Source organism: Oncorhynchus mykiss, chromosome 17, assembly GCF_057628025.1.
Source record: "Oncorhynchus mykiss isolate SJ-2025 chromosome 17, ASM5762802v1, whole genome shotgun sequence".
Classification (NCBI taxonomy): Eukaryota; Metazoa; Chordata; class Actinopteri; order Salmoniformes; family Salmonidae; genus Oncorhynchus; species Oncorhynchus mykiss.
The window spans coordinates 47,285,924-47,574,281 of record NC_143038.1 but is presented as its reverse complement, the minus strand read 5'-3'; the positions used below and the strand labels follow the sequence as shown (position 1 = coordinate 47,574,281).

General features: G+C 43.2%; 6 protein-coding genes across 13 annotated transcripts; 2 read left to right on the top strand and 4 right to left on the bottom strand.

Moving 5' to 3' along the window:
* Nucleotides 1–85,884: 85,884 nt before the first annotated feature.
* Nucleotides 85,885–97,534, bottom strand: tmem88bl (transmembrane protein 88b-like). Of its 3 annotated transcripts, none has more exons than XM_021569356.3 (3): nucleotides 96,867–97,534; nucleotides 94,417–94,714; nucleotides 85,885–87,615 (listed from the first exon to the last, which is right to left on the bottom strand). In XM_021569356.3, exons 2-3 carry the CDS (start codon nucleotides 94,711–94,713, stop codon nucleotides 87,388–87,390), a joined length of 525 nt encoding a protein of 174 aa, XP_021425031.3. In that variant the 5' UTR covers nucleotide 94,714; nucleotides 96,867–97,534; the 3' UTR covers nucleotides 85,885–87,387. The 3 variants fall into 3 exon arrangements, with proteins under 3 accessions (XP_021425031.3, XP_036806320.2, XP_090061870.1); XM_036950425.2 differs by having other exon boundaries at nucleotides 97,023–97,204; XM_090205744.1 differs by having other exon boundaries at nucleotides 94,642–94,714; nucleotides 96,867–97,036.
* Nucleotides 97,535–102,530: 4,996 nt separating this feature from the next.
* nbl1 (NBL1, DAN family BMP antagonist) lies at nucleotides 102,531–113,662 on the bottom strand. Of its 2 annotated transcripts, XM_021569353.3 has the most exons (5): nucleotides 112,722–112,873; nucleotides 112,257–112,380; nucleotides 110,931–111,111; nucleotides 104,231–104,342; nucleotides 102,531–103,350 (listed from the first exon to the last, which is right to left on the bottom strand). In XM_021569353.3, exons 2-5 carry the CDS (start codon nucleotides 112,282–112,284, stop codon nucleotides 103,105–103,107), a joined length of 567 nt encoding a protein of 188 aa, XP_021425028.3. In that variant the 5' UTR covers nucleotides 112,285–112,380; nucleotides 112,722–112,873; the 3' UTR covers nucleotides 102,531–103,104. The 2 variants fall into 2 exon arrangements, with proteins under 2 accessions (XP_021425028.3, XP_021425029.1); XM_021569354.3 differs by lacking the exons at nucleotides 112,257–112,380; nucleotides 112,722–112,873 and adding an exon at nucleotides 112,965–113,662.
* Nucleotides 113,663–122,962: 9,300 nt separating this feature from the next.
* LOC110494364 (MICOS complex subunit MIC10) lies at nucleotides 122,963–128,361 on the bottom strand. The gene is made up of 4 exons (XM_021569352.3): nucleotides 128,240–128,361; nucleotides 123,559–123,606; nucleotides 123,331–123,440; nucleotides 122,963–123,204 (listed from the first exon to the last, which is right to left on the bottom strand). The coding sequence occupies exons 1-4, from the start codon at nucleotides 128,298–128,300 to the stop codon at nucleotides 123,196–123,198; spliced, it is 228 nt and encodes a 75-aa protein (XP_021425027.1). The 5' UTR covers nucleotides 128,301–128,361; the 3' UTR covers nucleotides 122,963–123,195.
* Nucleotides 128,362–129,835: 1,474 nt separating this feature from the next.
* Nucleotides 129,836–144,580, top strand: capzb (capping actin protein of muscle Z-line subunit beta). 2 transcript variants are annotated; one of them, XM_036950423.2, is made up of 9 exons: nucleotides 129,836–129,984; nucleotides 136,348–136,437; nucleotides 137,843–137,964; nucleotides 138,169–138,282; nucleotides 138,785–139,043; nucleotides 140,310–140,375; nucleotides 140,592–140,668; nucleotides 141,752–141,853; nucleotides 143,455–144,580. In XM_036950423.2, exons 1-8 carry the CDS (start codon nucleotides 129,982–129,984, stop codon nucleotides 141,843–141,845), a joined length of 825 nt encoding a protein of 274 aa, XP_036806318.1. In that variant the 5' UTR covers nucleotides 129,836–129,981; the 3' UTR covers nucleotides 141,846–141,853; nucleotides 143,455–144,580. The 2 variants fall into 2 exon arrangements, with proteins under 2 accessions (XP_036806318.1, XP_036806319.1); XM_036950424.2 differs by lacking the exon at nucleotides 141,752–141,853.
* Nucleotides 144,581–144,660: 80 nt separating this feature from the next.
* On the top strand, nucleotides 144,661–224,097 carry celsr2 (cadherin, EGF LAG seven-pass G-type receptor 2). Of its 4 annotated transcripts, none has more exons than XM_021569344.3 (34): nucleotides 144,661–149,281; nucleotides 177,290–177,994; nucleotides 186,731–186,953; nucleotides 196,054–196,169; nucleotides 196,315–196,403; nucleotides 202,637–202,794; nucleotides 203,556–203,719; nucleotides 203,928–204,053; nucleotides 207,442–207,608; nucleotides 208,803–208,982; nucleotides 210,672–210,785; nucleotides 210,883–211,057; nucleotides 211,193–211,334; nucleotides 211,446–211,566; nucleotides 211,730–211,913; nucleotides 212,196–212,297; nucleotides 212,430–212,524; nucleotides 213,911–214,120; nucleotides 214,540–214,723; nucleotides 215,068–215,392; nucleotides 215,997–216,164; nucleotides 216,364–216,487; nucleotides 216,673–216,873; nucleotides 217,179–217,353; nucleotides 218,818–218,930; nucleotides 219,341–219,423; nucleotides 219,702–219,828; nucleotides 219,935–220,045; nucleotides 220,245–220,375; nucleotides 220,617–220,705; nucleotides 220,878–221,039; nucleotides 221,438–221,677; nucleotides 221,807–222,029; nucleotides 222,985–224,097. In XM_021569344.3, exons 1-34 carry the CDS (start codon nucleotides 145,723–145,725, stop codon nucleotides 222,989–222,991), a joined length of 9,093 nt encoding a protein of 3,030 aa, XP_021425019.3. In that variant the 5' UTR covers nucleotides 144,661–145,722; the 3' UTR covers nucleotides 222,992–224,097. The 4 variants fall into 4 exon arrangements, with proteins under 4 accessions (XP_021425019.3, XP_021425018.3, XP_021425017.3 ...); XM_021569343.3 differs by having other exon boundaries at nucleotides 222,933–224,097; XM_021569342.3 differs by having other exon boundaries at nucleotides 222,930–224,097.
* A 744-nt stretch (nucleotides 224,098–224,841) lies between these two features.
* On the bottom strand, nucleotides 224,842–264,395 carry dstyk (dual serine/threonine and tyrosine protein kinase). Its single transcript, XM_090205743.1, has 15 exons — nucleotides 263,711–264,395; nucleotides 263,310–263,526; nucleotides 258,816–259,225; nucleotides 249,574–250,056; nucleotides 249,224–249,422; nucleotides 248,509–248,747; nucleotides 248,263–248,346; nucleotides 247,949–248,125; nucleotides 247,303–247,432; nucleotides 233,996–234,152; nucleotides 228,425–228,557; nucleotides 228,221–228,334; nucleotides 225,750–225,864; nucleotides 225,519–225,653; nucleotides 224,842–225,359 (listed from the first exon to the last, which is right to left on the bottom strand). Exons 2-15 carry the CDS (start codon nucleotides 263,512–263,514, stop codon nucleotides 225,172–225,174), a joined length of 2,769 nt encoding a protein of 922 aa, XP_090061869.1. The 5' UTR covers nucleotides 263,515–263,526; nucleotides 263,711–264,395; the 3' UTR covers nucleotides 224,842–225,171.
* Between the last annotated feature and the right edge of the window lie 23,963 nt (nucleotides 264,396–288,358).

Below are 288,358 nucleotides of genomic sequence, written 5' to 3'. Positions count from 1 at the left end.
CTCTTTGTAGTTTTTAAGAAAGGTAGAGTACAGCCCAAACACATCCTTGGCTTTAGAGTTCTTTAGTGAGCTAATCACCTTGTTCACCTTTGACTCAGAAACCTCCCTTTTGATGAAGACAGGTTGAGCGTCATTTACTAGCACTGAGCCCACAAAACCAGTGGAGGGGTTCTGTGTCAGTACCCTGACAGAGTCAATAAAGTAGGAATTGAAGGCTATTGCTATTTTGACTGCATCCTGTGTTAGATTGTTATTCACCACGATTTCTAGTCTTTTTGCAGTGTCACTATGGTCTTTCCATGTTAACTTTTTTTAGATTCTTCCAGATCAATTTAGAATTTCCCTTTGCTTCACCAATTATGTTAATAAAAAAAGTTTGCCTTGGCCTGTCTGATTTCTTTCATCACCTTATTTCTCAACATGGTAAACCTACGTCTGTCATGCTCTAATATGGATTTTAGGGCTGTTTTTAGAGCATAATCTCGTTATTTCATCAATTTCTCCATTTAGCCAAGGAAGAGTGCTCTGTTGGCCAGGTTTGGATTTGATTTTCTTTAGGAAACCATTTATTGTAGTCTGGATTGTGGATAGAAAAACCTGACTATCAGCTTCCACATCTGTATAGAACAAGAGATCATTCCAGTTAATTTCCTTAATTGGGTTTTCAAAATAATTAAATTCACTCTTAGGTATTTTTAACAGTAGAGAGGTTAAACCTGTTCTGAGAAAGCTTTCTGGCTATAAGTGTCAGATTATGATCAGATAGCCCAGTAACCATATTGAATGATTTAGTCACTCTCTCTGGTTTATTACTGAAAATCAAATCAATCTGTGTTTTAGAGCAACAAGTCACCCTGGTTGGCCCTTTAACTAGCTGTGTAAGGTCAAAGGTATTAGTGAGCCGTTTTAGGGTTTTCCTACAAGACTTGTCTTCATAATTAATGTTAAAATCCCCCATTAAGATGACCTATTCCCTAAGCATGTTATTAAACTGATAAAAGAAAACACTTTTCGTGGAAGGTGGCCTGTACATTCCAATAAGGGTAAAAGACATTTGGGGAGACAGTGTAACCTTCAGGCCAATACATTCTAGTTCATTATCACATGACCACTCAATTTGTTTACATCGGATATGTTCTTTAATGGAAATCATCAGACCCCCTCCTCTTCCTTCAATCCTGTCTCTCCTGAAAACATTGTAGCCAGGCACAATCAAAGCAGCATATGGAGAGTTTTTATGGAGCCATGTCTCTGAGAGGCAGAGGAAGTCAAGGTTGGAGTCTGTGAGAAGATGTTGAATTTGATCACTTTTTGGAATGACACTACGAATGTTCAAGTGCCCCCCCTAGTAGCCCCTTGGGCTTAGCTCGTGGGTCCCAGATGACTCGAGAATGATTGACACATTGAAAAAAGTAACATTTTCTGTGTTTTCTGACGGCTGGGTTTAAGCCGTTTTGTTTTGATTAGGGGCAGTTCGGTAGCACAATTAACAATCCCTCCCGCCTGCACTGGATGCGGGGAACTAATTTTAACAGCTGGTGTACCAGAAGCAGAGTCAGGGATCGCATTTTGCGACTTGGGTATGTTTAAAGAGTCAAATTCCATCCTGGAGCCGGGTGAGTCAAGAGAAACCATGGAACCATAGCACTCACCCACTTCCTCCACTTCCGCAGCTTGGACAATCAGTGGATGAGGCCATCCACTGCTTTCCACTCCGGTGAGTATCGATGGCTCTGTGATGTTAGGCCCAGGAGAGCAGGAGGGTAGTGAACAGGTAGTTTAACAGTTTCCGATAAATGTTGGACTTGTGTTTGTTACGCCTAAGCAGTTCAGTTAAATAGGGCGGAGGTAGACTTGGCCATTATTCAGAACATTATGGTATGCTGTGTACTGTCCGCTCCCGTGGAACGATGAACCAATGTGTTTGTGATGGACCAATTTGTTTGGTGTTGATATTCTCCAGCAGTAGATTGATTGTGTCATCCCAGCAAGGACACACTGATATTATCAGTAGAGCAGCTACATAACTGACAATCATGGCAATGTACTGGAGATAAAACACATATTTGCGCTTTAAATCTTTGCATGAGTTACTTAGCTGGGATCGGCTTACAACTGATGTTTTAGATAAAATAGCAGCTTTCGTAGGAGAAGCGGCACTTGCCGCACCATCCTCCCTTCCGTCTGCCATTTTATTACATTCTCCCCATTTTGTTAAGTGCGTCTTGGGTGTCAGGTAAGCTAGAGGTGATATGATCCTTGACTAGTCTCTCAAAGCACTTCATGATGACAGAAGTGAGTGCTATTGGCGACTCATTTATTTCAGTTACCTTTGCTGTCTTGGGTACAAGAACAATGGTGGACATCTTGAAGCAAGTAGGAACAGCAGACTGGGATAGGGATAGATTGAATATGTTCGTTAACACTCCAGCCAGCTGGTCTGTGCATGTTCTGAGGACGCGGCTAGGGAAGCCATCTAGGCCGATAGCCTTGCAAGGGTTAACACGCTTAAACGTCTTACTCACATCGGGCAACGGAGCTCGAGAGCCTACAGTCCTTGGGAGCAGGCCACGTTGGTGGCACTGTGTTATCCTCAAAGTGGGCGAAGAATGTGTTTAGCTTGTCCAGTAGCAAGACGTTGGTGTCTGCAACGTGGGTGGTTTTTCCTTTGTAATCCGTGATTGTCTGTAGACCCTGCCACATACACTACCGGTCAAAAGTTTTAGAACAACTACTCATTCAAGGGTTTTTCTTATTTTTTTTACATTGTAGAATAATAGTGAAGATATCAAAACTATGAAATAACACATATGTAATCATGTTGTGACCAAAAAAGTGTTTAAAAATATCAAATATATTTTATATTTGAGATTCTTCTGTCACGGCTGTTGAAAGGAGAGGACCAAGGTGCAGCGTGCTGAGCGTACATTTTTGTTTATTAATCAAAATGATGCTGAACAAAACAAATAACACTATAAAAACAAACCGTGAAGCTCAAGGGCTATGTGCCCTAAACAAAGTCAACTTCCCAGGGCTACCTAAGTATGGTTCCCAATCAGAGACAACGATAGGCCGCTGTCCCTGATTCAGAACCATACCCGGCCAAAACATCGAAACACCAAATCATAGAAAACGAAACATAGAATGCCCACCCCAAATCACACCCTGACCAAACCAAATAGAGACATTAAAAGGCTCTCTACGGTCAGGGCGTGACATCTTCAAAGTAGCCACCCTTTGCCTTGATGACAACTTTGCACACTTTTGGCATTCTCTCAACCAGCTTCATCTGGAATGCTTTTCCAACAGTCTTGAAGGAGTTCCCACATATGCTAAGCGCTTGTTGGCTGATTTTTCTTCTGTGGTCCGACTAATCCCAAACCATCTCACGGCCAGGTCATGCAGCACTACATCACTCTCCTTATTGGTCAAATAGCCCTTACACAGCCTGGAGGTGTGTTGGGTCATTGTCCTGTTGAAAAACTAATTATAGCCCCACCTAGCCCAATCCAGATGGGATGGTGCATCGCTGTAGAATGCTTTGGTTGGAACCAAAAATCTCAAATTTGGACTCCAGACCACCAAAAATCTCCAATTTGGACTCCAGACCAAAGGACATATTTCCACCGGTCTAATGTCCACTGCCCGTGTTTCTTGGCCCAAGCAAGTCTCTTCTTATTGGTGTCCTTTAGTAGTGGTTTCTTTGCAGCAATTCAACCACGAAGGCCTGATTCACACAATTTCCTCTGAACAGTTGATGTTGAGATGTGTCTATTACTTGAACTCTGAAGCATTTATTTGGGATGCAATTTCTGAGCCTCTTAACTCTAATGAACTTATCCTCTGCAGCAGAGGTAACTCTAGGTCTTCCAGTCCAGTGGCGGTCCTCGTGAGAGCCAGTTTCATCATTGCGCTTGATGGTTTTTGCGACTGCACTTGAAGAAACTTTCAAAGTCTATAAATGCTCCATATTGACTAACCTTCATGTCTTAAAGTAATGATGGACTGTTGTTTGTCTTTGCTTATTTGAGCTGCTCTTGCCATAATATGAACTTGGTCTTTTACCAAATAGGGCTATAGGTATATCCCCTACCTTGTCACAACACAACTGATTGGCTCTAATGCATTAACCTGTTATGGCTGCAATCCCGATACCGGGATCGATATGACAACTACCAGTGAAAATAGAGGACGCCAAAATTCAAACCACAGAAATCTCATAATTACAATTCCTAAAACATACATGTGTCTTATATAATTTTAAATCTGTTTTTGTTGTTAATCCCACCAAAGTGTCCGATTTAAAATAGGCTTTTCAGCGAAAGCACTACAAACGATTATGTTAGGTCTCCACCAAACCACAATAAGCACAGCCATTTTCCAGCAAAATATAGCATTCAGAAAAACCAGAAATAAAGATAAAATTAATCACTAACCTTGAATTATCTTCATCAGATGACACTCATAGGACTTCATGTTACACAATACATGCATGTTTTTTTTGATAAAGTTAATATTTATAATCTGAGTTTACATTGGCTTGTTAGATTCACCAGTTCCAAAAACATCAAGTGATTTTGCATAGCCACATCATTCAACAGAAATACTCATAAATGTAGATGATAATATAGTTATACACATGGAATTATAGATATACCTCTCCTTAATGCAACTGCTGTGTCAGATTTCAAAAAAACTTTACGGAAAAATAAATGAATGCAATAATCTGAGACGAAGCTCAATTTAAAAACACCACAGCCGCAAAGATGGCGTCAACATAAACAAGAAATTACATGATAAATATTCCCTTACCTTTGAAGATCTACATCAGAAAGCACTCCAGGAATCCCAGGTCCACAATAAATGTTTGTTTTGTTCGAAAATGTCCGTTATTTATGTCCAAATACCTTCTTTTGTTAGAGCGTTTGATATACATATCGAAACGCTAATTCTGGTCAGCGTTATATCAGACAAAAACTTCAAAAAGTGATATTACCGGTCGAAGAAACATTTCAAACTAAGTACACAATCAATCATTAGGATGATAACATATAGGTTCATTAAAGTTCCAACCGGAGTATTCCTTCTAGTCTTCGTGAGCCATGGAACGCAAGTAGGTACCATGAGGAAAAAGCACAATCACAAAATGGCTGCTTGATGGACAGCTGATATATTCTGCTCTCATTCACTCCCACACCAACATAGAAGCCTCATTATAATTTCTATTGATGGTTGACATCTAGTGGAATCCTTAGGCAGTGCAACATCATTCATATCTCAAGGGGATTTCATTGGGGACTCTGGTGAATACAAACAAAGCCCAGATATCTCACTTCCTGTTTTGATTTCTCCTCAGGATTTTGCTTGTCATATGAGTTATGTTATACTCACAGACATCATTCAAACAGTTTTAGACACGTTAGAGTGTTTTCTATCCAACACTAATAATAATATACATATATTAGCAACTGAGACTGAGGAGTAGGCCGTTTACATTGGGAACCTTATTCATCCAAGCTACTCAATACTGCCACCCAGCCATAAAAAGTTAAGAAAGACACCTGTTAAATTAAATGCATTCCAGGTGACTACCTCATGAAGCTGGTTGAGAGAATGCCAAGAGTTTGCAAAGCTGTCATCAAGGCAAAGGGTGGCTATTTGAAGAATCTGAAATATAAAATATATTTTGATTTGTTTAACACTTTTTTGGTTACTACATGATTCCATATGTGTTATTTCAGAGTTTTGATGTCTTCATTATTATTCTACAATATAGAAAAGAGTGAAAATAAATCAAAACCAATGAATGAGTAGGTGTTCTTAAACTTTTGACCGGTATTGTACGTCTCATGTCTGAGCCGTTGAATTGTGACTCCACTTTGTCTCTGTACTGATGTTTTTCCTGTTTGATTGCCTTACGGAGGAAATAACTACACTGTTTGTGTTCAACCATATTCCCATGATTAAATGCGGTGGTTTGCTCTTTCGGTTTTGCGCGAATGCTTCCATCTATACACAGTTTCTGGTTTGGGTAGATTTTAATAATCACGGTTGGAACAACACTTTCTGAAGAACTCAGTCACCATGTCCGTGTATACGTCAATGTTATTCTCAGAGGCTACCCGGAACATATCCCAGTCCACGTGGTCATAACAATCTTGAAGCATGGATTCCGATTGGTCAGACCAGAGTTGAATAGACCTGAGCACTAGTACTTCTGTTTGATTTTCTGCCCATAGGAAGGGAGGAGAAGAATGGAGTCGTGATCTGATTTGCCAAAGGTGGGAGGGGGAGTCTTGTAAGCATTTCAAAAGGGGCGGTAGCAGTGGTTGAGTGTTTTACCAGCGCAAGTACTACAGTCAATGGGTTGATAGAACTTCGGTAGCGTTTTCCTCAGATTTGCTCTGCTAAAATCCCCAGCTACAATAAATGCAGCCTCAGGATATGTGGTTTCCAGTTTGCACAAAGTCCAGTGTAGTTCCTTGAGGGCCGTTGTGGTATCGGCTTGAGGGGGAATATACACGGCTTTGACTCTAACCGAAGAGAATTATCTTGGGAGGTAATAAGGACGGTGTTTGATTGTGAGGTTTTCTAGGTCGGGTGAACAAAAGGACTTCAGTTTCTGAATGTTATCACAATCACACCATGAGTAGTGTTACGTTCCCCAGTTTGTGTTGTAGTTTGTGTATTTGCATGTGTTTATTTCAGGAAATGGCTTCCTAAAATCCCTCAAGCAGCTGATTGGTCGACTCCATGGCTAATTGGAGAGCTGACCCCGCCCCCTCGTCAAGACGCAGCTGTCTCCAATTACCTATTCCTTCTGAAGCTATAAAAAAGCCAGTGTTCTGTTCAGGAGAGAGAGTCATTGCTGGGAGGTCATTGCTGAGAGATTGAATGTGAGGGAGGTCATTGCTGAGAGATTGAATGTGAGGGAGGTCATTGCTGAGAGATTGAATGTGAGGGAGGTCATTGCTGAGAGATTGAATGTGAGGGAGGTCATTGCTGAGAGATTAAATGTGAGGGAGGTCATTGCTGAGAGATTGAATGTGAGGGAGGTCATTGCTGAGAGATTGAATGTGAGGGAGGTCATTGCTGAGAGAGGAGGCTGATGACTGTGGATAATTGACTATGTTAGTTGTTGGTAGCAGTTGGTATGTTCTGTGAGTTTGTTGCTCAGATAGCGCTTATTTGATGTCCTTTGTTTCTTGGTTTGTTTGAGAAATTATTTGTTCTCCTGTTTCATTTGTACCCAGAGGGGAAGGGGAAGGCACCTAGGGAGTGCTTAGGCAAGAGGCCCGCGGGCATACATATACCCGTAATATATTCATTGTCTCTGCACAATAGGTAAGACCTGGGCGGACCACCCCCTGTATTTTGGTTAGGGCACCAGGTGGTGCTAAATTAGGTAAGTAGTGGGTAGGCAGGTAAGATAAAAGGGGGGGGGGGGCTTTGAGATTTACTTTCTTTGCTTTGGTTCCGTCCAGCCCCTTTTCCCCATATTACCGTTTAAAGTCCTTGTAAACGGTACCACATTCTGCCTGTTGTCATCCTTACTCGCACCTACAGTCCATACCTCTTTTCACTTCACGGAGAGTTGAGTTGTAGCAGGGTGTTGCGTTCCCTCTTTATAGAGGCGTGCGTAACAAGTAGTTAATCATGAGCCCGAACCGAGCTGGCTGTATGGATGGGGACAGTATATCCTGAGAGAGCCATGATTCCGTGAAACAGAGTATGTTACAATCTTTGTCTCTCTGAAAAAAGATCATTGCCCTGAGCTCGTTTACTTTATTGTCCAGAGACCGAACATTAGCGAGTAATATAATCGGAAACAGTGGATGGTGTGCACACCTGAGTTGGACCAGTCCACTCCGAATACCTCTTTTCCGCCTATGGCTTCTTGGAGCAGTCTCTAGGATAAGTTAAATTACCCTGGGGGGTACAAACGAAGGATCCAATTCGGGAAAGTCATATTCCTGGTTGTAATGCTGGTGAGTTACCACCGCTCTGATATTCAAAAGTTCTTTCTGTCCGTATGTAATAAAACACAAAAACCCTTCTGGGCTAATAATGTAATAAATAACACACAAAAAACAAAGTACTGTGAAGTTGCTTAGGAGCTAGAAGCAGAGCTGCCATGTCGACGCCATCTTACTATTCAATCAATATGGCGGAAGTTCAGCATTACTGTGGGGTTGAAACTTAAAGGCAATGTTCCAGCGTTAGCGGAGACTGCATTCACGGTAACCGCTGCATAGGCTCAATCGCAAATTACCTTAATTTCTATCAAACAATCTGTAATTCTTCAGATACAGATTGAATAGAGCCTTCAATCTTGGTCCTGGAAACCGCCCCTTAGACATTTTGGCAATGGTGCAGTTGAAGTCATGTGATTATCATACCAATCAATAGTATTAGCTCTTTGAGCCGATAAATGAACAAAGAAAGGTCAGTGTGAGATGAAAGTGTCCATTTATTCTCCATTAAAACGGGGCTTGAGAGTAGTGAGAAAAGAGAGAAAAGAGAGAAGAAAAGGGAGAGAAGAGGTTTGAGTAGCTTTCCACTGACGTAATGTAGACCTGTGAAGTCAGCGTGGCAGCAGAGTGGTGATGGAAAGAAATGACCAGTGAAGGATAAGGAGGAGGAGAACAAAGGAATGCTCCCATCCCGAGGACTGTGTCATCAGAGGACAATATGGGATTGTCCGCTCCATCATTCTCTGTGACCTTTGCTGTGGCCTTTATTGAAGGGCAAAGTGGACATGAAGTACAGATTGAATTAGTAATGTAAGCTTGCGTAATCAGCTGGCTTTGCGAGGCTAAACTATCAAGCACTTTACATTCCTATGCAACAAGGGTCCTCTGTCATGAGGGTAGTCTACTCACACTACAACAAATAGGATGGGTCTTTATGAAGGAGATGGAGAGGAAGAAAAAGAAGGTTTAGATCACTCTGACTGTCCTTATTGTTATTTCAGAGGGAAGCAGTGGGGTTCCAGACTCTGAGAAGGATGATGATGGTGGCCCAGTTTCCAATCAGTCCCAACTGTCCACATAGTTAGAAATACCTTCCCTCTATTATTTTTCCATAAGAAAATATTCACGTGTTAAGACAAAGACAAAGACAATAAGACAGATAAGAGAGGGATTGTTCACTTCTCAAACATTATAGTCTGATTCATTTGGTTGTGGTCCTAACTTGCTTATATTCGTATAAATATTTTTCTCAACATAGCCATCAGTTGTTCGGAATCAGGTATATGTGCACTGAATAATCTGGCACCCAGAACCAAATCAGATCATGTTCAGGCTGTGATGAGAGACTAAGCACTCAAAAATAAGTTTAAGAAACATAGCCTTGATGACTCATGGTGAGTTGAACTGATGTAATGCTACAAAAATATACAATACATGAGCAAAAGTATGTGGACAACTGCTCGTGGAACATCTCATTCCAAAATCATGGGCATTAATATGGAGTTGGTCCCCTCTTTGCTGCTATGACAGCCTCCAACCTTTTGGGAAGGCTTTCCACTAGATGTAACATTGCTGTGGGAACTTGCTTCCATTCAGTCACAAGAGCATTAGTGAGGTCGGGCAGTGATGTTGGCCGATTTGGCCTGGCCTGCAGTCGGCTTCCAATTCATCCTAAAGGTGTTCAGTGGAGTTGAGGTCAGGGCTCTGTGCAGGCCAGTCAAGTTCTTCCACACCGATCTCAACAAACCATTTCTGTATGGACCTTGTTTGTCATGTTATAGTGTTCCGTTAAGATTTCCCTTCACTGGAACTAAGGAACTAGCCTTAACCATGAAAAACAGCCCCAGACCATTATTCCTCCTCCACCAAACTCTACAGTTGGCACTATACATTCGGGGATATAGATCCGATTTGTCCATCGGACTGCCAAATGGTAAAGTGTGAGTCATTACTCAAGACAACACATTTCCACTGCTCCAGAGTCCAATGGCGGCAAGCTTTACAACACTCTAGCTGATGCTTGGCATTGCGCATGGTGATCTTAGGCTTGTGTGCAGCTGCTCGGCCATGGAAACCCATTTCATGAAGCTCCCAACGAACAGTTCTTGTGCTGACGTTGCTTCTAGAGGCAGTTTGGAACTCAATAGTGAGTGTTGCAACCAAGGACAGACGATTGTTACGTGCTACACGCTTCAGCACTTGCCGATCCCGTTCTGTGAGCTTGTGTGGCCTACCACTTCGCGGCAGAGCCGTTTTACTCCTAGAAGTTTCCACTTCACCATAACAACACTTACAGTTGACTGGGGCAGCTCTAGCAGGGCAGAAATTTTACAAACAGACTTGTTGGAAAGGTGGCATCCTATGACGGTGCCGCTATGAAAGCCACTGAGCTCTTCAGTAAGGTCATTCGACTGCCAATGTTTGTCTATGGATATTGCATGGCTGTGTGATCGGTTTTATACACCTGTCAGCAACAGGTGTGGCTGAAATAGACTAATCCACTAATTTGAAGGAGTGTCCACATACTTTTTGAATATATAGTGTAGATATGAGTCAAATTATACTCGTGCTGTATGTCTCAATGCAGATGTGTTCTTTAGTTTATTCATTGTTTATTGGTCGTGGAGAGGATAAGGCTGTAGGGCAGCTCAGATTCATTCACAGTGGCGGTTGTGAGAAGTATAGTAATACTGTACAGTATGTAGAAATCAATTTGGCTCAAACAATAATTGTCTCCAAGATCTGAGAGACTGGCAGTTTCCTGTTCCCTGCTAGTGTTACGATGGATGCCAATTCACTTTGTCCTCCAACAGAAATCAATATGTTCTCTACAGGTAAGTGAGGCCTTTGGCCCATTGTTCCCTGTAAATCAAAGAGCTGAATATCAAAGTGGTGCAGATTCTGTGCTCACCATTGTAATCTCTTTGCAAAGCACCTCCTAAAGCTCATGCTCTCTGCAACATTTCTTCAAATTGTCTCATTTGTGCTTTAGACACACATCCTGCTGGGCATCTATGAGCGTTTGAACATCTTGAAGAACAATCTGGCCTTAATGACCATGTACTCTAATGACCATGTACTCTCCTCGGCACAGCCAAAAGAGGACTGCCTACCCCTCAGAGCCTGGTTCCTCTCTAGGTTTCTTCCTAGATTCCTGACTTTCTAGGGAGTTTTTCCTAGCCACCGTGCTTCTACATCTGCATTGCTGCTGTTTGGGGTTTAGTTGGGTTTCTGTATAGCTCTTTGTGACATCTGCTGATGTAAAAAGGGCTTTATACATTCATTTGGTTGATTAAGCAAACCAAAGTTGCTTGGTCACTTAGTCACATGCTGTTGTTTTGTATTAACCAATCAGCATTAGAAACCCTCATAAAAGTGAAAGTGATGAGTCAACTGCAACTGTCACGCCTGCCCCCGCTCCCCCTTTCTGGCGCTCGAGGGTACGAGGCTGCCCATCATTATGCACACCTTTCACCATTATTACATGCACCAGCGCTTCATTGGATCCACTTGGACTCCTTCACTTTGTTGATTGCCCCCTCTATATCTGCCTGTTCCTCAGTTTGATCCCTGTGTTAGCATTAATGTCGTTTTGTTTCCCCTGTCCAGCCCCTGTCCTTGTGTTGTTTCATGTGCGTTATTTATTAAATGTTCACTCCCTATACTTGCTTCTCGTCTCCCAGCGTCTGTCCTTACAGAATGCTGACACCAATGTTGGAAGCATCAGGGAGTTTTTGTTTTTTGTTTTAGTTGGTGACCTCAGGTCCTGGTGTGGCCTCCAAAGGAACCGGGGATGCCTCAGCTGGCTTGTCGGGCTTCCACGCCTTAGCTGGTTTTCTTGCCCCGGTTGGCTCGGCAGGCTCCCATCCCACGTCATGCCTCAACCGACTCGTCAGGTTTCCACGCCTCGGCCGGCTCGTCGGGCTCCTGTGCCTCGGCCGGCTCATCGGGCTTCCGCGCCTCGGCCGGCATATCCGACTCCCGTGCCTCAACCGGCCTGTCAAACTCACACAGATGGGACGCAGGGTGGCGCCCCTAGAGGGGGCTACTGTCTGCCACGCCTGCTCCCGCTCCTCCTCACCAGGCTGCCCATCATTACACACACATGTCGCCATCATTACACACATCGGCGCTTCATTGGACTCACCTGGACTCCTTCACTTTGTTGATTTCCCCCTCTATATCTGTCTGTTCCTTCGTTTGATCCCTGCGTCAGCATTAATGTTTCCCCTGTCCAGACGCTGTCCATGTTTTGTTTCATGTCCGTTATTTATTAAATGTTCACTCGTTGAACGTACTTCTTGTCTCCCAGCGTCTGTCCTTATAGCAACTTTTACCATTTGTGTTTATGCACATACTGTATGCCTGCGCAGGTTTGTCTTGGTTTTAAAGGTTTAGATTTATAAGGAGCTGGCAACCAATAAAATGCTGAGGTTCAGAGCTGCAGCATGTGCCACCACCAGCTGTGACCTACATGTATCAGAGTGTGAGATGTACAGTATCTGGGCTGTCTGTGGTGAATAGTATGAGATGAACAGTGTATGTGGATAACACAGTTTAATTAGCTCCCCATGCAGATGTGTTCAGCTTGACATGCTAATCTTGTCTCTAGTCAGCGGTGTTGCCTGTGGTTGCTATGGGGACTGCACTGCTACTTTCTGGAACTACCACACCAGTTACACAAACACCCTCTGTGTTCAGACTCATGATAACTCTGACCTATTTGTGTCAGCCTGTCCAGCCCAACTCAGTGAAGTAGCTAGGAATGACAAAGCACAGGGCTTAGCCTTAAGATGCTTTTGGGAAACCGGGTCCTGAGCATTATAGACTGAGTGTACAAAACATTAGTAACACTTTTATAATATTGAGTTGCACTCCCTTTTGACGTCAGAACATCCTCAAATTGTCGGGGCATAGACTCTACAAGGTATCAAAAGCGTCCCACAGCGATGCTAGCCCATGTTGACTTTAATGCTTCCCACAGTTGTGCCAAGTTGGCTGGATGTTCTTTGGGTGGTGGACCATTCTTGATACACATGGGAGACTGTTGAGCATGAAAAACCCAGCAGCGTTGCAGTTCTTGACACACTCAAACTGGTGTGCCTGGCACCTAATACCATACTCCGTTCAAAGGCACTTAAATATTTTGTTTTGCCAATTCACCATCTCAATGGCACATATAGGCCTACATAATCCATGTCTCAAGGCTTAAAAATCCTTCTAAACCTTTCTTCTCCCCTTCATCTACATTGATTGAAGTGGATTTAACAGGGTACAACAATAAGGGATCATAGCTTTCACCTGGATTCGCCTGGTCAGTCTATGTCATGGAAAGAGCTGGTGTTCCTAATGTTTGGTGTACTCAGTGTTAATTCTCTCTAATATATTTTTCTCTCTCTACTCCTCTACCTTCCTTTCCTCCCACACATTTGGTACACCACCACTTGGTCATTCCATTTGATTTCTGCAAGCCATGCCCTATATCCTCCATAACCCCTATCCCCTAAACTCCCCAGTATTTCAAATACCATCTTATCTTGCTGCTCTTGTTTATTCTAATGTGCAGATTCTCTGGTCAAAGACAGCTGTTCATGTTAGCCTTTTACGTGCAAATAGCTCTCCTCCCGGGTTTTCGTTTGCTTGTGTATGAGTTTCGTAATGTGAGTTCTGGATGTTCATTTTATTTGTGCTTGCTCATGAGTTTCATGTCTGTTCCACCGTCTTGAATCGCTGTTCTTGCAACTGAATTGTCTGTACTTGTAGTTGTGCACTCTTGCCAAGTATCTGCTGGGAAAAGGTTGAAGTTGCAGTACAGTGAAAGACATGAGACACTGTGAAGACAAGCACAGTGATGTTCTTAAGAAAACAGTAAATGAACAACATAATATATCAGGCTTTTCACACCTGTACGCGCTGCACTTCCAGCTGCCTAGAGACTAAGGAGGAATATCAGCATTCTGGCTAAATAAGGCTAAATAGGGCACTTTCACAGAGATGTTCATTCATGCTCATTGTTCCTGTCAAATAAATCTAATAAAGTAAGGTAAACTGCATATGAATGTGGGTTTGTCTTATGTGCATACATGCAAAAGGTGTGTCATCGACCAGTGAAGTGCCACATGATTCCAGGAAGTCCTATATGTTTTTATGAACATAGTCTAGCAAATAGCCCCTCTGGGTAACAAAGATTCTCCACTCCACTCTACTCTCGAGTATGAAGGTCTGTGTACACACACATTGTGGAAGCAGTGTATTTTTTATGAGTGTGTGTTATTGTATGTCAGTGTGTCTACATTACATAGAAGTTGTTCTGGTTTCCAGGTGTGTAAGGTGTGTCCGATGACAGGAAGATGACATTGTGGAAGCAGTGTATTTTTTATGAGTGTGTGTTATACTGTATGTCAGTGTGTCTACATACATAGAAGTTGTTCTGGTTTCCAGGTGTGTGAGGTGTGTCCGATGACAGGAAGATGACAGCTCACTTGTTGACAGACTTGACCCGGGTTCCATACTCTATTTCATCCGTCCTCTTCACTTCCCTCACTTGTTTCTGTCATCCATCACCTCCTGTCTTATTCTCCACTCTCCTCTATTTTCCTCCTGGCCCTCTAAGTGGCTCCTAATCTGCCTTCCCAGCTAACAATTCTAAGGAGAGAGAACGTTTTTGTAATGTTACCCGTAATGTTCCCCCAATGTTTGAGTGTCCAGTTTTCCATTAGTTAGGGGAACATTCTATCTATGTAACAAGACACTTTCAGATTGTTTTTGTTGTTGCATGTTTTGGCATTAAAGTTAGGAGAACCTTCCCTTATTGTCAAAGAGAACGGATCTAGAACATGGTTACAATGTTCTAAAATATACAACAATGTTCTAGATGAGTTTTATGGGATGTTGCAAGAACATTCATGTATCAAACTAACAACAATATAATATATCTTGTGTTCTGAAAACATGGGTACTGCAGGACTTGGGGCAGACACATACAGTGCCTTGCGAAAGTATTCGGCCCCCTTGAACTTTGCGACCTTTTGCCACATTTCAGGCTACAAACATAAAGATATAAAACTGTATTTTTTTGTGAAGAATAAACAACAAGTGGGACACAATCATGAAGTGGAACGACATTTATTGGATATTTCTAACTTTTTTAACAAATCAAATACTGAAAAATTGGGCGTGCAAAATTATTCAGCCCCTTTACTTTCAGTGCAACAAACTCTCTCCAGAGGTTCAGTGAGGATCTCTGAATGATCCAATGTTGACCTAAATGACTAATGATGATAAATACAATCCACCTGTGTGTAATCAAGTCTCCGTATAAATGCACCTGCACTGTGATAGTCTCAGAGGTCCGTTAAAAGCGCAGAGAGCATCATGAAGAACAAGGAACACACCAGGCAGGTCCGAGATACTGTTGTGAAGAAGTTTAAAGCCGGATTTGGATACAAAAAGATTTCCCAAGCTTTAAACATCCCAAGGAGCACTGTGCAAGCGATAATATTGAAATGGAAGGAGTATCAGACCACTGCAAATCTACCAAGACCTGGCCGTCCCTTTAACCTTTCAGCTCATACAAGGAGAAGACTGATCAGAGATGCAGCCAAGAGGCCCATGATCACTCTGGATGAACTGCAGAGATCTACAGCTGAGGTGGGAGACTCTGTCCATAGGACAACAATCAGTCGTATATTGCACAAATCTGGCCTTTATGGAAGAGTGGCAAGAAGAAAGCCATTTCTTAAAAAATATATATCCATAAAAAGTGTCGTTTAAAGTTTGCCACAAGCCACTTGGGAGACACACCAAACATGTGGAAGAAAGTGCTCTGGTCAGATGAAACCAAAATTGAACTTTTTGGCAACAATGCAAAACGTTATGTTTGGCGTAAAAGCAACACAGCTGAACACACCATCCCCACTGTCAAACATGGTGGTGGCAGCATCATGGTTTGGGCCTGCTTTTCTTCAGCAGGGACAGGGAAGATGGTTAAAATTGATGGGAAGATGGATGGAGCCAAATACAGGACCATTCTGGAAGAAAACCTGATGGAGTCTGCAAAAGACCTGAGACTGGGACGGAGATTTGTCTTCCAACAAGACAATGATCCAAAACATAAAGCAAAATCTACAATGGAATGGTTCAAAAATCAACATATCCAGGTGTTAGAATGGCCAAGTCAAAGTCCAGACCTGAATCCAATCGAGAATCTGTGGAAAGAACTGAAAACTGCTGTTCACAAATGCTCTCCATCCAACCTCACTGAGCTCGAGCTGTTTTGCAAGGAGGAATGGGAAAAATGTTCAGTCTCTCGAAGTGCAAAACTGATAGAGACAAAACCCAAGCGTCTTACAGCTGTAATCGCAGCAAAAGGTGGCGCTACAAAGCATTAACTAAAGGGGGCTGAATAATTTTGCACGCCCAATTTTTCAGTTTTTGATTTGTTAAAAAAGTTTGAAATATCCAATAAATGTTTTTCCACTTCATGATTGTGTCCCACTTGTTGTTGATTCTTCACAAAAAATACAGTTTTATATCTTTTTGTTTGAAGCCTGAAATGTGGCAAAAGGTCGCAAAGTTCAAGGGGGCCGAATACTTTCGCAAGGCACTGTACAGACAGTGAGAAAGTTGTGGCCTCCCGGGTGGCGCAGTGGTTAAGGGTGCTGTACTACAGCGCCAGCTTTGCCACCAGAGATTCTGGGTTTGAGCCCAGGCTCTGTCGTAACTGACCGGGAGGTCTGTGGGGCGACGCACAATTGGCCTAGCGTCGACCGGGTTAGGGAGGGTTTGGCCGGTAGGGAAATCCTTGTCTCATCGCGCACCAGCGACTCCTGTGGCGGGCCGGGTGCACTAGGTTGCACGGTGTTTCCTCCGACACGTTAGTGTGGCTGGCTTCCGGGTTGGATGGCGCTGTGTTAAGAAGCAGTGCGGCTTGGTTGGGTTGTGTATCGGAGGACGCATGACTTTCAACCTTCGTCTCTTCCGAGCCCGTATGAGAGTTGTAGCGATGAGACAAGATAGTAGCTACTAAACATTTGGATACCACAAAATTGGGGAGAAAAAGGGGTAAAATTCAACAAAAAAAAAAAAAGAGTGAGAAAGTTTTAAAAACAATATCTCTCTAACTTTGCTCCTGAACAAAATATGTGCAATTATATCAGTCTACAGCTTGTACAACTTGCTTATAACAAGCAAGACTGATATAATTGCACATATTTTGTTCAGGAGCAAAGTTAGAGAGCCTGCCTGCCTGCTGCTAGCTAGCTTCACGGATAGGCATAGGGATGGAATTTTTGCTAGCGCTAGCTGAGGATGTTGATCACTGCTCTTATAAACAATGTGTAGCTTGTCACTTATTTACAATAGTTTGACAACTTCCTGATGAAGTTGAAGACATGTTCCCAGCAGTCAGTCCGCACTAAAGCACTAATCGCTACATTGTTACATTGGGTCAGCAAAATGCACAGTGCAGCAGCAGACTCGATACTGTACTGATTCGGGGCAAAGCAGGCTGTTTGCTGCTTCAATAAACCCATTCATTGAGATAAATTAATGTTTATACAGTAGCTACCTTGCTTATGGAAGGAGCATTGCATTTAGTGTTCCACTAGCTGGTTGGTTAGCTTGTCTTTCGTTTCATATGAAGTGACTGGCTCAGGCATAGAGAGCAATTTAATAATGGACAGTTTTCGTGTACATAATACAATTTGATCAATACACTAAACTCCTTAGCGAGATGTAAAATCACGTGACTAAGACTGTCTCAAAGTTAAACTTCAAAATTAATGACAGATCTCTTTTTTTGTATATCTGTGAATTATTTTTTTTTTTAACCCTTTTCTCCCCAATTTTGTGGTATCTAATTGGTAGTTACAGTCTTGTCTCATCACTGCAACTCCCGTGCAGAATCGGGAGAGACGAAGGTCGAGAGCTGTGCATCCTCCGAAACACAACCCAACCAAGCTGCACTGTTTCTTGACACAATGCCCACTTCACCCAGAAGCCAGTCGCACCAATGTGTCGGAGGAAACACTGTACACTTGGCGACCGTGTCAGCTTGCACTGCGTCCAGCCCGCCAAAGTAGTCGCTAGTGCGCGATGGGACAAGGACATTAATGACAGATTTCTTAATGTTTGGATTTATTCTGACTATTTTTGAGGGTGACATACTAGTGACTGTTGTTGCTAGATAACATGATAAGATTCATGGGATAAAGTTGCTGCCAAGGGTGCAGTGTCGGCATAGGATGCCCACTCGATAAAGAGGTTTCCGAAGGGCACAGTGGAGCCCTTGATGACTCAACAACTAGTGTTTGACTCATGAACGTGCATACCGAGTGATCGAGCACTCGAAATGCTCAAAGTGCTCGGTTTGAGATTCAGCCTGTGTATGTTTGGTGACACGTTGATGGATTATTCTCCTAACCCACAGAAAGCTGGACACATGAATTTTCCAATGGAAAATGTCTAGAACATTAATATCTTAAGTTCTGAGAACATGGTAACCACTCTCTTGGTAAGTTCTATTTGACATTAAGGGAATGGTCTCTTCGAAACATTCCTTGCACATCACAAGAACATTCCTATGAAAACGTTAATGATCTACTGAGACTCTTAACCTCTAGCTTCGAGCAATCCCGTATTCGGGAGCGTAATCATAGCCTCAAGCTCATTAGCATAACGCAACGTTAACTATTCATGAAAATCGCAAATGAAATGAAATAAATATATTGGCTCACAAGCTTAGCCTTTTGTTAACAACACTGTCATCTCAGATTTTCAAAATATGCTTTTCAACCATAGCTACACAAGCATTTGTGTAAGAGTATTGATAGCTAGCATAGCATTAAGTCTAGCATTCAGCAGGCAACATTTTCACAAAAACAAGAAAAGCATTCAAATAAAATAATTTACCTTTGAAGAACTTTGGATGTTTTCAATGAGGAGACTCTCAGTTAGATAGCAAATGTTAAGTTTTTCCAAAAATATTATTTGTGTAGGAGAAATTGCTCCGTTTTGTTCATCACGTTTGGCTAAGAAAAAAACCAGAAAATTCAGTCATTACAACGCCAAACTTTTTTCCAAATTAACTCCATAATATCGACAGAAACATGGCAAACGTTGTTTAGAATCAATCCTCAAGGTGTTTTTCACATATCTATTCGATGATAAGTCATTCCTGGCAGTTTGGTTTCTCCTCTGAACCAAATGGAAAAATGCACGCAGCTGGAGATTACGCAATAATTGCAACGGAGGACACCAAGCGAGCACCTGGTAAATGTAGTCTCTTATGGTCAATCTTCCAATGACATGCCTACAAATACGTCACAATGCTGCAGACACCTTGGGGAAACGACAGAAAGTGTAGGCTCATTTCTTGCGCATTCACAGCCATATAAGGAGACATTGGAACACAGCGCCTTCAAAATCTGGGGCATTTCCTGTTTGAAATTTCATCTTGGTTTCGCCTGTAGCATCAGTTCTGTGGCACTCACAGATAATATATTTGCAGTTTTGGAAACGTCAGAATGTTTTCTTTCCAAAGCTGTCAATTATATGCATAGTCGAGCATCTTTTCGTGACAAAATATCTTGTTTAAAACGGGAACTTTTTTTATCCAAAAATTAAAAGAGCGCCCCCTATATCGAATAAGTTAACTTGGCTTTCGAAAGACCTTAGAAAGGCAGGGTAGGATAGATATAGGTCTGTAGCAGTTTGGATCTAGAGTGTCTCCCCCTTTGAAGAGGGGAATGACCGCAGCAGCTTTCCAATCTTTGGGGATCTCAGACGATACGAAAGAGAGGTTGAACAAGCTAGTAATAGGGGTTGCAACAATTTTGGCAGATCATTTTAGAAAGAGAGGGTCCAGATTGTCTAGCCTGGCTGATTTGTAGGGGTCCAGATTTTGCAGCTCTTTCAGAACATCAGCTATCTGGATTTCGGTGAAGGAGAAATGGGGGAGGCTTGGGCAAGTTGCTGTGGGGGGTGCAGGGCTGTTGACCAAGGTAGGGGTAGCCAGGTGGAAACCATGCCAGCCGTTGAGAAGCATGCTTATTGAAATTCTCAATTATAGTGGATTTATCGGTAGTGACAGTGTTTCTGAGCCTCAGTGCAGTGGGCAGCTGGGAGGAGATGCTCTTATTCTCCATGGACTTATTCTTATTCTACAGTGTCCCAGAACGTTTTTGAGGTTGTGCTACAGGATGCAAATTTCTGCTTGAAAAAGCTAACCTTAGCTTTCCTAGCTGTCTGTGTATATTGGTTCCTAAGTTGCATGTCACGGGGGTTATTCGATGCTAATGCAGAACACCACAGGATGTTTTTGTGCTTGTCAAGGGCTGTCAGGTCTGCAGAGAACCAAGGGCTATATCTGTTCCTGGTTCTACATTCTTTGTTTGGGGCATGCTTATTTAAGATGGTGAGGAAGGCACTTTTAAAGAATAGCTAGACATCCTCTACTGACGGGATGAGGTCAATTTCCTTCCAGGATACCCAGGTCAGGTCGATTAGAAAGCCCTGATCGCTGAAGTGTTTTAGGGAGCGTTTGACAGTGATGAGGGGTGGTCGTTTGACCTCAGACCAATTACGGAAGCAGGCAATGAGGCAGTAATCGCTGAGATCTTGGATGAAAACAGCAGAGGTGTATTTGGAGGGCAAGTTGGTTAGGATGATATCTATGAGGGTGCCCGTTTTTACGGATTTGGGGTTGTACCTGGTGGGTTCATTGATAATTTATGTGAGATTGAGGGCATCAATCTTAGATTGTAGGATGGCAGGGGTGTTAAGCATGTCCCAGTTTTGGTCAACTAGCAGCACGAGCTTTGTAGATAGATGGGGAAATAAATTCTCATATGGTGTCCAGGGCAAAGCTGGGGGCAGAGGGTTCTTCTATAGCAAGCGACAACGGTGATATACTTTTTCTGGAAAGGTGGATTTTTAAAAGTAGAAGCTCAAATTGTTTTGGTACAGATCTGGATAGTAAGACAGAACTCTGCAGGCTATCTCTGCAGTAGATTGCAACACCGCCCCCTTTGGCGGTTCTATCTTGTCAGAAAATGTTATAGTTAGGGATGGAAATTTCAGGGGTTTTGGTGGTCTTCCTAAGCCAGGATATAGACATGGCTAGGACATCCGGGTTGGCAGAGTGTGCTAAAGCAGTGAATAAAACAAACTTAGGGAGGAGGCTTCTAATGTTAACATGCATGAAACCAAGGCTTTTACGGTTACAGAAGTCAACTAATGAGAGCATAATGTAGGCGGGGCATATTATCCTGTTTTAATGATATTCCTGGATAATTTTATTGTGTAGTCTTAGCAGAGAAGATTTACTTCAAAGTGCAAAGTGTTAGATTTTCTTCTGTAAAGGCCTTAATATACTGGCCCAATAAGCACATCCTCTCTAGAGATATCCCTTATTGGGACAGATATTTGGATGTTCTGGGTTCAATACCTGGGTGCAATACCTGCTAGGGGAATCACCCCACTCTCACATTCTTAGCAATAGTACCAGTCAAAAGTTTGGACACACCCACTCATTCAAGGGTTTTTCTTTACTTTTACTGTTTTCTACATTGTAGATGAATTTTGAAGACATCAAAACTCTGAAATAACACATATGGAATCATGTAGTAACCAAAAAAGGTTGAACGACAGTTTTGATGACAGTTTTGCACACTCTTAGCATTCTCTCAACCAGCTTCACCTGCAATGCTTTTCCAACAGTCTTGAAGGAGTTCCCACATATTCTGAGCACATGTTGGCTGCTTTTCCTTCACTCTGTGGTCCAACTCATCCCAAACAATCTCAATTGGGCTGAGGTCGGGTGATTGTGTAGGTCAGGTCATCTGATGCAGCATTCCATCAATCTCCTTCGTGGTCAAATAGCCATTACACAGCCTGGAGGTGTGTTGGGTCATTGTTCTGTTGAAAAACAAATGATAGTCCCACTAAGCGCAAACCAGATGGGATGGCGTATCGCTGCAGAATGCTGTGGTAGCCATGCTGGTTAAGTGTGCCTTGAATTTTAAATAAATAATGTCTTAAAGTAATGATGGACTGTCATTTCTCCTTGCTTATTTGAGCTGTTCTTGCCATAATATGGACTTGGTATTTTACCAAACAGGGCTATCTTCTGTATACTACTCCTACCTTGTCACAACACAACTGATTGGCTCAAACGCATTAAGAAGGAAAGACATTCCACAAATTAACTTTTAACAAGGCACACCTGTTAATTGTGTTATTTCATAGTATTGACTTATTCACTATTATTCTACAATATAGAAAATAGTAAAAATAAAGAAATACCCTTGAATGATTAATTGTGTCCAAACTTTTGACTGGTACTGTATAAAAACTCAGCAACTACATTCTTCTCATATTACTCTGTAGGCAACTGACCTATTGAAAGCTTTCTCCGGCATCTCACCAGACCCTCACTCATCTGCCTGTAGTTGTGGAACTCAACCTGCAGGAGGTTTGTTTGTTGTGATTGAGTGGTGTGAAACAGCTGAGGGCAAAGTTCTGACAGATGGGTGTGTCTTGTTGGTGACAAGGACACACCTAAGTGTCACTGGTGTAGGCAGGAGGCAGCCACAGGTTTAGAATTACAAAGTTTATTTAAGCACCATAGATCAAAGTGGGACAAAACCCAAATGCTGTTGTGCTGAAAATATATCTTCATAAACAAAAAGGCACAGGGCGAACCCAAAGTGCAAAATATAAAGTACTCAGGAAATAGTAGGAGAGATTCCTCTCAGGAAAACAAGTAACATTTACAATGACCGACAAAAACAAACGGCAGAGGGAGTATACATACAGTGATAAAGTGGGGATTGGAACCAGGTGTCTGTAATGATGATGAGAAAAGTCCGGGGTTGATGAGTGAATGGCATTTGCCAGCAGTAGGTTCAGAAGCAGCTAGAAGGCCGGGTACGCCGAACGCCTGAGCTGGACAGGAGGGGGGGCCAAAGCAAAGGCTGGCGTGATCAAGAAACACCCACATTAAAAACCAAACCCCATGCCAATTCAAGATTTCTTGAGTAAGACAAAAAAAAAGAGGCCAAATCTGCGGATGCAGTTCCCCTTTAATTAGATCAGATAGTTGTGCTGTAACTGTTGGCAAATAATAACATCAAATCAAATTTTATTGGTCACAAATCTAAAAGTAAAAGAATGGAATTAAGAAATATATACATTTTAGGACGAGCAATGTCTGAGTGGCATTGACTAAAAGACAGTAGAGTAGAGTACAGTATATACAGTGCATTCGGAAAATATTCAGACCCAACTTTGTCCACTTTGTTACGTTATAGCCTTATTCTAAAGTGTATGAAATGAAACATAAATCTACACGCAATACCCCATAACGACAAAGTGAAAACAGGTTTTCGGAAATATTTGCAAATGAAAACAAAAAAACAGAAATTCCTTATTTATTTAAGTATTTAGACCCTTTGCTATGAGACTCGAAATTGAGCTCAGGTGCATCCTTTTTCCATTGATCATCCTTGATGTTTCTACAACTTGATTGGAGTCCACCTGTGGTAAATTAATTTGATTAGATATGATTTGGAAAGGCACACACCTGTCTATATAAGGTCCCACAGTTGACAGTGCATGTCAGAGCAAAAACCAAGCCATGAGGTCTAAGGAATTGTCCGTAGAGCTCCGAGACAGGATTGTGTCAAGGCACAGATCTGGGGAAGGGTACTAAAAATATTCTGCAGTATTGAATGTCCCCAAGAACACAGTGGCCTCCATCATTCTTAAATGGAAGAAGATTGGAACCACCAAGACTCCTCCCAGAGCTGGCTGCCTGGCAAACTGAGCAATCGGGAAAAGGACCTTGATTAGGGAGGTGACCGAGAAACCGAAAATAAATGTGCAGCGGCGCTCCCTATCTAACCGTACATAGCTTGTCAAGATTTGCAGAGAAGAATGGGAGAAACTCCCCAAATACAGTATTGTTGTGGAAAAATTCTTACACAGGGACTCTCAAAGTCAATCTTAAATGAAGCATTGTTTATTGTCAGTGTGCTGGAGAGGTTCCAACCAACTCAATGCACCATAGTACACATGTCAATCAGGAGATCTCGCTGTGCAGACCCAGCAGTTGTCTTATATACGGCAATAGACAGACAAGTTCTATTTGCATGATTTAGCATAATTAACAAGGCAATTAAGGTCACAGTTATGAAAACTTAGGACACTAAAGAGGCCTTTCTACTGACTCTGAAAAACACCAAAAGAAAGACACCCTGCTCATCTGCGTGAACGGAGGCATGAGGACTGCAGATGTGGCCAGGGCAATAAATTGCTATATCCGTACTGTGAGACACCTAAGACAGCACTACAGGGAGACAGGACAGATAGATGATCGTCCTCGCAGTGGCAAACCACATGTAACAACACCTGCACAGGATCGGTACATCCGAACATCACACCTGCGTTACAGGTACAGGATGGAAACAACTTCCCGAGTTAGACCAGGAACGCACAATCCCTGGACTGAGGGCTTGTAGGATTGTTGTAAGGCAGGTCCTCACCAGACATCACCTGCAACAACGTCTTCTATGGGCACAAACCCACCGTCGCTGGACCAGACCGGACTGGCAAAGGTGCTCTTCACTGACGAGTCGCGGTTTTGTTTCACCGTGGGTGATGGTCGGATTCGCTTTTATCGTCGAAGGAATGAGCATTACACCGAGGAGGCCTGTACTCTGGAGGGGGATCGATTTGGAGGTGGAGGGTCCGTCATGGTCTGGGGCAGTGTGTCACAGCATCATCGGACTGAGCTTGTTGTCATTGCAGGCAATATCAACTCTGTGTGTTACAGGGAAGACCTCCTCCTCCCTCATGTGGTACCCTTACTGCAGGCTCATCCTGACATGACCCTCGAGCATGACAATGCCGCCAGCCATACAGCTTGTTCTGTGCGTGATTTCCTGCAAGACAGGAATGTCAGTGTTCTGCCATGGCCAGCAAAGAGCCCAGATCTCAATCCCATTGAGCATGTCTGGGACCTGTTGGATCGGAGGGTGCGGGCTAGGGCCAATCCCCCCCAGAAATGTCCGGGAACTTGCAGGTGCCTTGGTGGAAGAGTGGGGTAACATCTCCCAGCAAGAACTTGCAAACCTGGTGCAGTCCATGAATAGGAGATTCAATGCAGTACTTAATGCAGCTGGTGGCCACACCAGATATTGACTATTACTTTTGATTTTGACCCCCCGTTTGTTCAGGGACACATTATTTCATTTCTGTTAGTCGCATGTCTGTGGAATTTGTTCAGTTTATGTCTCAGTTGTTGAATCTTGTTTTTAATTTCATACACATTTTTACACATGTTAAGTTTGCTGAAAATAAACGCAGTTGACAGTGAGAGGACGTTTATTTTTTTGCTGAGTTTAGAACAGCACATGAATAGACCACAGAAATGAGTTAAGCACAAACATTAAAATTCCTATTACACAGGTGTGCCAAGCTTGTAGCGTCATGCCCAAGAGGACTTGAGGCTGTAATTGCTGCCAAATGTGCCTCAACAGAGTACTGAGTAAAGGGTCTGAATACTTATGTAAATGTGGTATTTCAATGTTTAACTTTTTTATAAATAGGCAAGAAAAAAAAGTGTATGCTTTGTCAATATGGGGTAATGGCCTTGAGATAGAAGCTGTCTTTCAGTCTCTCAGCCCCAACTTTGATACATCTGTACTGACCTTACCTTCTGGAAGATAGCGGGATGAACAGGCCGTGGCTCAGGCGGTGGACATCCTTGATGATCTTTTTAGCCTTCCTGTGACATCTGGTGCTGTTTGTGTCTTGGTGGGCAGGCAGTACGCCCCCGGTGATGCGTTGGGCAGAGCGCACCACCGTCTGGAGAGCCCTGCGGTTGCGGGCGGTACAGTTGCTGTACCAGGCAGTGATACAGCCTGACAGGATGCTCTCAATTGTGCATCTGTAAAAGTTGTGAGGGTCTTAGGGGCCAAGCCAAATTTACTCAGCATCCTGAGATTGAAGAGGTGCTTTTGCACCTTCTTCACCACACTGTCTGTGTAGGTGGACCATTTCAGATTGTCAGTGATGTGTACGCTGAGGAACTTGCAGCTTTCCATCTTCTCCACAGTGGTCCTGTCAATGTGAATAGGGGCATGCTCTCTCTCGTCTCCTGAAGTCCACTATCAGCTCCTTCGTTTTGTTGATGAGAGAGAGGTTATTTTCCTGGTACACCTCCGCCAGCGTTCTCACCTCCTCCCTGTAGGCAGTCTCGTCATTGTTGTTAATCAGGCCTACTACTGTTGTGTCATCTGCAAACTTGATGATTGTGTTGGAGGCATGCGTGGCTGCGCAGTCATGGGTAAACAGGAAGTACAGGAGGGGGCTGAGCACGCAGCCTTGTGTGGCCCCTGTGTTGAAGATCAACGTAGTGGAGGTGTTGTTTCCTACCTTCACCACCTGGGGGGCGGCCCGTCAGGAATTCCAGGACCCAGTTGCACAGGGCCGGGTTCAGACCCAGGTCCCAGAGCTTAATGTTGAGCTGGAGGGTACTATGGTGTTGAAGGCTGAGCTATAGTCAATGAACAGCATTCTTACATAGGTACTTCTCTTATCCAGATGGGATAGGGCAGTGTGCAGTGCAATGGTGATTGCATCATCTGTGGATCTATTTGGGCGGTATGCAAATTGAAGTGGGTCTCGGGTGTCAGGTAAGGTGAAGGTGATACGATCCTTAACTACCCTCTCAAAGCACTTCATGATTACAGAGGTGAGTGCTACGGGCCGATAGTCATTTAGTTCAGATACCTTTGCTTTCTTGGGTACAGGAACAAAGGTGTACAACTTAATGCAAGTGGCGACAGCAGACTGTGATATAGGGGGAGGTTGAATATGTCCATAAACTCTCCAGACAGCTGGTCTGCACATACTCTGAGGACACAGCTAGAGATACCATCTGGACCGGCAGCCTTGCGAGGGTTAACACGCTTAAATGTCTTACTCATCTCTGCCACAGAGAACAAGAGCCCCGTCCTTGGGAGAGGACCACGTCATTGGCACTGTGTTAACCTCAAAGCGGGCGAAGAAGGTGTTTAGCTTGTCCAGGAGCAAGACCTCAGTGTCCGCGATGTGGCTGGTTTTCCCTTTGTAATCCGTGATTGTCTGTAGACCCTGCCACATACGTCTCGTGTCTGAGCCGTTGAATTGCGACTACACTTTGTCTCTTTACTGATGTTTTGCCTGTTTGATTGCCTTACAGAGGGAATAATTACACTGTTTGCATTTGACCATATTCCCAGTCACCTTGCCAATGCTGCCATCTATCTGCCAAAATCCAATATGTTATCAGAAGGACAACCATCTCTGCAGCACTCCACCAATCAGGCCTTTATGGTAGTGTGGTCAGATGGAAGCCACTCCTTTTACTCAAGTATGACAATTGGATACTTTTTCCACCACTACTTGAGTGACCCAGCCAGAGCCCGGATTTGAACCCGATCGAACATCTCTGGAGAGACCTAAAAATAGCTGTGCAGCGACGCTCCCCATCCAACCCGATAGAGCTTGAGAGGATCTGCAGGAAATCATGAGAAGAATTAAGTCTGCCAAGCTTGTAGCGTCATACCCAAGAAGAATTGAGGATGTCATCACTGTCAAAGTACTGAGTAAAGGGTCTGAAAATTATGTAAATGGGATTTTCCTGTATTTAAAAAAAATATAAATTGTAAAAAATTTATAAAGATCAGTTTTTGCTTTGCCAATATGGGAAATTGTGTGTAGATTGATGAGGGAAAATGTGTAAAAAGTCAAGGGGTCTGAATACTTTCAGAATACACTGTACACCACCGCCTTTCTTCTTCCCAGAGAGTTCTTTATTCTTGTCTGTGCGATGTACTGAGAACCCAGTTGGCTGTATGGACGGGGACAGTATATCCGGAGAGAGCCATGATTCCGTGTAACAGAGTATGTTTCAGTCCCTGATGTTTCTCTGGAAAGATATCCTCACACTGAGTTTGTCTACTTTATTGTCCAAGGGCGGAACCTTAGTAAGTAAATTACTCGGGAGCGGTGGATGGTGTGCACGCCTCCTGAGTCGGACTAGAAGTCCACTCTGAATACCTTTTCTCCACCAGCGACGTCTAAGGGCAGCCTTTGGGATAAGTTAAATTGCGCTGGGGGGTATGAACAAAGGCTCCAATTCCGGAAAGTCGTATTTCTGGTTGTAGTCAAATAAAATGTTATTAGGTCACATGTGCCGAATACAACAGGTACAACAGACCTTACAGTGAAATGCTTACTTACGAGCCCCTAACCAACAGTGCAGTTTCAAAAAATATGGATAAGAATAAGAGACACAGAGCACAGAGTCAATGTGCGGGGGGCACCAGTTAGTTGAGGTAGTATGTACATGTAGGAAGAGTTAATTAATGTGACTAATATGCATAGATGACAACAGAGAGTGGGAGTGGAGGGAGCAATGCAAATAGTCTTGGTAACCATTTGACAAGACGTTCAGGAGTCTCATGGCTTGGGGGTAGAAGCTGTTTAGAAGCCTCTTGGACCCAGATTTGGTGCTCCGGGACTGCTTGCCGTGTGGTTGCAGAGAGAACAGTCTATGACTAGGGTGGCTGGAGTCATTGACAATTTTTAGGACCTTCCTCTGACACCACCTGGTATAGAGGTCCTGGATGGCAGGAAGCGTGGCCCCAGTGATGTACTGGGCCGTTCGCACTACACTCTGTAGTGCTTTGCGGTCGGAGGCAGAGCAGTTGCCATACCAGGCAGTGATGCTCTCGATGGTGCAGCTGTAGAACCTTTTGAGGATCTGAGGACCCATACCAAATATTTTCAGTCTCCTGAGGGAGAATAAGTTTTGTCGTGCCCGCTTCACGACTGTCATAGTGTGCTTGGACCATGTTAGTTTGTTGGTGATGTGGACACCAAGGAACATGAAGCTCTCAGCCTGCTCCACTGCAGCCCCGTCGATGAGAATGGGAGCGTGCTCGGTCCTCTTTTTCCTGTAGTCCACAATCATTTCCTTTGTCGTGATCACGTTGAGGGAGAGGTTGTTGTCCTGGCACCACAAGGCCAGGTCTCTGACCTCCTCCCTATAGGCTGTCTCGTCATTCTCGGTGATCAGGCCTACCACTGTTGTGTCATCAGCAAATGTAATGATGGTGTTGGAGTCGTGCCTGGCTGTGCAGTTATGATTGAACAGGGAGTACAGGAGGGGGGTGAGCACGCACTCCTGAGGGGCCCCCGTGTTGAGGATCAGCGTAGCGGATGTGTTGTTACCTACCCTTACCACCTGGGGGCGGCCCATCAGAAAGTCCAGGATCCAGTTGCAGAGGTAGGTCCTGTCGTGGAAATTTCCTCTATTTACCAAATCATGAGAGCAAACCACACACAAGTCAGAGTTAGTTATCACAAAGTCCATTTTTAATTATATGAGCTCTATCACAACCCTGTGACTCTCAGATCAATTCAGTGTCTATCAATGAATTCTCTGAGAGTCCCTTCCACATTTCAACTGAGATCCTTTATAGCAAAGACACACACAGGATAAGACAGCATCGGCATAATTCATCGTTCAGCTTTGTCTCCTAAAACATGTTATTTTCTCAAACTCAGAACCACAAACCAATCCTCCATATCAACAGGCATATATCAAATCCATCCTATCTTGACAAGATCACAGAGACACACTGACTGGCACACAGACATTGTGGAGTCAAGAGATACACGCTTGACCTCTCCCCTCTCTCCAGACCAAGCAACTTAGTCTTGACATAGAAGAGATACTGCAACCCCACCACAGTATTATACAAAAATAACATTCTGATGAGAAGTAACTTACAAACATATGATGAATATAAAACATCTTACAGTGCCTTGCGAAAGTATTCGGCCCCCTTGAACTTTGCGACCTTTTGCCACATTTCAGGCTTCAAACATAAAGATATAAAACTGTATTTTTTTTATGAAGAATCAACAACAAGTGGGACACAATCATGAAGTGGAACGACATTTATTGGATATTTCAAACTTTTTTAACAAATCAAAAACTGAAAAATTGGGCGTGCAAAATTATTCAGCCCCCTTAAGTTAATACTTTGTAGCGCCACCTTTTGCTGCGATTACAGCTGTAAGTCGCTTAGGGTATGTCTCTATCAGTTTTGCACATCGAGAGACTGAATTTTTTTCCCATTCCTCCTTGCAAAACAGCTCGAGCTCAGTGAGGTTGGATTGAGAGCATTTGTGAACAGCAGTTTTCAGTTCTTTCCACAGATTCTCGATTGGATTCAGGTCTGGACTTTGACTTGGCCATTCTAACACCTGGATATGTTTATTTTTGAACCATTCCATTGTAGATTTTGCTTTATGTTTTGGATCATTGTCTTGTTGGAAGACAAATCTCCGTCCCAGTCTCAGGTCTTTTGCAGACTCCATCAGGTTTTCTTCCAGAATGGTCCTGTATTTGGCTCCATCCATCTTCGCATCAATTATAACCATCTTGCCTGTCCCTGCTGAAGAAAAGCAGGCCCAAACCATGATGCTGCCACCACCATGTTTGACAGTGGGGATGGTGTGTTCAGGCTGATGAGCTGTGTTGCTTTTACGCCAAACATAACGTTTTGCATTGTTGCCAAAAAGTTCAATTTTGGTTTCATCTGACCAGAGCACCTTCTTCCACATGTTTGGTGTGTCTCCCAGGTGGCTTGTGGCAAACTTTAAACGACACTTTTTATGGATATTTTTAAGAAATGGCTTTCTTCTTGCCACTCTTCCATAAAGGCCAGATTTGTACAATATACGACTGATTGTTGTCCTATGGACAGAGTCTCCCACCTCAGCTGTAGATCTCTGCAGTTCATCCAGAGTGATCATGGGCCTCTTGGCTGCATCTCTGATCAGTCTTCTCCTTGTATGAGCTGAAAGTTTAGAGGGACAGCAGGTCTTGGTAGATTTGCAGTGGTCTGATACTCCTTCCATTTCAATATTATCGCTTGCACAGTGCTCCTTGGCATGTTTAATGCTTGGGAAATCTTTTTGTATCCAAATCCGGCTTTAAACTTCTTCACAACAGTATCTCGGACCTGCCTGGTGTGTTCCTTGTTCTTCATGATGCTCTCTGCGCTTTCAACGGACCTCTGAGACTATCACAGTGCAGGTGCATTTATACGGAGACTTGATTACACACAGGTGGATTGTATTTATCATCATTAGTCATTTAGGTCAACATTGGATCATTCAGAGATCCTCACTGAACTTCTGGAGAGAGTTTGCTGCACTGAAAGTAAAGGGGCTGAATAATTTTGCACGCCCAATTTTTCAGTTTTTGATTTGTTAAAAAGGTTTGAAATATCCAATAAATGTCGTTCCACTTCATGATTGTGTCCCACTTGTTGTTGATTCTTCACAAAAAATACAGTTTTATATCTTTATGTTTGAAGCCTGAAATGTGGCAAAAGGTCGCAAAGGGGGGCCGAATACTTTCGCAAGGCACTGTACCTATGTTACCAACCAATTCTGATTATTCCCCAACAGTCCTTAGCTTATTGATGAGCTTTGAGTGCACTATGGTGTTGAATGCTGAGCTGTAGTCTTTTAATAGCATTCTCACATTGATGTTCCTTTTGTCCAGGTGGGAAAGGGCAGTGTGGAGTGCAATAGAGACAGCATTATCTGTGGATCTATTACGTCGGTATGCAAATTGGAGTGGGTCTAGGGTTTCTGGGATGATTGTGAGTTACCGCTGCTCTGTTACTTCCGGCTGTATGTAATAACACAAACGTTCTGGGCTAATAATGTAAGAAATAACATACAAAAAAACTAAATACTGCAAAGTTGCTTAGGAGCTAGAAGCAGAGCTGCCATGTCTGTTGGCGTCATCTTTTTTAATTTTTTAATTATTATTTTAAACAAACCAGAAAATGACATACATTGGGTATACAAAACATTAAGAACACCTTCGTGATATTGAGTTGTACCCCTCTTTTGCCCTCTTTTGCCCTGGGTGGTGGACCATTCTTGATACACACGGGAAACTGTTGAGCGTGAAAAACCCTGCAGCGTTGCAGTTCTAGACACTAACAAGTGCACCTGGCACCTACTACCATACCCTGTTCAAAGGCACTTAAATATTTTGTCTTGCCCATTCGCACTCTAAATGGCACACATACACAATCCATGTCTCAGGGCTTAAAAATAAATATTCAACCTGCCTCCTCACCTTCATCTACACTGATGGAAATGGATTGAACAAGTGTAGCAGGAAGATCTGAATGCTGTGAACCAAGAGGTTGTGAGTTGAAATCCCAGGTGAGGACATGTTTAATAATATTCACTGTATAAATGAACATGCACAATGTAATCATGTATGTCAAATAAGTAAATTCAAAACAATGTTGAAAGAATTGTGTGAGAGTAACATTAACCTTGCCAACAGACATAACGAGCTATGAACGGACCAGTGGTTCACTAATCAGGGCCTTGATGGACTTCACAACAGTAACTAGGCATTCTGTGTAATAAAAAAAATATTTGTCGGGAGAAAGTTTCTTTGGGACCATCACGTCCTGACAACTGATACACAGAAATGTTTTTGCAACGTCCAATGAATCGTGTCTAGAACATTAATATCTTACATTCTGAGAACATGGCAACCATTCTAGTCCCTGTGTATACCTTCAAGCTTATTTCCAAATTGGCTAAACAGGAGACCTAGAGTGAGACTCAAAGTCATTTTTTTCCCAAAGACAAAGGTGCTTACCCAATTTTAACAAATACTTTTGGGCTGCTCAATTAAAAGCTTTGGTGGCCTGGATTAAACAAGATTTTGGGTTGGGTACAAATTGAGCAAAGTTCATGTCTAGGAATACCCTTCCTTCATTACCATTTTTAGGCCAATTACATTGGAGGAAAGTTAGATTGAAGAATTAATGGATAAGATGCACTCTAAAAGGTATGGACATCAAGTAAGAAAAAAACTGGAAATGCCAACTTTGCTCTCAAGGGCCATGAAAATGACTAACAATGCTAACTTTCTGCCATCCATAATGGACAGAGGCTTCAGTTGAAGGGCAGAAAAAGGATTAACCAGCATTTTGAAAGGAATGTCCTAAAATATTTGTTTGTTTGTTATTTAACATTTATTTAACCAGGCAAGTCAGTTAAGTACAAATTCTTATTTACAATGATGGCCTACGCCTTTCCAATTGTGCGCCACCCTATGGGACTCCCAATCACGGCCGGGTGTGATAAAGCTTGGATTTAAACCAGGGACTGTAGTGACACCCTCTTGCACTGAGATGCAGTGCCTTAGACTGCTGTGCCACTCGGGAGCCAGCTCCAGACCAAATTTGACACTAATGACACATAAGGAATGGGAGGGCATTAAAAAAATTACCATCCAGTGTAGAACAATGTTTCACAAACATATTGGAAGGTCAAATAACAGCCAAAATGAGGTGTCAAATCAAATCAAATTTTATTGGTCACATACACATGGTTAGCGAGTGTAGCGAAATGCTTGTGCTTCTAGTTCCGACCATGCAATAATATCTAACAAGTAATCTAAAAATTTCACAACTACCTTTTACACACAAATGTAAAGGAATGAATGAGAATACGTACATATAAATATATGGATGAGCGATGGCCGAACGGCATAGGCAAGATGCAGTAGATGGTATAGAGTACAGTATATACATATGAGATGAGTAATGTAGGGTATGTAAACATGATAAAAAAGTGGCATTGTTTAAAATGACTAGTGATACATTTATTACATCCAGTTTTGAATTATTAAAAGTGGCTAGAGATTTGAGTCAGTATGTTGGTAGCAGCCTGTCTATCTATGTTAGTGATGGCTGTTTAACAGTCTGATGGCCTTGAGATAGAAGCTGTTTTTCCATTTCTCGGTCCCAGCTTTTGATGCACCTGTACTGACCTCGCCTTTTGGATGATTTCGGGGTGAACAAGCAGTGGCTCAGGTGGTTGTTGTCCTTGATGATATTTTTAGCCTTCCTGTGACATCGGGTGGTGTAGGTGCCCTGGAGGGCAGGTAGTTTGCCCCCTGTGATGCGTTGTGCAGACCTTACTACCCTCTGGAGAGCCTTACGGTTGTGGGCGGAGCAGTTGCCGTACCAGGCGGTGATACAGCCCGACAGGATGCTCGCGATTGTGCATCTGTAAAAGTTTGTGAGTGTTTTTAGTGACAAGCCAAATTTCTTCAGCCTCCTGAGGTTGAAGAGGCACTGTTGCGCCTTCTTCACCACGGTGTCTGTGTCGGTGGACCATTTCAGTTTGTCCGTGATGTGTACGCCAAGGAACTTAAAACTCTCCACCTTCTCCACTACTGTCCCGTCGATGTGGACAGGGGGGTGCCCTCTGCTGTTTCCTGAAGTCTACGATCATCTCCTTTGTTTTGTTGACGTGGAGTGTGAGGTTATTTGCCAGATACCACACTCCGAGGGCCCTCACCTCCTCCCTGTAGGCCGTCACGTCATGTTGGTAATCAAGCCTACCACTGTAGTGTCGTCTGCAAACTATGTGGTTGAGGTGTGCATGGCCACACAGTCATGGGTGAACAGGGAGTACAGGAGATGGCTAAGAATGCACCCTTGTGTGACCCCAGTGTTGAGGATCAGTGGGGTGATGTTGTTACCTACCCTCACCATCTGGGGGAGTCCTGTCAGAAAAGGACCCAGTTGCACAGGGTGGGGTCGAGACCCAGGGTCTAGATCTTAATGACGAGTTTGGAGGGTACTATGGTGTTAAATGCTGAGCTGTAGTCGATGAACAGCATTCTCACATAGGTATTCCTCTTGTCCACATGGGTTAGGGAAGTGTGCAGTGGAATTGCAATTGCGTCGTCTGTGGACCTATTGGGGCGGTAAGCAAATTGTAGTGGGTCTAGGGTGTCAGGTAGGGTGGAGGTGATATGATCCTTGACCTGTCTCTCAAAGCACTTCATGATGACGGAAGTGAGTGCTACGAGGTGATAGCTTTCTTGGGAGCAGGAACAATGGTGGCCCTCTTGAAGCTTGTTGGATCAGCAGACTGGGATAGGGATTGATTGAATATGTCCTTAAACATACCAGCCAGCTGGTCTGCGCATACTCTGAGGACGTGGCTAGGGATGCCATCTGGGCCGGCAGCCTTGCGAGGGATAAATGTTTTACACACGTTGGCTGCGGTGAAGGAGAGCCCGCAGGTTTTGGTAGCGGGCTGTGTCGGTGGGACTGTATTGTCCTCAAAGCGAGCAAAGAAGTTGTTTAGTTTGTCTGGGAGCAAGACATCGGGGTCTGCGACGGGGATGGTTTTCTTTTTGTAGTCCGTGATTGACTGTGACTCTGCCACATACCTCACGTGTCTGAGCCATTGAATTGCAACTCTCAGTTATATAAAGGGATACAGATGACCACTTCTGAACACACACTGGGTGTTAAAGGAAAATGGGAACTAGTAATTACTGTAGTGGTGGAAGATGGATCATGGGAGAGAATTGCACTAGTAGCACAGTGTGGAAGGAGTTTGAAGATGAGATACTTTAGAACTTTCTTGATATCGAAATTAGAAACTGGACACAGGAATGTTCTTGCAACGTTCTCATGAAACGTGTCTAGAACAATATATTGTATTCTGAGATCTTGGCAACCATGTTTTGTGTATGTTTGATGTGATGTTTCATGGAATATTCCCCTAACCCTCAGAAAACTGGACACGATATTCTTGCAACGTCCCATAAAATGCATCCAGATCATTAATGTTGTATATTCTGAGAACATTGTAACCACGTTCTATATCATTCTGCTTGACATTAATATAATGCTCTCCTTTAACACCTACATGTTCAAAAGGTTCTCAGAAGTTTTTGCTAACATAGATAGAATGTTATCCCAACTAATGGAAAACTGGACACTCAAACATTAGGGGAACTTTACGGGTAACATTACAAAAACGTTCTCTCTCCCTAGAATTGTTAGCTGGGTTGATGTGTGACAAAAAAGGTCCCATATACACTGAGTTTCACAGCAACAACCATGCTGCTCCCACCACAATGTGAAATATTGTTTTTCACTGGAAGTCTGTCTGGATCTGAATCATTACAAGAAACAGGAGCCTCTGAGCCTCAATGAATGCACGGGCAATCGTTGACTCATGGGCATTTCCATGTAAAAAGCCCCATGAGCACTAACTTGAAGTTCACAGGAGCACATCAAATTTGGTGTAAAATGAAAGCTACAAATATATTTGGAAGAAATTAAGGCATATATACTGAATTTTTTGGACAATTTTCCACCCCCAAAAATGTGGAATACGCAAAGGCTTTGATTTCTGGTGAAACAGCTGGAAAAGGGTTCTTATTAAACATCTAGCAAAAAAAGTCTTAAAATGTATCAGAAATACATCAAAACACAATGTTGAAGTAAAGACAACTGTCAACTAATATAAACATTTATATTTAGCTTGAGAGATTATTTTCCTTCTGTACGTTTAAGAAATAAAAACCCACATATCGTTAAGATATTTTCTAATCAGTAACAGAATTACCCAAAAATCTGTAACAGAATGAATGCAACTGAATTGGCTACAATGGGAATTCATAATAGTCACAAACCACAGTTGGGCCACCTGCTACTGTCCTCCCTTCCTCCCTCTCTTTCCATTTACTGTAACCAGCCCTCTCATCCACTGGATGTTGAAAAGTTGTTGAAATTTGGTCAGTCCAAATCTGAATTAATCATAGATATCTGTTAAACAAGTTTGGACAGTATAATAGAGCACAGTACAAAAAATGAAGTAGAGTATAAGTCAGTACAAAAAGATCAATACTGTACAGTAGAATTTAATACAGTACATTAGAGTATACTGGAGTACTGTGCGTTAGCAGGAAACCGCAGGGTGCCTGTGACGCGTCTAGTGCAGTAGTGCCTAGGTAGAGGTAAACCGCATGCCCACCTACCTCATGCTTGAATACTCTCGCTTACAGCTCGCTGCCGCTGGCCAGCCCTTGTGGTGAATTGGGGGGCAGCTTCATGCACCAGTCTCCCTTTGCCAGAACAAAGCCTCTCCATGACCAAGACTCCAGTCGGCCCTCATCTTGGCAATACACATGAACTTGTTTTCTTGAACTCCAGACTTACCAGCAGGGGATCTCAGAGCAGCAGTGGGTCACAAAGTTACATTTGTACAGGCCCACCTCTGTTTGGACACACCCTGGCAGCCATCAACCATTTATTTTTTTCCCTTAACCTTTATTTGACTAGGCAAGGCAGTTAACAATAAATTCTTATTTTCATTTGAAAGCCTAGGAACAGTGGGTTAACTGCCTTGTTCAGGGGCAGAACGACACAGTTTTACCTTGTCAGCTCAGGGATTTCGCTTACTAGTCCAACACTCTAACCACTAGGCTACCTGCCACCCCATTGCCCTGCTACCTTGTGGGTTTGTCTGGTACAACAAAGGCTAGGGGAGCACACCCTGAGAGAAAAGCAGCTTGCTGGCACCACGCGGTACTGGGGATCCAGCAGCCTCCTGCAGCTGTGGAAGATACGGGTCGTCCTGGGTTTTCCCCTGTGCCACTGGAATTCACCTTCCTACAGTGAAGTAGTGCTGTTGGGGACTGCTACACTTTAAATAACTTCCTTTGCACATTGGGGTGTCTGGTGACAGGGGCAGGAGTGAATGCACTGGGAGCCCTTAATCAGACCCCTGCACACCAGCGGCACAGGACTATTATGGTCACCAGCAGTTGGGACTTGAGTGGCAGCTGCTCTCAGCAGACCCCTGTGTGACTGAGAAGCCCTATTTAGGAGCCACACTGCTCACCCCAGTTGGGGAGCTGCCTAGATAAGGTGGCCTAAAACTTTCCCACTCACTCCTTCCTGGATAGGCTACCGCACCTATCAGGAGTTCCACTCAGCGGTCAAAAAATGCTGAAGAAAATAATTCCCCTGAAACTGGCAAGTGGGAAGTGGAGACAAGCACAAGGACAGGTGAAAAGGATCAGGGTGTGACACATTGCTGCCCTGAGTGAGACCAGGTTCCTAGAGGAAGGTTACCTGAAGGAAGAGGAAGAAGGCTACACCTTCTTCTGGAAAGTTTACCCTCCAGGTGGACAACTTCAACACGGTGTGGGACTATCAATTACAAACAGTCTCTTAAGATCTTTCTGCTGGGTGGCTTCAATGCTAGGGTGGGACAGAACAACAGGATATGGAGCGGAGTGCTGGGTAGGCATGGTATTGGCCAGGTCAATGAGAACGGCTTGAGACTATGTGCCGAGCATGATCGCATTGTCAATAACACCTGGTTCCAGCAGAAGAACAAATATCCAACATCATGGATGCACCCACGCTCCAAACACTGACACCTGATCGACTACATCATGGTGAGACGTTCTGACACTAATGACGTCCTGCTGACACGTGCCATGAGGGGTGCAGGATGCTGGACAGTTCACTGTATGATACTGGCTAAACTCCAGGGGAGGATATATCTGCCCCAACGCCTGCAGAAGTCCAGTAAGAGGCGTCTGCACTGTACCCAGCTTGAGAAAGCTGCAATAAGGGAAGAGTTCCGTTGCTCTTTCACTGAAAGGCTGGGGAAGACTGAGTCTCTTCTGAGCGCAGAGGACCCCATGGATCAGAAGTGTGCCTCTATCAGCTCAGTGCTCTATCAGGCAGCGGTCCACTCCATTGGCTACAGAGGAAGGAACCATCAGGACTAGTTTGATGAGAACTCGGACACCATCTCAACCTTACTTAATAATATGCACAAATCGCACAGGGCTACTCTCAACAGCCCCACATCTGCTACCCTCCGCCAGCAATGGCGTGCATCTACAGAGGGTAGTGCGTACGGCCCAGTACATCACTGGGGCTAAGCTGCCTGCCAACCAGGACCTCTTACACTGGGCGGTGTCAGAGGAAGGCCCTAAAAATTGTCAAAGACCCCAGCCACCCCAGTCATAGACTGTTCTCTCTACTACCGCATGGCAAGCGGTACCGGAGTGCCAAGTCTAGGACAAAAAGGCTTCTCAACTGTTTTTACCCCCAAGCCATAAGAATGCTGAACAGTTAATCAAATGGCTACCAGGACTATTTACATTGACCCCCTTTATTATTTATTCATCTTAATTGTTTTGCACTGTCCATTGGACTGGCTCTATGCACACTTACTAGACTCTATCCACACACTCACACATACTACATTGACACTCCAACACACACACACAAACTACATATTCTCACACACAAAACACACACACACATGCATATTGACGCCACCCACACACACACAGACACAATTTCACACTTCACATATGCTGCTGCTACTCTGTTTATTATATATCCTGATTGCCTAGTCATTTCTACCCATACCCACATGTACATACTGTATTACCTCAATTACCTTGTACCCCTTCACATTGACTCAGTACTGGTACTCCTTGCATATAGCCTCGTTATTGTTTTAATTGTATTACTATTTCCTTTTTTATTGAGCAAATATTTGTCTTACTCTTAAAATCTGCACTGTTGGGAATGGGCTCGTAAGTAAGTCCACACCTGTTGTATTCGGCGGTATGTGACCAATTTGATTTAATTTGAGAACCTGACCACTGGAATAGGAGTCATTAGGTCATCACCCAGCTAGCACTTTTGGTTCCTTGGATGTTGTTGGAAAGTACATTTTTGGTTTCACATTTGTTGAGGGAACAAAGCCATACGTTTCCTCACCGGTAAAACGGAACGTTTTTTAAATGTACTGAGAACAGAAGTACACATTTAGCCTGTTCTGGGAATGTTTTGCTCTGGCCCATTGACATTTTTCCTAGGAGGTTACATTAACGTCCTGAGAATGGAAATTATAGGTTATTTGCAGGTTCTTCAATAAGACTGCCAGCTTATTTTGGGTTAACTTTGTTGAACTCCAAGCACAGATAGGACACATGTAAATTAATTTCCTTAGGCATTAATCATGCAAACACATTTATTTTATTGTGGCACAACATCAGGGAGATACAAACCTCTAATCTTCTCTTTCCATGGAATTAGTCTTCTGCTCCACCAGGATGGAGCATGCATGTCATGTTTTTTATTCATAACGTTCTTGGAACAATTTGAGAACATTACTTGAAATAAAACCGTGAGGAAAATTGTAGGAAATGTTATGGTCACCCACTGGGCACAGACATCAATTCAATGTCTATTCCACATTGGTTCAACTTCATTTAATTGAAATTACATGGAAACAATGTTGATTCAACCAGTGTGTGCCCAGTGGGAAAGTACTGAAATTCCCACCAAAGAATGTTGTTTCTTAAATTTCCCAACTATTTGAGAACATTCCCAATATCAAACCAGTTGGAGAATGTTCCTAGAACATTAACAAAATGTAAAATAATGATGTTTGAACTTTTAGGAAATGTTCTCTTAAAGTAATGAAATACCAATATTATTTTTTTTGTCAAGTTCCTTAAATGTGCTGAGAATGTTTCAAAGCCAAGCAACTATCCTGCACCATTCCCAGAAAGTTGTGGGAAGGTTGTATGCAAAATAACCATAGGGCAACCACGCTCTCACCAAGCTCTAAGAAACATATGGTTCTCAGAATGTTATGTGCTAGCTGGGCACACATCACTTGTATGGTTCAGTGATAAATGAATGACATGTCTATTGTTCATAGTCAATTTAACTTAAATTGCCTGGCCATTGTGATACAAAACCTGCAAACGAGAGTCTAATTGCGTAATCACCGTTTTTTTTTATTTTACCTTTATTTAACCAGGCAAGTCAGTTAAGAACAAATTCTTATTTTCAATGACGGCCTGGGAACAGTGGGTTAACTGCCTGTTCAGGGGCAGAACGACAGACCTTGTCAGCTCGTGGGTTTGAACTCACAACCTTCCGGTTACTAGTCCAACGCTCTAACCACTAGGCTACCCTGCCGCCCCAATGTGATGTGTAATGTAAAAATCAGCCTGTTTCAATGTATGTCATGTGTTCATTTGTGCAGCAGTAGAACAGTACCTGTAGCCTTGATAAAGTCCTGTCTGTTTTTAGATGTAGTGTTTCAAAGAGAACTGCAGTAGAGCCTCATTGAAATTCTAATCGTTTTGACCTATGCCCCTCTACTTTTCCTCTGTCCCTGTGTTAGACTCTACTTTCCATCCTGGCTTCATTTTGTATTAACATGGAAAACACCTCCCCCAAATTGTTATTGCAATACCTATTAATCTACCACTGCACTAACGGTATATAGCCCATGACTAATGGTCCTGCTAGTTGATGAGGGCATAATGACTTGTCAGTGAGTGAAATGATTAAATGACCAAATCGGCATGTTAGCTCTGGGCAAGTCTGAACGCCTACAAGTCTGACATTGTGGCGGTTGTAGAGAAAGAGAGGGTCAATATCCCAGTTATAATCCTCTCTATCTTTCTGAAGCCAGGACACTGTGTTCCTTCATGAAATACAAGTTGACAGCCAGGTCACCTACTGTACTGAGACAGAGATTAGTGACACCTACCTGGCTCTCAGTCATGGGGGGTAAGCAGTGGCCTATAATGAGAAGTAGGGGGGGGGGGGAAGGGTATTCAATTGTCGAAAAGTGGGATAGACTAAAGAGGCATGAGAAAGGCTAGATAGAGAACATGAGATTGTTTGGTAAAAAGAAATTAACATTAAGCTGCAAAGTGAAAGAAAAGTGATGAAAGGAGTCATAGTGAGAGAGAGCGAGAGGAGAGAGAGGATTACATAATGTATCATTGTGAAACCCTTTTCCCTCTCTGGTGGGGGTAATGAGAGTGAGCGTGTGGCAGACATAGGGGGCAGCCTCCATTGTTCCAGGTTTATTTTGGATCTGAAAATCAGTGGCCATCAGGGACAGAAACAGATTGACTATGGGGCACAAATACAAGGTTACAGCAGGACAAAAAAGCGAGTGGGTGAGTCAAAAGAGCAAAAGTGAGAGAAGTGGGTGCTCAGAGGAGGGCCAGTTCCAATATATATAACATTCTAAAAAAAGTTTGGGTCTCAACTTACTATTGAAAGTAACTATAGTGGAATACACCAGATGGTTGTGCATCAGCAGTTTTTTGACTTGTTATGTCAATCACTGACAGTCACTCGATTAGCAATGTCAGCTAACAATTTTTAGATTGGTAGTTAGTAGATTATTTTTGTCAGTCTCACTCAGATATCATATTAACATGGCCTAAGTCATTACAAAATGTGTAGAATTGCAGGAAATAATCTTTAAAGCTGCAAAATGTGTAGAATTGCAGGAAATGGACTTTAAAAAAATAAGAATTATCTTCACCATCAAGAAGGGGGCCTGTCATGCCAAATAATGTCCCCCTGACAAAAGTATTCTATCCCCCCTCTGCGTCACAATGGGATTCGATGAGTTCTAGCTTCCGTCGCTAGGGCTTTTGCTAGAACATGCAAAATTCTGACTGGCTTACGTAAGGACAGAGGACGCTGGCAGTTCAAGTTCTATTTCACCTCAGAAGCGGTCGCTCAGTCTGTGCAAAATTATTATCTCAGAATTGCTCTCCAAGGAGCAATTCTGTTTTTGACAGTGACTACCTGATGACTACTTACTGCTTCAGAGGACCGAAAAGACTGGAAAGAGAACACTTTCTTTACCATATATTTGTCTTTATAGAAGAAAATATTAAATACAGAGGAAATCATTGAAGATGTTTTTAGATTGATGTTGCTAGCTACTGTACTTATTTACTTCAGCCTGCCTAGTCAGCTAGCTAGCTAGCCAGACAGTTTTATTTAGCTAATATTAGCTAGCTAGCTACTGTAACTGTTATTGTAGTTTTCTGTTTGTATGTAGCTTGTACTTCAATGGCATCCCTTGAGGAGATGTCATTTTATTTTTTCAACCAGGTGAAGTACTATGAAGGCACCACTGATGTCGACAAGAGGAGCAACATTCAGAGAAATTCACAATTCTGGGTACTATTCAGGGGGTGGCAGGTAGCCTAGTGGTTAGAGTGTTGGGCCAGTAACGAAAACATTGCTAGATCGAATACCCGAGCTGACAAGGTAAAAATCTGTCGTTCTGCCCCTGAACAAGGCAATGATTCCACTGTTCCTAGGCTGTCATTGTAAATAAGAATTTGTTCTTAACTGCCTTGCCTAGTTAAATAAAGGTTAAATACATCATCATATTGAGGTATCTAGCTATACGTTAAACCTGATCAATCAAATGGATAGGTGCAATCAATTATGTTAATTCAAAATGCCCTTAACTTGGTGTCTTCGCTAGACAGCCACAGACAGAGAGGGGGGGAGGAAGAAGTGAGAAAGAAAGGATGAAATTGAGAGGGAGAGAGAGAGAGGTGGGAAGAGAGTGGAAGACAGAGAGAGAGATGAAGAGAGAGAAACAGAGAGAGAAAGACAGAAGTGCAAATTTACTTAGACTTGAGTATTTCAGCAACTCATCTCTTCCAACTTGATAGGCAATCACACGTACCTATGGGGGAAGGATGGCCAGCCACACAGAAGGGTGATTTTTACTTTTTTCAGAATGAAGCGCATGATTGCCAAAATCAACCTACGCTTCTTCTGACGTGGAATTGTCAAGGAGGTGGACAGCTGGGCAAGTGAAATACCCTTTTGATTATCAATCATATCATGTTTGAAATTATAATGATTTCAATGAATGTCATATCGGAGAGCACACAACGTTTCCATTTGTAACTTTGTGCTTAAAGGTCAGTACCCTGTCTAACCTGCCAGAAGTTTGAGAGGGTGAAGACTATGAGGATGGCAGGCAATCGTTAAGTCAAGGCAGGCAAAGACTCGTAATCCAAATCAAAGTCAGGCAGGTACAGGACAGCAGGCAGGACAGGCAGACAGGAGAACACTCCAAATCTACCCTGAAACTTAGGATGTTGATTATTTAACAATGATTTCTTCCTTTGCAACTCAATAGTTTCTGTATCCAATTGTGATGGCTGTATAGGTTACTTCTGTGAAGGTGGTATCTTTGATGTAGGCTATACAGATTTCGAGATCAAAACGTAATGGCAAGGAATAGTTTGTTTTCCTATGCGCAGTGCATATGGCTATGTCCATCTGAATATACAGTATATACTGAACAAAAATATAAACGCAACATCTGTGGCTTTGTGTTGCATGACAAAAGAGCACATTTTAGAGTGACCTATTGTTGTCCCCCAGCACAAGGTGTACCTGTGTAATGATCATGCTGTTTAATCAGCTTCTTGATATGCCACAGCTGTCAGGTGGATGGATTACCTTGAAAAATGATAAAATGTTTACTAACTGGGATGTAAACAAATTTGAGCACAAAATCTGAGAAAATAAGCTTTTTGTGCTTATGGAAACATTTCTGGGATCTTTTATTTCAGCTCATGAAATGTGGGACCAACACTTTACATGTTAGATTTATATTTTTGTCATACAGTGGGGAGAACAAGTATTTGATACACTGCCGATTTTGCAAGTTTTCCTACATTTCCTACATTGTATGATTTTTAAGTAATTAATTAGCATTTTATTGCATAACATAAGTATTTGATACATCAGAAAAGCAGAACTTAATATTTGGTACAGAAAACTTTGTTTGCAATTACAGAGAACATACGTTTCCTATAGTTCTTGACCAGGTTTGCACACACTGCAGCAGGGATTTTGACCCACTCCTCCATACAGACCTTCTCCAGATCCAACAGGTTTCAGGGCTGTCGCTGGGCAATACGGACTTTCAGCTCCCTCCAAAGATTTTCTATTGGGTTCAGGTCTGGAGACAGGCTAGGCCACTCCAGGACCTTGAGATGCTTCTTACGGAGCCACTCCTTAGTTGCCCTGGCTGTGTGTTTCGGGTCGTTGTCATGCTGGAAGACCCAGCCACGAGCCATCTTCAATGCTCTTACTGAGGGAAGGAGGTTGTTGGACAAGATCTCGCGATACATGGCCCCATCCATCCTCCCCTCAATATGGTGCAGTCGTCCTGTCCCCTTTGCAGAAAAGCATCCCCAAAGAATGATGTTTCCACCTCCATGCTTCACGGTTGGGATGGTGTTCTTGAGGTTGTACTCATCCTTCTTCTTCCTCCAAACACGGCGAATGGAGTTTAGACCAGAAAGCTCTATTTTTGTCTCATCAGACCACATGACCTTCTCCCATTCCTCCTCTGGATCATCCAGATGGTCATTGGCAAACTTCAGACGGGCCTGGACATGCGCTGGCTTGAGCAGGGGGACCTTGCGTGAGGTGCAGGATTTTAATCCATGACGGTGTAGTGTGTTACTAATGGTTTTCTTTGAGACTGTGGTCCCAGCTCTCTTCAGGTCATTGACCAGGTCCTGCCGTGTAGCTCTGGGCTGATCCTTCACCTTCCTCATGATCATTGATGCCCCACGAGGTGAGATCTTGCATGGAGCCACAGACCGAGGGTGATTGACCGTCATCTGGAACTTCTTCCATTATCTAATAATTGCGCAAACAGTTGTTGCCTTCTCACCAAGCTGCTTGCCTATTGTCCTGTAGCCTTTCCCTGCCTTGTGCAGGTCTACAATTTTATCCCTGATGTCCTTAAACAGCTCTTTGGTCTTGGCCATTGTGGAGAGGTTGGAGTCTGTTTGATTGAGTGTGTGGACAGGTGTCTTTTATACAGGTAATGAGTTCAAACAGGTGCAGTTAATACAGGTAATGAGTGGAGAACAGGAGGACTTCTTAAAGAAAAACGAACAGGTCTGTGAGAGTCGGAATTCTTACTGGTTGGTAGGTGATCAAATACTTATGTCATGCAATAAAATACAAATTAATTACTTAAAAATCATACAATGTGATTTTCTGCATTTTTGTTTGAGATTCCGTCTCTCACAGTTGAAGTGTACCTATGATAAAAATTACAGACCTCTACATGTTTTGTAAGTAGGAAAACTTGCAAAATCGGCAGTGTATCAAATACTTGTTCTCTCCACTGTATATATGTATATACAGTGCCTTGCGAAAGTATTCGGCCCCCTTGAACTTTGCGACCTTTTGTCACATTTCAGGCTTCAAACATAAAGATATAAAACTGTATTTTTTTGTGAAGAATCAACAACAAGTGGGACACAATCATGAAGTGGAACGACATTTATTGGATATTTCAAACTTTTTTAACAAATCAAAAACTGAAAAATTGGGCGTGCAAAATTATTCAGACCCTTTACTTTCAGTGCAGCAAACTCTCTCCAGAAGTTCAGTGAGGATCTCTGAATGATCCAATGTTGACCTAAATGACTAATGATGATAAATACAATCCACCTGTGTGTAATCAAGTCTCCGTATAAATGCACCTGCACTGTGATAGTGTCAGAGGTCCGTCAAGAGCGCAGAGAGCATCATGAAGAACAAGGAACACACCAGGCAGGTCCGAGATACTGTTGTAAAGAAGTTTAAAGCCGGATTTGGATACAAAAAGATTTCCCAAGCTTTAAACATCCCAAGGAGCACTGTGCAAGCGATAATATTGAAATGGAAGGAGTATCAGACCACTGCAAATCTACCAAGACCTGGCCGTCCCTCTAAACTTTCAGCTCATACAAGGAGAAGACTGATCAGAGATGCATCCAAGAGGCCCATGATCACTCTGGATGAACTGCAGAGATCTACAGCTGAGGTGGGAGACTCTGTCCATAGGACAACAATCAGTCGTATATTGCACAAATCTGGCCTTTATGGAAGAGTGGCAAGAAGAAAGCCATTTCTTAAAGATATCCATAAAAAGTGTTGTTTAAAGTTTGTCACAAGCCACCTGGGAGACACACCAAACATGTGGAAGAAGGTGCTCTGGTCAGATGAAACCAAAATTGAACTTTTTGGCAACAATGCAAAACGTTATGTTTGGCGTAAAAGCAACACAGCTGAACGCACCATCCTCACTGTCAAACATGGTGGTGGCAGCATCATGGTTTGAGCCTGCTTTTCTTCAGCAGGGACAGGGAAGATGGTTAAAATTGATGGGAAGATGGATGGAGCCAAATAAAGGACCATTCTGGAAGAAAACCTGATGGAGTCTGCAAAAGACCTGAGACTGGGACGGAGATTTGTCTTCCAACAAGACAATGATCCAAAACATAAAGCAAAATCTACAATGGAATGGTTCAATAATAAACATATCCAAGTGTTAGAATGGCCAAGTCAAAGTCCAGACCTGAATCCAATCGAGAATCTGTGGAAAGAACTGAAAACTGCTGTTCACAAATGCTCTCCATCCAACCTCACTGAGCTCGAGCTGTTTTGCAAGGAGGAATGGGAAAAAATTTCAGTCTCTCGATGTGCAAAACTGATAGAGACATACCCCAAGCGACTTACAGCTGTAATCGCAGCAAAAGGTGGCGCTACAAAGTATTAACTTAAGGGGGCTGAATAATTTTGCACGCCCAATTTTTCAGTTTTTGATTTGTTAAAAAAGTTTGAAATATCCAATAAATGTCGTTCCACTTCATGATTGTGTCCCACTTGTTGTTGATTCTACACAAAAAAATACATTATTATATCTTTATGTTTGAAGCCTGAAATGTGGCAAAAGGTCGCAAAGTTCAAGGGGGCCGAATACTTTCGCAAGGCACTGTATATATATAGTATATATATATATATATATATATAAAGTGGGGCAAAAAGGTATTTAGTCAGCCACCAATTGTGCAAGTTCTCCCACTTAAAAAGATGAGAGAGGCCTGTAATTTTCATCATGGGTACACTTCAACTATGACTGACAAAATGAGAAAAAAAATCCAGAAAATCACATTGTAGGATTTTTAATGAATTTATTTACAAATTATGGTGGAAAATAAGTATTTGGTCAATAACAAAAGTTTATCTCAATACTTTGTTATATACCCTTTGTTGGCAATGACAGAGGTCAAACGTTTTCTGTAAGTCTTCACAAGGTTTTCACACACTGTTGCTGGTATTTTGGCCCATTCCTCCATGCAGATCTCCTCTAGAGCAGTGATGTTTTGGGGCTGTTGCTGGGCAACACAGACTTTCAACTCCCTCCAAAGATTTTCTATGGGGTTGAGATCTGGAGACTGGCTAGGCCACTCCAGGACCTTGAAATGCTTCTTATGAAGCCACTCCATTGCCTGGGCGGTGTGTTTGGGATCATTGTCATGCTGAAAGACCCAGCCACGTTTCATCTTCAATGCCCTTGCTGATGGATGGAGGTTTTCACTCAAAATCTCACGATACATGGCCCCATTCATTCTTTCCTTTACACGGATCAGTCGTCCTGGTCCCTTTGCAGAAAAACAGCCCCAAAGCATGATGTTTCCACTCCCATGCTTCACAGTAGGTATGGTGTTTTTTGGATGCAACTCAGCATTCTTTGTCCTCCAAACACGACAAGTTGAGTTTTTACCAATAAGTTCTATTTTGGTTTCATCTGACCATATGACATTCTCCCAATCTTCTTTTGGATCATCCAAATGCTCTCTAGCAAACTTCAGATGGGCCTGAACATGTACTGGCTTAAGCAGGGGGACACATCTGTCACTGCAGGATTTGAGTCCCTGGCGGCGTAGTGTGTTACTGATGGTAGGCTTTGTTACTTTGGTCCCAGCTCTCTGCAGGTCATTCACTAGGTCCCCCCGTGTGGTTCTGGGATTTTTGCTCACTGTTCTTGTGATCATTTTGACCCCACGGGGTGAGATCTTGCGTGGAGCCCCAGATTGAGGGAGATTATCAGTGGTCTTGTATGTCTTCCATTTCCTAATAATTGCTCCCACAGTTGATTTCTTCAAACCAAGCTGCTTACCTATTGCAGATTCAGTCTTCCCAGCCTGGTGCACGTCTACAATTTAGTTTCTGGTGTCCTTTGACAGCTCTTTGGTCTTGGCCATAGTGGAGTTTGAAGTGTGACTGTTTGAGGTTGTGGACAGGTGTCTTTTATACTGATAACAAGTTCAAACAGTTGCCATTAGTACAGGTAACGAGTGGAGGACAGAGGAGCCTCTTAAAGAAGAAGTTACAGGTCTGTGAGAGCCAGAAATCTTGCTTGTTTGTAGGTGACCAAATACTTATTTGCAAATAAATTCATAAAAAATCCTACAATGTGATTTTCTGGATTTTTTTATATAATTTTGTCTGTCATAGTTGAAGTGTACCTATGATGAAAATTACAGGCCTCTCTCATCTTTTTAAGTGGGAGAACTTGCAGAATTGGTGGCTGACTAAATACTTTTTTGCCCCACTGTATGTGTGTGTGTATGTATCCCACATCTGTTGCAAGGGGTGAATCACATGTTGTGAAGATGAATCACAATAATTGTTTGCTAAAATAATACATTCTTGACAAAAATGTAATGTAATGCAATGGCAATCCTGGTTATAGGTAACAATCCTTTGCATGAACTGCAGACATTATTACCCATATTCATTGTTAATGATAGAAATTAAGATATGCAAGATTTGAATATATATTTTTAATAGCTATATATAGGTGGTGAGAGGTGAGAGCATTGGAAATGCTTCGATGGTTGATCTGCTTCTGTTCAGTGGGTGGCACTGTGTGCTCTTTTTGAAGGATGGGTCCTAGCCTCTTGGAGGGCCTAGGGATCCGGGGGGATGGGGGTGGTCTGCCCGTCACTGGGGTGACAACCCATCTAGGGATGGGGAGGGTCTTTAGGCTTTGGAATAGTGGAGAACAATTGGAGGGTTACCAAGTAGCAGTGGCGCCCCCAGAAATGTTTCATAGGGGTGGCCAGATGGGGCCACTGAAAATCTTGGGGTGGCACACCAAAACCAAAAGCCATAACTGAATTTCAAGAACTCTATTATGCTGTTGTAGTATTTAGGCTAGTTGAAAACTATGTCAATATGAGAGTTAAGGAATCGCATACTGATATACTTTGGTTTCTTATTTTACAGTTAATATTAATAATTATCTGATGTGCATTGACTAATACCAGTACTGTTAATATTTTGAGTTCCACAACAATCCTGTTTTAATGTGTCATGTATCTGTATGTGTTAGGCAATTCATTGTTCTTCAAATAGGCTAGTTGTCATTTTCCTTAAGACAAATGTACAGCTTTAAATTGAAGGAGTACATTGATTGTAAGGAACAAAACATTTACTGGAAACAAGCCTACTCAAGTTTAAAAACACCACACAGAGGTCTCCAATTATTTTCAATACAGCTTTATTCGGAAGTTGCTGTAAACTAAAATATGATATGTCCAAAAATGAAAAACGGAAAAAAAAAAACAATAATGGGCAACAATATGTATTTTACTATAGCCTACTCACAACCTATTCATATCCCTGCTTTATTAGGCTACACTCCTTTCAATACATCTTAATTCACCTGTTGCTGTGTCTTTCTGAAAACAAATATGTTGTAGGCCATGTCCAAAAATGAAAAACAAAACAAACAATGCATTATCATGGACAATGTACATTTTACTATAGCCTACTCACAACCTATTCATATCCCTGCTTTATTAGGCTACATTCTTTTCAATACAGCTTTATTTGCCTGTTGATGTGTCTTTTGGCAAACACATCCACAAAATCATCCAGATTTATGGCCCTGGCCCTTCTTGACTCTACACTTAACACCCCCAAATTGCTCAATCGCTTGTCACATATTGTATTTCTCAAGACAGTCTGGATTAACTTTAGCACTGAAAAACTGTGCTCACATGCTGCAGTGCTCACAGGTAATGCAAGCGCAAGTTTAAACATCTCGTGGAACACCTCCCTATATGGCTCAAGGAAGACTGAGCTCTATTAAACTGGTTGGTGTTTCCAAGCCACAAGTTTGCTTCCTATCAAGAATTTGCTTAAGCTGAGGGATCTCATATTCTACATCCTCAGTGCTGCAGTTGTGTTGTGAGGAAAATGGAAACACTCAATATTTCTCACAAAATGTGGGATTGCAGGGATTCAAGGCTTGTATCAATGACACAATTTGATTAAAAAATATTCTCTTCACCTCAGAGAGAAGCACATCAACAATTGGAATGAATGAACCTGCCTGAAATGACTCCTTATCTGTGTTGACCTGTCTTTGAACTATTGGAGTGGAAATGTAATACCCTTAGAGCTTGGTGTGACCTGACGCCCTGGGCGGCCTGGATACGCAACACAGTATTGTCCCAAATCTCATTAGAGAGAGCCCTCTATAACTGTTCAATGTGTCAACAAGAGAATCAACAAGCCTAACAGCCTGAAACATCTCCCTCTGTACCTCTAGCCACCTTTGGTGTAGATATGACCCTGACACAAAGACATAAAGTTGCTGCAATAGAGAAAAGAAACAGTAGGATTCAGGGATGCATTTCACACGGTCAACTAATACTAAATTTAAGCAATGTGCATTGCAGTGAACATAACAAGCTAATGGGGCCTCTGATTTAGTGCATGCTTGCACACCTGTGTTCTTTCCACTCACGACAGAGTGATGCATATGCTTGCCCTACTAGGTGGTTTCTGTAGTCAAGGCCATACTTTGCAGTATTTGTAACATTTTCTGTGAAAGTGCTGCAGCATCCAGGTGCTCTGCTGCTTCAAAAGGTGAGGAAACATTCCCATATTGACCCATTGTAATAGTATTACAAAGAACATCTGCTCCTTCTTGCTAATGTCTTTGGTCTCGTCGACTGTAATGATGAAAGCCTTACTTTGGCAACTTAACTAATTATTGAGGTGTGGACCATTTCAGCCAGGCAATCAATGATTTCATTTTGTGTACTATGCCCAAGGTATGTTGAATTTCTTTAACTTGTGATTTTTCTTTTGACTGTGTGATCATGCTTGGCTAGCAGTTCCATAATAGAGAGGACATTTCCTTTATTATTTACCTTCCGTTTCTTTATGTGCTCTCCGTGCAACGTTTTGCGTAGCTGTGAAGAGCAGGGTTTCTCCAAAGGTTTTAATGTACTCTCTATTTTGCCCTCACTAGTTTATTATATTCTGCATTTAAGGAGGCTGAGAGAGAGCATTTGCTTGCAGTCAACTTTTCATATTCTGCCCATGCTAAGATAGCATTACTATGTGATTCTGGCATGTAAGTAGCTTTTTTCCCATTTTTTAACCACTCTTCAGATGTAAACACTGAATCACCCATGCCAGCGGGCATAGCAGTAGGCTATACTCAGAGTCTTTACTCAGAGTATCTCAGAGTATTCCAGTCATTTATGCGTTCTGTACCACTCTTTCATGAAGCCCTGTTGTCTATCCCCTTGAAGGGTCAGAGGGAAAAACTTCAGATGTGGCTGTTTGGGCCCCTCTGATGAAACAAGAGGCAAAATCAGTTCTTCTGATTTTAAAATAATAATAACAATAATAATAATCATATGAGTAGCTAGCCCCTCTACATAGTAATTACCGATTACATTTGGAACATGTTCCCGAGATTCTTCCGATGGCATTGAGGAGTACACCACATCAGTCACTGGCTTTATCAACAAGTGCATCAAGGATGTCGTCCCCACAGTAACTGTACGTACATACCCCAACCAGAAGCCATGGATTACAGGCAACATTCGCACTGAGCTAAAGGGCAGAGCTGCCGCTTTCAAGGTGCGGGACTCTAACCTGGAAGCTTACAAGAAATCCTGCTATGCCCTGCGACGAACCATCAAACAGGCAAAGCGTCAATACAGGGCTAAGACTGAATCATACTAAACCGTCTCTGATGCTTGTCTTATGTGGCAGGGCTTGCAAACTATTACAGACTACAAAGGGGAGCACAGCCGCGAGCTGCCCACGAGCCTACCAGACAAGCTACAGTGCCTTGCGAAAGTTTCGGCCCCCTTGAACTTTGCGACCTTTTTCCACATTTCAGGCTTCAAACATAAAGATATAAAACTGTATTTCTTTGTGAAGAATCAACAACAAGTGGGACACAATCATGAAGTGGAACGACATTTACTGGATATCTCAAACTTTTTTAAGAAATCAAAAACTGAAAAATTGGGCGTGCAAAATTATTCAGCCCCTTTACTTTCAGTGCAGCAAACTCTCTCCAGAAGTTCAGTGAGGATCTCTGAATGATCCAATGTTGACCTAAATGACTAATGATGATAAATACAATCCACCTGTGTGTAATCAAGTCTCCGTATAAATGCACCTGCACTGTGATAGTCTCAGAGGTCCGTTAAAAGCGCAGAGAGCATCATGAAGAACAAGGAACACACCAGGCAGGTCCGAGATACTGTTGTGAAGAAGTTTAAAGCCGGATTTGGATACAAAAAGATTTCCCAAGCTTTAAACATCCCAAGGAGCACTGTGCAAGCGATAATATTGAAATGGAAGGAGTATCAGACCACTGCAAATCTACCAAGACCTGGCCTTCCCTCTAAACTTTCAGCTCATACAGGGAGAAGACTGATCAGAGATGCAGCCAAGAGGCCCATGATCACTCTGGATGAACTGCAGAGATCTACAGATGAGGTGGGAGACTCTGTCCATAGGACAACAATCAGTCGTATATTGCACAAAGCTGGCCTTTATGGAAGAGTGGCAAGAAGAAAGCCATTTCTTAAAGATATCCATAAAAAGTGTTGTTTAAAGTTTGCCACAAGCCACCTGGGAGACACACCAAACATGTGGAAGAAGGTGCTCTGGTCAGATGAAACCAAAATTGAACTTTTTGGCAACAATGCAAAACGTTATGTTTGGCGTAAAAGCAACACAGCTGAACACACCATCCCCACTGTCAAACATGGTGGTGGCAGCATCATGGTTTGGTCTTGCTTTTCTTCAGCAGGGACAGGGAAGATGGTTAAAATTGATGGGAAGATGGATGGAGCCAAATACAGGACCATTCTGGAAGAAAACCTGATGGAGTCTGCAAAAGACCTGAGACTGGGACGGAGATTTGTCTTCCAACAAGACAATGATCCAAAACATAAAGCAAAATCTACAATGGAATGGTTCAAAAATCAACATATCCAGGTGTTAGAATGGCCAAGTCAAAGTCCAGACCTGAATCCAATCGAGAATCTGTGGAAAGAACTGAAAACTGCTGTTCACAAATGCTCTCCATCCAACCTCACTGAGCTCGAGCTGTTTTGCAAGGAGGAATGGGAAAAAAATTCAGTCTCTCGATGTGCAAAACTGATAGAGACATACCCCAAGCGACTTACAGCTGTAATCGCAGCAAAAGGTGGCGCTAAAAAACAAACAGTTTACTGAATTTTTTTTTTTTTAAACCATAAGTAGTATTGTATGACTTACTTACCCGTTAGCAGTCTGGTGGTTTCAACTCAACTCTGCAGGCAGCTGCCAGCTAGACTAGCTTCCGATGATGCCACCATAGGCACGAGGCTGAGCTCAGCTGCTGCTGTCCATGAGGCAGACTGTCATCTGGCAGTGCACTTTGCAGCAGCAGGCCGTGGGAGGGGTGATGGGTTGGAGTGTGACACAGTGACGGATAGTCAAAAGCGGCTGGCAGGCTATGCATTTGTTATTTTTTTTCACCTGAACTATTATGAAAAATATACATTATTGATTTAAATGAACAGTACCTAATGTAAAATATCAGATAGAAATATATTATGCATACTCAGAAGCATGTTATGCATATGCGACTCGCGAGGATGGACCAGCGATTGTATCAGGGTGGCCGTGGCCGCCCCCCGGGCACCCGTTGGCGGCGCCACTGCTTAGTAGCAATGCAAATATAATGGTATGAACACATGTGAACACTCAATAACTATGGTAATATTTTATGTTAAATTTACAAACATATATTATGCTAAATAGATTTGAAACTTGTATCTCATTATGGTAAATGGTCAAATAAGTGTAGCCAGTTATAATTGTAATGGCTTTGCAGATAATAAGAAAATAACAAAGTTTACCTGGCTAAAAGAGAAGGAATATAATTTATATTGTTTACAGGAAACTCATTCAACAATTTCAGATGAAGTTGTGTGGGAAAAGGACTGGGGGAGGGGTGAAATATACTTCTCCCATGGGCAAAGAAACAAAAAGGGTGATGATATTAATTAACAGTAATTTTGATCCAAATGTGCAAATTGTCCAAACGGATGATTTTAAATTTGTTATTCGACCATAAACAGATAAGGCTTATTAACCTTTATGGACCAAATAATGATGATCCACGCTTCTTTGAAAATATATATAATAAATGATCAACCCTGCAAGCAATACAAGACTATTATTATGGTGGGAGATTATAATACTGTTTTAAATACCTCAATGGACCGTAAAGTAAATCACACTACAAGTTATCACTCTCATCCTCTTAAAGAAATCACGAATGTCATGGATCAATTGGAACTAGTGGCTATATGGAGGATTAAATATCCTTACCTAGTGAGATATACATGACGGAGGCTAAACAAAGCTAGTTGACTTGTTTCTTATGTCATTCTTTTTGCACCAAAAGTTTAAAAAGTGTTGATAAGGGATAGAATGCGGTAGGTCCATCAGATAATTGGCATATACATTGCTCTTACTGAATTTCCACGTGAGCAAGGATATTGGAAATGTTGTTATGGTGAGTGAATGAGGACCCAAAAGCGAACTAACTTAAACAGAGCTTCTTTAATAACCAAACATAGGTAGGCTCAGATAGACCGGCAGATTCCGACAGGACAGGACAAGGTTACAGCAAACATGACGATAGTCTGGCTCAGGCATGAAACACAACAAACAAGAATCCGACAAGGACAGGAACAGAAACAGAGAGAGATATAGGGACCTAATCAGAGGGAAAAAGGGAACAGGTGGGAAACGGGGTGAATGGGTAGTTAGAGGAGACAAGGAACAGCTGGGGGAAAGCGGGGGGGAAAAGGTAACCTAACAACGACCAGCAGAGGGAGACAGGGTGAAGGGAAAGGACAGAGACAAGACACAACATGACAGTACATGACAGTACCCCCCCACTCACCGAGCGCCTCCTGGCGCACTCGAGGAGGAAACCTGGCGGCAACGGAGGAAATCCTCGATCAGCGCACGGTCCAGCACGTCCCGAGAGGGAACCCAACTCCTCTCCTCAGGACCGTACCCCTCCCAATCTACGAGGTACTGGTGACCACGGCCCCGAGGACGCATGTCCAAAATTCTACGGACCCTGTAGATGGGTGCGCCCTCGACAAGGATGGGGGGGGGGGGGGGGGAGACGAGCGGGGGCGCGAAGGACGGGCTTGATGCAGGAGACATGGAAGACCGGGTGGACGCGACGAAGGTATCGCGGAAGAAGAAGTCGAACTGCGACAGGATTAATGACCCGAGAAATACGGAACGGACCAATGAACCGCGGGGTCAACTTGCGAGAAGCCGTCTTAAGGGGAAGGTTCTGAGTGGAGAGCCAAACTCTCTGACCGCGACAATATCTAGGACTCTTAGTTCTACGCTTATTAGCAGCCCTCACAGTCTGCGTCCTATAACGGCAAAGTGCAGACCTGACCCTCTTCCAGGTGCGCTCGCAACGTTGGACAAAAGCCTGAGCGGAGGGGACGCTGGACTCGGCGAACTGAGATGAGAACAGCGGAGGCTGGTACCCGAGGCTACTCTGAAAAGGAGATAGCCCGGTCGCAGACGAAGGAAGCGAGTTGTGGGCGTATTCTGCCCAGGGGAGCTGTTCTGACCAAGACGCAGGGTTACGAAAAGAAAGACTGCGTAAGATGCGACCAATAGTCTGATTGGCCCGTTCTGCTTGACCGTTAGACTGGGGGTGAAAGCCGGAAGAGTGACTGACGGAAGCCCCAATCAAACGGCAAAACTCCCTCCAAAATTGAGACGTGAATTGCGGACCTCTGTCCGAAACGACGTCTGACGGAAGGCCATGAATTCTGAAAACATTCTCGATGATGATTTGTGCCGTCTCTTTAGCAGAAGGAAGCTTAGCAAGGGGAATGAAATGAGCCGCCTTAGAGAACCTATCGACAACCGTAAGAATAACAGTCTTCCCCGCTGACGAAGGCAGTCCGGTGACAAAATCTAAGGCGATGTGAGACCACGGTCGAGAGGGAATAGGAAGCGGCCTGAGACGGCCGGCAGGAGGAGAGTTACCGGACTTAGTCTGCGCGCAGACCGAACAAGCAGCCACGAAACGACGCGTGTCATGCTCCCGGGTGGGCCACCAAAAACGCTGGCGAATGGAAGCAAGCGTACCCCGAACGCCAGGGTGGCCGGCTAACTTGGCAGAGTGAGCCCACTGAAGAACGGCCAGACGAGTAGGAACGGGAACGAAAAGAAGGTTCCTAGGACAAGCGCGCGGCGACGGAGTGTGAGTGAGCGCTTGTTTTACCTGCCTCTCAATTCCCCAGACAGTCAACCCGACAACACGCCCCTCAGGGAGAATCCCCTCGGGGTCAGTGGAGGCTACTGAAGAACTGAAGAGACGAGACAAAGCATCAGGCTTGGTGTTCTTAGAGCCCGGACGATAAGAAATCACGAACTCGAAACGAGCGAAAAACAGCGCCCAACGCGCCTGACGCGCATTAAGTCGTTTGGCAGAACGGTTGTACTCAAGGTTCCTATGGTCAGTCCAAACGACAAAAGGAACGGTCGCCCCCTCCAACCACTGTCGCCATTCGCCTAGGGCTAACCGGATGGCGAGCAGTTCGCGGTTACCCACATCATAGTTACGTTCCGACGGCGACAGGCGATGAGAAAAATACGCGCATGGGTGGACCTTGTCGTCAGAGAGGGAGCGCTGAGAAAGGATGGCTCCCACGCCCACCTCTGACGCGTCAACCTCGACAACGAACTGTCTAGAGACGTCAGGTGTAACAAGGATAGGAGCGGATGTAAAACGATTCTTGAGGAGATCAAAAGCTCCCTGGGCGGAAACGGACCACTTAAAGCACGTCTTGACAGAAGTAAGGGCTGTGAGAGGAGCTGCCACCTGACCGAAATTACGGATGAAACGACGATAGAAGTTCGCGAAGCCGAGAAAGCGCTGCAGCTCGACGCGTGACTTAGGGACGGGCCAATCAATGACAGCTTGGACCTTAGCGGGATCCATCTTAATGCCTTCAGCGGAAATAACAGAACCGAGAAATGTGACGGAGGAGGCATGAAAAGTGCACTTCTCAGCCTTCACAAAAAGACAATTCTCTAAAAGGCGCTGGAGGACACGTCGAACGTGCTAAACATGAATCTGGAGTGACGGTGAAAAAAATCAGGATATCGTCAAGGTAAACGAAAACAAAGATGTTCAGCATGTCTCTCAGGACATCATTGACTAATGCCTGAAAGACAGCTGGAGCGTTAGCGAGGCCGAAAGGAAGAACCCGGTATTCAAAGTGCCCTAACGGAGTGTTAAACGCCGTCTTCCACTCGTCCCCCTCCCTGATGCGCACGAGATGGTAAGCGTTACGAAGGTCCAACTTAGTGAAAAACCTGGCTCCCTGCAGGATCTCGAAGGCTGAAGACATAAGAGGAAGCGGATAACGATTCTTCACTGTTATGTCATTCAGCCCTCGATAATCTATGCAGGGGCGCAGAGACCCGTCCTTCTTCTTGACAAAAAAAAACCCCGCTCCGGCGGGAGAGGAGGAGGGGACTATGGTACCGGCGTCAAGAGCTACAGACAAATAATCTTCGAGAGCCTTACGTTCGGGAGCCGACAGAGAGTATAGTCTACCCCGGGGGGGGGGGGGTGGTTCCCGGAAGGAGATCAATACTACAATCATACGACCGGTGTGGAGGAAGAGAGGTGGCCCTGGACCGACTGAACACCGTGCGCAGATCGTGATATTCCTCCGGCACCCCTGTCAAATCACCAGGCTCCTCCTGTGAAGAAGAGACAGAGGAAACAGGAGGGATAGCAGACATTAAACATTTCACATGACAAGAGACGTTCCAGGAGAGGATAGAATTACTAGACCAATTAATGGAAGGATTATGACAAACTAGCCAGGGATGGCCCAAAACAACAGGTGTAAAAGGTGAACGAAAAATTAAAAAAGAAATGGTTTCACTATGATTACCAGAAACAGTGAGGGTTAAAGGTAGCGTCTCACGCTGAATCCTGGGGAGAGGACTACCATCCAGGGCGAACAAGGCCGTGGGCTCCTTTAACTGTCTGAGAGGAATGTCATGTTCCCGAGCCCAGGTCTCGTCCATAAAACAGCCCTCCGCCCCAGAGTCTATTAAGGCACTGCAGGAAGCTGACGAACCGGTCCAGTGTAGATGGACCGACAAGGTAGTGCAGGATCTTGAAGGAGAGACAGGAGTAGTAGCGCTCACCAGTAGCCCTCCGCTTACTGACGAGCTCTGGCCTTTTACTGGACATGAAGTGACAAAATGACCAGCGGAACCGCAATAGAGACAGAGGCGGTTGGTGATTCTCCGTTCCCTCTCCTTAGTCGAGATGCGGATACCTCCCAGCTGCATAGGCTCAGCACCCGAGCCGGCAGAGGAAGATGGTAGTGATGCGGAGAGGGAGGCGACGGAGAGCGCGAGCTCCTTTCCACGAGCTCGGTGACGAAGATCAACCCGTCGCTCAATGCGAATAGCGAGTTCAATCAAGGAATCCACGCTGGAAGGAACCTCCCGGGAGAGAATCTCATCCTTTACCTCTGCGCGGAAACCCTCCAGAAGACGAGCGAGCAAGGCCGGCTCGTTCCAGCCACTGGAGACAGCAAGAGTGCGAAACTCAATAGAGTAGTCTGTTATGGATCGATTGCCTTGACATAGGGAAGACAGGGCCCTGGAAGCCTCCTCCCCAAAAACAGATCGATCAAAAACCCGTATCATCTCCTCCTTAAAGTCTTGATACTGGTTAGTACACTCAGCCCTTGCCTCCCAGATTGCCGTGCCCCACTCACGAGCCCGTCCAATAAGGAGAGATATGACGTAGGCGACACGAGCAGTGCTCCTGGAGTAAGTGTTGGGCTGGAGAGAAAACACAATATCACACTGGGTGAGGAACGAGCGGCATTCAGTGGGCTCCCCAGAGTAACACGGCGGGTTATTGATTCTGGGCTCCGGAGATTCGAAAGCCCTGGAAGTGGCCGGTGGATCGAGGCGGAGATGGTGAACCTGTTCTGTGAGGTTGGAGACTTGGGTGGCCAGGGTCTCAACGGCATGTCGAGCAGCAGACACTTCCTGCTCGTGTCTGCCTAGCATCGCTCCCTGGATCCCGACGGCTGAGTGGAGAGGATCCGAAGTCGCTGGGTCCATTCTTGGTCGGATTCTTCTGTTATGGTGAGTGAATGAGGACCCAAAAGCGAACTAACTTAAACAGAGCTTCTTTAATAACCAAACATAGGTAGGCTCAGATAGACCGGCAGATTCCGACAGGACAGGACAAGGTTACAGCAAACATGACGATAGTCTGGCTCAGGCATGAAACACAACAAACAAGAATCCGACAAGGACAGGAACAGAAACAGAGAGAGATATAGGGACCTAATCAGAGGGAAAAAGGGAACAGGTGGGAAACGGGGTGAATGGGTAGTTAGAGGAGACAAGGAACAGCTGGGGGAAAGCGGGGGGGAAAAGGTAACCTAACAACGACCAGCAGAGGGAGACAGGGTGAAGGGAAAGGACAGAGACAAGACACAACATGACAGTACATGACAAATGTAATCAAAGCCTATTGGATGATAACTTGTTTTTAACTAGGACAGAGGAATTTATAACTGAATTTTTCAGACATAACATGGGTACAGCAAATCCCCTTATTGTATGGGACACTTTTAAATGTGCCTTTAGAGGCCATGCAATTCACTACTCATCTCTAAAACAAAAACAATTTAGGTCAAAGGAGTCCATACTAACAAAGGAATAGAAGGTCTAACGGAACAGATAGATAGCAATAAAAACTGTACCATAGAAGTTAGAGGAAAAACAAATAGAAATGGAGGAGACTTATTCAAGAAAGATGTCACGTGGCGGTGGCGCGCTCACACTCCATCTGCCGGTGGTGGGTGGGGGACCAGTTCCTTTACAGCAGCTGCATTTCCCGGTGTTGTTGTTGTTGATGCTGATGATGCTTCTCTACTCTACTACACCATGCAGCTAACGCAGCTGAGCTCGAGCTGTTTTGCAAGGAGGAATGGGAAAAAAATTCAGTCTCTCGATGTGCAAAACTGATAGAGACATACCCCAAGCGACTTACAGCTGTAATCGCAGCAAAAGGTGGCGCTAAAAAACAAACAGTTTACTGAATTTTTTTTTTTTTAAACCATAAGTAGTATTGTATGACTTACTTACCCGTTAGCAGTCTGGTGGTTTCAACTCAACTCTGCAGGCAGCTGCCAGCTAGACTAGCTTCCGATGATGCCACCATAGGCATGAGGCTGAGCTCAGCTGCTGCTGTCCATGAGGCAGACTGTCATCTGGCAGTGCACTTTGCAGCAGCAGGCCGTGGGAGGGGTGATGGGTTGGAGTGTGACACAGTGACGGATAGTCAAAAGCGGCTGGCAGGCTATGCATTTGTTATTTTTTTTCACCTGAACTATTATGAAAAATATACATTATTGATTTAAATGAACAGTACCTAATGTAAAATATCAGATAGAAATATATTATGCATACTCAGAAGCATGTTATGCATATGCAACTCGCGAGGATGGACCAGCGATTGTATCAGGGTGGCCGTGGCCGCCCCCCGGGCACCCGTTGGCGGCGCCACTGCTTAGTAGCAATGCAAATATAATGGTATGAACACATGTGAACACTCAATAACTATGGTAATATTTTATGTTAAATTTACAAACATATATTATGCTAAATAGATTTGAAACTTGTATCTCATTATGGTAAATGGTCAAATAAGTGTAGCCAGTTATAATTGTAATGGCTTTGCAGATAATAAGAAAATAACAAAGTTTACCTGGCTAAAAGAGAAGGAATATAATTTATATTGTTTACAGGAAACTCATTCAACAATTTCAGATGAAGTTGTGTGGGAAAAGGACTGGGGGAGGGGTGAAATATACTTCTCCCATGGGCAAAGAAACAAAAAGGGTGATGATATTAATTAACAGTAATTTTGATCCAAATGTGCAAATTGTCCAAACGGATGATTTTAAATTTGTTATTCGACCATAAACAGATAAGGCTTATTAACCTTTATGGACCAAATAATGATGATCCACGCTTCTTTGAAAATATATATAATAAATGATCAACCCTGCAAGCAATACAAGACTATTATTATGGTGGGAGATTATAATACTGTTTTAAATACCTCAATGGACCGTAAAGTAAATCACACTACAAGTTATCACTCTCATCCTCTTAAAGAAATCATGAATGTCATGGATCAATTGGAACTAGTGGCTATATGGAGGATTAAATATCCTTACCTAGTGAGATATACATGACGGAGGCTAAACAAAGCTAGTTGACTTGTTTCTTATGTCATTCTTTTTGCACCAAAAGTTTAAAAAGTGTTGATAAGGGATAGAATGCGGTAGGTCCATCAGATAATTGGCATATACATTGCTCTTACTGAATTTCCACGTGAGCAAGGATATTGGAAATGTAATCAAAGCCTATTGGATGATAACTTGTTTTTAACTAGGACAGAGGAATTTATAACTGAATTTTTCAGACATAACATGGGTACAGCAAATCCCCTTATTGTATGGGACACTTTTAAATGTGCCTTTAGAGGCCATGCAATTCACTACTCATCTCTAAAACAAAAACAATTTAGGTCAAAGGAGTCCATACTAACAAAGGAATAGAAGGTCTAACGGAACAGATAGATAGCAATAAAAACTGTACCATAGAAGTTAGAGGAAAAACAAATAGAAATGGAGGAGACTTATTCAAGAAAGATCAAGTGTAAAATATTATAAAAATAAAGCAAACTGGATGGAATAGGGGGAAAAATGCACCAAATTATTATTTCATCTTCAACATAGAAATGCTACCAAAAACAATTTACTGAAACTTGTTACAAATCACGGAGTCACCCATGATTCACCAAATTACATTTTGAAACAGGACGCAAAGTACTTTAAGCACATGTTTTCATTTCTCCTCCATCTCCTCTAACCGCAGCTAATTGTTTGGATTTTTTTCTATTAATAATGTCAAATTAACAGCCGTATAGAAAGACTCATGTGAAGGTGAAATTACAGAGGAGGAACTTCCTGATGCAATAAAAGCCTTTAAGTCCTGGAAAACTCGAGGGCTGGATGGCATAACAGATGAGGTATACCAAACCTTTTCTGATATACTCAGAGGGCCGTTATTAGCATATTTTAACCACTCTTATGTAAATGGTAGACTATCAGACACTCAACAAAAAAGGTCTGATTTCATTATTACTGAAACAGAATACAAGTGGGACATATAAAGATCCAGTCCATTTAAAAACAATTGGAGGCCCCTTACATTTCTGTGTTGTGAGGCAAAATGTATAGCGCCTAGAATTAAATCAGGTATTGTCAGACATTATTCATTCTAATCAGACAAGTTTTTTACATGGATGATACATTTGAGATAATATAAGGCAAGTACTGGAAACAGTAGAACACCATTAAAAATCTGGGAAACCAGAAAGGACGACTGGAGTTTATGTGTAAATACCTGGAAGATTTCAATTTTCGAGAGTCTCCTATAAAATGGGTTAAAATCCATATATAGTAACCCTAGGTGTAAAATAGTAAATAATGGCCACTTATCAGAAAGTTTTAAACTGTTAAGAGGAGTAAAACAAGGTTGTCCACTATCAGCATATCTAGTTATTATGGCCATGGAAATGTTAGCTATTAAAATCATATCCAACAATAATGTAAAGGGATTAGAAATCCAGGGCTTAAAAACAAAGGTGTCATTGTACGCTGATGATTCTGTTTTCTTTGAAATCCACAACGTGGATCCCTTCGCAGCCTCAGAGGATCTAGATCATTTTTCTAGCCTCTCTGGATTACAACCAAATTATGATAAGTGTACTATTATTACTTATTGGGTCACAAAAAAATACTACTTTTACATTACCATGTAGTTTACCAACAAAATAGAACTATTGGAAACTAGACTGTGTCCTTAAAATGTATATAGTATGTATAAGCTGGAAGTAGAGGCCTAAGCGTTGTTGTTCACTAGTTTACTCCAATTAGGGTAGGGGTGGTAAGGTTAGAAAGGAAAAAAGGAAAATATTTAATAAAAAGATGTGTGTATGTATATGTATATATATATATCAAATCAAATCAAAATCGAATCAAATTAAATCAAATGTATTTATATAGCCCTTCGTACATCAGCTGATATCTCAAGTGCTGTACAGAAACCCAGCCTAAAACCCCAAACAGCAAGCAATGCAGGTGTAGAAGCACGGTGGCTTGGAAAAACTCCCTAGAAAGGCCCAAACCTAGGAAGAAACCTAGAGAGGAACCAGGCTATGTGGGGTGGCCAGTCCTCTTCTGGCTGTGCCGGGTGGAGATTATAACAGAACATGGCCAAGATGTTCAAATGTTCATAAATGACCAGCATGGTCGAATAATAATCAGGCAGAACAGTTGAAACTGGAGCAGCAGCACGGTCAGGTGGACTGGGGACAGCAAGGAGTCATCATGTCAGGTAGTCCTGGGGCATGGTCCTAGGGCTCAGGTCAGTTGAAACAGGAGCAGCAGCACGGCCAGGTGGACTGGGGACAGCAAGGAGTCATCATGTCAGGTAGTCCTGGGGCATGGTCCTAGGGCTCAGGTCCTCCGAGAGAGAGAAAGAAAGAGAGAAGGAGAGAATTAGAGAACGCACACTTAGATTCACACAGGACACCGAATAGGACAGGAGAAGTACTCCAGATATAACAAACTGACCCTAGCCCCCCCGACACATAAACTACTGCAGCATAAATACTGGAGGCTGAGACAGGAGGGGTATATATATATATATATAAAAGCAAAACATGTATGGGGGATTGGAAGTGATACAGGCAATTACATTGATAGAAGCCACAATCTATATGCAATACTAAAGCTTATCTACCCCTCCAAAAAAATATATATCTATATTATCACACGGTTCCAACACGACTTGGACACCACTGCACACTAAATGTGCAATTGCAGAGAAAGACATTGGGATGTGTTTGTGCATCAGTGTTGGCGTACATCTGGGTACAGACCCAGTGGTTATTATTTTGGGCACTCCTTGTCAGCTTGCTCAGCAACTACACACAAAGACAATAGTGTTCTAACATACAATCACACACACATGAAGGAATTAACACATCCCTATGGAATTATCATGGTCCACACACACCAACACAGTCGTGAAGAGGGTACAACGATGCCTCTTCCCCCTCAGGAGGCTGAAAAGATTTGACTACGGGTTCTCAAAAGTTCTATAGCCGCACCATTGAGAGCATCTTGACTGGCTGCATCACCTCTTGGTATTGCAACTGTTTGGTATCTAACTGCAAGGTGCAACAGAAGGTAGTGTGTATGGCCCAGTACATCACTTGGGTCGAGATCCCTGCTATCCAGAACCTCCATACCAGGCGGTGTGAGAGGAAGGCCCATAAAATTATCAAAGCCACCCAAGTCATTGACTGCTCTTTCTGCTACCACATGGCAAGTGGTACTCATCACATACGCTGCTGTTACTGTTAATCTATTGCTTAGTCACTGTATCCCTACCTACAGTTGAACAAGGCCAATCTGAAAACAAGACCCTAAATTCTATCAGCATATCGAATGCGCAACCAGGGCAGGCAAAACCCAAGACCATTGTTATTCTAACTTCCGCGACGCATATAAGGCCCTTCCCCGCCCTCCTTTTGGAAAAGCTGACCACGAATCCATTTTGTTGCTTCCAGCCTATAGACAGAAACTAAAACAGAAAGTTCCCGCGCTCAGGTGTGTTCAACGCTGGTACGACAAATCGGATTCCACGCTTCAAGATTGCTTTGATCACGTGGACTGGGATATGTTCCTCATTGCGGCGAACAACAACATAGATGAATACGCTGATTCGATGAGCAGGTTTATTAGCAAGTGCATAGGCGATGTCATACCCACAGCGTCTATTAAAACATTCCCAAACCAGAAACCGTGGATTGATGGCAGCATTCGCACAAAACTGAAAGCACGAACCACTGCTTTTAATCAGGGCAAGGTGACCGGAAACATGACCGAATACAAACAGTGTGGCTATTCCCTCCGCAAGGCAATCAAACAAGCTAAGTGTCAGTATAGAGACAAAGTAGAGTCGCAATTCAACTGCTCAGACACGAGAGGTATATGGCAGGGTCTACAGTCAATCATGGACTATAAAAGGAAAACCAGCCCAGTCGCAGACCAGGATGTCTTGCTCCCAGACAGACAAAACAACTTCTTTGCTCGCTTTGAGGAACTCACAGTGCCACCGACACGGCCGCTACCACAACCTGCAGGCTCTCCTTCACTGCAGCAGACATGAGCCAAAAATTTTAACGTGTCAACCCTCGCAAGGCTGCAGGCCCAGACGGCATCCCCAGCCGCATCCTCAGAGCATGCGCAGACCAGCTGGCTGGTGTGTTTACAGACATATTAAGTCAATCCTTATCACAGTCTGCTGTCCCCACATGCTTCAAGAGGGCCACCATTGTTCCTGTTCCCAAGAAAGCTAAGGAAACTGAGCTAAATGACTACCCACCATAATTTGCAAATAAATTAATAAAAAATTCTACAATGTGATTTTCTGGATTTTTTTTCCCATTTTGTCTGTCATAGTTGAAGTGTACCTATGATGAAAATTACAGGCTTACAGGCATCTTTTTAAGTGGGAGAACTTACACAATTGGTGGCTGACTAAATACTTTTTTTTGCCCCACTGTATATATCCACAGTAAAACTTTTTTGAGAAATGTCCTCTGGTCTGATGAAACAAAAATAGAACTCTTTGGCCATAATGACCATCGTTATGTTTGGTGGAAAAACGGGGAGGCTTGCAAGCCGAAGAACACCATCCCAACCGTGAAGCACGGGGGTGGCAGCATCCTGTTGTGGGGGTGCTTTGCTGCAGGAGAGACACAAAATAGATGGCATCATGAGGTAGGAAAATTATGTGAATATATTGAAGCAACATCTCAAGACATCAGTCTGGAAGTTATAGCTTGGTCGCAAATGGGTCTTCCAAATGGACAATGACCCCAAACATACTTCCAAAGTTGTGGCAAAATGGCTTAAGGACAACAAAGTCAAGGTATTGGAGTGACCATCACAAAGCCCTGTCAGGAGAAATGGGACAAAATCCACCCAACGTATTGTGGGAAGCTTGTGGAAGGCTACCCGAAATGTTTGACCCAAGTTAAACAATTTAAAGGCAATGCTACCAAATACTCATTGAGTGTATGTAAACTTCTGTCCCACTGGGAATGTGATGAAAGAAATAAAAGCTGAAATAAATCACTCTCGCTACTATTATTCTGACATTTCACATTCTTAAAAGTGGTGATCCTAACTGACAGGGAATCTTTACTTGGATTCAATGTCAGGAATTGTGGAAAACTGATTTTAAATATATTTGGCTAAGGTATATGTAAACTTCCGACTTTAACTGTATATGTACATATCTACCTCAATTACCTTGTACCCATGTATATAACCAAATTAGTAAGCATTTCGCTGTTAGTGTACACGTTGTTTACAAAGCATGTGACAAATCCATTTGATTTGACACACACAATCTTGTTTGTTGCCAGACAAACAGGTGAATGCCGGGGGATATGGAGGGTATAAAATATGCTGTGTGACTGTGAATGGCATTTGTAGAGCCAGACAGACAGACACACACAGACAGACAGACACAGACGATAGCCTCTCCATGTTCTGTTTACAGTCACACAAGCAGAAAATTTGTGTCAAAGAAATGTGAGGTATAGAGACCAAAAGGGCTGCAAACAAAAACCGCACCTCAATCATCTCCTGTCTGAGCTGTGGCGAGGGCGGGAGGTTATGTGCACTGTGATGAAGCTTGGAGTATTTGGTGGGGGGGGGGGGGGGGGGGAACCAAGCCTTCAGCAGCCGTGTCGATTGGCTTCAAGTTTAATTATGAAATCGACATCAACAGATCTGCTTCAGTGGTGCCATTCATTTACATTCATATAATAAATGCAGTGTTCAGTTTTCAATACAGTAATTCTTTCCCTGCCTTATCAGAACTCTGAACCTTTGATTTCTTTGTCCCTTGTCAGTTGGCAATTTCAGTACAGTAGCTCAACTTCCCTGTCATTTTAAATTCATTTTCAGCTACGTTTTGTTTCAGTGACAAGGCTGACAATTACAGAAGGCTTACATGGTTCCTACTTCCTACTATTAGTTCACAAACACTTAAACACCCTCAGTAACCAAATATCAGCCTGCTACGGTACTTAACTGGCATCTACATGACATACATTCAAGTATTCAAGTGTTGTGATGGTTCAGTGTGACTGCCCTACAATGTATTGCGTTGCTGATGTAGGTGTTCAGTTGTAAAATATGTCTCCAGCTCCTTGGTAGTTTCTGCCTTTGTATGAAGTGAACTGAGCCGTGATTGCCATTCTGTGCACCTTACTGGGCTGTACTGTTTGCACTGTGTGTGTTTTGGGGTTATTTAGCCATGGCAGCAGCAGGCAACTCCATTATTTAAAGGCCGTTCTGCTCTGTGCCTCCGACAGCTGTGGCATGAAGTAGCAGAACAGCAAACGCACAACAATACACACACAGATGCATACATGCAAACCACAGGAGGCTGCTGAGGGGTGGATGGCTCATAATAATGTCCAGAACGGAGCAAATGTTTGATACCATTCCACCAATTCCACTCCAGCCTTTACCATTAGCCCGTCCTCCCCGGTTAAGGTGCCACCAACCTCCTGTGATGCAAACACACACAAAACACATACCCAAGCTTGCATGCACGCACACACACACAAGAACACTGCACAATCACACACACGCACACACTTGACCGTAATACAAATGTTTTGCTCTGATGGGCTGAAATGCCCACATCAAAGACCACTAACGTAATCCTTGAAATGTACACACCTCTCTCTCCCTCTCTGGCCCAGCCCCAAAGTGACTCTTATCAACTGTATGCAAGGATTCCTCTGTGTTGTATTAGGAATGATGCATTATCTCACCATCCCCTATTCTGTCACATCTCTGTGATGCAGGGGTGATGTTGTCTTTACATCCTGTATGTCCGACATCTGATTGGAAGTTCACTTTCAGAGTATGCTGTTATGTTGCCCAGAAAGAAAATCAAATAATGTGGCTCAAACAGAAGGGGGAACTAACAAAGAGTCACTGACAACAACCAAAACTAAACAGGTTGGGTTTTAGAAGGGTTTCTGAAAGACACTCATGGGGGCCCAAGAGGCAAGCAAAAGAAAAACCCACAACAAACTTAAAGACAGGAAGCAAACCAAAAAGGTGTAGCGAAACAAAATCAGACAAAGGATTGTTTTTCTGTGACTCTAACAGGGAGCGCCAATTAAAGGTGTTGACCTTCCACATCCCTCAAGACAACTCGAGCACTGGGCCAGCCACGGTTAAATAGCACCTGGGCCAGCACAGGTGAAACACCTTCCCACTAACGAGAAGGCAACCTGCAGAGATGTGCAGTAACACATACTGACTAATGAGGTGACACAAATTGGTGTAAATGTGACCCGATTCAGGAAACTAGGCGTATGTCACAAGTCACGACCTCACAGGAGAGCTATATTTTTTTATCAAAATGCCTTTTTTGGCAGAAATGCCTTCTCGAACATGTGAACTTTCATCTGCCTTAATAACAAACTTATATGCAATTCGTAAGTATAAATAAAATTGTTAAATTATGAGCCTTGTTGGTTAAGCCACAAAAAAGTGAGCAACCTTCCAACTAGCCATGATTAGCTGAGATAATGAGTGGGCTGGACATGCCGAGAGAGGAGTTCGGATTAGTCTGCCAATTAGAAAGCTTCTGTCTATTTGGACTGGTCAGTCTGTGTTGGTAATCGTGTAGAACGCGTCTTTATAAAAAATGTGTTGTGTAGTGGAGCTGCATAAGTGTTGCTCTCCACTTTCTGGAGAATCAAGTTTTGAAATCAGTGGAATTAAAGTATGATAGCTAAAGACATGGAGAAAACACCCATCTCTGGATTTCATCTTCAAACTAAGGGCAACCATGGCATGGCATTCGTGACAGGGAGACATGTCCATCATAAATGTAAGCTAGCTAGCTAAATTTTCAAATATTACATGTTTCTAGTTTTGACTAATGGGTTTCATTTCAAGCTAAAGTGTACTGTTAGCTAGCTAACGTTAGCTGACTAGCTCCCTAGCTGATGCTATTATTTTTTATCCCATAGTCGTTTGCTTTTCTAGGTAGAGCCTAATGTTAGCTAGCTAACATTGAACCTCGTTGGTTAGGTCCCAGCATATTCATGCAGGGAAGTAACGACATGATTTGGCACTGTGTTCATTGTTGGCTTGCTTGTCAGCTAACGTTACATGACGTGTGTGACCTTGCATGTTATTTACCTAGCTAGGTTCATTGTTTACCTAGCTAGCTAGCTACATGTCTTAAGCTAAAGTGTACAACATCCATTGAATATATCAGTAAACGTCAGCAAAAAAAGTAAAATGAAATTGTTGCTAGCAGAGCTGGTTAGGCTGTTTTCAGGTTATCTGTAGGTAAACAAATCATCGGCCAGAGCGTCAAGTGTGCGCTCTGAACGCTCCAAAAGCAAAAGGACATGGGTGGGGCTAAAGCTTAAGAGGGTGTGAATGATGCTGAATGGGTGTAGACAAAGAAGAGCTCTTTGCTAGATACAAAAACATTCACAAGATAATTTTGTCAAAAGTGAATTACTTTCCCATTGTTCCTCAAAAATGCAGTGTTTGATATACCATTTTGTAGATCCGAGTCTCTACTTTTATCCAATGTAAAAAACAACATTTCAAATGTTGCTACATAAGAACGAATCCAGGTGGTGAGTCACAAATGGAAAAACCAAAGCCTGTAACACCTTCCCCCATAAGACAACAAATATTTCATATATTTTTGTTGGACAAGTTTGCTCATCACCAACAGAAATCAACTTAAATAAGTCTCTACTTAAATGTGACACCTTCTGCAATATAAACATGGTATCTACTGGCTATCAACCATTAAATCCAAGACAAAAAACAGCCACTTTGTTTGTAAATATACAGTACCAGTCAAAGGTTTGGATACCCTACTCATTCAAGAGTTTTCTTTATTATTACTATCTTCTACATTGTAGAATAATAGTGAAGACATCAAAACTACGAAATAACACATGGAATAATGTAGTAACCAAAAAAGTGTTAAATTAATCAATATATTTTAGATTCTTCAAAGTAGCTACCCTTTGCCTTGATGACAGCTTTGCATACTCTTGGCATTGTCTCAAAGAGCTTCATGAGGAATGCTTTTCCAACAGTCTTGAAGAAGTTCCCACAAATGCTGAGCACTTGTTGGCTGCTTTTCCTTCACTCTGCGGTCCAACTCATCCCAAACCATCTCAGTTGGGTTGAGGTCGGGTGATTGTGGAGGCCAGGTCATCTGATGCAGCACTCCATCACACTCCTTGTGTAAAATAGCCCTTACACAGCCTGTAGGTGTGTTGGTTCATTGTCCTGTTGAAAAACAAATGATAGTCCCACTAAGCGCAAACCAGATGGGATCACCAACAGTGTCACCACCAAAGCACCCCCACATCATCACACCTCCTCCATGCTTCATGGTGGGAACAACATATGCGGAGAACATCCGTTCACCTACACCACGTCTCACAAAGACACAGTGGTTGGAACCAAAATCTAATTTGGACTCATCAGACCAAAGGACAGATTTCCACCGGTCTAATGTCCATTGCTCATGTTTCCTTGCCCAAGCAAGTCTCTTCTTCTTATTGGTGTCCCTTAGTAATGGTTTCTTTGCAGTAATTCGACCATGAAGACCTGATTCACACAGTCTTCTCTGAACAATTGATGTTGAGATGTGTCTGTTACTTGAACTCTATTAATTTATTTGGGCTGCAATTTCTCAGGTTGGTAACGTTAATGAACCTATCCTCTGCAGCAGAGGTAAATCTGGGTCTTCCTTTCCTGTGGCGGTCCTCATGAGACCCAGTTTCATTAAAGCGCTTGATGGTTTTTGCAACTGTAAAAAATACTTAAATAAATGTAAAAAGTTGTTGTAATTTTCCAGATTGACTGGCCTTCGTGCCTCTTATAGTAATGATGGACTGTCGTATCTCTTTGCTTATTTGAGCTGTTCTTGGCACTGTGGACTTGGTATTTTACCAAATAGGGCTGTCTTCTGTATACCAACCCTACCTTGTCACAACACAACTAATTGGCTCAAACGCATTAAGGAAAGAAATTCCACAAATTAACCTTTAACAAGGCACTCTTGTTAATTGAAATGCATTCCAGGTGACTACCTCATGAAGCTGGTTGAGAGAATGCCAAGAGTGTGCAAAGCTGTCATCAAGGCAAAGGGTGGCTACTTTGAAGAACCTAAAATATAAAATATATTTAGATTTGTTAACACTTTTTTAGTTACTACATGATTCAATATGTGTTATTTAATAGTTTTGATGTCTTCACTATTATTCTACAATGTAGAAAATAGTAAAAATAAAGAAAAACCCTTGAATAAGTAGGTGTGTCCAAACTTTTGACTGGCACGGTATATATATGATATGCTGTTTGTTTTTTTTAACACCATTGTCATATTTTATGGAGCAGTAGAGCTGACCAGTAATGGTTGCAATTGAGATCAGCTGTGTGGGTGAATTTAGAGCAAATTGATGATTTAACGAGACGCTGGTTAATGATAATCTAGTGCCATCGATGGTTGGAATGGGCACCTTGTTGTTTGATTTTTTTCTTATAGGCTACATTTTGTGGGCTATTTGTTAGACTTTCAATAGTCACATAATGAAAGCTGTGAAAAACAATAATCTACTGTTTGTGTTTCCCTGGCTAAATTGATGAGCTGATTTAGGCCATCAGTAAGCCTACTATAGCACGATAAACTTTCCTCCATTGTGGATGCTCACCCACGTTTTATAGTTAGGCTATGCATCATTTGCAGAGGTGGGTAGAGTACTGAAAATCTGTACTTACAGAGAAGCACATTTCTTACATTGTTATTTACTATAGTAAAAATATCCTTCTTATGAAACTACTCAAGTAAGAGTAAAAAGTATCTGGTAAGAAAACTACTTAAGTACCATTTTCAAATTTAGATTGGTAACTTTTTACACCTTATGATAAACTGTGACAGCAAACCTGAAGGACAACAACTTAGTGCAATTGATTTGACATTAATTTATAATTAAAGCCTGCCAACACCATTTTGCAGATGTCCCCCAGCACAGGTAGGCTATTCTCCTATGAAGACAGATATCAAACTATATCTGTAGGCTGTACAGTTTCAGTTACGCTCATTCAATGTTGACTTCATTTCTATCAATGTGCACAATTTCATAAAAAGGTATGTGGTACTCGAGACATTAGAATAATTTTACAATTTCAGTCACGTGATGGTGAATGCATACAAAAATATTTACACCAAGTGTAAACAGGTAAGTGTTACAGCAGTCAATACCCGAAATGTCACTATCAATCATGTTACTGATATGCAAATCAGACACATTTCACAATGGACTTACTTACAGAGATGATACAAAAGCTACTGAGATGAAAGCTTACTGAAATTATACAGTAACTGTATGACATAGGTGCCTATAAGCCTTGTCATAAAAACAGAATGACATTTACACACACAGAGAAAGAGGTAAGAGAGAGCAATGTGTGGGAGGATGCTGCAGTGGACTGACCCGTTGATCTAGCTAACGTTAGCTAGCTACAGTTGAAGTCGGAAGTTTACATACTGTCACATTTTCTCCCGCTCTTCCCACCCTGGCGCTTGAGGGAGCCAGGCTGCCCTGCATCACACACTCCTATCATCCATTACTCACACCTGCCTTCCCTCGTCACGCGCATCAGCGATATTGGACTCACCTGGACTCATTCATCACCTGTTATTAACTCCACTATATTTGTCAATTCCCCAGCTTTGTTCCCCGCTTCTGCATTCATTGTTTGATGTTTGCTGACGCTGTTCCTGTCTCGTTCCATGTCCGTTCTTTATTAAATGTTTGACTTCCCGTACCTGCTTCGTCTCTCCAGCTGTCATCCCATGTGACACATACACCTTAGCCAAATACATTTAAACTCAGTTTTTCACAATTCCTGACATTTAATCAGAGTAAAAACTCCCTGTCTTAGGTCAGATAGGATCACCACTTTATTTTAAGAGTGTGAAATGTCAGAATAATAGTAATAGAGAATTATTTTCATTACATTCCCAGTGGGTCATAATATTACATAAACTCACTTAGTATTCGGTAGCATTGCCTTTAAATTGTTTAACTTGGGTCAAACGTTTCGGGTAGACTTCCACAAGCTTCCCACAATGAGTTGGGTGGATTTTGGCCCATTCCACCTGACAGAGCTGGTGTAACTGAGTCAGGTTTGTAGGCCTCCTTGCTGGCACAGGCTTTTTCAGTTCTGCCCAGACATTTTCCATAGGATTGAGGTCAGGGATTTGTGATGGCCACTCCAATACCTTGACTTTGTTGTCCTTAAAAATATATAAACAACTTTTGAAGTTAATGTAATGCAATTGTTGAGAGAAAACCACTATGGAAAAGGGAGGAACAGCTCCTCCAGATGTGAGCATGAAAAATATTTTTAATTCACTGTCTAGTGATAATGAAGAACCATTTCAAAGTAAAGAGGTGTAGGAAAGATAAATAAATATTCTGTCATTGTTGACAAAGATGGAATATGGAATCTGTCTGATATACAAAAAGCTTGGGGAAAAATACAGAGAATGTCTAACTCCTTGACAAAGACACGATGGTCTTTAACTGTTTTAGCCAAAGTAACAAAACTGGACGAGAAATTCTTTCTGGAGAATCATGACAGGACATTACAGATTGAAATACAGTTTGAGAGCTCTTGGTGAACAGATAAAAACCTTGAAAGGAGAAATTCAACAATTAAAGGGTTGTAAAAACAGACTTGACTCCAACATGTGGACCCTTTGTTCCCTCAATCTACCCTAACAATGAGTTGCACAAGGATGATCGGGTTTCAAGCATCTGGTCAGCTATACGGGCACAAGGCGAGACCCAGATGCAGACACGGGAGGCAGATGGTTTGAGTCTGATATTTATTATAATCCAAAAGGGTAGGCAAGAGAATGGTCGTGGACAGGCAAAAGATCAAAACCAGGTCAGAGTCCAGGAGGTACAGTGGCAGGCAGGCTCGACGTCAGGGCAGGCAGAATGGTCAGGCAGGCGGGTTCAGAGTCCAGACAGGCAAGGGTCACAACTGGGAGGAATAGCAAAAACAGAGAGTAGGAAAAAGCAGGAGAATGGGGAAAACCACTGACTTGACAAACAAGACAAACTGGCAACAGACAAGCAGGGAACACAGGAATAAGTACCCAGGGACAAATGAGGAAAACAGGTGAAACCTGGAGGTGGGTGGAGACAATCACAAAGACAGGTGAAACCGATCAGAGCATGACAGTCAGCAATGCCTGGCTTTGAGTCAACAGATACTGACAGCGGTGACGAACAATGTCTTAAGCCAACCAGAACACAGGCTGTAAAAGGTAGTAAAGACAAACCTCCAGTGACAGTGATCACGCATAAATCAGCATCTCCAAAACAGTTTGATGAATGGTCAAAAATGTTGAAACAGTCACGAGAAGTGGGTATGAAAACATGGGACCATCTGAGTCATTATAAGAAACTCTACAATCTACATCCTTATGATGGGTTACAGATATTAGCCTTTGTTTTGAACAACCGTGAACATGGTGTAGTTGAAGAAAAGGTTTATAGAGCTGTGGGTGTTGAAGAGCCATACATGTTTTCCTTAAGGGTCTGACCAATGCAACCACCAATTGGAGAGAACCAAATGTGTTCAAAAACCAAAACAACCGTTTGTTGAATTTGAAGAAAGGTTTAGAGCAGAAGTGGTCAGACGCAGTGGGTTACCCGGCATGGAAGATGAAGATGCACTCAATTCCTCCAAAAATGGGGCAATCACCCACCAGCTGATGCAATCCATACATGATGATTTGCAAAACCCTTTTGTTTCCACAACTAATGACTGGGGAGAGACAAAACTACTGCGACATCATTGACATGTTGTCAATAATAAACTGGCTGTTATCAGAGTTGTGCAGGTTCCGAGTGAAACCAACATTATTCGTTCAGCAGTAGAGAAACCTGGTGTATGTCATTATTGCGGGATTTCTGGTCACTGGCAACGAGAATGTCAGAAAATTAGACGTGTTCTTATGAGGAATGACCAGGAGAAGCAGAGCCCATATAAGGGACAACGGAATCAAGACAACAGCGCCAACGACACAATGTTGATGCAGAAATGTAAGAAGCTCTCTCCGGCTCAGCAGCAGAGTTTGCTGGATGCTGTGGAGGGAAACTAATAGACCCCCTCCTACATCCCATCTCAGCTGGTGTACATTTGAAATTCGATGGAATATATGTGAACATGATGGTAAACAACTGTGCAGTAGATGTTTTAGTAGATACAGGTGCTGAAGTCATTGTATTGCCCATATCTTATGCAAAACATATATGTCCTCAGTAAATGGGAAAGAAGATGAGAGCAACAGAAGTGGGGGGAGACAGACAGATATGAAACAAACCAAATCATTATCAATTTCTATTGGTCCAATGAAGATTGATGCAGGGGTGTGGCTAGGCTCATTTGAACAACCTATTTTAGGCCTTGATGTTAATATGCAGCTTGACTCTACACTGAACATTTCTGAAGGGAAGGTGACGTGGCAAATTAGACAACTGCAGGGATCTACAGTTCAGAACCATCCTATTTGGACTACGAATAAAAATTATTGTGGAACTTTGGATATGGAACCAGTCTTCTTGACAGGTGTTGCCCCACCTTGCACAAAACAATATCCCATTAGCAAGGAAGATATGGCTGCTACTAAAGTTGTGATTCGAGATCTATGAGACATGGGTATAGTTGAAAAGACACATTCTGCCTCTAATAGCTCAGTATGTCCAGTGAAAAAATCAAGTGGTGACTGGCGAGGGACAGTGGACTACAGGAATGCGAATGAAGCCATCTTCAAGCTCACTTCACTGATGGCTGACACTTCAACAAAGTTTTCCTCATTGTTACCTGCTCACTCTGTGTTCTCAGTCATTGATATGTCTAAAGGGTTCTGGTCGGTACCCTTACATCCGAAGGGCCGTCCATGGCTTGCTTTTTCTGTGGATGGTCAACAGTATCAGTGGACTAGGACTCTTATGGGCCTTCATAATGGTCCTTTGATTTACCATCAGGCATTGCGGAGACATCTCCAAGATCTTCCTCCGATGTCATCTGTTGTCATTCAATATGTTGATGATATATTGTTAGCGTCAGAAGATGAGGAAACACATGCTGAAGATCTAAAATCACTGTTAGACCACTTGCATGTCAAAGGCCATAAAGCTAGCTCTAAGAATGCCCAACTCATGCAATCACAGGTTATCTACCTTGGTCAACTGGTCTCACAGGGAAAAAGAGAGATGATACAAAGTCATACGGCTGCCATACAAGCTGCCAAGGAGCCCACTACTATTAAAGAACTTTGCTCCTTCATGGGCTTGTGCAACTACAACAGATGCTGGGTGGACTCCTTTGCCAAAATTGCACAACCCCTTAACGACCTTGTTACGGATACAGGTATCCTGTGTGTGTGTGTATGTATCCTGTGTTGTTTTCTCTCCTTCTCCCCTCACAGGTGAAAATCATCACTCCCCAATCAGTCAACAATCATCAATCATCAATCAGAAGACACACCTCCTCCTGTTTCCTACCCTATCACAGTTCCTTTCCCTTGGTTTAAAAACCCCATCAGTTGTTTGCTCTAGAGCTCAATCTCTCTGTAAATGCCATGTCTGTAGGTCTCTGTGTTTCACTCTCTCTTTGTGTATTAACCGCTCTTTTGTTTGAGCACCTCATAGCACTTTTTCATCACCTGTGAGTATTGTTTTGGTTATGGTGTTTGTTTGCTGGTGGGAAAAGGGGAAACCAAGACATGGGCATACACTACCCGTAGGTAGACTTTGTTAAATACACTAGTTAGAACTGGGCGGACCACCCACTGTATTTTTGGTTAGTTAGTTAGCTATTGTTAAAGTAGGCTAGTCTAGCTTAGGGGTGTTTTTGAATACTTATTGTTTCTTTCCTTGGGTCCAGCTCAGCCTCTTTTCCTGCGAACCCCCCCCCCCCCCCCCCCCCCGTTATCGTGTGTTTACAAATAAACATTGAGTTTGACGGTAGATTTCAGTTGTCGTGGTTATTTCGTTCTCACTTTTACTTTGTCACAATTATAATTTGCATGAGTTATGTTACGGGTCTCATTTACCATCCCCTCTAGACTTTCGGGCCAAAAGGGATTCGCAACAGACCTCCTCAAGGGAGACCCTGATTCAAAAGACTCTGTAGCCTTCACGGAAGAATAGAAAGAGGTTTTTGGCAAGTTCAAACTAACTTTGTCATCAGTACCATCTTTGGGCATTCCGGAAAGATGGCAACATGACCTCAGTGCTGACACAAGACCATGGTGATTGTCAGAAACCTGTAGGCTACTATTCAAAGAAATTGGATGATACGGTGTTGGGATGGGGTCTCTGCCTCAGAGCTATGCAGGTTACTTATGTCGCTGTGTCGCTGGTGGCATCGCATGTTCTGGACCAACATCTTACCATCAAGTGTCCACATGCTGTTCATACTCTTTTGACAATGAATCGAGCTGCACAGGTCACAGCTGCTTGTTGGAACAAATGGTCAACTGTGTTGGAGCCTCCTAACATCATACAATGTGGCACACCATGTAATCCAGCTACTCTGATGCTTCCTCCAGATACCACATTACTTGAACACAACTGTTGTGAGTTGGTTTTGGATCAGCTCTCTGGTGGGTTTATGAAGAGTCATCCGTTGGAAAACCCAGAGTTTAACTTATTCACAGACTGTTCAAGCATTGTGGAGGGGGGTGTGAGGACGGCAGGCTGGGCAGTTACTACAATGTGATAGTGACAGGGACGTTACCTGCAGGAACAGGTGGTGGAATTGGTGGCTTTGACAGAAGCATGCAAATAGGCTGAAGGAAAACAGCTAATATCTACACAGTATGATTTTGGAAAAATATGGAAAAACAGAATTCATGACATCACTGGGATCTCCTGTGAAGAATGGACCAGAGGTGATGGCTGTACTGAATGCTCTCCAGTTACCTGGACAAGTTGCAATTTTTGAGAATGAAAGCACATGGAAAAAATCTTTACAGATGAGAGTAAAGGTAATGATCTGGCTGCCAAGAGTACACCTCTGTCACCTAATCTGATTAGGAAATACTCCTCGGATGCATTGCCTACGGTATTATGTGGTATACGGGCAACACATCAAATTGTATTGGTTACTTACACATGGTTAGCAGATGTTAATCTGTGTGTAGCGAAATGCTTGTGCTTCTAGTTACGACAATGCAGTAATATTTAACAAGTAATCTAACAAATTCACAACAACTACCATGTACACACATGTAAGGGATGAATAAAAATATGTACATAAATATATGGCTGAGCAATGGCCGTGCAGCTTAGGCAAGATGCAGTAAATGGTATAGAGCAGTATATACATATGAGATGAGTGATGTAGGATATGTAAACATTATTAAAGTGGCGTTATTTAAAGTGACTAATGATAGGCATAGGCATGTAAGGCGTCTAGGTGTAGCAGGTAAGGCGGAGTCAGGGCAGGACACAGAGATGAGAAATAAACGTAACTTTACTCAAAACAACATTTCCAAGAAGGAAAATAATCAAGCTCACAAATGAGACCAACTTACAACGAACAAACACGCACAAAACCATGGGGGAATCAGTGGGTTAAATAAGGAACATATAATTATGGGAATGGAAACCAGGTGTGTACAATGAAGACAAAACAAATGGAAAATGAAAAGTGGATCGGTGGCGGCTAGAAAACCGGTGATGTCTACCGCTGAATGCCGCCCGAACAAGGCAAGATGCAGTAGATGGTATAAAACAGTAAATACATATGAGATGAGTAATTTAGGATATATAAACATTATTAAAGTGGCGTTATTTAAGGTAACTAGTGATACCTTTATTAAGTCCATTTATTAAAGTGGCCAGAGATTTGAGTCTGTATGTTAACAGCAGCGTCTCTATGTTAGTGATATGGCTGTTTACAGTCTGATGGCCATCAAATGATGTCAATTAGCCTATCAGAAGCTTCTAAAGCCATGACATCATTTTCTGGAATTTCTAAGCTGTTTAAAGGCACAGTTAACTTAGTGTATGTAAACTTCTGACCCACTGGAATTGTGATACAGTGAAATAATCTGTCTGTAAACATTTATTGGAACAATTACTTGTGTCATGCGCAAAGTAGATGTCCTAACCGACTTGCCAAAACTATAGTTTGTTAACGAGAAATATGCGGAGTGGTTGAAAAACAAGTTTTAATGACTCCAACCTATATGTATGTAAACTTCTGACTTCAAATCAAATTTGATTTGTCACATACACATGGTGAGCAGATGTGAATGCGAGTGTAGCGAAATGCTCGTGCTTCTAGTTCCGACAATACAGTAATATCCAACGAGTAATCTAACCTAACAATTTCACAACAATTACCTTATACACACGTGTAAAGGAATGAATAAGAATATGTACATAAAAAAATACATGAATAAGTGATGGTATAGAACGGCATAGGCAAGATGCAGTGGATGGTATAGAGTACAGTATATACATATGAGATGAGTAATGTAGGGTATGGTAACATTATATAAAGTGGCATTGTTTAAAGTGGCTAGTGATACATTACATCAAGATGGCAAGATGCATTAGATGGTATAGAGTACAGTATATACATATGAGATGAGCAATGTAGGGCATGTAAACATTATATGAAGTGGCATTGTTTAAAGTGGCTAGTGATACATTTATTACATCAATTTTTCCAGTGGCTGGAGTTGAGTCAGTATGTTGGCAGCAGCCACTCAATGTTAGTGATGGCTGTTTAACAGTCTGATGGCCTTGAGATATAAGCTGTTTTTCAGTCTCTCGGTCCCTGCTTTGATGCACCTGTACTGACCTCGCCTTCTGGATGATAGCGGGGTGAACAGGCAGTGGCTCGGTGGTTGTTGTCCTTGATGATCTTTTTGGCCTTCCTGTGACATCGGGTGCTGTAGGTGTCCTGGAGGGCAGGTAGTTTGCCCCGGGTGATGCGTTGTGCAGACCTCACTACCCTCTGGAGAGCCTTACGGTTGTGGGCGGAGCAGTTGCCGTACCAGGCGGTGATACAACCCGACAGGATGCTCTTGATTGTGCATCTGTAAAAGTTTCTATCTGGTAACAAGCCAAATTTCTTCTGCCTCCTGAGGTTGAAGAGGCGCTGCTGCGCCTTCACCACGCTGTCTGTGTGGTTGGACCATTTCAGTTTGTCTGTGATGTGTATGCTGAGGAACTTAACTTTCTACCCTCTCCACTACTGTCCCGTCGATGTGGATAGCTTGTTATATCTGGATTACTTCTCCTGTCCTATTCGGTGTCCTGTGTGAATCTAAGTGTGCGTTCTCTTATTCTCTCCTTCTCTCTTTCTTTCTCTCTCTCGGAGGACCTGAGCCCTAGGACCATGCCCCAGGACTACCTGACATGATGACTCCTTGCTGTCCCTAGTCCACCTGGCCGTGCTGCTGCTCCAGTTTCAACTGTTCTGCCTTATTATTATTCGACCATGCTGGTCATTTATGAACATTTGAACATCTTGGCCATGTTCTGTTATAATGTCCACCCGGCACAGCCAAAAGAGGACTGGCCATCCCACATATGCTCTCTCTAATTCTCTCTTTCTTTCTCTCTCTCGGAGGACCTGAGCCCTAGGACCATGCCCCAGGAATACCTGACATGATGACTCCTTGCTGTCCCCAGTCCACCTGACTGTGCTGCTGCTCCAGTTTCAACTGTTCTGCCTTATTATTATTCGACCATGCTGGTCATTTATGAACATTTGAACATCTTGACCATGTTTTGTTATAATTTATATAAATACATTTGATTTGATTTGATGGGGGGGTGCTCCCTCTACTGTTTCCTGAAGTCCACGATCATCTCCTTTGTTTTGTTGACGTTGAGTGTGAGGTTATTTTCCTGACACCACACTCCGAGGGCCCTCACCTCATCCCTGTAGGCTGTCTCGTTGTTGTTGGTAATCAAGCCTGCCACTGAACTTGATGATTGAGTTGGAGGCGTGTATGGCCACACAGTCGTGGGTGAACAAGGAGTACAGGAGGGGGTTGAGAACGCACCCTTATGGGGCCCCAGTGTTGAGGATCAGCGGGGTGGAGATGTTGTTACCTACGCTCACCACCTGAGGGTGGCCCGTCAGGAAGTCCAGGACCCAGTTGCACAGGGTGGGGTCGAGCTTGATGACGAGTTTGGAGTGTACTATGGTGTTAAATGCTGAGCTGTAGTCGATGAACAGCATTCTCACATAGGTATTCCTCTTGTCCCGATGGGTTAGGGCAGTGTGATTGCGTTGTCTGTGGACCTATTGGGGCGGTAAGCATATTGTAGTGGGTCTAGGGTGTCAGGTAGAGTGGAGGTGATATGGTACTTGACTAGTCTCTCAAAGCACTTCATGGTGACTGAAGTTAGTGGTACGGGGCGGTAGTCATTTAGCTCAGTTACCTTAGCTTTCTTGGGAACAGGAACAATGGTTTCCCTCTTGAAGCATGCGGGAACAGCAGACTGGGATAAGGATTGATTGAATATGTCCGTAAACACACCAGCCAGCTAGTCTGCGCATGCTCTGAGGATGCGGATGGGGATGCCACCTGGGCCTGCAGCCTTGCAAGGGTTAATACGTTTAAATGTTTTGCTCAAGTCGGCTGCAATGAAGGAGAGCCCGCAGGTTTTAGTAGCGGGCCGTGTCAGTGGCACTGTATTGTCCACAAAGCTAGCAAAGAAGTTGTTTAGTCTGTCTGGGAGCAAGACTTCCTGGTCCACGACGGGACTGGTTTTCCTTTTATAGTCCGTGATTGACTGTAGACCCTGCCACATACCTTGTGTCTGAGCCATTGAATTGCAACACTACTTTGTCTCTATACTGACATTTAGCTAGTTTGATTGCTTTGCGGGGGGAATAGCTACACTGTTTGTATGTTTCGGGTCACTTTGCCCTGATTAAAAGCAGTGGTTCGCGCTTTCAGTTTTGCACCATCCATCCATGGTTTCTGGTTTGGGAATGTTTTAATAGACTCTGTGGGTATGATGCTGATAAACCCGCTCACCGAATCAGCTTATTCATCAATATTGTTCGCCGCAATCTTGAAGCCTGGAATCCGATTGGTCGGACCAGCTTTGAACGGACCTGAGCATGGGAGCCTCCTGTTTTAGTTTCTGTCTATAGGCTGGAAGCAACTAAATGGAGTTGTGGTCATCTTTTCCGACTGGAGGGCGGGGGAGGGCCTTATATGCATCGCGGAAGTTGGAATAACGATGATCTAGGGTTTTGCCAGCCCTGGTAGCACAATCGATATGCTGATAGAATTTAGGGAGCCTTGTTTTCAGATTGGCCTTGTTAAAATCCCCAGATACAATAAATGCACCCTCAGGATATGTGGTTTCCAGTTTACATCGAGTCAAATGAAGTTCTTTCAGGGACATCAATGTGTCTGCTTCGGGGGATATGCGGCTGTAATTTATAATCGAAGTTCATTTTCTAGCTAGATAATGCGGTCAACATTTGATTGTGAGGAATTCTAAGTCAGGTGAACAGAAGGACTTGAGTTCATGTATGTTATGATCACACCACGTCTTGTTAATCATAAGGCATACACCCCTGCCCTTCTTACCAGAAATATGCTTGTTTCTGTCGGCGCGATGCGTGAAGAAACTAGCTGGCTGTACCGACTCCGGTAGCGTGTCTCGAGTGAGCCATGTTTCCGTGAAACAAAGAACGTTACAGTCTCTGTCTCTCTGGAAGGCTACCCTTGCACGGATTTCGTCTACCTTGTTGTCAAGAGACTGGACATTGGCGAGTAGTTTACTCGGGAGCGGTGCGCGATGTGCCCGTCTACGGAGCCTGACCAGAAGACCGCTCCATCTGCCCCTTCTACGTTGTTCGTTGTTTTGGGTCGCCGGCTGGGATCCGATCAATTGTCCTGGGTGGTGGGCAAACCAGAGAATCCGCTTCTGGAAAGTCGTATTGCTAGTCGTAATGTTGGTGAGTTGACGTTGCTCTTATATCCAATAGTTCCTCCCGACTATGTGATAGTCCCACTAGTCATCTTAGGTTTTATCATTTGTTTTTCAACAGGACAATGACCCAACACACCTCTGATGGAGTGCTGCATCATGACCTGGCCACCTCAATCACCCGACCTCAACCCAATGATTTGGGATAAGTTGGACCGCAGAGTGAAGAAAAGCAGACAACAAGTGCTCAGCATATGTGGAAACTCCTTCAAGACTGTTGGAAAAGCATTCCAGATGAAGCTGGTTGAGAGAATTCCAAGAGTGTGTAAAGCTGTCATCACGGCAAAGGCTGGCTACTTTGAAGAATCAAAAATATATTTAACACTTTTTGGGTTGCTACATGATTCGATGTGTTATTTTATAGTTTGTCTTCACAAAAATAAAGAAAAACCCTTGAATGAGTAGGTGTGTCCATACTTTTGACTGGTACTCTATAATCCACATACGAATTCAAACGAACATACATAGTCTACTTGAACTGACTACAACCCCCCCCCCCCTTCCAGCAGCCACCTGGAGTCAACTCGAAATATGAATATCTTCCTGCTGGAGGATTATTTTCCTCCTGCGACGAAATGGGTCATATTAAGATCCGACATCTGTACAGGTGTAGGATCTTAATCATGCTCAGGAAATGCAGATGACCTTCATGATTTACAGAAATTAACTGAACCTGCACTAACACACAGTTATATTAACAGTATTGCACTTTTCATGTAGCCTGCTTTTGGCCAGCTAATAGCCTAAGCACTGATCAACATTATTGACTAAATGTTCAAATCCTGTTTCTGCAGGATTATTTTGCTGTGACAATATAGGTCAAATTAAGATCCTACATCTGTACACACCAGCATCAAATTCAGCATCTTCATTACCTCATGTCCTTCTCATAAAATGTTGCTGCCATGGAAGAGCTCATAATGACAAAATCAATATTTTAATTTATTTTCTAGGCAAGTCAGTTAATAACAAATTCTTATTTTCAATGACAGCCTAGGAGCAGTGGGTTAATTGCCTTGTTCAGGGGCAGAACAACAGGTTTTTACCTTGTCAGCTCAGGGATTTGATCTTGTGACCTTTCAGTTAGAGGTCCAATGCTCTACCCACTAGGCTACCTGCCACCCCAAGTATTTTGTCTAGGTAAAGGGATGACATAAATATACACATGTATTCAGAGAAATCCCTTGTATTGGCTTTACATTTCTAAACAAAGTGCACAGCATGTCCTTAATTCCATTCATACATAGTAATTGAGTAAGACAAGCAGGCTACTTTAAAATGTTTACTTGAAATATGTCCTGTGTTACAGTAATGTCCAGAGTTAATAAAAAAACTAAAACAGTCGATTATATTGCCGTGTGAAAATGGGTTACATTAAACCCCAGTTAATATGGCCACATTAGGGGGAAATGAATAAGTGCATGTACGAGTCAGTACATTTGAAGTTGGAGAGTTTGAGGAGTCTGGAGATGACTATCAAACCCTCTCCCAGGCAGAGTGAGTCATTCCACTGCACACCCACTGTACTGGCACTCCCTCTATCACCATTAGTGTTTGAAGTGTGTGTAAGATGCAACATCAACACAAGTATGTCAACAGGTTTATTCTTCAATAACATACATTTACAGAATGTGGATTGGCTACAACCATCAACTGTTCTGATATAGTTCATGGTTCAATAAGTAGAGTCTATTGAGTTCAATTCACTTCAAGTAATTATTTAAGTTGATTCAAATGTATAGCTAAATTATGAGATGGGGATTTTTGGTTGGGTGCTTATGCTCTATACACTGTGTAAATGTGTGTCTGCCTCAGACAACAACATGACTACTGGATGCCATCTTTCCATGAGTAACGTCTTTAGATCTCAAATGATCAGGCTGTATCACAACCGGCCGTGATTGGGAGTCCCATAAGGCGGCACACAATTGGCCCAGTGTCGTCCGGGTTTGGCCGGTGCAGGCCGTCCTTGTAAATAAGAATTTGTTCTTAATTGACTTGCCTAGTTAAAGGTTAAATTGAAAAAAATTATGATAAACAGTGATTAACATACTATTGAGTAATGCTTTCAAAGTAGTAGACCATGTTGGTAGGAAGAGAGGCACTCTATTAAGTCATATCACATAGAACCACACTGTCTCTCAGGAGCAGATTGAGGAATGTCTAGGCATTATCTGATATGAATCATACCACACATCATATAAAGATCTATGTGAGATAATGACAGTGAAATGTCCATGGATTTAAAACTGTATATCTATTTGAACTAAGTGTCCTCGCCATTAGCCTCTACTATGTGTTATTTAAAGATAGACGGATCAAAGACTTGGCATTTCAGCTCCAATTCCTTTTACGGTGGCCGCAATTAAGGGGAATTACCAGTAATGTGTTTACATATAAGTCAATTACTAGGTACATAGAAATGTAACGTTGGTAGGATCTGATAAGTACAAAATTAGTAATGACGGCTCTGTTAAAACACATCAGAATGATTTTTAGCAAGAAAATATGCCAATATACTAAACAAAAAAACAAACACAACAGAAAAAGAAAAGGCTACAATTCTGTCTCATCCCGTTCACACATGGCTGATGTAGAGCAACCTAGGCTACTTTTATGAACTATACTTACATTGAGGTAGCTTACATGGCACTTTTACAAGATGGTGAATATAACGAAATCAATAGAATGAACAAAATCTGCTAAATAAGTAAGCTTGTAAACGTATTTTCCTTCCATTCTTGACATTTGAGTGATAGTTACATTTTTCTGCTACATCAAGATTCACAACCATATAAGTTAGCAGATAATTGAAAATAGATCAATATACATAACCAATACAAATCCACAGAGAAGAGCTGCTAGCATATTCCACCCTTACCTCCACTGTTTCCTTCTGACCAGCAACAGCCCTATAGCCACATGTAAAGCTCTGTCTTTAAACAATTGGACTGGTTCACATTGTATCCATTCGATTGTATGACATTCATTACAGTTTAATAGGACACTAAATAGATTTGACACTGCGATTCTCCAGGACTCGATTCTCTCTTGACTGTTAACCTATTGAACTCTTCGAGCATTGGTCCAATCAGACCCAGGCACGGACATCACCCCCCCAGTCCAAGCCCCGTCCATGGTACCATGCACCTGTTATTGGCTGAAACAGCAGCAGGAGTCGCAGCCTCCGGAGCAGCCCACAGAAGATGGCCGCCGCCACCACCACCAGCGGTGACATCATCACAAAGCCCAGGATGATGAGGGCGGAGCAACTGTTGTCGTCGAGGTAACGGCAGATAGGAGAGGGGGAATCTAGGACCTGCGGGGGTAGAACACAGACTGTTACATTCAGACAGAAACACACTCCAGTGATAGGGACAATTCCATTGATACAGTATGTGTTTCTGAGTTGTTTTTGTTAGTGATGCAAATGTTTGTGCTTTAGTTTAACTGAAAAGAACTGAGGGGGAAGAAGAGGTGTGTGTGTGCGTGTGTGTACACAAGAGGGACCATAAGACGGAAGGTACTGGGGTGTGTGACAGACTCTTTTCCAGTTTCCCTCTGCTGTTCACTGTTCAGATAAGAAGCAGCCCAGAGCTGCCAATACAATCCCTAGGCTGTCAATCACCTGTAAGCACCACAGAAAGAAAACAGGAGAGATGTGTAGAGAGAGGGAAAGAGATAGATAGGAGAGAGATAGAGGGAGGGTGAGAGAGGGAGGAAGGAAGGTGGAGAGAGAGACTGGGATGAGATGAGAGCGACAAGAGACAGATAGGTAATGGAGCCCCTGCTCTGCTTACTAGACTTGATCATCTGTGACATACATTACATAAACCAGGGTATGTGGATCCTGCTCATTGAACATCTCATTCCAAAATCATGGGAATTAATATGGAGTTGGTCTCCCCTTTGCTGCTATAACAGCCTCCACTCTTCTGGGAAGGCTTTCCACTAGATGTTGGAACATTGCAGCAAGGACTTAAGATTTCCCTTCACTGGAACTAAGGGGCCTAGCCCAAACCATGAAAAACAGCCCCAGACCATTATTCCTTCTCCAACTTTACAGTTTGGCACTATGCATTGGGGCACGTAGCGTTCTCCTGGTGTCCGCCAAACCCAGATTTGTCTGTCGACTGCTAAAGTGGTGAAGCATGATTCATCACTCCAGAGCATGCATTTCCACTGCTCCAGAGTACAATGGTGGTGTGCTTTACACCACACCACGGCTGCTTTACACCACACCAGCCGACGCTTGGCATTAAACATGGTGATCTTAGGCTTGTGTTTGGCTGCTCGGCCATGGAAACCTATTTCATGAAGCTCCTGAAGAACAGGTATTGTGCTGATTTTGCTTCCAGAAGCGGTTTGGAACTCTGTCGTGAGTATTGCAACCGAGGATCGATTTTTTTTTTTAAGTTACGAGCTTCAGCACTCAGCGGTCCTGTTCTGTGAGCTTGGGGGGCATATCACTTCACGGCTGAGCCGTTGTTGCTCCTAGACATTTCCACTTCACAATATCAGCTCTCTAGCAGGGCAGACTGACTTGTTGGAAAGGTGGCATCTTATGATGGCGCCACATTCAAAGGCCATTTTACTGCCAATATTTGTCTATGGAGATTGTATGGCTGTGTGCTTTGTTTTTATACACCTGTCAGCAACAGGTGTGGCTGTATACATATTGTACTATATACAGACACTGTCAGCAAGAGGGAAGAAAGAGTGATACAGATACACAGAGTGGGACAGACAGGCAGACAGACACGCTCATGCACACACAAACAGACAGATATTCAAAAATGCACAAAAACACTTACATACAAGTACACAAACACTCAGTGTGTTCTCGTTAGGGCTACATTCTATAAGAACCCTCTGGCATATAATTCTCTCTTTGTCAGCATTTTCAAGAGGAATTTCCCCACCCACCTTAACTGAACGCTGCAACCTCGAGCCATCATCAATCTACACACACACACACGCGCACATGCACACGCACACACACACATTTTCTCCACTTTATTCTTTCTGTCTTGTCAGCATAGGCATGGGCCCAGCTGGGGACTAATTGGCACTAATTCAACAATCATGTCTTCTCATGGATATCCTCTCTCACTGTCCAATCCTTCACTTCTCCAACAGTTGACTGACATTCCCAACTGTGGCAGGCAAATGTAATGTTCACAACATACTATTTATTAGGCTACACATTACACATGCCACTCACATTCTGTATATTTGTACATCCTTCCCAGCCATCACTAATGAAGACGTCTTGAAAATGCCAGTGTCTTCTGGACACTTTAAGACATGAAGAATGAATTAAAATCAAATCAAATAAATTAAATAAATTGCTATTTAATTAAAGGCAACTTTCCAAAGAAAGAGCAATCAGTGTGTTTGATCGTACACAAACTTCTTCCAAATGTCAAAAAAGTTAGCAAACAGCAGTAAAAGCAAGACAAAATACAACAGAGACATATTTGAATGTAACATCAATAATGGAGACAAGCAAGGCCACCTGGCACGGTGCCAACTCTACCAGATGAGGGGCTGAGGAAATATGACCGCACAGCGCTGTCAGAAGGTGATTTGGGTAGTTTACTTTTCGCCAAGGGCAACAGCTGTAGATCTTAGAGGACACTTTGGCATCATTATGAGACTGATAGCGTTTACTGACGTGTCCGCGCCTTGAATCTGGTCCTCGTGGCGTGTCTAAGGAGGACCTCTTCAAAATGCACATCATAATCCTGTTTTAGACACAGTCCACCTGTTCTTAAAGGTGGTCTTACGTGTTTGTCAGACGTTTGGCAGACGTGTTAAAGAGATTGCACGGGATCTTAAGCACTTACAAATCCATAACATATTGTACGAATTGGAATTGGTAACATATAATTCAGATTACAGACTGTTTTATGTATTTTTTGCTGGACGGAACATATCATATACAAAATGGATGACGTAGTACACAATTGTGCACAATTTCCGGGGACCCGTTTTGGCTTGTGAACACTACTTTAAAAACTGCTGGCTAAAATTATACAAAACCTTTATAAAACATCTTTAAAGGAAAATACAGGTTCAAGGAAAAGTTTCCTGTAATGCAGGAAATGTAAAACTTGAAGTTTAATTGAGGATAAAAAAGGCTTCTGAAGTTTGTAATTTCCACTTGATTTTCCCGTACGAAAAATGTATCAACCCCTGATAAAAAGTCAATTCATTATAATCCACATAATAATTCACATGTCCTGTTGCTGCAGGATTATTTTCCTTTTGCATGCAAAATGCATCAGACACTTTCTTTATTTTTAAAGTCTATATCTTGAAAACTTGATTGCTGACATGTAAAACCTTTTTGGGATTGTATCAACAGTGGACTCATGAAGCATACTAAAGGATAGTTTTTGAGTGGAATTTTCCCTTGAGTTCTTAAAAGTGGTCTATTGCCAAGATGCATCCAGCAATATGTCTACCTTTCTCATTAATTTGGGATTGAGTAAAATACTGTAGTATAATAGGCCAATGAAGTGATGTCATCTTCTGGGTGATGTCTGAAGAAGGGTGAGGCTGACAGAGGTTGACAGGGACGTCATATCTTACCCAGAAATGTAGGGGTATCTGTCTGCCCCTGATCCAGGGTGTTCCCAGAGCCAGTGCTGAAGTCACACAGGGTTTGCCCCAGAGTTCTGTACTTGCCCCCTACTCTTCATACTCTACATACTCCCACTTGGACAGATACTTGAACCTCAACGTCCTGTCCCACCCTAAGGGTGTGTCTGTTTGCCTCTGGTCCAGGGTGTTCTTGATGTCGATTCCATGCACAACAAGAACTGAATTCTACCATTCTTTAGATACTTGGGTATGCCCGGTATACTTTTACTGTGTTGGTTAGGGGGGAGAAGGAAGGAATCTTTCATTTAAACTCATGTTCAAACATCTTCATGTTAGAGCACGGCAGACAGACACGTCTATCCACTAGTGGGGTTCTTATTACGTAAAGGTTATTTTAGTTCCATTTAAGTGATAATGCCTGAGAAGCCGGTGCTATCTAGGGTTGCTAGAGACGCGACCCAGTCGTTCAGTCTTTTTGTTCTGTATCTATGGACGCGACCCAGTCATTCAGTCCTTTTGTTCTGTATCTATGGACGCGACCCAGTCGTTCAGTCTTTTTGTTCTGTATCTATGGACGCGACCCAGTCATTCAGTCCTTTTGTTCTGTATCTATGGACGCGACCCAGTCATTCAGTCCTTTTGTTCTGTATCTATGGACGCGACCCAGTCATTCAGTCCTTTTGTTCTGTATCTATGGACGCGACCCAGTCATTCAGTCTTTTTGTTCTGTATCTATGGACGCGACCCAGTCATTCAGTCCTTTTGTTCTGTATCTATGGACGCGACCAGTCATTCAGTCCTTTTGTTCTGTATCTATGGACGCGACCCAGTCGTTCAGTCTTTTTGTTCTGTATCTATGGACGCGACCCAGTCGTTCAGTCCTTTTGTTCTGTATCTATGGACGCGACCCAGTCATTCAGTCTTTTTGTTCTGTATCTATGGACGCGACCCAGTCATTCAGTCCTTTTGTTCTGTATCTATGGACGCGACCCAGTCGTTCAGTCCTTTTGTTCTGTATCTATGGACGCGACCCAGTCATTCAGTCTTTTTGTTCTGTATCTATGGACGCGACCCAGTCATTCAGTCCTTTTGTTCTGTATCTATGGACGCGACCCAGTCATTCAGTCTTTTTGTTCTGTATCTATGGACGCGACCCAGTCATTCAGTCCTTTTGTTCTGTATCTATGGACGCGACCCAGTCGTTCAGTCCTTTTGTTCTGTATCTATGGACGCGACCCAGTCATTCAGTCCTTTTGTTCTGTATCTATGGACGCGACCCAGTCGTTCAGTCCTTTTGTTCTGTATCTATGGACGCGACCCAGTCATTCAGTCTTTTTGTTCTGTATCTATGGACGCGACCCAGTCGTTCAGTCCTTTTGTTCTGTATCTATGGACGCGACCCAGTCATTCAGTCTTTTTGTTCTGTATCTATGGACGCGACCCAGTCATTCAGTCCTTTTGTTCTGTATCTATGGACGCGACCCAGTCATTCAGTCTTTTTGTTCTGTATCTATGGACGCGACCCAGTCGTTCAGTCCTTTTGTTCTGTATCTATGGACGCGACCCAGTCATTCAGTCTTTTTGTTCTGTATCTATGGACTCGACCCAGTCGTTCAGTCCTTTTGTTCTGTATCTATGGACGCGACCCAGTCATTCAGTCTTTTTGTTCTGTATCTATGGACGCGACCCAGTTGTTCAGTCCTTTTGTTCTGTATCTATGGACGCGACCCAGTCATTCAGTCTTTTTGTTCTGTATCTATGGACTCGACCCAGTCGTTCAGTCCTTTTGTTCTGTATCTATGGACTCGACCCAGTCGTTCAGTCCTTTTGTTCTGTATCTATGGACGTGACCTAGTCGTTCAGTCTTTTTGTTCTGTATCTATGGACTCGACCCAGTCGTTCAGTCCTTTTGTTCTGTATCTATGGACTCGACCCAGTCGTTCAGTCCTTTTGTTCTGTATCTATGGACGTGACCTAGTCGTTCAGTCCTTTTGTTCTGTATCTATGGACTCGACCCAGTCGTTCAGTCCTTTTTTTCTGTATCTATGGACTCGACCCAGTCGTTCAGTCCTTTTGTTCTGTATCTATGGACGTGACCTAGTCGTTCAGTCCTTTTGTTCTGTATCTATGGACTCGACCCAGTCGTTCAGTCCTTTTTTTCTGTATCTATGGACTCGACCCAGTCGTTCAGTCCTTTTGTTCTGTATCTATGGACTCGACCCAGTCGTTCAGTCCTTTTTTTCTGTATCTATGGACTTGACCCAGTCGTTCAGTCCTTTTTTTCTGTATCTATGGACTCGACCCAGTCGTTCAGTCCTTTTGTTCTGTATCTATGGACGCGACCCAGTCGTTCAGTCTTTTTGTTCTGTATCTATGGATGCGACCCAGTCGTTCGTTCTAAATGTTCCATTGCCATACTAGCTGGCAACATTCTTATCCCTTACTTGCTAGCCAACTGCGACTAACTTACAGTCACGTCAAACAGTGCAAACAGAATGACAGCAAAGTAGCTACATTTGCGTTTGTTTAAACTGTTTTCTAGTGACATTTATTTGGATACATCCATAACAATAAGCTGATGAGGTGGGATTTCGCCTGGCATAGAAAACGTGCTCTCTCGTCAGGACACTGTCGTTCAGAGGAGCTAGCCAACAACACAGCTACAGTAACACAATCACTTCAAACTGAAGCTGGAAGACTGCAAATGAGTTGCGTTTCATTTGACCTTTTTCAATTGACAATTTTTTGTATATATCCATAAAAATTATGCCAGCTGAATCATGATTTTGACTGGCTGAGAAACGCTGCCTGCCTGTCTGTCTCGTCCCAACTCACAACACGTTCCTTACTGTGGGACAGCAGGAGATTGAATTTGAATATTGAAACAATGTTGCAAATGTCAGAGAGACAAACAGCAAGGTTTGTACAAATTTCTGCTGTTGAAAACTATATGTTAGTCTTATAAGAAAAGTGAGATAATGTCTAGATGCTTTTTATAGTGGAGATCAAGTTTATAAGTTGCTTGGCTGGGCTGATGAGACAATGGATTGCGCAGTCAGATGGAACAGAGTAAATAGGCATTTTAATGTCATAGATTTAGCCGGTGGTAACTTGTGGAATAGACACCGGCTGGAATGCGGTTTTAATTCATCAGCATTCAGGATTAGACCCACCCGTTGTAAAAATGCAAATAGGCTGTTTAAAGGGTTGCCATGGGTTACAGAGCTCAACCTCAGGGCCAATCAGCTATGATCATGATTCTTGTGTGGTTCTCTGGCAGAGTGAGCCAGTGTTCAGCTCAGCATCAGGTCACATATTAACCAGGGGTGGGAGACTGTGAGCGGTACTGACTTGACTGGAGACGCTCTGTGACCTCAATTCTGAGATGAAATCGTACCAAGCACCAGGAAATGGCTGTCATAAGGAATTGGAATTCTAACCACAATATTATGTTGTTGTCAAAGTTTGTGTTAGAGACTTTGAGTAGCGCTATAAGCGGGCCACTACTTACCCGTGAGTGGCAGAGGAAGCCGGCGTAGAGCAGCAGTGAGGCGGGCAGCAGGACCAGGGCAAACACGGCCACCAGGACCAGGACACACACCAAGGCCAAACCCACATTCCACAGCAGCAGCCCCGCACCGCACGCCACACAGCCACAACTGCCCCGACGGCTACCCCATGCGCTGCCCTCACTGTGGGCCGTGGGAGGAGGCAGCATCTTCACCCTCTCACCCACCCAGAACTCCTCCTGCTCCTTCTCCTCGTCGCCTGAGCCCCCCTCGTCCAGATCCAAGTCCACCCCACACATCCTGATGGAGAGAGAGCGAGAGGGAGGGAGGGAGACAGTAGGAGGAAAAATAATAATTTGATACATTTAACCATGTAGTGTTATCAGGAGGAGAATGTCATTTTTCATTGTTGTGGTTTAATCCTACTTTTCCTACAGTCACTTTTTCTCAATTTCCCCACACGTTGATGCATTTACCACTGGGATGTTTTGGCCCACCACACAGCTTTGTGACTAAAGTAATGTTTGATGGACAGCTCTAAAACAGACTTTAACAAACAGAACAAATGTACTATATATTTGGTGTAAAGCTGTCTGATCTGTGATGATGAAATATGACTAATGTGGCTGATTGTCATGTTTCTCACTGTTTTGAGTTACACAAACACAACTTTTCAGGCGATTTACTGATTAAGCTAATTTCAGAATAGGAACCTTGCTAGGCTGTGAGAATGTGAATTACTGGAGGAGGTTTGCTTGTGTAGATTGTCATGATTTGTGCCAGTGCCAGCAACCAGGAGTGAAGCTATTTCAATAATTGAAGTCTGATAATAGCACACCGAACCTCATATGAGTGGAGCAGCTGGCCTTTTCCACATTCCAATAGAGATCCAATCTCATGTATCGGTTAGATGTTTATCCTGTCATATAATTCCTTGATTTAACGCAACACTCAGTTTTAACTGTCATGTAGATATTTTATTTAGCAATAAAATGGGTTTGTAGGCCTTATGACTATTGAGGTATGCAAACAAATCCAGGAAAGGAAAGACCTCGACCTCCCTTTTGCATCTATTACAGTGGGTGAAAGTCCACTTTGTCTCACCGTCCAGAAATGTTTTAACTTCCTTTTCCTGTGTTAACACAATGAGTCCCACCACGACACCGGAATTCATTTGGAATTCTGACCCTTTGTAACATGTGCATGACGCTATGACGCTCAAAAGCTACACAGGAGTTGTTAGAAGGTAAAGGCTTCTTCTACATAGAAGATCCAAGAAATCCAAAGACATAGTGTCTATAATACTGTAATACTCTCACATAGTTACTGTCACAAACTCCAAACTCCACGTTTTGCTTTGCTTATTTGAGCTGTTCTTGCCATAATATGGACTTGATCTTTTACCAAATAGGGCTATTTTCTGTATACCACTCCTACCTTGTAACAACTCAAACGACTCAAACGCATTAAGAAGGAAAGAAATTCCACAAATTAACTTTTAACAAGGCACACCTGTTATTTGAAATGAATTCCAGGTGACTACCTCATGAAACTGGTTGAGAGAATACCAAGGGTGTGCAAAAGTGTCATCAAGGTAAAGGGTGGCTGGTTACTTTGAAGAATCTCAAATATAAAATATATTTGATTTGTTTAACACGTGTATGGTTACTACATGATTCCATATGTGTTATTTCATAGCTTTGATGTCTTCACTAGTATTCTACAATGTAGAAAATAGTAAAAACAAAGGAACATCCTGGAATGAGTAGGTGTGTCCAAACTTTTGACTGATATTGTGTCCATTGAGAGAGAGAGAGAGAGAGAGAGAGAGAGAGAGAGAGAGAGAGAGAGAGAGAGAGATTACTGTTTATATTTCCAACCTTGTCCTCTCCTGTTCTTGTTGTGCCACAAACACAATATAGACTTATATAAAATGTCCCAGTTACCCTTACCATCACACCCAGAGACATTTAATGATATTGTGTCCAATAAAGGTATATGCTATCGTTCTCTTTATCATCACCCCCACAGCCCTTCCACTTAGGCCTATCCCCACCCCATCCCTGTCACTCAGCGGAATCAATAACAGCGATCGATCCCGCATTCACCTCCACACCCCGCCAAGACTCTGATTGATCCGTCATTCTGAATTCAATCAGTGAGACACCTTCACCGACCGGGTGCCGAGCAGCAGCACCGCAGGACCCCCAGGAAATATCACCTCTTATTGAACACATTAATACGTTCTAGACATTCTCACTACTATAAATAACTTTGATAGCCAATACTGTCACAATACAACAATTATTTTCCTCCAATAAATGTATGTTTGTTTGGTGTTGATATACACCTGTTTTTCTCTTAAGATACAGTATTTCACAAAATAAAACAATGCAAGCTGAATTTTATTCCAAATAGGCCTACATGGAATAATGTGACATTTGGAACCTACCTCACTCTGTCTGTCACTATTTCTCAGAAGTCTCCTTTGCAATTGTTGACCCCAGAAACAGGAGCAGGTGCTGCCAAACTCTCTAGAAGATGTCAGAATAAGGCGTTTGCTGAGAACAGTAAAAACAAACAAAACAGCACCTTTTAGGATACGCACCTATTGCCTTTTGCAAGACAGTAGCACAGCGATGCGCGCGTTCTGCATGCGAGTGTATGGATGAGCAGTGCGCGGAGCGGTGCGCGGGGCGCGTGCTGTGAGTGGGTGTAGGTTACTATGTGTGTGAGAGAGAGAGAGCGAGAGTCCACCTCATCACAATCGGAAACGGCACTGTCCTCTTCAACATTAGTGACTTCACATGCACGCGGTGGAGTGAAAGTGAAATAACGGGGACGAGCAGAGCACACCAATAACACTATTAGCCTATTCACCAGTTTGAATGATGTCCCACTTCAGGCACGTGCACAGATAGGGCTCTATCTGTGTCAAGGTCGCCACCCCCTGTCCGTTGTTTGCGCCTGATAATCTGCCCTGTAGAGAGCTCGCACGCGCCCGGTTGCGCCCTTTCCCCAGTCTGCCCTGTATGGAGATTGCGCGCACCCGGTATCCAAACATGCATGGCTTGAGAAATGCGGTCACTGGTAAAGTGTGTACCTAGTTCAAGTGTACCTAGTTTAAATATCAACAGTGCTGCCACAGTAGCATAACATTTGATTAACACTTGATTTAGCCTACATCATCATAATTCGGTCTGGTTGGCTGATGAGTGAATGTTGTTGCAGAAATAAATAGGCCTATTCTAAGAAAGAAAATGTCTCGCTACAGAGGCATTTGGTAGGCCATGTTATGAATTTGAAGATATGAATTATGAAAGTTTTAAAAAAATCAAGCATGTGGGTGCCCTTTGTTCATTTTGAGCACCTGCCCCCTTAAAGGTCTGTGCACGACCCTGTTCCATTTATATTCCCCTATTCTCTTTCATCCTGAATCGCCATTTCCAACCTTTACCTCACTTTGGAAGCTCATCTAACGTTTTTAACTCTTTAAAAAAAAAAGGTTTTATCCAAGCTCATCTACAGCATCATAGACTTCCTCTCATCTACAGCTCCCACCGTATCACTATGTTAATTATCTGGCTTTTTCCAATGATTAAAACCCCTCAAAGATGAGAAGACCAAAGCCATGCAGGGGCAGTGCAGCAGACACCCATCTCTTGGCCATACACTGATTTTAGGCAGGGGTTATGTAGGTATACAGGCTCTATTACTGGTAACCTACAGAGGGGACATGGAGGTAGTGATTAATTATCTCTGTAGGCTGCGATAGTCAGACATGATGGGGTCCTACGCCTCCACACAACCCCTTCTAATGTCGCACTCTCACACTAGCGGATGCAGCAGTCCCTCCCAAACAAACAAATACACACACACACTCACTGACACACTCACGCAATCACTAAACACATTCACTCATCTTCCGTTGCTGTCTGTAGGTCTGGTCCGGGCCCAGCTGTGGAGTGATGATGACATGGTTGACAATCCATGAATAGAAAACTCTCCCTGGAGTATTTTCTCTCTCGCTCTCGCTCCTGCTCCTATCCCTCCCTCCATTGATTGACCACTCTGACATTGAGAGATAAGGGATTGATCCATTTGTTTTGCACTAGAGAGACAGACAAGCACGGCAATCCTTACAATTTCACTTAAACTGAAGTTAATCAGATGGAACAGAGAGGAGGAGAAGGGAGGAGGTAGAGAAGGAGACAGGAGGAACAGATTAGAAGGAGAAGATAGTGAGGTTGGATGTTAAAGAAAGGATCAGGGGAGGAGAAAAGGGAGATAATTAACATGTTTGAGTAAATTAATATATCTTGCATCCTGTTTAAAACAGAACGATGAGTTTGTGCTTGGAATAGGGGGAAGGAGATTCGAGAATGAAAATAAGCTTGACGAAAATGACATTTTCCCTGGAAAACCACCCTGGGTAGTCCTCTCTCACTGATACTCAGGTCAACTCCATGCAGTCACACTGACATCTGCTGGTTTGTTTGGTTATGGTTGATCTTTATTGTTCGTTACCTAATCATGCTTATTTGTCCATTGAAAGGTTTGAATTTTTTAACTCAAAATCTGTGTGTTTATTCCTTTTCCTCTCAATACAAAGCAGCTGTAAATTACTGGAACATTACTGGAACTTCATATCGGCCTGAATCTTTCTAGTGTTTCTGTCTCTCCCTAACCTCAGACACCCCACTGATCCCCTTCACTTCCTGTGTATTGAGCTCTATTGAGCAGAGAGTTGGAATAATGGACTAGCTCAAACTGTACTCTCTCTCTCTCTCTCTCACACACACACACACACACACACACACACACACACACACACACACACACACACACACACACACACACACACACACACACACACACACACACACACACACACACACACACACACACACACACACAAAGAACTCCCCCTCCAGGCTTTTAGTCACTACCAAACTCAATCTACAACACCCCACTGGGTTGCCATGACATCTCATCAGAAAGATTTCTATTTTAGTGGATTTACAGGTCAAAAGCACTTTGTGAGGAAATGATCAGATGACAGTTAACTATCATAATCCTGAGACCCGGGAAAAAGAGTTTAGGATTTATTATTATTATTCACATAAAGTAGGTGTTTGGGGTGGGGAAAAAACATGTTACCAAGACATTGTTTAGAAAAATTGTGTTATTTATCTTTTATTGAAAGTGCAAAATTTTCCTCTGTAGTGGTTATTCGGACGTGAATGTGAATTTTTTTTACATTACAGTCAATGGGTATAGAAGGTAAAAAACATAGTTGCAGCATCTGGGTGTCCACTACAGAGGACATTTCTTGATAAGCTCTTATTTAGATACAATTTAATGTTAAAAAATGATTACACAGGCCTGAAAACTCACTTAACCATTCATGAGATATTCACTTACGAGAAACAATTTGAATATCAAACTCACAAAAATTATCATCAATAATTACTCACACTTATTTTCAAATTTCCATAAAATGTGCTAATTTTGAAGGCAGACATTTCTTTAAGAACCAGGAAGACAAAGTTGCCAATATCACACCACCACACATGTGATAACATTGAAAAGACCAGACTGTCCTTTCAAAGGGACAACATAACTTAATACAAAGATATGGACCAATAACTGATGTCCACTAGAAAGGACAACAAATTAATTGCTGGGTCTCAGGAGGATAAAGGTATAAAATACACATTGTCCATATGAACTTAAACACAGATAATTGAGCAATTAGCTGGTGGAGGAAAAGGAGTGGGAATTTGCATTCATTTACATTACATTTGAAATGGTGAAAACAGATCATTGATATGTACAATAATGCCTAATTTTGTGTGAGTTTGTGTTGGAGTTTTAATGCCTGTTGTTTAATGGTGGTTAAAATGGGTGGAAAGTCCTCTGTGTGTTTGCTCTGTATGTTATTTATCAGTAATCCGTTTCTGTTCTAGAACAACATCCGTGTCCATGGTGACTGCTGCAGGCAGAGAGGAGTGAGGATGAAAACCTGCCCAATACACACACATCTAAAGTCTACAGTTAGGATCATAACACACACAGCCTAAGCCTCTGTACTTTAGTAAACATCAGAAACACTATGGTGTTAGTTGCCTATATTATTGTTAGATGAAAATGATGTAGGTGAGATGAGAAGGACTGTGGATTGAGAGGTAGCCAATGCAAAGAGATGGAAAATGCTGCAACATGTTTTCATATCCTTACACTTCTGTATCCAAATGCTGCATTTGTCTCTTTTCTTCTGATCACAGGATGATTGCATTTACAGCACATGCATGCTGCTTCATCTCTAGCAAGATGCCCTCTGCAGTACCTTCTTTGCACCAACAGAGAGCAGCATAAACATCTATATGAACATACTAGTCCAAGATCACTTGTCCAATATACAGTGGGGCAAAAAGGTATTTAGTCAGCCACCAATTGTGCAAGTTCTCCCACTTAAAAAGATGAGAGAGGCCTGTTTTAATCATAGGTACACTTCAACTATGACAGACAAAATGAGAAAAAAAATCAAGAAAATCAAATTGTAGGATTTTTAATGAATTTATTTGCAAATTATGGTGGAAAATAAGTATTTGGTCAATAACAAAAGTTTATCTCAATACTTTGTTATTTACCCTTTGTTGGCAATGACAGAGGTCAAACAAGTTCTGTAAGTCTTCACGAGGTTTTCACACACTGTTGCTGGTATTTTGGCCCATTCCTCCATGCAGATCTCCTCTAGAGCAGTGATGTTTTGGAGCTGTTGCTGGGCAACACGGACTTTCAACTCCCTACAAAGATGTTCTATGGGGTTGAGATCTGGAGACTGGCTAGGCCACTCCAGGACCTTGAAATGCTTCTTACGAAGCCACTCCTTCGTTGCCCGGGCGGTGTGTTTGGGATAATTGTCATGATGAAAGACCCAGCCACGTTTCATCTTCAATGCCCTTGCTGATGGAAGGAGGTTTTCACTCAAAATATCACGATACATGGCCCCATTCATTCTTTCCTTTACACGGATCAGTCGTCCTGGTCCCTTTGCAGAAAAACAGCCCCAAAGCATGATGTTTCCACCACCATGCTTCACAGTAGGTATGGTGTTCTTTGGATGCAACTCAGCATTTTTGTCCTCCAAACACGACGAGTTGAGTTTTTACCAAAAAGTTATATTTTGGTTTCATCTGACCATATGACATTCTCTCAATCTTCTTCTGGATCATCCAAATGCTCTCTAGCAAACTTCAGATGGGCCTGGACATGTACTGGCTTAAGCAGGGGGACACGTCTGGCACTGCAGGATTTGAGTCCCTGGTGGCGTAGTGTGTTACTGATGGTAGGCTTTGTTACTTTGGTCCCAGCTCTCTGCAGGTCATTCACTAGGTCCCCCCGTGTGGTTCTGGGATGTTTGCTCACCGTTCTTGTGATCATTTTGACCCCACGGGGTGAGATCTTGCATGGAGCCACAGATCGAGGGAGATTATCAGTGGTCTTGTATGTCTTCCATTTCCTAATAATTGCTCCCACAGTTGACTTCTTCAAACTAAGCTGCTTACCTATTGCAGATTCAGTCTTCCCAGCCTGGTGCACTTCTACAATTTTGTTTCTGGTGTCCTTTGACAGCTCTTTGGTCTTGGCCATAGTGGAGTTTGGAGTGTGACTGTTTGAGGTTATGGACAGGTGTCTTTTATACTGATAACAAGTTCAAACAGGTGCCATTAATGCAGGTAACGAGTGGAGGACAGAGGAGCCTCTTAAAGAAGAAGTTACAGGTCTGCGAGAGCCAGAAATCTTGCTTGTTTGTAGATGACCAAGTACTTATTTTCCACCATAATTTGCAAATAAATTCATAAAAAATCCTACAATGTGATTTTCTGGATTTTTTTAATATAATTTTGTCTGTCATAGTTAAAGTGTACCTATGATAAAAATGACAGGCCTCTCTCATCTTTTTAAGTGGGAGAACTTGCACAATTGGTGGCTGACTAAATACTTTTTTGCCCCACTGTAGCTGACTAGTCCAAGATCACATTCCCACCACATTATGACAATAATAGACAAAAAGGCATTAAGTAAATCATAACAGATAGAACTGCATTGATAAGATTGAACAAAAATAGCTTTATTCTCATAGGAAAAGCAATCATTGGAACATATAGCATTAGGTCAGATACTAATGCAAATTGGTGATAAACAGAAATTAAGGCAAGAAACTTTGTAGCTCTATGCTTTTTTTTAATACATTTTTTCAAGACAGATTTACAGATATAAGACTACAGCATCAAAAGTCTAGTGTCAGAGTGCATGCCTGGGTGCATATGTGCGTGTGTGTAGGATTGTTATATTTGTTGTCCTCCTAAGTGAGAAGTCAGATGACAAAAACAGTTTAGATTATCTCGTGTCTTTGTATGTGTTCACTTATACTGTGGTTGTCTTGTGAAGAGAACAGCATGAGGGAGCTTGGTTGCATGTGCTTTTATAAGCAGTTATCATGTGAAGTGAAGTTTTACTTTCAAAGTGCTTTTAAGCTGTTGAATGTAGAAACAGAGGTTGGATGGAAGAGAAGGGAAATGCATCAAGTGCTGTAACTGTGTGTAGAAGAAACAACTTGTGGAGAGGTTTGGGAGAAGAATCAGGAATGGAGAGAGAGGAAGTGTCAGTGTTGATCGAGCGACCTACCCTCCATCAGATGTGTGTGTGTGTGGCTCTGTGTGTGTGTGAGCGTGCTGAGAGTGTGTGCCACTGTGGTGGCTCTCTGGTAGGATAGGGGGGTCTTGGGCACTCTCTGATGGGTATAGCTGCATCAGTGCCCCCTCCTGGGCTCCCTCCTTACTGCATGACTGGCAGCTGCAGTGGAGGATCCTCTCCACCAGCTTATCCACACGAGGCGCATCATCACTGCCCGGGCAGTCCAAAGTCACCTATTCACACAACGCACAATGCATTACGCACATGCCACATGCACCCCTCGCCCCGCCCCCTCAGCACAAACACACGCACACATGCATACACACACACAAAGACAAAGCACTGCCAGAACTTTCTCCTAGAGTCTTCCACACATGTCAGTCTCTGGCAGAGAGATTTAAGACAAAGCCTCTGCATCCATCTTCAAACAATGTAGCCCGCTCTGAGTAATGTTGTGATTTCAGTAAATCAGTCAAGCTTGACACAGCTGCTAGACCAACAATAGGAGGCTGGATCTGAAATAATTTGACAATGCACCATCATGGTTGGAAACGGCAGAATATTCAATCTTGAGAAAACAATTAGCACACTTTTATGCTCAGAGAACTGTTTTTAGTCAAGCTATAAAAATCCACAAAAATGTTATCCAGCATCAAAGGCATGCCTTTGTGGATCCAAAATAGTCATAATCATAGTCATAAATAACTTATCAACAGCTGGACTGATAAGGCACACTTCCTTTTTCAATATTGTATACAGTACATCAATCAAGTTTTTTCTCGAGGCATGAAGTCACCTCACCTGTGTGGTCCCAGGCCCACTCCTATCCGACCTGTCTGGCTGCTCTTTGAACTACATACACCTCAACACAGGGCCTTTGTTGTTCCAGGACCTTCGAATCCCTGGCTACTAAACAGGCAGGCCCATTAAAGGACAAGAAAAACCTTGAATGAATTAAATGCAGGACCAATAGTTGTGGTCGTGTGTTTCTGTAGGCTACTGGGGTTGTGTGGTTAGGTGTACTAGGGGTTTGTGGAAGTGTCTATATTCAAAGAGTAGTGGTGTGTGTGTGTGTGTGTGCGCGTGCATGTATGTGTTTGCGTGTGTACTTACCACCTCCCACTGAGTCTGTGCAGGCATGCAGGAGTCACAGTGCACCAGGGACTCAGTGGACTGGGGGAAGGTGTTGGGGACGCTGTAGCTGAAGCACTGCCCCAGACATGCCCTGGAATGATAGGGGAGAAGAGGGAGGAAAGAGAAAGAGGGAAGATGTCACCATTCAGCTTTGATATCTGTATATTTTATGGCTGATTTTATTCTGGAGGTGACCATTACACACGGGGCCAGATTAACGCAGGGGCTTGGGCCCAGGACCGTGGGGGGCCCAAGAGGCAGCAAAAAAAATAACATTATGTAAAAATAATAAAATAAAGGAAATATATACAGTATATATTATACAAGTCATCTCTCTATATATATATTTTTTACTGCAACCGCCAACCACAGGAGGATTCAGGAGCCCGCTTTCAATGAGTGTAGACAGCCTGCTGCTGCTCTGCTAATCATTAGATTGGGGATAAGAGGGGTTAGGAGGCACACATGGGTAACTGGGGGGCTCTGCCTTAATTGGGTAACTGCATAGTAAATAAATGTGACTGGTCAATTGTGAGTCAGTGGCTTACACATAATTGTTTTTATAATATTTGCTTTATCCAACCACAGGAGCCCGCTATGAATGTTCAAGAGAGAGCTTAATTTAGCCACAGAAGCGTAATAGTTTCTCAAAAATAACTGTGATTAACATTTTATCATAAGCGCATACAGGTAACTGCCAAAATAAAGGAAACACCAACACAACGGTGTTTGGCCACTACGAGTTGCCAGAACAGCTTCAATGCGCCTTGGCATATATTCTACAAGTGGACCTAAACCATGCCAGGAAAATGCACCCCACACCATGACCATATTATTTGTATCCCTCATTTACTCAAGTGTTTCCTTTATTTTGGCAGTTACCAGTTGACTACAGTCAGGAAGGCCACAATTTGGCCACCAAATATGCAACTTGTTGCATTGTGGCCATAGACATATAATCCATAGAAGGGTTTTGGAACCTCTTACCCTTGCAATTTGACTATTAAACTTGTGTGTACACAGGCAATGGCAGCCAGTACTGACTTGAATGGGAAATGCCATCTATGGATTATATTTCTATGGTTGGTTGCCTATTGTACATTTCTAAATACAATCACGTGAAAAAACATAAAGTTTGGAAAGCAAAGGCCGACTGCTGAAAAATGTCTGTAGAATCAATATAATATTTTTTTTCTCAACAACTCCCAATTTTTAGGGAACAGCAGTAGGTCTACTGTTTTTCAAAGTAGCTCATCTTGAGATACACTCATCTTGGCAATAGCCTATCGGCCATCACCGTGAGTAGTAGTGTCACGTTCTTTATAATGAGTGGACCAAAGCGCAGCGTGCGTAGAGTTCCACATATTTATTGAGGTGAAACTTCAAACAACAAATAATTTAAATCAACGTTCATCGCACACATAGCACTAAACACAAACAATATCCCACCACACAGGTGGGAAAAGGACCACACTAAGTATGATCCCCAATTAGAGGCAACGATCATCAGCTGTCTCCAATTGGGAACCATACTCACACCAACATAGAAATTAAAGACTAGAACAGCCCCTAGTCACGCCCTGACCTAAAACACCATAGAGAACCCCGAGGGCTCTCTATGGTCAGGGCGTGACAAGTAGCCTATGGCTTTATCTTCATCATTAGTGAGTCCGTGTGCCACATGGGAATTTTATTTAGTAGCCTATAGCCTGTGATAAATATATATATACAGTACCAGTCAAAAGTTACTCACTCAAGGGTTTGTCTTTCTTTGTAGTATTTTCTACATTGTAGAATAATAGTGAAGACATCAAAACTATGAAATAACACATGGAGTCATGTAGTAATCAAAAAAGTGTTAAACAAATCAAAAATATATTCTTCAAATTAACCACCCTTTGCCTTGATGACAGCTTTGCACACACTTGGCATTCTCTCAACCAGCTTCACCTGGAATGTTTTTCCAACAGTCTTGAAGGAGTTCCAACATATGCTGAGCACTTTTTGGCTGCTTTTCCTTCACTCTGCGGTCCAACTCATCCCAAACCATCTCAATTGGGTTGAGGTCGGGTGGTTGTGGAGACCAGGTCATCTGATGCTGCACTCCATCACTCTCCTTCTTGGTCAAATAGCCCTTACACAGCCTGGAGGTGTGTTAGGTCATTGTCCTGTTGAAAAACAAATGATAGTGGTAGCCATGCTGGTTAAGTGTGCCTTGAATTCTAAATAAATCACTGACAGTGTCACCAGCAAAACACCCCCACAACATCACACCTCCTACTCCATGCTTCATGGTGGGAACCATTCACCTACTCTACGGTGGGAAACGTTCACCTACTCTACATCTCACAAAAATATGGCGGTTAGAACCAAAAATCTCAAATTTGGACTCATCATTGCTCATGTTTCTTGGCCCAAGCAAGTCTCTTCTTATTATTGATGTCCTTTAGTAGTGGTTTCTTTGCAGCAATTCAACCATGAAGGCCTGATTCACGCATTCTCCTCTGAACAGTTGATGTTGAAATGTGTCTGTTACTTGAACTTTGTAAAGCATTTATTTGGGCTGCAATCTGAGGTGTAGTTAATTGCCAATTTCTGACTATGGTAACTCTCGTGATCTTATCCTCTGCACCACTGGTAACTCTGTGCCTTCCTTTCCTGTGGCGGTCCTCATGAGAGACAGTTTCATCATAACGCTTGATGGTTTTTGCGACTGCACTTTAAGAAACGTTCAAAGTTCTTTAAATGTTCCGTATTGACTGATCTTCATCTTTTAAAGTAATAATGGACTGTGGTTTCTCTTTGCTTATTTGTGCTGTTCTTACCATAATATGGACTTGGTCTTTTACCAAATAGGGCTGTCTTCTGTGTACTACCCCTACATAGTCACAACACAACTGATTGGCTCAAACACATTAAGAAGGAAAGAAATTCCACAAATTAACTTTTAACAAGGCACACCTGTTAACTGAAATGCATTCCAGGTGACTACCTCATGAAGCTGATTGAGAGAATGCCAAGAGTGTGCAAGATGACGTGCTGTCATCAAGGCAAAGGGTGGCTAATTTGAAGAATCTCAAATATAAAATATATTTTGATTTGTTTAATACTTTTTTGGTTACTACATGATTATATATGTGTTTTGATGTCTTCACTATTATTATACAATGTAGAAAATACTAAAAATAAAGAAAAACCCTGGAATGAGTAGGTGTATCCAAATGTTTAACTGGTACTGTATATACAAAAGTATATGGATGCCCCTTCAAACTAGTGGATTCGGCTATTTTAGCCACTCCTGTTGCTGACAGGTGTATAAAATCGAGCACACAGTCATGCAATCTCCACAGACAAACATTGGCAGTAGAATGGCCTTACTGAAGAGCTCAGTGACTTTCAATGTGGTACCGTCATAGGATGCCAGCTTTCCAACTAGTCAGTTTGTCCAATTTCTGCCCTGCTAGAGCTGCTCCGGGCAACGTTAAAGGCTGTATTGTGAAGTGGAAATGTCTAGGAGCAACAGCGGCTCAGCCACGAAGTGTTTGGCCACACAAGCTCACAGAATGGGACCGCCGAGTGTTGAAGCGCGTACGCATCGTTTGTCCTTTGTTGCAACACGTACCACATCAGCACAATAACTGTTCGTCAGGAGCTTCATGAAATGGGTTTCCATGGCCAAGCAGCCGCACCCAAGCATAAGATCACCATGCACAATGCCAAGCATCAGCCGGAGTGGACTCTGGAGCAGTGGGAATTGATTCTCTGGAGTGATGAATCACGCTTCACCATCTGGCAGTCCAATGGTAGAATCTGGGTTCGGCAGCTGCTACAGCATACAATGACATTCTCGACAATTATGTGCTTCCAACTTTAGTGGCAACAGTTTGGGGAAGACCCTTTGCTGTTTCAATATGACAATGCCCCGATGCACAAAGCAAGGTCTATACAGAAATTATTTGTCGAGATCGATGTGGAAGAACTTGACTGGTCTGCACAGAGCCCTGACCTCAACCACATCGAACACCTTTGGGATAAATTGGAACACCGACTAAGAGCCAGGCCTAATCGGCCAACACCAGTGCCTGACCTTACTAATGCTCTTGTGGCTGAATGAAAGCAAGTCCCCACAGAATTGTTATAACATCTAGAGGAAAGCCTTCCCAAAAGAGCGGAGGCTGTTATAGCAGAAAAGTGTGGCGACCAACTCCATATTAATGCCCATGATTTTGGAATGAGATGGTCAACGAGCAGGTGTCCACATACTTTTGGTCACTGTAGTACAGTGCATTCAGAAAGTCTTCAAACCCCTTGACATTTTCCACATTTTGTTACGTTACAGCCTTACTCTAAAATTGTTTTTTTTCATGTTTGCACATTTATTAAGAATGTAAAACAGAAATACCTTATTTACATAAGTATTCAGACCCTTCACTATGAGACAAAAAATTGAGCTCAGGTGCATCCTGTTTCCATTGATCATTATTGAAATGTTTCTACAACTTAATTGGAGTCCACCTGTTGTAAATTCAGTTGATTGGACATGATTTGGAAAGGCACACACCTGTCTATATGAGGTCCCGCAGTTGACAGTACATGTCAGAGATAAAACCAAGCCATGAGGTCGAAGGAATTGTCCGTAGAGGTCCGAGACAGGATTGTGTCGAGGTACAGATCTGGGGAAGTACTAAAAACATTCTGCAGCATTGAAGGTCCCTAAGAACATAATGGCCTCCATCATTCTTAAATGGAAGAAGTTTGGAATCATCAAGACTCGTCCTAGAGCTGGCCGCCCGGCAAAACTGAGAATTCGGGGAGAAGGGCCTTGGTCAGGGAGGTGATCAAGAACCCGATGGTCACTCAGACAGACCTTTAGAGTTGCTCTGTGGAAATGGGAGAACCTTCCAGAAGGACAACCATTTCTGCAGCAAAGGCATCTAAAGACTCTCAGACCATGAGAAACAAAATTCTCTGTTCTGTTGAAACCAAGATTGAACTCTTTGGCCTGAATGCCAAGAATCACATCTGGAGGAAACCTGGCACCATCCCTACGGTGAGCATGGTGGTGGCAACATCATGCTGTGGGGATGTTTTTCAGCGGCAGGGACTGGGAGACTAGTCAGGATCGAGGGAAAGATGAACGGAGTAAAGTATAGAGAGATCCCTGATAAAAACCTGCTCCAGAACACTCAGGACCTCAGACTGGAGTGAAGGTTCACCTTCCAACAGGACAATGCCCCTCAGCACAGGAGTGGCTTCGGGACAAGTCTCTGAATGTCCTTGAGTGGCCCAGCCAGAGCCCAGACTTGAACCCGATCAACATCTCTGGAGAGTCCTGAATATATCTGTGCAGCAACACTACCCATCCAACCTGACAAAGCTTGAGAGATCTGCAGAAAATAATGGGAGAAACTCCCCAAATACAGGTGTGCCATGCTTGTAGCATCATACCCAAAAAGACTCTATGCTGTAATCGCTGCCAAAAGTACTGAGTAAAGGGTCTGAACACTTATGTAAATGTGATATTTCAGTTTATTTGTATTTTTATAAATTAGTAAAAATGTCTAAAACCTGTTTTTGCTTTGTCATTATGGGGTATTGTGTGTAGATTGACGAGGAAAAGAAACAATGTAATCAATTTTAGAAGAAAGCTGTAACATAATAAAATGTGAAAAGAGTAAAGGGGACTGAATACCTTCCAAAGGCACTGTATATAATGACCTGACTAGATCATAAACAAACAATTGTCCAGACAGAGGATTGAGTTTACGAATTGACGGTTTATTAAACCAACTTTACACAGGCTACTGTTTGGCCGTAGCCCACGCCAAATAAATTAAAGGTAACCCACAAGCCAATCGTGACCTTCTCTTGTGAAGCCCAGACGTAAGAGAGAGAACAAAGGCTAAACCTGGTCTTAACTTCCAATGCTCCGTCCCCCTGCCCAACCCCCCTCCACGCCACTCCGCCAACCACCAGGATGCCCGGCATCAGAACATTCCAGGCATTCCCGTGATTGGTAGATAGCAGGTTGATTGGCATGTTGGACCCCGCGAACACTGGGTACTGGTAAGTACAACACAACCACCTACTAGACTAACACATAACGTACAGCTGTCTGTGCGGGTCGCTACAATATCTTGCCTCCTCATACTGTACAATATGGTACGCTTCATTGGCCTGGGCTATTGTTTGCTGGAATTAAAGACCAGATTGATCTCAGTCTGTGAGAGTAGCCACTGATTTCGGTAATTTGTGTGGTATTACAAAAGATTCAGCTCATGCCTTCTGTCATGTAAATTATGTAGAATAGCATGACATTATTTTTTAAAAGGCCAAAAAAACGGGCCATGGTAACAAATGTTCCCCATGTGTGGAAATCCTAACAGTTATGATGCCCTGGGTGCACATTCAAATTAGGTGATATTGGGGTAATTTGGCCATTCAAAGTCAAACTTCATTCCTGCTTTCAGTTATTAAAAGGAGTCATTCACCCTCTTGAAAACAAATGCCTGTGCATATGTGCTGTGTTGTATGGACTTGAGTTTGTGGTGTGTGTGTGTGTGTGTGTGTGTGTGTGTGTGTGTGTGTGTGTGTGTGTGTGTGTGTGTGTGTGTGTGTGTGTGTGTGTGTGTGTGTGTGTGTGTGTGTGTGTGTGTGTGTGTGTGCGCGTCACACTGACCTGTTTTGGATAGAGCGAGGCTGGCAGCCGGTGTGCCCGACTATCTGTGTGATGTTCTTGGCCTCGCACCAAGCGCTCTTGTCAGGGAACAGCGCCAGACGGTTGATGTGAGCGGGCGGTGCTGCTGAACAGAGCGCAAGCAGCGCGCAGCAAATCACAATTCTTTTCCACATGACTGCACCTTAAGGAGGATAAAAAAATATATATTTAAAAAATAAATAATAATAATATGTATATATATATGTATATATACATATATATATTGTTATAATAGGTCTAGCCTACGTTACCTGTTGTTAAGTACTTAATGTATATTGTTTTGCACAAGAAACCAAATTGTAAAATGTGTGCCATTATATGGTGGATTACATAGCTTTAATATAGCCAGTTGCTGGTTTGCAGCATTCTGGATCCTCTTCTTCAGTAATCCATTTAAACACGGTAATGACCTGCACTGAGCTGTGCTCACATGGCCGAATTGGCTCTGGCTTTGGCAAATGGAGAAAAACAATTTGTTTGGTTCAAAGTAGCCCAGCAGACAGAGAGGGAGAAAGGAAGAGACAAAGGGGGAGAGAGGGGAGATGTCTGCTTGATACACACTAAGAACATAGTTTCATTCCAGTTTTTCTAATTTGTTGTGTAATGCCATGACATGTTAAATATGACAATGGCCAGTGACAGTGCCTTGTGAAAGACTAACGTGTGGCCTTGTGTCAACTGTTGTCTAGCTCAGTGGTTCTCAAACCTCTCCTCAGGAACCCCCAGCCGTTCCAGAGCTAGCACACCTGATTCAACTTGACAATTAACACAATAAAGAAACCTATGCCATTTTGACCATATAACATGGCTAAATACGAAAAAAGACTCCTGTATTGTTCTTCAAAATGTTATTTCTAGCACATTTTGAAATAGAGAAAGGTGGGTTCTATACAGCACGAAACGGGGATTTAACAAGGGTGTTAATGATAGTGAAACTTGTTTTGTGCTATATAGAACCTAAGGAACGGGTTCTTTAAAGCACAATAAATGTTCAATTTAGAACCATATGAGCATGGTTCTTTAAATAACCTCCAAAAATCGTTCTAGTATAGCACCCAAAAGGGATCCGCTATCGTTACGAGTCAAATAACCCTTATTTGGCACTATATAGAACCATTTGTTTTTAGTGTGTACCACCTGACTCTAATAAACTATCAACCTCCACAAAATATTTTCTCTGGTTTCTTTTAAAGCTGCGTAGGTCGGTTTCGTCATTTACAAACGTCTACAAAAACAATTCTCTTGTTTCTTATAAAGTTAATAGGTCACGTAATTTCGGCTACAAACCTTTCCACAAATACAGTTTTACTTCCATGGACTTTTTAGTATTGAAGACGCTTTGCTGTGCCTTCGGGCAAATAACATTCCTAAAGAATTCAATATCCCTGTGCAACGACCAACTGCCCCGCGGCTGTAAAATTGAGAGCGTGAGAGGCGATTGGTGAGGGAAGGCAGTTACAAGAAGAAGCGCACAAGAAACTGTGGAAAATTAAAATACGTGCTAATTCTACAGATGGGCTGCTTCGTGCATTCTAGCGCTTTTTTTGCACTAACATAATTATACACATTTTGCCTTTATAGGTCTAATTACTTGAATGAGTAAACCTTTTGACTGTATGGGCCTAGTTTATAATCAGATCATAAGATATGTATAATGCTGAACCACTATTCTAAGAACAAGGCTACAGTGTATAGCAAAATAACTGACAAACATGCGAATTAAATAGGGTAAAACTAAAATATTTAACTGACTATATGTTCAGCAAATAATCATCAGACAGCTCCACAGAATAGAACCCCAGGAAACAATTACGACGCGCTTCTCAAAAGGGAAAGGTCAGTTTTCCGGACAAATTACAGCTCTCAATAAACACTGTATCGAAGTTTGCAACGTGACATTTTGTGTTGTAACTCTTTGGCATTTCTCCGAGACAGAGAAAGGGATCAAAACTTTGCGTCTGGACAGGCTGTTAGTTTAAAAAAGCGTTCACTTACCGTTGGGAATCACCGAAATGCAGCAATATCCTGCTGAGACCCCTCACTAGATCTCCAACGCCCGTCTCTCCCAACCCTCCCTCGCCACCCGTCCCGCAGGAGACAGGAGAGATGCGTGGAGTCTATGCGCTGTAGTTGCTACTTGGAAATGGAAAATATAACTGCTTTCAGAAAGGCAAGGTTCATAGAAAACAATTACATCATCCGCCAGAGAGGGACGGTCATATGGAGAGGGATGAGGAGATAGTTTCTAATGCACACTATCTGTCTTCCAGTCCATCAGCGCACTGGGTCCCTCCCCTCCCGTCCGTGCTCTATCCCTCCCGTCCGGAGTCCGTTTCCACCTCTTCTCCCCAAAAACGTTTCACCGGTAGGCTGTCATTTCGGTGAAGCTGTAAACTACTCCGTTCTCTCAAACTTTATCTCGCCTTTGCTTTGGTCGCTGGATTTGGGTATAGGCGCGGCTGCGCCTCCAGAAAGGAGTCCCGCTGTGTCTTTGGGCGAGCGGGAACGTGAGGGGGAAAATTAGTTTGGCAGGTCTGAATTTTAACCGTTATACAGCGAAGGGAGCCGCTCTCAATTTCAGGTCATAGGTCCTACAACACCGCATAGGCATCATGACCTGTTCTGTGCAAAACGTAGGGATTGTCCCAGTTAATTTTTCTCGTGCACCGTGTCAGCTCTCTTTGCTTTCACACAAGAGGGTTTTTGGGAGCAAAATGTTTATAAGCTTCTGTCATGTCATGTGTTGATTCATTTAGAAAATAATTGTGAAATATAGCTGCAAGCAGCAATGAACGGGGTTCACAGGATGACAGAAAGGACACAAGATCAGTTGGGTAACAAATCAAGCACTCTATCATGCAGGAACTATCTTCCTTTTCTGCAGTATGTTTACTTTAATATTTATATTTTTGACTACTTTTACTTCACTACATTCCTAAAGAAAATAATGTACTTTTTACTCCATACATTTTCCTTGACACCCAAAAGTACTCATTACATTGTCAAATTCACACACTTATCAAGCGGACATCCCTGCTGCCTCTGATCTAGTAAACTCACTAAACACAAAGACTTCCTTTGTAGAGATGTCTGAGTGTTGGAGTGTGCCCCTGGCTAGCCGTAAATAAAAAAGAAAAGAAAATGGTGCTGTGTGGTTTGCTTGATATAAGGAATTTGAAATGATTTATACTTTAACTTTTGATACGTAAGTATATTTCAGCAATTACATTTACTTTTCATACTTAAGTATATTTAGAATCAAATACTTCTAGACTTTTACTCAAGTACTATTTTACTGGCTGACATTCACCTTTACATTAGTAATTTTCTATTAAGGTATCTTTTATCACGTTTTAGGTATGACCCAGATGCAGACAGTGTTGAAGAAACAAAAGTTTATTTCTAAACAAGGGCAGGCAAACGACAGGTTAAAGGCAGGCAGTGGTCAATAATCCAGAGAGGGTGCAAAGGGTCCAGAATGGCAGGCAGTCTCAGCGTCAGGGCAAGCAGGGGTCAATAATCCAGTTAGGTGGGGTAAGGTACAAAAATGGCAGGCTCAGGGTCAGGGCAGGCAGAACAGTAAAACCGGGATGGACTAGCAAACAGGAGCAAGAAACAGGCAGGAGCCGGGGAACAAACACTGGTAGGTTCTATGAACAAATTAACTGGCAACAAACAAACAGAGAACACAGGTATAAATACACTGAGGATAATGGGGAAGATGGGCGACACCTGGAGGGGGGTGGTGACAATCACAAAGACAGGTGTGACATCTTTACTTTTACTCAAGTATAACAATTGGTTACTTTTTCCACCACTGCACAATGACTACATCAAGGTTGTGACTACAAACTTGGTTGCATTTGCAGTTCGTTTTGATTGTGTTTCAGATAATTTTGTGCCCAATAGAAATTAATGGTAAATAATGTAGTGCCATTTTGGAATCACTATTATAAATAATAATAGCATATTTTCTACATTAATGTGGATGCTACCATGATTATGGATAATCCTGAATTAATTGTGAATAAAGATGAGTGAGAAAGTTAGAGGGTCAGAGCTCAAACCCCCAAGACAAGCTAACCTTTCACCATTACCAATAACAAGGGAGGTTAGCATGCCTTGGTGGTATGATCTTTGACCCTTCTAACAGCTCCACCTACAGGCCAGTCGGTGCCATTTTTTTTTACCAGGGGACTCATGGCCTCTTGTTTCTGTGCCAAATTTAAAAAAAGTAAACAATCTATGCTTGAGTTACTTGACGATGTCAAATATTTTTTTAAATCTAAGAATAGCTTCGCTGTGAACCCCTATATATTGCAAATCGTGACAAATGCATCACTTGTGTCAGTTCACACTTCCTTTTGATTTATTGTATTGCCTATCTGATTTACCATCTATGAATGTGTCATTCAATGTGTTTCTATAGGCTAGTAGCAGTAAGGCCAAATTCAATGTTTCATCAAATATATATATATATATACCTACAAGGGTCCTAAAATTCTAAATCAAACAGCTAAATTATCCATCTTAAAAAATATGACCATCTGTGTTAGCTTAGTAGACCCCCCTCTGGCTCAGAGTGGAAGTGTAGATACAGTAGGCAGGCCATGCATGCTGTCCTTGAGGGCCAGGCTGTTCAGGTTGGTTTTGTCCCAATCTTTGAATAAGCCACTGATTAATACCTTGACAACAATGAATGGACCTCCCAATAAATCTCTTGAGGAAGTAAGTGCCAGAGACAAATTAAAACCAACAGACGCTCCTTAGATCATGACTCATGAGCTGTGCACCACTCTAGTACAGCCAGTCACTGTCCCAAACTGCCAGTGGTTATTCCACATTAGGATTTGGCATAATGGAGGAATTTTGCCTCTCTATGAACAGAAATGCCTTCAACAGCCACTACAGGGATGGAACTCTATGTTCCTCAAATAAAATATGTGCATGCTGCCCTGGCACTGTGCTCTGTCTCTCTCACTCCCTCATGTCAGTTCTGGCTGCAGAACAGACCACATCTGATGGAAAAATTGTTGTAATTATGATTCTGACATGCGTATGATATGCAGGTTAGCGTTTTTTTGTTATGAATCTTATTCTGGAGGAAGCTCTGCTGAGCAGTCACTATCTGGCACAGCCATAAAGTCATAAAATTAGATTTTAAACCTAAATCCTAACCTTAACCACAATGCTAAACCTAATCCTAACCTTAAATGAAGACCAAAGATATCATTTTTGTATTCATACATTTTTACAATATAGGTAATTTTGACTTTGCAGCTGCCCTATCGAAGGGGAAATAGTTCAGTTCTGCCTCCAGGATAAGACTACTGATAATAAACGCCAACCTGCATATGATATCTGAAACAGCTCTGTGTTTTCTGATTAGTGGCAAGGTTAATAGTGATTATGATTGTCGTTCTGGAGAATCTGTCAGACAGGCACAGACAGGTACACTCTTATGCCCCAGAAATCTATCTCCACTTCCCTCCCCCGCTGCAAGTGTGCAGCTTTGTATCCATAAGCCCCCATGCTCTCTTGCAGACAAATACTATATTAATAGATAGGGGAAGAGTGAAATAACATAATCTGTTTTTGAGAGGATGCCAACATATACTCCTTACTTTGTGACTAATGCATTGCAGAATGTGTGCAGGAGTGTTTACATGTACTGTATGTGTGTGTAAGAGTGTGTCTCTCTCTGTCTATCTTTGCTCGTGTGAAAGAACATTTGTTTATATACTGAACAAAAATATAAATGCAACATGCAACAATTTCAAAGATTTTACTGAGTTACAGCTCATAGAAGTATATCAGTCATTTGAAATACATTTGTTAGACCCAATCTATGGATTTCATGACTAGGAAGGAGTGCTGCCATGGCTGGGCAGGGGAGGGCATAGGCCCACCCACAGGGGAGACAGGCCCGGCCAATCAGAATGAGTTTTTCCCCACAAAGGGCCTTATTACACACGATAGAGAAATGAACATTGAATTCTCTGGCAACAGCTCTGGTGGACATTCCTGCAGTCAGCATGCCAATTACATGCTCCCTCAAAACTTGCGACATCTATGGCATTGTGTTGTGTGACTAAACAGCACATTTTAGAGTGGCCTTTTGTCTACAGCACAAGGTGCACCTGTGTAATGAGCATGCTGTTTAATCAGGTTCTTGATAGGTCACACCTATCAGGTAGATGGATTATCTTGGCAAAGGAGAAATGCTCCCTAACAGGGATGTAAACACATTTGAGAAATAAGCTTGTTGTGTATGGAACATTTCTGGGATCTTTTATTTCAGCTAGTAAAACATGAGACCAACACTTTACATGTTGCATTCATATTTTTGTTCAACATACATACATACATGCATGCATGTACAGTGGGGAGAAAATGTATTTGATACACTGCCGATTTTGCAGGTTTTCCTACTTACAAAGCATGTAGAGGTCTGTAATTTTTATCATAAAAAAAAAAATCCAGAAAATCACATTGTATGATTTTTAAGAAATTAATTAGCATTTTATTGCATGACATAAGTATTTGATACATCAGAAAATAAGAACTTAATATTTGGTACAGAAACCTTTGTTTGCAATTACAGAGATCACACGTTTCCTGTAGTTCTTGACTAGGTTTGCACACACTGCAGCAGAGATTTTGGCCCACTCCTCCATACAGACCTTCTCCAGATCCTTCAGGTTTCGGGTCTGTCGCTGGGCAATACGGACTTTCAGCTCCCTCCAAAGATTTTCTATTGGGTTCAGGTCTGGAGACTGGCTAGGCCACTCCAGGACCTTGAGATGCTTCTTACGGAGCCACTCCTTAGTTGCCCTGGCTGTGTGTTTCGGGTCGGTGTCATGCTGGAAGACCCAGCCACGAGCCATCTTCAATGCTCTTACTGAGGGAAGGAGGTTGTTGGACAAGATCTCGCGATACATGGCCCCATCCATCCTCCCCTCAATATGGTGCAGTCGTCATGTCCCCTTTGCAGAAAAGCATCCCCAAAGAATGATGTTTCCACCTTCATGCTTCACGGTTGGGATGGTGTTCTTGGGCTTGTACTCATCCTTCTTCCTCCAAACACAGCGAGTGGAGTTTAGACCATGACCTTCTCCCATTCCTCCTCTGGATCATTCAGATGGTCATTGGCAAACTTTAGACGGGCCTGGACATGCGCTGGCTTGAGCAGGGGGACCTTGCGTGCGCTGCAGGATTTTAATCCATGACGGCGTAATGTGTTACTAATGGTTTTCTTTGAGACTGTGGTCCCAGCTCTCTTCAGGTCATTGACCAGGTCCTGCCGTGTAGTTCTGGGCTGATCCCTCACCTTCCTCATGATCATTGATGCCCCACGAGGTGAGATCTTGCATGGAGCCCCAGACCGAGGGTGATTGACCGTCATCTGGAACTTCTTCCATTGTCTAATAATTGCGCCAACAGTTGTTGCCTTCTCACCAAGCTGCTTGCCTATTGTCCTGTAGCCCATCCCAGCCTTGTGCAGATCTAGAATTTTATACCTGATGTCCTTAAACAGCTCTTTGGTCTTGGCCATTGTGGAGAGGTTGGAGTCTGTTTGATTGAATGTGTGGACAGGTGTCTTTTATACAGGTAACGAGTTCAAACAGCTGCAGTTAATACAGGTAATGAGTGGAGAACAGGAGGGCTTCGTAAAGAAAAACTAAAAGGTCTGTGAGAGCCGGAATTCTTACTGGTTGGTAGGTGATCAAATACTTTTGCCATGCAATAAAATGCAAATTAATTACTTAAAAATCATACAATGTGATTTTCTGGATTTTTGTTTTAGATTCCGTCTCTCACAGTTGAAGTGTACCTATGATAAAAAATTACAGACCTCTACATGCTTTGTCAGTAGGAAAACCTGCAAAATCGGCAGTGTATCAAATACTTGTTTTCCCCACTGTCTGTTGAACAAAAATATGAACCAAATGCCACCGGCCAAGTGCATGCGTGCGCATGCATGCGTACATGCATACATGTATACATGTACATAGTACCAGTCAAAAGTTTGGACACATCTACTCATTCAAGGGTTTTTCTTTATTTTTACTATCTTCTACATTGTATAATATTAGTGAAGACATCAAAACTATGAAATAACACACATGGAATTATGTATTAACCAAAAAAAGTGTTAAAATATATTTTGATTTGTTTATGTTAGATTCTTCAAAGTAGCCACCCCTTGCCTTGATGACAGCTTTGCACACTCTTGGCATTCTCTCAACCAGCTTCATGAGGTAGTCAGCTGGAAAGCATTTCAATTAACTGGTGTGCCTTGTTAATTTGTGGAATTTCTTTCCTTCTTAATACATTTGAGCCAATCAGTTGTTTTGTGACAAGGTAGGGGTGGTATATAGAAGATAACCCTATTTGGTAAAAGACCAAGTCCATATTATGGCAAGAACAGCTCAAATAAGCAAAGAGAAATGACAAGTCATTCTTTACTTTAAGACATGGTCAGTCAATCCGGAAATTTCAAGAACTAAGAAAGTTTCAAAGTGCAGTCGCAAAAACCATCAAGCGCTATGAAGAAACTGGCTCTCATGAGGACCGCCACAGGAAAGGAAGTCCCAGAGTTACCTCTGCTGCAGAGGATAAGTTCATTAGAGTTACCAGGCTGAGAAATTGCAGCCCAAATAAATGCTTCACAGAGTTCAAGTAACAGACACATCTCAACATCAACTGTTCAGAGACTGTGTGAATCAGGCCTTCGTGGTCGAATTGCTGCAAAGAAACCACTACCAAAAGGACACCAATAATAAGAAGAGACTTGCTCACGAGCAATAGACAGACCGGTGGAAATCTGTCATTTGGTCTGATGAGTCCAAATTAGAATTTTGGTTCCAACCGCCAAGTCTTTGTGAGATGCAGAGTAGGTGAACAGATTATCTATGCATGTGTGGTTCCCACCGTGAAGCATGGAGGAGGTGGTGTGATGGTGCTTTGCTGGTGACACTGTCTGTGATGTATTTCAAATTCAAGGCACACTTAACCAGCATGGCTACCACAGCATTCTGCAGCGTTACGCCATCCCATCTGGTTTGCGCTTAGTGGGACTATGATTTGTTTTCAACAGGACAATGGCCTCCACAATCACCCAACCTCAATCCAATTGAGATGGTTTGGGATGAGTTGGACCGCAGAGTGAAGGAAAAGCAGACAAGTGCTCTGCATATGTGGGAACTCCTTCAAGACTGTTGAATTCCAGGTGAAGCTGGTTGAGAGAATGCCAAGAGTGTGCAAAGCTGTCATCAAGGCAAAGGGTGGCTCATTTTAAGAATCTAAAATATACATTTGTTTAATACTTTTTGGGTTACTACATGAATCCATGTGTTATTTCATAGTTTAAGTATTCACTATTATTCTACAATGTAGAAAAATAAAAACCCTTGAATGTTGATAGGTAATGTGTGTGTGATATAAATATATACAGTGGGGCAAAAAAGTATTGTAGGATTTTTAATGAATTTATTTGCAAATTATGATGGAAAATAAGTATTTGGTCATCTACAAACAAGCAAGATTTCTGGCTCTCACAGACCTGTAACTTCTTCTTTAAGAGGCTCCTCTGTCCTCCACTCATTACCTGTATTAATGGCACCTGTTTGAACTAGTTATCAGTATAAAAGACACCTGTCCACAACCTCAAACAGTCACACTCCAAACTCCACTATGGCCAAGACCAAAGAGCTGTCAAAGGACACCAGAAACAAAATTGTAGACCTGCACCAGGCTGGGAAGACTGAATCTGCAATAGGTAAGCAGCTTGGTTTGAAGAAATCAACTGTGGGAGCAATTAATAGGAAATGGAAGACATACAAGACCACTGATAATCTCCCTCGATCTGGGGCTCCACGCAAGATCTCACCCCGTGGGGTCAAAATGATCACAAGAACGGTGAGCAAAAATCCCAGAACCACACGGGGGGGACCTAGTGAATGACCTGCAGAGAACTGGGACCAAAGTAACAAAGCCTACCATCAGTAACACCCTACACCGCCAGGGACTCAAATCCTGCAGTGCCAGACGTGTCCCCCTGCTTAAGCCAGTACATGTCCAGGCCCATCTGAATTTGCTAGAGAGCATTTGGATGATCCAGAAGAAGATTGAGAGAATGTCATATGGTCAGATGAAACCAAAATATAACTTTTTGGTAAAAACTCAACTTGTCGTGTTTGGAGGACAAAAATGCTGAGTTGCATCCAAAGAACACCATACCTACTGTGAAGCATGGGGGTGGAAGCATCATGTTTTGGGGCTGTTTTTCTGCAAAGGGACCAGGACGACTGATCCGTGTAAAGGAAAGAATGAATGGGCCCACGTATCGTGAGATTTTGAGTGAAAACCTCCTTCCATCAGCAAGGGCATTGAAGATGAAACGTGGCTGGGTCTTTCAGCATGACAATGATCCCAAACACACCGCCAGGGCAACGAAGGAGTGGCTTCGTAAGAAGCATTTCAAGGTCCTGGAGTGGCCTAGCCAGTCTCCAGATCTCAACCCCATAGAAAATCTTTGGAGGGAGTTGAAAGTCCGTGTTGCCCAGCAACAGCCCCAAAACATCACTGCTCTAGAGGAGATCTGCATGGAGGAATGGGCCAAAATACCAGCAACATTGTGTGAAAACCTTGTGAAGACTTACAGAAAACGTTTGACCTCTGTCATTGCCAACAAAGGGTATATAACAAAGTATTGAGATAAACTTTTGTTATTGACCAAATACTTATTTTCCACCATAATTTGCAAATAAATTCATTAAAAATCCTACAATGTGATTTTCTGGATTTTTTTTCTCATTTAGTCTGTCATAGTTGAAGTGTACCTATGATGAAAATTACAGGCCTCATCTTTTTAAGTGGGAGAACTTGCACAATTGGTGGCTGACTAAATACGTTTTTGCCCCACTATACACACACACACACACACACACACACCACTGTTGAAGATTGTACTGTATCTACTATGGAGAGAGATACATGTGAATGTAATTTTGAAATGTATTCTATGTTGCAAATAAGTGTTTGAGATTATATATGTGGGGCTGGTCATATCTGGATGTGTGCTGTAAGAAATGTGTATAGTTTAAGCCTATGAGTGAGCATGTGAGTTTCAGTACATATGCGTATGAACATGTGTTTAAATATGTGCCTTGAAGTGAAAGTGTGAATGTGTGTTCAGACGTGCACGGAGCGGAACTCACCTGTTAGTAATAAGGGCTGAGCTTCAGTCCAGAACTGGCATTCCAGAACATTCCACAAATTCTGCTGCACCAGGGGGCTGGACAAACACACTCCCAAAACATACTCCCAGACACAATCAGTACTGCCAATGAACACACAGACAGAGGATTGCTCACAAAAGACACACAAGCTAACATGACCCTTTCTCCGTGCATCACCTACACAATCACTGCCAACACTTCCAACATACAAGCACACACACAGGTACTCTGCCATTGTCCTGCTCCTAAACACTCCCAGATGAAGACAGACTGCATGGTGTAGCTGTACCTGGGACAAAGTATTGCAATCCTTCTTACCAGCGCAACATGTAACATGTCCTACAGTTCCTCCGCTTAAACGATTCATCTTAGTGATAGGTAGCAATATACAGTGTCGTATTGGTATTAATACACAGCAGATAGTTTCCCCCACACTTTGCATTTACCACCTGAGCCCATCTTCACCTGTAGTATACAGCCCTCTCACTAAACATTTATCAAACCTCGCTCTGTACATTCAGGAATATCTTTGTTCCACACCCTCCCTCTCCATCATCCAGATTTTATCCATGGCTTCATTTTCTTTAGCTCTCATTTTTCCCTGCTCCCCCTCTTTCCTTAAGGGCTGCAGCAGGACAGCAGGAGTTTAACTCTCCTACTCATTCACACACAAAATACTGTCATTCTTCTTTTCCCTCCTGCTCTCTAACACACAAAGCTTGCCAAACTCATTTCAAAATAGACATGTTCTTTGTTAGCATTCAAACTTTATTCACACAGATACAAGACATAAGTAAATCAGGAATAATATTCTGTCAAATGATTCATTACTTATATATACACACAAATACACAACTGCCCTGTGAGACTCACACAGTAATTACATTGGGTGGCAGAGAGACAAGCAGCAAAATAAAATAAAAACAAGCAGCAAAATAATGAGGACGAGACAACTTCTACATCAGCCAACTCTCCCCAGTCTTCTACTGTTCCTGAAAGAGATTAAATAGAACAGTCATTTTATTATGTGCAATTATTGTTGAGGGAAAAAAAGATGGAATACTGCGTTTCAACCTTAATGGCAACGACCTTGGTCATGACGTGTGTGATTTGCTCACCTTTACCCTGTGACCATGGAGCTGGTAAGGTGACTTGAAGTCCTGCTGGCAGTTGGAGTAGCCCATGCCCAGCCCCACACCTGAACCAAATGCCACCGGCCAAGTGCGCCCTAGAGATGAGACAGACAATTCACTTATATGAAACAAACCATAACTCCCACAAAGATCAACACATGGACAGCGTTATTATTACAATTACTGTTCTCTGCTGTCTGAGGCAATACTCACGTTTGAAGAAGAGGACTGAGAACACAATCCCCACGCCAAGGCCGGTCGCTAGAGAGAGACAGCGAGAGAGAGAAAGAAAGAAAAGAAAGGGGGTGCATAAACCTCTCCATAGAGGAATAGAAACAAAAAAACAAGTCTGCAGCACACCCTATGATTAAGTATTGGGGTAATGCACACATACACACAGGTATGGAATTCCCTGGTGTGCTTGGAAGTTAGTCTGCTCTAATGAGGTGAGGTGAGGTGAGGGGCAACATGACCGCTGACCCCAGAGCTGGTAAACAGCACCTGTCAGCCAGACATTGTTCATTAGAGAGAGAAGCAGAGGGGGAATATGAAGAAAAGCATGTGAAAGTAAACTTAAGATAATGAGAGCCAAAAATGTTTAATTGAGTGAGAGAGAGATGTCAAGGGGTAGGAGGAGCTAGTGCTATAAAGGAAAGACACAAAGGGGGAGGAGAGATGAAAGGCAGGGATAAGTGAGATAGAGGGCTAGCAGTGTGATCTAGAGATCTGTGATGTTTAAGTTAGGGAGAAAGAGTCCAGTCAGGTCAAGCAGAGGGTCCAGGTGAGGTGATCTTCATGGCAGGGAGATGGACAGACAAGACACAAATAAGACACAATGATAGAGTGTAAGTGTGGACCCGAGGGGGCATTTGAGGAGATAGAATGTGTTTGTGTGCTTAGCTTCACCTCGCTGTGTGCAGCGCCCCACCCAGCTACAAGGGCAAGCCAGCGCAGAAATAAATAAAAACAACAGTTTGGGCCCCTCCACTTCTTAATTGGATTCAGAGAGCTATGCAGCATGACCGATACGCAGCTGCCAAAGCACTCAGACACTGCTCCCTCCGTCTCAATTACACAACTTACAAATGTCAAACAAGACCACAAAAACAAAGGGACAACATCCGAGACATGTTTATTGCTGCTGATAGACAGACACATCATGCTCATCTACAACCTCTGCTGCCCCCCCCCCCCCACACTTTTTCCTGCCCCCCCTCACTTTCCAGTCTGAACTTTAAAAAATGTAAAAATTAAAAAGGAGGTCCAATGCAGCCGTTTTTTTAACCCACAATATCAAATCAGTTCTGGGTAACAATTAAGTACATTACTGTGATTGTTGCTTGGACTGTCTGGGGAGGGGGAAACTGTAAACGAGTGGTTATTGGCAGAGAAGTTTGGAACGTTCTTATTGGTCTATTAAACTACTTTACCGCCTGGTGATGTCACCAGGCTGGCAAAAACTCTATCCAACCAAAACAGGGTTTGAAATTTTCAAACAGCTCTTACACTAAAAAGGGAACTATTATCTTCACAATTTCACAGTATTAGTCAAACAGTGTGGAAATATATATATTAAAAAAAACTTACAAAAAAATACACTTTTGACAGCAATTGGCCTTTAAGATTTACAGACAACTTCTGTCTCTTTAGCCCCACTCTCTCTCTCATTTCCTTTCCATGTCTCCTCCTCCCTCTCCCTCTCCCTGTGATTGTTGCCGAAAAGCAGTGGAGCTGGCCAAATATGAGGCCAGATCTGCAACAGATTTACTATTATGAACCTCTATACAACCACAGCTTGACTCCCTCTGTTCCTCTGTTCCTCTGATATCTTTACCTTTCCTTCCTCCTCCCCCTTTCTCTCCTGACTGTGCATCCATCATTCTTCTCTTCTGTTGTTCCCCTCTTACTGTGCAGCAGCTTTCCTGTCTGTCCTGATAGGCTGGCTATGACAGGCTCCCTGCTGGGGGCAACGTGATTTCACAACCTTTGGCCTCTTTACACCGTAAGTGTAGATTATTGTAAACCCAGCTGTTGTCAACCCACATACCTTTTCGGGGAATACAGTAAATCTAAAAACAAGGAAAATATTATGGCAAACATTCCAAAATCAAATACCTCTGTAAGAAAGATGATCATTCAAATCACTCTTTAAGCAAAACTACTTACAAATATTTGTAAGGGTGCAGGAATATCATTGGTTCCAGATCAGAATGTTGTGTGTCATGTTTAGACAATATTCCTTTATTATGGATATTAGACACCACCTTCACACTGCATTGTTGACATTGTGTGATCACCTTTATGTTGTCTCAGATCAATTGGTAAACTCTGATTTACCAATGCAATGGCACTTATAAATGTAGATCCTTCAAACACCCCCAAACAGGGATACAGATCCCAATCAAAGGTGTATTCACATGCTCCACTAAGGCAGTTATTTATCTTGTAACTTGTCCTTGCGGTAAAAAATACGTGGGTAAAACAAAGGGCGAATTAAAAGTACGAATCTCTGAGCATATTAGCACCATTAGGTGCAAAAACTCGACTTACCCAGTTGCGGCCCACTTTTTGGAAGCGAACCACTCGATTTCGTCCCTACGTTATATCGGCATCGAACATGTCACCCTCCCTAGGAGAGGATGTGACCTCAACAATTTATTGTTAAACGAGAAGCTGCCTGGATCTGTAATTTAAAGACCCGTGCTCCCTTCGGACTCAACGTAGACTTTGATCTGAAGACATTCTTGTGATTTTGCTATTGAAAATGTTTGTAGGCCTGTGTACCCAAATTGTATCTATGATCATATGCTATCCATTCATGTTTTTGGTATGTTATTTTTATATAACAAAGCCTCCTTCACTCACGCCGCCAAACTTACCCTAGTAAAACTTACTATCCTACCTATCCGCGACTTCGGCGATGTCATCTACAAAATAGCTTCCAATACTCTACTATGCAAACTGGATGCAGTCTATCACAGTGCCATCCGTTTTGTTACCAAAGCCCCTTATACCACCCACCACTGCGATCTGTATGCCCTAGCCGGCTGGCCCTCGCTACACATTCATCGCCACACCCACTGGCTCCAGGTCATCCACAAGTCTATGCTAGGTAAAGCTCCGCCTTATCTCAGCTCACTGGTCACAATAACAACACCCACCCGTAGCACGCACTCCAGCAGGTATATCTCACTGGTCAACCCCAAAGCCAACACCTCATTTGGCCACCTTTCCTTCCAGTTCTCTGCTGCCAGTGACTGGAACGAATTGCAAAAAATCGCTGAAGCTGGAGACTTATATTTCCCTCACTAACTTTAAACATCAGCTATCTGAGCAGCTAACCGATCGCTGCAGCTGTACATAGTCCATCTGTAAATAGCCCACCCAATCTACCTACCTCATCCCCATATTGTTTTCATTAACTTTTCTGCTCTTTTGCACACCAGTATCTCTACTTGCACATCATCATCTGCTCATCTATCACTCCAGTGTTAATCTGCTAAATTGTAAATACTTCGCTACTATGGCCTATTTATTGCCTACCTCCTCACTCCATTTGCACACACTGTATATAGACTTTCTTTTTTCCTATTGTGTTATTGACTGTATGCTTGTTTATTCCATGTGTAACTCTGTGTTGTTGTTTGTGTCGCACTGCTTTGCTTTAGCTTGGCCAGGTTGCAGTTATAAATGAGAACTTGTTCTGAACTAACTATTTAACCTGGTTAAATAAAGGTGAAATAAAAAAATAAAAAAAATAAAAATCTGAGAATTAACCAATGATATCAGGCCACACCCAGCCATGATTACAGACACCTGTGTGTGTCTTTTGACACTATATAAAACAAGTGACCCTGCAGTGTTTGTCATTATACCCTGATGAAGACAGCTCGTTTGTCAAAACTTTGGTAATTAGGTTATTAAATTATTGCATCTGAGTTCCTAGAGTGTGCGAATCTCCTTTACATTTTTCAAGTGTTCTACTCCGCTAGCCAGCACCTCGCCTAAATTGGTGTGCATTTATTTTGCCTCTTGATCACCTTATCAAGCCCATTTAAATATATTTATATGATGTGTAATGAATGCTTCCTTAACTTACTTTTAATGGAAATTGTTACAACACTTTACAGAAACGTCAGCAAAGAAGGTTTTGCCCAGTTGCACTATACGGTCTTTCCCTAATCTACTTAATCATAAAGCTACTTTACTATTACAGTTGCTGGATCGTGTAGGTGATGAAACACTTTAAACATGTGTTGATAAAACATTTTAATCATGCATGTTTCAAGTTAATGTCACGTGCAGAAATTCTAAACCCAACATATGTCACTGATGCTTTATGTCATGTCACAATGTGTAATGCAGTCCTATGCTTTGAGCATGCATTTCATGTGCATCATTACGGGATAGTTTATTGGTGCAGTTAATCATATTACCCTAGAGGACTGTCATGCCAGTTTAAGTATTTCTTTGATTTTATATAATGCAATGTAAGCAACATTTTAGAGCATGTTATGGGACTAGTTACTGTCACTGAAAAGTTAACTCAAACCCGTAACTGACGGCGTGAAGGGCACAATGTGTTTCCTGGACTGGTAGCAGAATAATACAAACATATAGGACATGAGCGCGCAAATGTTTTGGTCCGTTTCTTCGACACAATTGCCTGAAATATAATTACAACAAACCATACAAAAAAAAGCCCTCTGATGGGGCTTTTGGTTTAAATTTGTCAATGGACCTCATCGGGTAAGTTATGGCCCACACTATACGTAGACAGGTGGCCTTGCTAAGCTCATGCACCTGGTCCCCGGCTTACACTGCGCATTTTTCGGTTGTACTCTGTTTGGAATCAATTTCAAAATAAATGCATTAATGAAATATCAATATTTACCTATCTTCACAGCGCTATCAGCTAAGCATCGGTCCCACTTCTGTCCGTGTTCATTTGCCATGTTTTCAGCTTCTGACTCCTCACATCTTCATAAATCGCGAGATTGAGGTCATGTGATCACCTACGTCAACAATGTTGCAGATATGTATTTTACATGGATGCATGTGATGACAAGATGTGCTCTATATGACTATTTAATTTCTGCAACATTTCGACAACATTGCAATGTTAGAAACTGTAGTGAAGTAGGTTGTGCCACTGAAATAAATATGAAATGCAATGTATGACATTGTCACACATCCACAATGTAAATCACTGCTTTCACATACTGATTTGCATCAGCTTGGATGAAGCATTCAGAAATTAAATCATCCAAATGGCCATTATTACACAGTTTTTTTGTATTAGCTAAGTCTCAAACCATGATCATTAGGATATCCAGCGGTCAATGGTCATGTATCACTCCATTGCATAAGTTGTTAGTTGTGTATGCTTGCAATGAAATCAGTAAAGCAAACAAGCAGAATCTTTACCTGCAACCTTTGCTTAATCAGTGGACACAAAAATGTGGATCAGTGCAAATGTTGAACAAAAAGCATCTATTTGCAGCAGATATCAGTCCCATATGTAGGCCTACCGCAAAAAAAAAATCCCTTATCAATCATGGGCAGAAGAGGTGCCAGTGGGTTAGAGAGATGCACTATGCAGGCCTCTCCAACTCTGTTCCTGGAGAGCTATCCCCCTGTTGGTTTTTGCTCCAACCTCAGTTCTAACTAACCTGATTCAGTTTATCAACCAACTAATTATTAGAATCAGGCGCGAAAACCTACAGGATGTTAAATCTCCAGGAACAGGGTTGGAGAGCCTGGTAGACTACAGTATATCTAAGAGTACTTTGTTGAGGGAAGTTTTATTATGACCAAACTATGAGGAGTTCAGAGGCATTACAACAATTGATATTGGGTCAATGTCTGAGCGAAAAGACTGAACTACTGTAAAATCACCTATTTATTATCATCAATCTCAGACAAACACTAAGCCCATTTCCTATATTATAATTCACAATTGGCACATACATGCATGGTAGTTTAAATGATGTTGATACCAACAATTGCAATAGCCTAGCTGTGTTATATTTCTGCTATGTAATGTGTCACAGATCTTTTGCTGGATTGGTTGACCAGTATTACAAGGTTGAGTCAGACCTAGGTTTATTCGTTAGACCACTTAGTCCTGGTGTGGTCACATACAGACTACATCAGGATCTTGTACCCTTCTTACAAATAATAAAATATTAATCTTGTAGATCAGATTAATATGACAAGTATGAGTAAAATTGTTCAGTGTAGCAGCCCCGTTATCATTCCTTCCCTCTATCGCCCTCTCTGTTCGTTCTGTATATAGGCTACTTTTTACCACTCACCACTCCTCTCCTCTTTCCATACTTGGCAATACCTTACTTACTCCTCTCCGATTGGCTGCTTCAGAGACCGAGTAGCGTGACCCGGATATGCAATCGCCGCTTGTTTTCTCCGTCCCCCTTCCTTCCTGTACCCCGGTTGAGGAAGTGAATTCGCTGACAAGGCTGGGTTCAGTGAGGGAGGCGAAACAACATCTATCTGGTGGGGGTAAAAACAACAATAGCATAGACGAACAAGTCGTGCAAGCACAATACAACGAACGTGTAAAGCCATCGGCGAAAACATATTTGCCCTCCGAGATCGTCACTGAGCGCCGCAGACATGGTAAGGCCGCGGAGACGAGCTGGAGGAATGGGGATGGGTAGATTTTGGTGGGGCTACTAAGGGATATTAGCCAGCTACAGTAGCTAGCTGTCCTTTTATAGGAAGTGCTGTGTTGCGTTTCGAAAATGGCATAGACATGTATATACGCTACTCACAGTTAACTAAACGACCTATGATTGCTAGTCCGAATTTCATTGTTAATTAGCCAATTTGTTGAAGTTGCAGGATGTTTTGGATTGAGAAACTAGTTCAGGGATTAGAGACTAGGGTCTCGCTCTCGCCACCCCCTCCTCTTCCAGACACACACCCCATGGTTAAAATAGTACAAGCGCCGGGTTGCCTGTCGCTAAAATCGGCCTGCTCCGCCCATTCTCTCGCATGGATTGGAGGTGACACGTAAACCACAATTCATAACTTTTACTTGGCCTCAACAATGTGATTTACGTGTTAAGTGACTTTTGTTGACACCACTGTCAGTGTAACTTTGTATAACACGTTTTACACCACTTACCCACCGTTTTGCGCAATAATGTAACTAACCTTTAAATACTAATAGGAAAGAATATTCACACATCAAACATCCTTGAATTTTAAGCTTATTGTGGTGCACCTGAAGAAGGAAATTCAACCACCGTTGTCACTTGTATGTCTATTTTCCAATATAGCAAAATATTTTAAAATACCTAATGGATTTAAACATTTGAAGTGATGTGTGGCTGCCCTGTCAACTAGCAACATTCACACTGTTCTCCAACTCCACTGGAGTCAATAGTCCCCCTTTTATGAATGTCTCACATTTGGAATGAATGTCTGATAAAATATTCCTATAGTGGAGAGCAGATGGCTTGTCTCCCCAGCCACCCCTTGACTTCACCTCATCCATCCTGTTGGTCCAGCCTCACCGCCGCCTCTGGAACCCTGTGGCAATTGGTCCAGTGTTTACACAAGACCGGGCCGTTGGTAAACACAGTGTCAGGGAGCGCAGGTGTCGGCTGAACAAGACTATTTCATCAGCCTAGATAGAAACCAAAAGTGTGAGAGAGGGCATGCAGTACATGATCTGAAAACCTTGGCTGTGTTCAGGAGAAAGCAGACTGAAGTTTGTTTAGGGAAAGAATGATTTTGGGTGTGTGATTCTCCTATAGCCAGCTGCTCTTATCTGGCTTGTAGTATCTACCTTGGTTTAATCTGATGACTTGGTATTGATTCAAAGACATTGAGTTGGTATTTTATCAAATGTATCTGTATTGTATATTGGAATCTGTCAGTTGGTGTGTTTTGTTTATGAGAATGACAGTAGAAGACTTTAGATTGGTGGTCTCTACAGACAAACTGAGATATTGCCTAATCTTTACATCTTTCAAGAATGTGTTTCCTGCGCTAGATAGTATTTTTCAGTACTTACTAGATTTCTTGACTTTCATTATAATATGGCTATAGTCGGAACTGCATTAGTGCAGATTTGATGAGTGTGACTTGACTTGCTTCAGATACCTGCATTCCTCGGTTGAGTTCATACATGCACAACAATCCCATGTCATTGACCGTTGTATTTTATTAGGTGGGAATCAAGGAATATTCATGGACTGTTGACTTTCCAGGTAGATGATCACATTTGTTTTGACTGAAATGAAAGTATTTTACAGTATAACTTCAATACAGCACAGAGATCATCTTGCCTGGTTACCCGTCCACAACACTGCGACCAAACGCCATGCCCACTAACATATTGTCTCCACAATGAGTCAAGATTTTCTCTCCTTCCTGACAGCTTATCAAATGTGAACACATTCAAACCATTCTGGTGGGTGTTTTGTACAACGCCCCTCACTTTGACATCAGGCTCGGACTGAATGTATGTAGCTAGTCGTGATGGGGGGGTTGATACAGTTACATATTGGGATATTATTTTTGCTCTAGTTGGCTGTACCTGCACCAAAACAGTATTTTTCCCTCAGCTTGTTCTCCATATTCTTTTTAAATAGGGAGCCAATTTGTTTACCGCACTTTTATTTCCATGACTGATCAAAACTGGTTTTCTCATGTCTCTTGTCCCTCTGCAGCAGACATATAGTGAGCAATATGTTTGGAACATCGAAATCACAATATTGAGTAGCATGCATATTGAATCGTGAGAATTGCAATACATATTGTATTGGCACCAAAGTATTGTGAGTTCCCTAATAACTAGTGATAGAGCAGTGGAATTACATTCAGTGTGAGGCAATAGATCACCTCACAGACAAAACAAGTATCTAAAATGTTACTCTTGTTGCACAGCAGCGAGCTTCACTTACACAAAATTCTCAGATTACACTGCCTGGGGTTGTTGAAAAGTTTAAATTTAAAGCAAAAGTTGTCATCGGTCAATCAGTGCTATTATATAGAAAGTTTAGCTCACTTGATGCCTGGGGGCTCAGAACATAATGTCATTAAAAATAATAATCCTTCATCAGTCAAAGCACTTTGATTAATTTCCGTAATACAAAGATTATCTTTGTTTTCACAAATGTATTGGTGAAGCGCAACATTTTTATGGACCCTCTCTGGCCTGCAGCTCCTTATCTCCTTGCCAAATCTCCGTCCTGTACATTTCTCAGTGGTTTCATGTTGTGGCTGGCCTGCCCTCCACACTAATGTTCTGCTGCTCACCGCATAGTTCAGTGAGAGAAGAACACCATCCGGGAAGGCTCTGCTATTTGGCCTTGTCTGCTAGCTCAGCTTCTCCCTATTACCCACAATCCCCTCTGGGCCCCTGCTAGATCTCCTCAGTAAGTGAACAGACAGGGAGCTTGTGGAGAGACCGACTGATGCCATGACTCAATCCATATTCATCCTTTCTGAAGTTCAGTTCAATCACATTCATTTATATGGGCTTGTCTGACAAAGTCGAGCAGGCTTGTATTATAAAAGACAAGTCTGAGCCCTGAGGTGTTAGAGGTTGACCGATTATGATTTTTCAACGCCAATACCGATTATTGGAGGACCAAAAAAGCCGATACCGATTAATCGGCCGATTTTTTTTTTTTTGTTTGTTTGTTTCTTGTTTTTTTGTTGTAATAATGAAAATTACAACAATACTGAATGAACATTTATTTTAACTTAATATAATACATCAATAAAATCAATTTAAAGTAAATAATGAAACATGTTAAATTTGGTTTAAATAATACAAAAACAAAGTGTTGGAGAAGAAAGTAAAAGTGCAATATGTGCTATGAAAGAAAGCTAATGTTTCAGTTCCTTGCTCAGAACATGAGAACATATGAAAGTTGGTGGTTCCTTTTAACATGAATCTTCAATATTCCCAGGTAAGAAGTTTTAGGTTGTAGTTATTATAGGAATTATAGGACTATTTCTCTCTATACCATTTGTATTTCATCAACCTTTGACTATTAGATGTTCTTATAGGCACTTTAGTATTGCCAGTGTAACAGTATAGCTTCTGTTCCTCTCCTCGCTCCTCCCTGGGCTCGAACCAGCAACACAACGACAACAGCCACCATCGAAGCAGCGTTACCCATGCAGAGCAAGGGGAACAACTACTAGAAGGCTCAGAGCGAGTGACGTTTTAAACGCTATTAGCGTGCGCTAACTAGCTAGCCATTTCACTTCGGTTACACCAGCCTCATCTCGGGAGTTGATAGGCTTGAAGTCATAAACGGCACAATGAAGACGCACAATGAAGAGCTGCTGGCAAAACGCACGAAAGTGCTGTTTGAATTCATGTTTACGCGCCTGCTTCTGCCTACCACCGCTCAGTCAGATACTTAGATACTTGTATGCTTGTATGCTCAGTCAGATTATATGCAACGCAGGACACGCTAGATAACATCTAGTAATATCATCAACCATGTGTAGTTAACTAGTGATTAAGATTGTTTTTTATAAGATAAGTTTAATGCTAGCTAGCAGCTTACTGCATTCGCGTAACATGCAGTCTCCTTGTGGAGTGCAACGAGAGAGAGGCAGGTCGTTATTGCGTTGGACTAGTTAACTGTAAGGTTGCAAGATTGGATCCCCCGAGCTGACAAGGCAGTTAACCCACCGTTCCTAGGCCGTCATTGAAAATAAGAATGTGTTCTTAACTGACGTGCCTAGTTAAATAAAGGTCTTAAAAAATAATCGGCGCCCAAAAATACCGATTTCCGATTGTTATGACAACTTGAAATCGACCCTAATTAATCGGCCATTCCAATTAATTGGTCGACCTCTAGTTAGATCAAGGAAGAACTGCCTTATGACTTCCTCAATATTGGTCTCCCAGGGCACATCTCTGGCCAGTTCGAAAAGACTAGGACAGAATCACTAAACCAGCCATTTAGTTATCGACAATCAACTGAGACAAATTAGACAATTTCACATCACAGTGAAAAATCCTCGCTTGTAGGAGCAGATTATTGAGTTAATGGCTACTCATTCTCCACGAATGAGTCATTTTGAAAATGAGCACTCTTTTCTTTCCTCGCAAAGGTTTGTACTTGCAGAGTTTTCTGGTAGAAAAGGCAGTGGAGTGAATTGTTCATATTTTTGTTAAGGGTTAGTAACATTTTCAGTTGCTGGAAACTTGTCTTCATTTATGAGCGCTCAAGCATTCAAAAAATGTTGACCTTTCCAGATACCATAAAATGACGGGCCTGTATCAATAACAGGATGATTAAAAGCCTTGCCTTATATGGTAACCAGTCAATCTGTCTTCCAACTACCATGGTTAGGCCTATCAATTTAAAAACAAATCTTTGACCCAGTCAAAAGGTTTTTAGTGTTTTATTTTGCCCCTACAAGTAAACACAACCAATGTTTTTATCCAAGGCCCAGTTGTGGTTTTAGACTCTCCCTAAAGGAATCTGCCAAGGGGCGTGAACTTGTTGTGACCCACCAATGAGTCCAGGCCGATGATTTATATATACACTAGATTACATACTGGATGCTATTTTGAAGCCGTCTTGCCACTCCCCCACCATAGTCATTTAAAAAAAAATAGGAAGTAATAGAAATGCATTTACTAATGTCTACATTTTGTTTTTGTGCATGTTTATTATATTTAACACCTTAATGCATACTTTTATTATATTATGTGAGCTAAACATGAAATACTGTAGAATTCCATTCATTCCTATGGAGGATTGCTTTTCTGAGGAGTGCTAATATGGCCGACCGGTAGCTTCAAAGCCTCTCCATGGCCAAAACATAGCATCAACAGACAGGGTTTATATACATCATTGGTCCAGACCAACTGCAGTTAGGACCAGACCTAGTGTTGGCTACTAGATGGGCTTGTCACATGAACAACTAGGCTATTTGGGGGCAAATCCAGAACTTTGTCTCATGCCACTTAGTTTTGCTTTGATAAAGTCTCGTGACTGAAACCATAAGCAGCTAGCTCTATGACTTTTGTAATCTCAGGATGTGTAGAGTTGAACGGTATCCGGATTTTCATATTGTCATACCGTCCTGGGGCGTGAACTTGTTGTAACCCACCAATGAGTCCAGCCCAATGATTTGTATATACACTAGATTACATCCTAGATGCTGTTTTGAAGCGACCGTGCCGGCCATATGCATAGTTTTTGCAAAAAAGACCTGGCGTTTCAATTCTAAGCACATTTAGCCTACTTGTGGCTTCCAGACCCTTGTCAATACACAGCTAAACTCACCTGCTCCTGCTTTCTCCAGTTGTGCTATTTACAAACATGTGACTGGCTAAACTGTTCTGTGGAAGTATGGTAAGCTTCATAATGTGACAGGTGAAATGAAGAACGCAATCTGCTTTATATTCTAACATATTGCACAAGTTGACTGCAGGTATTTCCTTAAAAAGTAGCTACAAATATTAAAATGTTTAGAAAAACGATTTCCAAATACTCCTCAATACATACGGTTTACCACGTAAGTGAGTGTATGGCTATGTTTGCCAGGGTTTGAATGTTCCCTACATAGCCTAGTCACTGCCTGGCTTGGCTTGGCTCGCCCCTGTCCTATCACCGTAAGAAGGTAACATGCATCAAGCTTTGTTTGCTCTGTGTTCAATTCAATCTATTTTACCGTAGTTGATTCAATTCAGACAGTGATGGTGATGCATTTTAGCATTTTTAAAAGTCAATTTAATCTCAGAAGAGGAATGAAACTGTTAAAACAGCTAGCCTGTTATGTTCCAAGACCCGCCTAAACTGGGGTGAACTTGGCAAGGTTCAAATTAGCTTCCAATCAATGTAAAATGAACAGTGAAACACACATTTTCTCTTGTGAAATGGACAAAAAATGTAAAGTACAACTTGCTTTTAGACTTTCTTTTGCAGAACTAGGCCTATGCATTTTGTATGTAGGAATGTGTATCAAAAGCTGACTCATTGTGTATTTCAGAATGACCAGCAGCTGGATTGTGCTCTGGACCTGATGAGGCGTCTGCCTCCCCAGCAGATCGAGAAGAACCTCAGTGACCTCATCGACTTGGTGAGTTGCCGGTAGACGACAACCAATCACAGTCCTATACACAGCCGGGACTGTGCTTGAAATCTCCCATAGTGCAACCAGATCTGAGAGATTAACCTGAATTGGACATAAATCAAACCACACTTTCTCCAGTGATCGTTCTCCACTTTTTTTTATGGTCATATCCATTCTTCCCTTCAGACCCCAGTCTGCTCCTCTTCCTTCCTTCTCCCCTTTGACACCTCTCTCCCCTGGGCACCAGCACTCTCCTCTACCGCCTCAGCCCGCTCCTATGTAGCTAGTTGTTAGCGGTCATTAGAAAAGCTGTCAATCACTCTACATGGGCCCATTTAGCCCCCGCCCTCTCCTTACACTCACTCCTGATGGTTGGGAATCCAATGAGCTCACTTCCCATGTCCTCCTCTAGCACTACCCTTTCCCCCTCTCCACTCTTCTGTCCCCCCCAACCCACTCTATTTCCTCTGTGATTCTACTTTTGACCACCGTCTCCCCCTTCTGTCTGTCCCTGTTCCCCCTCTGTGTGTCTGGTGGTTGCCAGGTGTGTGGGGCTGTGTCCAGGGAACAGAGAAGGCATTGTGTCTGTGTGTTCTGATTAAGGAGTGGGTAGGAGGGAGGGGGGGGTCCATGTCACTCTGAGAAGTTATTTGTACCCCTTTATCCCCTGAGACCCATTGATATCCCTTAAAATTCTTTCCCTCTCCCTCCCTCTGTCATTTCCCACTTAGCAAGGAGGCGGAATGAGGAAAAAAACAGCTTAACCTTATTTCCCCCTCATATTGATTCAAGGATATCATATGCCGGTATTCTCTTGTCTCCCCGCCTCATCTGTTTCTCACGCACATTATGCCCTCTCTCTACCCCTACTGTCTAGCCCAGCATAGTTGGCAACTGTTAAAGGTGGATTGAATTGCCAAAGACAACGTTCTTTTAGTAAATGTGCTTCCTGCTACCCCCAGCACCACCACCCTAGACACACACCCTTGTAATCAGTAGTCAGACTAAATTCAAGACTCGAACTATGTGAGTCATTGCTCTATTTATCTTAAATGGGCTTTTAGTGGGTTGATGCACAAGTACAAATTGATAGGTTTCAAATCATATTAGCTGTATATGAAATCGGTTGTTCGTAAGTTACTATGGTACCTGTTTTAAATAAACTGTTTTGTGTATGAAATTGTACAGTATGCTTAAATTGCTTTTTGGAAATATAGTTGAAAGTGAGAGACTTATTTTAGTAAATGTTTTGGAGATCATTTGAATGTTTGTATGTAAGTTTGCGAGAAGCTTTGCGTGTAAGTTTCTTGTTGAAAGTGTGTTTGTGTGAGCATGTAGAATACTATCGAAAGTGTGTTGTTACATGTCATGAAAGCTATCTCTCTCTCTGTGTGTGTGTGTGTGTGTCCAGGTGCCCAGTCTATGTGAGGACCTGCTCTCCTCTGTGGACCAGCCTCTGAAGATCGCCCGGGACAAAGTGGTGGGCAAAGACTACCTGCTCTGTGACTACAACAGAGATGGTGACTCCTACAGGTAAGACCTGACAGCCTGCAGCTCCTCTTTTACCGCCGTCCTTTCTTTCCCACAATGTCATCAGGAACCATGCCTGGTATATAACAATTACTTAGAATGATTTGGTTGTCAAACATGGAAATATGACCACGCACACACATGATACAGAGTGACAACCCTTGATTTGGATTTACTCTTACTCATTCTTGTGTTCTTGTTTCTCAGATCCCCATGGAGTAATAAGTATGAGCCTCCCATCGACGATGGTGCCATGCCATCTGCCCGCCTGCGCAAACTAGAGGTTGAGGCCAACAACGCTTTCGACCAGTACAGAGACCTGTGAGTAACAGTAGTCCACTACTGTATCCAGCAAACCAGTACAGAGACCCGTTAATACCAGTAGGCCACTAGTGTTACCAGCAAACCAGTACAGAGACCCGTTAATACCAGTAGGCAGGCCACTAGTGTTACCAGCAAACCAGTACAGAGACCCGTTAATACCAGTAGGCAGGCCACTAGTGTTACCAGCAAACCAGTACAGAGACCCGTTAATACCAGTAGGCCACTAGTGTTACCAGCAAACCAGTACAGAGACCCGTTAATACCAGTAGGCCACTAGTGTTACCAGCAAACCAGTACAGAGACGTTTGCTTATCATTCTACCATAGTAATATCATTAACACATTATAAAACGAGAAGTTGGGATCCGCAATGTTGATTGGCCAAAACAGCATTCCAACCTTTTGTATGGCAGATGATATACCACGTCTATGACGCAAAGAGAGAACCTGATAAAACCACCAATGACAGTCTTATTATCCATGCCCTCTGTGTTTGTTAGGTATTTTGAGGGCGGTGTTTCCTCTGTATACCTGTGGGACTTGGATCATGGCTTCGCCGGGGTCATCCTCATCAAGAAGGCCGGAGACGGCTCCAAGAAGATCAAAGGCTGCTGGGACTCCATCCATGTGGTGGAGGTGCAGGAGAAGTCCAGCGGACGGACCGCTCACTACAAACTCACCTCCACTGTCATGCTGTGGCTTCAGACGACCAAGACCGGGTCCGGAACCATGAACCTGGGTGGCAGTCTGACAAGACAGGTACTTACACTGAACAAAAATATAAACACAACATGTAAAGTGTTGGTCCCATGTTTCATGGGTTGAAATCAAAGATCCCAGAAATGTTCCATATGCATAAAAATATTATTTCTCTCAAATATTGTGCATTAGTGAGCATTTCTCCTTTGTCAAGTCCACCTGGCCTCACAACCGCACGTGTAACCACGGCAGCTCAGGACCTCCACATCCGGCTTCTTCGCGGCCACCAGGACAGCTGAGGAAACTGGGTTTGCACACACGAGAAATTTCTGCACAAACTGTCAGAAAACATCTCAGGGAAGCTCATCTGCATGCTCGTTTTTCTCACCAGGGTCTTGACCTGACTGCAGTTTGGTTTCGTAACTGACTTCAATGGGCAGATGCTTACCTTCGATAGCCACTGGCATTCTAGAGAAGTGTGCTCTTCACGGATGAATCCCAGTGTCAACTGTACCGGGCAGAGGACATATGGTGTGGTGTGGGAGAGTGGTTTGCTGATGTCAACATTGTGAATAGAGTGCTCCATGGTGGTGGGTTTATGGTATGGGCAGGCATAAGCTACGGACAACGAACACAATTGCATTTTTTCAATGGCAATTTGAACGTACAGATACCGTCGCAAGATTCTGAGGCTCATTGTTGTTCCATTCATATGCCGCCATCACCTCATGTTTCAGCATAATGCAAGGCCCCACAATTCCTGGAAGCTGAAAATGTTTCTTCTTCCATGGCCTGCATACTCACCAGACATGTAACCCATTGAACAGGTTTGGGATGCTTTGGATCAAAGTGTACGACAGTGTGTTCCAGTTCCCACCAATATCCAGAAACTTCACACAGTTATTGAAGGGGAGTGGGACAACATTCCACAGTCCACAATCAACAGCCTGATCAACTCTGCGAAGGAGATGTGTCGCGCTGCATTAGGCAAATGGTGGTCACACCAGATACTGACTGGTTTTTGATCCACGGCCCTACTTTTTGAAAAAATAATAATTTAGCGATCTGCGACCAACAGGTGCAGGTCTGTATTCCCAGTCATGTGAAATCTGTAGATTAGGGCCTATTGAATTTTATTTCAATTGACTGATTTCCTTATGAACTATAACTCAGTAAAATATTTGAAATTGTTTTTTTTCTTTTTTCAGTCTACATACAACATGCTTTCGTGATCTATGTCTCTTGGTTTACTTGTTGCAACATTCTTATCTCCACTACTACTGTACTGGACTTTACAATACCCTCATCCCTATCTTTTACTTCCAGATGGAGAAAGACGAGACAGTTGGAGAGTCCTCCCCACACATTGCCAACATTGGCCGCCTGGTGGAGGTGGGCAGAACTACACCTTATGCGTGCATGCCCTTATACACTCTCACTCACTGACATATAGAGTTACGCACATGGTGGTTGACATGGATTCCTTAGCTGAAATAATTATAGAGTGAACCAAGTAATACTTAAATGTATACAGTAATACTGTGTTTAGTTGCAGTATATTGATATCACAAGATTAATGTTTGTATGTGAATGACTTTGTAACCTCAGGATATGGAGAATAAGATTCGCTCCACTCTCAATGAGATCTACTTTGGGAAGACCAAGGACATCGTCAATGGCTTGAGGTATGCAGGGGCACACACACGTCACATTGGTAGAAAGTCAGTGTGCGCATTCGACATTGCAGCTACCTTTTAAAGGCGAGTTGAGATTGACTGATCTACAAATCACCTTGTATCCTTAATAGCTAATCAATATTATTTGTAGATCAGTCAGTCTCATAATTTACCCATGATACACCAGTTTTGATCACGTTTGGGCAACTTCGAAGGGGGTGCGAACCACAATCTGAACTCATCGAGGAGTTGGCCCCCACTTGACAGCGATAATAAAACATTTGATCTGAGGGCCTTCAAAAGAGGTGCCGCGGGCCGCATCAGTTGCCCATCCCTGGTTTTGATACTCATCTACTGCATTTTGTTTGGCCTCTTTCACCCATATTCTTTTTTTTCCCTGTACTTTTACCCCATTTTCTCCACAATTTCATGATATCCAATTGGTAGTTAGTCTTGTCCCATTGCTGCAACTCCCCTATGGACTCCGGAGAGGCGAATATCGAGAGCCATGCGTCCTCCCGAAACACAACCCTGTCAAGCCGCACTGCTTCTCGACACACTGTTCGCTTAACCCAGGAGCCAGCCGCACCAATGTGTCGGGGGATACACCGTCCAGCTGGCGACTGAAGTTAGCTTTCAGGCGCCTGGCCAGCCATAAGGAGTAGCTAGAGCGCGATGTGACAAGTAAATACTGTCCGGTCAAACCCTCCCCTAACCCGGACGATGCTGAACCAACTGTGTGCCGCCTTATGGGTCTCCCGGTCATGGCCGGCTGTGCCTTAGACCGCTGCGCCACTCGGGAGTTCCTCCGTACTCCTTTTTACCCATGGCTGTATCTGTTAACTGGGATTTTCCCTCTTTTTGTGTTATCTGCTTCCCATGTTTTTCAGTTCTATAATTCCAGCCCTGTTTATTTATTTCAATTTCCCCTATTCAATCTCATTTTCTTCCTGTTCTCTCTTTCATCCCATTATATCTCCTCTCCTCCTCCTCCTGCTGTCCTTCCATCTCTACTCTATATTCACTTGTCCTTCATTTGTCTGCCTGTCCCTCTCCTCCTTTACCTCCTGCCCCCTCTCCACTGTGCTTTAGATCTATTGACTCTTTGCCTGATAACCAAAAGTACCGGCAGCTCCAGAAGGAGCTGTCTCAGGTCCTCACCCAGCGCCAGATCTTCATTGACTAGGGCCAGAGGTATCGTCTGGCATGGGACAACACGTGTGTGTCTGTGGCATTGGAGTGTGTGTGCCTGCGCGTGAGAGAGAAAGCGAGATTGGGCAAGTAATGTAGTGGCATGGTGTGTGGTTTTGTTTGTGGTGAATGAGTGGTTTCTCAGACAGTTGCAACCCCCTGACGTTTTCTCAAGGAGTGTTTTGTTGCAGCTGTTCCAACATGGAGTTGCATGAGGAAGAGCCCTAGATTAACTGACCTGTCTAAACATTTAACATTGATTGCACCTCCTCTTAACAGTGAAAGACAGTGTGAAATCCTCACTGCTTATTGTGTTTCAAAATGAATTTGCTGTTTTTCCATCTGTGTTTATTAGGCTTTCTTCAGGGTGTCCACAGGTCCTTGAAGTCTTTGTCTTGAATTAATGTATCTGATTTAAAGGCCTTAAGTCTTTAAAATATATTAAATTCCGTTTTCAAAGTTCTTCCAAACTGCGGTGGACATGACTACAGTGTTTCAGTTTTATATTGTGTCACTGCTTAATTGTTGCCACTACGAAGAAAGAAATGGAACATAAAATAATACTCCAGGTGCACTTTCAAGATGTTAGAGATCTAACCACGTGCTCCTCTGTGTGTGCGTCATGTGCCAGTGAGAGAGAAGAGAGAGCAAGGTAGCCTATACAATTTGATAAACAACACTAAGCCTGTATACCTGGTGACCTAGCGCAATGGAGTGTTGACTCTGTTTTATACAATAACAGTGCTGTATATTTGACTTTAAGGCACTTTTTTCAAAGTGGTATTGAGTATCATTGTTCTAAGCTGGTATTGAAGCCAGAATTCTGAACACTTAGTTTGTGATCTATCTAACGATTAGCCCACTGGGGTAGCCTAAACAAATGCAGATGTGCAACACCATGTTTCAGCCATCGGTAGCATAGCCACTATGGTACTACATCCCTACATGATTATGATCCATGTAGGCTATTGCCTTTGGCAAAAATATTCCTTTTTGCCAAAATGGGCTCATTTCTGGAGAGGAACATTAGCAGGTGTGTGGTGCACGCAGATCTTAAATTGGTATTAAATTGCTTTCCAAGTGGCTTTAAAAAGGTCTGCTGGCTGACCTCGGTTGTCAGGTGAAATGCATTTCCTCCGACACTGGTGCGGGTGGGTGTTAAGAAGCGCGGTTTGGTGGGTCATGTTTCGGCGGATGCATGACTCGACCTTCGCTTCCCGAGCCTTTTGGGGAGTTGCAGCGATGAGACGATCAAAAAAAGGTGGTAAAAATACCAATGATAATCTTAAATTCAACTTCATGAAACCTGCATGTACCTAGGTACCTTATTTGCTTTCTGACAAACTCACTGCTACTACATCTATTCCTGAGTTTCAAATTTACCTCTATTCCCCTTGACACTCCTGTATATCTGAAACTATTGGATAGTTTTATGGTACTTGCCTCACCTTAGCATCTGTAAGACTGAGTGGAACATTTATCATATTGCTTAGATGAAAAATAAACATTCTACAGAAGTGCTTAGGGGGTAGGTGTTGGGTTGATTTTGTAATCTATTGTATATTTAATCTGCCCCACTCACTCCTCCCTCTCTCCCCTAATAGGAGTGTTCAGACCCTGGCTGACAAATCGAAGCAGGAGGCTCTGAAGAACGACCTGATGTTGGCACTTAAACGCAAACAGCAAAGCTAGAGATGCTATTGTTATTTGTTCTGTCTTTCTCTGTCTGTTCCTCTCACACCCTCCACCTCTCCCGCCATATTTTTTCTGTTTCTGTTTGTATCTCTCCTTCCATCCCTGTATGCCTGTGTCAGTGCTGCGTCCTTGTTCATTCATGGAAAAACAAAAAAAGGAGAAAAATGCTTAGCTTTTTTTCCCATTTTTTTTACTTGCACGCATTGTTTTGAGGCATCTCATTCTCTATGGAGCCATTCACCTTCTCGCTCTCTCTGACTTGTGTTATGAATATTATGATAGTATTATGACGGTTAATGATCATCTTACAGTGTGACGGCAATGTTTTCATCCCTATAGCGCTCTCACAGCTGAGTCAGTTTTGAATGAGTGACATCAGCTCTCCTATCCTCTGGTTAAGGGACGGGGCTGACGGACTGTTCTGTAGATGGAGCAGGCTGGGCATTCAAACATTACATTTTTACCAACATTTTCTTACTTGCACCCATTATATCAAAGTGTCTATGCCACCACCTTATATATCTGTATGGACATATAGCTGTCAATATAGCTGTCAATTTCCTGAGCGATGTATTGGAGGGAACGGAATGGGAGAGGGCGTCTCACGATATTATGTATTGTCAGGATTGGTCAACGGTTTGCTCTTTGTCCCACTCTATCCTCATGCGTTGAGTCTGTGGGAGCATGGGATCTTGGGATGGCTAGATGGAGATGTAGACTGCTAAAACATGGGGATGGACTGTTAAATTCACTGTGTATACCCATGTCATTAACACCCCCCCCCCCCCCCCCCCCCCCCCCTACACTGTGTATAACATGACGATTTGCATCCCTCTGTCCCTCCCTCTGTCTCTTTCTCTCTTTCACCCTTGTCTATGTTGGGGTTCACAGTTTGTCTTTTTGAGTCTTGACAGAAGCTTTTGACAGTTTCTGTTTTGGGGGGGAATCTTTTGTTGTATTTTGTTTTAATTTTGTAAAGCTTATGATTCATATTGTATTAGAGCCTCCAACAACAATAAAAACAGTAAAAAGCTATCTTTATTGTAATTTTTGCTGTTCTGCATGTCCATCACTCACATGGATGAAATGTTTTACTTCAGAGTGGTTTTAGGTCATCTAAAGATTATCATTTTAATAAACCTGTTTATAGAGAACCGATGGACACTGAGGTTACTGTGCTTTTACAGTACTGGTCAGCTTCTTATTAGTGACACCAGGACTCATTGGGCACAGGAGTTCAGCTCCACACACTGCATGGGGGATTTTCACTCGCATCAATAAATGTAGGAATACATTTCTCATCTCTTCTGGAACTAGACCTTCGTGTGCCTTCTAAATGTGCACTTGTGCAGTCTCCTCGGGTACCTTTGACCATATGTGGATTTAAGTGCACATTGTAAACTGAACATCATTTCACAGTGATAGGTGGCTGAATTAAGATTATTGTATCAAGACTGTTGAATGACTACGGCAGGATCACTGTAAAAGACATCTGTGGTTGCAGTCTAACCTCATTCCCAGTCTCAATTGCTCCCGAAATAGCTGGCTGGTAGATGTGATTAGTTGCAATCTGATTGCTGTCTGCAGTAATGCAGATGTACCAGCAGGTGGTAGGAAAATATAGTAAATGTTTCTCACTCTTTCTGTGCCCCAGGGATGAGAACTGAAAGACCCTCACAAGTTTAGGCTTATTTCTGTGCTTAAATAGTGAGAGCGTTTGTGAAGGCATAAGGAAAACGTTTTTGCATTATAGGAAGTCTTAGCAATCCATGTACTGCAAAAACACTCAAAGGGGACTAGGAGGCCAGTCATCTCTTTATTTACAGCTCAGTGTGGCTCCTGTGAGAACGTCCCCCTCCACTCCATCTCTTTCTATCTCTCTCTCTTTCTAACACACTGAAACAGGTTTATGGTAATGAGAAGCCTCAAGGCGCAGGGGTAGTTGGAGCCATTTTAATCATTCACGCGGATGAAGTGGTGGTGTCGGCTTGTTTGCATGGTGAGAAGCTTTGGCAAGCAAGGTGACTGCGGTTTCTCTCAATTCAATTGGATTAGCTACTGTATAGTAGTGAAAGCATGGATACGCGGCAACAAAAGGGAACGACTCGACTGAAAGTTTAAGGAAAGCGGCAGTAATTAGCCTACGTTCAAACCTGGTTGAACATCATCGTGGAGCAATGCCCGTCATTAAGTGGGATTTGTTGTTTATTATTTTCGGCTGGTTTGAACTCATTTCACTGTCGAATTGCTACAATGTACACATCAGTGAGGATGCGGAGCAGCGGACGGTGATTGCAAGTGTTGAACAGAGCGGGGCATGCACTTTGGATCAGGTAATCGCTCCTAAATTCTCAAAGACCTTTATTGAAACTGATGCGTCCGCGCGCGTTGTGTTCCTTTCAGGTAGTTTAAATTGTGCCTCGCTCAGCTCCAACCCTTTCACCGTGTACACTGTTGTGGACTGCATGAACAATGTCCCAGGGTTGAGGCACCTCCTCACAAGCCAGTATGATGTGTATGTTCACGGCAGGAACTGTTCAAGTAAACACAAAAGGAAATCACAATGGGACTTGGAGATAATCAGTTTGTTTAAAGCCCATAATCATCAGTTAGAATGCCACGAGTCTGGTACTGCGCTCCTCCGGGTATGGGATCTACTACCCGGCTCTCCAACCCACAGCAGTATGCACTGCAAGGTGATTCGGAGTTCGGAGTTATATTTTTCTGAGGGGCAGTTGTTTGTGTCCAAGACGCTGTGTTTGAAACACGACACACTTCTTGAGCTAGACTTACATTGTAACCAATACACAGGAGATGAGAGGGAATCCAGAGTGAACAGCATCTCAGTCCACTGGCGGGTGGGTCAAGGCTCCTTCAAACAGGGCCACTTGGGGAAGTTACTACAGCAGGCTGCCCAGTCTGAATCAGGCATATTGAGCAGGAGCAAGAGGGCTGTTAACAGTAGCCCCCAGTTTCAGCCTCCTATGTACCAGGTGGCTGTGGCAGAGAATAAGCCAGCTGGAACTCCTGTAGTTGTTTTGAAGGCAGTAGATGCTGATGAGGGGGAGGCAGGCAGGCTGGAGTACTTCATAGAGGCCCTGTTTGACAGCCGCTCCAACAACCTATTTGCTGTGGACCCAGTCAATGGTGCAGTCTCCACTGTGGAGGTGCTGGATAGAGAGCAGAAGGACACCCATGTATTCCGTGTGACCGCTGTTGACCATGGCACTCCCCGCCGTACGGCCATGGCCACCCTCACCATCACAGTGAGTGACAGTAACGACCATGATCCTGTCTTTGAGCAACAGGACTACAAGGAGAGTGTTAGGGAGAACCTAGAGATCGGCTATGAGGTGCTGACCGTCAGGGCCACAGACGGAGACGCCCCGGTCAACGGTAACATCCTGTACCACGTCCTCAACAGCAACGGTTCGAACAATGTTTTTGAGATTGACTCCAGGTCAGGGGTGATCCGCACGAAGGGCCCAGTGGATAGAGAGATGGTGGAGGCCTACATGCTGTTGGTAGAGGCCAACGACCAGGGTCGGGACCCCGCCCCCCGCAGTGCCACCGCAACTGTTCACATTATTGTAGAGGACGACAATGATAATGCTCCCCAGTTCAGTGAAAAGCGATATGTGGTGCAGGTTCCGGAGGATATGGCACCCAACACAGAAATCCTGCAGGTGATTGCCACAGACCAGGACAGAGGGAGTAATGCCATGGTTCACTTCAGCATCATGAGTGGCAACACCAGGGGCCAGTTCTACATTGACGCCCAGACAGGCAAGATGGACCTGGTCAGTCAGTTGGACTACGAGGCTAACAAGGAATACACCATTCGCATCCGCGCTCAGGACGGGGGACGCCCGCCGCTCTCCAACATCAGTGGCCTGGTAACGGTGCAGGTGCTGGATGTCAATGATAACACCCCCATTTTCGTCAGCACCCCCTTCCAGGCCACTGTGCTAGAGAATGTGCCGGTGGGTTACTCCATCATTCACATCCAGGCTGTTGATGCAGACTCTGGCGACAATTCTAGGCTGGAGTACCGCCTCATTGAAACCATGCCCAACTTCCCATTCTCCATCAACAACAGCACTGGTTGGATAGTCGTAGCCGCTGATCTGGACAGGGAGAGCATGGACTTCTACAACTTTGGGGTGGAGGCCCGTGATCATGGCCACCCGGTGATGTCTTCCTCAGCTAGCGTTAGCATGACCATCCTCGATGTCAACGACAACAACCCAGAGTTCACACAGAGGTCATATTACATGCGCCTCAATGAGGACGCCATCGTGGGGACAAGCGTGGTGACGGTGTCTGCAGTGGACCAGGATATCAACAGTGTGGTGACGTATCAGATCTCCAGTGGGAACACCAGGAACAGGTTCTCCATCACCAGCCAGAGTGGAGGGGGCCTCATAACCCTGGCCCTGCCCCTTGACTACAAGCTGGAGCGCCAATACGTTCTAAGTGTCACTGCGTCTGACGGCACACTCTTCGACACCACCAAGGTGTTTGTCAACGTCACCGACGCCAACACACACAGGCCAGTGTTTCAGAGCTCCCATTATACCGTCAACATCAATGAGGACAGACCTGTTGGCACCACCGTTGTGGTGATCAGTGCTACAGATGAGGACACTGGGGAGAATGCACGTATAACCTACTTCATGGATGACAGCATCCCCCAGTTCGACATCGACTCCGACACAGGCGCTGTCACCACCCAGATAGAGCTGGACTATGAAGATCAGGTGTCCTACACGTTAGCCATCACGGCTCGGGACAACGGCATCCCACAGAAGTCTGATACTACCTACCTGGAGATCCTGGTGAATGATGTGAATGACAACTCTCCTCGGTTCCTCCGAGACCACTACCTAGGCTCTGTGATGGAGGACGTGCCAGTGTTTACCAGCGTCGTCCAGGTCTCTGCCACTGACCGAGACTCTGGCCTCAATGGACGTGTCTTCTACACTTTCCAGGGGGGAGAGGACGGTGATGGAGACTTCATAATTGAGTCCACCTCTGGTATTGTGCGAACGCTGCGTCGTCTGGACCGTGAGAACATGCCATTCTACAACCTGCAGGCCTTTGCTGTGGATAAAGGTGTTCCTGCTCTCAAGACGTCCGTGGACATCCAGGTGACCATTCTAGATGTCAACGACAACCCTCCTGTGTTTGAGAAGGATGAGTTTGACATATTTGTGGAGGAGAACAGCCCAATAGGCCTGGTTGTGGCCCACGTATCTGCCTCGGACCCAGACGAGGGGAGCAACGCCCAGATCATGTACCAGATAGTAGAGGGAAACATCCCAGAGGTGTTCCAACTGGACATCTTCTCAGGAGAACTGACTGCTCTGACAGATCTCGACTACGAAACACGGTCAGAGTATGTCATCGTGGTCCAGGCCACCTCTGCCCCACTTGTCAGCCGTGCCATTGTGCACATCAAGCTGGTTGACAAGAATGACAACGTACCAGTGCTGAAAAACTTCCAGATCATCTTCAATAACTATGTCACTGACAAGTCCAGTAGCTTCCCCACAGGGGTGATCGGGCGGATCCCTGCCCATGACCCAGACGCCTCAGACCAGCTCCAGTACAGCTTTGAGGCTGGTAATGAGCTGAACCTGGTCATCCTGAACCAGAGCACGGGGGAGATCCGGCTGAGCCAGGCCCTGGACAACAACAGACCCCTGGAGGCCTCCATGAGGATATCTGTCTCAGGTAAGACTAACCCTGTCCTCAGTTGTTTTTAATACCTAGGCCCTTTTCTGGTATGCTTGTTGTTCCTACTTCTGTTTTTCACTTGAACATTTTCAACATTACAATTTACGATATGTACTTTTTATGGCACAGTGAGTTGAACACTTGACTGCCATAGCCACTTTTTTATGTATGACCTCCTCTGCTTCAGTGTTTCAATATTAAAACTTCATTAATTCAATATTAATCATGAGTTAAATTTAACATTCAAGGGGTAACTTAGTCTCCTCAAGACTTATTTTAGGGAGAAGTCATTTCTAGACTAGATTGTGCTTTTTTGCATCCGGGCAGGGAGATGCAATATCACAGGTCAGGAGATTTGTTTGGTTTACTAGTGCATTTTAGTTCATCTTCTTGGGGTTTGTTTTTATGTTATAGTGTTTGTCATCTTGTTAAAGAGCAGGCAGCCGTACCCAGGCCTGATGTAGATCAATGTGTTGTCCTAAACTGCTATTTAAATTAATCTGTGCATGTCTGCAGCTGGATGGCCTGCTCCTGTGGGAAATGCACTCCAGTAGATCTGTATCATTTTCTATAATTGGCCAACATAAAACCTTCATTTTCAGCGAGCACACAATATTTAATTCAATTATGGACTGTTTTATAGTCTGTGTTCTCACGCTATGATGACACGCTAATATGACATTTGATGTCAAACTAGGATAAAACAACATTTTTCCCATATATTTTGTATCACATGCCAGATTGGCATGATATTTCCCTAGTTACTCAGTCATTCTTTGTAATATCAGACTGAGCACGACACACCCTGTGTTTACATTGTTCTCTCAGCATTTGAATTGCCTTTGTTAACAAATATAGCATGAACCAAACATAGGCCTTATGGCTATATTTTATAGGCCTATATGTCATGTTTCGAGCCATCTATGAACATACACCTTTTAGACCGGAAAGTAATTCATTTTTGACTCACTGCAAAGATAAAGCTTTTACGTTTGGAGAGTTCTAGTAGCCAGCTCATGGAAACCAGGGAGCTGCGTGGTCTTCTCTAACCTCGTGTTTGTCTTTGAGTTTGCACTCTGCACTGGTATTTTCACCTGTCAGCACTAATTACAGAGCATTTTATTTGCTACAAAATGTGACTAAACTTGAATCGCTGCGGGAGAGTTGGGAGAGAGATTTGTGGCCCTTGCTTTCTGGGAGCCAGGCTGTAGAGCTGGTTCCTTTATGGCCTTGGCTCTAATTAAAAGAGAGGAGCAACCGCAGCAAACGACACCTTTTTAAATGTGGCACAGCTTCTCAGTCAGGGATTTGACATCAAAGCGCCCATATAACTAGATCAAATAAGTTTAACCAGATGGATTAAAACTTTCCTATTTAAAAAAAAAAATCTTTACTCTGATGGATGCAGAGGTATAGTCTAATGTGAGAGGGTCAGATATCATGGAATGATTGGTGAATATAAGTATAGCATTCCTATTTTGAGTTATTTACTAGACCAATAGACAGTGAGTGCTAGGCTGGCTGAGTTGGTCCTGAGTGCCAGATACTATATGGTCAGCAGTGGGTAGCCATTATAATGTATTGGAGCGCTGCTTTGTTTTTTGGTGTTTTTACTGCTTCTCCTCCCTGGAGCCTCTTTAATGGAGGAGTCCCCGGTGACAGATGAGATGGCTGGCTGTCTTTCTGGGAGACAATGGCGAGCGATCGATTCAGAGGCAGGCGAGAGGAGCTCATGCTAGGCCCTTGTTGGGGGCAACAGCTGTGACTCTACCAAGGACCAATTAGACGGCCGGCTTTTCGCCGCGTCCCGCACCTGCTGGGGTATGTGTGTCAATACCCCTCCGGGTGAAAGAGGGGAAGAAGGAGGGAGAGAGAGGTGGTTCATAGAAAGGATAGGAAAATCACGTTGGTGTAAGATGGATAGAACTTGTGAAGATGCAGAGGTAATGAGAAAGGTAAATAAAGAGGGCTTATGGTAGAGAGATGGAGAGGGAGGGAGAGACTTAAATGAACGGTACTGGTGCCTGCCTGTAGAATAGAAGTTGTTGACCCCAATTCGGTTGTAAATACATCTGATTACAGATTTGTGGGTAGACATTCCATGTCACTGGCCAGGGGAGTTACAATCTCTAGATTAATTGCTGCAGCCCAGATTACAGTTGTAAATACAGTTGATTACAGATTTGTGAGGATTGTTGGATCCTATTTTCCCTCCTGAGCTGAGCAACAGAACTGACACCAGATCAGCCCAACCAGGAGTTGTACCAGGCTGGCAGATAGATAATTGATGTGGCAGAACCGGTGCACTGTTGCTCCAGCGTTGATATACTGCTGAGCTGATCTACTGCTGCTTCTTGCATGTGTGAGCTTGCATTAATGTGTGTGCTTGCATGAATGCGTGTGTGCTTTTGATGCTGAGGGGATTTATCTTCCTTCCTCTCATCCTCACTACTGAGTTTGATGGAATACTCTCCCTCTATGTTCTTACCTGAATATCGTTCTAGAATAAACACCATGGTATTTACGTTGGAATGTTTGTTCCTTTGATGAAATGTGTGAAGCCAGAAGCCTCTGTAGGCAACATACTGCACATACCCACTGTTATAGTCATCAGCACTGAGATGAAATGGTCAAGCTCTCCTCTCTGATTGAACATAGCAGCTTGATTTTCCTCAGAGTGCACGGCAAGGCATGCATTAGCTCATAGATGACATGCTAATAGCAAGCATGCTATGTTGTCTACCTAGGTGGTCTCTGCCCCGGGAGGTACTGTCACTGGCTTTATCATCAGTAGTCAGTATACTGGGGATTTTCCATAGGGAAACTCCTCTCACCAAACCCTCTGTAGCATCACAGCTGACCCCTGACCTCAAATTGTTCTCAGTTCCAGTCTTGGTGAACTCCCCATGTCATCAGACTACACATTTATCGGTTTCACTAGGATTAAGGAAATGTGAAAGGAATTGGATCTGAATTTGAAATTAGGACTAAGATGTGGACAACAGAATCAATTTCTGTAGTACATTGCATTGTGATTATCTGTCACAAATCCTATTTCAAAACCATTACACATGCAAATATTGTTTGAAAAGACTAACTGCATTTACAATGTTCAGCTTGTTTTGAATATTCAAATATCTTATTTGAATGTGAGACAGTTCTCCCGACTCCCACACAGCCCAGGCAGTGAGTCCATATTCTGTGTTTTGTAAGGTGTCCATTTACCCACTGTCACCATTTCACCACACAACATAACAGGACAAGAGTGGACTTTTTTAGGAAGCCACTCATTCATTACATCTAAATTTGCGTCAAGCCAGTCCCAGTTTATGTAATTCCATTACAGTGTATTAAGACTGTCTGTTGTCTGTGGATGGACTTCCTCTGTGGCTGGTTTCTGCCAGGGGACATGGTCTCTAATATTAGCTGAGGTATGGATGAATGCACTAGTGTAGCAGTTTTTGTCTCGCCCTTTCCCCCCCTTTATTTAACTAGGCAAGTCAGTTAAGAACAAATTCTTATTTTCACTGACGGCCTAGGAACAGTGGGTTATCTGCCTTGTTCAGGGGCAGAACGGTTAGTGTTTGAAGCCAATGGGTTTTCCCCATGACTACGCAGACATGGATAAAGGGGGAGCAAGAAGTTGAGAACTTGTGCTTATACTCAGAAATACCCTTGGCCTTTACACTGTCCCGCAATATGCCATACAATTTCCATGATGTAGCACCTGTCTGTTGGTGTGTATGTTTGTGCTGACTTGTCTGTAATGGCCCTTTATCTCTCTCCATACCTCTGTTGCCCCCCAAGAAGACATTCGTCACAGCCCTGCTTGGAATGTCTGTGGCACTTTGTCCACCACCTCTGCTCTTCACTCTAACATCACCTATCACCTTGATTCTTTTCCTCTTACATTCATCAGTCATGTATCCCTCCTCTTCTATCTCCGTGTCCATGATTCTCAGCAGCCTCTCCACGGCCCCCTTCCCCATCCTTTCAAGCTCCTCCACCCTCCTTCTCCCCATTTCTCCTTTGACTGTTGTTCCCTCTCTCCCCTGTGAAAGGAAGAATGCATAAGATAAATGCTTTGTTAAGCACCCAGTTGTCATGGTGACCCCAGCAATGCCTGAGAAATTCCTGGTGGGTGGGGACAAGGGGCAAGGTCCCTTTGTGGAGGGAATATGGGGGGAGGGGCAGCACATAAGTTCTAAAGTGCACCAGGGTTACTATTGAGCGAACTGTTGCCCTCTCCCTCTCCCGCTCCCGCTCCCTCTCCCTCTCCCGCTCCCTCTCCCCAGTGAAGGATAGATCCCAATGAGTCTTGCTTTGGACACAGTGACCTGTCCTACTGCTTGACTGTTCTCTCTCACCATTAGACCTTTTTTGAAGGGGACAAACTATTTTGATAAACACAATCTATTCTGCCGCTGTGTGGTTACCTTTTGACTGACTAAAACAATTGATTGCTTTAAGTTTGGAAAAGGTGACCTAAACCTTCAAGGCACTATTTGCCTTGGGTTGTCTTTTTGAACGACACCACTTTGTTATTTGTTTTTACGGTGAGAGACCAGAAGCTAACGTTTAATGGATGTCAACAGCTCAGAGTTCTGTAACCTCTCTGTGAAACCCTTACCAGAGTAAAGCACAGGGTGGGCAGGTTGTGTTGTCTAAACTTTTTGTTTTGTGACACAGATGTGTGGAGAGGGTATCTGATTTCCTTCCGTTGGCTGCTTTCTCTATGGGAGCGACTCCTTTGTGGGACTAGCCCTTCTCTCGCTCTCCCTCTTTCTCTCTCTCTCTCTCTCCGCTTTGTTGCTCTTACGGTCTGGATAAGCAGGGATGACATCATCCCAGTGTTTTGGATTAGAGCTGGTGCACGGCTGGGCTTGGGTAGGGGTCAGGCCTGGTGGCATTATCACATATATTGCAGGGTCATCTGTATTGTCCCCCACTATCACTGCAGACAATGGGGTGGGGAATTTAGCTCTGTCTGGGTCTGTACCCCTCTGTCTTTGTCCCCCTTGTTTGTTCTGGTCCTGTAGTCTTCAGGGGAGTCTGACCATGCCTGCTAGCACCACCCTCAGAGTTTCTAAATCCAGAGACGCAACATCGCGAGACTTCCAGGAATGCTTCCAACGCAGACCAAGCCGGAGTTTGAGAAGTCAATGAGAGAAGTGAAAAATTGTCCCATAGTTGTTCATTTTAGAAACTAGAGCCAATGTCTTTTGTTGAACATGTCATTACTCCAACCTCGTGAAATTGTCAAACTGACATGCTCTCATTTGTCAAAAACAATAGATTTGACGGCCTGCACATGCGTAGTTCGGTGTGAGACGTTCAACCCGATGACGTGTTTCTACGCATGAGCTTAGCTAGCCAACGTTGCCATGACATTGCCTACATGTGTGATCTGGGATTTCTATGCTTATCTTCATACTGTACTGTCTTTGCCGCCATGTTGTTAAGGTATGAGTTGGTTACTTTCAGATTAATATACAGTCTGGGGAAGATACTTTTTTTTTCCCTGAAATACTTTTTTTCCCATAGATTAGATGTTTTTTTTAATTCATAGCTCAGCCATCCACTGCATTGCCACACATTTCTGACCTGGGGTACTCTTTCTATCATGTCTACAATAAAAACCCTTTACCACTCATCCTCCTCCATCATTTGAAACCGTAAAAAATCTGTCACGTGAACATGTTTTGTTGCTCTAGTGCTGCTGTGAGCAACAGATATGTTTATTTAACAGATCGCTGACTTGCAAGCTACATTGCACTCATTTACCATCAAACCATTGAGAAATTATACAGTGACCTGGTTTCATGGGCTCCGTCCGAAGAGGGTAGAATGTCAGCATTGGGCCTTCAGGCTTTGGTAGTAGGTATGAAGAAATGGTTCCTAGTGTGTGCTGAAACTCATATGGTTATTAGCACCAATTAGGGTGGCATGACAATAATCTGAGGCCTTCCAGCCATATGTTTTTTTCTGGAGCCACGCCAATGACGATCTTGTGCCATCTAGGTTTGGTGGCATTGTTAGAAGATGGCATCAATCTTACTCTTTCAGCTGTTCTAATTAAACTAGGCGGATTGTTTTCCTTAAGTGGCATGATTCTCAGCCATGCCAAGAAGGACTGGGCAGAATCTGATTATTTTACATGTTTTGTTTCAACCACTTGCACAGCATTCAGGAATAAATAATTTTTTAACAAGGTCACCTCCATTATTTATTTTCAAATTGAGGTTTTCAAATTGACGTTTTTATTGGCTGTTTCAGAATTTTTTTATAGTTTCAGGTCCACATTTTCTAAAATCTTAAGCCATGGCTTAGAAAGCGTTAGACTACCCTGCAGTGGGTCATTGGTCACTGTTTGAGAGTCTCTACTATTTGAGAAATGTCTATAATATTGGATGTTGCCTATGTTTTTCAACTTAACCAGTCTTCTGTTTGAGTCACGTGACATTGATGGTCATGATCACGCCTGCATCCACATAAAAAAAAACATTAGGAACGGCCTAGCTCTACTTCGCCCAGATCAACCAGATCTCCCCTTGGGCTGTGAGAGTGAGACCCTGCATTATGTGGCTGCTTCAAAAATCTTCTTGATTAAAATGCCTGAGTGGTTTTAATTGTGCTCCAGAGGCCCTTTCTAATTCCAGCAATTGAAGGAAATGTGAGGCTAGGTTGTGATGCTTTTGTTCTTTTTTGATCTTCTCCTGACATAGTGTTTGGTTTGCTCTATAGGAGGAGAAAATGGATATCCAGTAATCATTCGGTAATTACACTTGATTGTTTTGATTGCCGGTTTGGATCAGATTTATGCATAGGGCTCCCGATTGCCACAGCGGTCTAAGGCACTGCATCTCAGTGCTAGAGACACTACAGACACCCTGGTTCGAATCCAGGCTGTATCACAACCGGCAGGGATTGGGAGAATTTACATTTTAGATGTCGTCACTGGCCTACACACAATACCCCATAATGTCAAAGTGGAATTATGTTTTTAGAAATGTTTACAAATTCATAAAAAATGAAAAGCTGAATTGTTTTGAATCAATAAGTATTCAACCACTTGGCTATGGCAAGTCTAAATAAGTTCAGGAGTAAAAATGTGCTTAACAAGTTGTTGATTTTTTTTCAATGACTACCACATCTCTGTAACACCACACATACAATTAATTATCTGTAAGGTCCTTCAGTTGAGCAGTGAATTTCAAACACAGACTCAATCACAAAGACTAGGGATGTTTTCCAATGCCTTGCAAAGAAGAGCACCTATTGGTAGAAGGGTAAAACAATTTTTAAAAAGCCGACAGTAAATATCCCTTTGAGCATGGTGAAGATATTAATTACACTTTGTATGGTGTATCAATACACCCAGTCACTACAAAGACACAGGCGTTCTTCCTAACGGTGTCACGCCAACAGAAACAATCATCTCTCTGGTAAGAAGAAGAAGGGTAGGGGTGTATGCTTCATCATTAACGAATCATGCTGTAATCATAACAACATACAGGAACTCAACTCAAGCTAATTTGAGAACAAGGCTACCTAAATTCTACCAGCACATTGACTGTAGTACCCACGTGGGCAATACACTGGACCACTGCTACTCTAACTTCCGCGATGCATACAAGGCCCTCCCCGCCCTCCCTTCGGCAAATCCGACCACGACTACATCTTGCTCCTACCGTCCTATAGGCAGAAACTCAAACAGGATGTACCCATGACTAGAACAATTCAACGCTGATCTGACCAATTGGAATCCACGCTTCAAGATTGTTTTGATCACGCGGACTGGGTAATGTTATGGGAAGCCTCAGAGAATAACATTGATTTATATGCTGACTCTGTGAGTGAGTTTTTATTAAAACTGAAAGCGTGAATGACCACATTCAACCATGGAAAGATGTCGGAGAATATGGCCAAAATATAAACAGTGCAGTTATTCCCTACGCAAGGCAATCAAACAAGCGAAATGTCGGTATAGGGGCAAAGTGGAGTCGCAATTCAATGGCTCAGACACAACGTATGTGGCAGGGTCTACAGGCAATTATGGACTCCAACTAGAAAACCAGCCACATCACAGACACCGTCTTGCTTCCAGACAAACTAAACACAGACGGCACCCCTAGCTGCGTCCTCAGAGCATGTGCAGACCAGCTGGCTGGTGTGTTTACGGACATATTCAATTGCTCCCTATCCCAGTCTGCTGTTCCCACATGCTTCAAGATGGCCACCATTGTTCCTGTACCAAAGAAGGCAAAGATAACTGAGCTAAATGACTATCGCCCTGTAGCACTCACCTCTGTCATCATGAAGTGCTTTGAGAGACTAGTCAAGGATCATATCACCTCCACCTTTAGCTGCCACCCTAGACACACTTCAGTTTGCATATCGCCACAACAGGTCCACAGAAGATGCAATCACCATCACACTGCCCTATCCCATCTGGATAAGAGGAATATCTATATAAGAATGCTGTTCATTGACTACAGCTCAGCATTCAACACCATGGTATCCTCCAAGCGCATCATCAAGCTTAAGGCCCTGGGGCTCAACCCCGCCCTGTGCAATTGATTCCTGGACTTTTTGACGGGCAGCCCCCAGGTGGTAAAGGTAGGAAACAACATCTCCACTTCGCTGATCCTCAACACTGGGGCCCCACAAGGGTGCGTGCTCAGCCCCTTCCCATACTACCTGTTCACACTTGACTTCGTGGCCATGCACACCTCCAACTTAACCATCAAGTTTGCAGATGACACTACAGTAGTGGGCTTGATTACCAACAATGACGAGACAGCCTACAGAGAGGAGGTGAGGAGGTTATCTACATCGACAGGAGAGCAGTGGAGAAGGTGGAACGTTTTAAGTTCCTTGGCGTACACATCACGGACAAACTGAAATGGTCCACCCACACAGACAGCGTGGTGAAGAACGCGCAACAGTGCCTCTTCAACCTCAGGAGGCTGAAAAAATCTGGCTTGTCACCTAAAACCCTCACAAACATTTACAGTTGCACGATTGAGAGCATCCTTTTGGGCTGTATCACCACCTGGTACGGCAACTGCACCACCATCAACCACAATCAATCAATCACATTTCTTTATGAAGCCCTTTTTGCATCAACCGATGTCACACAGTGCTATACAGAAACCTAGCCTAAAACCCGAAACGGCAAGCAATGCAGATGTAGAAGCACGGTGGCTAGGAAACACTCCCTAGAAAGGCAGGAACCTAGGAGGAAACCTAGAGAGGAACCAACCTCTGAGGGGTGGCCAGTCCTCTTCTGGCTGTGCCGAGTGGAGATTGAACATCTTGGCCATGTACTGTTATAAACGTTCATAGATGACCAGCAGGGTCAAATAATAATAATCACAGTGGTTGTAGAGGGTGCAACAGGTCAACACCTCAGGAGTAAATGTCAGTTGGCTTTTCATAGCTGATCATTCAGAGTGAGAGAGCTTCACACAGGACACCGGATAAGACAGGAGAAATACTCCAGATATAACAACCTCCAGATATAACAACCCTGATACAAACTATTGCAGCATAAATACTGGAGGCTGAGACGGGAGGGGTCGGGAGACACTGTTGCCCCGTCCGACAATACCCCCTGACCGGGCCAGCCAGGCAGGATATAACCCCACCCGCTTTGCCAAAGCACAGCCCCCACACCACTAAAGGGATATCGTCAAACCACCAACTTACTACCCTGAGACAAGGCCGAGTATAGCCCATGAAGATCTCCCCCACGGCATGAACCCGAGGGGGGCGCCAAACCCGGACAGGAATATCACGTCAGTGACTCAACCCACTCAAGTGAAGCACCCCTCCTAGGGACGGCATGGACGAGCACCAGTAAGTCGGTGTCTCAGCCCCCGTAATAGGGTTAGAGTCAACAACCACCCGAGAGCCAGTGAAGAGAGGGGAGGCTCTACTGAGGGTGGTGTGGTCTGCACAACGCATTACCGGAGGCAAACTACCTGCACCCAATGTCACAGGAAGGACAAAAATATGAAGGACAACCACCCGAGCCACTGCCTGTTTACCCCGCTACCATCCAGAAGGCGAGGTCAGTACAGCTACATCAAAGCTGGGACCGAGAGACTGAAAAACAGCTTATATCTCAAGGCCTGCTAAACAGACTGCTAAACAGCAATCACTAACTCAGAGAGGCTGCTGCCTACATACAGACTCAAATCATTGACCACTTTAATAAATGTATCACTAGTCACTTTAAATAATGTCACTTTAAATAATGTTTACTTATCTTACACGACTCATCTCATATGTAAATACTGTATTTCATAACATCTACTGCATCTTGCCTAAGCTGCTCGGCCATCGCTCATCCATATATTTATTTGTGCATATTCTTATTCCATCCCTTTACATTTGTGTGTATAAGGTAGTTGATGTTGAATTGTTAGATATTACTGCACTGTCAGAACTAGAAGCACAAGCATTTCGCTACACTCGCATTAACATCTGCTAACCATGTGTATGTGACCAATAAAATGTGATTTGATTTCGTTACTCAGTTGCCGGAGAGGAGGAAAACTGCTCAGGGATTTCACCATGAAGCCAATATTGACTTTAAAACAGTTACTGAGGATGAATCAACAACATTGTAGTTACTCCACAATACTAACCTAAATGACAAAGTGAAAAGAAGGAAGCCTGTACAGAAGAAAAAAATGCACTTAAGTAAAACTGCAACAAAATGTGGCAAAGAAATTAACTTTATTTCCTGAATACAAGGTGTTATGTTTGGGGCAAATACAACACATCACTGAGTATCACTCTTCATATTTTTCAATCATGGTGGTGACGGCATCATGTTATGGGTATGGTATGCTTGACATGAGCAAGGACTCATCCAAATCCTAAAGGAAAACCTGGTTCAGTCTGCTTCCCAACAGACACTGAGAGACAAATTCACCTTTCAGTAGGACAATAACCTAAAACACAAGGCCAAATCTACACTGGAGTTGCTTACCAAGACCACATTGAATGTTCCTGAGTGGCCTAGTTACAGTTTTGACTTAAATCAGCTTGGCAAGACTTGAAAATGGCTGTCTAGCAATTATCAACAGCCAACTTGACAGAGCTTGAATAATAATGTGCAAATATTGTACAATCCAGGTGTGCAAAGCTCTTGGCGACATACCAAGAAAGACTGGTGATTGTAACTTGTTGACTCAGCTGACTCAGCGGTGTGAATACTTGTGTAAATTATATTTCTGTATTTCATTTTCAATAAATTTTGTAATTAAAAAATAAATAAATTACTTTGTCATTATGGGGTAATGTGTGTAGATGTGTGAGAGAAAAAAAAGTCATTTTTAATTCTGTCTGTAACACATTTGGAATGAGTCAAGGGGTATGTACACTTACTGAAGGCACTGTATAACCCCCCATTTCAGACCATTCTTATGTACACGTACGTGCACGCTGACACAGACCAAAGATGACTAATCCATTTGGCAACTGTTAGTTTTATTGTGGAGCAAGAAGATTTGGCTGCATTCAGCAGTTATTTTATGATGCAGTCGAACAAATGAATTCATTTTGTGCAATTTAATTGGCTTTACATCATTCCGAGATGAATTACATCAAATGTGTTGCGTAGGCGTTAGAACATGCTCTCTCCACGGTCACCCCTCCCCAGTAACACAGAGGGGCTACGTGGGATCGCTGTGTGATATATGAAGTGCTCATGTTAATCATACAGCAGATGTCTCCCAACAATGGGACCAAGCCATTAACCCCTTCACGCTGCTGGAGGCCAAGGGCACATTGGTTTTGGACAATCACCAATCTGCCCTCCTTACAGGATAATGTATGCTTTAGTTAGTGATCCAAGCCACAGTTACGTTAGTGTAGAAAGTGTGAACAATCCCAAAAGTTTTTAAACCATTTTTATACTCGCCCATCCCTCCAGAGCTCATATGGTTTGACTGTTTGGTCTCTGAGTCAGATGTCTACATTGAGGTGTCGGTTAACTGCCTCTGCTTCCATTCTTGGTTCATTGTGCACTTGGTGTTGTATAATGGACAATATTGTGGGAGCTTAGAGAATTAAATCCGCTATCATGCTTTGTTGTCTGAGCTTCAGTCAGTCCATTACAGGGTTGTCAGACAACCTCTCATTGGATGTGTGGTGAGGGTGAAGTCTTGAGGAGGATTGTGGGAATGCGAACAGTAAAGATGGTGACGTGAACCGTTTTTTGGGAGGGGGTCTGGTCGCCTGCCTGGTGGGGGGGGCGTTAGGGGGACTGTATCCAGAAGGGGAGTGTCACTTTGGGCGTTGCTGGTCCTGCGGGGGATCATGCAGTGGGGGATGGGAGAGAAGTAACTGGAGCAAAGCATCAAGTACTCCCCCTCCCTCGCTCCATCCCTCCCCAAGTTGCAACCCCCACCCCCAACTAACTAACTAACCACCATGTAGGCTGGCAGGCGACTGCAGCCTGTTTCATGTTTCAGCCCTGGTTAATTCATCCAGCACATTCCCCAATGACGTTTTAATATGTTCTCAAGAGCCGCTTTTTCCTTTTGATCGCCAGGATTTCAAATTTCAGCTTTTTAATTAAAAGAACATCACTAAGCGAGCATGCTCGGCGGATTTAATGAGCGACCTAACCCACTGATTAGCATGATCTAACAAATGGCTCTCTTGCTGGTTTTACTACTCCCACAGTCAGAGATTTAAACCTCCCAACTCCTACCCTGCTAAAATGCCCCGTCTACAATAGCAACATGTGGTAAACTCCTGCTCGGCTGCTCCTCCCCAAATCTTTAACCCAGGTGAACCCACTAATGTCTCCAGAGGACTGACTTCCCCACTCCTTTGATGGAATTCTGATTGGACTGTGATCCCTGCTTGCTGATTGGCTTGTAGCAGTGGATTAGGCCTGCTTTCCTGCTGAGAGCTCTCTGGTCCTGTATGTCACTGCTCTGTTCAGGTGGAAGAGAACTGAATTTAGTTCCCATGAAACCCTAGGCAACCTCGGCCAGGCTTCAAATACTCCCATTAAATTGTCGATTTTCACCTTGTGTTTACAAACCAATCTTTATTTTATGTTGAATGTTCCAGTCTGTCTTTTACACAATTTCACATCCATGTGGATCATTCAAAGGTAGCCTACTTCATACAGACTCAACCTTATGGACTACGGCATGCCTCAACTTTGATGTGGCTGTGCACTGACACATCTTTTTTGTAAAGGTAGGTCTCTCTTTTGATTGCACTTGACTGTAATGAATGGCCACTGGAAGCAGGGCCATATAATCCTGTCAAGGTGCTGGCAGAACAAATCTGTTCCATGACTACCACAATCCCAAGCCTGAGGAAGCTTTAATAACTGTAATAAATTATCCAGGGTCATCCAAGTGCAAAAGTCCCTCTATAATGAATGTATTACCACAGTGGTCCTAGGTCAGCTATGTCTAGGGCTGTGACTGTCATTGAATTTTGGATGACGTTATTGGACAGCCAAATGACTGCGTCACCTTTAATAAAAGTTTCAATATCAAAAAAGTAACATTTTGTTTTGTTTCTCCTCTGCTTCTGACTGCATAGAAGTAGAATGAATAGAATGGGCATCCCCATTCAAGTTAATAATAATGGCATATTGGGTAGACTGGCTGCCATTGCGAGGAGCAGGAAGTAGCAAGTAAAAGCAGGAAGTGTATCTGTCATTATACAACGGGTGGGTTTAATCCTGAATTTTGTTGATTTTGTTAAAAGCGCATTCCAGCCGGTGTCTATTCCACAATTTACCGCCGGCTAAATCTATGATGTTAAAATGACTATTTACTCTGTTCCATCAGCCCACCCATGCTAATTATAAACCTGATCACCATTATAAAAAGCATCTAGACATTATTTCACATTTGTTTTAGACTAACATTTAGTTTTCAACAGCAGATATTTGTATACACCTTGCTGTCTATCTCTTTGACATTTGCAACGTTTCAATATTCAAAATCCACCCCCAGCTGTACCATAGTAATGAATGTGTAGGGGTCTGGAGTCGGAATAAATAAATAAATTAATCCAAATACATTTTTTAATGAAAATATGTAAATCATTATTTGAATATGTTGGTAACCCATTGTATAAAAGTTATAATGCCGTCGTTTGGAGGATATATTGGCACGGTTTTGTCTCAGACTTCGTCTCAGGCCTAACACCCCTGCCAATATATCCTCCAAACACCAGTTTATCGGGCATTATCACTTAAATATGTGCTGTGATTTGGTGATTCAACTCAACTGACGTTACAACAATCAGTTGACATTTTAATGAACATTTTACGTTACCATGGAAATTATTGCATTACCATGCAGCCATTGTGAGTGTACCCATGATTTAGTATTGTTTTTGTACATAAAAAAAAAAAAAAATCATTTATTTCCCTCCAACCCTACCACCCCTCCCCTAATTGGAGTAAACTAGTGAACAACAACGCTTAGGCCTGTATTTCCAGCTTATACATATTATATACATTTTATAGACAGTCTGTTTTACAATAGTTCTATTTAGTTTGTTTTTACTCCTGTCCTTCCTCTACTCTCAACCTCTCCCATCTATTTCTGATGTCCATCCTCTAACGATGTAGCCTAGTGGTTAGAGCGTTGGACTAGTAACCGGAAGGTTGCAAGTTCAAACCCCTGAGCTGACAAGGTACAAATCTGTCGTTCTGCCCCTGAACAGGCAGTTAACCCACTGTTCCTAGGCCATCATTGAAAATAATAATTTGTTCTTAACTGACTTGCCTAGTTAAATAAAGGTAAAAAAATTTTTTTTTTAAATCTCCCCTCTATTTCTGATGTCCATCCTCTACCCTCAACCTCTCCCATCTATTTCTGATGTCCATCTTCTACCCTCAACCTCTCCCATCTATTTCTGATGTCCATCCTCTACCCTCAACCTCTCCCATCTATTTCTGATGTCCATCCTCTACCCTCAACCTCTCCCATCTATTTCTGATGTCCATCCTCTACCCTCAACCTCTCCCATCTATTTCTGATGTCCATCCTCTACCCTCAACCTCTCCCATCTATTTCTGATGTCCATCCTCTACCCTCAACCTCTCCCATCTATTTCTGATGTCCATCCTCTACCCTCAACCTCTCCCATCTATTTCTGATGTCCATCCGGTTCTTTTTGCCATGTCTTTTCAAACTGTGCTCTTTCACTAAAGTTCTGAACCTATATACGTTTTACGGCACAGTATGTTTTACATTAGTTATCTTGTTGTTATTAGTCCCAACCTTCAGCTCCATTCAACCCCTCCCATCTATCTCCTAACACCATCCATGTTGGATTTCCATTTGCCATATATTTTTCAACTGTGCTGTGATGTTTCACTAAAGTTCTGAACCTTTCTACTCTCATTGTTTCTACAGATAGTAAATTGAAAATATATTTATTTTTAAAGTATTTATTTTGTATTATTATTATTATTATTATTATTGATCGATTTGACTATGACTTTTCAGATCACCCAGTAGTGCTATCTGCAGGGTTCCTGGAGCTGTGACCAAAAACAAGCTACATATGGACAGTACCAAACAAATGATCTAATGATTCTGTCTCTTCGCAGCAAAATCTGCAGAGCTGGGAAGGTTGTATCCACCATATACATTTTAAATGTATTTATTTTTATTTCATCTTTATTTAACCATGTAAGCTAGTTGAGAACAAGTTCTCATTTACAACTGCGACCTGGCCAAGCTAAAGAAAAGCAGTGCGACACAAACAACAACACAGAGTTACACATGGAATAAACAAGCATACAGTCAATAACACAATAGAAAAAAAAGAGTATATACAGTGTGTGCAAATGGCGTGAGGAGGTAGGCAATAAATAGGCCATAGTAGTCGAGTAATTACAATTTAGCAGATTAACACTGGAGTGATAGATGAGCAGATGATGATGTGCAAGTAGAGATACTGGTCTGCAAAAGAGCAGAAAAGTTCATAAAAACAATATGGGGATGAGGTAGGTAGATTGGGTGGGCTATTTACAGATGGACTATGTACAGCTGCAGCGATCGGTTAGCTGCTCAGATAGCTGATGTTTAAAGTTAGTGAGGGAAATATAAGTCTCCAGCTTCAGCGATTTTTGCAATTCGTTCCAGTCACTGGCAGCAGAGAACTGGAAGGAAAGGCGGCCAAAGGAGGTGTTGGCTTTGGGGATGACCAGTGAGATATACTTGCTGGAGCACGTGCTACGGGGTTGGTGTTGTTATCGTGACCAGTGAGCTGAGATAAGATGGAGCTTTACCTAGCATAGACTTGTGGATGACCTGGAGCCAGTGGGTGTGGCGACGAATCTATAGCGAGGTCCAGCCGACAAGAGCATACATGTCGCAGTGGTGGGTGGTGTAAGGGGCTTTGGTAACAAAACGGATGTCACTGTAATAGACTGTATCCAGTTTGCTGAGTAGAGTATTGGAAGCTATTTTGTAGATGACATCGCCAAAGTCGAGGATCGGTAGGATAGTCAGTTTTACTAGGGTAAATTTGGCGAGTGAAGTGAAGGAGGCTTTGTTGCGAAATAGAAAGCCGATTCTAGATTTGATTTTGGATTGGAGATGTTTAATATGAGTCTGGAAGGTAAGTTTACAGTCTAGCCAGACACCTAGGTATTTGTAGTTGTCCACATATTCTAGGTCAGAACCGTCCAGAGTAGTGATGCTAGTTGGTCGGGCAGGTGTGGGCAGCGAACGGTTGAAAAGCATGCATTTGGTTTTACTAGCATTTAAGAGCAGTTGGAGGCCATGGTTGTATGGCATTGAAGCTCGTTTGGAGGTTGGTTAACAGTGTCCAAAGAAGGCCCAGATGTATACAGAATGGTGTCGTCTGCGTAGAGGTGGATCAGCGAATCACCCACAGCATTAGCGACATCGTATATATTTACAGCGAAAAGTAAATAACTTTATATTGGTTGCAAGAATTTTGTATAATTTAAATTTTTTAATTCTAAGTTTTGAATCCGGCGTCATTTTGCATATCAGGTTATAAACCATGTGCCATGGAATCGGTACGTAAAATATCTTCCCAACTATTTTGTCATCTAAATGGCACGGCTGTACATTTTTTGGTCCTTAAATGAAACGGGTATACTTTTTATTTATCACAATTTTCTTTAACCAATTATGGTCTTTAATGCAGGGCCGACAGACAAGTTCCTTACTTTTTCCCCCTTACACTTTCCATTCTTGCGGTGATGTTCCAATTAGTTGGTTGTAATTTTGGGTAGAGCAGACATTTCCATATGTTTTTGTTGGCTGTGTGTGTGACAACCACCAGTCCTACAGTTAAATTTGGAAGTTTACATACACTTAGGTTGGAGTCATTAAAACTCATTTTTCAACCGCTCCACACATTTCTTGTTAACAAACTATAGTTTGGCTAGTCGGTTAGGACATCTACTCTGTGCAAGTCATTTTTCCAACAATTGTTTACAGACAGATTATTTCACTTGTAAATTCACTGTATCACAATTCCAGTGGGTCAGAAGTTTACATACACTAAGTTGACTGTGCCGTTAAACAGCTTGGAAAATTCCAGAAAATGATTCTGATAGGCTAATTGACATAATTTGAGTCAATTGGAGATGTACCTGTGGATGTATTTCAAGGCCTACCTTCAAACTCAGTACCTCTTTGCTTGACATCATGGGAAAATCAAAAGAAATCCGCCAAGAAAAACAATTTTAGACCTCCACAAGTCTGGTTCATCCTTGGGAGAAATGTCCAAATGCCTGAAGGTACCACGATCATCTGTACAAACAATAGTACGCAAGTATAAACACCATGGGACCAAGCAGCCGTCATACCGCTCAGGAAGGAGACGCGTTCTGTCTCCTAGAGATGAGCGTACTTTGGTGCGAAAAGTTCAAATCAATCCCAGAACAACAGCAAAGGACCTTGTGAAGATGCTGGAGGAAAGAGGTAGAAAGGTATCTATATTACAGTAAAACGAGTCCAAAATTGACATAACCTGATAGGCCGCTCAGCAAGGAAGAAGTCACTGCTCCAAAACCGCCATTCAAAAGCCAGACTACAGTTTGCAATTGCACATGGGGACAAAGATTGTACTTTTTGGAGAAATGTCCTCTGGTCTGATGACACAAAAATATAACTGTTTGGCCATAATGACCATCGTTATGTTTAGAGGAAAAATGGGGAGGCTTGCAAGCCGAAGAACACCATTCCAACCGTGAAGCATGGGGGTGGCAGCATCATGTTGTGGGGGGGCTTTGCTGCAGGAGGGACTGGTGAACTTCACAAAATAGATGGCATCATGAGAAGGGAAAATTATGTGGATATATTGAAGCAACATCTCACATCAGTCAGGAAGTTGAAGCTTGTTCGCAAATGGGTCTTCCACATTTCCATTGAAATGTTCCAGGCAGTTATATATAAACTCCAGTTGTACTTTATCAAAAGCGTTTTCAAGGTCTGCTATGAATAACAGTCCTGGTTTCCCAGATTTTTCATATTGTTCTATTGTTTCCAGTACTTGACTTATATTATCTCCAATGAATCGTCCATGTAAGAAATCTTTCTAATTTAGAATGAATAATGTCTGACAATACATTTTGAATTCTACGCGCTATACATTTTGCTAGAATTTTTGCCTCACAACACATGTGTAAGGGGCCTCCAATTTTTTTAATGGACTGGATCTTTATGTTTCCCACTTGTATTCTGTTTCAGTAATAATGAAATCAGGTCACCTTGTTGAGCGTCTGATAATCTACTATTTACATAGGAGTGCTTAACCCTAACCCTAACCCTAACCCTAACCCTAACCCTCTGAGTATATCAGAAAAGGTTTGGTATACCTCATCTGTTATGCCATCCAGCCCTCGAGTTTTCCAGGACTTAAAGGATTTTATTGCATCAGGAAGTTCCTCCTCTGTAATTTCACCTTCACATGAGTCTTTCTGTACGGCTGTTAATTTGACATTATTAATTGAAAATAAATTCATACAATTAGCTTTTGTTAGAGGAGTTGGAGGAGACTGAAACAAAAACATATGCTTAAAGTACTTCCTCTTTCAACATATAATTTGGTGAATCATGGGTGACTCTGTCATGTTGAAGATTTGAAAATATTTGGGTGCATTTTTCCCAATATTCCATCCAGTTTGGTTTATTTTTATAATATATTACACTTGATCTTTCTTGAATAGGTTCCTTCATTTCTATTTGTTTTTCCTCTAACTTATTCTGAGCCTATATGGTACAATTTGTATTGCTATCTATCTGTTCTGTTAGACCTTCTATTTCCTTTGTTAGTATGGACTCTTGACTGAAATTGTTTTTGTTTTAGAGATGAGTACTGAATGAGTACTGAATATATACAATAAGGGGATTTTCTGTACCCATGTTATGTCAGAAAAAGTTCAGTTATAAATTCCTCTGTCCTAGGTAACTTGTTTTTATCATCCCATAGGCTTTGATTAAATGTTCAGTATACTCGCCACGTGGAAATTCAGTAAGAGCAATGTATATGCCAATTATTATCTGATGGTCCGACTGCATTCTATCCCTTATCAACACTTAAAAAATATATACTTTTGGTGCCAACGAGAATGACATAAGAAAGAACTCAAGACGACTAGCTTGATTGAGCCTCCGCCATGTATAACTCACTAGGTCAGGATATTTAAGTCTCTCTATATATCCACTAGTTCCAATATATCCATGACATTCGTGATTTCCTTAAGAGCATGAGGGTGATACTCATGAGTTTACATGTCAAATTGCACACGAATGCCTGGCTGTCCCGTCTTCAATAGCTGTTGTTTCCAAAAAAGAAAAACATATATATTATCCATACATGTCAGCTACACAGTTATACGTTAGTTGTGCCAGCCCTACCCACTTCATATTAATTAGATTGAATGGTGTAGATCCAGGTGTCTCCCCCAATGAAACTATGTGATCCCAAGGTCACACACAGTCTGGTCTGTTGTCAAGATAATTGTGTGTACAAAGATATTTCAGACTTTGTTGTTTAATGGTTGGTCAGCACTTGGTAAACACGAAGCGTCAGAAATGAGGGTTACACAAATTGCCTCTGAAATGATGATCTGTGCAAGATTTCACACGGCACGCCCCTTATTCAAACTGTGCAATAAGTTCAATCTGGGAATTTTGATGTTCCTACGTTGATATAAACTAGCAACCGTAACAGAAATGCAATAGCTTATTGAACAGCTTGGCGATTGCGATTTTAGAGGGTGCGAAGATATCTGTAGCCTTTTTTCTCTCAGAGCAGATTACTAATTTATGACCTTGCTCTCTATTGAACTTGGAAATGGGACCGTGGCTTTGATGTAGTCAGTTGGCACTGAACGTGCTGCACATACTCTATCTGCTGGTGTTGAAATAACCAAGATTCTGGGAAGTGGCTCTGCTCAACCTCATTACCCACTAACCCTGAGGTACCTTCTGCTCTGCCATGGCACTCGTCTACTGGAACACACATCTGCTGCTTGACACAGCCCCCACTCTGCCCTAGATCAGCACATGCAATGTAATGCCTGGCTTACACTTGCACATTCCTACTGTATGTGATGACAGCAGTGTGATGTATAACTGCTTTGAGACCAGGTTAAAAGGTGCTATTAATATAAGATTTATAGCAATGAAGATGAATGGTACTGATGTGGTTGTCTTTTATGCTAAGTGTATGACCCCTACAGTAGCTGGAGGCTAACAACAGTTGCTGTCTTGTTTCCATCTTTGGACTGACATATAATGTACATATACGTAAACATTTATCCCAATGTGTCTGGGGTTTTTAGAAAGAAATGGATAGGGCGGAGGGATGGACGCGCCATAGGGGACATCTCTGTCCTCAGTGTTGGGGTGACTGCCCACATGATCCTGATCAACTGTGACTCGGCTGGCATTTTTTGGGCACCGGTGACATAGAGCACTGTGCTCGAATTAGGCCGGTCACACTCCTTCAAGAGCTTCTCTGTTGTCTCCCTCTCTAGTCCTCTCTTCTCCATCTCTCTTTCTCAGTCTCTACCTCTCCTCTTGTCCCTATCGCTCCCTTTTTTCTCTCTTCAGTTTTCTCTGGTATGTATCTCAAGCGCTCCCTCTTGTCTCTCTTCAGTTTTCTCTGGTATGTATCTCTCCCTCTCTCTGCTTCTGCCCCTTACTGTAACTCAACTTCACCCAGGAAACTTCAACTGTCAACATTTGTAGCTACATTGAGCATCACCTCAATCAAATTCTACAAATCATTTCAATTCTTTGCACATTTTCAATATACTTTTTTTGAATTGTCATGCGAGCCAGGCTTGTTTGGTGACTGCCTACTTGCTGCCTAACAGGCTGGCAGCCTGGCTAGGTTCAACTGACCCAAACTGTAATTTTATCACGGTGTTGGCTATAGATGGTGGAAGTCATCCAATCCTTTCTAGCCTTTTCATTGTGTTGAGGTGACATTTCTTTAGTAATGCACCAAAGGGAGCTGAATCTGTGCCATTAAACATTTACCGGATGGTTGGAAACAGGATTCTATTAATATTTTAGACAATGAAAGTTGTCTATCTGCCTCCCAAAGGCCCCAGCCTGAGAACTTTCTCTGCTGTATGTGTAAGCCCACACACACACACACACACACACACACTGTACGTTTGCAGTAGCAAGCAGTATAAAATAATGACTAGAGATTTAGATTTGGGACTGGATGTTTTCTACAGAGCAGTCTCTTTTTATACATGACATATTCCAACAGAAGTTAAAACAGATGTACAGTGCACTCCAAAAGTATTGGGACGGTGAACAATTTTAGTTTTTGACTCTGTACTCCAGCACTCTGTTGTGCCCAATAGAAATTACTGTTAAATAATGTATTGTGTCATTTTGGAGTCATTTTTTATTGAAAATAAGAATAGAATATGTTTCTAAACACACTACATGAATGTGGATGCTATCATGATTACAGATAATCCTGAATGAATTATAAGTTATGATGAGTGAGTAAATTGGACACACAAATATCATACCCCCAAGACATGCTAACCTCTCACAATTAATACCCCCAAGACATGCTAACCTCTCACAATTAATACCCCCAAGACATGCTAACCTCTCACAATTAATACCCCCAAGACATGCTAACCTCTCACAATTAATACCCCCAAGACATGCTAACCTCTCACAATTACAATAACACTGGAGGTTAGCATTTTTGGGCGTGTATGGCCTACATCTCCCATAAAGTGGAGAGGTCCTCTATTGTCCCACCCTCAGGCTATCAGATTTAGAGCTTCTCCCAGGGTTGATATAGGTCAGGGTGTGTGGTAACAATAACATAAAGTCATGTGTATGTTATGTATACTAGTTTGGGATCCGAACTGAATAGGGACAGTATTAGAAAAGGATTTCACACTCTGACATAATCAAATGATAAATGGGATCTAGATTTACAGCAACATTATCTGAATAGCTTGATCCCTGAAGAGTTTACTATACTGTATTTAGAGTCTGGCGGGCTGTGTTACCGATGACGCTTTGTCTTAATCTTGTCATAAATATATATATATACACACACACACATACACACATACACACACACACACACACACACACACACACACACACACACACACAGTGGTGGCCTGGCGCTCATACAGGCTCAGTGTGTGTTTAATCTCTCCCTGGCGCCACTTCTCTGCTGAGAGCATTCCTGGCACACAGAGGCCATGGGGGGGTCAGCCATAGGGCTGGCAGGGCTGTCACACTCCAGAGCTGGCACCTTGTCCCTTCACCATCCCTTCTGTCCCCCCCCACCCCCTTTTCCCAGCAACAAGCCCCATTCCTAAAGCAGAGCTTCCTTCTCTACAGAGGCACCTTTTTTTGAAAGACTGTCTGGTTTCTATTAAAGAGCAGATTCTCCTCGCATACTGTTTCCAAGTCTTTTTGTCTGTCATGGACCTCTGCCCAAGCCTTCATCCAAGAATGCCACATGGCAGAGAACATAATTAAGGGAATGTCTGCTCTCCTGATACGTAGCCTAAACTTTAAGCTTCTCAATTCCATGTGTTTTGTTGTCCTATTTTCTGGCTCTTGCTCCATTTGGGGATCAGTGGCTACATGACTGCCTGTGATGATGGGCAAAGAAAAAAGGAATCCTAAAATGCCAGGCTTGAAAATAAGTGATACGCTATTATCTTGCTTTATATTATCGTGGTGAATTCTGAAGGAGTATTTATAGGCAACTAGGCATAGTTGAAGTCGAAAGTTTACATACACTTAGGTTGGAGTCATTTAAAACTCGTTTTTCAACCACTCCACAAATTTCTTAACACCAAATTATAGTGAAGTAATTTTTCCAACTGTTTTTTACAGACAGATTATTTCACTTATAATTCACTATCACAATTCCAGTGGGTCAGACATTTACATACACTAAGTTGACTGTGCCTTGGAAAATTCCAGAAAATTATGTCATGGCATTAGAAGCTTCTGATAGGCTAATTGACATAATTTGAGTCAATTGGAGGTGTACCTGTGGATGTTTTTCAAGGCCTACCTTCAAACTCAGTGCCTCTTTGCTTGACATCATGGGAAAATCAGCCAAGACCTCAGAAAAAAATTGTACACCTCCACAAGTCTGGTTCATCATTGGGAGCAATTTCCAAATGCCTGAAAGTACCACGTTCATCTGTACAAACAGTAGTACGCAAGTATAAACACCATGGGACCACGCAGCCGCCATACCGCTCAGGAAGGAGACGCGTTCGGTCTCCTAGAAATGAACGTACTTTGGTGTGAAAAGTGTAAATCAATCCCAGAACAACAGCAAAGGACCTTGTGGAGATGCTGGAGGAAACGGGTACAAAAGTATCTATATCCACAGTAAAACGAGTCCTATATCGACATAACCTGATAGGCCGCTCAGCAAGGAAGAAGCCACTGCTCCAAAACCTCCATAAAAAAGCCAGACTATGGTTTGCAATTGCACATGGGGACAAAGATCGTACTTTTTGGAAAAATGTCCTCTGGTCTGACGACACAAAAATAGAACTGTTTGGCCGTAATGACCATCATTATTTTGGAGGAAAAATGGGGAGGCTTGCAAGCGGAAGAACACCATCCCAACCGTGAATCACGGGGGTGGCAGCATCATATTGTTGGGGTTCTTTGCTGCAGGAGGGACTGGTGCACTTCACAAAATAGATGGCATCATGAGGAAGGAAAATTATATGTATATTGAAGCAACATCTCAAGACATCAGTCAGGAAGTTAAAGCTTGGTCGCAAATGGGTCTTCCAAATGGACAATGACCCCAAGCATACTTCCAAAGTTGTGGCAAAATGGCCTAAGGACAACAAAGTCCAGGTATTGGAGTGGCCATCACAAAGCCCTGACCTCAATCCTATAGAACATTTGTGGGCAGAACTGAAGAAGCGTGTGCGAGCAAGGAGGCTGACGCAGTTACACCAGCTTTGTCAGGAGGAATGGGCCAAAATTCACCCAACTTATTGTGGGAAGCTTGTGGAAGGCTACCCAAAACGTTTGACCCAAGTTAAACAATGTAAAGGCAATGCTACCAAATACTAATTGAGTGCATGTAAACTTCTGACCCACTGGGAATGTGATGAGAGAAATAAAAGCTGAAATATATCATTCTCTCTACTGTTTTTCTGACATATCACATTCTTAAAATAAAGTGGTGATCCTAACTGACCTAAGACAGGGAATTTTTACTAGGATTAAATGTCAGGAAGTGTTTAAATGTATTTGGCTGAGGTGTATGTAAACGTCCGACTTCAACTGTATATACTTAAATAGGCCAATTATGTGACATAATTAAAATATTACATTATTTTTCAATTATGCAACTTATCAAAGCTGCTGAAGGTCTTCTGACTGACATGTAACATATGATTCAGCATGCAAATGTCAACAACGATTAAAAAGTGAAAGCAAGATGTGAATTGCCACGTTTAAGGATGAGTTTGCTGAATTGTGATGAGCTCAGTGCTGTCATGATAAAGATGGCACTGGTGCCACTCGTCACTACGTTGACTTGAAGGATAGGATGTGGTATAAGCTTTCTTAGACAACTTTTTTACTGTGCAGTTACCATTTCATGATTGATACAAGGCGTGCCAATGTACACAGCTAAGCCTGTGTGGGAAAGGCACCGAGACACTACTTTCATCTCCCTAGATTAAATGTTAAATTGAATCTCGCTTTGCCCCTCTTTCCCAAAGCATCTGACTGTTTTCCATTTTTAATGTCCCTCTGACACGTTCTCCTCACCAATTTGTTTCTGTGTGAATACCTTTCTGTATGCACAGACAACACAGATATGTGTGTCTGAGAGAGAAGTGCCCCTTCCCAGTCCTCCCTCCAGCTCTGTTCACTCTGCTCAGGGCCTGAAGTGTTCCAGTGCGGGAGTGGCAGCAGAAGGATTAAAGCAGTGTCAAGACATGCTGCTCAGTGTTCCTTTCTCTCTGCTTCTCTACTCTCTTCCCACTTTCTCTCTCATTTTGGCGCTGGGTGTTTAAACATGTCCTGTGCCAGCCTGGGATCCGGTAGCTTCCACAGTGTTGCTGCCTGTTTGTGTGGTTGGTTGGGTTCTCTCCTCCACCAAAGCTCAGCTGAGGGGTTCTGTTCTGTTCTCTGGCCCACATCCAGAGCCCCCAGACAAAGAGACTATTGATTACAGTGGAAAGGGAAGAGGAGGAAGAGGCTGGGGCTTGTTTTCACGACAGGTTTGATTTGATTAGGCGTGTTTTATGTTTGCCCTTCAGGCAACAGACTAGCAAACACTGCTACAAATAAACCCGCTCTCTCTCTGCTGACCTTAAACACACAACGCTGTAGATCAAATGTATAACAGAGTCAAGAATAGGATTGGTTTCAGATCTTTTTTGGACAATTTTATCTATTGATTTTCACAAAGATCCAGACAGACGGAGACAGGAGACTGGATGATACTGTAACAGAGAACATCAATAACACCAGTAATATGTTGTATAAATGTATTGTATACCTACAAATCCTTACAAATGCCTCAACCACAGAGTCCATTTGAGTTGGTGAGAAGAGATGGTTGGATGATGTTGGAGAGGGCCGTGATTGTCTAACTTATGATTCCTGAACTGGGATCATGTTGCCTTGTCAGGAGCAGAGGCATGTATTCACAGATGCCAAGGAAGCCAGGTTTCCCTAAAAAAATGGACCAAGAGAAAAACTTCATCTCTCTGTGTTTCATAAATGTCCTTCAATTCGCAAGAGACTGAATGTATCTCACCGGAGAAAGCATCCGAGCGAATGAAACAGCCCCGCTTTTGTCTGTGTGTGTAGCCCATCTATCTCATCTCTGGTCACAAAAAGTATGACATTGTTGCTGCCCGTAGCATTGAATGCAAGGGAAGCCAGCGATCATTTGTCTTCACTTGATAATTAAAAAAAATTAAATAACAGCCAATCAACGTTGAGCTAAACTGAGTAAGCTCAGCTGTGAAGGGTCCTGGCGCACCAAAAAAAAGGGAAGCCCATTTTGGATTTGGCTTCACACCAATTACATCAGAAGCCAAATGTCATTGACAGAAAACTTTAATTGTTGCGTCTCGTGTCGTTGTCCTCCGATGGCTAGCTATCTAAAATCGTCCCTTTCCTAAGTTAGCCATGGATGGAGATAGGGATTTGTACTTGTGATGTCAAGGCATATGAACTAACAGGTTATAGAACAAACAATGCAATTATCATAACACAGGTTGTAATATGGCCTTTCTTTCCGTGGCTTTCCCGGTGATTGTATCCACGTACCGCTACTATCAAGGAGTTCTGAACAACAGAATACATTATGTATTTCTGCTCTTTGAATAAATTTGCAACCTGAAGGCATCTATTTTTAATGGAGCACCTGTGATATGGTTCAGGTTCAGCCCATGTCTTTTTTCAATGCTAGCACTGATGTTGTGTAAGTTCTCTTGATGAGAGGATCCTTTAAAATTGGAATGGCTTCCTATTGATGGGTCTTTTCTGCTTGTTAGCGACATGGCTTACTTGTTACTCCACTTTTTGTCTCTTGTTATTTCTGATGATGAGCCTGTCCGAGTTTTTTTTTTCTCATTATTTCACTCACTGTGCAGTCCTCAAGATGACATTTTCTTTAAGATGTTTTCCTCTGTGTTGTCAATGTGGTTTACAGTAACTGGAATGAGTTCTGCAAATCAGCTTACTAAAGGAATCACTCAATAGGGTTTGACGTATATAAGGTATTGGATAATTGTGGGCTGAGATGTATTTGTAATGCAAGGCCATGGGAAGGAATTGATAGGATGGCGTTTCAAACAACAGTAGTAAAGGCTAGAGAAGGATGAGCTGTCCTTGTATGTGAAGGGGAAAGGACATTTTAGATGTGTATAGCTCATTATACAGACAACTGAATAGCCTTATTTTATTAACCCTTTGGATGCAGGGAGATGGATATCTGTGTTGTGAATACATGCAAAAAAGGTCCAAACTGAGTTTAAAAATGGTTTATTATTATACATTTTGGGGATGGAAAAAGGCTTTCAGTATAAACCAGGTGTATTAGCTCTTCTATGTACTTTCCATTTTTTTAAAAATAATATATAATAATATAACAATCACCAAAATAAAAGCTAAAACAGTTCGGGAGAATTGAAAAATTGGGACCCTCGTTGATTTTGTCAAAATGTTTGAGCATTGCATTAGCCATGGCAAAATGTGTAGAAAAATGTGTAGAATTGCAGGAAACAATCTTGAAAACTGCTAAATTCTCTCTGCTGCCAAGATGGGGGGCCTCTAAAATGTCTTACCCGGATTGAACCCAGTCGCATTGATTGCCAAGCCTCCTGCCACTCCCACCATCTAAGCCCCTTATATATCCAGAGAAAAACCTCTACTGTTTGTGATATAAATCCAGGTTCTGTATTATTAATACTGTGCTCCTCTCCTCTTTCTCTCCTGTCAGATGGGATCCACTCTGTGTCGGCCCAGTGTCTGCTCCAGGTCACCATCATCACAGACGAGATGCTCTCCAACAGCATCACACTGCGATTGGCCAACACTTCCCAGGAGCACTTCCTGTCCCTGCTATTGGCCCAGTTCCTGGAGGGCGTGGCCCGTGTGCTGTCAGCTGACCGCGAGGACGTGGTGGTGTTCAACATCCAGGATGACACGGACGTCAGCGCCCGCATCCTCAACGTCAGCCTGTCTGTTGCCGTGCCCTCGCACAGGGAGGACCCGCCCGGGGGAGGAGGGGGGCGCGACAGGGTGGGCAGAGGGGCATCAGGGGCCAGTGGTGGGGCAGAGTTCTTTGGGTCTGAGGAGCTTCAAGAGAGGCTGTACCTGAACCGCAGCCTGCTGGCCCATATCTCTTCCCAGCAGGTGCTGCCCTTCGATGACAACATCTGCCTGCGAGAGCCCTGTGAGAACTACATGAAGTGTGTGTCTGTGTTGAAGTTCGACAGCCTGGCACCCTTTGTGGCGTCCGACACCATCCTGTTCCGGCCCATCCACCCCATCGCCGGGCTGCGCTGCCGCTGCCCCACGGGCTTCACAGGAGACTACTGTGAGACAGAGATCGACCTGTGCTACTCCAAACCCTGCGGAGCCCACGGCCTGTGTCGCAGCAGAGAGGGAGGCTACACCTGCGAGTGCCTCAATGACTATACTGGTGAGTGACCTCTCTCTGGATTTGATGTTTCATAACATATTAAGAAAGTTCACTTCGTAGATATAAACTGTCCTTAAATACATCTAAAAGCATTGTATTTGGCTCAAAATGTTCTCTAAGACCTAAACCTCAATTAGAGTTGTACACAAATGGTGTGACCATTGAGTAAGTTGAGCAAGCTGAACTCCTAGGTATAACATTGGATGGTCAATTATCATGGTAAAGTCATATTATCATACAAAGTCATACCACCCTGCATACCACTGCTGGCTTGCTTCTGAAGCTAAGCAGCGTTGGTCCTGGTCAATCCCTGGATGGGAGACCAGATGCTGCTAGAAGTGGTGTTGGAGGGCCAGTAGGAGGCACTCTTTCCTCTGGTCTAAAAATATCCCAATGCCCCAGGGCAGTGATTGGGGACACTGCCCTGTGTAGGGTGCTGTCTTTCAGATGGGACGTTAAACGGGTGTCCTGACTCTCTGAGGTCATTAAAGATCCCATGGCATTTATCGTAAGAGTAGGGGGTGTTAACCCCGGTGTCCTGGCTAAATTCCAAATCTGGCCCTCAAACCATCACGGTCACCTAATAATCCCCAGTTTACAATTGGCTCATTCATCCCCCTCCTCTCCCCTGTAGCTATTCCCCAGGTCGTTGCAGCAAATGAGAACGTGTTCTCAGTCAACTTACCTGGTAAAATAACGGAAAAAATAAAAAATAAATATTGACAAAGTTGTTGTGAAGATGGGGTACGTTTCTTATAAAACACAAAAAACAACTGTACTAGTTGTTCAGGCCTGGTCTTGTCCCATTTTGATTACTGTCTGGTAATATGGTCAAGTGCAGCAAAGAAAGACCTAGCAAAGCTGCAGCTGGTTCAGTACAGAGCAGCACACCTTGTCCTTAACTGCACATACAGAACTAACATCAACAGCATGCATGCCGGTCTTTCCTGGTTGAGGGTTGACGAGAGAGTAACTGCTTCTCGTCTAGTTTTTACGAGAAATATTACTGTGACAAATTACAGATTGTCTGCATAATCAAATAACATTCAGCTCAGACACATTACATACCCCACAACACATGCCACCAGGGGTCCAAAATGAATTCACAGCAACGCAGTTTTATACAGAGCCATGATCGCATGGAACCCCCTTCCATCTCTAATTACTCAAGCAAACTGAAAAATTACCTTTTAAAAACAGATTCAACGACAACTCATGGAATGGCAGGGACTGTGAGGGGAAACACACAAGCGCACTGTAACACACCATTTTTTTAGTTACGTTGTTTGTATAATTTTGTTGTTGTATTTTGAATTTGTGTAACTGTCCTTGTGTATCAGTGATTTTAGTACTTGCCATGTTTTTTGTGGACCCCAGGAAGAGTAGCTGTTGCTTTTGCAAAAGCTAATGCGGATTCGAATAAATAAATGAACAAACGTACATTTCACATAGAAAACCACTTGCACATACGTTCAACATTTTTCATCTCCTGTATTTTATAGTGAATAGCCTCATTCCGGTCATAGACACAACAATGACAATATGCAACGACATCATTCTTGCCACATGGTCATAAAGTTCCTTTTCATATCTAATGTCCCATGGGAAATTCTATGGATGTATACATCATCAGTCATTCATGTCATCCTACCCTCGGGTCTATATATTGACCCTGACATGTTACAGCCTGGCTAAAGGCCTATACAGTGATGGAACCCATTCAGCTGGACAGGCAGTGTGATGACTAGTTGATTTAATAATCCCTAGACCAATTAGGTGGGACTGCGTTAAACATGCGCCAGCCGGTTAACTGTTCATACTTCCTACCCTTCCCCACTGTTGGAGAGAATGAAAAGTGAGTAAAAACCATACATCTCAATCCAGCAGGGATCAATGGAAGATTATGAACGGGTAAAAAGGAAGTATGTGTAGGAGGAAGTCTGGATCAACGACACATTCTGTTTTTGTTGAGCTAACATCAGGGTCTTACAATATGAGTCCTTTGAAGACAGGCCAGGTCCATTATGGTGCACCAGAGTGTGGTATTGTCACAGATGGAACAAGATGTCTCACAGGATATATAAATCTGAAGCAAATATGGTGGGAGATGATGGAGCTAGATGAAACTTGGCTGACATTCTGCACATTTTCAGTATCGATTTAAACATTCAATCTCAATACAGTTTTCTGTTCCCAAACTAGAATCTGCTATGAACAGGGTGCACTAAGAACTGTAGACTTAACCAAAGTTTCAAAAAATTGCGTTGTTCCGAGTGCAAGGGCGAATTGAGTTACTGCGCACTTCACAGAGAAGGCGTTCCCTAATGAAAATATGACAAAACATGGCAATAGGATCTCGCTAGGTCGTCCTTGGCTCTGCCCACCACCTTGCTTTTTCTGCCCGTTATGCTTAATTTGCTCCCATTGGAAAAGATGCTGACGATATATCTTTGGTTAGTTACAGGTATCTTTGGTATTGCCTTCCTGGGGCCTCTCTTGGCCTGAGGTCCTGTAGAGCTTGTAGCATTACAGGGATGAGTGTGTCTGAGAGGGGGAAAACAATAGTAATTTGGCTGGTCAGCAGCAGAGTATCTCTGGGAGGAATAATGGAAGGAAGTGCTGAATTATGTATGGCTACAGATGGAGAGGGAGAAAGAGAGTGCGCCGCCTTGTCTTAATAATGCCCCCTGGTAAAAAATACCTAGAATTGAAAAGTGTAACAAAGAATACGCTGTAGAGACGGGCTGTGAGGATTGGTGCAAAGGAAGAACTTTTAAAATGTTCAATTTTTTGAAGATACTGAGGTACTCTAATGCTAAGCAATTACTATCTCAGCCTCAATCTCAAATGGGTCTTCTTTTTCCACTTAAAGCAGATTTAGGAAGGAAAGATGTGCACACTGCTCCAAATATTATGCATATCAGGAAAATATCAAAGACGATCTGGTTTCTCTCTGCTGAAGGTGAGAGAAGTAGACAAACTAAGAGTGGATGGGGAGAATGAGAAGGGAATGGAAATATGCTAATATGAGTGATTACCAGAGTTTTTACCCTCTGCTTTATCTGATGGTTATGGAGTTGTATGAGTTCATTTCACCCAAGCCCTGCTCTCTCCCTATGTGACATATACTATGTTCTTTAAAGTTAACCGCTGTTCTAGTTGGATAAAATCATGAAATGTGGTTGGATTCTCGCTCCTTTCTAGAAAGATGGATTCAGTTTTTAAAGGGTTGCTCTTACAAGTACATAATTGTCACTTTTACTAGACCATTGGGTTATCTCCATTTAATAAACAGCGTATACAGTTTAAAACCATACCCTCTTGTGTGGTTCAAATCTTGGCAAGACCAGACCTTCTTTTTTACAAATCACTATGATAATATTGACTGTCAAGCAATGCGTTTTTGTAGATCTGTGTTTCTGGTTTAGGTTAGCTAGCTAGGTAGAGGGTGTTTTTAGTTTTGTTTGGCTTCAGATATTCTCTGCAGCAATACAGTGAGGGACTCGTATCCACCACCACCACATTTTGAAATGCAACGATCTCTATATGTTATCATCTCTAGATATGATACCCTCAATTAACCCCGCAGTCTGCACTCCAATTCATTTCACAGATAGAATGCCCCTTTCAGGATCTGCTGCCTATGTTTTAGGATATCATATTGACTTTGGAATTCCCTCCAGGTCTATGCAGCTAATTAAATGGGCCACCGGCACTGATTACAATGGTGATCAATTATAGTGGTAGTCTCTTATGGTCTCTTCAGTGGATTAGACACTTAAGGGTATCTTCTATATTATGCTAAATCAATGTATTTATTTTTTATTTAACCTTTATTTAACTAGGCAAGTAATTTACAATGACGGCCAAACCCTAACCCGGATGACGCTGGGCCAACTGTGCGCTGCCCTATGGGACTCCCAATCACGGCCGGTTGTGATACAGCCTGGAATCGAACCAGGGTCTGTAGTGAGCACTGAGATGCAGTGCCTTAGACTGCCACGCCACTCGGGAGCCCAATGTAAAGAGTGTTTCTGCCACTTCCATTGGACACATTCTGATTGTGTGGGAGAACATAATATGTTGTTCTAATAGTGAGTGGGTGTCACTGAGGTTCAGGTTGAGGACCACTCTTTCACATGGTCCATACTGCTGTGGGTGTGTGAGAGCTGAACTGTGGAGGATGATGGTGTGCGTGAGCCATGTCAACTCAGCAGAGTGATCCTCATCAATCTCACTTAGATCAGGGTCTGTACCGCGTTGAGCGGGCTAGCTCATTTCAACTTCATCTACTGGGTGTGCCTACCTGCTGGGTAATCACAGTAGTAATATGATCAAGACATGCAGTATGCCTGTGTTAGCGTGATTCATAAATCATAAACTTTTGCCTTGCTCTAATATTTGCTCAAACAAAGCCTCTGAGAGAGCAGTCAATCTCTCCTCTCCAGATCTATCCCAGACTAGGCTGGGTTGATGGGGATGTCCTGGATGCAATCTACAGCTCCTGTTGTTCAACATGACTGACTGTTGGATTTGACACTCTCCCACTGTGCTGAGAGCCACTGTGTATGGGTGTGGGGGGTCAATTGGCTGCTCTATGAGTGTGTGTGTGTGTGTGTGTGTGTGGGTGCTGAATTGCCTACTCCATGTGGGTGGGTAGGTAATTGCTGTGTGTGCGCTCGCATATGTATGTGTGTCTGTGTTCCCATGCTTGTGTGTGGTGTGGAACTACAGGGGCCCGTGGGCGTTGCCAGATGGCAGTATGATGGAAAGCGAGAAAAAATAACAGAGCAGAGCAGCCATCAATTTCACTCATATTGGGAAGGACTGAGCGAATGATTAAGCCTGGCTGACTCAGTCTGGTACAGGACAAATGGACTGAGAATACTCACATACAACAACCTACTTTTAGCTCTTACCTTTAACATGCTTTATATACCATCTCCTCAGCTCCAATCTCACTACAGTATAGTGCGCTGCAGCATATTTCTACACACACTCGGCCCCATATATGAAAGGAGGCCCCAGTACAACACGGTTGTTGCTGCTTCAGACTTTTACTTTGATCTAATCAAGCACTTCTTTATGTTGTGGTTAGTTCTATCAGTAGCCTATAGCACACAACTGCTGAAAGCTTTATATTTCAGTGTTTGATGTTGTATTAATCAATTAAAAAATCAAAGCATGTCGTAGGAATGCCTCATGGAAAGCCTCCAATATTACACCAACTGAATTTGAATTTGGCAGATCATAGGATTGTGTTTGGTGAGATATTAGATACTGTTGTTCATATAACGCTCCTACAGTCTCGGTTTTAGTCCACTCACCTCTGGTCTGGCTAGTTCTAAAAAGCAGCAGTGTTGTTTCGTGTAAGCCTGTCATCTGGTCCAGGTTCATCGCCTGGCAGGTGGCGTAAAGCACTACTTCAGTGTTTTGGGGTATCTGTACCATTTATATTTTTGACAACTTTTGCTTCATTACATTCCTAAAGAAAATAATGTAATTTTTACTCCATACATTTTCCTCTGACACCCTAAAGTACTTTTATGCTTAGCAGGACAGGAAAATTGTACAATTCATGCACTTATCAAAAGAACATCCCTGGTCCTCCCTACTGCCTCTGATCTGGCGGACTCACTAAACACAAATGATTAGTTTGTAAAGATGTCTGAGTGTTGGAGCGTTCCCCTGGCTACTTTTGATACAAGTATATTTTAGCAATTACATTTACTTTTGATACTTAAGTATATTTAAAAACAAATACTTTTAGTTTTTTACTCAAGTAGTATAGACTGGGTGACATTCACTTTTACTTGAGTCATTTCCTATTAAGGTATCTTTACTTTTACTAAAGTATGACAATTGGGTACTTTTTCCACCACTGCACCTGGCCCATGCTACAGTGTGTTTGGCGGGGTGGGATCACAATTATGCCACTCTTTCACCTTCACTACTAGTGACTGGAATCAGTGGATGGGATATAGAAAAATGTTTTATATACCATCACCCCTACCTGATTTACATGGTAGTCACACCAGGTTAGCTGCAACTGAATAAATGAAGTGTATTCTTCCAGCAAACTGTCAGTATGATTGGTGGGTTGGTGTTGTGTTGAGTAAGCCCTGTCGATAGTGCCAGGAGCGTGTAGTGTTGTCGTCCCAGCGTTATCTTAACTCTTGTATGCCTTCACGTCCTTAGGGAGAAACTGCCCATCTGAGGACTCTCTACCACTCTGTTTCACTTAGGAGAGGAGACCATGCGTTTCAGTTACCTAGCAGCACAGAAACGCCCGTTTCCATTTTAGATCTGTAAAGGGGTCTCAGCAGGAGGAGTTAGTTACAGCCCGTCATTTAATCCCCCTGTTTCTTCACACACCATTGTTTTAAAAGACGCAGCTGAACAATTACACTAATCTAAGGATCATGTGAATTAGTCATGGTAATCATTGTCTCTGTTATCACCGCATTAGATTAAATAAAGATTAGTGGAGGTGATGCCAGCTATGGGCTGAGACTGAAAGGTTTCTGTGTGTGCCTATTCTTCTGGTGACTCTTATCTATTGTGTGATTCATTGGCTGTTGTTGTGTTTGATAAGCACCTCTGTCTCACCTCTGCTGAAGAGAACAGAACCCCATTTTTTATTTTTTTTTGTTTAAATCTGAGTGCCTTGTCAACTGGGGAGATTTGATATGGTGGTTGGAGACGAGGCGTGTGTGTGGCATTAGTGTGTTGTAATTGGTTTAATAAGGTTACCCTTTCAAGTCCCTCATGAAAACATTACATGTTAATATATGGTAAAATCTGAGGAGAAATCCAACAAACCTACTTTCCTTTTGGAAATGCTTGTATTTCAAAGTGCCACATGATTTTATAGGTACATTTTGTCAAGTTCTCCACAGTATAATGCTTTCAGAGCTTTTGAATTGCCGGTTTTATATCTATTGGATTGCCACAAAATGGTACACTTTCTCTCATTGATATTTACCATGCTTGAGTAGTTTAAAGTGTGTGGTGTGTCTCCTCTTGCCTAAAACTGGTCCCATTTTCACAGCCTTAATGATTCATATTTGCAGTAAACAGAGAGTTGGAGAGGGCAGGGGTAGTAAATGCTTCCAAAAAATGGATTTTCAAGCTCCTCACATGGCCCAGCTCACCTAGCAACCGAGAGCTGTTGTTCCAGAACCCTGCACCTGTTGTGGGAGGGCGTCCCAGAGGGATGCCTGACAGAAAAACATTGGCCCTGTTTATTCCCAGGTTACCGTATAGACAACAGAACAGGCTCAGGTGACTGCAGGGTGGAGACCGGATGCTCACTATAATGTCTCTTACTGTCTTCTGTACAGTTTCTGGATAGGTACTTACATGGGGTATAGCCAGTACAGTTAATGTGTGTAGCTGAGCTGGTAGGCATTTTGATGTAAACAGAATGCTACTATTTCTCCTTTCTGAGTGTTAGAAGATTTTTCTACCATAAAAAAATACGTAATTTTTGATCTGCGTATGATTGTAACTGTATAAAGAAGAACACATCACATTTAACTTTGAAGCCTCCTCAGTGAAAATGAGGCCACTGTAGAGCCCAAGCTGACTTTAGAGGAAGTTGAAGACTATCCCAGTGGCCCGTTTCCTACAGTAGCCCAGCGTTGGCTACACCACATCAAGCCCTGACTAATGTCCCCTCTTCCCCTGATTTGTTTAAAGAGACAGAAGTAACTTTTTGCCTGAGGCGAGTCACTGATTAATTTCCTCACGACTCATGCAGTTAGTTTTTTCCCACTCATGCAGTTAGTGTGTTTTCTACTAGCGGTAGCCAAGTGTCCCCAAGCGCCATCAACAAGGAAACAACAAATTGTCATAGTTCGCCAGGGTAAAGTGACTGTTCTTCTGCCTGTGTAGCACACCACGGTACAATACTGTCATGGCAATGCATCATAGGATAACATCCACATCTTATCAAAGCTTAATCCATAATGACCACAATGACCTTGCAGTTGGGTGAATGAATGGATACACCCTACAACAGTAGTAAAACAAAGGGTTCCCTTAATTGTCTTAGACTGAGAATCCTGTGATTGGCTGTAGGATGTACAACACAAGCCCTGTGTGTGTGTGTGTGTGTGTAGTCTATAGAGATGTTGTCTTTTTCTGTGTGGTGTGAACAGTACAGTAACTCTACACACAGTGGAAGTGTTCTGCACTGCCGAGTGCCTCTGACACACATTCCAACTCTTGCAAGGAGGCGTGCATTCTCGCCATAGCAACCGCAGCTTCTCATCCAGAGACTGGAGACCAATAGAAGTTGTAAGCAGTGCGCTACATGATGCATGAAGGCTTACTAACAGTTCCCCATTGCCATAGCACTCTCTGTCTCTCTCTCTGTCTGACTTTCTCTCTTTTTGTCCTGTTCACTGTCTGAAATCTGTCTCTTCCTTGCTGCGTCCTTTGACCTCTTCTCACCGTCTTTGCCTCTCTCACACATTCCCTCCCTCTCGGAGAAGGCTCGTGGTAAGTGCTGGAGGCATAATGCATCTTGTCTTGACCCATGTTAAACCGCAGCAGTAGTCTGGTGAGAATAGACACTAGTGAAGTTGAACTGGAAGGGAGGACCAATTTCTTTCTTTTTTTACCCACAGACTGTCCAGGGCTGGCATTGAAATTTGTCACCTTGATAGTTGTAATTCTGACTGGTCTCTCTTTCCCTTCCCCCTCTCTCTCTACCCCTCTCTCTTCCTCCAGGCAAGCGGTGTGAGCTATCGTCCCGCTCCGGGCGCTGCGGCCCAGCTGTGTGTAAGAATGGGGGCACCTGTGTGAACCTGCTGGTGGGGGGGTTCAAGTGTGAGTGCCCATCTGGCGGTTATGAAAAGCCCTACTGTGAGATGACCACCAGGAACTTCCCCCTGCAGTCCTTCCTCACCTTCAAGGGACTCCGCCAGCGCTTCCACTTCACCCTCTCCCTCTCGTAAGAACAACTATTACCCCACACAGTGGGACATTGTGCCATCTCAATCATTCACTTTCGTAGTACAAAGTAGCTCCCTAAATATAGTACTGTGAGTCACTCCTCTACACCTCTCTCGTTCTTCCTCTCACCACTCCACCCTCTCTCTCTCTTTTTTTATGACTCCTCTCGAACATTACTCTTGCGCTCTCTTTAAATGATCACTTTCTACATTCCACCACTGCTCTCATACGCTCACGCCTCTTTACGGCCTTCCTCCCCTCTCATTTACATAAGCTTCCTGGGGTTTCATAAGTTATTAAATCATTTGATAGCCGTAGTCTTTAAAAGGCTAATCTTCTCTTGCTGGGTTTGGGTTCCCTGAGCATGGTGAGTATCATGGTGAGTATCATGGTGAGAGAGGTTTCTAATGGGGTCTGTAGACTTACTTTTTCTGGAATGGCACCTTGTGTAACCGGGGACATTAATCTGAGACCCAGGAGTCTGATCTGATTACATTCAGTGGTCACTTTGAGCTTTGAGTCAGCGCTTGGCCTATTTCTCCTCTGTCTGTCTCGCTCATCAAGGTGAAGCTGGAGATATGCAACACACAGTCGGGCCTTAGGATTAAATCAAATGTTATTGGTCACATACACATGGTTAGCAGATGTTAATGTGAGTGTAGCGAAATGCTTGTGCTTCTTCTTCCGACAGTGCAGTAATATCTAACAATTCCCCAACAACCTAATGCACACAATCTAAAGAGGTGAATGCGGCACAGATGGTATAAAATACAGTATAAGTCAAACGTTATTTGACACATGCTCCGAATACAACAGGTATTACAGTGAAATGATGAATACAACGGGTGTAGACCTTACAGTGAAATGAAATGGGGGGGGGTTACAAATAGTCTGGGTAGAAATTTGATTAGCTGTTCTGGAGTCTTTAGAAGCCTCTTGGACCAAGACTTGGCACTCCGGTACCGCTCTCCGCTAGCAGAGAGGACAGTCTCAAATCAAGTTTATTTGTCACATGCGCCGAATACAACCGGTGTAGACCTTACAGTGAAATGCGTGTGTGTGTGTAGGTAAGTAAAGAAATAAAACAACATTAAAAATACATTTGAAAAAAGAGTAGCAAGGCTATATACAGACACCTGTTAGTCAGGCTTATTGAGGTAGTATTACATGTAGGTATCGTTAAAGTGACTGTGCATATATGATGAACAGAGTAGCAGAAGCATAAAAAGAGGGGTTGGCGGGTGGTGGGACACAATGCAGATAGCCTGGTTAGCCAATGTGCGGGAGCACTGGTTGGTCGGGCCAATTTAGGTAGTATGTACATGATTGTATAGTTAAAGTGACTATGCATATAAGATGAACAGAGAGTAGCAGCAGTGTAAAAGAGGGGTTGGGGGGGTGGCTCACAATGCAAATAGTCTATCCCTCAACGTAACCAAGACTAAGGAGACCATGAGTCTTATGGTTTGGGGGTAAAAACTGTTGAGAAGTCTTTTTGTCCTAGACTTGGCACTCCGGTACTGCTTGCCATGCGGTAGTAGAGAGAACAGTCTATAACTGGGATGGCTGGGGTCTTTGACAATTTGTAGGGCCTTCCTCTGACACCGCCTGGTATAGAGGTCCTGGATGGCAGGCAGTTTTGCCCCAGTGATGTACTGGGCCATACGCACTACCCTCTGAAGTGCCTTGCGGTCGGAGGCTGAGCAATTGCCGTACCAGGCAGTGATGCAACCGGTCAGGATGCTCTCGATGTTGCAGATGTAGAACCTTTTGAGGATCTCAGGACCCATACCAAATCTTTTTAGTTTCCTGAGGGGGAATAGGCTTTGTCGTGCCCTCTTCACAACTGTCTTGGTGTATTTGGAACATTCTAGTTTGTTGTTGATGTGGACACCAAGGAATTTGAAGCTCTCAACCTGCTCCAATACAGCCCCGTCGATGAGAATGGGGACGTGCTCGGTGCTCCTTTTCCTGTAGTCCACAATCATCTCCTTAGTCTTGGTTACGTTGAGGGATAGGTTGTTATTCTGGCACCACCCGGCCAGGTCTCTGACCTCCTCCCTATAGGCTGTCTTGTCGGTGATCAGGCATCCCACTGTTGTGTCGTCAGCAAATTTAATGATGGTGTTGGAGTCGTGCCTGGCCATGCAGTCGTGGGTGAACAGGGAGTACAGGAGGGGACTGAGCACGCACCCCTGGGGAGTTCCAGTGTTGAGGATCATCGTGGCAGATGTGTTGCTACCTACCCTCACCACCTGGGGGCGGCCTGTCAGGAAGTCCAGGATATAGTTGCAGAGGGAGGTGTTTATTCCCAGGATCCTTAGCTTGGTGATGAGCTTTGAGGGTACTATGGTGTTGAACGCTGAGCTGTAGTCAATGAACAGCATTCTCACATAGGTGTTCCTTTTGTCCAGGTGGGAAAGGGCAGTGTGGGTGGTATGCAAATTGGAGTGGGTCTAGGGTTTCTGGGATAATGGTGTTGATGTGAGCCATTACCAGCCTTTCAAAGAACTTCATGGCTACGGATGTGAGTGCTACTGGTCTGTCGTCATTTAGGCAGGTTGCCTTTGTGTTCTTGGGCACAGGGACTATGGTGGTCTGCTTGAAGCATGTTGGTATTACAGACTCAATCAGGGACATGTTGAAAATGTCAGTGAAGCCACCTGCAGTTGGTCAGCACATGCCCGGAGCACACGTCCTGGTAATCCGTCTGGCCCCGCAGCCTTGTGTATGTTGACCTGTTTAATGGTCTTACTCACGTAAGACGGTGAGCGTGATCACAGAGTCGTCCAGAACAGCTGATGCTCTCATGCATGCCTCAGTGTTGCTTGCCTCGAAGCGAGCATAGAAGTGATTTAGCACGTCTGGTAGGCTCATGTCACTGGGCAGCTCACGGCTGTGCTTCCCTTTTGTAGTCTGTAATAGTTTGAAAGCCCTGCCACATGCGATGAGCGTCGGAGCCGGTGTAGTATGATTCAATCTTAGCCCTGTATTGACGCTTTGCCTGTTTGATGGTTCGTCGCAGGGCATTGTGGGATTTCTTGTAAGCTTCCGGGTTAGAGTCCCACCCTTGAAAGCAGCAGCTCTACCCTTTAGCTCAGTGCGAATGTTGCCTGTTATCCATGGCTTCTGGTTGGGGTATGTACGTACAGTCACTGTGGGGACAACGTCCTCAATGCACTTATTGATAAAGCCAGTGACTGATGTGGTGTATTCCTCAATGTCATCGGAAGAATCCCGGAACATGTTCCAGTCTGTGATAGCAAAGCAGTCCTGCAGTTTAGCATCTGCTTCATCTAACCATTTTTTAATAGATCGAGTCACTGGTGCTTCCTGTTTTAATTTTTGCTTGTAAGCAGGAATCAGGAGGATAGAGTTGTGGTCGGATTTACCAAATGGAGGGCGAGGGAGAGCTTTGTACGCGTCTCTGTGTGTGGAGTACAGGTGATCTAGAATTTTGTTCCCTCTAGTTGCACATTTAACATGTTGATAGAGATTTGGTAGAACTGATTTAAATTTCCCTGCATTAAATCTCCGGCCACTAGGAGCGGCGCCTCTGGGTGAGCGGTTTCCTGTTTGCTTATTTCCTTATACAGCTGACTGAGTGCGGTCTTAGTGCCAGCATCCGTCTGTGGTGGTAAATAAACAGCCACGAAAAGTATAGCTGAGAACTCTCTAGGCAAGTAGTGTGGCCTGCAGTTTATCACAATATACTCTACTTCAGGCGAGTAAAGTCTAGAGACTTCCTTAGATTTCGTGCACCAGCTGTTTTATACAAATATGCACAGACCACTCCCCCTCGTCTTACCGGAGTGTGCTGTTCTATCTTGCCGGTGCAGCGTGTATCCCGCTAGATGAATATCCATGTCGTCATTCAGCCACGATTCTGTGAAACATAGGATATTACAGTTTTTGATGTCCCGTTGGTAGGATATTCGTGATCTTACCTCATCTAGTTGATTGTCCAATGATTGCACATTGGCAAGTAATATAGTTCAGTTATCTTTGCCTTCTTGGGTACAGGAACAATGGTGGCCATCTTGAAGCAGTGGGGACCACAGACTGGGATTGGGAGCGATTTGAATATGTCCGTAGACACTCCAGCCAGCTGGTCTGTGCATGCTCTGAGGACGTGGCAAGGGATGCCGTCTGGGCCAGTAGCCTTGCGAGGGTTAACAGGTTTAAATGTTTTACTCATGTCGGCCACGGAGAATAGGGGGGCGCGCAGTCCTTGTTAGCGTGCCTCGGCGGTGGCATTGTATTATCCTCAAAGTGGGCAAATAAGGTGTTTTAGTTTGTCTGGAAGTGTGACGTCGGTGTCCGTGACGGGGCTGGTGTTATTTTTGTAGTCCTTGATTTCCTGTAGACCCTGCCACATACGTCTTGTGTCTGAGCCATTGAATTGCAACTCCACTTTGTCTCTGTAATGGCATTTTGCTTGTTTGATTTCCTTGTGGAGGGAAAAGCTATACTGTTTATATTCAGCCATATTCCCAGACCTTTTTCCACCTTTTTACATGTGCGTGCGCATATGAGATGAACTCCTACACCTAGGGCACTTTCATCCTGGTATGCCTTGATATTTTGGGAACATGTATTTGCTCTCAATTAACGACCATCCAGTTTTATATGAGCACGAAATCATAATGGTGTCATTTGTCTGATACAGGTAGAGCAAGTTGTATTTCTAGTCCAACATCAAGGACTAGTATCTTGTGCGATGTAGCCAGGGGATGGTGGTGCTTAAATAAAACAGATGAGTAACACTGAACACAGTCGATCATGGATGTACATTCATGTAAATGAGACACGGGTACACTAATTTGAATGAAATGCTCCATCCCAAGTGACAATAAAAGCACTACCGTGGGTGTAATATCCCATCATAGCAAAGACAATACCCCCAGTTGCTATCACTGTAAAATTACATGGCCAATTTTTATATACATTTGTGATGTTTTCTCACTCTAGAAGTTCTTGGCAGGGCTTGAAACTAGCCATTAATGAGTAGTGGTGATAATGATATGCCTTTGTGAGTTTTATGGAAGTGGTGGCCTTTGTTTAAATGTAGCTCAGATGGCAGTCTTTTGGATCTCTTTCTTAAAAGCCTTGGCCTGTAGTTCCCAGATTGCTCCCAGAGCTGTGAAGTAGGTGGTGTGTAAAGCTGTGCATATAACAGCTAACACCCAGCAGGCTGTCTATCAGGGCGCTCTGTTACCTGAACCTGGCTTGATCAGGTTACTGTGGTAAAGAGCTTTTCTCATGGGGAACCTCAGTGAGGTGGAGCCTATAGACTGCACTACAGTAGAGCAAGAGTTAGCAGGAAGAGGAAATTGTGAGTTGGAAGTGTGTCTGTTACCAGAAACAGCCTTAGTAGCAACATTTGTGTCACATATTTTAATAATACCTCTCACATGGTTAGTATTCATGTCAGGTTTTGGCCATCTATAGACTTCCTCAATGCACATGTCTAATACAGTCACATCAACTTGCCATTATACCATGGCCCTTGGCCCTTCCACATGTCAATATGTGTAGACTGGTTGTTAACTTTGCTAATGGCAGTCTAATGTGACATATATAATGTTGCCAGAGGAGTCAGTTATGGTTGATTTCACTCAGTCCGGGGGGGGGGGGGGGGGGGGGGTCTGGAAGCTGTGTGCACAAGCCTTGGAAACCTATTCGTTGATGACAAGAAGGCCAAGCCATAGAGGAAAATAAATAATATTTCTAGATGCTAACCATAATAAACAACACAAGATTTTCTGTTTCAAACCAAATCCAACTGTATTTGTCATATGCTTCTTAAACAACAGGTGTAGACTAACAGTGAAATGCTTACTTACGGGGCCCTTCCCAACACAGCAAATAGAAAAATTATAGAAAGATAATAACACAAGGAATAAATACACAATGAGTAACGATAACTTAGCTATATAGATGGGTTACCAGTACCGAGTCAATGTGCAGGGTAATTGAGGTAAATACATACAAGTATGTGGAAACCCCTTCAAATTAGTGGATTCGGCTATTTGAGCCACACGGTGCTGACAGCACACAGCCATGCAACCTCCATAGAAAAACATTGTCAGTAGAATGAACATACTGAAGAGCTCATTGACTTTCAACGTGGCACCGTCCGATAGGGTGCCACCTTTCCAACAAGTCAGTTTGTCAAATTTCTGCCCTGCTAGAGCTGCCGTGGTCAACTGTAAGTGCTGTTATTTTGAAGTGGAAATGTCTAGGAGCAACAACGGCTCAGCCATGAAGTGGTAGGCCACACAAGCTCACAGAACGGGACCGCTGCGTGCTGAAGCGCATAGCGCATAAAAATCTAATGTCCTAGATTGCAACACTCACTCCCGAGTTTCAAACGGTCTCTGGAAGCAACGTCAGCACAAGAACTGTTCGTCGAGAGCTTCATGAAATGGGTTTCCATGGCCGAGCAGCTGCACACAAGCCTAAGATAACCATGTGCAATGCCAAGCGTCGACTGGAGTGGTGTAAAGCTCGTCGCCATTGGACTCTGGAGCAGTGGAAACGCATTCTCTGGAGTGAAGAATCACGCTTCACCATCTGGAAGTCCGACGGACAAATCTGGGTTTGGCAGATGCCAGAATAATGATACCTGCCCGAATGCATAGTGCCAACTATCGTTTGGTGGTGGAGGAATAATGGTCTGGGGCTGTTTTTCATGCTTTGGGCTAGGCCCTTTTAGTTCCAGTGAAGGGAAATCTTAACGTTACAGCATACACTGACATTCTCAACGATTCTGTCCTTCCAACTTTGTGGCAACAGTTTAGGGAATGCTCTTTCCTGTTTCAGCTTGACAATGCCCACGTGCACAAAGCGAAGTCCATACAGAAAAGGTTTGTTGAGATCGGTGTGGATGAACTTGACTGGTCTGCACAGAGCCCTGACCACAACCCCATCAAACATCTTTGGTATGAATTAGAATGCCGACTTAGAGCCAGGACTAATCGCCCAACATCAGTGCCCGACCTCACTAATGCTCTTGTGGCTGAATGGAAGCAAGTCCCCGCAGCAATGTTCCAACATCTAGTGGAAAGCGTTCCAAGTAGCTATTTGGTTAACTACTTAGCAGTCTTATGGCTTTGGTGTAGAAGCTGTTTAGGGTCCTGTTGGTTCCAGACTTGGTGCATCGGTACCGCTTGCGGTGCAGTAGTAGAGATAAGTCGTACACATTATGCCGTACACATTACCCTCTGTAGCGCCTTGCGTTCGGATGTCAAGCAGTTATCATACCAAGTAGTAATGCAGCCAGTCAAGATGCTCTCAATGGTGCAGCTGTATCTTTGCCAAATCTTTTTGTGCCTTCTTCACGACTGTGTTGGTGTGTGTGGACCTTGTTAATTCCGTAGTGATGTGGAGAGTGAGCATCTTGAAGCTCCCGACCCGGTCCACTACAGCCCCGTCACAATGGATGGGAGCGTGCTCGTCCCTCCGTTTACTGTAATCCATGATCATCTCCTTTGTCTGGCTGATGTTGAGAGAAAGGTTGTTGTCCTGGCGCCACACTGCCTGGTTTCTGACTTCCTCCCTATAGGCTTCCTCATCGTCGTCTGTGATCAGGCCTACCACCGTTGTGTCGTCAGCAAACTTAATGACGGTTTTGCAGTCGTGCGTGGCCATGCAGTCATGGGTGAACATGTTTGAGATATTCAGTGCTATTGTAATCAGTTGGTGCGTTTTGTTTTTCTCCTCTTCCCTCTTGTCTGAGGTCATGATTATCATTCTCCTCAGTAAGCAGGTCAGCATTGCTGTGCCCCATGGCTACACTCTGGGATAATGCATGCACGCTCACACACTGGCACACACACACACACACACACACATAGCCTCACAACATTTACCAATGTGCTCTGAAAGCGTCCTGAGAGACTGTATTTAGATCTCTGGAATCTCTCCCTCATTTATAATAAGAAAGTAGGCTTCATCCGTCTGACACGGTCTCCATCTGAACAGGCAGATGCGGACTACAAGCGCCAACGAGTCACACCAGTAACACAGACGACAGGGATCTCAGTTCTCCCACAGATGTTCAGAATGTTCCAAATGTAAAACGGAGCACATCCACTGTTTGGTCCCCTGGGACATGAATGAGGGGAAATGATTTTCTGGTTCTATAATTTTCTGGCAACTTCTGCATTTGGCCTGGACTGCCGGCAATATCATTATGTAAGGTAACACGGTGTCACACATGAGCTTTTTACCTTTGTGGTGAATCAAATTAAGACACCTCAGAACTCGGTGACCCAATGAGTTGGCTACCCAGACTATTTGCATTGCCCCCGCTCTCCACACCACTGCCACTCTCTGTTGTCATCTGTGCATAGTCACTTTAATTAACTCTACCTACATACTACCTCAACTAACAGGTGCCCCCGCACATTGACTCTGTACCGGCACCCCCCTGTATATATTGTTATTTTTTACTGCTGCTTTAATCACTTGTTACAGTTATCTCTTATTCTTATCCTTATCTTTTGAAACGGCACTGTTGGTTAGGCGCTCGTAAGTAAGCATTTCACTGTAAGGTCAACACCTGTTGTATTTGGCGCATGTGACTAATCAAATTTGATTTGATTTTTGATTAGATTTTTTAATAGAGCTGGTGCCGTCTTTTTTCTATGCCCTGTCTGTCAGAGAACAGTGGTCGTGGTGGTTAACCCTGTTGGGTGCTCAGTGATATGTGGAAAATTGCAGCGTTATTACATTTTGTCCTCTCTGCTCCTCAATGGGGAATCACTAGGGACAGTGCATCAATATGCCCTCCTAGTAACCTAATGGGAAAGGAAAAATGTTTCCTGGTGTGTTCATAATCTGTATCCTCTGCTATAATAGGGCATGTCAGTCAGTATATTGTACGTCTGTCTGTCTTGTGGCGAGGGTACTGGATGGGGTTCTAGACATGATATTGATACAGAACCATTTAGACATGTTTTTCAGCACTGAATGTTCAATGTGGTTGAACCCCCCCCACAAAGACCCTTCCTCAGTGAAAAGACTGTTGTTTACTCTCTTAGTCTTTGGCTGTGAATGTACACTCTGAGCCCTGTTTTTTTTCTGTCTTCCAGATTTGCCACAAAGGAGCCAAATGGTTTGTTACTCTACAATGGCCGCTTCAACGAGAAACACGATTTCATCGCTGTGGAAATCATTAACGAGCAGATCCAGCTCACCTTCTCTGCTGGTAGGAGGGACTTCTGTTAGTGCACGTCAACCAATTAATCCCAAATCTTGGTTGTTAATATGTGATGGTGATGGTGACAAGTTTTGGCACGAGCCCTGATCCAATGATGTGTGAATAACCTTTGCTGACTTGTTCTTTTTTTTAGGTGAGACCAAGACGACTGTGTCGCCCTACATCCTTGGAGGTGTCAGTGATGGCCAGTGGCATGTGGTGCAAGTTCACTACTACAACAAGGTACGTCGGGGAAAACCTGGGCGAGAACCAGTCTATAAAGTATAAACTGGTTCAACACTAGACAAAACACAGATTTGCTGGGTCTGGGAAATTTTATTTTACCTTTATTTAACTAGGCAAGTCAGTTAAGAACAAATTCTTATTTTCAATGACGGCCTAGGAACAGTGCCAAGGAACAACTGCCTGTTCAGGGGCAGAACGACAGATTTGTACCTTGTCAGCTCAGAGATTTGAACTTGCAACCTTCTGGTTACTAGTCCAACACTCTAACCACTAGGCTACCCTGCCGCCCCATATACAGTAACTTGAGTCAGACTAGGCTACTGAAAAGGCCCATTATAGACTTGGCTTTATCAGACCTCACTTTGAAGCACTGAGCAGGAGGACGAAGAGCAGGTCATTTCCAACATCAGTACAGTACATGCCTAAACTGAATTATGTTTGTCTTTTACCACAGACTTGAAATATGAGACATACAAGACATATTTTCTTAACATGTTTGGCCTGCAATTGACTTGTATAATTGATTTATGGATGTTGTGTAGTGTTTTTTAGATCTGGATATAGATTTTTACTCTGTACTTCGTGTCCTGTTGACATCCATTTATACTAGATCAGCTGTACTTCATCAAGTGTCTGACGGCGCTAGTCTATAGAGTGATGAGAGTCAGGATTCTAGCTGGACCACACTGGGAGAAGAATACCCACGGTCCTCTGTGGATGTTTTCACTTTGCTGCATCCTGTCAGAACTGCTGCTGTGTCATTCCAGAGAACCGTTGATGGGACAGTGGAATGTGCAGTGTGCCAGACAGACATAGGAGGAATGAGAGAGAGCTAGAGAGATGGAGGGGGATGAGACAGATGGATAAAGAGCGAGAGAGACACTAGAAAAGGGTGGGAGGAATGTTTTCACAGCTATGCTCAGAGTATATGTTGGAGAAAATAGAACTCATACAAACAAGACATTTTTCCTTGACGACGGCTTCAACTTTTTTTATTTCCATATCAATCAGTGAAGAATGTATGGAACTCTAACCCACTACCCCTTGTCCCTTATCCCCATCCTTTTCAGCCCCCCCCCCCCCCCCCCCCCCCCCCCCAGACCAACACACAGGATGTTACATTTTGGTCTATTCAGAAAGTCACTTTGCATCATAAAGCTGTTGCCAGGCAACCCCCTCCTAGTGTGGATATTCTATTCATGGTCTATAATAACAGGGCCATGTCAGATTCAGCCAGCAGAATGTGAGGGAACACAACATCTCGTGGGCCATTGGAGGAAAAGTCTTTGGTTCCCATCAAAGCGGGGACATTATTCTTTCATTAATCACTTTGTTACAAACCAACAAGTCCAATGAAAGTCTCCATCGCTTGTTTTATTGTGACCTATTCGTTTTTGGATTAAACAGACAGTAACAGTCTCCAGTGACCTACAGAAGTGCTTCCTCTTGAGTGCCCACTGCTCACACAACGCCTTTTATGACCTGTTTTCTTTTCTATCATATTTTACCAGCTAGTTTCCTACTCATCTTTAGCACAATACAAACATGAACTCAATAATAGAACAAGCATAATTTTAAGCAGAGGCGCAGACCAATGGAAGGGACATTTTCCTAGATAACTGCCCAGAGTTTTGGTTGAACTAACCCCCCCCCCCCCCCGCCGCCGCTGCTGCAGCATTGTCTCATTGGTCCAGATCCAGCGAGTCATAGAGGTAGAATGATGGCTCCTCCCCTCTGAGGTATCTCACGCCGACCGGCTCACCCCGGCCTGTCCCTGTCCACGGGGGGGTGGGTGGGATGAGGTGGGGGCATTTTAGATTGAAATGTGCCTTTCAGGGGAGAGGGGGAGTGTGGAGAATGGCAATGACCACTGCTTTTGTGCTGGGCTCGGCCTCCAAAGGGACCAGAGGCAGTGAATGATGCGGCCCCGGGGAAGGTGCCCTGCTCTCTGTTCACCAGCAAGGAGAGAAAAACAGGGCGGGAGAGGAGCAAAAGGAGGAAAAGAAAGGCGAGAGAGGTTTTGACTTGGGCTTTGAGCGGGACACTGCGCTTCAGGGCTAACCTCTGTGGTTGCTATGGTGTTTCCAGTCAGACCTAATATTACTGTTGTTTGCTCCCATGCTCCTCCTGTCCATCCCTGTCATCGTGGATAACAATGAACTCATATTCCCATGTTTCCCTGTCACCCCGCTGTAATGAGGGGAACAGTGTTTTAATGTAGTCCTGAGTAAGTATGCTCTCCAATCAGCTCTGACAGGCCGGGGCTTTGTGTAGCAGACTGAGCGGCTGACAGACATTAGCAGGGAGTCATTATAGCAGAGTCAACAGCCATGACTGATGATTGCTGCTGGGAGCGATGGCCCAATGCGTAGGTCAGTGAACGAACCAGAGAATTTGGACCAGTCTGTTCCGGACCTTTCTCAACTGAGGGGAACCGTGGAAAAGAGCGTGTCGGGTGATTTGGTTTGTGACCATTCTAACAGATCATCTCACACTGCAGGTTTGTTTGTCCCAACAAATTAGTTTCCCATTGCCTCACAAGGGGTCAACTAAAGGACTAAGACATTTTGGTCAACAGGTTTAGAGGTTCTTTCTACCGTTCTAGTAGCCGGTGTGTTGTGAATAATGAAATCCATCTGCACATATTTCAGACTCAAATCAGCAAAGCAAATAATCCTATTTGCCAGTTATTAGATACGATAATAATGCCTAATGGGAGACAGATGAGGTGTTTAAAGAGGAGGGCTAATATTTGATCAGTGCAGTGGAACAATGTAATTAAGTCTCCATCCTCTCAGAGGCAGCCAAGTGTGATCACAAGATCCACAATGAGCTCCTCTAGTATTCAGCTCCTCACAGACAGCCCCTCAATGGGACAGCTGTATTAATAGCATGCTGCAAGCACAGATATAATCTAATCTACTCACTGGATAGGATACAGGGTTGGAATGAGAACCATGTGAGGGAGATGTGGCAGTGCCTCTGTCTGCAGTGCTCCTTGGAAAAGGGATGGGGCTCTGTCATGACCTACAATATTACAGCTGATGTGTTATGCCAGCAGTGTGTGTAAGGTCCACCTATACTCCATTTGTCTGGTCTGTATTCTTAGCCCCATTTGATTAAAGGGCTCAGACAGTTATTATGGCTCTGCAGGAATATGTAGACCAATCATAATTGTAATTTATGATAATTTTATGCTATGAATAAAATTAGCTAAATATATTTTTGTTAAGAAGATACCTTTTTTTTTTTTTTTATCACAACCCCCCCCCCCCCCCCCCCCCCAAATTACATGTATTCCGCAGCTCTCAACAATCAGACCACCCAGGAGAGAGCAACACTAATCGCTCAGTAACCCACGCTACTGAGCGATTAGAGCTATTTGAGGTCGGTTCAATTTTGGTTTAGGTTATTTTCTTTAAAATTTAAATGTGGGTTGAATACTGTAACAACACAGAATAAAACAATTAAAAGTCCCATGATGGTAGTGACTGTCCATTACTGCTTATCATTGATTATCTTTTATTCACATTACGTAAAATATTCATAGTAAAAAAATGTATTTGTTTTAATTTCACATTTATTTAACAAGGTAGGCAAGTTGAGAACACGTTCTCATTCACAATTGCGACCTGGCAAAGATAAAGCAAAGCAGTTCGACACATACAACAACACAGTTACACATGGAGTAAAACAAACATACAGTCAATAATACAGTAGAAAAATATGTCTATATACAATGTGAGCAAATGAGGTGAGATAAGGGCGGTAAAGTCAATAAATAGGCCATGGTGGCGAAGTAAATACAATATAGCAATTAAAACACTGGAATGGTAGATTTGACAGTAGATGAGTGTGCAAAGTAGAAATACTGGGGTACAAAGGAGCAAAATAAATAAATACAGTAGGGGAAGAGGTAGTTGTTTGGGCTAATTATAGATGGGCTATGTACAGGTGCAGTAATCTGTGAGCTGCTCTGACAGCTGGTGCTTAAAGCTAGTGAGGGAGATAAGTGTTTCCAGTTTCAGAGATTTTTGTAGTTCGTTCCAGTCATTGGCAGCAGAGAACTGGAAGGAGAGGTGGCCAAAGGAGGAATTGGCTTTGGGGGTGACAAGTGAGATATACCTGCTAGAACGCGTGCTACGGGTGGGTGCAGCTATGGTGACCAGCGAGCGGTCACCATAAGGCGGGACTTTACCTAGCAGGGTCTTGTAGATGACCTGGAGCCAGTGGGTTTGGCGACGAGTATGAAGCGAGGGCCAGCTAACGAGAGTGTACAGGTCGCAGTGGTGGGTAGTATATGGGGCTTTGGTGACAAAACGGATGGCACTGTGATAAACTGCATCCAATTTGTTGAGTAGGGTGTTGGAGGCTATTTTGTAAATTTTGTAAAAGTCGAGATCGACCATCTTGATCGCGCATTCTTCCATCTCTTCTTTCCCTCTGTGTCAGCTCCACACATACCGGACAAGTTGGCGGCGCAATAGGTTATGGTCATTGTAGTTAATTACAATGTTTTCTGCACTAAACTATGTAGAATATTGGCCTGTTGGAATCTACAACTCCAATCTACATCGCACAGTTCGGGCTTGATCTGATTTCTCTCTAAAGGACTGAGCTTGAGCTCACAGAAAAAAAAGAAAAGTAATGGAATTCAAATAATTGAACCGATGTTGGTCAATTAGCTGTTTAAAAAACTAAAAATAATCGACATCGCTCAACACAAGACCGCACTGCACATGGAGACTATTCCTATATGCTCTGTCCATAGCTCAGTGCCCAGGCCTGGTCAGTCAACAGTGGGATGGTGGTCAGTGGTGGTTACCCCTCTCATTACAGTGTTGCTAGCCACTGCTGACACAAGCTCTAACCGGGCTGACGGTCTATATGAGCTCTGTGTGACCTCGGGAAACGCTTGTGTTTGAAAAGAGGTTGTGACCTTTATTGACGGGATCGTTATTCTACCCCTCCGCCCCTCCTTGTCTTGTTTCTCCCTCCATTGATTCCTCACACAATGAAAGAGATCCTTTGTGCTGAAGAAGACCGTCACTGTGCTGTTGAGCAGGGCTTTTCTACCGTGTGTGTGCTGTTGAGCAGGGCTTTTCCACCGTGTGTGTGCTGTTGAGCAGGGCTTTTCCGCCGTGTGTGTGCTGTTGAGCAGGGCTTTTCCGCCGTGTGTGTGCTGTTGAGCAAGGCTTTTCCGCCGTGTGTGTGCTGTTGAGCAGGGCTTTTCCGCCATGTGTGTGCTGTTGAGCAGGGCTTTTCCGCCGTGTGTTTGCTGTTGAGCAGGGCTTTTCCGCCATGTGTGTGCTGTTGGTTATGTGTCAGGCTTTGACTTAAACTGTGGGTGTTTGGCTTTAAATTATTGAAGCACTGAAAACATTGAGATAAATTGGGGTGATGTTCCAGAATACTGTAGGGCTGAATATAAAAGCTGACTTTTCTTTTCAGAATTTATTCAAACTTTTCATTAGGGTTGTTAAAGCTTCTTGAAGCTCTTGACTTGAGAAAATCCTTCTCTAGGGTGAACGTTTCAATGACAAAGTAGATGGTGAGTGTTTTTGATTTTTAATGCTAGTTTTTATGCTTAGTATTTTGCATTTGAAAAATAAGTGTGATTACTGAGTTTTTGACACCTTGTTAGACAGGATTGGTTATGATCACACTGATATACTGAGATGTGTGGCACAACTTCACACTACCTTCAGGCAGACAAGCTATCTATTTATGTGCTGAGCAACCAAAAATGCTTGACAGTGACACATACAAACAATAAATTGGATATTCTGAGACAAAAATAAACTTCCACACATTTACCTGCCTTTTGTAACTTGAAGAAGAAACCTAGAGTCTCAGCATATTTTTAGCATCAAGTAGTCCTTGAGATACACCTGCGATTTTTATTTTCAAAGAATCCTCTGAACAGTCCCAGAAGGCTCATTATATCCTAATGTGTGCTTTCCTGTCCCTCTCAATCTATCTAGCCATCCATAACCAAACACTACACACTGTATGTATGTCCACGTTCTTCCCAAACGCATACAGTATCGCCCATTTAGGAAGGAATAGCATAACGTATAAATGCTGTACTATTTAGAAACTCCTATCACCATGTGCTGCTATTTACAGTAGAATGTCAGGTGACTTCCCGCTCCCCCCACCCATCTGCTGTAGATGCTCTCACCATAACACTGGAGCCAAACTCAACAACTTCTCTTCTCTCCTCACAGCCAATCCTAAACCAGGCCAGCATGCCCCAGGGTCCCTCTGACCAGAAGGTCGTCGTAGTAACCGTGGACAACTGTGACACCTCAGTGGCACTGCGATTTGGTCATGTAATTGGGAACTACACCTGCTCTGCCCAGGGCAGCCAATCAGGATCCAAAAAGTAAGGGAATGGGAGGGTCTTACTAGTATTTCACTATGCACTGTTATTTACCAACAGTTGCAATTATAGTAGAGTTAAGTAAAATCCTTTTGAAACCATGAATTCAGTTTAAAAATTTTGCCACAAGCTGAACTTACTCTTGATCTAGTGTACTATTGTTGTGACGCCAAGAGCAAAAGAGAAATCCCAATTGGCTGAGCAAAACAGGGCTCTCATTATGGTACAGATGATATATTTTTAATTAAGTCTGTCACGTCCAGCTTGTAAACATATTTTAGTTCAGTGAGGTGTATCTGTTTTCCTCCCTGGAAAAAAACAAGCTGATAAATATTTAATAAACGCTGTTCCAGTGTGTTGATGTATTTTGGTATAGAAGCCAAGATCGTAGAAGCAGAGCAAAGTGTTATGATATGTTGTGGTATAGAAGCAGAGCTCAGTGTTTATAATGATATGTTGTGGTATAGAAGCAGAGCTCAGTGTTTTTAATGATATGTTGTGGTATAGAAGCAGAGCTCAGTGTTTTTAATGATATGTTGTGGTATAGAAGCAGAGCTCAGTGTTTTTAATGATATGTTGTGGTATAGAAGCAGAGCTCAGTGTTTATAATGATATGTTGTGGTATAGAAGCAGAGCTCAGTGTTTTTAATGATATTTTGTGGTATAGAAGCAGAGCTCAGTGTTTATAATGTGTTGTGGTATAGAAGCAGAGCTGAGTGACAGATTCTAAATGTGCCTGACTCTGTCCTATCTTTCTGCTGTAGATCTCTGGATCTGACTGGTCCTCTCCTCCTAGGGGGCGTGCCCAAACTTCCTGAGGACTTCCCCATCCAGAACCGCCAGTTTGTGGGCTGCATGAAGGACCTGAGGATTGACAACCGCCACGTCGACATGGCTAGCTTCATCGCTAACAACGGCACTCTACCAGGTTAGTAATCTTGCACATTGCCATTTGACTGAACCATTCTGTGCCTGTTTTATAGCATCCACCCTTCCGTGCTGTCTTAGTTGAGCACTATGAGCTGAGTTGGGGGAGTGAATGTACCTTAAGTTTTACCTGAAGCATGAATAATTTATTACCTCTTAGCATAATGAGGTTGGCTTGAACTATTCCTCAGATGTCTTTAACTTCCCAGGATGCTCTGCTAAAAGGCACTTCTGCAATAACAACCCGTGTTTGAATGGAGGGACCTGCGTCAACATGTGGGGCTCCTTCAGCTGTGACTGCCCCCTAGGATTTGGAGGCCGGAACTGCGAGAAGGGTAAGTGAAGTAACGGCGTTGCCAGAGGTTGGAAAGCTTCCTCAAATGGTTAAAACATGAGATCAAAGCTAACCAGGTTTTGTTGGCCCCATGACCTACCATTATAGGCCCTTCTTAGTAAAGAGGTACAAGGACTTTACAGGCGTGCATTAGGAGTAGACTACTAAGTGACCCATCAGACAGACAACATCCCCCAGCTCGCCTGACCTACACTTAACTAGTGTCTTTGTAGTTGATGGACTGTACCATAACTCAACAACCAGGTGGTTACAGTGACACTGACCATTTAATTTGCTTCTTAGTGCTGCAGTGTTAAAAGAGCATCTGCTATATTGTATTTTCTTATCATTTTGAAACATGCCTTTTTGAGTGTACAGTGTAAATCTAGTGCGGAAACATTTGCATAGACACCACGCAGAGGAGATTGCTCAGGGTGATGCATAGAGGGAATTGGCAGGGCTGTAAATAACTGAAGTAGGCTCTTCAATCAGCAGAGTGTTGAAATATTTCCTCATCGTTTTAGAATCGACTCTTTCCTGGCACAGATAAAGCCAGTCATCATTTATTTGCTGACATGATGGTTTGATAAGCATAAGGTTACCTATGGAACACTGTGTTTTATTTGTTATGTTGATTCCTGTTTGGACACAGGAAGAGTAGCCACTGCCTCGGCTGCAGCTATTTGGAGATCTTAATAAATACTAAGACGGAGCGTTGTTGTTTTATGCCAGACATTTCACAAGGGTTTGTGAGGGTCCCATATGTGTATACAGTATGGCGGATGCGACGTGATTTCCCATAAGCTTGTATGAATCTGTCATGCGGGATCATGTCACATTTTAATAGAGCTATATGTTTAAACCTGTTCTCTTGAATAACACCTTGGACATGTTTAAGGTAAAGTATTTTATTTCTCAGTTTGAGAGAGTTGTGTTTGTTAGAGCATTACTAGTGTCCATTTCTCTTCTCAGCTCCTCTGTGCTCTGCAGTTGTTTGACTTGCTGGTTTACGAGCTGGGACGGCTCATAAGAGGGAGATTGCGAGAGGGAAGAGAAAAAGGGATACTACTCAATAAATGGTGAATTACACAAAAGCCTCCCTGTTTTAGTTTAGAGTAAAATCCAGTGATAAAGGACCACTTCTTTCTCATAGTTAAGGGGAGCCCGAGAGGATGGATAATGAACGGGATGGGGAAAGGGTTCCTCTCTCACTGAAGCAGATGAACCCATGTGACTCCTTCATTTCAAGAAGAGAGGGAGAGCGGAAGGGAAAAAGGGAAACAGAATGTAGTCTAGAACCGTGCTGCTGATCTTTAATCTAGATAGTGGGTTCCGATGGCATGAACATTCATGTTCTACCATGCCACGCCACTACAAAGGTCACTATCAAAATATTGCTGTTAAACTTCCAGTATGTAATAGGATCGGCCATTAGGGGTTAGAGAGGGCAGAACAGCTAGTAACCATGGAGAAAATCCCCAGCATCTCACTTCCTTTCTGATGTTCACCACTGACTCTGGGTGGACAAGGGTATGGGGGAAACAAATACTTTTATTGTCAATCCCATGAGCATGCCTTCCTTTTTATATGGGCCCTGTTTAGACCAAACACACTGAGTGTACAAAACATTATAAACACCTGCTCTTTCCATGACGTAGACTGACCAGGAGAATCCAACTGTAAACTATGATTCCTTATTGATGTCACCTGTTAAATCCACTTCAGTCATTGTAGATGAAGGGGGTGGAGACAGGTTTAACGAGGATTTTTTTAAGCCTTGAGCCATTTGAGACCTGGATTGTGTATGTCTGCCATTCAGAGGGTGAAATGGCAAGACAAAAGATTTAAGTGCCTTTTGAACGGGGTATGGTAGTAGGTGCCAAGAGCACCGGTTTGTTTCAAGAACTGAAACGCTCTCATATTGCAATCTTGGAAATTAGAGACTGTACTTACCTTTTGAAATGTGGTCACGGGATTTAGGGAATGTAATACATATGGATACAATACCTCCAATAGAAGTCCAGTGTTTTACAAAATATTGCAGCCGGTACTGGATAAATGGTCTGACGATCTGCTGCTACTCTGTGCTGTACTCCACTCAATATTTATTTTTGGCTTAACTACACTGCTTGTAATGACTATATGCTGTCTTCCTATACATGCACCACCTAATAGGATTTTGTTTTATTTTGTGTATGTGTGAGTTAAGTTTTGTTTTGTCCTCTAAATTGGCCATCCCATTCAACAGTACAATGAATGTCATTGTTTATATTGCTGTCTTTTTTTATTTTATTTTTTATTGGAAAATAACAAACATATCATTTTTTTTTTCAACACCTTGTAGAGAACATGCCCCGTCAAATTGAGGCTGTTCTGAGGGCAAAAGTGGGGGTGCAACTCAATATTAGGAAGGTGTTCTTAATGTTTTGTACACTCAGTGTATCAACCTCTTTTCATGAGATTCTGTTTACAATCTTTTTGTAGCTTTAGACCAGTGCCAGACTGCACCACAACCACTATCCCCTGGGTCCTCTGTTTCTCTTTCTCCCTCACTCGCTCTCTCTAGTGCCAATGACAGGCTTGATTTGTGTCATTAATTATGGACGGCCGTGTTTTGCATCTCTGCCACTGTGTAATGAGAGAGAAAAACATGTCTAACACCCAGCTAAAAGTGACACTAGTGCCTCTCTGCCAGAATGGCTGTCTTCAGAATGCACAGACTGCATGTCAAATACACAGACACATACAACTGAACACACACCCCACCCTTGAGCGTTGTCTAGCCAACACTCATCACAAGTACTAGTGAATAGGGGTAGGGGGCATGTTGAATCTTCTCCGGTATTTGGCTCTGTATGTGAACAGTATTTATTCAGGGGTATCTAGTTTCAAATTGCCACACATACTATTTTATGCCCATACAGCGAGTGCCAAGCTTTTCATTCCATTGACGTCTTAATTTGTTTTTTTCGTAAGGTTAGGTGTAACGTGTAGCACTGCTGGCTTTGTACTCCCTCATTTTTGTTTTCTGTGGTAATCATAGATTGTGTATACTCTCCCTACCAGTAACTGGAGCTGGGTTGTTCAGACTTGATCACAGAACATATTACTGTGAGAGTGGTAATGACTCTCTGTCACATGTCACCTACTTTTCCTCATTTCCTCATTCTCGCTCTCAATTTATCTCTTTCTCGTTCTCTCTTGTTCTCCCCTTCCCTCTCTCTCTCCTCACTTTCCTCTCTCTCTGCCTCCCTCACCCTCCCCCTCTCTCTGTCTGCTTCCCCCCCTTCCATCTGCCTCCCTCACCCCCCCACTCTCTGCCTCCCTCACCCCCCCTCTCTATCTGCTTCCCTCACCCCCCTCTCTCTATCTGCCTGCCTGTGTTGCAGTGATGGCCAACCCGCAGCGTTTCCTGGGTAACAGCCTTTTGCAGTGGACTAACCTGGTGGCGGTGGTCACTGTGCCGTGGCACGTGGAGCTTATGTTCCGCACACGCCAGCCTAGTGCCACCCTGCTGCACCTCACCGCCGGACAGCACCACAACCTCACCCTACAGGTACAGAGAAAACACATCTAATAGTCTCGCCAAACACAGTCCTACCCACACACCCTCCTCTCTCTCACACACACACACACACACACACACACACACACACACACACACATCACACCTTCCTTAAGCCCTACTCCCAACTTTGTTTGTCTACTTTCTGTTTAGCCTGGAATTATTTTGTTTAGATTTGTTTCTTATTTTTCATTTCTACAACTGTAAAGCATCTTTTAAGTCCTTTGAAAAGCACTATATAAATGTATTTTCCATTTATTATAATTATTTGTATTATTATTACTACCCTATAGTGTCTCACGCCAGCAGAGGCCTGGTCTGCCATGTCACAGTATACTGTACAGCCCTCCTCAATCTGGCATATGCACACACCTTCAACAGCATTACCCAACAATACGGAACAGCACTACAAATACACCTCACAGGTGCAAAGGTGTTTACTGTAGGCCATTTCACATGTCATTACGTACAGTATAATACATATTATACAGGATTTCATCCTATCTGAAGCTAAGACAGAGCCAAACAGCCAATAGTTTTGATAGGAATTCCTTTCACTCATTTTGTATCAGATTATGCATGTGTTTTCCCCCTCAGTATGGTGTTGGAATAGATTAGTGCATTGTGGAATAGATTAGTGCATTGTGGCATGTAACTCCAGCATGACTCCAGCAGCTCACACAGAGTGACTGTGGGTTAGTTGATGTAAAGCTCCACCTGTTGGCTGTCTGGGCAGCAGCATGACTTTAAATATTTGATGAGATGAGAGAGGAAGCCTGCCAACTAACAAACGCCTCATCCCGAGATCTGAGAGCTGCCATACCCAGGCCTTTCAGATAGCAGCTGTTGTTTGTCTAGACAGGTGCCTTTTTTGAAGTTGTATAACAGTCCAGCAACTATTTTAAAGTTGGTACATTTAAATAAAAATAAATAAAAAACAGGGCTATTTTCTTAGCTACTGTATTACCATAGATGATCTGATATGGATGAGAAGAAAAGCTCTCTGTCTGTGAGCATGTGATGTTTGCATGCTATAAAGGTCTTTCTCTCCCTCCTGCCGTCCCTCACCTCTCTTCACATCCCCCTCTCTCTCCCATCCTTTGCCCCACCTCTCTCATTCCATTCCATCCTCTCCCACATATCTCTCTATCCTCTCCCGACCCCCTCTCTCTCTCCCTCCCCTAGCTGCGCGGTGGCAGTGTGGTGATGGGCCTGCAGAGGGGCGAGGACTCCACCCTGTCCCAGGTAGAGGAGGTGACAGTGAATGACGGAGACTGGCACCATGTGCAGATGGAGCTGAAAGATATCCCGGGCGGCGAGCCCCGCCACAAGGCTGTGCTCTCCTTTGACCATGGCCTCTACACGGTGAGACACTGTTAGAAGACAGACTGTAGGTTTGGAATTTTAATTACATTTAAATAGGTACAATACCAGTCTAAAGTTTGGACACACCTACTCATTCAAGAGTTTTGCTTTATTTGTATTATTTTCTTCATTGTAGAATAATAGTGATGAAAACTATGAAATAATACGTTGAATCATGTAGTAACCAAAAAATATATTTTAGATTTTAGATTCTTCAAAGTAGCCACCCTTTGCCTTGTTGACAGCTTTGTACACTCTTGACATTCTCTCAACCAGCTTCATGAGGAATGCTATTCCAATAGCCTTGAAGGAGTTCCCACATATTCTGAGCACTTGTTGGCTGCTTTTCCTTCACTCTGCGGTTCAATTCATCCCAAACCATCTCAATTGGATTGAGGTCGGGTGATTGTGGAGGCCAGGCCATCTGATGTAGCACTCATCACTCTCCTTCTTGGTCAAATAGCCCTTACACAGCATGGAGGAGTGTTTTGGGTCATTGTCCTGTTGAAAAACAAATGAGTCCCACTAAGTGCAAACCAGATGGGATTGCAGCAGAATGCTGTGGTGGCCATGCTGGTTAAGTGTGCTCTTGAATTCTAAATAAATCGTTGAGTGTCACCAGCAAAGCACCCCCACACCATTACACCACCTCCTCCATGCTTCACGGTGGGAACCACACATGCAGAGATTATTCGTTCACCTACTCTGTCTCACAAAGTCACGGCTGTTGGACCAAAAATCTCAAATTTGGACTCATCAGACCAAAGGACAGATTTCCACTGGTCTAATGTCCATTGCTTGTGTTTCTTGGCCCAAGCAAGTCTCTTCTTCATATTGGTGTCCTTTAGTGGTTTCTTTGCAGCAATTTGACCATGCAGGCCTGATTCACGCAGTCTCCTCTGAACAGTTGATGTTAAGATGTGTCTGTTACTTGAACTCATTTATTTGGGGCTGCAATCTGAGGTGTAGTTAATTGCTGATTTCTGAGGCTGGTAACTCTAATGAACTTATCCGCTGTGTAACCGATGTGAAATGGCTAGCTAGTTAGTCATGGTGCGCGCTAATAGCGTTTCGATCGGTGATGTCACTCGCTCTGAGACCTTGAAGTAGTGGTTCCCTTTTCTGTGGCGGTCCTCATGATAGCCAGTTTAATCGTAGCGCTTGATGGTTTTTGCGACTGCACTTGTAGTAACTTTCAAAGTTCATGATATTTTCCAGATTGACTGACCTTAATGTCTTAAAGTAATGATGGACTGTCTTTTCTCTTTGCTTATTTGAGCTGTTCTTGCCATAATATGGACTTGATATTTTACCAAATAGGGCTATCTTCTGTATACCAACCCTACCTTGTCACAACACAACTGATTGGCTCAAACACATTAAGAAGGAAAGAAATTCCACAAATTAACTTTTAACAAGGCACGCCTGTTAACTTAAATGCATTCCAGGTGACTACCTCATGAAGCTGGTTGAGAGAATGCCAAGAGTGTGCAAAGCTGTCATCAAGGCAAAGGGTGGCAACTTTGAAGAATCTCAAATATAAAATGTTTTTATTTGTTTAACGCTTTTTTTGGTTACTACATGATTGTTATTTCATAGTTTTGATGTCTTCACTATTATTCTACAATGCAGACAATAGTAAAAATAAAGAAAAACTGTATTTGTTTGTGATCTGATCTACCAATCCAGGCCAGCATGGAAGTGGATACTAAACTGAAGGGGGCGAAGGTCAAGACTCTGAGTGTCGGGGGCATCACTGGGGCTGATGGGAAAATACAGCATGGCTTCCGCGGCTGTGTGCAGGTTCATTAACCTCTTGTCACGCAAACACAGACGACACACACATACTATGTCTGTCCATGTGTCTGAGTGCGTTCTCCCTGGTGTGTGTGTTCCTCAGGGTCTGCGTGTGGGGGAGACCTCTTCCAGCTCAGTGTCTCTCAGCTTGTCTCAGGCCAGGAGGGTGAACATGGAGCAGGGCTGCAGCGTACCAGACCCCTGTGTCTCTAACACCTGCCCCTCTAACAGCTACTGCAGTGATGACTGGGACAGCCACTCCTGCACCTGCCTCACCGGTCAATCTGCCAACCATCATCAGCATTATTTTCCTCATCATTAGATTTTACAACCATATTATACGACCATATAGTCTTACGTTGATCCCTCCCAGACATAACTTATGAATTCTTATTGTGTTGTTTACCTGCCAGGTTACTATGGCGATAACTGCACAGACGTATGTGCGCTAAACCCCTGCGAGCACCAATCAGCCTGCACCAGGAAGGTTAGCTCCTCCCGCGGCTACACCTGTGACTGTCCCAGCAACTACTTTGGCCAGTATTGCGAGAAGAAGTTAGTAAAACATCTTAATCTTTGCTATACACAGATCATATCACTATGTTTTTGTTGGTCCATAAGAATGTCTGTGTATCTGTTGTGTTTCTGACTATGTGTGGCCCTCAGGACTGACCTGCCGTGTCCCAGGGGTTGGTGGGGACATAAGACCTGTGGTCCCTGTGACTGTCAGACAGATAAGGGCTTCGATGCCGACTGCAACAAGACCAGCGGGGAGTGCCGCTGCAAGGTGAGCCAGCTGACTACTGTGTCTCAATGGCAGGATGGTTTAAGTGGACAGGGGCGATGGGTGAAACTGCACTGTGGGCTGGTATTATTTTTTTACTTCCTCCCTTCCTTTTCTTCTCCCTCCCCCTCTATCTCTCGCTCTATCCCTCTCTCTCTGCTCTCAGGATAACCACTACCGTCCAGAGGGCAGCGAGGTGTGTCTGCTATGTGAGTGTTACCCAGTGGGCTCGTTCTCACGGGCGTGTGAGAGGGAGAGCGGGCAGTGCCAGTGTAAGCCAGGGGTCATCGGGCGCCAGTGTGACCACTGTGACAACCCCTTCGCTGAGGTGTCGCCCAACGGCTGCGAAGGTCAGCATTAACATACGTCACATGACAGTAAAGAACTACCAAATGTCACATGCTTCAGAAATGTTTCTGTAGTCCAGTCTGATTCATTTAGTTCACTGATTTAGTAAATGAATGTGATTACATGGCCTTTTAAAAAGTGTTTTTGTGCCAAGCAAATTCTATGTCATGTGTACAGTTACACCTGGACAATTAATTTGATCAGCTTTCCTGTTCTCCCTCCCCTTTCGCCCTCCCTCTCACTTTTCCTCCCTCTCGCTTTCTCTCCCTGTCTTTCTCTCTCAGTGATCTATGACAGTTGTCCCCAGGCAATAGAGGCAGGGATCTGGTGGCCCAGGACTAAGTTTGGTCTCCCTGCAGCAGTCCCCTGTCCCAAGGGATCTATCGGTACGATGAATCTCAGCAGTTTAGCTAATTACCATACTATAATGGAATATACTATACTATGCACTTAAACTTGCCTCGGGTCTTTCCAGCATGTTCCTCTCCTTTTATGAAGATTTCCCCCTTCTCTCTCAGGCACAGCTATTCGCCACTGTGACGAACACAAGGGATGGCTGCCCCCCAACCTCTTCAACTGTACCTCTGTCACCTTCACCAAACTCAAGACCCTGGTGTGTACAGCTCCACAAGAGCTAGACTCATTTACCCCTCATACAGCTCCACTAGAGCTAGACTCATTTACCCCTGATACAGCTCCACTAGAGCTAGACTCATTTACCCCTGATACAGCTCCACTAGAGCTAGACTCATTTACCCCTGATACAGCTCCACTAGAGCTAGACTCATTTACCCCTGATACAGCTCCACTAGAGCTAGACTCATTTACCCCTGATACAGCGCCACTAGAGCTAGACTCATTTACCCCTGATACAGCTCCACTAGAGCTAGACTCATTTACCCCTGATACAGCTCCACTAGAGCTAGACTCATTTACCCCTGATACAGCTCCACTAGAGCTAGACTCATTTACCCCTCATACAGCTCCACTAGAGCTAGACTCATTTACCCCTGATACAGCTCCACTAGAGCTAGACTCATTTACCCCTCATACAGCTCCACTAGAGCTAGACTCATTTACCCCTGATACAGCTCCACTAGAGCTAGACTCATTTACCCCTGATACAGCTCCACTAGAGCTAGACTCATTTACCCCTCATACAGCTCCACTAGAGCTAGACTCATTTACCCCTGATACAGCTCCACTAGAGCTAGACTCATTTACCCCTCATAAGCTCACATTTATATGGATCCATTCACTTCAATGACTTATTCTATTAAGTTGAATGATGAACTGATTTTATTGCTGTAATATAGCAGAGTTAGGTCTTTTTGTTCTACATTTATTTTAGTTACCATCGAGACCAAGGTCACTTTTACAAGGGAGCCCTGCATATACACAACAATACAATATATAAAATGGTGCTGTAAGACTGTTCTCTCTCTCCCTGCTGTAAGACTGTTCTCTCTCTCCCTGCTGTAAGACTGTTCTCTCTCTCCCTGCTGTAAGACTGTTCTCTCTCTCCCTGCTGTAAGACTGTTCTCTCTCTCCCTGCTGTAAGACTGTTCTCTCTCTCCCTGCTGTAAGACTGTTCTCTCTCTCCCTGCTGTAAGACTGTTCTCTCTCTCCCTGCTGTAAGACTGTTCTCTCTCTCCCTGCTGTAAGACTGTTCTCTCTCTCCCTGCTGTAAGACTGTTCTCTCTCTCCCTGCTGTAAGACTGTTCTCTCTCTCCCTGCTGTAAGACTGTTCTCTCTCTCCCTGCTGTAAGACTGTTCTCTCTCTCCCTGCTGTAAGACTGTTCTCTCTCTCCATGCTGTAAGACTGTTCTCTCTCTCCCTGCTGTAAGACTCTCTCTCTCCCTGCTGTAAGACTGTTCTCTCTCTCCCTGCTGTAAGACTGTTCTCTCTCTCCCTGCTGTAAGACTGTTCTCTCTCTCCCTGCTGTAAGACTGTTCTCTCTCTCCCTGCTGTAAGACTGTTCTCTCTCTCCCTGGTCCAGTCGGAAAAGCTTTCCCATAACGTGTCTCTCCTGGACTCTGGGCGGGTCCAGCAGATGGCAGCCATGTTGGCCAACGCCACGCTGCACACGGTGGAGTACTACGGCAGTGATGTGAAGGTGGCCTACCGCCTCACCCAGAGCCTACTGCGGTACGAGAGCCACCAGCAGGGCTTCAGCCTGACCGCCACCCAGGACGTCCACTTCACTGAGGTAACACGACAACACACAACACTACACAACACAATATTGCAGAGTGTAACACACCACCATGCAGTGCAGCATAAGGCAGCGCAACACAGTTAATACAGCATAACACCACATGACCAGAGGAGGCTGGTGGGAGGAGCTATAAGAGGACATGCTCATTGTAATTGCTGGAATGGAAAAATGGAATGCTATCAACCACATCCAACATATGGAAACCAAATGTTTGAATCCATTCCATTAATTCCATTCCAGCCATTACAATGAGCCTGTCCTCATATAGCTCCTCCCACCAGCCTCCTCTGCACATGACACAATGCAACATGCATCTCGGATAAACTCTTTAGGTAACTGAACACAACACATTTGCCTCCACCACCCTATGCCAGTCTCTCTCTGACCCCCTGCCCTCCTCCCCACATCAGAACCTGGTGCAGGTGGGCAGTGCCATCCTGTCCCCAGGCACACGGCCACACTGGGAGCTGATCCAGCAGACGGAGGGGGGCACGGCGACCCTACTGCACCAGTATGAAGAGTACGCCAACACCCTGGCACAAAACATGAGGAAGACTTACCTCAGCCCCTTCACCATTGTCACACCACACATAGGTGAGTGTGGTCTACTTTGCTTTACACTAGGTATAGACGTTATGTCGGACAGAAAGACACCATTTTATGTAGACCAGGGCTCTCCAACACTGTTCCTGGAGAGCTGGTTGATAAGCTGAATCAGGTTAGTTACAGCTGGGTTTGGAGCGAAAACTTACAGGAGGGTAGCTCTCCAGGAACAGGGTTGGAGAGCCTTGATGTAGACTTTTTATCAGTTGGAATATTTGTTGAATATTATTCCATAAGTTGTAGGATTCACAAACTGAACCATCTAGCCATCTACCTCTTTCTAGTGGTTTGTCTGCTGTCTAACCTACCCTATCTGTGTTGGGTGTTCTCCACAGTCATCTCAATAGATCGCCTCCAGAAGATGAACTTTGCCGGAGCCAAGCTCCCTCGCTACCAGTCTCTGAGAGGGCTGAGGCCTCAGGACCAGGAGACTGCCGTCACCCTCCCCGACTCAGTGTTCAAGCCGCCCATGGAGACCAAGGGCCACCGCCACCTGGACACCTTCCCAGAATCCTCTGTGAGAAACCACACGTCCAGCAGGAAGAGGCGACATCGAGGTCCTGACGACCCTGAGCAGGAGGCCATCGCTAGCGTGATCATCTTCCACAGCCTGGCCTCGTTGCTGCCTGCGAGCTACGACCCTGATAAGAGGAGTCTGAGGTGAGACAGAGGGAGACAGGGACCTGATTCCATATTGACCCCTTGCCTCCTACCTCTAGATACTTCACATAGATTTTATTGGATACATACTAGTAATATGTTCATGGGGCTACATTTCCCTGGTGGTATTTCTGCCATATTGCGGATCCTTTCAGATCTACACAAAGGTCTAAGGCAGGGGTACGCAGGTACTATTTGATAAGGTCTGGTCACACAAATTGCCTACGTGACAAAGGACCAGACTGATATTTTATTGTCGTAGTAACAAACCCCCACCTCGCAATCCATGCCAACCCCAAACTGTTCACAGCCCTCATGTTAGCGGAGAGAAAATGTTGCAGTTTTTAAGCCAATTTCTTGCAATTAGACACATTTTTCCGTGTCTTGTGTGTTTATATGATCCCAGTGGTCGAAGCCTGACCGAGTTCATAAAGAATACAGTAGTCGGTACTCGCGATACGTAATTACCCCTTTTGGGTCCAGCCCTGGTGTAGGGGTTAGGGGCCAATTTAGAATTGGAGAACATTATTAATGAGGAGGAGGAAGAGCAGCAACAAGGTTCCTGTTGAAGAATTAATTAGTGGTTTTGTGTGATGTCCACCAGAGTGCCTAAGCGTCCAGTCATCAACTCCCCGGTGGTCAGCATCACGGTCCATGACAACGAGGAGCTGCTGCAGCACATGCTGGACAAACCCATCACTGTGCAGTTCCGCATGGTCACCACTGAGGAGCGCTCCAAACCCATCTGTGTCTTCTGGAACCACTCCATACTGTGAGTTTTACACACACACACACACACACACACACACACACACACACACACACACACACACACACACACACACACACACACACACAAGCTATTTCAACTTTGAGCTGTAGAAACAAAGACTTAAAAAGTTATATAAAGGATTAGGTTGAAACCCAATAATCTGTCATCGCATTGTTTGACTGTTGTTTTTGTTTGTCAGAGCGGGGAACGGAGGCTGGTCAGCCAAAGGCTGTGAGGTGGTGTTCAGGAACAACACTCACATCAGCTGCCAGTGTTACCACATGACCAGCTTCGCTGTTCTCATGGACATCTCCAGGAGAGAGGTGAGCAAGGCCACACCACTACACAACACTAGACAGAACTACACCATATGCTGTATGAGTCTCGACTTCAATACACCTCAGACCTCAGACCACACCCTATAGGGGTCGTTCACTATAACGACCAAACAAAGCTCTTCTTAAACTAAACTTTTCCTCCACCCTCCTCTTCCTCTCTTCTTTCTCAGAACGGTGAGATCCTTCCAGTGAAGCTGGTGACGTGGAGCACGGTGAGCGTGACCCTGGGCTTCCTCTTCCTCACCACGCTCTTCCTCCTCTGCCTGCGGGCCATGCACTGCAACAAGACCAGCATCATCAACAACGGTGCCACCGCCCTCTTCATCTCCGAACTCATCTTCATCCTGGGCATTAACCTGGCAGACAACCCGGTAAACTACTGGAACAAAGTTATTTTCTGTCTACCTTTTAATACTGAATTTGACCTCCTGTCGATCTCGGGTTCAGTACACCACTTTCAATATCCTACCTTCCCTCTCCTCTGTTTGGAATAGCTGTCTGATATGGATCTGATTAAAAACAAAGGAAAAATCATCAAAGCATTCTGCCCACTTTGAGCCCTGTAATATAGAGTATAATAAGTTCCCTTCCTTCTCCCCCTCGCTCTCTCTCTCCCCCCCTCGCTCTCTCTCTCTCTCCCCCTTGCTCTCTCTCTCTCTCTCCCCCGTGACTGTAGTTTGTGTGCACAATCATCGCCATCCTGCTGCATTTTTTCTACCTGTGCACCTTCTCCTGGCTCTTCCTGGAGGGCCTGCACGTCTACCGCATGCTGAGCGAAATACGAGACATCAACTACGGACCCATGCGATTCTACTACATGATCGGCTGGGGCGTGCCTGCCTTCATCACAGGTCTGAACAATACACACATCCTTACACACACACACACACACACACAATGATGGACCGACCCCAGGTGGTAAGGGTAGGCAACATCACCTCCGCTACGATGACCCTCAACATGGGGGGCCACACAGGGTTGCGTACTTAGTCCCCTCCTGTACTCCCGGTTCACCCACGACTGCGTGGCCACGCACGACTCCAATACCATTAAGTTTTCTGACGACATGACGGTGGGTAGGCCTGATTACCGGCGACGATTAGACAGCCTACAGGGAGGAGGTCAGTGACGACAGTGTGGTGCCAGGACAACAACCTCTCCTTCAACGTCAGTGAGACCAAGGAGCTGATTGTGGACTACAGGAAACGGGGGCGAGCACGTCCCCATCGACGGGGCTGCAGCAGAGCGGGTCGAGAGCTTCAAGTTTCTGGGTGTACAAATCATTAAGAACTTAAAATGGTCCACACACGCGAACAGGCACGACAACGCCACTTCCCTCCCAGGAGGTTGAAAAGATTTGGCATGGGCCCTCAAATTCTCAAAGTTCACCAGCTACACCACAAAGAGCATCTTGACTGGCTGCATCACTGCTTTGTATGGCAAGTGCACCGCCCTCCGTCACATGGCGCTACAGAGGGTAGTGCGTACGGCCCAGTACATCACTGATGCTGAGCTCCCTGCCATCCAGGACCTCTATATCAGAAAAATTGTTAAAGACTCAAGCCACCCAAGCAATAAACTGTTCTCTCTGCTTCCGCACGACAAGCGGTACCGGTGGATGAAGTCTGACAGCTTCTATTCCCGAGCCATAAGACTGCTAAATAGCTACACGAACTGTCTGCAATGACCCGTCTATTTTAACTTTCTTTTCTATACACAATCACACACTCACTCTATGCACATTCTACACACTGACACTCCAACACACACACACATACTTTTCTCACACACACATTACATGCATAAACATTCATACTGACTCTACACACACACACACACACACGTACAATCATATCCGCTGCTGTTACTCTGTTTATCATATATCCTGATGCCAAGTCACCTTACCCCTATACATATCTAACCCTACCACTCCAGTATCCCTGTCACCTTACCCCTATACATATCTAACCCTACCACTCCAGTATCCCTGCACATTGTAAATGTGGTATTGGCACTGACTCTGGAACTGATCCTGTATATAAGTTACTTACTTTCTCGTGTTCTTATTTCAATTTCTTGTTTTTCATCAACTTGACTTTTGATATTTTTTTATATTGGTTCTGCATTATTGGTAAAGAGCCAGCAAGAAAGGCATTTCACTGTACTAGTGCACGTAGCAATACAAACTTGACACACACTGATGCACACACAAACACACAGACACAATGCCAACTCATGTATCCAATTATAACGGTTGAAAGCCTTACTGTAGTTATTTGTTAGTTACTGGTGTGTTTGGTGGTTGTGTCGTCCAGGCCTGGCGGTCGGACTGGACCCAGAGGGTTATGGGAACCCAGACTTCTGCTGGCTGTCCGTGTACGATACTCTGATCTGGAGCTTGGCAGGGCCCATCGCCATGGTGGTGTCTGTGAGTACAATCCACGTCCTCATCAGATCTCTAATACAGTGTATTGTATGATATTTACAGTACCAGTCAAGTTTGGACACACCTACTCATTAAAGTTTTTATTTATTTGTTTGACTATTTTCTACATTGTAGAATAATGCAAAGCTGTCATCAAGGCAAAGGGTTTGAAGAATCTCAAATATTTGTTTAACACTTTTTTTTGGTTACTACATGATTCCATATGTGTTATTTCATAGTTTTGATGTCTTCACTATTATTCTACAATGTAGAAAATTGTCAAAATAAAGAATAACTCTGGAATGAGTAGGTGTCTTAACTTTTGACCGGTACTGTATATACTAGAGTTGTATAATAGTATGCCTTTATGTTATACAGTAATACATAGTTTAATTGTATTTTGTGTTTTCCAGATGAACATCTTCCTGTATATCCTGGCCTCCAGAGCATCCTGCTCCATGAGACACCACAGCTTTGAAAAGAAAGAGCCCCCTATGTGAGTGTTCTGCCTGCCGCTGCCTGAATTAAAAACAACACAAATTCTGTCATTAACACAGGCATGCTGTTGTACCCCAAGGGTACAGCACCCCAAGGCTACAGCACTTTAGAGAGTGCATTGTGTCATTGAATGGAGAGTGAAGCTGCCAATTCACTAAACTGTGGTTGTTGGCTCATGATGGATTGCATATGCTATATCCTCTGAACTCACTTATCCTAATGTAACCTTTGTGATGTTCTCATCTTACATGTGTCTTTCTGTCTGTTTGTGTCTAGCTCTGGGCTGAGGACGTCATGTGGGGTTCTCCTCCTGGTCACTGTCACATGTCTGTTAGCTATACTCTCAGTCAACAGTGACATGATCATCTTCCACTACTTGTTTGCTGGATTCAACTGCCTTCAAGTAAACACTGTTTTTGTTTAACTTAAACCACAATTTAAAGACTTAGTCACTAGTTTGACTGTCAGTATCCTTGCTCCATTGACAATATTTGGTCTGTCTATTCCAGGGTCCCTTCATCTTCTTCTTCCGCATTGTGTTCAACAAGGAGGCGAGGAACGCCATGCGCTACTGCTGCAGCCGCAAACGCCCGGATCACATGATCAAGTCCAAGCCCTCGGTAAATCTCTCGTACTGTATAGGGACGTCATCAGTCATCCAAGGCCTAGTACAGACATGCACAGCTGTAGGCCCCCATCATCATCTTTATGCTTGGACTTATATTACTAAGGACATTAACTAAAGCACCAAACAAATAAAACAGAATACTACCTACTAACTTATACCTCTCCTCTTTTCTTCCTCTCCTCCTCCTCCAGTCGTATAACTGTAACACCAGCTACATGGATGGCAGACTGTACCACCTGCCGTTTGGAGACTCCAGTGTCTCTCTGAACGACACCCTGCAGAGCGGCAAGAGCCAGCAGAGCTATGTCCCCTTTGTCCTCAGGTACGGTAAGCACAGAGGGAAACAACAGGCCCCATTGACACATGCTGTTTAGGTCCTCCTGCATCATTTTGTACTAGAAAAAGTTTTCTTTCCAGGTTAATTGAAAATGTGTGGGTTTTATGATGGTCATTGTTATGTACTGTAATACAGATAGAACACCCCTTTCAAAGCCACATACTAACTTACATTGAGGAGACCAGGGCTTTGTTTGTCCTGCTACAAGTCCTGTTGTGTTTTTCAGGGATGATGGTGGCCTGAATAATAGCCAGGTACACATCGCTCTGAACGAGCACGGCTCACTCTTCCATGAAACTAAAGAGCATTTAAATGGTAGGTCTCCCATTTGAATGTCATTAGGATCACTGTGACTGCCTTTTAGCAGCTTTGGTGCATAGCTCAAACACAGAGAGGCATACAGAGTATTCATTTCATATGGTCAATGTATGTATATCTCTACAACACTCATTTGTCATCATCTTAACTTGTGTGTGTGCAACAACAGATCACGACTCGGACTCGGACAGTGACCTGTCTCTGGAGGATGACCAGAGCGGATCGTACGCCTCCACACACTCCTCTGACAGCGAGGAGGAGGGGCCCTACCCACCAGATGAATGCTGGGAAAGCATGGCATCCAATGTGTCTAAGAGACCACACCCTCAGGGTATGACCTCACATCTATAATACACCGAGTCCCCAACTCTATACGACCTCACACCTATAATACCTCACTCTCAGTAGACCACACGCAGGTAGTATGTGAACACAGCCCCATGCAGTAACACTCTTGATAATACCGCTCACACACTTCTGCTTTAACAGTATACCACACCCAAACATCACACACATACCAGACAACTCTTCAATAGAATACACCTACACTGTACACAATTGGCTGGGTTTAAATGAATCCACTTCTGAGCAGAACATGAATCTTACTTAAACATGCATAAATAACACCTGAATTACCCGATTCTGGTCTTGTAAGACAACAGCTTACACCACGATGTAATGCATCAAGCATTTAAGATGTAGTCTTAAAGTTGTCTGGGTGTTCGTCAGATAACAACCTGAGTAAGCTGTACTGGCCAGGGGAGTTTGTGACGACAGCTAGCAACAGTGAAGGCCTGGGGGGAGCAGGAAGGCTAAAAGTAGAGTCTCTGGGCAACCCTGAACTGGGCCAGACACGGGACCACCGAGGCATGCCAGACGACAGGCCAGGGGACAAGGCAGAGGGCTATGGGAAGGACCATGTGATGCTGCTGCCCAGTCTGCCCAACCTTAGCGCACACCCACAGAAAGGTCAGCAACAAACCCTAACGTCAACCCTGCTGCAACATTCCACATGTTATTCCACTCTATATCTTTGTAGAGGTGGGATTTCCAGAACTTCAGAAATGTTTAGGATAGGATGTGTCTTTTCAAATGCAGGAATCCTGAAGAAGAAGCAGCTCTCCCCCATTGCGGAGAGAAATGGTATCAACCGCATCCATAACGAGCTGTCCGAGAACGCTCTTGGCCACGCCTCCTCCCAGGGCTCCTCCTCCGGTGAGAGCCGAGGGGGCGGGGCCAAGCCCAGCTTACAAGATCAGCTGAATGGTGTTGCCATGAGCATCAAGGCGGGGACAGTGGACGGTGACTCATCAGGGTCAGAGTGAGTGTCATCACAACACCGAGCACCAAACATGACTCACGTCCAAACAGAATACACCGCTCTGTCTGAACACAACCCAGTGCAGATCACAAACACAGCAACACATACAGTTCATCACAATGTCATAGAATCCAAAGCAACAGCTTTTAGATAGAAGTTAAGATATTTGTTAGTACTTGTTGCTTTGTGTTGTATACTGCATGTCATATTTTCTGCACACCAGTCTACCAATTTGATGTGAAAGAATTGATGTCCCACTGAATGTGTCGTGCCCCCGTCACCATTGTGTGTAGTCTGTCCCCTGTTCTTCTTTGCCTATGTAGTGTTGATTTTAGCATGCTAGCTTGTTAAAAGTCAAATATATAGAGTACTGGTCACATTCTCATCAATGAGCTCAGATGTCAAGTAACTCCCATGATCAGGTGATTTTATCATGTTGTGAACAAAAAACTGTTAGTTCCATAAACAGAGGGACTTGGTAAAAGCTACTTTTTATGAGTTAATACACACTGTTTGGAACCATTATATAAATTGCTAAATACAAGTGTCTTTAATAGAAGCAAAATCATTATATGACCAGTGTCTACAGTGCAGAGTATTGTAGTTTACTAACCATCAATATCTGTCCTCTCTCTCTCTCCCTCCAAAAAACATAGATTCCTATTCTTTAATTTTATTCACTGAAGCACTTGATCCTCATTTGAAATCAGGATCATTGTCTTCTTATCGATCGATCCTTCATCCCTTATAACCAAAATAATAATCCCATATAATTTGGTTATCACCTCTCACACTGTGTGTACGTACGTGAATCATTCTCATTCATTGTTTTCTGTTCCTTCTGTTTTCCCCGTGTTGTGTAACGTTTGTTCCCCATCCACCCACCCTCCATTTTCCCAGCAGCCACCGCAACCCCTCCATATGAGCCGGCTGACGGAGGGGTGTGTCTTTGCAGGTCATAGAGCCTCGGCCCTCATCGCCATGCTTACTTTTCTCTGAGTAACAGGAGCTGATGTCTGAAAAACAGAGAGCGTTGGACTTTCCTCACCTGGAGATCCATGGAGTACCCTCTCTCCAACCCCAATTTTTTCTGAGTGCACGCGCGCATGAATGTGTGTGAGAGTGCCAAAACCTCAGGAGTCTCTGCAAGGGCCCAGGCACACTGATGGAATGAGTCTCTCTTTGTAAATCATTGTTTACATACTTGAAGTGATGCACTTTTTAAAATAATTTACACTACCCGGCCAGGTGTACTGGTAGTTACTGGAGCCAATTCAGTTTTTTTGTTTATTGTGGTTTATGTTTCAAACTCCGGAGATTAAGAACAATGAAGTCCTCCTTTGGCTGGGTCATTTAGCTGTAAGATTTTAAAAGTTCAGGGAATTTCCTCAAGAAGCTTAACTAGTTTGTAATCTCACCTGTACAGTTGTTTTGTTCAAGGATTTAGTTATTATACTGAGGTCCGTTTGAGTTTTGCTGTAGAGAACTCATTTCTCCACTCCGGTCTCAGGAAGCTGCCAGCCTGAGCTGGTGGACAGGAAGAGTCAGTACAACAGGTCTCTGCAGAGGGATGAACAGCGCCACCCAAACCACTACACTGGAGGAAAGGACTCCTGTTGAAGTGTGGCTGGAGGCCATGGGGTCACGCCCCGTAATGGAAGCACTCTGTAAAGTTTCTCTCACTACTGAAGGATGTTTAAAGGCAACAGACACTAGAAGTGAGAATGTCTGCCTTTCTCCACCATTTCGCCTTCATTTTATTGCATTATCATTGGAGGAAAAGAGCCTGCGTGTCAAGAACTTTTGATATCGTGAATTTTTGTATAAACTCAGAATGCTCACGTTTTTGTCCAAGGGGATATGCTTTCATTTGAATCAGCGACTTTGTATTTTATAGATTAGATCGTTCCATTGTTTTTGTAAAATACGTGCTGTAATACTGACATGTATTCCAATTTTACTGTGAAGAGTTCTGTAAAAAGAAACACTAATACTTCATCTTCAATTGAATCATGTTGCATAAACTGTACACCTCTACATTCCCACTTATAAAAAGCAGTTCAGGCAATTTGATGTGTATGAAAGAGAACCTGTTATTTTTTTATCAGCACTGGTGCTCCCTAATTACATCTGAAAGCATTCATGATACATTGCCAATTGTTGAAAACACTATGATAAAGGTTAACATTTGAATCAAGCCTACAAATGAGTGCAACCATTCAGGTTCCTAGTGAATCAGTTTGTTTACTTAACTGAAGCACTAGATAGGGAGTAGCAACTTTTTTCCCATTATCTGGATTGTACAAACAGTTCGTCATAATTGGAGCACAAAGCAATCAACTGCTTAAAACCAAGACCTGTAGTAGGTTACTGATGTGGCTTGTAGTTTTCTGTGAATTCACACATTCGATGTGGTATTGTTTTTCTTTCCGGGGAAATAGGCTAATAAGAGCATTCCATGGATGTCACATGTAGCCCAAGAATTTGTATCGAACTGTAGTAGAATGCTGAACTGCAACCAAAACACAATGTTAACTTGCACTGAGTATTTCCTCAATGGGCTTGCAGCTCCCACCTAATGCGAGAGGGACACATTGTTCCAATTACAGTTTAGGTATAAAAGTTGCCTGCCCCCCCCGGGACTAGAGCATAAATTGAGACTACACTAAGGCGGGCTTCTGTGCATTGTACCCGGTCTTCACCCATGGGATATTTTTTTTTATACTTTGAGTCAAATAGCAAAACAATTCCATGTCAGCATCTTTATAAATACAACAGAACCCTATGTAAAGAGTGAAGCAAAAATTGATTATTTTGTCAAAATCATTTATTAAAAAAAAGTTGGAATTGCATAGATGCAGGAATTCAATTAATACAATCTAAAATTATATATATTTTTTTAACATTTCATATCTAGTAACAATTAGCATGGAGGAAAGCAGTGTACACTAGACAGTTTGTACTATACAAATACACACGACATAAACATGTTTGTCCAGTTTCAGTTCATCTTAAATAGTGTATATCTAACTCCTTTAAAAGGAAGAGGAAACTGTCTTGGTCATATCTTTTTTTTTCCATAAATACAACAAATTACTTTTCTTTTGACCATAATCCTTTGCAACAGTCTGGTCCGCTTGTGTCAGTTTGAGTCCTCCAGGCTGCTGCTTTTCTGATGCGAGCCACATTTACAAAGCCGTATCATGATGCTTTGCAGGCTGGGCTCTACGATGCCGAGCAGGGGCCTCTGGGAAGGGTCTCCATTCCAGCAGGCCTCCATCAGCTGCCAGCATTCCTCATCAAAGCTGGCCAAACGCTCGGGCCTCGCGCCTGAAAACATGGGCACAATTGAGGCCCTGGCAGCTCTCTAGCCCAATTCAGTCAACAGAAACTACACACTAAGTCCTGGATAAAATACAAGTGTTACAGCAAACTGAAATCTTGATCATATCCAGTTGAATTAGTATTTTAGATATGGGTCTACATTACCTTTTTTAACGTTATTCCACAACTGGTCCTTGCTGGAGCATTTCTCAAAGGACTCTGGGAGTTTGACAGAGCCAGTGCAGAGATACCAGAACAGGATTCCAAAGGCATAGACGTCCACAGAATTATCATACTTTCCTGAAGAAAGAGGTCAGACTTGTGGTTAAATCAAAGAGCCTAGAATGAGAGGTGGTCTATGATGCAATACTATGACTGAGTAACAGGATATTTGACCTGTAAAGAGCTCTGGGGCCATGTGGATGGGGGTTCCTACGATGCTGCCAGACATCATGGCCTCTGGCTTACAGAAGCCCAGGTCTGTGATCTTGGCCCGGTTCTGCTTGTCCAACTGAGGGCCAGAGGAGCGGAACACATTAGGAACACTTGGCAAGATGTGTACAAGACGTGACATGTCAGGATCATAAATATTGGTTTCTCAACGGATACACGAGGTCTTGCACATACAGAACTCGATTTGCGGCTGGCGCTAAGGAGGCACAAGTGTCTAACGGCACATTAGTTTGCAATTTCATCATGTAAAAACTGGTGCACTGGCATTTTACCTATCTAACATCAGCTCACTTGCACTGAGGTGGGAGTGGTGGACATATGAGGTGTGTCCTTAACACATTCAAAACATGACAATTTCATTCAGCGCTAATGGGAAGTTAAGACCTGCTTTTTGCTGGTCTTAACAGTAATAAAATTGATTTAGAGAACGGAAGCGCAAAAGAGATACGCATTTTGTGCCGGTGAATCTCGTATTTAGAAACAAACGATTGTTTCCTCTTCCCCCATTCCGTTTAATTGGATTAAAAACCAAGCTTAGCCTTAATCAAGGCTTGTTTAGCAAACCCCTTAATCAAGGCTTGTTTAGCAGCAACGCATAGGTGCTTCTTTAACCAGGCCATTAGCCAAGTAGCCTCTAAAGAAAAGGGGTTTAAATGGTCAGAGTGCTTTGAAATATGTTAGGTTTTTGCCCTCATGCTTTTTCACTATTAACACAAATAATTCATTTAGCTTGTTCGAGCATTTTATCCATCCCCATTTTCAAAGAGCACGCCTCGTTCAATTACCAAAGAACTGTGCTCCAAACCTCCTAGAATGCTATATCAACAGCAGATTGGTTTTATAATCTGCCTCACACATAGGTAACGATATAATTGACAGGCGCCGAGTATTTTGTATAGACGTGCGAATGTTGTGTGTAAAGACATGTAAGGCCTACGTGTGCACACAGACTACATGTAACATAGTAAATCCGGGACAGTCAAATTAGTACGATATGTTACATAACACAAATGTCTAGCAACCCAAAGGTTAAATAACTTTAGCATTTAAACTAATTAGCAACTTTCCAACTACTTTTTAGCTACTTTGCAAAGACAACATTTTAGCTAACCCTTTAGCCAAACTTCTAAAATTAACCCTAACCACTAGCTTAGCTAACGTTAGCTAGCTAGCAAATTTGTAACATAATACAAATTGTAATTGGTTACACATCATACAAAATGGTTGGACATCCACAAATTAATAGGTACCATAGGAAACGTAACATAACATACTAAATATAGTGTCCCGGATTTACGTACAGAATAATGCGAGACCATGTTGCACCACACTGCAATGGAAAATAAGCGATTCATGATATCATGCTTCTGACCCGATCCAATTTAGAAATAGTTGGTTTAAAAAGCAGACCGTTTTATAATCGAATTAAACAAAAAACAAGATCAAACTTATTAGAAAGAACATGGCTCAAATGCAATTACATTTTGTCTGCTATTTCTGGAGAAGTGAAAATATGATCTGGAAGATGGTTCCATTATGTTTATAAAACATTACATTTGCACATTCCCCCTTTGTTTGGATGTGCGCTGATCACTGCCTTGAGGGAAAATGTACTTACCAATAAGACTGATTAGTGGTTGTCCCACCTAGCAATCTTAAGATAAATGCACTAACTACATCGCTCTGGATAAGATTTCTGCTAAATTACTCAAATGTAAAACTGTATTGTATCTAGCCATTTACAGTATGCCTAGCCCCTAGATCAGTGTGAATGCTCTAGCCATTTACAGTATGCCTAGCCCCTAGATCAGTGTGAATGCTCTAGCCATTTACAGTATGCCTAGCCCCTAGATCAGTGTGAATGCTATAGCCTGTTTAACAATGCATTTCCATATTGAAGCAATGCAATTAGAACATGTGGACTACAAAAATGTTCACCATATTTAACTAACCAGGCTATAATGGACATTGTAATGGACATTGTTGAGAACGCAATACATAAAAGACCGTAAATACACAATATGAAGCAACCACATATTTAGCCATGGAGCATGTTCTGAGGGGACAAGCCTCAACACACCTACAACTTGTTTATTCATTAAAACCCAGCCCTTTCGTTCCACCGCCAAACATCATACTGTGTAAGCAGGGAGGGGCTATTCTTACATAAGCAAGCAGCACAGCCGGAATATGAATGCTGAAATAATGAGGAATTCATTGGTGTGTGGTGCTGGAGAGAGTTTCTACTGTGGCCAGTCAGCCATGACCACAGTTGAACTCAGTTCAACATTAGAACTACGTCTAAAATTAAATCAATGGAAACAATTGAAGTGATATGATTTTACAATGTGGTAAACAACACTAGTGTTACACATTCACCATGATTAGAGAAAGCACCTTTAACCCTTACTCACTAGAACGTTCTTTAGTTTAATGTCTCGGTGTAGAAGCCCCTGACCATGCAGGAAACGAATGCCTTCCACCACGTCCAGAGCGATCCGGAGTCTCTCCTTTAGTGATAAACCAGCCTGGGAGAGAGAGGAAAAGGAGACACTGAGGCATGGGATCAGGCAGACCTGTGATAGAAGAGATATAGAGTACATGGTAGATATGGTTACCTTCAAGCCTGTGTAGAGGTCTCTGTGAAGCCTCTCCATTATGAGCAGCACAGCAATGCTGGAGCCCCCACCGTAAGTGTGGTCAATCACCGAGCCGTGGAGATCCACCAGACGCTCATGTTTAGGGAGGGACCTGCAGCCATACACAATAGAGTAGGAGAAATAAGGTCTTCAATTATCATATTATTACATCCTACCCTCTTGTGTAAGTGGAAATGTAGTTTCCTAATCTTTTTACAGTGCTCACTAGCACACACCACAACTTTTCCTTTCCAGCTGCATGTGTATGAAATTCTTCTGACAGCCACAGGGGGGCAGACCAGTCCCAACACTGAAATCTGGCCACATGAGAAGTTACTTCTCCATGACCTGCATTGGTGAGCTTTAAAGCAGCAATATAGCGGTAGAAACAATAACAAAGCAGTCTCACCGGCCTTAGTGCAGTACTAAGCTGAGGGATGGGGCTGGAGAAATAACTTCTCTAAAAATGGATGCAAGGACTGACCATCCATGATATCAAAATGATATAGTTTTAACTATGTTTTGAGGCCATAGTGATTGGTTAAATTTTATTTGTTTAGAAACTGAGTAAAATAAGCTTTTTTATATACACACACATTATATATATATACACATATGGGTTATTCACAATAGGCTCTTTGTGGGTCAATTTCCACAATGACTATGGCATTAACTGTTTTAAAGTCACCATGGCCTCATGGTGAAATCCCTGAGCGGTTTCCTTCCTCTAAGGTAACTGAGTTAGGAAGGGCGCCTGTGTCTTTGTAGTGACTGGGTGTATTGATTCACCATCAAAAGTGTAATTAAATACTTCATGTTCAAAGGGATATTCAATTTGTGCTTTTAAAATTGTTTACCCATCTATCGTTAGGTGCCCTTCTTGGCGAGGCATTGGTCTGTGTATGAAATTCACTGCTCGACTGAGGAACCTTACAGATAATTGTGTGGTGAACAGAGATGAGGTAGTCATTCAAAAATCATATTAAAAACTATTATTACACAGTCCATGCAACTTGTGACTTAAGCACATTTCTACCCCTGAACAGATTTAAGCTGGCCATAACAAAGGAGGAGCTGAATACTTAGAGTCAAGACATTTAAGTTTTTCCATTTGTAATTAATGTGTACAAATTTCAAAAAACAATTCCACTTTGGCATTACAAGGTATTGTGTGAAGGCCAGTGACAAATCTCCCAATTTAATCAATTCAGGCTATAACACAAAATGCAGAAAATGACCTCCTACCCCTGCACATCAAATCAGTACTGGTACTCCATGAATATAGCCATGTTATGTGTAAATGTGTAAAAAATTAAATGTGTACTTATTCCTTGCGTCACTTTCTATTTTGTTATTGTATATTTTTCAACTCTCCATTGTTGGAAAAGGACCTCTAGGTAAGCATTTCACTGTTAGTCGACATATTTTGTTTACAAAGCATGTGACAAATAAAATGTGATTTGATATAGCATTTTAACATAGTAAATATAGGCCTATTTGTCAAGCCTTTGCTAATATAGGCCTACTTGCAGATGTGCATAGTATGCTTTGAGCCTAATCAAAAAGTATTTCAAAACTGTAAATAACAAAAAAGTAGCTAGGTAAGTTGTAAGATTTATAGTTAAAATGCAGCATTGCTTTGCATGGTGTTCTGTTGCAGGTTCTCTTTTGGTTATTCATTGTCAAGCTTTAAAAACCGAAGCCAGACTGCAACATTTTAGTAGCCTAGGAATATGGCATGTCTGCACTTTCCCTCCTCCCCTCATGCTATAAATGGGACTTAGAAGAAAATGGATTAAATCTACATACAATACTCCATAATGACAAAGCAAAAACAAGTTAAAGTTTGGCAAATTAAATAAAGTGAAATATCACATTTACATAAGTATTCAGACCCTTTACGCAGTACCTGTTAAAGCACCTTTGGCTGAGGGTATGACGCGACAAGCTTGACATCTGTATTTGGGTAGTTTCTCCCATTCAGGTCTCTCCAGAGACGTTCGACCGGGTTCAAGTCCGGGCTCTGACTGGGCCACTCAAGGACATTCAGAGACTTGTCCCAAAGCCACTCCTGCATCGTCTTGGCTGTGTGCTTAGGGTTGTTGTCGTCCTGTTGGAACGTGAACCTTCACCACCCAGTCTGAGGTCCTGAGCAGGTTATCATCAAGGATCTCTCAGTACTTTACTCCGTTCATCTTTCCCTCGATCCAGACTAGTCTCCCAGTCCCTGCCACTGAAAAACATCCCCACAGCATGATGCTGCCACCACGCTTCACCGTAGGGATGGTTCCAGATTTCCTCCAGACGTGATGCTTGGCATTCAGGCCAAAGAGTTCAAACTTGGTTTCATCAAACCAGAGAATCTTGTTTCTCATGGTCAGAGTCCTTTAGGTGCCTTTTGGCAAACTCCAAGCGGGCTGTCATGTGCCTTTTACTGAGCAGTGGCGTCCGTCTGGCCACTCTACCATAAAGGCCTTAATTGGTGGAGTGCTGCAGAGATGGGAGAACCTTCCAGAAGGACAACCATCTTCAGAGGCTCTCTAGAGCTCTGTCAGAGACCATCAGGTTCTTGGTCACCTCCCTGACCAAGGCCCTTTCCCCCAATTGCTCAGGTTTGGGGGTTCCAAACTTCCTCCATTTAAGAATGGAGGCCACTGTTCTTGGGGACCGTAAATGCTGCAGACTTTCTTTGGTAGCATTCCCAAGATATGTACCTCGAAACAATCCTGTGAGCTTTATGAACAATTCCTTCGACCCCATGGCTTGGTTTTTGCTAAGACATGCACTATCAACTGTGGGACCTTATATAAAACAGGTGTGTGCCTTTCCAAATCATGTCCAAGCAATGGAATTTACCATAGGTGGACTCCAATCAAGTTGTAGAAACATCTCAAGGATGATCAATGGAAACAAGATGCACAGGAGCTCAATTGCATCATGCGTCTCATAGCAAAGGGTCGGAATGTTTGTTTAATAAAAATTATATATATTTTTAAACTTCTCACTTTGTCATTATGTGGTATTGTGTGCAGATTGACTAGGATATATCTTTTTAATAAATTTTTAGAATAAGGCTGTAACGTAACAAAATGTGGAAAATGTCAAGGGGTCTGAATGCTTTCTGAATGCACAGTGTATAATTCATATGCCGTGTATTGCATTGCAGTGAAGTGAAGTGAATGAGTAAGGAGTCACCAGCTCCGTATTAAACCTGGGTGCGGGCTCCCGAGTGGCGCAGCGGTCTAAGGCACTGCATCTCAGTGCAAGAGGCATTACTGCAGTCCCTGGTTCAAATCCAGGCTGCATCACATCAGGCCATGATTGAGCGGCGCAATTGGCCCAGCGTCGTTCAGGTTTTGCCGGGGTAGGCAGTCATTGTAAATAAGAATTTGTTCTAAACTGACTTAACCCTTTTTATTTAACTAGTCAAATAAAATAAAAACAAATTGCTCAGCAAAATAAATTAGTCTAAGTTTTGTACTCTGACTAAATCCAATTACATATATTTGTATTTTATTAAAACTGCATAACATATAGCCTACACAGCTTTCAACAAACCAATATTGGTGTAAACTTTCCAAATAAAAGCTGGTATAAATACAATATAAAAATGCCAAATTATCAATGCATTTTTTTTTTTAAAAGATGGTTGCAATGCTGTTAAAAACAGGGTTTAACATGTCTTTGTAGGGGGGCCCTTATTTTGAAAAAGACAATCTGCAATCATGCTGCCAGAAGAACGGTAATGGCGGTGTGTGTGTGTGTGTGGCAATGTACCAAGTATGGGTAACTGCATACTTGGAGTGTTTAAAAAAGTGGGCGTTGCAAAAGAAGTGGGTTGATCAACAGCTGTGTTTGTAACATCAGTGGGTGGATCAACAGCTGTGTTTGTAACATCAGTGGGTGGATCAACAGCTGTGTTTGTAACATCAGTGGGTGGATCAACAGCTGTGTTTGTAACATCAGTGGGTGGATCAACAGCTGTGTTTGTAACATCAGTGGGTGGATCAACAGCTGTGTTTGTAACATCAGTGGGTTGATCAACAGCTGTGTTTGTAACATCAGTGGGTGGATCAACAGCTGTGTTTGTAACATCAGTGGGTTGATCAACAGCTGTGTTTGTAACATCAGTGGGTGGATCAACAGCTGTGTTTGTAACATCAGTGGGTTGATCAACAGCTGTGTTTGTAACATCAGTGGGTTGATCAACAGCTGTGTTTGTAACATCAGTGGGTGGATCAACAGCAACTGGTGTAACATCCGGCACTCCATTATTGGTTAGACCAGACATATCCAGGTGCACCTCTGGTCAGCTTAATGTTTACATTGCAGGTTAAGAGAACTAACGTAGGAGGTTAGGATCATTAATGTAACAGGTTAGGAGAATGAGTTGACATTTAGGAAAAGGCCTAGGCTTAGCTAAAATGAGTCTGCTAAATTAGCTGATTCGCTTTCCATAACCCAACTTGTTGATCCTCCTACTTCTGTTGACACACCCACTTTCAGACACTCCAATGCACTGCCGTTTGGCATGCAGCACGTTGGCAGTGCATGCTGGGACTTGTAGCGCAGGGCCCCACAGGCAGTATGGCAGCGGGCCAAAATGAATTGATAACCCAAATCTATGGGCGTGTCCGAGCAGATCACTTTTGTCAAGTGGTCACCACCTTAAAATGTGTTGCATTATGGGGATACAAATAGCCCAACTTGCACCTACACGACAACTACATTAACCGAAAACCATGTGATCAAAGGTCATGAAGTACTGACTGCAAATTTCTTCAACATCCTCATCTGCATTGTCAGAGGGTCTATTGTCAACCAATAATTAAGGTGTTTTTGTTTAACCCACCCGAACTTGACCAAAGACGTGACTGAAACAGGAAACAACTTTGCCGTGATTCACGTATACAGTGGTTATGTGCAATTAAATGTGATTTGAGTCTCACCAATTGATAGTACGATGTACACACATATGTACAGTTTGAGTGTGTGATATGGGGGTTGGAGACATGTTTAATTCAATATTACAAAGAAAAACATTTAGAAACAATTGCAACACTGCCATGTGGCACTGAGCCTAGATGTTGGAAAACCACATCCGTTTCCGACTTTCTGATGTTGCAGATTCAACTCCCCCGACTTCACTCAACTTTTGTCTAGTCGGTAGCTTGCGCCTTACTACTCAAATGAGCCCATTGCGTGTCCTAGAGGGTGTGGCGATTTATCCAGTACATGCGCTATACAAAGACCTGTCACGTCACCACAAATGAGTCGCACCACTGTTGGTTATTGGAGGACTATTCTTCACTTGAGTAGAGACAAATTTCAATATCAAAAAATAAGTAAACTTTTTTTTAAACTTTCTATTACTACCTCAGGTCTCAGTTTAAAGGCGTGCTGTATTGAAATGCTAGGACAAACTATGGTTGAAACTACAAACTAAAAGGGTATGGCTGAAATCCATGGCACAGGTGTGACCATATATGACAAGCCAAAGCAGCAGGTCGTCTTTAAATCCTTCCCTCTCTGCTGGCTGGGCCGTCTCACCTGGTGTAGTGAAACTCTAGAGCCAGATCGTTCCAGTGCTTGTCGTCGGGCGGTACCACAGACTTCAGAGCGCAGGGGTAGCGTCCCCCCCAGCTGTCACACAGATAGACCACTCCATACTGACCCCGCCCCAGCTCTCGGCCAAGCTTGGGCTTGCCTGCCAAAAAGACGAAGAAACATACAGAGATTGCTTTATTGTGATTGGCCTGTGAGAGAGGACAACCCTGGTAGTGTATACTATTAGAATTCTTCCACATTGTATTACGTTACAGCCTTATTCTAAAATTGTCAATCTACACAAAATACCCCATAATGACAAAGCAAAAACAGGTTTAGATATTTTTGCAAATGTATTAAAAATAAAACAAATACCTTATTTACATTACTAATCAGACGCATTGAGACTCATAATTGAGATCAGCTGCATCCTGTTTCCATTGATCATCCTTGAGGTGTTTCTACAACATGATTGGAGTCCAACTGTGGTAAATTCAATTGAGTGGACATGATTTGGAAAGGCACACACCTGTCTATATAAAAAGGTCCCACAGTTGACAGTGCATGTCAGAGCAAAAACCAAGCCATGAGGTCGAAGGAATTGTCTGTAGATCTGAGACAGGATTGTGTCGAGGCACAGATCTGGGGAAGGGTACCAAAACATTTCTGCAGCATTGAAGGTTCCCAAGAACACAGTGGCCTCCATCATTAAATGGAAGAAGTTTGGAATCATCAAGACTCTTCCTAGTGCTGGCTGCCCTGCCAAACTGAGCAATCAGGGGAGAAGGGCCTTGGTCAGGGAGGTGACCAAGAACCCAATGGTCACTGACAGAGCTCCAGAGTTTCTGTGGAGATGGGAGAACCTTCCAGTAGGACAACCATCTCTGCAGCAATCCACCAATCAGGCCTTTATGGTAGAGTGGCCAGACAGCAGCCACTCCTCACTAAAGCACAAAAGCCCACTTGGAGTTTGCCAAAAGGCGCCCAAGACTCTCAGACCATGAGAACCATGATTCTCTGGCCTGAATGCCAAGCGTCACGTCTGGAGTAACCTGGCACCATCCCTACAGTGAAGCATAGTGGTGTCAGCATCATGCTGTGGGGATGTTTTTCAGTGGCAGGGACTGGGAGACTAGTCAGGATCGAGGGAAAGATGAACGGAGCAAAGTACAGAGAAATCCTTGATGAAAACCTGCTCCAGAGTGCTCAGGACCTTAGACTGGTGCAAAGGTTCACCTTCCAACAGGAAAACGACCCTAAGCACACAGCCAAGACAACACAGGAGTGACTTTGGGACAAGTCTCTGAATGTCCTTGAATGGCCCAGCCAGAGCTCGGACTTAAACCCGATCAAACATCTCTGGAGAGACCTGAAAATAGCTGTGCAGCGACACTCCCCATCTAACCTGACAGAGCTTGAGAGGAATTGCAGAGAAGAATGGGAGAAACTCCCCAAATACAGGTGTGCCAAGCTTGTAGCGTCATACCCAAGAAGATTCAAGGAAGTAATCGCTGCCAAAGCTTCTTTATCAAAGTACTGAATAAAGGGTCTGAATACTTATGTAAATGTGACAGTTTCTTAAACATTTGCAAACAATTCTAAAAACAGTTTTTCCTTTTCATTATGGGTAGTGTTTAATCAATTTTAGAATAAGGCTGTAACGTAACAAAATGTGGAAAAAGTCATGGGGTCAGAATACTTTCCGAATGCACTGTGTGTGATTACACACACACACACACACACAGTGGGGAGAACAAGTATTTGATAACCTGCAAAATTGGCAGTGTTTCCTACTTACAAAGCATGTAGAGGTCTGTAATTTTTATCATAGGTACACTTCAACTGTGAGAGACGGAATCTAAAACAAAAATCCAGAATATAACATTGTATGATTTTTAAGTAATTAATTTGCATTTTATTGCATGACATAAGTATTTGATACATCAGAAAAGCAGAACCTAATATTTGGTACAGAAACCTTTGTTTGCAATTAGAGATCACACGTTTCCTGTAGTTCTTGACCAGGTTTGCACACACTGCAGCAGGGATTTTGGCCCACTCCTCCATACAGACCTTCTCCAGATCCCTCAGGTTTCGGGGCTGTCGCTGGGCAATTCGGACTTTCAGCTCCTGCCAAAGATTTTCTATTGGGTTCAGGTCTGGAGACTGGCTAGGCCACTCCAGGACCTTGAGATGCTTCTTACGGAGCCACTCCTTAGTTGCCCTGGCTGTGTGTTTCGGGTCGGTGTCATGCTGGAAGACCCAGCCACGAGCCATCTCCCTCTTACTGAGGGAAGGAGGTTGTTGGCCAAGATCTCGCGATACATGGCCCCATCCATCCTCCCCTCAATACGGTGCAGTCGTCCTGTCCCCTTTGCAGAAAAGCATCCCCAAAGAATGATGTTTCCACCTGCATGCTTCACGGTTGGGATGGTGTTCTTGGGGTTGTACTCATCCTTCTTCCTCCAAACACAGCGAGTGGAGTTTAGACCAAAAAGCTCAATTTTTTTCTCATCAGACCACATGACCTTCTCCCATTCCTCCTCTGGATCATCCAGATGGTCATCGGCAAACTTCAGACGGGCCTGGACATGCGCTGACTTGAGCAGGGGGACCTTGCGTGCGCTGCAGGATTTTAATCCATGATGGTGTAGTGTGTTACTAATGGTTCTCTTTGAGACTGTGGTCCCAGCTCTCTTCAGGTCATTGACCAGGTCCTGCCGTGTAGCTCTGGGCTGATCCCTCACCTTCCTCATGATCATTGATGCCCCACGAGGTGAGATCTTGCATGGAGCCCCAGACCGAGGGTGAGTGACCGTCATCTTGAACTTCTTCCATTTTCTAATAATTGCACCAACAGTTGTTGCCTTCTCACCAAGCTGCTTGCCTATTGTCCTGTAGCCCATCCCAGCCTTGTGCAGGTCTACAATTCTATCCCAGATGTCCCTACACAACCCTCGCAAGGCTGCAGGCCCAGACGGCATCCCCAGCCGCATCCTCAGAGCATGCGCAGACCAGCTGGCTGGTGTTTACGGACATATTCAATCAATCCCTATTCCAGTCTGCTGTTCCCACATGCTTCAAGAGGGCCACCATTGTTCCTGTTCCAAAGAAAGCTAAGGAAACTGAGCTAAACAACTACCGCCCCGTAGCACTCACTTCCGTCACCATAAAGTGCTTTGAGAGACTAGTCAAGTACCATATCACCTCCACTCTGACACCCTAGACCCACTACAATTTGCTAACCGCCCCAATAGGTCCAAAGACAACGCCATCGCAACCACACTGCCCTAACCCATCTGGACAAGAGGAATACCTCTTGTATGTGTGAATGTATGTGAGAATGCTGTTCATCGACTACAGCTCAACGTCAATAAAACAAAGGAGATTATCGTAGATTTCAGGAAACAGCAGAGGGAGCACCCCCCCATCCACTTCGACGGAACAGTAGTGGAGGGTAGTAAGTTAAGTTCCTCGGCGTACACATCACGGACAAACGGAGTTGGTCCACTCACATAGAGTGGTGAAGAAGGCACAGCAGCGCCTCTTCAACCTCAGGAGGCTGAAGAAATTTGGCTTGTCACCAAAAGCACTCAAACGTCTACAGATGAACAAACGAGAGCATCCTGTCGGGCTGTATCACCGCCTGGTACGGCAACTGCTCCACCCACAGCCGTAAGGCTCTCCAGAGGGTAGTGAGGTCTGCACAACGCATCACCGGGGGAAAACTACCTGCCCTCCAGGACACCTACACAACCCGATGTCACAGGAAGGCTATAAAGATCATCAAGGAGAACAACCACCCGAGCCACTGCCTGTTCACCCCGCTATCATCCAGAAGGCGAGGTCAGTACAGGTGCATCAAAGCAGGCACCGAGAGACTGAAAAACAGCCACCACTAACATTGAGTGGCTGCTGCCAACATACTGACTCAACTCCAGCCACTTTAATAATGTAAAAATGTATCACTAGCCACTTTAAACAATGCCACTAAATGTTTACATACCCTACATTACTCATCTCATATGTACAGTGGGGTAAAAAAGTATTTAGTCAGCCACCAATTGTGCAAGTTCTCCCACTTAAAAATATGAGAGGCCTGTAATTTTCATCATAGGTACACTTCAACTATGACAGACAAAATGAGAAGAAAAAAAAATCAGAAAATCACATTGTAGGATTTTTAATGAATTTATTTGCAAATTATGGTGGAAAATAAGTATTTGGTCACCTACAAACAAGCAAGATTTCTGGCTCTCACAGACCTGTAACTTCTTTAAGAGGCTCCTCTGTTCTCCACTCGTTACCTGTATTAATGGCACCTGTTTGAACTTGTTATCAATATAAAGTGACACCTGTCCACAACCTCAAATAGTCACACTCCAAGCTCCACTATGGCCAAGACCAAAGAGCTGTCAAAGGACACCAGAAACAAAATTGTAGACCTGCACCAGGCTGGGAAGACTGAATCTGCAATAGGTAAGCAGCTTGGTTTGAAGAAATCAACTGTGGGAGCAATTAATAGGAAATGGAAGACATACAAGACCACTGATAATCTCCCTCGATCTGGGGCTCCACGCAAGATCTCACCCCGTGGGGTCAAAATGATCACAAGAACGGTTAGCAAAAATCCCAGAACCACACGGTGGGACCTAGTGAATGACCTGCAGAGAGCTGGGACCAAAGTAACAAAGCCTACCATCAGTAACACACAACACAGCCAGGGACTCAAATCCTGCAGTGCCAGACGTGTCCCACTGCTTAAGCCAGTACATGTCCAGGCCCGTCTGAAGTTTGCTAGAGAGCATTTGTATGATCCAAAAGAAGATTGTGAGAATGTCATATGGTCAGATGAAACCCAAATATAACTTTTTGGTAAAAACTCAACTCGTTGTGTTTGGAGGACAAAGAATGCTGAGTTGCATCCAAAGAACACCATACCTACTGTGAAGCATGGGGGTGGAAACATCCTGCTTTGGGGCTGTTTTTCCGCAAAGGGACCAGGACGACTGATCCGTGGAAAGGAAAGAATGAATGGGGCCATGTATCGTGAGATTTTGACTGAAAACCTCCTTCCATCAGCAAGGGCATTGAAGATGAAACGTGGCTGGGTCTTTCAGCATGACAATGATCCCAAACACACCGCCCGGGCAACGAAGGAGTGGCTTCGTAAGAAGCATTTCAAGGTCCTGGAGTGCCCTAGCCAGTCTCCAGATCTCAACCCCATAGAAAATCTTTGGAGGGAGTTGAAAGTCCGTGTTGCCCAGCAACAGCCCCAAAACATCACTGCTCTAGAGGAGATCTGCATGGAGGAATGGGCCAAAATACCAGCAACAGTGTGTGAAAACCTTGTGAAGACTTACAGAAAACATTTGATCTCTGTCATTGCCAACAAAGGGTATATAACAAAGTATTGAGATAAACTTGTGTTATTGACAAAACGTATTTTCCACTATAATTTGCAAATAAATTCATTAAAAATCCTACAATGTGATTTTCTGGATTTATTTTCTTCTCATTTTGTCTGTCATAGTTGAAGTGTACCTATGATGAAAATTACAGGCCTCATCTTTTTAAGTGGGAGAACCTGCACAATTGGTGGCTGACAATACTTTTTTGCCCCACTGTATATACTGTACTCTATACCATCTACTGCATCTTGCCTATGCTGTTCTGTACCATCACCCATTCATATATTTTTATGTACATATTCTTCATCCCTTTACACTTGTGTGTATAAGGTAGTTGTTGTGGAAGCACAAGCATTTTACTACACTCGCATTAACATCTGCTAACCATGTGTATGTGACAAATAAAATGTGATTTGACTGTCAAATGCTCCCTAAAACACTTCAGTGAGCAGGCCTTTCTAATCGACCTGGCCCGGGAATCCTGGAAGGATATTGACCTCATCCTGTCAGAGGATGCCTGGTTCCTCTTCAAAAGTGCTTTCCTCCCAGTCTTAACCTCTCTAGGGTACGTGGGACACTAGCCAACATCCAGTGAGATTGCAGAGCACCCAATTCAAATACAGAAATGCTCATTTTAAAAATTCAGAAAACAAAACATTTTACATAGGTTTAAAGATTAACTTCTTGTTAAACCAACCACAGTGTCATACTTATAAAATGCTTTTCGGCGAAAGCATACCTAGCCCAGAACATAGCCCAGTTGACAAATTATTAAACAGTAACAAGCCAAGCAGAAGCGTTACAAAACTTAGAAATAGATACAATTAATCCCTTACCTTTGATGATCTTCATATGGTGGCAATCAGAAGACATTCATTTACTCAATAAATGTTATTTTTGTTTGATGAAGTCTCTTTATATCCACAGGTTCAAAAGCAGTCCAAACAATCACACAAAATCCAAATTGTATCCGTAAAGTTCATAGAAACATGTCAAACAATGTTTATATTCAATCCTCAGGTTGTTTTTTTTTAGCCTAAATGATCTATAATATTTCAACCGGACAATAACGTCGTCAATATAAAAGGTAAACAAGAAATGCACACGTGCATGAAAAAGCTCTGTGACACTGTAGGGTCCACTCGTTCAGACTGGTCTTACTCCCTCATTTATAAGAATACAAGCCTGAAACGATTTCTAAAGACTTGACATCTAGTGGAAGGCATAGGAACTGCAAATGGAGTCTTAAGTCAATGGATACTGTAATGGCATTGAATGGAAAACTACAAAACAAAAACTACTTCCTGAATGGATTTCTCAGGTTTTTGCCTGCTAAATCGACTCTGTTATACACAGACACTATTTTAACAGTTTTGGAAACATTAGTGTTTCAATCCAAATCTACCAGTTATATGCATATCATATCTTCTGGGCCCGAGTAGCAGGCCGTTTAATTTGGGCATGCTTTTCATCCAAAATTCAGAATGCTGCCCCCTACCCTAGAGAAGTTAAATAAGCATGCCCCATTCAAAAAATGTTGAACTAAGCACAGCTATTGCCCTTGGTTCACTCAAGACTTGACTGCCCTTGACCAGCACAAAAATATCCTGTGGCGTTCTGCATTAGCATCGAATAGCAACTTTTCAGTGAAGTCAGGAATCAATATACTCAGTCAGTTAGGAAAGCTAAGGCTAGCTTTTTCAAACAGAAATGTTCTTCCTATAGCAGTAATTCCAAACCCTTTTGGGACACTAAAGTCCATCGAGAATAAGAGCACCTCCCAGCTGCCCACTGCACTGAGGATAGGAAACTCTGTTACCAACCGATAAATCTAAGATAATCGAGAAATTCAATAAGCATTTTTCTATACGGCTGGCCATGCTTCCACCTTGGCTACCCCTACCATGGCCAACATCTCAGCACCCCACACTTCTCCGTCACCCAAAGCCAGACAGCTGATGTTCTGAAAAATCTGGATCCCTACAAACCAGCTGGGCTAGAATATCTGGACCCTCTTCTTTCTAAAAAATTATCCACCAAAATTGTTGCAACCCCTTTAAACTAGCCTATTCAACCTCTCGTATCGTCTGAGATCCCCAAAGATTATAACGCTGCGGTGGTCATCCCCCTCTTCAAAGGGGGAAGACACACTAGACCCAAACTGTTATAGACCTATATCCATCCTGCCCTGCCTTTCTGAAACCTTTGAAAGCAAAGTCAACAAACAGATCCCCGACCATTTCGAATCCCACCGTACCTTCACTATACAATCTGGTTTCCGAGCTGGTCCTGAGTTTACCTCAGCCACGCTCAAGGTCCTAAACAATATCACAACCGCCGTCTTCATCAACCTGGCCAAGGATTTTGACTGCCAATTATTGCATCCTTATCGGCAGACTCAATAGCCTTGGCTTCTCAAATGCCACGCCTGGTTCACCAACTACTTCTCAGATAGAGTTCCGTGTGTCAAATTGGAGGGCCTGCTGTCTGGACCTCTGGCGGTCTCTGGAGGTGCCACAGGGTTCAATTCTCGGGCCGACCCTTTTCTCTGTATACATCAATGATGTCGCTCTTGCTGCTGGTGATTCTCTGATCCACCTCTACGCAGACGACACCATTCTGTATCCATCTGCCCCTTCTTTGGACACTTAACAAACCTCCAGACGAGCTTCAACGCCATACAACACTCATTTCATGGCATCCAATTGCTTTTAAATGCTAGTAAAACTAAGTGCATGATCTTCAATCGTTTGCTGCCCGCAACCTCCCACCCGACAAGCATCACTACTCTGGACGGTTCTGATTTAGAATATGTGGACAACGACAAACACCTAGGTGTCTGGTTAGACTGTAAAATCTCCTTCCAGACCCACATGAAGCATCGCCAATCCAAAATGTAATCTAGAATCGGCTTCTTATTTCACAACAAAGCATCCTTCACTCATGCTGATTTGATTTGACATACCCTTGTAAAACTGACTATCCTACCGATCCTCGGCGATGTCATATACAAAATAGCCTGCAATACCCTACTCAACAAATTGGACGTAGTTATCACAGTGCCATCCGTTTTGTCACCAAAGCCCCATATACTACCCACCACTGCGACCTGTATGCTCTCAATGGCTGGCCCTCGCTACATACAGTTGAAGTCAGAAGTTTACATACCTTAGCCAAATACATTTAATCTCTGTTTTTCACAATTCCTGACATTTAATCCAAGATTCCATTTTAGGTCAGTTAGGCTCACCACTTTATTTTAAGAATGTGAAATGTCAGAATAATAGTAGAGAGAATGATTTATTTCAGGTTTTATTTCTTTCATCACATTCCCAGTGGGTGAGAAGTTTAGTATTTGGTAGCATTGCCTTTAAATTGATAAACTTGGGTCAAACGTTTTGGGTAGCCTTACACAACACCAGCTTCCCACAACACGTTGGGTGAATTCTGGACCATTCCTGGGTCCGCTTTGTAGGCCTCCTTGCTCGCACACACTTTTTCAGTTCTGCCCACAAATGTTATGGGATTGAGGTTAGGGCTTTGTGATAGCCCCTCTAATACCTTGTCTTTGTTGTCCTTAAGCCATTTTGCCACAACTTTGTAAGTATGCTTGGGGTCATTGTCCATTTGGAAGAACCATTTGCGACCAAGCTTCAACTTCCTGACTGACGTCTTGAGATGTTGCTTCAAATATATCCACAGATGGCATCATGAGAAAGTAAAACTATTTTGTGAAGTGCACTAGTCCCTCCTGCAGCAAAGCACCCCCACAACATGATGCTGCCACCCCCACAACATGATGCTGCCACCCCCACAACATGATGCTGCCACCCCCGTTCGTCACGGTTGGGATGGTCTTCTGCTTGCAAGCCTCCTCTTTTTCCTCCAAACCTAACGATGGTCTTTGCCCCCATGTGCAGTTGCAAACCGTCGTCTGGCTTTTTTATGCCGGTTTTGGAGTAGTGGCTTCTTCCTTGCTGAGCGGCCTTTCAGGTTATGTCGATATAGGACTCGTTTTTCTGTGGATATAGATACTTTTGTACTTGTTTCCTCCAGAATCTTCCCAAGGTCCTTTGCTGTTGTTCTGAGATTGATTTGCACTTTTCAAACCTTAGAACGAGTCTCCTTTCGGAGTGGTATAATGGCTGCGTGGTCCCATGATGTTTATACTTGCTTACTATTGTTTGTACTGATGAACGTGGTACCTTCAGGCATTTGGAAATTGCTCCCAAGGATGAACCAGACTTGTGGAGGTCTACAATTTCTTTTCTGAGGTCTTGGCTGATTTCTTTGGATTTTCCCATGATGTCAAGCTGAGGCACTGAGTTTGAAGGTAGACCTTGAAATACATCAACAGGTACACCTCCAGTTGACTCAAATGATGTCAATTAGCCTATCAGAAGCTTCTAAAGCTATGACATCATTTTCTGGAATTTTCCAAGCCGTTTCAAGGCACAGTCAAGTTAGTGTATGTAAACCCACTGGAATTGTGATACAATGAATTATAAGTGGAATAATCTGTCTGTAAACAATTGTTGGAAAAATTACTTGTGTCATGCATGAAGTAATGTCCTAATTGACCTGCCAAAACTATAGTTTGTTAACAAGAAATTTGTGGAGTGGTTGAAAAACAAGTTAATCACTTCAACTTAAGCGTATGTAAACTTCCGACTTCAACTGTATTCATTGCCAAACCCACAGGCTCTAGGTCATCTATAAGTCCTTGCTAGGTAAAGCCCCGCCTTAGCTCACTGGTCACCATAGCAACACCCACTCGTAGCACACGCTCCACAGGTATATTTCACTGGTCATCCTCAAAGCCAGCTCCTCGTTTGGCTGCCTTTCCTTCCAGTTCTCTGCTGCCAATGACTGGAACGAATTGCAAAAAAAATATAAATATATATAAATATTTTTTTTTAATCACTGAAGCTAGAGTCTTATCGCCCTTTAACTTTAAACATCAGCTGTCAGAGCAGCTTACCGATCACTGTACCTATACATAGCCAATCTGTAAATAGCACACCCAACTACCTCATCCCCATATTATTACTTACCCTCTTGCACCCCAGTATCGCTACTTGCACATCATCATCTGCACATCGATCACTCCAGTGTTAATGCTAAATTTGAATGATTTCGCCTCTATGGCCTAGTTATTGCCTACCTCCCTACATTTGCACACACTGTACATAGATTTTTCTATTGTGTTATTGACTGTACGTTTGTTTTATGTGTAACTGTTGTTTGTGTCGTACTGCTTTGCTTTATCTTGACCAGGATGCAGTTGTTCTCAACTGGCTTACCTGGTTTAAATAAATAAATAAATAAATAAATAAATAAATAAATAAATATCAAAATTATCACTGGGGCCAAAATTCCTGCCATTCAAGACCTCTATACCAGGCGGTGTCAGGAAGGCCCTAAAAATTGTCAAAGACTCCAGCCACCCTAGTCAGACTGTTCTCTCTGCTACCGGACAACAAGTGGTACCAGAGCGCGAAGTCTAGGTCCAAGAGGCTTCTAAACAGCTTCTACCCCCAAGCCATAAGACTCCTGAGCATCTAATCAAATGGCTACCCAAACTATTTGCCACCCCCCACACACTTCTTTTACACTGCTGCAACTCTGTTTATTATTATCTACTAACCAGTTCCCCTAACATTGACTCTGTACCGTGCAGTCTACTGTTCAGATGGGTTAAATGGAAACTGAAATCTTTAGATCTACAATCACTCACATAGCCTGCATAATTAAGCATTTCTTGCAGTAAAATTATACACCAAATGTAGGCAAAATGCTGACTCGGTAACAGGAGTGAAGAAATATGATATTTCTTTCAGCATCTTGAGAGAATGCGAATGCTCAGTTAGATACCATCTGTAGCGGCACCATATTTATCAGCATCATAAAAGCTGATAGTATTTCAACCACATAACATATGCATCCAAACCTGAAATCTTATCAGAAACATGTTGGGTCGTTTTAACAGCTTTCCATTTCCTTAAAGATGACAGAAAACTTTACCGATGTCAACTAGATTGAAGCATTCATTCTATTGATTTATGACATTCTGGCGAGTAAAGGTTTATCTAGTCTTCTAGGGCAACATATGACCGAAGAGAATCTGCATGCATCTAATTATAGACAAGGCTTACCAAAATGTCAGAAATTATAAGCAGAAACATCTCAAATCAGGCCCCAAAAAATCCTGCCCCCGTCAAAAAAATAATAATTCTGCCGTCTTTGACTGTATAGTGTATTTTCTATATTTGCAGGTAAGAGTTGGGCGCAGGCCTCAGTTTTTCACATATAGTCGGGCGATTGTGGATGGGTTATTAGCAATTGCGGGCGGGTGCGGGTTTACAAACATCTGACCCGCGCACCACTAGCGTGTGTGTGTGTGTGTGTGTATGTACGTACAGTACCTTCGGAAAGTATTCAGACCCCTTGACTTGTTCAACACTTACGTTACAGCCTTAGTCTAAAATTGATTCAATGTTTTTTTCCCCCCTCTCAATCTACACCCCATAATGACAAAGCAAAAACAAGTGTCGAAAAACTGAAATATCATATTTACATAAGTATTCAGACCCTTTACTCAGTGCTTTGTTGAAGCACCTTTGGCAGCGATTACAGCATCAAATCTTCTTGGGTACGACGCTACAAGCATGGCACGCCTGTATTTGGGGAGTTTCACATTCTTCTCTGCAGATCCTCTCAAGCTATGTCAGGTTGGATGAGGAGCGTTGCTGCTGCACAGCTATTTTCAGGTCTCTCCAGAGATGTTCGATCAGGTTCGCCCCCAGTCTGAGGTCCTGAGCGCTCTGGAGCAGGTTTTTATCAAAGACTTCTGTACTTTGCTCCGTTCATCTTTGCCTCGATCCTGACTAGTCTCCCAGTCCCTGCTGCTGACAAACATCCCCAGAGCTTAAAGCTGCCACCACCATGCTTCACCGTAGGGATGGTGCCAGGTTTCCTCCAGAAGTGACGCTTGGCATTCAGACCAGAGTTCAATATTGGTTTATTCAGACCGGAGAAACGTGTTTCTCATGGTCTGAGAGTCTTTAGGTGCCTTTTGGTAAATTCCAAGCGGGCTGTCATGTGCCTTCTACTGAGGAGTGGCGTCCATCTGGCACTCTAACATAAAGGCATGATTGGTGGAGTGTTGCAGAGATGGGAGAAACTTGCAGAAGGACAACCATCTCCAGAGGAACTCTAGAGCTCTGTCCGAGTGACTATCGGGTTCTATGTCACCTCCCTGACCAAGGTCCTTGTACCCAGATTGTTCCGTTTAGCCAGGCAGCCAGCTCTAGGAAGAGACTTGGTGGTTCCAAACTTCTTCCATTTAAGAATGGAGGCCACGGTGTTCTTGGGGACCTTCAATGTTGCAGAGATTGGTTGTCCTTCTGGAAAGTTCTCCCATCAATCCTATCTCAGAGCTCTACGGACAATTCCTTCGTCCTCCTGGCTTGGTTTTTGCTCTGACATGTACTGTCAACTGTGGGACCTTAAAGACAGGTATGCCTTTCCAAATCATATCCAATCAATTGAATTTACCATAGGTGGGCTCCAATCAAGTTGTAGAAACATCTCAAGGATGATCAATGGAAACAGGATGTACCTGAGCTCAATTTTGAGTATCATAGCAAAGGGTCTGAAAAATTACGTAAATAAGGCATCTTTTTAATACATTTACAAATAAAAAAATCTAGGTTTTCGCTTTGTCATTATGGGGTATTGCGTGTAGATTGCCGAGGTTGTAACCAAATGTGGAAAAAGTCGAAGGGACTGAATGCTTTCTCAAGGCACTGTATGCTTTCTCAAGGCACTGTATAAATATGAGTGAGAGTGAGTGAGTGAGTGAGTGAGTGAGTGAGTGAGTGAGTGAGTGAGACTCACCATGCAACAGCACGTCTCGGAGGGAGCGGCTCTCCAGAGACAGGCGGGCCAGCCGTGGGGCGTGGTCTTTCCTCACACGCAGCCACAGGTCCTCAGTACGCTCCAACCGCCCCGTGTGACCTTCCTCCAGCTACACATATACATGTTATTGGTTGAAATCTCATAGGCAATTGTACAAAACAAACACAGCTTCTCAGTATGCTCCAACAAATGTTTACGACATTCCTCCACATAACACCATCAGAAAAAAACAGTGGGTCTTTAGCAATCATGACAATCACATTCTCAGTCGTGGGGACAACCCTCACAGCAATTTGATCATTGAGATCAAAGAAATTCAAACAGAACATCAAACTTGTTGCAAAACAAAAGCCATGACTGACGAGTGGCTTAAGTGAGACATTGCAAGTAAGCAGGCTGAGAGTCCCAAGACATAGCATGAACAGAACCTGGCAAAACTGGTTGAAATGTCATTATCACAACAAGAAAATGGTTGATAGTTAATTTTAACATAATTGCAAACAGTTTTTCCTGCTGGGAAAGAAAGTAGCAGCCAAGGCAAAACCAGATGGAGAGTGTGAAGGTGCATGAAAAACAAGGTTTCCAGTTTGAGACAAAAACATTAGCCAAGGCTGGGTTGGTGTACCTGTCGCAGGGAGGCAGCAAAAGCATCGTGGGAGCTGTTGAGGCGTGTTCTGAACTGGGAGCAGATACTCTTCGCCAGCTTGGCAGCACTCAGGCTCTCTATGGCATCCTGGGCCACATTTCTCTTCCACTCTGGTGTGATGGCAGGAGGGTTCACAAACGTTATCCTCTGGATGATCTTCATAGGGGAGGAGAGAAAGCGGGAGAGAGCATTTGTGAGTTGCTATTTTGCTAATGACAAATCAAGGTTGTTGTTATTCCAAAAAACTACTATTTAAAAAATCATATTCCAGAGGCTTGACTGGGAATTGTTACTTGTTTGATCTGCTCCCAGACAAGTCTCGTAACAGAGGATCCTGAATGGAAGGTCACCTCCACGTGATAGGCAGCGTTAAGGATCTGACCAAGACAGGCAGAGAGATGAGAGAAAACAGAACAAGATGTTATTATTTAAGTTAAAACAACTGTCTCGTGAGAAAAATGTAATTACATACATAGTCTTTTACGTCATCTTTTGAGGAATCCTATTAGCTAACGTTGTGACTTTACACACACACACACCTGTTTGAGGTGGTTGGAGGTGACGTTGTGGACGGAGGACTCCATGTTGGACTTCTCCAGGCTGTTTAGACAGCGCTCAAGGGTTCCTACAAAGCTCTCCCTCAGGTAGTCCACAGAGCTGATCAGCTTGTTGGCCACCGCTTGGTTTAACCTCACAACTATCAGCTCTTGGATCTGGTGGATGCAGGATTTTATAACCTTTGAAGTAACAGGCTCTCCATTGGTCGCCACTATGAGGTCTGTGAGGTCAGAGAAAGACACATTGAATGAAAGCGTGAGTGAAAGACAATGTGGTGAAATTTCACAGTGACATTTTTCAAGTAGGCTAAATGGTCTTACATTAAATGCATAATTTGTAAGCTGTCAAGTAGTATTCAATGTTTTTGGCAAAGTACCATATTGACACCTGCTGCTGACTGAACAATAGATCTTCCTCCCTCTCACCCCCCACCATGCCAACTATTTGACACTTCCACATTTTGCAACTAATCATGTCTTTGGTTGCATCTACTTTTTGTGTCAGCTGTATGTCCCACATTAACAATTAAGGTCCTTTTAGTTCCTACACAGGTCACCTCAAGATTGTGTCTTGTCAAATCAGTGTCATCCATCACCAAGTGAAGGTCAGTTTGGGGTCAGTAGTACAGCTATGGTATGCTATTATCTCAGAGACTTTTGACAGCATCAGTCTTTAGTTGGCCTTTGGACTGTGTACCTGTGAACTCCAGGTTGGCAGCATCCTCCAGCAGCTGTTCCTTCATGCTGCTCAGCGTCTCCACGATCATCTCCTTCATCTCCTCCTGCTTGCGGTTGGCAATGGCCATCAGGGAGGTGAACAACTCGCCCTCCTTCTCCCGCGTGTACTCCAGCCGCCGCGGCGTGATCTGCAGGTCCCTCTGCATGTCAAAGGCCTGCAGCCAGGGAGAGAAGGATAAGTCAGCCTCTGCCACCACTATCATTTTTCTCTACTTCAAATTAAACAACTTTCTGTTACACATTGTGACACTATATAGATTTAATTAGCTAATTGATTGAATCCCACGCAGAAGTCCCTCTACTCCCCTGGTTGATAAAGAGGTCGAGGCAGCGGCAGTGCACCCCGTTGAGCAGGTTAGCAGCCTCCACATGCTGGAAGTGGAGCACCTGACGGGTGAAGGGCACCAGGAGGCGGTGTAGCCTCTCAAAGGCCTCCCCCAGTACGCTCTGGGGCTTGGTGGCCAGGCTGGGCGTCTGGGAGGGGGCTCCGCAGGAACAGTTCCCTACTGGGGTGCTGAGAAAGCCTAGGGACAGCAGTTGCTTGTAAAGGGGGCTCTTCTCCCTCTCCAGGCGCCGGCTGGGCTCGGGGGAGGCCTCGGCTGGGATACGGATGAAGAAGATGGGGAAGGGGAGCGTATCTTTGACTTTCCTCAGCTCGGCCACCTGCTCGGCAGTGAGGGTGTCCTGGTTGAGCACATAGAGTATGATGGGAACCACGTTACGCGTGCAGTCCTCCAGGGCCGCCTCGATGGGCTGGACACTGGGGCACGGCACCACCATGATTTTCGCCTCCTGACAGAACAGGGAAAATACTTCAGTCATTCAAATGGTCCTAGCAGCACTCAGACACTTATATAAATGTTGTGGAGAAATCTAAAAACTTATCAAAAGGCTAATTCTCTGGGATTAGCTTTTTTAATCCAAAGATTTAGGTTGAGCAAACATACAGGGGAGTACACAATATTTCTCCAACATACACTACTACCACCATCTTGTTGATGATTGTACAACAGTCACATAACAGTTTCTAACTAGGACATAAATGAGTGCCATCCCCCATAAACACAAACAGTCTGGTCATGGGAAAGGGTATGGGAGGGCAACAGAAAACTAAGCAAGAAAACATTTTTGCTCCACTTTTGATGAATTATACAGTAACATAAATAGAGCGAGAGAGGGAAAGAAATGAGGGGGGAGCACAGTGTAAAAGAGAGAGAAATAACAAACACAGCCACACAAAGGAGGCAGTTAGTCCTGTCTCCAAGAAACAAGAGCTGTGGCCAACTGAGCAGTTTCTTTGGAACAAAGATCGGTTGTAAACAAATTTTTCTAGGCTATCAAAATAAATAGAATGTTTGAATTTTCATAATACAATCGATTTCCAAATGTAGTCCAACAGCTGAATATCTTTGGGCTACTTTATCACAGCTATATCAGACAATGGACTGTTTCAACCCGCAGTCCGCATATCTTTTTCCCTTTCAGCCTGACAAGTTGTCTAGATAGAGACACATCTAACATGCTGTCAAACTTCTAATGTGTCACTTCAAAACAGCATTCTCCAATAATAGCATACTTGGATAGTCTATGCTAAAGATGTCTCGACCGATTGTTGAAAACAAGCAGGACATTCTAGGCTATATGAACTTGTGGCAGACTAACGTCGGGGAGGTTACGTAGCTCTGAAACACGCATCCAAAGGTTAGCACTATCCCAGTTCTGTGTATCACTGTGTGGGGAGCCCAGGGGAGATGGGGTGGGGAGGTAATTAGAGAGTTAGTGCTTTCCTCTACTGGTCTCCCAAAATGGGGCGTTACAATTCTGCCATGGCTGTGTGAATGTCATAGTGGGCTGAGAGCTGCTTCCCTGCCTGCCTCTAGCCCCTGAGTAAATAGCAGCTGGGTACACCTCTGAAGCACTGCTCTGACTACGTTTTTAAACCACATCTTAGCCCACCTACCCGTCCTGGCACATGCGTTTGAATTATCATGAGAAGTTTAAACCAGGTTGACAAGTGTATAAAATGTTACATTACAGCCCAATTTGACAGCTTCTAAGGTAAGGTCTCTTTCATTGAGTAAACAATAGCAATAGCTCCCCATCTAGCCCACCATATATCTTATTTTACTAGGCAAGTCAATTAAGAACAAAATCTTATTTACAGTGACTGACTACCCTGGCCAGATCCTAACAACGCTGGGCCAATTGTACACCGCCCTATGGGACTCCCAATCACGTCCGGTTGTGATGCAGCCTGGAATCAAACCAGGGTCTGTGAGGCCTCTAGCACTGAGATGCAGTGCCTTAGACCGCTGCGCCACTCGGGAGCCCAATCTGACTTTCCTTTAACACTGAAAACAAAACAGGAAAAATAAGATGGGTACAGGAGCACCTCCACTTAATATTTACTCATGTGTGTACGTAGTCACACAGGTTTTCACATATAGACTTACTCTGGCTCTGTCACTGCTCCATTCATACTCAGAATCCTGCCTTGCCAATTTAACACAAAAAAGAGACCAAAACCAATACCAGGGCAACCTGACATATATAAGCTCATTTTGGGCTCCAAATAATAAGCTTGCTATTAGAAATCATTTGTCAAAACACCAAAAAAAATAGAAAGGTAAACCATGACATGCGCTAATAAACAGTGCCTTCAGGGAGGCATCCGGGCATAACCATGGAAACGTCATCACAGCGAAGGGTTTGGAAGTTATGTGCCCTGGTCATGTGAATCGCATCAGATCAGGGCCATTAAGTGGTGGAGGGTGGGCGGGGGGCCAGGCGGCCGACAAAGCAGTGCAGGCATTGCCTGCAGGACTGTCTGGGGCCTGTCGACGACCAGCTAAGCGAGGCCTTTGTTTGAAGGATTAAGCGCTACTTTCTTCGGCCAGCACGTGACAAGTGAGCACAGTGCACTCCACCCACCAAGGCATGTTGATCAGCCGAGCAAGATGGGCTACATGTCTATCCACCTGGTACAGGAGTCAACGAGTCCTCTGTATGCAACACCACACCACATTTTCCTGGTGCCACAGAAATCAATTGAACCCAGAGGGAGAGTTCTGACTAACATGAAAAATCTACTCTGTGCAGTAATCTGTGTGTCAGCTAAGCCATGTGTGAGAGCTACATTTCCAGCCTGGAGAGAAAGATTAAAAACAAGCCTACCCTTCTAGTAACGGCAAAGTCAGAAACTCACTCATGTGCCAACCAAACAGGCATTTATAATATCAATGCTGTAACGTCAATGAGCATACCAAAAAGTAAAAGGACCCTTTACCACTAATCCTGCTACTCTGTGCTATTTGTAGGATTACATGGTAAACAGACACCCACCATCAGAATCCTCCTCACATGTCCAAATTGCATCCAAACAAGAACCTCTATATCCAAGGACCCCATTCACTAACTGTTGTCACCCCTACGGTCCGTCAGGCAATCTCAAACCACCTGGTTGGAGACTGCTTCTACCCGCAGGCAGTGCAGATATTGAATAGCTGACTGTGTGGCTAATGTTTCTTCCGCAAGTACATGGAGTAGCCAGCCAAATAAAAAAAAGTAGCCAGCCAGGGTGCTCCGTGCCGGGGGGTGGGGGCGCGCGCTTCCCCCCAGGGTAAATACTAGTGTCCTCTAGAACATTCTAATGCTTTGATTACATCCAAAATACACTTAAAATTATAAATACTTTAACGACTTGGTAAAATTAGTTTCGGTATTGAGTAGAAAGACATGACATTACAATTAAAATGACTCAAAATTGATGAATGTGTTAGTTGTTTTGGATATTATGTAGACCTAGGTCTATATTATCAGGACTATTTTCTACGTAAGATGACTAAAGAACGACCAATAATCGTCTAGTTCAATATATCAGGCTGATATTGGCCTTTTCTAGGCTATCGGCCCTTCTCTACCAGCTTTGACGATAGCACCAGCTTTGCGATGTAGAGGGACTATACCAGCCGCCACTCACCATGAGCACTGCACAATGCCGAGGAATGTCTAGCTGGGAAAATCAGCAGCAAAAGCATGGCGGCTCAATCTCTAACAAAGGTGCAGCATTTTGAAATTGATGAATTGACACAGTGACCAAAATCAAACTCCTGTTACAAATATTAGTGAATTCACTAATAAGGCTCGTGTCAACATGCCCTGACATGCATGCAATAAGCAAGCTAGCTAAGCATATGTGACCTTTTAACAAAGATTATCAGAACTAACCCTTTCATCTGTGGTGATAGCTAGCTAGATCAGCTACTTTGCGAGCTACCCGGCTAGATAAACATGGTGCTGAGTTGTCATATAGGAGCTAATAGCCAACGTAGCTAGCTAACGTTAGCTGGTTTGCAAACACGGAACCATTTTCGGCAAAGAGACATCTGACTTGCGGTGTAAAATTAGCCACACTGAATAAAAATATAAAATGCAACAATTTCAAAGATTTGACTGAGTTAAAGTTCATATAAGGAAATCAGTCAATTGAAAGAAAATTAGCCCCTAGTCTATGTATTTCACATGACTAGGAATACATACGCATCGGTTGGTCACATAACGATTAAAAACAACAAAAAGTTGGGGCGTGGATCAGAAACCACTCGGTATCTGTCTGGTGTAACCACCATTTGCCTCACACAGCGAGACATCTCCTTCGAATAGAGTTGATCAGGCTGTTGAATGTGGCTGTGGAATGTTGTCCCACTCCTCTTTAACGGCTGTTGCCATTAAACACTACTTAACGGAAGTTACTTGATATTGGTGGGAACTGGAAAACGCGTTCATACACGTCAATCCAGAGCATCACAAACATGCTCAATGGATGACATGTCTGGTGAGTATGCAGGCAATGGAAATAGACATTTTCAGCTTCCAGGAATTGTGTACAGACCCATGCGACATGGGGCCGTGCATCCTGAAACGCAAGGTGTTGGCGGTGGCTGAATGGCACAACAATGGGCCTCAGGATCTCGTTGCGGTATCTGTGCTCTCAAATTGCCATTGATAAAATGCAATTGTGTACATTGTCTATAGATTATGCCTGCCTGCACCATAACCCCACCATGAGACACACTGTTCACAATGTTGACATCAGCAAACCAGGTCCACAGTTGACAGTGCATGTCAGAGCAAAAACCAATCCATGAGGTCAAAGCAAATTATCCGTAGAGCTCCGAGTTAGGATTGTGTTGAGGCACAGATCTGGGGAAGGGTACCAAAACATTTCTGCAGCATTGAAGGTCCCAAAGAACACAGTGACCTCCATCATTCTTAAATGGAAGAAGTTTGAAATCACCAAGACTCTTCCTAGAGCTGGCAGCCCGGCCAAATGGAGCAATCGGGGTAGAAGGGCCTTTGTCAGGGAGGTGACCAAAAACCCGATGGTCACTGACACAGAGCTCTAAAGTTCTTCTGTGGAGGACCTTCCAGAAGGACAACCATCTCTGCAGCACTCCACCAATCAGGCCTTTATGGTAGTGTCCAGATGGAAGCCACTAGTCCGTAAAAGGCACATGACAGCCCACTTGGGAGTTTGTCAAAAGTCACCTAAAGGACTCACAGACCATAAGAAACAAGATTGAAGTCTTTAGCCTGAATGCCAAGCATCACGTCTGGAGGAAACCTGGCAGCATCCCTACAGTGAAGCATGGTGGTGGCAGCATCATGCTGTGCGGATGTTTTTCAGCAGCAGGGACTGGAAGACTAGTCAGGATCGAGGGAAAGACGAACGGAGCAACGTATAGAGATCCTTGATGAAAACCTGCTCTAGAGTGCTTAGGACCTCAGACTGGGGCGAAGGTCCACCTTCCAACAGGACAACGAAGAGCCCGGATCTCAATCCCATTGAGCACGTCTGGGACCTGTTGGATCGGAGGGTGCGGGCTAGGGCCATTCTCCCCAGAAATGTCCGGGAACTTGCAGGTGCCTCGGTGGAAGAATGGGGTACACAGCAAGAACTGGCAAATGTGGTGCAGTCCATGAGGAGATGCACTGCAGTACTTAATGTAGCTGGTGGGTGACCCCCCCCCCCCCCCCGGTTCAGAGACACATTATTACATTTCTGTTAGTCACATGTCTGTGGAACTTGTTCAGTTGATGTCAGTTGTTGAATCTTATGTTCATACAAATATTTACACATGTTAAGTTTGCTGAAAATAAACAGTTCACAGTGAAATTACATCTTTTTTTTGCTGAGTTTACATTTGTAAAAATTCCAAAAACCTGTTTTTGATTTTTCATTATGGGGTATTGCTTATAGATTGAGGGGGAAAAAACAATAATACATTTTAGAATAAGACTAACGTAACAAAATGTGGATAAAGTCAAGGGGCTTGAATACTTTCCAAATGCACTGCATTTTCAAAATGCTTACTACCTCCAGCTCACATTGCAAAGTGTTGGGTGACGTGCTGATAGGCAGACTATGTTCATGAATGGAGGAGCTCTGCAATTACCAATTGAGTAATTCAAAAGGCTCTCGCACATCTGAGCTATCTTTTTTGCAGGTGCATGGTAGCAGTTGAGATGGAAAATGATTAGGAACCCACCCACTACTCTTGATAGTATCACTGCTCTTTAATAAGCTTTACGTATCGGCCTTCAGAGCTTTTGTGAGTTTTTTTTTTCAAATTAGCACCCTTATGTAGACCTAGCCCCACCCACATCCGTTCCACGCATCGAATGGGGTTGGAGTCGAAGAAAAACAAAGTGTGCTACCAAATATAACAATATGCATTTCATAAATATTCGAATAAAGTTGAGAAATAAAAAGTAGTTATTTTAATCATGGTCATCAAAACTAGGGATGCACGATATCAGTTAACATATCGGAATTGGACGATATTTTCTAAAAATGCCAACATCGGTATCAGCCCAATGTCTTGTTAAGCCAGTGCAAAACTGATGCCAAAGCTGACGTCATTACGTCATATACCTATAGATATGCACACCACGTAAAATTGCGCTACACGTTCAACACAGCATTCCTAACCTAGCCCATAATGTCTGCTGTGTGGATCGAGTAAGAACTTCAGCAAGACAACTCAAAGGCGAAATCCATTAACACCAAGATAATGGAATTTATTGCCCTTGACAATCAACCGCTCTCTGTGGGTGATGTTGGCTTTCGCAACTGGTCGAGCACCGGTACACACTAACGTTACCAAGTGCGCTATTTTTCCCAGATGTTGCCGTACCGGAGTTACACAGTAATAGCGTCACTGCTATTAGTTTCACGACATACTATGGAACGCCGTTTGGGTCTTTGCTTGTCAAAAAAGATATGTCAAATAACAGTTCTATTATAGAATGTTGTGTTTTCTGAATTTGCACGAGCAAGTGAAGCGCCACCACTACTATCAGTAGCACTGTCAAAACTGTACAAAAAAAGTCTGCAAACAAGCAAACACCGGCCACAAACAATGTGTTAACAATACCAGGTTGGTAATAAATCATTATTTGTTTGACCGCAACTGGGGTAGCTAGCTAGCTTTACAACTAGCCTGTAAACAATGACCAGTAGAAACTGCAGTTATTTTCACTACACTTAGCAATGATTTAGGAATCCTTGTGAGTAAGTACTAGCTAGGTAGCCACTTGTTGTTCGCCTATTGAAATTGTACTTCATGAAAATAAATAGCTAGCCAGCTACTTAACCCTGTCGCCCAAAGCTAACATTATAAGCAGCCGGCTAGCTTCATCCGGCTTGTGAGGCTCAACCGGACCAGGTTATGTGTTGTGAAGCTAGCCACAATAAGGATAGGGCACAAGTGGAATTCGCAGTTTGCCTTCAAAATAAAAGTACCTCTTTGAAAGTGATGCAGAAGGAATCATGTCATATTTAGACTATATAATGTTAAAGGTTGGAATGTGAAGCATTGAAATGGGGTATCAGCCTACTCGGTGACACCCACAGAAAACAACTGTTTAGAGTTTACACAAATATGAGCATTGTAGCTCTTTTCTTGGAACTGCGAGTATGTGAAATCACCTCCCCAGTCAGCCTATGGTGTGTATTGACATTCATATTGCACTGTACATCTTTACTTAAGGATTGGGGATCAATGAAACGGGGTATCAGTCTACTCAATATGCAAGATATTTTTTCCCCCCAACATCCTCCTCAGAGTTAGCAGACTCCAAAACATTCACACAGTATTGTTTTTCCTCAGGAATAGTGTTCAATACACATAGGTTAACAATAAATGTGGCTCAATTCCCAGTTGTTTCAGAGTCCCGCAATAAGAGCTACGACAGTAATGTTCTCTGGGTGTCACTGAGTAGACTGATACCCCATGTCATTGATCCACAATCCATAGGCAAGACTGCACAGTGAAATAAGTATGCCCACAATGCAATTCTAAAGTATAATACATCCAGTGTTACGTCAGATTGTCAAATTGTCTTTTGTTGATTTTATATAACATTCCAACCTCGTTTAGCATGATCTATTCAATTATGGCATAATTATACTATTTGCGTCACTGTCAATGACATACTTTTATTTTGAAGGCTAACCACAATGTTCTCCATTGTGGCTAATCCATATTGTGGCTAGCTTCACGGATGGGTCCGACCACCGTTAATCAAATAAGAACTGTCTTATAAATTAGGGTTATTTTAGATGACACATAGCTATTAAGTTAGCTAGCCAACTACAGCTGCTGAAACAGATTTTCGTTTTGCCATGTTTTTGTGGAAGAACATTGTTTGCATCCATCAGCTAGCTAGCTTTTTTTTTTAATGACCAACACTGTAGGTGCGCGAGACAACTCCCAGCATCATAGCATATGTATCAATGAATCGTTGTGACATATGAAATTTGAGTGATAGTGTAATCAATTTGTAATAAATGTGTAATAACTACGTAAAAGTATGAATGTATGAACGCATTCAATTATTGTGACGTGCAGTCATATTCAGGTAAGCGAGCTTATTTGACACGTCAAACAGTGTTATTTGACGTATCTTTTTTGACATGCAAAGACCCAAATGGCGTTCCATAGAAATCCTGGATGAGACAAACTGAACAACGAAACAGCACAGCAAGTAAGTGAAAGAAATGGTTTTGATTATGTTTTACTGGTAATGGGGACATATGTAAATACCAACAAAATAATGTTTTGGTCAGCGTGGTGTGTGTGTAACCTTTATTTAACTAGGCAAGTCAGTTAAGAACAAATTCTTATTCACAATGGCGGCCTACCCCAGACGACGCTGAGCCAATTGTGCGCCGCCCTATGGGACTCCCAATCACGGACGGATGTGATACAGCCTGGATTCGATCCAGGGACTGTAGTGATGCCTCTTGCACTGAGATGCAGTGCCTTAGACCGCTGCGTCCATGTGTGTGTTAACTATTCAACTGTACAAGAATGATTAAAAGGCCACTAAAATGTTTTATATCAGCATTGTTTTTTGCGACAAGGAAAATATCGGTTTCGGTCAAAAATGTAATATCGGTGCATCACTAATCAAAACTGTTAAACACATTTCACACCAGCAGAAACAATTATCAGAAGCAATTAAGGATAACGGAAACCCTGGTGTACCTGTAGCAGAGGGTGGTGCAGGGTGATCTCCAGCTCGGCCAGTCTGTGGGCGGGGTCCTCACATTCCTCCTGGATCTCCAGATCCTCCCTGGGCACCGTATCCCAGCGCCCACAGTGGGCCGCCAGCTGGTGCACCAGCTCATACTGGCCGGGCAGCGCCAGGCTGAGCCGCGTCTGGCGCCCGTGGGTGAAGCACAGCTTCCTCCTCTTGCAGGCCGTGCCATGAACGCCATTGCAGGCCTCACCCGCCACGGGACCTAGGGGCAGGAGCCGCTCCCCCAGCAGGCAGTTGAGCAGCTGGTAGCGTGCGGCACAGTCCTGGCCAAGAACCAGGATGTAGGGGGCGCTGCCCACGCTGCTGTGCAGGAACTCCTCTTCATGCCGGGGGAAAAAGATGTAGCTCAGCTGACCTGGGAGGAGAAGGTACAACATGTAGAAGGTACAACACCGCCTGGTACAGCAGAGGAAAACCCATTAAATTGTCAAAGACTCCAGTCACCCAAGTAATCTGCTATCGCACAGAAAGCAGTACCAGAGCACCAAGTCCAGGATCAAAAAGGCTCCTTAACAGCTTCTACTCCCAAGCCATAAGAATGCTGAATAATTAATCAAATGGCCACCAGACTATTTACATTGCCCCCCCAATTGTTTTTTACACTGCTGCTAACTATCATCGATGCAGTCACTTCACCCTTAACAACATTTACAAATTGCCTCAACTAACATGTACACCGACTCGGTACCGGTACCCCCTGTATATAGCCTCGTTATTTTATTGTGTTACTTTTTAACTTTAGTTTATTTGGTAAATATTTTCTTAACCATTTCTTGAACTGCATTGTTGGTTTAAGGGCTTCTAAGTAAGCATTTCACAGTAAGGTCTACACTTATTCGGGCACGTGACAAATAAAGTTTGATTTGATGTATAGAAGGGAATAGTGCTGGTGGCCGGGGGGGGGCTTGAGTCATTGTGCCTCTCCCTTCTGAGGGGTAAGGAAGGAACCTTTATTCTTCAGGTATTAGGCTTAGAAACAATCTGCATATGTTGATAATACAATGTAATGTTATATAACACCAACAAACAATCCACTTTATCTTTGAGCAAATTCCAATGATTGGCTTACAATACAGAAATAACTTGCTTCAGCTTTAACTGGACCTGTTGTGAACTGGTGTCTGGCATCGCTCTGTCTGCACTTCTGGCATATGAAAGGCCTGAGGGGTAATCTATTGTGTTTACTTCAAAGCCCCTCAGACTCATCTGTTATCTCCTGACCCATCTCCGTGGCAACCCATATTAACAACAAACAATTCATCCTGGCTCATCACAGGAAGTGGTCATAATCCTCCATGATGCTGAGTCATGGTCTATTTCAGTTAAACAACAGACAAAGAACAGAGGCCAGAAATGGAATACCACTCCTTTCTCCCTCCCCACCCCTTCTTTTCTCCCTCTATCACCATCCTGTTGCTCTGCAACTGTTAATCTGGTATTACCCTGCCTAGTGTTTGACCTAAAACATTATAGATGCAGGAACAATCCAATGAATTATTTAAATGCATTTCCTGTGGTTCAAAAAAGATACCTAAAGATACACTAGGCAGGGTAATACCAGATTACAGGGCAATTCCACAATAACAGACTCCGATTGTTCACTTTAAAAATGTCAAACAAACTATTACTAGAGCTTGAAGCATGTTATCTAGCATGACAACCACTGTGGTTTGTTGTTAGCCTTTACTATGAAGGTTTGACAAAGATACATACATATTGTATAGGCCCACTTGATGGGAAGGGTATGGTTAGATTGGCTTTTCCCATGAAATTTGACATTCTAGATGCACTAGATTGAAAGAACGAGAATGTTGAAAAACATTATTGGAAATGTGGATGCAAGTGTGTGTGTACTAGTGGAGATACTAAGCCCAAACACACCTTAAAGCTGTGGTTTTCAACTGGTTTTACCTCAGTACCCAAATTGAACCAGGTCGCGATCCAATTTTCGCATCATGATTTTATGTTGCCAAAATGCAATCAGAAAAACTACTTTTAATGCTATATTGATAGTAAATGTACCAATTGTATGACAAGGGAACAACAGTTTTTCATGTCAATAATTCCACCAGTTGAGAACCGCTGCCTTAAAAATGGACAACTAGCGGTCCTCCTACTTTTGGGCAGTCAATTAGCCCATGTCTGCTAACATTATTTAGATAGTTAGTTTAGCCAGCTAACTTATCTAAACCTATAGTAATCATGGTCAAATTATCAAATCGGGGGCCCCCATCAATTATGTTAGTGACTCTCACTCAGATATCATATTCCAAACTGCAAACATTTCTCTCTACCCCATGACAGAATGTGTAGAATTGCAGCAAACATGCTTTAAATGGCAACATTCTCTCTATGCCCCATGGCAAAATGTAGACTTTCAGGAAATTAACTTCAAAACATATTTTCTCTCTCTGCTGTCAAGAGGGGGTTGTTAAAATATTCTGCTAACATGATGAATACCGATTTTTTTCTGGCCCCATTTTTTCACCCCCATTAAAAGTTGCCCATCCCTGCTCTACAGAGAAGCTCTCTACATAGTTCTACAAACTTTAGCGCGACAGAATTATTGGAATGCAACACAAACAGAGCTCCGTAGCTCAGCTTTCGTAGACTGAAATCCCTTTGGGACAGGAAGGTTGGGCTTAAATGACAGCCGTATACAGTGGTGAGGAGGAGCTCAGTAGAGCCTTTGTGTCCGGAAGTAATTTAGCCATTAATTGTAGCCATTCACATTGTGTGTTGCTATTTTCTCAAGTCAATTAACTTGACATTCTTGGATAACTCATTATACTAATAAAGTCTGATTTAAAATCAACAAAGAGTTTTAAAAAAGGAGAAGAGTACAATACTGTACATACCTGGCAGTGTTGTTAAAATCACTACAAATCCCATTGAGCCAAGCGGGGAGAAGCTGTCACATTTTCAAGACCAGTAAGAAACGTTCGGCAAAACCTACGCCAATGACGCCACTGGATCTCAAAACTGAACTTAGATCTGTGTTAAGTAGCAATGATAGCTCTAACCAGTCATGACTTTTCAACAAAATAAATCATTTTCACGTTTCTTTCCAGTACATGTCTTTGTTCAATGATTGTATAACTAGGAAAGGAGTATTGAAGTTGAGGGTACAATGTTTATGAAGTTTGGCAATGAGGATTAAAACTAGCATAGTTCAGCTAGCCAGCCAGGGAAAATCAACTAGTTTAGTGACTACATGTTTCCTTTTAGCCTCAGTTCCTTAAGTGGGAATCTCTGCATATTTGTGGCACTTTATGTCCGAGAAAGACTTACTGGTCCTAATCTCTGCATTCTTTCCCTCTAAATCCTATTTAATGCATTTTCTACATTCGACGTGTTGGCAAGGAACAATTTTGTTTTTTCCCCAGAGGGGGAAACAAGACATTTAAGCCTACCTCATCACCCATTCAGAAGACAGTTCATCTCATTTTTATTTTTTTATTTTACCTTTATTTAACTAGGCAAGTCAGTTAAGAACAAATTCTTATTTTCAATGACGGCCTAGGAACTGTGGGTTAACTGCCTGTTCAGGGGCAGAACAACAGAACCTTGTCAGCTCTGGGATTCGAACTTGCAACCTTTCGGTTACTAGTCCAACGCTCTAACCACTAGGCTACCCTGCCGCCCCAATAATAGCTATCCACCTGTTTTGCCATCCCACCACTGTATATAGATTGAGTACAAGTCGGAACCCTGTGTGCCCTGTAGGAAATTCCCTACCTCTGCAGAACTTGCACACATTCCCAATTAGAACATTATGGGATGTGTATCAATTCTGCTGTGCCGTTTCCAATCCTCCTTGAATGACCACAATCAGAAGAGTTTCCATTCAAACTATGGCTAATATAGAGTGACAGACGTTCCTGTGTTTGTGGTCGGATATGTTTACGGTGCTTGTCGATGGGCTTTATGCTGGAAGCAACAATCATATTACAATTCAAGAGTTTGTTGAGTGGTCACTCAAAGGCAAAATCTGTATTTTTTTAGTGTGAGATTTTTGGTGATTTAGCAGACACTCATATTCAGAGTAAGTAGTAAATGCATACTTTTTTTCTGAATATAAGTTTCTCAAATGCTAGTCAGGATAGGCCTACATGTTAATAAAATGTGTTGATCATGTTCTTTATCATTTGTATAATTTACTTCCTTTCCCAAAGACAACAAAATGATAAATACTGTAGAATGTAAAATAATCACAGGGTCATTCAATGACAGGCATATGAGTACTGTAGCTGCATGAAGCCACCATGGATAAATGTAACCTCAAGAACTGTGTGTGACATTCAATAAGGCCTAACACTACCCATGTTTAGCGAAGCACGATGTATTCTGAGAAATGTGGGAGTTTTACTCTACATTATGTTGTGATGATGCCAAGGTTAATTATATTGGTAACAAATCCGAAGAGCTGCACATCTTACCTGCCTCCAGAGCAGCTGCCTCGGAGCTGGCGGCCGACGCGCAGGCATTACTGTAGTTCTGTTTTATTTCCCGGAAAAATGCGTTGGTCTCTTTCAGATTATTTTTTAGTTGTATGGAGTGTTTATTGTAGCCGTTGAAGATCCGGGTTAATTCTCGAGCTAAAGGAGTCACTTTCTGCAAATTTCCGCCACCGATCCCCTCCATGGCAATTCGAGTCTGCAATGAGACACAAATGGGAGAACGTTCTTCTCTTTAATACTAACGTAACGTTACCACCCTATGAACCGAATATAGTAGACATATGGGTCCCAGTTTAATTGCCATTGAAAGTTAACTACTGGACAAGGGTGCAGGGAGTGATCGTGAATATGTGATTTACTGCTCAGTTTCAGTGAGTTACCTGGTCTCACTTATTTGGATTTCCAGTATTGTTCAACTACTTTCATCAGCATCCCAAATGTTTGATAACCACCTCTAGGAGAGGAAAAAACCTAGGGAGTGCCCCGGGCCATGAATGACACAGAGTCAGTCCAAAAAATCCAGTGATTTAAACGCACGGTTTTGCAGGCGAAACCGCAGTCGCGGGTAACGTTAATTTACTGCCGTGGGTAACTAGCTAATTCCGTAGCAAAATCACTGCATCAAAGTGCACAAATAAACAAACTCACTTTGAACGGAAGATATCTTGATAGCCAATGTCCTCCAAAATAATTGAACAAACGACTGGCTTAGCTAACATTAGCTGTACACTGTTTCTAGCCCTAACTAGCTAGCAGGGTCTCAAAGTTAGTGAATTGAGATGGCCAATGTCAACTACGCTAGCTAGCTCCGTAGCTTAATTTACCTTCCTATCCTAGCCAGCAAACCAGGCATCGTATTCCATGCTAATCTGTTTTAAAATAATTGCCACATTACCCCAACCGACGTCATTACGTGAGCTCCCTCAGGCATTTTTTTAACTGGTGCTATCTACCGAGACCCTGATAATTTGATGTCTAACCAGAGATACTTTTAAGAAATTAAATTGTAAACTCCATTCGATTGGTATTAACGCCCGCGCGGTGCATTCTGGGCGATTCTGGGACAAGGCGCGCACATCTTCAAGGAGTGAATGGGAGTCAATTGGGTGCGAGCTCAAAAATCCATCATTTGCATAAATTACTGGAATAAGACACACAACATTACACATATTGTGTGAGATAATTAACTTGTTCTCGCATAGCTTTGAAATTGTGACATTACGAGGAAAATAGGCAGGTTTCTCGACTCAATCCCTGATTTCTGGAAGGGATTGCGTGACGCAGCATGGCAACGTGACCATTCATTGGCCATTGAAATCCCTATTAATTCAGGGCTTTATTGACATGGGAAATATATTTACATTGCCAAAGCAAGCGAAATAGATCATAAACAAAAGTGAAAAGAACAATACAAAATGAACAGTGAACATTACACTAACAAACGTGCTAAAGGAATAGAGACATTTCAAATATGGCTATATTGGGGCGGCAGTGTAGCCTAGTGTTGGACTAGCAACCGAAAGGTTGCAAGTTCAAATCCTCGAGCTGACAAGGTACAAATCTGTCATTCTTCCCCTGAACAGGCAGTTAACCCACTGTTCCTAGGCTAGGCTGTCATTGAAAATGAGAATTTGTTCTTAACTGACTTGCCTAGTTAAATAAAGGTAAAATATATAATGTAACAATGTGCAAATAGTTAAAGTACAAAAAATAAAATATAAATATGGCTGGTATTTACAATGGGGATTGTTCTTCACTGGTTAGCCCTTTTATTGTGGCAACGGGTCACATATCTTGCTACTGTGATGGCACACTGCGGTATTTCACCCAATAGATACGGGCATTTATCAAAATTGAATTTGTTTTCTAATTCTTTGTGGGTCTATGTAATATGTGTCTCTAATATGGTCATACAATTGGCATGAGGTTAGGAAGTTCAGTTTCAGTTTCAACCTCATTTTGTGGGCAGTGTGCACATAGTCTTCTCTTGAGAACCAGGTCTGCCTACAGCGGCCCCTGTCAATAACAAGGATATGCTCACTGAGTCTGTACACAGTCAAAACTTTACTAAACTTTTGGGTCAGTCACAATGGTCAGGTATTCTGCCACTGTGTACTCCCTGTTTAGGGCCAAATAGCATTACCATTTGCTCTGTTTTTGTTTTTGTTAATTCTTTGCAATATGTCAAGTAATTATCTTTTTGTTTTCCCATGACTTGGTTGGGTCTAATTGTGTTGCTGTCCTGGGGCTCTGTGTGGTCTGTTTGAGTCACCAAGGTGAAGCTGATTTTATATTCACACATTCAACAGACATTCATCAGACATTCAACAGACATTCATCAGACATTCAACAGACATTCATCAGACATTCAACAGACATTCACCACAAGTCATTTAAAAATGTAAAAATCAATAACTAATTCACAGTTTGTCGCAGAATCATCAAACTAGGTATGATTTATTCTAGAAATGTCTAGCATACTTTTACAACCGTTGTTTTGAGTAGAAATTCCAGTTGACTTGATAGAAATACATAATCTATCAAATGCCATTTAAAGCGGTATAAATCAATAACTAATTCACCGTTTGTCACAGAAACATCAAACTAGGTATAATTCATTCTATAAATGTCAAGCATAGCTTTACAATCTTTGTTTTGAGGAAGAAGTTGACTTGATAGAAATAAATAACATCTATAAATGCAATTTAAAGCTATATAGAAATCAATACCGTTTTCACTGATGACAGAATCATCAAACTAGGTATGATTTATTCTAGAAATGTCTAGTAGACTTTTACAACCTTTGATTTGAGTATAAATTCCAGTTTTGATTTGATAGAAATACATAACATCTCAAATACTGCATTTAAAGATGTAGAAATCTAATTCAGTGATTGTCTCAGGAAAAAAAGTGAAAATATGCATTTATTTGCAATATCTTTAAAGAAATGTTCATTTCAAGTGCAATTTGTTCTATATGAAGTAGACAATGTTTATAATCTGAAACTGTATGCCAAATCAATGTTTGCATTTTTAGTGCAACAGTTCCACATTTTAAAGTAGTTACAAGGCACAACAGTCATCTATTTATACGTCTCTAATTTAACAGCAAAGAGGCCCCTTCCAATCATTTTCTATTTTGACTTTGTTGAAGTCCTGCCATCCCCAGACAAGCTGAATGGTACCATCTCTGGCACACAGAGTATTCTATCTGCAGTATTAAACAGATACTACAGGGTTGTTTATTTACATGTAAATTACAGTTCTGGAATACGCAAATTCTGTTACATGCTTTTGCAATTAGGAACATTTTCAAATTTAATTGGATTTTTGTTCAATTGCTAAATTGACTTTAAATGTCATGTATTTGACCACAACCCTGACAGAAGCACTCATAACTGAGGTGTTCATCATCGTTGAGTATTCAGGCAATATAAATCATATAGTAATAAAGGCATACATTTGCAAAAACATATGCTTGATAAAAAAGATATCACACATCGTTGTAATATCAAACATTACAATAATGGCAGTCTTTGAAATCCAAATCAGTTTACTTGTCACTTGTGCCAGATACAATGTGTGTACCTATTACAGTGAATTGCTGTCATAGTATGTATCTAGTATCTCTCATAGTAGAATAATAAAATAGCGTAATGATAATAGAACATTAGAGCAATAATAACACAAGGATAAAAAAAAATATTTAAAAAAAGTTTCAAGACAGTTTCATACTTCTAAATGTATTGAAGGATGAAACTACATGAGTTTTCTTAGCTTACTGTTACACAAAGACAAACTCAGTTGGTCAGATGATCATAATTTCTCTCTGGATGATTCAAAGCACACATTGAGCAGTCTTGCTTCTCATTGAAGACTGGAAAAAAAAGCGGACCACATTTTTATGCATTGTTGACACATTTAAAGATGCTTTCTGGAACCCATAGTTCTAAAGGTTGTGCTTCGAAGACAAAATCTGTCCCTCACAGTTGCGTGCTACATTGTTCTCTCACTGTTTGTGCTTTGCCCCCTTCCCACACCCAGTAGCAAAGGGTTCCCCAAAGATAGTCTTTGTGCATTACACAACCCATTGGCTCCAAAGTTTACCTTTAAAACACCTAGTCAACCTTGTTGTAAACTACTGTAAAGGATAATTTCCCTCCTTTTTTCTGTATTTCCTGTTCGCCTGAATGCAGAATAAAAATAACACCTCCCCCTAGTGGCCAAGAAATAAAAACAGCAAGGTTCCATGAGTTCACCATGTGGGTGTCACGTTCTGGCCTTAGTTCCTTTGTTTTGTCTTTTGTTTAAGTATGGGCAGGGCGTGAGTTGGGTGGGTTGTCTAGGTTAGTTTGTCTATGATTTTCTATTTCTGTTTTTGGCCTGGTATGGTTCTCAATCAGAGGCAGCTGTCAATCCTTGTCCCTGATTGAGAACCATATTTAGGTAACCTGTTTTCCATTGTGTTTTGTGGGTGGTTATTTTCTGTTTAGTGTTGTGTTGCACCTTACAGGACTGTTCGTTGGTTGTTTATTGTTTTGTTTTCAGTGTTCATTAAAATATTTAAAATATGGACACTTACCACGCTGCACCTTGGTCCTCCTCTCTATCTCCAGACGACAATCGTTACAGAACCACCCACCAAAAGAGGGCCAAGCAGCGTGGTAACGGGCAGCAGTAGCGGCCAAAAACACAAGACTCCTGGACTTGGGAGGAGATTTTAGATGGCAAGGGACCCTGGGCACAAGCAGGGGAATATCGCCACCCTAAAGCAGAGCTGGAGGCAGCGAAAGTGGAGAGGCGCCGGTATGAGGAGGCAGCACGGCAGAGCGGCTGGAAGCCCGAGAGGCAGCCCCAAAAATGTATGGGGGGGAGCACACGGGGAGTGTGGCTAAGTCAGGTAGAAGACCTGAGCCAACTCCCCGTGCTTACCGGAGAGTGAGAGGGACAGGGCAGGCACCATGTCATGCGGTGGAGCGCACGGTGTCTCCGGTGCGTGTGCATAGCCCGGTGCGGTACATTCCAGCTCCTCATATCGGCCGGGATAGAGTGGGCATCAAGCCAGGTGCCATGAAGCCGGCTCTACGCATCTGGTCTCCAGTGCGTCTCATCGGGCCGGTGTACATGGCACCAGCCTTACGCATGGTGTCCCCGGTTCGCCAGCACAGCCCAGTGCGGGCTATTCCACCTCGTCGCACTGGTCTGGCTACGGGGAGCATTCAACCAGGTAAGGTTGGGTAAGCTTGGTGCTCAAGAGCTCCAGTGCGCCCTCACGGTCCGGTCTGTCCGGTGCCACCTCCAAGTACCAGCCCTCCGGTGGCAGCCCCCTGCACCAGGCTGTCTCTCAGTCTTCTCCCTACAGGTGCTCCCATCTGTCCTGAGCTGCCAGAGCCGCCAGTCTGTCCTGAGCCGCCAGTCTGTCCTGAGCCGCCAGAGCCGCCAGTCTGTCCTGAGCCGTCAGTCAGCCAGGAGCTGCCAGAGCCGTCAGTCAGCCAGGAGCTGCCAGAGCCGTCAGTCAGCCAGGAGCTGCCAGAGCCGTCAGTCAGCCAGGAGCTGCCAGAGCCGTCAGTCAGCCAGGAGCTGCCTGAGCCGTCAGTCAGACAGGAGCTGCCAGAGCCGTCAGTCAGCCAGGAGCTGCCAGACCGGCGATGCCAGAATCGCCCTTCACCCCGGCGCTGCCGGAGTCTCCCGCCTGTCCGGCGCTGCCGGAGTCTCCCGCCTGTCCGGCGCTGCCGGAGTCGTCCTTCACTCCGGCGCTGCCAGAATCTCCCGTCCATTCGGGACCCGTGGCTAGGGTCCCCAGTCCGAGGTCGGCAGCGAGGGTCGCTGCTCTTAAGAGGCCACGGAGGCGGTTAAGGAGGCGGAGAAAGACTATGGTGGAGTGGGGTCCACGTCCCGCGCCAGAGCCGCCACCGCGGACAGACACCCACCCAGACCCTCCCCTATAGGTTCAGGTTTTGCGGCCGGAGTCCGCACCTTTGGGTGGGGGGGAGGGGGAGGGGGGGGGGGGTACTGTCACGTTCTGACCTTAGTTCCTTTATTTTGTCTTTTGTTTAAGTATGGGCAGGGCGTGAGTTGGGTGGGTTGTCTAGGTTAGTTTGTCTATGATTTTCTATTTCTGTGTTTGGCCTGGTATGGTTCTCAATCAGAGGCAGCTGTCAATCGTTGTCCCATATTTAGGTAACCTGTTTTCCATTGTGTTTTGTGGGTGGTTATTTTCTGTTTAGTGTTGTGTTGCACCTTACAGGACTGTTCGTTGGTTTTTTATTGTTTTGTTTTCAGTGTTCATTAAAAAATGTAAAATATGGACATGAATTATAATAACTACTATAGGTACATCAAACCTACATCAAAGTACATTAAACATCCCAAAATGTATTTTCTAGTATCAGTATTTCCTTTTTCAGGCTTTCCCCCTGAGGTAATAGATTCAACTGTTCAACACTTACAGCCAAATGTTTAATACCCGTGTATTCCCAGAACACATTCTGGAAAGTCTATAGATACAGTGGTCACTTTATTAGGTACAACCTCCTTTGCATCTGGAACAGCGTGAATTCAAAACTGTTGATGAAACTGGGAAAGGAGATAGCTTGTACTGACTGTAATGAACTCGAGCAGTCTGAGTGTTGGAATTATTAAAAAACAGTTTTGGAACTTTTCTGAGTTACAAAAGACTGTCACAGACTGTGCTGTCATTTTGCACATTCTAAAGTTCAAACAAACAGTAACAGAATACCTGATAACGTCTCTGCATGCTTTAGTGTCTAGCAAGCCAAGACCACTGGAATTGGTGTATGTAGGAGCAATTCATTTTCGTGAATAGGGTGGTGAACCTAATATCACAAACAATTCCTTTTGAGCAGTGTCTGTTTGTTATATGTTTAGTCAATGGGTATAATGTTAAATCTGATCCCCAAGGTCCTCATACTGTCAGCTCAATTTGATATATAGTTGAAGGTAAAGAAAAAAAATATGAAACTAGGACATTAAAACACAGGCAGAATTCTTTCATCCACATCCATTCACATAAAACATGTCTTTTAAAGTATAAATACCTTTCTAAGACCACTGTCTTTCTGGACATTTTAAAAGGTTTGCAAACAGTTCTTCCTGCAAGGAATGTGAATTGAATGAGATATGGTAATACCTATGTAGGTGACTTAGTTTCTACACTGGTATAATGGGTATAATGTGTGGTAGTTGCACACCTCCCTGCTGAATTATGTAGAGCTGATTTGGGCAAGTTTATATATTTTTTCATGATCTTTTATGAAAAAACACATTTTCACATAGTCTTTGTGCTAGCAGTTTAAGAGAGAAAGAGAGCAAATAGCATATTTGAAGTCCTAGTTTTTAATGGTTTGTGCCAGTAAATTGCAGAGGGGTTCACATACAGTTGAGAGGCAAATCATAATGTATACATTTAACCCAAAAACCAAACATGTACCGTCTACTTCTTATATTAGTGCTTGCCGGGCAAGAGTGAGCATCCAGCCAGGACGGGTTGTGCCAGCTCTACGCTCCAGACCTCCAGTGCGCCTCCAAGGTCCAGTATATCCTGTGCCAGCTCCATACACCCGGCCTCCAGTGTGTGTCTCCAGCCTAGTACATCCTGTGCCTGCTCCACGCACGAAGCCTGCAGTGATGATCCATGGCCCGGAGCCTGCAGTGATGATCCATGGCCCGGAGCCTGCAGTGATGATCCATGGCCCGGAGCCTGCAGTGATGATCCATGGCCCGGAGCCTGCAGTGATGATCCATGGCCCGGAGCCTGCAGTGATGATCCATGGCCCGGAGCCTGCAGTGATGATCCATGGCCCGGAGCCTCCAGTGATGATCCATGGCCCGGAGCCTCCAGTGATGATCCATGGCCCGGAGCCTCCAGTGATGATCCATGGCCCGGAGCCTCCAGTGATGATCCATGAACTGAAGCCTCCAGTGATGATCCATGAACTGAAGCCTCCAGTGATGATCTCCGGCGGCGGTCCGCGGTCCAGAGCCTCTGGCGATGATCCACGGTCCGGAGTCTCCGGCGACGATCCATGGTCCGGTTCCACAGAAGTGGATGGATCAGCGTGCGGAGCTGGGGCTAGGTCCCTCCCGTATAGAGTCAGGTTTTGTGGCCGGAGTCCGCACCTTTGGGGGGGGGTACTGTCACGCCCTGACCTTAGAGCCTTTTTATTTCTCTATTTGGTTAGGTCAGGGTGTGATTTGGGTTGGCATTCTAGTTTGTCTATTTCTTTGTTAGCCGGGTATGGTTCCCAATCGGAGGCAGCTGTCTATCGTTGTCTCTGATTGGGGATCATACTTAGGCAGCCATTTTTCTCACCTTCAGTTGTGGGATCTTGTCTTTGTTTGTTGCATGGGTTGCACTCCTAAGCTTTTCGTTCTTTGAGTTGTTTATAGTTTTTTTGGTGGAACATATTAATAAAGAAAATGTATGCCTACCACGCTGCACCTTGGTCTCATTCGAACGACAGACGTTACAATAACAGACTAGTTAGAACTTTGACCACACACCCTCTAGACGGACTTCATGCCCTCTGTAAAATCAAAACTGGACTCTTTCCTCAAAACAAAGGCTGTAAAAGTATGCTAGACATTTATAGAATAAATCATACCTAGTTTGATGTTTCTGTGACAAACAGTGAATTAGGTATTGATTTATACCGCTTTAAATGGCATTTTATAGATTTTATGTATGTCTATAAAATCTAGACTGGATTTCTTTCCTCAAAACAAAGGCTGCAAACGTATGCTAGACATTTATAGAATAAATCATATCTCGTTTGATTCTGTAACAAAACGGTGAATTAGTTATTGTTTTTTACATTTTTAAATGGCTGTCACGTTCTGACCTTTATTTCCTTTGTTTTGTATTTATTTAGTAGGGTCAGGGCGTGAGTTGGGTGGGCAGTCTGTGTTTATTTTTCTATGTTTCGGCCTAGTATGGTTCTCAATCAGAGGCAGGTGTCATTAGTTGTCTCTGATTGAGAATCATACTTAGGTAGCCTGGGTTTCACTGTGTGTTTTGCACCAGAAAGGACTGTTTTAGGTTTTTGCACGTTTGTAGTTTTGTTAGTTTTTCATGTACAGTTTCGTTATTAAAGTACAATGAATAACAACCACGCTGCTTTTTGGTCCGCCACTACTTCACAACAAGAGAACCGTTACAATGGCTTTTGGTGAATGTCTGTTGAATGTCCGTTGAATGTCAAAATGTGTGAATATAAAACCAACTTTACCTCGGTGTTTGATTCTCCGTCCGAGATTCCAAGGAAGAGATGGGTAGCTAGCTATAGGTGCTTCCAGGACAACTGAGAACTCGAACAAAGTCAAACAAAACAATGACGGCCTACCCCGGTCAAACGCTAACCCGGACGACACTGGGCCAATTGTGCGCCGCCCTATGGAGCTCTAGAAAGAGGCCCGAGTTTCCGAGTTAGAACTCTGAGTTGGTCAATAGACCAGAAGATTGAGGGCGCGCTCCTCTGCTTAGGCGTTGCTGACGCCTGCCAGATCTTACAAGACCTACATTTAGGTTGTTTTACGGTTTTTAAACAACTAATTGGACATCAGTTAAATTATTAGAATTCCATTTCATTATTTGCGCACATTTGCCTGCTGTGTAAAATAGAAAAGAATGCACAATCCCTACTTGAAAATACATGATTTAAGTGTAGCCTAGCGACCGTAAACCCAGCACAGGACACAAACTAATTTGGGGTTGTTAATTCTGTCAAAGCTTACATTGAAAATAGGATAATGTAGAGGGGAAATCACCGCAAGGTGAAGTAAAGTTAAGTCTAAGTCACAATGACTTGAAATACGCAGCTTTTTCTGGTGTTATTGGAGACTTTTGGAGTCTCTGACGTGAAAGTCCGTCCCAAAGCACTCACAGGCGGCCCAGTCCTCACGCAGCAGTCCCTCCCAGCTGCAGTCAGAACTGGAGATGTTCACCCCTCCACGTCCAGACTGCAAATGAATCGAGCATGCGGGAAGCCGCCGCTGGCTGATCCCGCCCTGGCTTACATTAAAAAAAACAATTCACTTGAATTAGGGCCAGACTAGTTACCATAATTTTCTCACATTGCCATTGACAGTTTTTTCTATTGTCTCGTTTTGGTCCATTTAGATTGTTCATGTAGATTGTATACAATTTGTTTTATTTTTTATGATATGGTTAAAAATGTTTATGTTTTACTGTGACTTGTTGTAGGCTCCTAAATGGACCATAAGGTTAAAAACCAAACCAAATTAAGAAGGGTGTTTTTTTACTCACTTTTTGTCTCTCCCACAACATTCTTCCTCTCTCCTATGCAAATTAGGTGATGATGTCATTTAGCGACTTCTAGCGACTTTTAGGACAGCCAATAGCTACTTTCCTTACTGAGGAGTTGGCAACACTGGCTAGAGGCGTCACGACAGACCCTGGTCATTCTCAGGTTGTGTCACAACCGGCCATGATCAGGATTCCCATAGGGTGGCGCACAATTGGCTCAGCGTCATCCGGGTTAGGGAAGGGTTTGGCCGGGTAAGGCCGTCATTGTAAATAAGAACTTGTTCTTAACTGAATTGCCTAGTTAAATAAAATAAAAATACCACATCATGGTTGCATTCCTTTGTTCAGACATTGCATGCATCAACCAATGGTTGCGTGCCACGTCATCGACTATATCATCCACTGACTGGCGTTGTAAGATCTGGTAGGTGTCATTAACGCCTAGGCAGAGGAACACGCCTGATATGTTATAGAACTCTGTCAGTTCATCACTTGGCACGCAAACATTGAGCAGGGGACATCTGAGCAGGGGAACCTACCGACATGTCGGTCGCTGGCACTACACTTCTCAGTCAATACTTAATCAGTTAAAGCCACAACTTAATCGATTTTTTATGTTCAAAAGCTCCAATATGTCACTAGTGGTCATCCAATGTAATGCAACAGGAACAATATTGTGCTTTTAGCCTGACTGAGGACAGCTTTATTCAGTGTATGACGTATTTTGCTACCTGTTGTGAAGACATTGTAAAATGGAATTGATGTATCTTCTTTTCAATCTTGTGTGTAGCTGTTATCGCATCCAGTCTAGAATTTCCAACAGCCTAGACTTTTAGTGCTTTCAAGACAACTCAGAACTCTGAAAAAAAACTAGATCAAACCATGACCTTCAGATCGGAAAGTCTGAGCTCTCAACAAATTGTGTTGAAATCTAGAAAAAAATACCACATTCTTGCCAGAGGGGTCTCAAAAAACACCTGTATCCACATAGGTACAGTGCAGCTTTAAAATACACCACTTGGTTGTGTCGGCCTATATAGAATTCACAAGAAGCTATCAAATGACAATGTTGTGTATGTAAAGTACTAGTGTGTTAACATGCAAAATATGAAAAAGGGTGTTTTCCTTTATGATGACATTTTGTTGCACATTTAGCCTCCCCTCTGAGTTGAGGGCTTAATTGAATTGTAATGTATCTGTATGGATGATGAAAGTAGGCTGTTCCAATGAAAATCCAAATGCTGCTAGCCTCTAGATAAAAAACTAAACAACCTTCATATATATATATATATATATATATATATATATATATAGTGTGATATTGGCTTCCATTCATGCATGTCAGTTCTTCACTCATTATGAGGTGTTTCCACTCACAGTTGAGATGACTTGTGTAAACAATTTCAGTGAGGATCTTCAACCTGTGTCTCAATCTATTTGGCATCACTCAAGTTGAGCCTATAAGTGTATTTGACTATAAAGATCAAAATGTTGTCAAAAGCTTTGACTATTAAATGACATGCTGAAAATGTGGGTATGTGAATCAGAGTATAGCTGTCACGTCCTGACCTTAGTTCCTTTTTTATGTCTCTATTTTGGTTTGGTCAGGGCGTGAGCATTCTGTTTTGTTCTGTGTATTGTATTTCTATGTGTTTGGCCTGGTATGGTTCCCAATCAGAGGCAGCTGTCAATCGTTGTCTCTGATTGAGAACCATACTAAGGTAGCCTGTTCCCACCTGTGTTTGTGGGTAGTTGTTTCCTGTTTTTTCACCTTACAGGACTGTTTTATGTCGTTCACTAGCTTTGTTATTTTTTGTCATTCAGTGTTCAGTTTATTTAATTAAATTTACAATGAACACTTACCACGCTGCGTGTTGGTCCGATGATTCCTATTCCTCATCAGACGAAGAGGGGAGCCGTTACAATAACGCCAATTGGCAGGCTACCAATCAGTACTATGCGCTCGATTCAATCTATAGGGCAGAAGATCTGCAATGTAGCGTTGTTGAAATTTAAAGGTCAATTTCGATTGAGCTGACATATGCAGCGTTTACCGTGAATTTTGTCTCCGTGAATGTGGAAACATTGCCTTTAAACATTGAATTTAAATTGCCTACAGATTGAATCGAGCCAAAAGTCTTGAGTATCCCACACCACATATTGCTACGAATGAGAGAGTAGGGTGATTCCCCTAGCAGGTCTCAAACCCAGGCCTCCAGCACCAATGACAAATGCTCTAACCACTGGCCCAAAAAGGGATATCTCTAGGGCATGTGCTTATTGGGCCAGTATCAGTGGAAGCTGGTGGGAGGAGCAATAGGATGACGGGCTCATTGTGAGTTATGTGTTTGGTACCATTCCATTAGTTCTATTCCAGCCATTACAATGAGCCCATCCTCCTACAGCTCACCCCACCAGCCTCCTCTGACCCTTATAGTTAGGCCCTGTCCAGAAAAACCCTAACCCAGGGGCAGGCAACCCTGTTCCTGGAGTGCTGCAGGATTTTGTTACAGCTAGGCACCACACCTGACCAACTGAGCTAATTGATCAGTTCAGTGATCGTTTAAATTCGTCACACCTAGTCGTCCAGTTAGGTTAAATCAAAAACATTAAGTGCCTGCTTCACTCCAGGACCAGGGTTGACTACCCCTGCCTTAACTCCTCCTCCCTGGGCACTTGTGTAGATCTGAAACAACTTAGTGTAAGCAATAGCGTTAATGCACTTTTAAGTAGATCTCAGCTCTGTTACATGTACAATTAAGAAAATATTTTATTGATCAGTGATTCAGGAGTATGATTAAAACAGGTTAATATGCCCCACCAACATTAGACAACTATATAGAAAGCCCTTAATTGTTGAACTACGTGAATAAAATCAATGATCAGTCAGATTAACTGATACCTGACACGGACATGGTGTCATCAGTGGAGGCTTCTCAGAGGAGGAAGGGGAGGACGATTCTCCTCAGTTAATATAATACCAATTAAAATAGTGAAACATTGAAAACGTGATCCTTTTAAAACAACTGTACTAAATATTTTCACGTCCCCAAATAATTGATTGAAACACACTTTTTTAAATGAAGGTCAACAGTAGCCTCAACGGCACTCTGTAGGGTAACACCGCCGGTGTAACTGCTAAAATGCTTACTGACTGTAGACTGTATTGCATGATTGTAGTGTGTTTACTAACGTGTTAGATCTATTAGCTATGTTGACTATGACATTTTTTTGTTTCTAATATGGTGGCAACAATTTAGGCTGTGTGTAGCAGTTAGGGTACGGTTTGGCTTGGAAAGGTTTTTTCGCCTGGTCACATACAGCTGATGTGTTGTGCATTGAAATCCATAAGCCAAGGGAAAAGGTAAGAGGAGAGCGCGTAGATGCGAGAAGGAATACAACGTGGCTGCTTTGAAAGTGAGTTGTGTTTACGTGTGAGCAGGGGTATATTTATTCCGCCGATTCTGTTGAAAAACATTTCTTAAACGGAGGCAAGCGAAATGATAGAAACTCTTGCAACTGTTTGGACTAAAGATGACACCCTAGATCAGCTAGATGCAGGTGGTATGGAATGTGTCACTGTCTGTCCATGTGTCACTGTCTGTGTGCACCTACGTTGTAAACTTTAATTCATAGGCTAGGTTGTAGCAGCCCCATGATGGGTATAGGGAAATTTGAGTATCATGTAGTAGCCTGAACCTATTGATGTTACATTGAACTGGGTGAATGGAATATGAATGACAGTCATCCAATATGCTGTAAAAGAAACAAGGCCATGCTCAATAAAAAAAGTATTGTCCTCCCTCATCATAAACGGCACCGACCGGCACTGGCTATCTTAGTAGAAAGATCGGAGTACCGTGAAGCAAGAGGTTGCGAGTTCCCAGGTGAGGACATGTTGAATAATAATTACTGTATAAATGAATAAATACAATGTAATCATGCATGTTAATGTGTGTCACATATGTCTGTTAAAAGGGGTGTGTGTGTGAGAATCCCTAATATTGCCAACAGACATTATAATGGCGCCGGAGACGATGGCTGCCGTTTTACGGGCTCCTAACCAATGGTGCAAATTATTGTATTTTTTTGTACATAAAGTTGCTGCTACTGTCTCTTATGACTGAAAAGAGCTTCTGGACATCAGAACAGCGATTACTCACCTCGAACTGGACAAAGATGTTTTCTTTAATGAGTCCGACACAAGGGATATACTGCTCTCTGGAGACCGTCATTTGCGTGAAGAAAAGGTGGAGATACAGAGAAAGAAGGTTGGGGTGCCTTGTTAGGATTTGTAGGTGAGTGAGTAAATCGCCATTACCATCGGTTCTATTGGCCAACGTGCAATCACTGGAAAACAAACTCGATGATCTACGGTCGAGACTATTCTACCAATGGGACATTAAAAACTGTAATATCTTATGTTTGACTGAGTCGTGGCTGAACGACAACAGATAATATAGAGCTGGTTGGGTTCTGTGCATCGGCAGGACAAAGCAGCTAAGTCTGGTAAGATGAGGGGCGGGGGTGTGTGTCTATTTGCCAATAACAGCTGGTGCACGATGCCTAATATTAAAGAAGTCTTGAGGCATTGCTCGCCTGAGGTAGAGTGCCTCATGATAAGCTGTAGACCACACTATATTATTCGTAGCTTTCTATTTACCACCACAAACCAATGCTGGCACTAAAACCGCACACAACGAGCTCTATAAGGCCATACAGGCAACATCCACACCGGGCTAAAGGCTAGCGGGACACTAATCCGCACACTTAAGAAATCCCGCTATGCCCTCAGATAAACCGTCAAACAGGCAAAGCGTCAATACAAGACTAAGATTTAATCCTACTATACCGGCTCTGATGCTCGTCGGATGTAGCAGAGCTTGCAAACTATTACAGACTACAAAGGGAAACCCAGCCACGAGCTGCACAGTGACGCAAGCCTACCAGACGAGCTAAATGCCATTTATGCTCACTTCGAGGCAAGCAACACTGAAGCATGGATGAGAGCACCAGCTGTACCGGATGACAGTGTGATCACGCTCACTGTAGCCGATATGAGCAAGAACTTAAAACAGGTCAACATTCACAAAGCCGGGGGGCCAGACGGATTACCAGGGCGTGTACTCGGAGCATGCACGGACCAACTGGCACGTGTCTTCACTGACATTTTCAACCTCTCCCTGTCTGAGTCTGTAATACCCACATGTTTAAAGCAGACCACCATAGTCCCTGTGCCTAAGAATGTGAAGGTAACCTGCCTAAATGACTGCCGCCCCGTAGCACTCATGTCTGTAGCCATGAAGTTCTTTGAAAGGCTGGTCATGGCTCACATTAATACCATCATCCTGGAAACCCTCGATACAAATCAAATAAAAAAAAATTTGTCACATACACATGGTTAGCAGATGTTAATGCAAGTGTAGCGAAATGCTTGTGCTTCTAGTTCCAACAATGCAGTAATAACCAACAAGTAATCTAACCTAACAATTCACAACAACTACCTTATACACACAAGTGTAAAGGGATGAAGAATATGTACATAAAGATATGAATGAGTGATAGTACAGAACGGCATAGGCAAGATGCAGTAGATGGTATAGAGTACAGTATGTACATATGAGAATAATAATGTAGGGTATGTAAACATTATATTAAGTGGCATTGTTTAAAGTGGCTAGTGATACATTTTTTACATCAATTTCTCCAATATTAAAGTGGCTGGAGTTGAGTCAGTATGTTGGCAGCAGCCTCTCAATGTTAGTGGTGGCTGTTTAACAGTCTGATGGCCTTGAGATAGAAGCTGTTTTTCAGTCTCGGTCCCTGCTTTGATGCATCTGTACTTAACTCGCCTTCTGGATGATAGCGGGGTGAACAGGCAGTGGCTCGGGTGGTTGTTGTCCTTGATGATCTTTAGGGCCTTCCTGTGACATCGGGTGCTGTAGGTGTCCTGGAGGGCAGGTAGTTTGCCCCCGGTGATGCGTTGTGCAGACCTCACTACCCTCTGGAGAGCCTTACGGTTGTGGGTGGAGCAGTTGCCGTACCAGGCGGTGATACAGCCCGACAGGATGCTCTCGATTGTGCATCTGTAAAAGTTTGTGAGTGCTTTTGGTGACAAGCCGAATTTCTTCAGCCTCCCCCGCTGTCTGTGTGGGTGGACCAATTCAGATCATCCGTGATGTGTACGCCGAGGAACTTAAAACTTACTACCCTCTCCAATACAATCCAATCCACATACTACCCCAACAGATCCACAGATGACGCTAACTCAATCGCACTCAACACCTTTGCCCTTTCACTCAACAATTGCCCTTTCGCACCTGGACAAAAGGAACACCTACGTGAGAATGCTATTCATTGAATATAGCTCAGCGTTCAACACCATGGTGCCCACAAAGCTCATCACTAAGCTAAGGATCCTGGGACTAAACACCTCCCCTGAAACTGAATCCTGTACTTCATGACGGTCCGTCCCCAGGTGGTAAGGGTAGGCAACAACACATCTGCCACGCTGATCCTCAACACAGGGGCCCATCAGGGGTGCATGCTTATTCCCCTGCTGTACTCCCTGTTCACCCACGACTGCATGGCCAAGCACGACACCAACACCATCATTATGTTTGCTGACGACACAACAGTGTCAGGCCTGATCACCGACAATGATGAGACAGCCTATAGGGAGGAGGTCAGAAACCTGGCAGTGTAGTGCCAGGACAACAACATCTCCCTCAATGTGAGCAAGACAACGGAGATAATCGTGGATTACAGGAAAAGGAGGGCCGAACAGGCACGCATCAACATGGCTGTAGTGGAACGTGTTGAGAGTTTCAAGTTCCTTGGTGTCCACATCACCAACAAACTAGCATGGTCCAAACACACCAAGACAGTTGTGAAGAGGGCACAACAATACATTTTCACCCTCAGGAGACTGAAAAGATTTGGCATGGGTCCCCAGATCCTCAAAAAGTTCCTGACCGGTTGTATCACTGCCTGGTATGGCAACTGCTTGGCATCCGACCACAAGGCACTACAGAGGGTAGTGCACATGGCCCAATACATCACTGGGGCCAAGCTTCCTGCCATCCAGGACCTACATACTAGGCAGAGGAAGGTCCAAGAAATTGTCAAAGACTCCAGTCACTCAAGCCATAGACTGTTCTCTCTGCTACCACACAGCAAGCGGCACCGGAGCGCCAAGTCTGGGTCCAAAAGACTCATTAACAGCTTCTACCCCCAAGCTATAAGACTTCTAAACAATTAATCAAATGGCCACCTAGACTATTTACATTGCCCCCTCCACCTTTGTTTTTACACTGCTACTACTTGCTGTTTATTATCTATGCATAGTCACTTTACCCCAACCTACATGTACAAACTACCTTGACTAAATCCTCAAAAAAAGCATTAAGGTTCTTACAGGTTCAACAGAAAGACAATGTAACCCAATGAGCCCATTTCAGCCATTACCGGGGTGTGTTTTACAGGTCATTACAAACATTTAAATAGTTCTAAAATTAATGGTACAAATTGACAGGCACAAGCAAGAGTATGAAATAGTCACAGCCCTTGCTGCAGGAACTAGGGGTGCTGCAGCACCCCTGAAAAATCATAATTATATATATTACTGCAAGTGAGAAACTTTCAAAAGAGTCACAAAGCCGCCAGCCCAGACGGCATCAGAGTATGCTAACCAGCTGGCAGGCGTCTTTTCGGACATCTTCAACCTCGGACAGTCCCCCCCTCCTTCAAGGAGACCACCCTCATCCCAGAGCCCAAGAAAAAACTAAGTGACATGCCCAAATGACTATTGCCCCATCGCATCACCCCAGTCATCATGAAGTGCTTTGAGAGGCTGGTCATGGCCAATATCAAGGCCAGCATCCCAGGCACACTGGACCCACTCCAATTTGTCTACCGCTCCAACAGATCCACGGAAGATGTCATTTCCATCGCTATTCACACAGCTGTAACACATCTGGACAAGAGGAACACCTCTTTTATACACTTAGGTTAGAGTCATTAAAACTCGTTTTTCAACCACTCCACAAATTGCTTGTTAACAAACTATAGTTTTGGCAAGTCGGTTAGGACAGCTACTTTGTGCATGACTGTCACGGATGTCGTCTGGAGATAGAGAGGAGGACCAAGATGCGGCGTGGTAAGTCTTCATCATTTTAATGGAAAAAAACTGAACACTACAAAACAACAACGTGACAACCGTGCCGCTACTCAACCACTATGCTAACAAGCAACATAACATAGACAATGACCCAATCCACAATGACAAAACAGGCTACCTAAATATGGTTCCCAATCAGAGACAATGACTAACACCTGCCTCTGATTGAGAACCATGTCAGGCCAAACACAGAAACAGACAAACTAGACATACAACATAGAATGCCCACTCAGATCACACCCTGACCAAACAAAACATATAAACATACTAAGCAAACTATGGTCAGGGCGTGACAATAACACAAGTCATTTTTCCAACAATTGTTAACAGACAGATTATTTCACTGTATCACAATTCCAGTGGGTCAGAAGTTTACAGACACTAAGTTGACTGTACCTTTAAACAGCTTGGAAATTTCCATAAAATGATGTCATGGCTTTAGAAGCGTCTGATAGGCTAATTGACATAATTTGAGTCAATTGGAGGTGTACCTGTGGATGTATTTCAAGGCCTACCTTCAAACTCATTGCCTCTTTGCTTGACATCATGGGAAAATCAAAAGAAATCAGCCAAGAAAATAAATTGTAGACCTCCACAAGTCTGGTTAAGGTACCACATTCATCTGTACAAACAATAATATGCAAGTATAAACACCATGGGACCACGCAGCCATCATACCGCTCAGGAAGAAGATGCGCTCTGTCTCCTAGAGATGAACGTACTTTGGTGCGAAAAGTGCAAATCAATCCCAGAACAACAGCAAAGGACCTTGTGAAGATGCTGGAGGAAACAGGTACAAAAGTATCTATATCCACAGTAAAACGAGTCCTATATCGACATAACCTGAAAGGCCGCTCAGCAAGGAAGAAGCCACTGCTCAAAAATCGCTATAAAAAAGCCAGACTGCGGTTTGCAACTGCACATGGGTCAAATAACCTAATTTTTGGAGAAATGTCCTCTGGTCTGATGAAACAAAAATAGAACTGTTTGGCCATAATGACCATTGTTATGTTTAGAGGAAAAATGGAGAGGCTTGCAAGCCGAAGAACACCATCCCAACCATGAAGCACAGGGGTGGCAGCATCATATTGTGGGGGTGCTTTGCTGCAGGAGGGACTGGTGACCTTCACAAAATAGATGGCATCATGAAGTAAAATGATGTGGATATATTGAAGCAACATCTCAAGATATCAGTCAGGATGTTAAAGATCGGTCGCAAATGGGTCTTCCAAATGGACAATGACCCCAATCATACTTCCAAGGACGCCTACTAACCTGACTCAGTTACACCAGCTCTGTCAGGAGGAATGGGCCAAAATTCACAAAACTTATTGTGGGAAGCTTGTGGAAGGCTACCCGAAACGTTTGACCCAAGTTAAACAATTTGAAGTCAATGCTACCAAATACTAATTGAGTGTATGTAAACTTCTGACCCACTGGGAACGTGATGAAAGAAATAAAAGCTTAAATAAATCCTTCTCTCTACTATTATTCTGAAATTTCACATTCTTAAAATAAAGTGGAGATCCTAACTGGCCTAAAACAGGGAATTATTACTAGGATTAAATGTCAGGAATTGTGAAAAACTGAGTTTAAATGTAAATCTAAGGTGTATGTAAACTTCCGACTTCAACTGTAAGTGAGAATGCTGTTCATTAACTACAGTTCAGAATTCAACACTATTGTTCCCTCCAAGCTTGACACCAAGCTCAGAGCTCTGGGTCTGGACACCACCCTCTGCAACTGGATCCCGGACTTTCTGACGGACAGACCACAGACCGTGTGGATTGGCAATAACACTTCTTCCACACTGACTCTTAACACAGGGCCCTCCAGGGGAGTGTACTCCTTGTTCACCCACAACTGTGTGGCTTTGCACGACACCAACTCTATCATCAACTATGCTGACAACACCAAGGTTGTAGACCTGATAACCAACAACGATGAGTCAGCCTATAGGGAAGAGGTAAGTGAACTGGCATTGTTGATTGATTGGAAGCAGAGGGAACATTCCTTGATCCACAATACTTATTTTAAAATTTACAAATAAATTCATTAAAAATCCTACAATGTGATTTTCTGGAATTTTTTCTTCTCATTTTGTCTGTCATAGTTGAAGTGTACCTATGATGAAAATTACAGGCCTCTCTCATCTTTTTAAGTGGGAGAACTTGCACAATTGGTGGCTGACTAAATACTTTTTTGCCCCACTGTACATGTAATAGTGCCAGACATGCACACAAACATATAAAGTAGGCATTGCTGTTATGATTTCAGTTGTCCTTGATGTCCTTTGTTTTAAATGTATTATTTAGTTATATCTTTTCTGCATTGTTGTTTGCTGTTGTCTTCTGTCTTTCCTTTTTTGTCTTTCATTCTCTTGCTTGTTGGTGCATTGTCTTGGGGGTGGGGAATGGAATTAATTGGGGGGGTTTTTCGGGGGGGGGGTTACTAGCTGTCCCTCGAATGGTTGAGGGACAGCTATTGGGGATCTATGGGGGGATCTTGAAGGGTTCGGGCTTCACAAGATTGTGATCATGAAAAAGGAAACAATGGCATATATTTTATATCACTATCATGCACACGCACCCTCACACATAAGGATGGCTCTGTTGCGGAAAGACTGATACATGTTTAATAGTGTCTTGATGCTGTATTGTTTGTCCTTCATGTTCTAATACTTCAATGTTATCCCTTCCTTGTGTTTTTTGTAATAAATAATGATTAAAAAAGGCATATTTCAAAAGGTAAACGTTAGCATCATCAGTCACAGATAGCATCTCAACACACCCATGTGTCACATATACAACCATATACTTTACACACATACAGTGCCTTCAGAAAGTATTCACACCCCTTGATTTTTTCCAAATTTTTGTGTTACAGCCTGAATTTATAATGGTTTAAATTGAGATTGTGTGTCACTGGCCTACACACAATACCCCATAATGTCAAATGTCAAATGCTTTTAGACATTTTTACAAATAAATGAAAAGCTGAAATGTCTTGAATCAATAAATATTCAACCCCTTTGTTATGGCAAGCCTAAATAAGTTCAGGAGTAAAAATGTGCTTAACAAGTCACATAATAAGTTGCATGTACTCACTGTGTGCAATAATAGTGTTTAAGATGATTTTTGAATGACTACCTGTTAGAGGTCGACCGATTATGATTTTTCAATACCGATACAGATTTATTAGAGGACCAAAACAAACCGAAACCGATTAATCGGCCGATTTTTGTATATATATTTCATAATAACAATTACAACAATACTGAATTAACACTTTTATTTCAACTTAATATAATACATTAAAAAAATATATTTAGTCTCAAATAAATAATGAAACATGTCCAATTTGGTTTAAATTATGCAAAAAACACAGTGTTGGAGAAGAAAGTAAAAGTGCAATATGTGCCATGTAAAAAAGCCTTGTGCCATGTAAAAAACATTTAAGTTCCTTGCTCAAAACATGAGAACATATGAAAGCTGGTGGTTCCTTTTAACATGAGTCTTCAATATTCCCAGTTAAGAAGTTTTAGGTTGTAGTTATTATAAGACACATTCTCACTATACCATTTGTATTTCATATACCTTTGACTGGATGATTGGATGTTCTCATAGGCACTATAGTATTGCCAGCCTAATCTCAAGGAGTTGATAGGCTTGAAGTCATAAACAGCGCTGTGCTTCAAGCATTGTGAAGAGCTGCTGGCAAACGCATGAATGTGCTGTTTGAATTAATGCTTACGAGCCTGCTGCTGCCTACCACCGCTCAGTCAGACTGCTCTATCAAATCATAGACTTAATTATAATATAGTAACACACAGAAATACGAGCCTTAGGTCATTAATATGGTCAAATCCGGAAACTATCATTTCGAAAACAAAACGTTTATTCTTTCAGTGAAATACGGAACCGTTACGTATTTTATTGAATGGGTGGCAACCCTAAGTCTAAATATTGCTGTTACATGCACAACCTTCAATGTTATGTCATAATTATGTAAAATTCTGGCAAATTAATTACAGTCTTTGTTAGGAAAAAAATATCTTCACACAGTTCGCAACGAGCCAGGCGGCCCAAACTGCTGCATATATCCTGACTCTGCTTGCACAGAACGCAAGAGAAGTGACACAATTTCTCTAGTTAATATTGCCTGCTATCATGAATATATTTTAACTAAATATGCATGTTTAAAAATATATACTTTTGTATTGATTTTAAGAAAGGCATTGATGTTTATGGTTAGGTATATTGGTGCAACGATGGTGATTTTTTTCGCGAATGTGCTTTTGTTAAATCATCACAATTTAGCGAAGTAGGCTGTTGTAACGGCAGATTTCCTCCTCTTTGTCTGAAGAGGAGTAAGGATCGGACCAAGATGCGGCGTGGTAAGTGTTCATGGCGAATTTTAATAAGAAAGGCCTGAACACTATGAAATACAAAACAATAAACGATAACATGAAATGAACCAAACCGAAACAGTCCCATGTGGCACAAACACTGACACAGGAAACAAACACCCACAAACCAACAGTGAAACCCAGGCTACCTAAGTATGATTCTCAATCAGAGACAACTAACTACACCTGCCTCTGATTGAGAACCATACTAGGCCGAAACAGAAACCAAACATAGAAACACAAAACATAGACTGCCCACCCCAACTCACACCCTGACCAACTAAATAAAGACAAAACAACGGAAATAAAGGTCAGAACGTGACAGTACCCCCCCCAAAGGTGAGGACTCCGGCCGCAAAACCTGAACCTATAGGGGAGGGTCTGGGTGGGCGTCTGTCCGCGGTGGCGGTTCTGGCGCGGGACGTGGACCCCACTTCACCATAGTTCTAATGCGCCTCTTCGTCCGCCTCCGTGGCCTCTTTAAAGCGGCGACCCTCGCCACCGACCTTGTACTGGGAACCCTAGACATGGGTCCCTAATGGACGGGGAATTCCGGCAGCGCAGGACAGACGGGAGACTCTAGCAGCTCTGGACAGACGGGAGACTCTAGCAGCTCTGGACAGACGGGAGACTCTGGCAGCGCTTTCGAGGAGGAAAGCTCTGGCAGCGCTGGACAGACGGAAGACCCTGTAGGCAGAAGACGGAGAGACAGCCTGGTTCGGGGGGCTGCCACCGGAGGGCTGGTGCGTGGAGGTGGTACTGGATAGACCGGACCGTGCAGGCGCACTGGAGCTCTTGAGCACCAAGCCTGCCCAATCTTACCTGGTTGAATGCTCCCCGTAGCCCGACCAGTGCGGCGAGGTGGAATAAGCCGCACTGGGCTGTGCTGGCGAATCGGGGACACCATGCGTAAGGCTGGTGCCATGTACGCCGGCCCAAGGAGACGCACTGGAGACCAGATGCGTAGAGCCGGCTTCATGGCACCTGGCTCGATGCCCACTCTAGCCCGGCCGATACGAGGAGCTGGAATGTACCGCACCGGGCTATGCACCCGCACTGGGGACACCGTGCGCTCCACAGCATAACACGGTGCCTGCCCGGTCCCTCTCGCTCTCCGGTAAGCACGGGAAGTTGGCGCAGGTCTCCTATCTGGCTTCGCCACACTCCCCGTGTGCCCCTCCCCAAGACATTTTTGGGGCTGACTCTCGGACTTCCAACCGCGCCGCCGTGCTGCCTCCTCATACCAGCGCCTCTCTGCCTTCGCTGCCTCCAACTCTGCTTTGGGGCGGTGATATTCCCCTGGCTGTGCCCAGGGTCCTCTCCCGTCTAGAATTTCCATGAGTCCTCTGTCTTCGGCCGCTGTTGCTGCTGCCCATTACCATGCCGCTTGGTCATCTGTTGGTGGGTGTTTCTGTAACGGCAGATTTCCTCCTCTTCGTCTGAAGAGGAGTAAGGATGATTCTCAGTCAGAGACAACTAACGACACCTGCCTCTGATTGAGAACCATACTAGGCCGAAACAGAAACCAAACATAGAAACACAAAACATAGACTGCCCACCCCAACTCACGCTCTGACCAACTAAATAAAGACAAAACAAGGGAAATAAAGGTCAGAACGTGACAGCTGTGATTCGATGATAAATTAACAGGCACCGCATTGCCTATTAACGCAGAAGAAGAAAAATATAATAATTTGTGTGTTATTAGTTTAAGCAGACCGTGTTTGTCTATTGTTGTGGCTTAGATGAAGACCAGATCAAATGTTATGACCAATTTAAGTAGAAATCCAGGTAATTCCAAAGGGTTCCCATACTTTTGTGAACCCTACTCTTTCAAATGTAGGTAGGGATAAATAAAGTGACTCGGCAATAGGATAGATAATAAACAGTAATAGCAGTCAAACGAGTTACTAAAAAATGGGTGAATGCCGATAGTCTGGGTAGCTATTGGTTAACTATTTAACTAACTATTTAGTAGTCTCATGGCTTGGGGGTAGAAGCTGTTCAGGTTCCTGTTGGTTCCAGACTTGGTGCATCGGTACCACTTTCTGTGCGATAGCGGAAAGAACAGTCTATGACTTGTGTGGCTGGAGTCTTTGACAATTTTTAGGGCCTTCCTCTGATACCACCTGGTATAGAGGTCCTGGATGGCAGGG

Coding starts and splice junctions, on each gene's coding strand:
- nbl1 (XM_021569353.3), bottom strand. CDS start 112,284: ATGGAAGTAAAACTGTATTTGTGGAAAG. Junction 111,112..112,256: donor AAAACTGTATTTGTGGAAAG/GTTTGTAGCCGA, acceptor ATCCTCCTTAAG/GTGCAGTCATGTGGAAAAGA. Junction 103,351..104,230: donor CACAGACTCAGTGGGAGGTG/GTAAGTACACAC, acceptor TTGTGTGAATAG/GTGACTTTGGACTGCCCGGG.
- tmem88bl (XM_021569356.3), bottom strand. CDS start 94,713: ATGTGTGGGGTGGACTTGGATCTGGACGAGGGGGGCTCAGGCGACGAG. Junction 87,616..94,416: donor GCTTCCTCTGCCACTCACGG/GTAAGTAGTGGC, acceptor CTACCCCCGCAG/GTCCTAGATTCCCCCTCTCC.
- celsr2 (XM_090205742.1), top strand. CDS start 145,723: ATGCCCGTCATTAAGTGGGATTTGTTGTTTATTATTTTCGGCTGGTTT. Junction 220,046..220,244: donor TGATCAAGTCCAAGCCCTCG/GTAAATCTCTCG, acceptor CTCCTCCTCCAG/TCGTATAACTGTAACACCAG. Junction 220,376..220,616: donor TATGTCCCCTTTGTCCTCAG/GTACGGTAAGCA, acceptor TGTGTTTTTCAG/GGATGATGGTGGCCTGAATA.
- LOC110494364 (XM_021569352.3), bottom strand. CDS start 128,300: ATGGCAAATGAACACGGACAGAAGTGGGACCGATGCTTAGCTGATAGC. Junction 123,607..128,239: donor TGATAGCGCTGTGAAGATAG/GTAAATATTGAT, acceptor GTCTCTCTCTAG/CGACCGGCCTTGGCGTGGGG. Junction 123,441..123,558: donor CTCAGTCCTCTTCTTCAAAC/GTGAGTATTGCC, acceptor TCTCATCTCTAG/GGCGCACTTGGCCGGTGGCA.
- capzb (XM_036950423.2), top strand. Junction 139,044..140,309: donor GTGGCAGTCTGACAAGACAG/GTACTTACACTG, acceptor TTTTACTTCCAG/ATGGAGAAAGACGAGACAGT. Junction 140,669..141,751: donor GACATCGTCAATGGCTTGAG/GTATGCAGGGGC, acceptor ACTGTGCTTTAG/ATCTATTGACTCTTTGCCTG.
- dstyk (XM_090205743.1), bottom strand. CDS start 263,514: ATGGAGGGGATCGGTGGCGGAAATTTGCAGAAAGTGACTCCTTTAGCT. Junction 249,423..249,573: donor GCCTCGACCTCTTTATCAAC/CAGGGGAGTAGA, acceptor TCTCCCTGGCTG/CAGGCCTTTGACATGCAGAG. Junction 248,347..248,508: donor CCTCCAACCACCTCAAACAG/GTGTGTGTGTGT, acceptor TGTCTTGGTCAG/ATCCTTAACGCTGCCTATCA.